This window comes from Talpa occidentalis, unplaced genomic scaffold (genome assembly GCF_014898055.3).
Source record: "Talpa occidentalis isolate TD23 unplaced genomic scaffold, MPIMG_talOcc4v2.1 talOcc4.4, whole genome shotgun sequence".
Taxonomy (NCBI): Eukaryota; Metazoa; Chordata; class Mammalia; order Eulipotyphla; family Talpidae; genus Talpa; species Talpa occidentalis.
Window position 1 is genome coordinate 100,800,527 of NW_023604295.1, and position 288,358 is coordinate 101,088,884.

At 38.3% G+C, this 288,358-nt stretch overlaps 3 protein-coding genes and 2 pseudogenes across 8 annotated transcripts in view; 1 reads left to right on the forward strand and 4 right to left on the reverse strand.

Annotated features, from left to right (window-relative positions):
* The window catches only part of PCCB (propionyl-CoA carboxylase subunit beta), a 61,457-nt gene extending 50,477 nt beyond the window's left edge, over positions 1–10,980 (reverse strand). The window contains exons 1-5 of the mRNA XM_037525934.1: positions 10,737–10,980; positions 6,667–6,786; positions 5,206–5,274; positions 2,608–2,664; positions 818–931 (exon numbers count right to left, since the gene is read on the reverse strand). Of these exons, the coding sequence (XP_037381831.1) occupies positions 818–931; positions 2,608–2,664; positions 5,206–5,274; positions 6,667–6,786; positions 10,737–10,919 (543 nt within the window). The 5' untranslated portion in view covers positions 10,920–10,980. The remainder of the gene's footprint in view (positions 1–817; positions 932–2,607; positions 2,665–5,205; positions 5,275–6,666; positions 6,787–10,736) is intronic.
* A 26,482-nt stretch (positions 10,981–37,462) lies between these two features.
* Positions 37,463–77,873, forward strand: MSL2 (MSL complex subunit 2). Its single transcript, XM_037525935.2, has 2 exons — positions 37,463–38,331; positions 69,889–77,873. Exons 1-2 carry the CDS (start codon positions 38,190–38,192, stop codon positions 71,478–71,480), a joined length of 1,734 nt encoding a protein of 577 aa, XP_037381832.1. The 5' UTR covers positions 37,463–38,189; the 3' UTR covers positions 71,481–77,873.
* Positions 74,337–226,963, reverse strand: PPP2R3A (protein phosphatase 2 regulatory subunit B''alpha). Of its 6 annotated transcripts, XM_054700808.1 has the most exons (17): positions 226,854–226,892; positions 175,973–176,012; positions 175,456–175,534; positions 174,877–174,916; positions 168,786–171,221; positions 153,604–153,867; positions 147,412–147,515; positions 140,475–140,577; positions 132,630–132,704; positions 124,505–124,591; positions 121,282–121,438; positions 118,419–118,467; positions 117,851–117,940; positions 99,140–99,315; positions 98,502–98,620; positions 95,909–96,015; positions 74,337–77,036 (listed from the first exon to the last, which is right to left on the reverse strand). In XM_054700808.1, the coding sequence occupies exons 5-17, from the start codon at positions 170,781–170,783 to the stop codon at positions 76,910–76,912; spliced, it is 3,456 nt and encodes a 1,151-aa protein (XP_054556783.1). In that variant the 5' UTR covers positions 170,784–171,221; positions 174,877–174,916; positions 175,456–175,534; positions 175,973–176,012; positions 226,854–226,892; the 3' UTR covers positions 74,337–76,909. The 6 variants fall into 6 exon arrangements, with proteins under 6 accessions (XP_054556783.1, XP_054556784.1, XP_054556785.1 ...); XM_054700809.1 differs by lacking the exon at positions 174,877–174,916; XM_054700810.1 differs by lacking the exons at positions 174,877–174,916; positions 175,456–175,534.
* On the reverse strand, positions 91,399–92,320 carry LOC119257056 (rRNA-processing protein FCF1 homolog; annotated as a pseudogene).
* A 14,725-nt stretch (positions 226,964–241,688) lies between the features above and the next one.
* Positions 241,689–242,754, reverse strand: LOC119258215 (farnesyl pyrophosphate synthase-like; annotated as a pseudogene).
* Positions 242,755–288,358: the final 45,604 nt, after the last annotated feature.

Here is a 288,358-nt window from a genome sequence, read left to right on the forward strand (position 1 = left end):
TCCATGGGACAGATCTCTCTCTTCCTTGCCCTAATCTCCCTTATTAAAAAGTCTCTCACAGGATATTTCTACTTCAAATAACACATTTTTGGTTTTTTCATCTCTTTAATTTTAGTATGTAAGCAAGCAGAAAGATCTGAAATGATGTTCACCCAAGGTAGAATTTGCGGTGATCCCTTTGTTGTATTACTGCTTTAACTTTGTATAGTAATATGCATTTTTTTAAAAATCCCTAATTTAGGGGCCTCCCCAGTGGTGCAGCAGTTGAGCAATGGTTTGTGAAGCTGCCCACAGCCTCTGCAGCGCCGGTTCGATCCCCGGCCACTGGGCGAGGGTCCCACATGGCGTGTAGACCTCTCCTGCCGCCCACTGCTCCCCTCAGCAGTGTATTTTTGTCCGTCTGCCTGTTCTGCTCCCTGCTCTGGCTCTGGTGAATTCTCTCACCCTCCCGCACTTCTGACTGTACACAGTGCTTGTATAAAATAAATAAATAAATCTTTAAAAAAAAAAATTCCTAATTTAGCAAATCAGTTAATCTTTTATGTTCCCACTATTTGCTTTTGGAAAAAAATTTTAAGTGACTTTCCCTTGTGAATAATCTTAATTTTGTTTTCCCCTATGAGAGGCCCTCTATGAGAAAAAAAGAAAACTCTCCTGCCTACTCTCTCTTGTTTTTTATCCACCCTTCTCATCACCCCTAGTGACACAGGAAGGAGCCATAGAGCAGACAAAACAGGGCATAGGGGAGGCTCTGACCAAGACACAGCTTAGAGAACCCTGTATTTTTCACTCTGTGCTTTGTGAATACATTTCTCACCAGAAAGATGTCTGCATAGCCAGCCAGGGACTCCACGCCTTCTTGAATCCGTGCTCCCCCAGAGTCATTCAGTCCAATCACTGGAGCACCCACGGTCATAGCTTGGTCCATGATCTGAGATAGCAGAGAAACCTTATGTGAGACAACTAATCCTGTTAATAAAAACAGCATTTACAAAGCACCATGGTGTTTTCTGGAAAATGCACTGAGTGCCCTATTAAAAACAGGCCTGAGTAACACTGGCTTCATTCCCCAAGATGATTGGGTTCCTTCATGAAGGACAGAGAACCATGTACTTAAAAGACTGATTAAATTTCGCCAAACATCCAAGAGCCAAAGCATTTGCTATTAGGGGATAAAAATGCTCATAGCAATCATTTCTAAAACCACAGGCCCAGGCTATAGTATTTTTCAAGTTTTAGTCCTGGTTACCCTTTCAAAAGACCTAGTAGTAGGCAGAATAGCAAAGTAATATTTTCATGAAAAGCAACAGAGACCTATCTGTTAACCTGAGGCCCAGCCCAGACTTGCATTTACTTCTCATGAAACAGATTTTCCTCATGAAAAGTGTTCCTAATGCACATTTCTAACAGCCCTTGACAGCTTACAAAGACCTTTTCCTTCCATTATTTCATTTAACCATAACAGATGCAGTAAAGGGAAAAAAAATTGTAAGAGTTTAAAAGTGATGCCATGTCTAGAATCCAGGTGTTGCATACAGAGTAGTGTCCAGCTAACAGCAGTCAATTCTACATTTAATTTCAAAATCCTCCAAAATGCAAATAATCTAAATATTATTTGCATTTACTAATTTCCAGAACAGCTAACCTCTATAAATTTTTTAAATACTATCATGTAATTTTTGTACTGATCTTTATATTTTAGCACCTGGATTCTCTACAAAGACCCTGGGTTCTTTACCTGGGGTCCTCAGAACCTCAGTGGGTTGTGAACAGATTTCAGGGAGGTCCATGAACTTGAATGGGAAAAAGTTTATACTTTTATTAACTCCAGGTGATCTTTGGTAGTCCTTAAATTATTAATACAAAAAAGCCCACTGTTAGAAAAATATGTGGCTTTATCACTAACAGAACCCATGGATATTTTTGTCACATTAAAGTTGATGGAGGTATATTGAAATCTTTTCACTCATGCCTACTTTGAAATTACAATAGTTTGACTCCACTGCAAAATCTTGCCATTCAGTGCATTAATAAAGCAAATAATTACAAATGTGATTTATTTTTTATTTATGCATACAAGAACTGGGATGTAGGCCAGAGCTGTGGGAGGGGAGAGGAAAGGATTCTCCAGAGACAGAGCTGAGAACAGAACAGGAAGACTGACTGAAATACACTGCTAAGGGGAGCAGCAGGCGATTAAGGACAGGTCTACTGCACCATGTGGGTTAGCTCCCTGGCCAGGGATCCAACTCATGTTGCAGTGGCTGGCAATAGATAGCTTGATAGTACTGAGACAGCCCCTAGTGCCACTAGGGAGGTCCTAAATGTGATTTTTTTTTAATCTGTAATTCTTAATCATACTACATATTTTTAATGTATTTTTAAAAACAAGGGTCCAGCCTTCACCAGCTTGCCAAAGGGATTCATGGGACAGAAAATGTTAAGAACTACCCCCTGGACTGAAGGAAGATTCCAATCAGCACACACCTTGCACATCTCTGTCCCACCCTATATACCCAGCTCAGTGTCTTGTACCCTAGTGACATTCAATAGGTACTATGTTACTAATGAAAAGTACTGAGTTAATGTTTAATATGAAACACTCACTTTGCAGATTTTTTGGGCATGTGCTCCTGACAGACTGCCTCCAAAAACTGTAAAATCCTAAAAAGAAAACAATTATATCAACAAATAAAGTAGTGACTAGCCAGAAATGAAGCGCCCACAGAAGTGAAAAATTTATAGTCTTTAAAGGATTTTTCGAAAGCTTAAAAACCTAGAAAAAGGTTTGATTTGCAAATTATTCCATAGAAAATCAGATTCTATAGATGTACAATAGAACAATCAGGCATTTCTATTACTAGGAAATGTTTGCTGTTTAAGAAATGAATCAGAGTCCTCACTGCTTCCAGACTTCCTTGACATTTGATGTAAAAGACTGCTTGTAGGACTGACCTTCCTAAAACCCCCGCAAAAAGAAAGTGGGGAATTAAAGTCAAACTCAGCTCATGAAGACACACACACACAAAAAAAAAAAAAAAAGCAAAGTAAAACAGCCAAAGGGAAATTAAACAAATTTGAGAAAAACTGAATTTATAAGAAAAGTATCTGACTTGGAGCAAATGGAAGCCTATATACCTGCAGAGGGAAAAATCACGGAAAAGGAACAATCCAGGAACCACAGAAAATGGGGGCTTCACCCTTCTTCAGAGGGGTGAAAAACAGATTGATAAAAAGTCTGAGTTAGGAGCACTAGGCCTTTTGGACCTCTCCTTGCCCTTGGGAGGAGAAAGTAAGTTCGGTCTCTAAAGAAAGTGGACATTAATCACCAATCCAAAAGAAGGCAAAGGTGAAGCTAAAAACAGGTGAGATGAGGAGCCTACACACTGAGTGAGAGCCAGCGCCAGCCCCTCCTTTAATCTACTCACTTGCCCTGGAACACACCTACACTCAATTATTAGCCAAAATAATCAGGCAAGAAAGGAGATTGCTTCGTTGGAAAACAAACCTTCCCTACCAATGGGGATCACTGCAAAAAAGCTGGCTCATCCCTCCGCAGGGATCCATCAGGGACTATTTCAAATGCCCCCATTTTCCTAGAGTTTTCCTCAGTCCTGGATGTGATCTTCCCTTGTCCTAAATCCACAGCAGTTGCCAGGAACCTCTCCCACCCTCTCTCGATTGGAGTCATTCTTATTCTGCCCCTAATCTACACAATGACTAGCTCCTTTGGGGCAAAAGCTTAAATTATCAGTCCTCTCCACCTCCCCCTCAGTTTTACCCTACCCATAGGGCATAAGAGATCAAAAGTATCAATTCAATGAATTTTTCTATTTGCTTCATAGTTAGAATATTGTATCCAGAACACACAATAACTTTCTTTGTTCTAGCTATCTTAAAAACCACTCCTTCCACACAAGTTTATGCTTTGCTGTCATAAATTACAAAAGGGATGATTCTTTCTAGTTAAGCATTTGGTAAACCTATTTATAACAGCTTTAAAACACTTCAAAGGTAATTCATTAGCAAATAGGTATTATCTAAATATAATGAATGTAAAATCAACCAAGCATATTTTAATATCAAACCCAGAAAAATACTTTGTTCTGGTTAAGCAAGCTATATAGCTAAGTCTGTAAAAGAAACAAAATATTTAGGACTATACACATATTTCCACTCTAGGGGTGGGGGTAGAAATCTAACCCATAACAGTATAGAGCATGTACTTTGTGTTAGTTTCCTACTGCTGCTGTGACAAGTTGCCATAAATTCTATGGCTCGAGAAACACCACAAACTATTGTTATACAGTTCTGTCAATCAGAAATCCTACATAGATCTCATTGAGCTAAAAATCAAGGATAGCCAGGCTCAGATCCTTTCTGGAGGCTCCAGGGAGATACATTTTCTTGCCTTTTCCAGAATCTAGAGACCACTTTCATTCCTCTGCTCCTGACTTCCTTTCTCCATCTTCTAAGCCAGCAACAGCAGGTCAAGTCATTTTCACATCACTCTGACTTCTCCTGCCACTCTCTTCCACTTTCAAGGACCTTTCTGATTACATTGGGCTGACCTGCATAATCCAGGCCACTCTATTTCAAAGCCAGTTGTTTGGCAACCTTAATTCCATTGGCAAGCTTAACTCCCCTTTGCCATCTAAGGTTATCATTCACATGTTCTGGGGCTGAGCACTTGGACATCTACAGTAGCCATTATCCTGCCCAAGACATGCTCCTATGGTCTCAGTGTGAAGAAACTATCTGTCTTGACGCCGCCTGACAAAACTTGCTTAAGCACATTCATGAAAGCCCAGAACTCAGGGTCTGTGGTTCTGAGAGTTCGGTCCCCGCTGGGTGGCATCTACTGTGCTCCCTCAGCTCCTACAAACTTCCCAGGATACAGCTGCCCTCCTGGCACATACCCAACCTACTAAGAGGAATCTTACTCAGAATAAACTCCTGGTTCCTGAAGCTTCTCATGTGACAATTGCCCTGTGAACCTCCCCCAAACAGACTAAGAATTCTTTCTCCCTAAGAAAAAACACATAATACTCTGCACATATGCATATGCACTGAAAATCAAAGTAGATTCTTTATCTGCTCCAGACTACAGGCAAGCATTCAATTCCCAAGATTGTTTATTTCTCACATATTTTGTGTCTGACTCTACCCTCAAGGAAAGCTCAGCTAAGTGAAGTTATGAAATACCTGACTGAAGACATAAACCAATCTTCCATTGATTCGGCCTCGGCCAGTGACCACACTGTCTCCAGGAAACTACCAGAAAAACAGAGAAAAAACGTTACAAATCTCAAATACTTCATTTAAATAATTTGGCAATTATCCCACAATGAATGATCCCCTTGTAGCGCCAGCAAGGCACAGAGCAGGTTTTCTACCATCCGGGTAAAGGAGAGTCCTGAGCCCTCGGTGGCTTTTTCAGGCTTTTATTGAGCTTTTTACATCATATGTAGTGCAGCAACCAGGTACACGGCAGACAGGCAGGGGGCCTCCCAGCCTCCCAGTGCCCCCGCTCCCCCGCCCCGGGTGAGACTTCACTCTTTCTGGGCTCTCTAGTGTTCTCTCGGGGGCTCTTCTCTGCTCTCTCTTTGTTGTTGCTACTTCTCTGCTGGCGTCCCTGTGACGCCCCCCTTATACGCCCAGTCTCTCAGCCCAGGTGTGCCCACCTACTCCAGGTGTCTTCCATCGGGCACACGTGTAAGAACACAGGTATCTATCATTAATATTAATGACGGGAGGGCAGGAAATGCCGATAATTCTCACACTACACCCCTAAAATAAACCACCAAAAATTTCTTCAAGTTCAATAAGGAACATGAAGGAATTTCCCTCCCCCTTGCCTCAGCTCTACAACAGCAAGCACTGGGCTACTGTTTCATCAACAGGTGCAAAGGGCACTGCTGCCTTAGGCCACAAAGTCCTGCCTAAAAGCAGAATAATTAAGAGACCTCTTAGGATGACCACTAACAAATGCTCATGGGAAGGAGAAGGATAAAGAAATGTGGCAACTTCAAAGCCACATACCTACCCACAAACCTTAAAAAGGCAAACCCACCAATTTTCTTGGAATTCTAACAATTACTGTATGATCCACGATGGCTCAGATGGAGCCAGTTGATTTGATGCCAAGTTTAACAATCTTGGTCACAAATAGCACATATACACATCTGAAGAAATAGACTAAGTGATTTCAAAGAACTCTGTGCACCTGCACCCATGGAGAACACCCAATTGAAAGAAGTATCAGTGACTATGACCTCAAAAACTCCAAGGCATAAATTTAGGGTCAAAAGAGGCAACTTCTCAGCTTTTAGGGATCCCTGGTACCTAGAGAGATCAGAACACAACTGGAAGACATTCTCACTTTTCCTTCCAAGCTGATCTATACTAGCAAGAACTCTGTGCCTATAACCAGAACCCTGGGTGCTGGGCCAGAGTCACAGTGCACAAGGAATGAATAGTTCACCCACAATCCTTCACCTGCAAACAAAGGCAAGGGGGAGGCCCCGAGAAGTCCTGGTAGAGCTTCTCCAGAGGCACTCCTGTAATTCCAGGATCCCAATCCTGAACTACTTTAATTAATCTAGTGGATAGATCACAGCTTGGGAATACACCTTAGAGGCTCACATCACCATTGTGAACAAATACCTTATTCTTATCAGCAGCCATTCCAAAATCAGCACATCTGTGTTCCACAAACATGTCGCTCTCAACAAAGCTTCCAGGGTCCAGCAAGAGACTGATCCGCTCTCTGGCTGTTAGCTTTCCCTAAAATGCAATAGAAATCACTCAGTGATTGCATTAGAGACAAAGTTGGTAAGGAAGGAATGCTCATGGGAGAACCTGGAGAGGTTTTGTCCATTCACACCATGTGAAAACTTCTAGAAACAGGTGTTATCAGTAGATTTCAGTCAAGAAATCAAGGCAGAAGTGGGGTGAGGGGGCAAAAGAATAACCAGTTGTGAAAAGCAAATAAGGAAATAAGAGGAAAAAGTAGCCAGGAAAGTGGAGGTAAGGAGAGCCTGATCCTGGAACAAAATAACTAGTTACAGATACATTTATTGGAGACCTGTAAAGGGCAGGAGGGCACGGAGCAGGTTTTCTATGACCCGCGCAGACAGAGTAAAGGAGGAGAGAGAGTCCTGGAGACCTCAGTGGCTTTTGCAGGCTTTTATTGGGATTACCAGGTACACGGCAGGCAGGGGTGCTGGGGGCCCGGGAGGCTGGCAGGCCTCCCGGGGCCCCAGCAAGTCTTCACTCTGTCTGGGCTCTCCGGCGTTCTTTGATAGTCTCTGCTCTCTCGTGGTTCTCTTTTTCTCTCTGCTTCTACTTCTTCTCTGCTTCTGCTGGCGTCCCCATGACGCTACCCTTAAAAGCCCAGTCTTAGCCCAGGTGAATCCCATCTACATATGCCCACACCCTATTCCAGGTGCCCGCCATCAGGCATGCATTCGGGGCCACAGGGTTCCGTCATCCATCCTAGTGGCGAGAGGGCAGAAAAGCCTGATACTTTCTACCTTACCCTACAGGACCTAAAGAGCAATGAACAGAAGAATGAAGAAACAGGAGGTGAAAAACTAAAGCAGGTTAAGTGAAGAGTGAGGCTACACCAGATTACAGGCTTATTCTGGGAACTCCACAGATGCTCAATTCACTAAGGTCTCGCCCCAAGGACATTTCTAGGACTACTGCTTGGCTCTTCTGCCTTGTCCAAGGCCGTTTCCAATTATTCTATATTGGGGTTCCTGCTTAAGGTTTCCATACCGAAAAAAAAGATGCTATAATACAGAAACAACCCCACAACAAAGAGTGAGCAGTTGAGTAAGCATGTGACTATAGAACTCATGAGAGTAAACAAAAAAAATGCTTCTTGGAGACAGTGAGATTGGAATCCTCAACCTATCAAGAGCCTCCATTGCTTTGGATCCATTGTCACCTTCACTCGAGCCAAATACCCTGGTCCACTGTACCCTGATTTTCCCTGCTGCCCCCCCCCCAAAAAAAAAACAGGACAAACACCTCTAATTGGCTATACTTAGAAAAGTAGCCTAAGTCAGTAAGGTTGTGTCCAAATAAGCAATCATGTTGAGTCCCAGGCCGGGTAGGTTCATCTTCAGTTCTCGCAGATCAAAAGATAATTTGGAGTCTTCAGTAGATTTTTACAGGTCTTCAGTACTGAATCAGGGGACAGATGAGGTTTCTTGCTCAGTATTTTTCTGACTGTCTCATTTTGTTATAGGACAGGGAGAGGGTCAGCCCAAACCCCGCAAACCTGCCTATTCTAAATGGGTTCTGCCATCCGCCGCATCAACACAAAACATAGGAGACTTGAATGGGAAGGAACTTTAATAAAACTAGGAAACAATACAGGTAAGGCAAAGAGTCTAGTTTCTAAATGAAGCACCCAAAGTTACCCGTCCCCTCGTGGGTAAAAGTCCATCCAAATGGGATTGGCCCAGAACAAGGCCCCAAAGCCTGCCACAAGTCTAAAGCATCTTCCAGTGGGGACCCACAGCAAAGGGTCACAAACAACCGGACAAGCCCAGAAGGAAAAGAGCAAAATCAACATCAAGATAAAAGCTGCCATTGTCACCTCCCCACGGGTCTCACCCACATCTGTGTCACCCAGTCCACGACCAAAAGACAAGCACAGTTTCTTCACGTGTCTCTAGGCTCCATGTGCCTCCTCCAGGTCTCCTGGCTCCATCCTGCTTCCTTCCTTCCTCAGTCTCTTCTTCTGTTTCTCCTCTTCCTGCTCAGCTCCACCCTCCCTTGGGTGGGGCAGGGAACCTCCCCCTTTCCTGGGGACCACCCTGTTACAATCATCCGCCGCATCAACACAAAACATATGAGACTTTAATGAAAAGGAACTTTAATAAAACTAGGAAACAATACAGGAAAGGCAAAGAGTCTAGTTTCTAAATGAAGCACCCAAAGTTACCTGTCCCCTCGTGGGTAAAAGTCCATCCAAATGGGATTGGTCCAGTACAAGGCCCCAAAGCCTGCCACAAGTCTAAAGCATCTTCCAGTGGGGACCCACAGCAAAGGGTCACAAACAACCGGACAAGCCCGGAAGGAAAAGAGCAAAATCAACATCAAGATAAAAGCTGCCATTGTCACCTCCCCACGGGTCTCACCCACATCTGTGTCACCCAGTCCACGACCAAAAGACAAGCACAGTTTCTTCACGTGTCTCTAGGCTCCATGTGCCTCCTCCAGGTCTCCTGGCTCCATCCTGCTTCCTTCCTTCCTCAGTCTCTTCTTCTGTTTCTCCTCTTCCTGCTCAGCTCCACCCTCCCTTGGGTGGGGCAGGGAACCTCCCCCTTTCCTGGGGACCACCCTGTTACAATTTGCCCTACATTTTCAGAGGGACGCTGCTGTTATGGCCCCTTGCCACAGGTGTCCCCATTTACATATGCGCATACTGTGCTCTCTGGGCCCAGATGTCCATAATTACAGATGCGCTAATGGCAGAAGGGTGTAAAAAGCCTGATTTTTTTATTGCAGAGTAATATTCCATTGTGTATATGTACCACATCTTCTTGATCCAGTCATCTATTTTTGGGCATTTGGGTTGTTTCCATAGCTTAGCTATTGTACATAGTGCTGCTATAAACATAGGGGTGCAGGTGCCCTTTTGAATTAGTTTCTGTGTCCTTTACCCTACATGGCACTTGCCAAATGGGAATTTACAAAGTCAGAATCAACATCCAGTTTAGACTGAAAGAAAGGGCTGGTTCAAATCTCTTCACCAAAGACCCCAGCCCTCAGCCCCAGTCGCCCCCCACCCCGGAGGTGTGTCTCAGAGCCCTTCACTTCTAATAACCTCACTCTGCACCTTCCAGCTTGACTGTTTAACCCATCCAGGCTCAAACAAGTACCAGGGACTCATTAAGCAAGCCTAGTTTCCAGTCCACGTTCAACTATCTAGGCTTCAGCTTCTTATGCTAAAGAAGTGGCCCAACCAGTCTTTCTCCAAAGGCCAACTGTGATTCTTGCTTCAAAATCAGGCCTGTGGGTGTCTGTGCAGGGCCTCGGTTGCTCACTCAAGTCAAACATGTAAAGTATCCTGCACACACCCCCCCCCCCAAAAGTCACCTACTATCAATGCGAAGCTTCCTACCCAGGAGGTCCAATGCACGCTGAAATCTTAAAGGCATTCAGCTGGTAGTAGGCTGGGGCCCATAAGTAACCTGCACCCACCACACACCCCATTCCACCCAGTTAATGTGAGCGTTCCATCATGCCACATGCCTACATCTCCCTGCTTCCATAATGGCACAATAATCTACCACCACTCCTCCATGGGGTATAAGAAAAACAGAATTTTTTTTTTTTCACTGAGTGCCTGCCACTACTGCACTATCCTAACGATAAGATTGTAAGGGAAATACGATTACTATCCTCAATTAAAATAAATTGACTCCTGGAGATTAAGTACATTGTCCAAAAGCTTATATCTGTCAAGTCGGCTGAAGCCCAGTCACATCCGTCTAAAATTCCAAATGGAAAGCTGAGAGTGAAAATACACAAACTTGGTTAGCCTCGTTTTCTCAGCCCCCACCGACCCAACGCAACAGGTTCTCAAGGTGAACCACCTCGCCCCGCCCCCCCAAGGCAAGGCGCGGATTGGCTGGGCGGCCGCGGCGCCCCGACCCGGCGCGCTGTGATAGGTCGCGGGCCCTGGGAGGGGCTGGCTGCGCCCCCTGTCAACTCACCCGCTTGTGCTGCGCATCGATGCGGCGCTGGCCTCCTCCCAGCAGGGCGGCGCGGCGCTTGTTCTCGATGCGCTCGCTGACGGACACGGGCTGGCTGCACAGGCTGCGGGCTGCGGGGCGGAAGCCGCTCACAACCCCGCCGAACCTGGCGCCAGCTGCCGCCAAGCGCATTGCAGCCGCCATTTTTACTCTTCTGGCGCGCCTCCCCCGGCGCGCCAAGTACGCATGTGCGTCGAGCTTGGGCACAGCGGGATCTGCGCCTGCGCCGCGGCCGCGGGCTGCGAGGCGGTGGCGGCCGGGATCGCAGAGCCGCTGCGGGAGAGGCGAGCGAGCTCGAAACCCCAGGCGGGCTTAGGGCGTCACCCATTGAAGTATAGGGTTGGGCCTCGGAGCTGGAGCCCGCCTGGCTGCGCAAAAGGTGGACTTAGTGCTTGCCCTTCTCTGGCCGCTTGGACCTCTATTTTTTTGGTCCCACTTCCTTCAGAAAGTGAATGGAGAATAAGATCCATCATTTATCAGCACTGTCCAAGCGTTGCCTTAAGCGATTATAGTTTATTTTCCTGATTTCACAGATAGGCAAATGAAGCACCTCGAGGCAGAGTGATTTGATCAAGAGCCAAGACTAAGGCCGTGGAGCCAGGATTCAGAGAGCCCTGTTATGGGCCATGTATTGAGTGCACACGGCTTTCAGTCTCTCTGAGTGGGCCCAGCAACTTCATCACTGGGAAGCGAGTCTTAAATACAGACTTTCAAATTCTCACACTTCATCCCAGACCCATTGAGTCGAATTCTGGGGATAGGGCCAAGCAACCTGTTCTAAGAGATTACCTCTAGGGTGATTTTGAAGTTTGATTTTAAAATTTGCTAGTTTGAGAATCACTGCTCTGGATATTTAAAATTAGCTCTTGGAAATGTCTTCATCTGTTTCTCCAGTTAACAGGAAGTCCTTACGGCAAAGATAAGATATGAGATGTATATGCTGCGTTCTTAGCAGTAGCAAATAGCTAAATTTGGTCATTAAACCTTTCAAGCTCCATTCACAGCCAGGACCCTTATAAAGTCCAAACTGGTCTGGGACTTTAATGTTAATGGAATTCAATTCAACAAATATTTCTGCCAAAATGGTACTTAAATTTCCTGGAGTAGACTCGCTCACCTAGATATGCAAGGAAGAGAAGAGCCCAAGACTTGAAGTCATGAGGTTGGAAGGAGCCCACCTTCATTTGTCTGACTCCACAGTGGATGCTCTTGGATCTGCATTTGAGTCCCTGCTTTAAGGACCACATCAACCTAGAGAGGTAGGAGACAAAGCACAGGAAAGAATTTAGGCAAGGCTGGGGTATGTCCCCTTTTCCAGAAGCACTTCCAGACTATTCCACCCTTAGTAAGCTGCTCTTTCTTAGAAGCTTTTGCCATCTGTTTGTACCACCCTTTGAGCATTCCCTGAATTCCCTTCTCCTATGATTTCCCCTCTCCCTTGCTGTGTTAGACAAGGTTTCCAGAGATAAAAATCATTACGATATTTATATATGTCTCATATGTGTGTATACACATATGCATATATGCAGAGAGAGAGAGAATGAGGAGGTTTATTATAAGAATTTGTTTACACAGTTATGAAGGCTGAAAAGTTCCAAAATCTGCCATCTCCAAGTAGGGGAACCATGAAAGCCTGTGATGTGATTCACACTGGATTCCAAAGGTCTGAGAATGATGAGGGCCGGAGGGGGTGACAAATGGTATAAGTCTGGACCTGAGTCTAAAAGCCCTAGAATGAGAAAGGCAGATGTGTAAGGAAAGAAGATGAATATCTCTCAGCTCAAACAAAGAACATGAATTTGGCCTTTTCCAACTTTTTTTTTTTTTTCATGCCTTCAACAAATCGATGATGCCTATCCTCGGCCAGGGTGATCCATATATTGATCCAGTATACCAAATAAAATTCTTCCAAAGACACCCTCATTGAGACAACTAGAAAGTATTTTTTACTAGTTATCTGGGCATCTATTGCCCAGTCAGGTTGACATATACAATGAGTAATCACATCTGATTACCACTACCATTGGCAGAGAGTCCGTTCAGCTTTCATGCCTGTATCCTCTAACTCATTGGCCTCAGAATTCCTCAGCTTCCTCAACATGAATGACCTTCAACTTCAGCCACCCACAAGCTGGACCTTATAATCACCAGGAATTGCCCCACTGCCAGGAGCTGGAACCTGGTGTTTCTCTCTGCAACTTCCTTTTCCTACCTTTTCTTCATTTGAATCTGGTCCATGCCCATAATTTGTAATTCCCTCAGCTTATTTAAACTCTGCATACTCTCGCACTCTGGATTCTCACAAACATTTTCATGGAAATTACCATGCCAAAGTCCAACCCTGCATCACCCTCTTTTTAAAAATCACATTGAATCATCTCACAGTCAGCCCACAGTCGCTAGCAGAAGTCAGAAAATCTACTAGATATATTAGTTTCCTAGAGCTGCTATAATAAGTTACCACAAAATTGTGCCTTAAAACAGCAGAAATTTATTCTCCATTAGTAAAGAGGTCAGGAGTCCAAAATCAAAGTAGTAGCAGGGCCATTCTCCCTTCCAAGATTCTAGGACAAAAATCTGTTCTTACCTCTCCCACAGCAATCCTTCAACCTCTGCCTCCTCCTTCATACCACCTTCTTCCCTGTGTGTCCATGTCTGTAATCTCCCTTTTCTTTTTTTTTCTTTTTTTTATGTTTTTTTTTATTTATTGTTTGTTTGTTTTTGTTTATACATGCACTGGGTACAGTCAGAAGCGCGGGAGGGTGAGAGAATTCACCAGAGCCAGAGCAGGAAGCAGAGCAGGCAGAAGGATTGAAGTACACTGCTGAGGGGAGCAGCGGGCGGCAGGAGAGGTCTGCGTGCCATGTGGGACCCTCCTCCGGTGGCCTGGGAGCAGCCGGGGATTGAGGCCGGGGAGCGAACTGGCGCCTCAGAGGCTGCATGCAGCTTCGCAACCCAGCGCTCAACCGCTGCGCCACCGGGGAATCTCCCTTTTCTTTTTCTTCAGAGACACCAGTCTAGATTTAGGATCCACCCTACATCCCTTATAACCACATATCAAGGTCACTGACTTGATTGTATGTACAAATCTCTATTCCAAACAAAGGCCCCATTCACAGGTACCAAGGATTAAGACTAGGACGTATCTTTTTGGGAGAACACAATTCACTACACTATAATAGGTCACCACATATTCTTGCATGTTCTCCTCTCTCTTATCTTTGCATGTCCAAATCTAACACATCCAGTTCCAAACACCAATTCTTATACAAAGCGTTTCCACTATTTCCCATTTTAAGCAAACTCCTATCAACTTTCTGTTCCTTGTTTATAACTTTTGTCAGTTTCTACCTTGGATTGGTGCTCTCTAAGTAAGAGAGCCTATACTTTCACTGCTTACCTGGGAGGCAGAAAGTATTACCCAGTGTCTCATCAGCAGATTTTAATTTGACATCTTTGGCCTGGAAAGCATCATTTATGTTCCTCCTACCACCGCTGAGCCTGCTGTCCTGGTCCCCGTGTTGTAAAGGTCCCTGTCTTTTTCAACCAAAAGACCCTTGGTGATTCTTCTTCCTTAACCAGTTATCTGTCTTCCTACTTCTTAGCTTCTCCTTTTCCGCAGTTCTCTGCTCAGCAACCTGACCCTTCTCTACTTCTACCTCTCATTTTCCACCACCTTGTTCGGCACTGTAAAGAACTGTTCTACCCCTCAAGCCACCAGTACCTCCTTCTCTCCTCCATAATTTCAGTCCTCCCTTATCCACCTGACCTACTAGACATCCTTAACTTTCTCTAAAAACATTCCTTTCATCTCTGGCTTTTCTAATGGCATGAGTTTCCTTCCTACTTTCCTTCCTACTAACACCCAACATGTTTTCCAGCCCTCAAGATTACTGCATTCTTCTTTTGTATTCCCATAGTTTGTCCTTCCTTTTCTGTTGCATTGAAATAACTTGTTCTGGTTTTGTTGATGCTTTCACTCCTTCTAACTCACATTACACTCCATTTCTGTTTGTATTTATATTTGGTATTAGATTTGGGACATATGTGTTCAGAACTATACAATTTACACCTAGCTGAAATGACAGAGGATGAGAAAAAGGATGTGGATTCAAAGAAAGAGTCCTTGAGCTGACAAGCACAGTTCCAGTATTGCCTTCTTAATATAGTGATTGTATCACCCTGGAAGATGCCATTTCACATTCCAAATTACAGAATCTTCATGATTATCTGCATTTCTGCATTGCATTTGAGCTAAAATGCAACCATGAATCAAGAAATACTCTTTGTTTTCCCTTCGTCCTCCTTCCTACCTCTTTTCCAACAGCTTAGGAATTTCTAAAATAAGAGTCCTGGTATAGATTAAGAAATGTTTCTTTCAGAGTGGTGCAAGGGGCTAAGATACAGCACTATGAAACTATCCACAGCCACCACAGCACAAGTTCGATCCCTGGCCAGGGAGGTGGCCCACATGGCGCAGCAGACCCGTCCTGTCTCCAGTGTATTTCCGTATATCACCCTCTTCTACTCCCCACTCTGTCTCTTGTGAATCATCTCACTCACCACATCTCTGGTCTACACCCCAGCTCTTATATGAACAAATAAATAAATCTTTAAAAAAGAAAAAGAAATGTTTCTTTCAATTAGAGGATTCTCCTCTTAAACGCTTTTTCTTTTATAATTCCTTCTACACTTCTTAAAGTCTATATAAACTTTGCTAACTTTGCAATTCTTTCTATTATGACAGATAAACTTAAGCATTTGGTATGAATTTTAGTGTTCTAGAACTTGGTAAATAAGTTATGCTTTTTGGAGGCCTCCCTGGTGGCACAAAGGGTTAAGACACAGCACTATGAAGCCAGCTGCAGCCACTATAGCACGAGCTGACCCACATGGTGCAGCAGACCTCTCCTGTCTCACCTGCTGCTCCCCTCAGCAGTGTATTTTGTCAAACTGCCTGCATTGCTCCCTACTCTGTCTCTGGTGGATCCTCCCACCCCCCCACGCCTCTGGCCTATACCCCAGCTCTTGTATGCATAAATAAATCTTTTAAAAAAATAAGTTATGCTCTTTGATCTTTCATTTTCTCATTTAAAATACTGACCCTATAGAATAATGAGAAGGATTAAATATGATAGCATATGTAGAGATCCTATCACAGCGCCAGTGTGCACTAGATGTTTAATAAATGGTAATCTTATTGACTTTTTTAGGAGGAGGTCCAGTGTAGATGGGAAGGACAGTGTAGATAAAAACTGGTTCTGGATATCTAAAGAAGAAAACTAATTGTTGGAAGCAGGGAACTGTCAAGAAGCTAGGGAACAGTTTAAAAAAAAAAATTAGTCTAAAAGAAGGAGAACACAGGCAAGGTCATGCCACAAGAACAGTCTGTTAGGACATTGATATAAAACCAAAGTTGCCAGTCCTTGCTGCTACTTTCCCTGAAAGTCAAGGCCTCCACTGTGAACAGTTTCTGTATTGTCAGGTATCTTTGCATTACTCCCACATTCAGTCTTGAGTAAAAAATGTGTCAAATTGTCAGAGACTAAGTAACATGCCCATATTTTAGCATGAGAAGTATCTAACTAATTTGGCATCAAGAGTCTCACAACTACAGTCTCCCTCTAAATGGGAGTTAAGATGGTGAGTTATCAGGAAGAAAAGGAAAGGAACGAGGAAGGAAGAGAGGGGAAAAGATGATTTTTGCATTATTTAAATGATGTTATCAAGTCTAACAAACAAGCTCCCAAATTCCAGTGACCTAACTATTAAAAGTTGAATGTTCACTCTCATACATTGCAGCGTAAGTGTCCCTCCACGCGTGCAGAGCTTTCTCCGCCTAGTGACTGAGTTGTCTTCCATCCCACGGCCTTGCCATCTCTAGAATCCTTTCTGTTCAACTGGAGACTGGGAAAGAAGACAGATGGAAAAGGAGTCCTACTTATTTTTTTCTACTGTCCTTGGAGAGCTTGAGAAATTCCATGGCATGCTGTTCACAAGAGGCAAAGTCACACACCTCCCAGATTACTTGGTGTTCTTGGGAGGCGCCTCTGGGGGCGGCTTTGTCTAAGCTTGCTCATGTTCTTTGTCACCCGTGGCCCTCCTTGAGGCTACAGTCATGGGACAGTGCAGAGCTGTGACTGCTGCTGTGGAGTGGCCTGCACTGTGCTGAACTACCAAACGTCTTTATCACTGATAACCTATCATCATGGTTTTCTTCTGTGTATTTTATTGTTGCAGGTCTTTCATCTAAATATTTAATCCATTTGGAGTTTATTTTTGGTGTGGGGTTAACAAGTGACCCAAATTCATTCTTTCTATGTGTGACTTTCCAATTTTTCTGGTACCATTTATTAAAGAAACAGTCCTTTCCCCACTGTATGCTGTGGCTGCTTATCATAGATTAGGTGCTGGTGTGTAAGTGGATTTATTTCTGGGCTTTCCATTATATTCCATTGATCCATGTATCTGTTTTTGTGCCAAATACTTTATTGTTTAGAATTGTTGCTTTATAATAAAGTTTGAAATCAGATAGCATGATGCCTCAATTTCTCTCCCTTTTCTCGGGGTTTCTTTTGCAATTTGAGGTCTTTTGGGGGGAGGGGTTCCATACAAATTTCAATATTTTTAAATCAATTTCATTGAAAATTGTTGTTGTGATTTTGATGCGTATTGTGTTAAATTTTAAGAAAGATAGTAACTTTGAATATATTAATTTGCCCTGTCCAGAGCATAGGGTATACTTATGTCACAGCTAAATCCTTTAATGACATCTTGTTGTTCTTATTGTGTATGTCTTTTACTTCCTTAGGCTTATGTCTTTAATTCTTTTTGAAGCATTTATAAAATGAATTAACTAATTTCTTTTGCTTCTTGTTCATTGTGTATAAAAAGGGTATGGATTTTTAATGTTGATTTTGTAACCTGCCACTTTGCTTTATTCATTGATTGCTTCTAATATCTTTTTTGATGGAATATTTAGGATTTCTATATATAATAGTATATGGTCTATGAATAATCATAGTTTCATTTCTTTTCCAACTTAGATTCCCATTATTTCCTGTGTTTGTCTGATGGCTCTGGCCAAAAGCTTTAATACAAAGTTAGACAGAAGTGGTGACAAGGTGTATTCTTGTCTTGTTTCCAGTCTTAAAGAGCAAGCTTTCAGTTTTCACCACTCAGTATTAAGTGCTATTTTGGCTGTTGGTTTATGGTATGTGCCTTTATTATTTTGAAGTCGGTTCATTCTACTGAGATCTTGTTTAGAGTTTTTATCATAAATGGGTGTTGAATCTTATCATATGCTTTCTTTACCTCTATTACTATTATATGATTTTTATCTTTACTTTTGTTGATACCATGCATTACATTGACTTGTGTATATTAGACCATTCTTCCATCCTTAGGATGAATTCTACTTGATCATGGTAAATAATCCTTACATAATGTTCAATACAATCTGCTGGTATCTTGTTGAAGTATCTTATGTCAATGTTCATCAGGCATACCAGCCTATAATTTTCTTTCCTTGTGCTATCTTTGTGTGGTTTCAGTATTAGGATAATATTGCCATCAAAATATATTAGGCAGTGTTCCCCTTCTTGTATTTTCAAAACCAATTTTAGCAAGATGGGCATGAGTTCTTCTTCTTCTTTTTTTATAATACCAGCCCAGGCATTTTTTTTAAAGATTTATTTATTTATGCATACAAGAACTGGGGTACAGGGCCTCCCCGGTGGTGCAGCGGTTGAGCGCTGGGTTGCGAAGCTGCCCGCAGCCTCTGCAGTGCCGGCTCGATCCCCGGCTGCTCCCCAGCCACCGGAGGAGGGTCCCACGTGGCACGCAGACCTCTCCTGCCGCCCGCTGCTCCCCTCAGCAGTGTACTTCGGTCCTTCTGCCTGCTCTGCTCCCTGCTCTGGCTCTGGTGAATTCTCTCACTCTCCCGCGCTTCTGACTGTACCCAGTGCTTGTATAAATAAATAAAAATAAATCTTTTAAAAAAAAAAAAAAAAGAACTGGGGTACAGGCCAGAGGTGTGGGGGGTGAGAGGATTCACCAGAGACAGAGTGAGGAACAGAACAGGCAGATTGACTGAAATACACTGCTGAGGGGAGCAGTGGGCGAGACAGGAGAGGTCTGCTGCACCATGTGGGTAGTTCCCTGGCCAGCTGGGGATGGAACTCATGCTGCAGTGTCAGTAGATAGCTTTATAGGTTGCGTCTTAACCCCTGTGCCACCAGGGACTCCCCAGTTCTTTAAAGGTTTAATATAATTCACATGTAAAACCAGCTGTCTTAAGCTTTTGTTTTTACTGGAAGATTTTTTTTTTAAAGATTTATTTATTTTCATACAAGAGCTGGAGTACAGGCCAGTAGGCGAGGGAGGGTGAAAGGATTCACCGGAAACAGAGTGGGGAACAGAACAGGCAGACTGATGAAACATACTGCTGAGGGGAACAGCGAGAGAGACAGGAGAGGTCTGCCATGCCATGTGGGTATCTCCCTGGCCTGCCGGGATCGAACCTGCACTGCATTGCTCAACCGTCTGTGCCGCCAGGAGGCCCTAGAAGATTTTTTTTATAACTTTCAGTTTGCACACTTATGATCAGTTTGTATAGTTCATCTTGTCCTTCTGGGTTAGTCTTGGTACACAATGTTCATCTAGAAATTTGTCCATTTCTTCCAGGTCACTGAATTTATTGACATGTGGCTATTCATAATAATCTCTTATGATCCTTTGTATTTCTGTGCTATCTGTGGTGATTCCACCTCTTTCATTATGATTCTGTTTATTGTTCCTCATTTCTTGTATTCGTTAGCATATCTAAAGGCTTGAATTTTGTTTGTCTCCTCAAAGAATCAGCTTTTGGTTTCACTGAATTTTTGGATAGTCTTTTTAATCTCTAATTTATTTATTTCCACTCTTGTTTTTATTATTTCCTTCTTTCTACTAACTTTGGGTCTTATTAGTTCCTCTTCAAATTGTTTTAGGTGTGATATTAGATTCTTTGTTTTTTTGTTTTGTTTTGTTTTGTTTTGTTTTGCTTTTTAATGTGGACCAGTGTTGCAATTATCTTCCACCTTAAGACCACTTTTACTGCATCCCTTAGTTTCTGGTAGCTTTATTATTATTTTCATGAATTACAAGGTATTTTTTATTTATTTTTTTACAAGGTATTTTTTAACTTCTGCTTTGATGTCCTCTTTTATCCAGTAGCTTTTAAGTTCTATTTTGTTTTAATCTCATATATTCATCTTTTTTCCTGATTTTTTTTCTTATGGTTGGTTTCTGACTGTATGTCAGAAAAAGTACTAGATATAATTTCTAAACTTGTAGTTTTATTGACAATTCACTCATGTCCCAGCATATGATCTATTCTTGAAAATGTTCCATGTGCACTTGGAAAACAAATGTGTATGCAGTAGGTTTTGGGTGGAGTGTTCTGTAGATGCCTATTAGACCTATATGGTCTAGCTCCTCATTTAACTCTGTTGTTTCCTTACTTATTCATTATCTTGTTGCTCCATCCATTGCTACAATTGGGGTATTAAAGTCCCCTAGTATTATTGTGTTAATATTTGTATCTCTCTTAAATTCTGTTATTGTCTTATGTGTCTTGGAACTCCATCATTTGCTGCATATATATTTACGTGTGTTATTTCTTCTTGTATTAGATCCTTACTCATGATATAATATCCATCTCAATCTTTTACAGCCTTTTTTAATTGGAAGTGTATATTATCGGATTTACGTATTGCTTTTTTTGATTTTTTTTTTGGTTGTCATTTGCTTGCATGACATCTTTCAGCCTTTAATTCAAAGACTATGTCTTTTTTGGTAAAATGAGTTTCTTGTATAGAACAGAAGTTGCACTTTGTTTTGAAATCCATTTAGATAGTCTGTATTTTTTTGACTGGGGAATTCAGGCCACTTACTTTTTTTTTTTTTTTTAAAGATTTATCCATTCATGCATACAAGAACCAGGGCACAGGCCAGACATGCAGGAGGGTGAAAGGATTCACCAGAGACAGAGCAGGGAACAGAACAGGAAGACCAACTGAAATACACTGCTGAGGGGAGCAGCAAGAGAGACAGGAGAGGTCTGCCGTGCCATGTGGGTATCTCCCCGGCTGGCCAGGATCAAACCCATGCTGCAGAGGCTACGGATAGCCTCACAGCATTGCATTCAACTGCCTGCACCACCAGGGAGGCCCCAGGCCACTTACATTTAAAGTGATTATTGAGATATAAGTGCTCATTGCCATTCTGTTATATTTTAGTTTTTTTGCATTTGTATTGTCTTATTTTTTGCATTCTTCTTGTCATGTTTGTTTAGTTTCCATTTCCACTGTCTTATGTGTTATTTCTATTAATTTTGTTTGCGGGTTCTACTAAGCTTAGTATATGACGGGCTATTTGTGTGACCGGTTGGACAGTCTGGTCTCTGACTCACTCTGTTGGAGCACATTGTTGCTCTCCTCCTGCGTGTTAGGTGATTTAGGTGTCTTTGCCTCTATATTTGTTGTTCTGTTGCTTTATAACTCATTTAAAATGTATTTCATGTGTTGTGTGGTATTAATACTTTCTTTTGGTTTTAGCTTTTCAGTGACTCTCCTGACTTTTTCCTCTGTCTAGTGATTAATCTTTCTGGGTAAAGAATTCTAGGCAGTAGAAGTCCTTTGCTTTATGTACTTTACATATCTCCTTGCTGTCCCTTGTGCTTGTAATGTTTCCATGAAAAGTCCGCTGACAGTCTGACTGTGCTCCCTTGTAGGTTACCTTTTTTCTCTTGATGTTTTTAATATTCTCTCCTTGTTGGTTTTCAACAACTTCATTATAATGTGTCTTGATGTGAGTCTGTCTGGTGTTATTTTATTTGGAACTCTTCGGGCCACTTCGAATGCAATGTCTGGTTTGAGTCCCAGAATGCGATGATTTCTGGCAATTATTTCTGTAACTTTTTATACCTTTCTCTTCTTCTATGCCCCCTCTGCATCCCCCACCCCATGATATAGATGTTATTTCACTTTTAGTTGTCTCAAAGTCTGACACTTAAACTATTTTAGTTTTAGTTTTTTAAATTCTTTTTCTCTATATTTTTAAAAATTTGTTTGTTCTTCAACATTGTGTTTTAGAGCTCACTAATTCTCTCCATTGCTTCTGTTTGTCTGCTGTTGATATCTTCTTTAGGTCAGCTATCGTGTTCCTTAACTCCATTCTTTATAAATGTAGCTGCCTCATATTTTCTTTATTCTGCTGTCACTTTATATTCTCTATTGTTGTTGTTGTTATTTTTAGTTCTATAAGCATTGCTAGAACTGTTACCTTGAACTCCTCTTCTGTCACGTTCTGCAGTTCTCCTGGGTTGGACTCATCTCAGGGTTTTTTGCTGTTTTGCTGCTGCATTTATAATATGTTCTGTCTTCTCATTTTGAATTTGTTTTGGGTTGTAATAGGGATAGATTTTCAGACTGTTGTTTTTGCACCTGTTGAAGTAACCTGAGGACTGGTACTGGCAAGGGTAGTAGGAATAAAAAAAGGAGGACCAGAATAATAGGGCACCAAAAGATCACCTCCAGTAAACTCAGGAATGCAGACTTTCTACTGTCCTGTGAGTGCCAGATGGTTATATGATGGTGATCCACAGTGACCTTCTCTAAGCCAGTTCCTCGATCTTAGTGTCTCTTGTAGTCTTACGGCCACTTCCAATCTAGGCTATTTTAAGCATTACATGCAATGCTGGGCACCGATTATAGCTGATATGGGATAACAGGACAGAAATTGTTCTCTTCTCCAGAATAGAGTCTTAACTAGGGGTGTTTGCTCCTACTATTAATAAGTGCTTGAGCTCTAGTTTGTTGAAACATTTGTTTTGGCTTTAGCCCTAGGGTGGTGGGCTTGAGGTAGATGGCAGGTGTTTTGAATATCACAGCCTGGGCTTTGAGTAGCAGCCTCTTCTGTGAAAGGACCCAGGTATTCTGACCTGCTTCTCCCTGAGGGTCCACCTGATTTACCTTGATAGACTCAGCTTCAAGCCAGAAATTCTTGTCTGGACCTCCACCTTTGCAGCTCTCTAGCAGTGTACCCTCTGACCTACATGCAACTCATGCAACCCCTTATCCAGTGCAGTGCCATGTCTCAGGAGTCTTGGATGTTGGTGTATACCTTAACCAACAGCTATGGGGGGTGCTGGATAGCAATTGCCCATCTCTCTTGTAAGTTGCACTACCCCATTATCACCATAAACAAAATTCACTTAATGTTTTTCCTACTCCTTTCTGCTGGACCTGGACTTTGCTAATACTGTGTGCTGTGATCATCCATTTCTACATTTTCCCTTATGTTTTTTTTTGGGGGGGGGGAGGAGGTTTATGGCTTTGTTTTACTGCAATTTAGTTGTGAGTATGTGGAGAAAGTGAGCCAGTCATTTTCACTCTGCCGCTACCTTGTTGGAGGAGTCCTGCTTCTTAAAGACCCCAGTCACATCAGGTTACTGGGATAACTTGGCAACACAGTCCCTGGCAGACCAACCACTTTCCAGCATCAACTCCACTCTGCAGAAGAGGAGGTCCCAAACTTTCAATTAACAATTAGTTTATTGGGCCTCCCCGGTGGTGCAGCGGTTGAGCGCTTGGCTGCGAGGTTGCCTGCAGCCTCTGCAGCACTGGTTCGATCCCCGGCCACCGGGTGAGGGGCCCACATGGCGCAACCCTGCCACCCGCTGCTCCCCTCAGCAGTGTATTTCGTCAGTCGGTCTGTTCTGCTCTCCCCGCTCTATCTCTGGTGAGTTCTCTCACCCTCCCGCGCTTCTTACTATACCCAGTGCTTGTATAAATAAATAAATCTTAAAAAAACAAAACCCAATCCCTTTAAAAAAAAAATTAGCCTATCTATGCCACACTGTCTACTCCATCAAACTATGTGATAAAATATATGGGATGTGGGGCAGAGAACTGAGGATTAAGGCAGCCTGAGGGGATGGGAAAACATTTTTGAGTAGGGGTTTTGGGTAGTGAGGAAAGAGATAGCACACGGAGAAGTTGAAGTATATGGGAAGCATTAATTCTGTGGTGAAGTATTATTTGAATGCTCATCAGCCCTGAAAACTTTTCCTGGTGCAGGGGAAGTTGTATACAAGAATTTTGTTGTGCTCATTTTATAAATATCACTGAAAAATTCTATAACTTTCCTATATTGGGATAAATAAAACATTAATAGAAAACAGACTTTAAAAATAATAACTTAAGGGCCTCCCCAGTGGCGCCGCGGTTGAGCGCTGGGCTGCGAAGCTTCCCGCAGACTCTGTGGCGCCGGTTCGATCCCCGGCTGCTCCCCGGCCACTGGAGGAGGGTCCCACATGGCGCGCAGACCTCTCCTGCCGCCTGCTGCTCCCCTTAGCAGTGTATTTCTTCAGTCTGCCTGTTCTGCTACCTGCTCTGGCTCTGGTGAATTCTCTCACCCTCCCGCGCTTCTGAGTGTACCCACTGCTTGTATAAATAAATAAATCTTTAACAAAAAAAAAAACTTAATTTTTTAATTGTGGTAATGACCTCACTGGTGGCAAAAGGGTTAAGATACAACCTATGGGGCCTCCCCGGTGGCGCAGCGGTTGAGCGCTGGGTTGCGAAGCTGCCCGCAGCCTCTGCGGTGATGGTTCGATCCCCGGCTGCTCCCCGGCCACCGGAGGAGGGTCCCACATGGCGCGCAGACCTCTCCTGCCGCCTGCTGCTCCCCTTAGCAGTGTATTTCTTCAGTCTGCCTGTTCTGCTACCTGCTCTGGCTCTGGTGAATTCTCTCACCCTCCCGTGCTTCTGACTGTACCCAGTGCATGTATAAACAAAACAAACAAATAAATAAATAAAAAACATGCCTCTAAAAAAAAAAAAAAAAGATACAATCTATGAAGATGTCAGCAGCCTCTACAGCAAGAGTTTGATCCCCCGCCATGGAGCTACCCACATGGTACAGCAGACCTCTCCTGACTCACCTGCTGCTCCCTTCAGCAGTGCATTTCGGTCAGCCTGCCTGTTCTGTTCCTCACTCTGTCTCTGGTGGATCCTCTCACCCCCCACATCTCTGGCCTGTACCCTAGCTCTTGTATGCATAAATGAATAAATCTTTAAAAAAATAATAATTGTGGTAATGTTAGGATTCTTCCTACCAGGTATTGCCACTGTAGGGTTCCTGCCACCAAATCACACATAATCCACCACCATAGTCCACTGTGCTTCTTTCCCTGTTTGTTCCTAATCCCCTCTCTTCCCCTCTCTGCTTTGGATATTTCAGTTCTATCATCAGTTTTCAAGCACTAGCTTTTCAGATCGTCATTCTCTGGTTCTTAGTTTTGTTTCTCTATATTCCACATATTAGTGACACTACCGGGTATTTATCTTTCTCCTTATGACTTATTTCACATAGGATTGTCTCTTTCAACTCCATCCTGGTTGCTGCAAATGACATGAGTTTATCTCTTTTGATTGCCGAGTAAGTATTCCATTGTGTGTATATACCACATCTTCTTGATCCACTCATCTGTTATTGGGCATTTAGGCTATTTCCACACCTTGACTATTGTAAAAAGTGCTGCTATGAACATAAGCGTGCAGGTTTCCTTTTGAATTGGTGTTTTTGTGTTCTTTGGGTAGATACCTAGCAGTGGAATTGCTGGGTACAATATGCCAGATACATTTTTAGTCTTCTGAGAAATCTCTACACTGCTTTTCATAGAACTTGGACTAGTCTACAATCCTACCAACAGTGCTAGAGGGCTCCCTTTCCTCCACACCCTTACCTTCACTTGTTTCTGGTCATTTTGCTATGGGATAATTCTCACTTGGGTGAGGTGATGTCTCATTTTGGTTTATTTGCATTTCCCTGATGGTAAGTGATGATGAACATATCTTTCATGTGCCTATTGGCCATCTGAATGTCTTCTTTCGAGAAGTATCTATTTCACTCTTCTGCCCATTTCTTGATTGGGTTCTTTTCTTTTTGTGGACTTGTATGAGCTCTTTGTGGATCTTTGATGTCAGTTCCTTGATGGTGTATGGTATGAAAATATTTTTTCCCTTTCCATGAGGTGTCTCTTTGTTTCAGTTATGGTCTCCTTCACACTGGAGAAGCTTTTTAGTTTAATGTAGTCCGAATTGTTTATACTCTACTTTGTTTTCCTTGCTGCTGGGGACAAATGCACAAAGATATCTCTGAAACGTATGTCTTGGAGTCTTTTGCCCATTTTCGTCTATATATTTTATGGCTTCAGGTCTTGCATCTAAATCTTTTATCCATTTTGAGTTGATTTTGGTGTATGGTGTGAGATAGTAGTCTAGTTTCATTCTTTTTTTTTAAAGATTTATTTTTTATTTATACAATAGCTGGGGTACAGGCCAGAGGCACGGTAGGGTAAGAGGATTCACCAGAGACAGAGTGGGGAGCAGAACAGGCAGACAGACCAAAGACACTGCTGAGGGGAGCATTGGGCGAGGCAGGAGAGGTCTGCTGTGCCATGTGGGTTTCTCCCTGGCTGGCCAAGAATTGAATCCATGCTGCAGAGGCTGCGGACAGCTTTACAGCACTGTTCTCAACCTGCTGCGCCACCAGGAAGGCCCTCATTCTTTTTTAAAAAAGATTTATTTTATTTATTTATGCATTCAAGAGCTGGGGTGTAGGCCAGAGGTGTGGAGGATGGTGGTGAGAGGATTCACCAGAGACAGAGTGGGGAGCAGAACAGGCAGATCTACTGAAATACACAGCTGAGGGGAGCAGCAGGTGAGACAGGAGTGGTCTGCTGCACCATGTGGGATAGCTACCTGGCCAGGGACTGAACTTGTACTGCAATGGTAGCCAACAGCTTTATAATGCTGAGACTTAACCCCTTGCACCACCAGGGAGGCCCTAGTTTCATTCTTTTGCATGTAGTGGTTCAACTTTCCCAACACCATTTATTGACAAGGCTTTCTTTGTTCCTGTGCGAATTCTTTGCGCCTTTGTCATAGATTAGGTATCCGTGTGTGTGATTTTATCTCTGGGCTCTCCATTCTATTCCACTGACCTGTGCATCTGTTTTTATTCCAGCATCATGCTGAGAAACATTATTATTAGCTAATGATGCTTTTGTAGTTCAATACAGAAAACAAAAATTGATAGTTTCACATGTTCTTAACTGCTGCCTAGCAACGTCTTATGTATCATTGCTGAACTGATAGGGCATCTGGTGAAGAGAGAAAGTGGGAAAGGTATATAATGGTGACTATCTCCAGGAGACTTCTAAGCTAATTGGTAGGAATTATACATAGGAAGATAAATTTTGTTTTCTAAGTAGCATTTGTAAAGTGTCCAGTGAGTGCAAGGGATATATATTCTAAGAGTTTTAAGCAGGAACTTATCATTAATAGCTAAAGCAGGTGTTTAATCTGGGTCTGATGCCCAGACAGGATTAGATATGTGAAAAGTGTATTAATGTTGATGCCTATGAGAGAAAATGGGGAGGGACCCAGGGGAGTCTGGAAGATCCATCAGACTGCAAATACAGGGTAAATGTGACCTGAGTGAAAGAGAGGGAAGGAAGCATCTCAGGCTGTAGAGCAGGTTAAGAAAAGTGGACCAAGATCATCAGAGAGTCCCTAAGGAAATTACCCCCAGATGAGTCTCCAGGAATGAGGTTGTTCCAGTTTCTCTGCTACACTCACTTGGGAGCGGCCTGCAGAATGCATGGCCTCAGAGGAAATCCAGTCATGGATGTTAGAGGGCAGCTGCTGGCGCCCTTGGTCAATTACATTCCTTGCAATTAGGGATCTGAGAGGTACATTCTCGTGACCACCCACAGTCTACTTATTGATCCACATAGATCTCTTCTACAGGTTTGGGAAGCTGTTCTTCCATAGTTTTGTGGGCCTTTCTTCCTGATAGGAAATTCAGAAGAGCTTACTGGAAGAAACTATAGGCTCTATCCCCACATCAGATTGACAAATGACACAAAAGTTGATCTCAGGGTCACAACTGGGACTCATTCTTGTCCTCCTTCAGTCTCCATTCTCAAATCCCCTCACCCTCAGGAATCATCTTGATAGGTCTTGGTCACTTCCTTGGCCAATTATATCAACTTTTATTCCACAAAGAGTCTGAACCTTTCTCAGGCCAGTATTGCTTCATATGAACATTCATGGTTACAACAGAACAAGAGAGTAACGGGGGCATAGAAGTGGGTTGCCTGGCTCCCACAAGTGTTCTTTCTTGCCAAAGCAGCTCTTCTGCTGATCAGGGTCAATTACATTTGTGGGACAGAGATTCTTCTCACCTTCTAGTTCCTGGGCACACAGAATTCAAAGTGCCTTGGCATCAGCTACAGCTTGTAATTTAATAGGATCCTTGCTTATCTCCTGGCAATAAGTGTGCCCTCTTTGGTAACCAGGACCTCTAACTACAGAGTCAAGAGTTACAGAAATAAGAAACACAAAATCCTTCAGTGGAGCATTAGTTGTAATAATAAATGGGGTGAGTCCTGCTTCTACCTCTTGGTTCCCTCATGCTCTTCATATGGTGACATGTGTCCTAAAGGAGGGGCACCATCCAGATTGATGCCTCTATACTGCATTTCATTGCCTTTAGAAGGCCATTTTCCAGACCTGCTTCAGGCAGGCATTCTAATGTCTTTGGAGCTTTCTACTCTAACAATTAAGTCTTCATCCTGCCTCTCAGCTGTGTATTCCCTTCCCCTGACACAGATAAAGATCTCTTTGTAAGCTATTTCAAAAGTCCTGTGGCTCTCTTACTTAACCAAAAACTGCTTATTAATGGCTCTCATTCTCTCATGATTTCTTTGCAGGATGTCAATACAACTTAGTAGTAATCAGTGAATTTTACTATCTTCATAGGCATTGTTCCCCTCCCCCGTGTTTCTCAAATGCCTGCATCAACACATCTGCCACAGCTTTCTCCTTCACTGGGACATTTTCCCAGGTTAACACTAGTGACATCCTTTAGCAGCTTAACTACCAACTTGTGCTACGCTAGTATGCTCTACCTACTGACCAGGAAGAGGAGTTGATGAATTGTCCAAATTCTTATCTTACATAAAGAATATGTGAGACATGTATTCATTATTTTTAAGTTATTATTATTATTATTGTTGTCCAGTCATGAGACAGGACAATATGACTGGAACTGGAGAAAGTTACGCTAAATGAGATAAGTCAGACAAACAAAGACAAAGTATGATATCATATTTGGAATCTAAAAATGCCAACTTGTAAAAACAAAGAGTAGAATGGTGATTACCAGGGATGAGAGGTGGGTGGATAGGACAGATGGTGTTTAGGTACAAACATACAACTAGCAGTAAATAAGGCCTAGAGAGCTAATGCAGAGTATAGCAAATACAGACAATAATACTGTGTTATAATCATCAAACTTGCTAAGAGACTACATCTTAATTCTTCCAACCAATAAAAATACATAATTATGCAACATAATAGAGGTGCTTATTATGGCTATAATGATAATCATATTACATTATATAAATGCATCAAGTCAACATGGTGTTATACTCCTTAAATTTACATAAGGTTACATGTCAAATATATTTCAATTAAAAACCAAAACCAACAAATTACTATCTTCTACCTATTTTCTTGGGCCATTCCTAGTACTACTTATATTTCAGGTCCTTGAGAAGTGGGTGAAAGACAGGACTGACTATGTAAGAAATGTATTGGGGAAAATGCCTATAAGAGAAAATGTTCAGGCAAATAAGGGAGAATGGGGCAGACAGAAATGAAAGGAAGGGGGTGGGCAGGGGGAGGAGGAGAGAGTAAGGGTAGGGGAGAGAAAAAGAGGGAGGGAGGGAGGAAGGAAGGGTCTTTGCGTGCCACATATGAATACAATTATAATGGTGTTTGCCTTTCTCTGACTTATTTCACTAAGCATAGTACCCTCAAGGTCTATCCACATTGTTGCAGGTGGCAGAATTTCACCTTTTTTTTGTAAATCACTAGTAGTATTTCAGTATTCCATTGTGTATACACACCACATCCTTTTCATACACATTAGATGAGCACTTGTTTCCAGATCATGGCTATTTTATTTATTTTTTAAAGATTTATTTATTTATGCATACAAAAGCTGGGGTACAGGCCAGAGGTGTGGGGGGTGAGAGGGTTCACCATTCACCAGAGACAGAGTGGGGAACAGAATAGGCAGATTGACCAAAGTACATTGCTGAAGGGAGCAGGGGGTGAGTTAGGAGAGGTCTGCCGAGCCATGTGGGTTGCTCCCTGGCAGGCCAGGGCTGGAGGATGGAACTCGTGCTGTAGTGGCTACGGGTTACTCATAGGTTGAGTCTTAACCCTTGCACCACCAGGGAGACCCGGATCATGGCTATTTTAATGATTTTTTTTTTTTTTAGATTTATTTGTTTATGCATACAAGCACCGGGTACAGTCAGAGGCACGAGAGGGTGAGAGAATTTACCAGAGCCAGAGTGAAGAACAGAACAGGCAGACACACTGCTGAGGGGAGCAGCAGGCATGGCAGGAGAGGTCCATGGCACCATGTGGGACCCTCGCCAGCGGCAGGGGATCAAACCGGTGCTGCAGAGGCTGCCAGCAGCTTCGCAGCCCAGCGCTCAACCGCTGCACCACCAGGGGAAGCCCGATTGATCATGGCAATTTTAAATGATGCTGCAATGAATGTGGGTTACATCAATCTATTTGAATTAGTGTTTTTGTATTTCTAGGGTAAGTATCCAGAGTGGCGTAACTGGATTGTATGGAATTTCTAGTTTTAACTTTTTGAGGAATCTTCACACTGCTTTTCATAATTGCTGCACCAATCTGCATTCCCACCAGCAGTGTACTAGGGTTTCCATCTTTCTATACCCTCTATAACACTTGTTTCTTTTTTTCTGGATAATAGCCATTCTCACTGGTGTGATGTGATAGCTGATTGTTATGATTTGCATTGCCCTAATAATAAGAGGATGAACACTACATTCCCTGATAGTGAAATGCTGAAGTCAAATTTAGGATTGGGTTCCTTTAGTCCTAGATGCTTGATGAGAAGACTGTCTCAGTGGTATGCTGCTGAGATCTGGAGAGTAAATTGGTTAACCCTGAGACTGTGCAACCCTCAGGTAATACTATATGGGACAGGTGGAAGTTGTAAAGAAATATAAATTGTCCTAAGATAGCATTTTTAGATTATGAGGAAATAGACAGCCACTAGGGACAAATGGGCTATGTTCCAAAAATTCAATTTTAAATTGACTGTTTGGAATGTGGAACACATTTTCCCTTAGAAACAATGCTATGGATAATTGCAGTTATTTCCCCAGGAAAGTCTACAAAGCTTGTTTAACCTATAACAGAAATACCTGCTGAGACATTTTACATTTGCATCAAATGCATCCCTAAATCTTTACCACTCTGAATTATAAATTAGCTGTGTACATAGCTGCCACCCAACTAGACTGTGAACTCTTTGAGGACTGAAAACTGTTGAATTATTCATTGTTGTATTCTGAATGCCTGGCATAAAACTGGCAAATGTTGGTTGCATATATGAATGGACAAATTTAATAAGCATTTGAATAGTGTTGAATGTGTCTTAGAGAATAAAAACAGTAACATTTAGTAGGTACTTTAATATAATTTCTGGCACTGTGTCAGGTGGATGACCAATAAAGTAAGCTGCTTTGTTTAGGCTAGATTTAGGAATGAAAAGGCTAAAAGATCTTTAAATCATTGAGAATAAAATAAATGGGTGCATCCCATTCATAGACTTGCTAAATGTTTTTGGATGAAATGAATTGACAAATGAATTGATTTGAAAAAAAAAGTGATAGAATTATCAACAGGAATTTGTATACAAAGTGAAGAGGTTCTAGTGTTGACTCTCAGACTTGAGGAGAGGTGTGATCACAGACAGCTAAGGAAGAGAAAGTAGGAGAGGAAGTTTGATTATAGAGTGGTCAGGAAAAAGAAGGATTGGTCTGGTTTAATTTCATCTGGTTTACTGCTCCCTGCAGAGATGCTTGCTCTGGCCAGTCTCTGAAGCTTTTTTTTTTTTAAAGACTATTTTTTTTTTTAGGATTTATTTTTATTTATTTATACAAGCACTGGGTACAGTGAGAAGCGCGAGAGGGTGAGAGAATTCAACAGAGACAGAGCGGGGAGCAGAGCAGGCAGACTGACGAAGCACACTGCTGAGGGGAGCAGCGGGCGGCAGGAGAGGTCTGCGCTCCATGTAGGACCCTCCTCTGGTGGCCGGGGAGCAGCCGGGGATCGAACCGGCGCTGCAGAGGCTGCGGGCAGCTTCGCAACCCAGTGCTCAGCCGCTGCGCCACCGGGGAGGCCCCAGTCTCTGAAGCTTTGTTATACATTCGCATTATCACTCTCCCACAGATTGAGGTTAATTGGATTGATTTTTTTCCACAGTAACAGTAGATTAAACACTTGTTAAAATTTGTTAGAAATGTTGTCTTAACTTGGACCGCTGTAATACAATATCATAAACTGGGTGACTTAAACAACAAATATTTATTTCTAACAGTTCTGGATGTCAAAAGTTTGCCATCAGGGTGACAGCATGGTCACCTGCTGAAAATCCTCTTCTAGATTGAAGATGGTTGACTTCCTTTTTGTATCCTTGCATGGTGGAGACAGTGGAGAGGACTCTCTGGGATCTTATAAATGCTCTAATCCTATTCATGAGGGCTCCACTTACATTATCATAAGTTAATCAGTAATCTAAATAACTCCTAAACGCCTCACCTTCTCATACTATCACTTCAGGGGTTAGGATTTCAATCTATGAATTTGGGGAGTGGATGGACACAAATGTTCAGTCAATATCAAATGGTGAGGCAGTGGAGTGAAGAAATAGTCAGGGAGAATGCAACTTGGGAATGTGGAACAGGAAACATTATCTCTAGATAGTTTTTGGTGGAGGAAGAAGGAGGAGCAGGCAGAGGAAGATGTGTGGATGAGGAGGGGAAAGGAAGACAAATAACTGCTTCATAGTTTTATAAAGGCACTACCTAATTCTTCAGAATCCCTCTGACTTATTACCAGTCTGATCTTTGTTCTTTGAAAGTATAGCTACTACTTTTGCTTTTACTTCATTGTCCCCAAAGAGCTAGATTGCAATCAATAATTACTTGTTGATTGATTACTTTGTGTTTCAAATCAATCCATACTTATGTGTTTTTTTTTTTTTAAGATTTATTTTTTATTTATGCAAACACTGGGGTACAGGCCAGAGGCGCCGGAGGGTGAGAGAATTCACCAGAGACAGAGCCGGGAACAGACCAGGCAGAAGGACCGAAATACACTGCAAGCGGTTGAGACAGGAGAGGTCTGCTGCGCAGTGTGGGAATCTCCCTGGCCCTCCAGGAATCAAACCCATGCTGCAGAGGCTGTGGACAGCTTCACAGAGCTGCACTTAATCCGCTGCGCCACCGGGGAGGCCCCATACTTATGGTTTTATTAAGACTCTTATAATTGACAGGCCTCCCCGGTGGCACAGGCGGTTGAGCACAGCGCTGTGAAGCTGTCCTGCAGCCTCCGCAGTGCCGGTTAGATCCTCGCCAGCCTTGGAGCAACCCACATGGTGAGCAGACCCCTCCTGTCTCGCCTGCTGCTCCCCTCAGCAGTGTATTTCCTCGGTCTGCCTGTTCTGTTCCCCGCTCTGTCTCTGGTGAATCCTCTCACCCTCCTGCACATCTGGCCTGTACCCCGGTTCTTGTACAAATAAAATAAATCTTTAAAAAAAAAAATCTTAGAATTGACATAGACAAAGCAGACATAAGAACTGTCTCAGGCTTGTAAACTATTTTTTTGAAGATTTATTTATTTATACATACAAGAACCGGGGTACAGGCCAGAGGTGTGGGGTGTGTGTGAGAGGATTCACCAGAGACAGAGCAGAGAACAGAAAAAGCAGACTAACGAAATACACTGCTGAGGGGAACAGCAGGCCAGTCAGGAGAGGTCTGCTGTGCCATGTGGGTATCTCCCTGGCTAGGGATCGAACTTGTGCTGCAGTGGCTGTGGATAGCTTTATAGGTTGTGTCTTAACCCCATGCACCACCAGGGAGGCGCCAAATTTGTAAACTATTTTATATCTTTCCTCAAGGAAATGCAAACATTTGTCCATGCCTATTATGTACCACACACTGTCCTGGGGATTATATTATCAACATTCTAGTAATTCATAATTATTTAAAAAAATTACCGAGCACGTATTATATGTCACACCTTAATGTAGGCAATGATGATAAAAGGCAAAGAATTAGAAACTCTGACCTTCTAGCAGTTGTAATAGGGACTAAACCATTAATTGCCACATAGTGTGATACACATAGTGTGGTAAGTGCAGTGGAAGAGGTAAGCAGTTGCAATCTTGAAGGACAGAAAAGGAGAGCTAAATTTAATTCAAAATGGGAAAGAAGTACAGACCGCAAGAAGAGAATGTGTTTCTGAATGAAAATTTAACTGGGTGCCAAGTGGAGACAAAGGAGGCATGATTAGATGTACTGTGGTATGTTGGATAGGAAAAGGATATCAGAGAAAAACTGAAGAAGTATGAATAAAATGGGGATTTTAGTTAATAATAATCTACTGGCTTATTGTGACAAAAGTAACATATTAATGTAATATAATTAGAGAAATTCTGTGCAGAGTACTCCAGAACTGTCTAATCCGTGGTGCAACCAATACATTCAAAACTACCGTATTTTTGAGAGTTGTCAATCCTAACACTTTTATTTTCCAAGTAATAAAGTATGAAAAATTTAAGTTAATTGTGTAAGGGATTTGAGTTATATATTTCTCCTAAATATTTGATACAAAGCATCTTATTTTCTATAAACAGTTCAATTTGTTTTATTTTAAAGCAAGTTCCCTCAAGAAAATAAGTATTAGACAGGGAATATACTTCAATGTTGAAATACTTTGCTTCTAAGTGCCAGTTGCAACCAGTTACAGAAGCTGAAAAAGAGCTGTTCTAAATTTCTCCCTTCCTCCCCCTCTTTCCCTCCCCTGATTCTTCTCTCCACACCCCACCCTCCCAAATGAACCATCAACAGAATTAATCTTAATTTGGGGCCTCCCCGGTGGCGCAGCGGGTTGAGCGCTGGGCTGGGAAGCTGCCCGCAGCTTCTGCAGCTGCCCGCAGCTTCTGCAGCGCTGGTTCGATCCCAGGCCGCCGGGCCAGGGCCCCACACGGCAACCCACATGGCGCGCACACCTCTCCTGTCTCGCCCTCTGCTTCCCTCAGCAGTGTACCTAGGTCCTTCTGCCTGCTCTGCTCCCTGCTCTGGCTCTGATGAATTCTCTCACCTTCCTGCCCTTCTGACTGTACCCAGTGCTTGTATAAGTAAATAAATAAATCTTAGAAAAAAAAATTAATCTTAATTTGGATTGTGCACACCTCAAAAGGTTAAAAAAGTATCCATATATTACAAAATCCGCAAGGTTAAGTCTCTGCAAGTTGTCACTTGCCTAGGATGACTGCTAATTTATGCTGCCTGAAAGGAAAACAGTGATTATTTTACTCTTCATGTTGCTCCCCTGGGGGGGGGAAAACACGAGTTGTGGGAGAAGACCTAAGAGCCTGGAATAAAAATAGAATTGTATAAGTTTTTTTTGAAGGTGAACTTAGAAAAGATCTATCCAAAAGAATAAAGATGGGACTTTTAAAAATGATAGAGAATTTTAGAGTGTTTTCTTCCAGATACAAGACAATTTTGTTCCAGATACAAAAATATTTGGCACAGCTTTAGTTTCTGCTTTGCTGCTTAATACAATTAGGAAGTTAGTCTTACTGTTTAATACTTAATATGCTAGACCTCGTAATTAAACCTATCCTCAAATGGTTAATAAAAATTATACATCAGATGTTACATGGGTTCCCTTGATTTTTCATCTATTCACTTCCACTTTAAGTTAAACTCCCCAAACCCACATGTATATTCACTTTGTAAACGTGTAGAGTGAAATCTATGTGCAAAAATTTCTGAAGCGTTTTAGAATAGTCAGAGGTAAAAAGTGGCTTCTATGCTGTTTCTATTCGTGCTACTCAAAAATGGTTTTGTACTTTTAGATGGGAGGGGACCCTATGTTAGATTTTTGTTTAGTTATATGTCATTGTTCTTGGGCCCTACCAAAACATTAAGGCGAAGGCTTGTTAATAAAAATATACTTTCAAGGATTTGGTTTCTTTCTACAGCAGGATCATGGATTCTTCAAAGGACTTGCTCGCACAGGAAGTCCAGGTCTGCTAGGGCTGCCAGGAGAGGGGTGGTTTTGTGTGTAAATAGGACTCCGCTCCCGGACGCGCTCCGCGTGGTCCAGCTCGGCGCCCCCGGGAGGCCCGGTCGCCCACGCCCAGGATCCAGGGCCACGGGGAGAGCCGGGCCCACCGCTTACTACCCGCCCGCGGCGGCCGCGGAGCCCTCGGCCTGCGCTCGGCGCGGCCCTGCCGTCACCCCGCCCACGCCTCCGGACGCCGGCTGGGCGCGCGGCCACGTCGCTCGCTTCGCCTTCCCGGCTCGCCCCGTGGAGCGGCCGCGGCAGCGCCCTGGCGTGGCTGGGGCGCGCCGCTCCGGAGCCAGGCCGCGAGGGCGGGGCTTGGGGCCGCGCTGGATGATTTCCTAACTCAGTGGTCCATGAGGGCGAGGAGGGGCCGCGTAGGGGCCAGGCCCGAACGCCACATGGCGCGACTTAGCGGGCCTCAGCGTTGGCCGCCGCCGCGGAAGCAGCGTGGTGCTGGACGCCCACCGCCCACGCCGGGGAAGCATGGGTCAACTAACGAGGGTTTCGCCGCAGCCCGGGCGTCTAAGGGGGAATTTGAGAGCGCGTGGGGGAGGGGCGGAGAGCAGGCGCCTCGAAGAGAGCATGCTCTGTTCTGAGAGCCGTAAGTGGAGAGGCAGGCATGCGCAGTGAGCTCAGGGTGGGTTGGCACCGGGGAGGGGCTGCCGCGAGCTGGCTGGTGTGTTTATCCGGTTTTCTGGGTGGGCGGTCAAAGCGCACGCGTAAGGGCGCCAGGCGGCGGTGCCGGGTAGCCGCACGCGCATGCGCGGAGCGACCCGGTAGCTGTGAGAGGGTGTGGAGGGGGCTCTTAGAGGAGAAGCAGGGGAAAAGGGAAGCGAAGGGAAAGGAAAGGGCGGAGGGGGAGGGGGTGAGAGTGCGCTCTGCGCATGCGTGCCAGCGCTAGCGACGACGGCGGCGGGGGAGTCTCGGGGAATGACAGTGGCTTTGCCCGTTGGGGTAACGGTCGTCGTCGCCGGCAGGGCCTGAGGCGCCGCACAGCCCGCGGGATCCATTAAGGCCGCAGCAGCCCGGGGCCTACCGAGCTCTAGTGGCGCGTGGAGTCGGGTGAGGGCGGCGAGGCACGGGGGGAGGGGCCTGCGGCGGGGCCTCGCAGTGTGTGCTGGGCGGCGGCAGGGCCTGGCAGGGAGAGCGCTCGCCTCAGCCGCGGCCGGGCGGGCGCTGTGGGCGGCGGCGGCCGTCGTGCTCGGCGGAGGAGGCGTCCGTGTGTGCGGTGCGGAGAAGATGGCCGGGCAGTGAGGGGGCGGCGCTTGCGCCTGGTGACCTCGGAGTGAGCGACAGGAGAGCGAGGGGCGCCGCTGCGGCCCGACCGGGCCTGCTCCCCGCCCCCTCCCGTCGCCGCCGCCGCCGCCGCCGGCCCGCGCACTTCCTCCCCGGCCCCCCCATCGGGTGGGGGGGACTCTCCGGGCCGCTTCGCCGCCTCGGGGGGCCGCAGACCTCTGACCGCCGAGGCGCCGTTGGGGCCCGCGTCCGATATGGAGAGAGCGGCGGCGGCCTCTGCCTGCCGCAACAGCAACGTTCGCCGCCGCCGCCGCGACTTCGTGCGCTAGATCCGAGAAGCCGCCGTCCCCGCGCCGCCCTTGCCGTCCCCGCTACATCCGCGCCGGGCGCTGTGATGGAGTAAGGGCCCTGCCGCCCGTGAGAAGCGTGCCCGCCCCTCGGACCGGGCCGGGCCTGCTCCCGCGCCCGCGCAGCTCGAACTGAGGAGGTGCCTCCGCGTCCGGAGATGCAGCTCGCGCGAAGGCCGCCCGCCGAGCCGCGGGGCTAGACTGAGCGCCGAGTCCCGGCCGAGCGCCTTAGCCGCCGCGTTCTGCGCCCCGCGGCCGCCGGGGACAAACTCAGACGCTGGTTCCTCGCTCTCTTTTTTGTCTGCAAGTCTCAGGGACGGAGGAGGGGCGCCAGGGCCCCATGTGTGGGAGGATTGCTTCAGCTCCACAAACTTGCACGGATTTTGGTTACTACTTTGGCCAGCGGTTCTGCTCTGATTTCCTCCGAATTGTTGCAAATTCGCCATTGTTCCCGGGCTGCTTACAAAGTTGGATCCGGAATTTCTTTTCAACCGGGAGCCAGCGGTGTCGAAGCGTCTGCAATGAACCCGGTGAATGCTACTGCTCTCTACATTTCCGCGAGCCGCCTAGTGCTCAACTACGACCCGGGAGACCCCAAGGCGTGTACAGAGATTAACAGGCTTTTGCCTTACTTCCGACAGTCCCTCTCGTGCTGTGTTTGCGGTGAGACGTTTTTTATTGTTCCCTTTTCAATGCGTGTTTGAAAAAACCTTCGGGGCAGTGGTAACTGGAGCGGTTTGGTGGCGTGGTAGTTTGTATGACGCTTTTATTATTTGTTGCTGTGTACGGTCGTTCGTTTTTGAAACTCTCCGTAGGACTTTTTGCCTGGCATTTCAGAAAGTCCGAACCTTTCCAAAACGCTTTACACAGAGGTCTTAACGTTCACAACTGTTTAATTCGACTCGGCTCAGCTTCTTACCATTTCTTGGGCTCTTTTGAAATGAGGTAAAACACGCCCTTTTTTAACCCGTTGATACAAGAGCAATCTTAATACCAACCGTGGATAAGCCTGATTAAAACTTACACCCGTGGCTTGTTTGCATTTCCCCAAACTGGTGTGGGTGGTAGTATAATCTGATTTATCCACAGCCAGTGAAGCCGGTGCAGAACTCACCCCAGGTTCTTCAAATTCCTTGACAGTTTGACGGTAAACAGTGAGCCAGGGGAGACTTAAGGTACTCTCCTAAGTACTTTTTTAGTTGGTGGAATTTTTACAGGTTTGCTTTCCTTACTGTGTGGTTTTACTATTTTGTGGCCTGGCAGAGGGTTGTTTTAGGCGTTTATGTTAACAAGATACTGATTTGTGTTGGGTAGGACACGTCTAAATTATTTTTGAGATATGAAGTTATGCTGAATTGCTTAACATGAAATGTTTCAAAAGTGATGACTGTTTAATTGTGCATGTAATTATTTGCTTTTCAAAAAACCTCCATTGGAAATATTAATACAAAGGGAAGGGCAACTGACACAGAAAAGCATTATTACACACTGTTTCATGTTCTCACCCCAACAAAAATTTTGAGGTTTTGTTGATCCACTCACGGGTTTGGTCAGGAACTTGCGAAATCCAAGCACTTCAGGCTTTTACTTTATCTTAATTAGATGAAGGAGCGTAATTAGGGACTTGTGGTGGCCGAAGGAGGAAAGAAATACGGTATTCTGTTGTCATTCTTCAGCATTTACTGTATAACTGTGGGGCAAGGCACTGAGGGAATGCAGAAGAGGTGAGGATTGTGTTTTTTTCTTTTTTCGTACTGGGTACTTAATCTCATAAACATTTAAGTAATTGAGTAAGAATGTGATTAAGTGCTGTAACTGGTAATAGACACTTAACAGCAGTATAGAGAAGTTGCCTTGGGCAAATCAGTTAACTGTCCTGGGCCTCAGTTTGTTAATGTGTAAAATGGGACATTTGGGCTATATTCCGTTTCCTTTCATCTTAGATTTTACAAATATAACTAAACATTTGCTGGGTTTTATCCTCTCCCCCCCCCCCCTTCATTTATGTCCTAACAGCGTTTGATAGGTTTCAGACTGAGGAGCTGCTATAACTTTCTTCTCCACAAACCTGTATGGTGTGTTGGGGAGGGAAATTGCTGTGGTGATGTAGGGGGAAGGGAGAGCTATGGGGCAGCCCACCCTGGCCCCATAGAATAGCACTAGTACTGTCATCACCCTGGAAGGTCTCCTTTTCACTAGGTGGGTGGGACTTTGCCCTCTAATTTACGGGGAGGAATAGTAGTTTTGAATCATGAAGATGCTTAGATATTTTCTTATCCAAGCTTTAGCATAGTTGTGGTCTTATCGAACATTTTCTCAAATTCTAACCAGGATTTTAAAAAATATTGAAGATGAAGTTGCATTTTAAAAAGCTCAACTGTAGTGGTTTTTTTTTTTTTTTTTTAAACCAATGTTGGCAACATAAGGGGAATTTTTCTGACGGTGGGGCTTTGTAATTTTTCCTGTTCAAACTTCCCTCCCCACCATTCTATGGAAAGGTTTGTGGTTTCTACCTTACCTTTGTAATTGCATAGCTGGCATAAAATTTCAATGATTTGGATGTAGTTTCAACACCTCCCCATTTTCATCTCTTTGGACATAAGCCTGTCCTTATCAAGAGATGGAAGAAAAAAATCAGATATATGAATTCAGATTCAGCATATAGTCATCTTTGTATCAGATGCTGTCTTTGACTCTTAGCTGAAAGCAGAAATGCAATCAATTTAACAGGGCAGTCTTATTTTATGAACATAATAAATATGTGAAAGTAAAGTTTATTTTTGTCTTGGTGCTGTAAATAGGGATTTTATTTCAACAGATCTTTCAATATCTGACCCAGAATCCTATATTTTTAGCCTTCTATTCAACTATTCTCTTATATAATTTCTCTGCTTCAGCCAGATGGATTTTTTTTTTACATTTTCAAGCATTTGTGCCTTTCATCTTCCTCTTTTTCTCCACCTTTTTTTCTTTAAAGTTCCTTCTGCCAAAATACGCTTCTTTCCTCTGTGACCTCAGTTCCCTTCCTCAGTAACTTCTTCCTTGCTCACTCCAGCAAAAAGTTCTTTGTCCTTTGAAACCCTCTGTTAACTCTTTGTTCCAGTGATGTACATTTACAGTTCTTTCAGTGTAATTTTTGATATCTAATTCTTCTGATATTTTAGGGAAAATACTATTTTTTGGTACATTTTTGTGTTGCTCCTGCCTCCACTCCTATCTAGTGACTTGCCTGTAGGTGTTTATGACAGATTCAGGAAGAAAGTGAGAGGGAGGTGAGGAAGGGAAAGTTATGAGACTTACAGTTTGGTTAAATCTTGTCTTTTCCATCTACTGTGTAGGCAAATGGCTTTTACTTTTTGCCCCAGTTTCCTTTTTATAAAAGGGAATAATTATATCTCCTTCAACTTTTTTTCTCCATGTTTGTGCTATATGTGGAATTGCTTTTTAAGTGGGGGAAAGACTTTTTGAACCCATGAGAACAAGTCCATGGATTTGGTGTCTAGTACATACTATGTGTGTAGTATCCCACCCTTGGGCAGAAAGTAGGGAAGGATAGGAAGAGGTGACATCAGAGACTGAACTGTCAAGTCAGTTATTGTCAAACCTGAATTATTCACTGGAACTACTGGTTTTGTTATCATTGTTCTTTGAAATGCTAATTAGCTGATTACCACTGTTTTACAATTGCTTTTGTGTATTTAAACCTGAAACTTCTAGTGAATTGAATAGCAGTGCTTCAGAGAATTACTGACCTTTCTAGGCCACATAAACAGTGACCTGTACTGTATTACTGTGGGTACTACTTTTGTGTCAGTTCTTTCCCCTTTTTATAAATACTTGCTTTATCATTTGTGATCAACTGCAATACAATTTCTTTTCTTTTGGTAGCATGAGACTTGATAACATCTGTCCTAGGAATTTTAAGTTTATTAAACTTTGAAATCTTCAACTGATACAAGTTTGATATAAAGACATAAATCCATAAAGTACATGCTAAGTGGAAAAGTATTACTCCGAGATATTTGGAGTCCTGTAAAATAATTTTGGTCACATGATTACTACTTGGGCACATGGATATTTTCCTAGTGTTTTAATTGGAGTAGGAAAAAAACAGTTTGGCTTTGGATTTACTGAATAATTGTGGTCCAGTTTCTCATTTATAAAATGGAAAGGGACTTGGAGATCAGTGTTTCCCGCTGAAACAGTGACATAGTCTAACCAAGTGTTTGTTTTGAATGTTACGTATTTAAAACTATCACCTTTCTTACTACTTTTGACATCCCTTAAGGGTGAGAATTTTGCTGGTCTTATTCTCTAGACAGTTACTGGCTCAACAAGTGTTTGAACAAGTATTAAACAAGTACTAAAAAAGAGAGAATTTCTAAGTAGGAAGGATGTGTTTTCATAGTAAAGTAGATTGCTTAAAATGAAATAAATTTGACTTTGTGAAAGACTGATTTTTCTCACATTCCCATTTTTTGTGGAGTTACATTGGAATTTGGAGAAGATCATCTCAAAAATCTCTTGTTTAGCAGAAATAGTATTTGAGCAAGCAATTTATAAATAGAAAATTATTCTAAATTCTAATTATTGAAATTTGATCATATAACCTGGAGTAACTTACTTTATACTACATTTTTAGATGAACACTAAATTGAAAGGTCGTTTGAATACTTATAAATAAATCTATGTTAATGTTTTATATTTAGTTTTCGCAGTTTTCAAGTTCTTTTGTATTTAAAACCACTACAATTAATATTTTTATTGTGGTAAACATAATATGAAGCTTACCATCTTAACTGTTTTTAAATGTACAGTTCAGTAGCATTAAGTGTATTTACATTTTTCTAAAATTTTTCAGAATTTTCTCATCTTAAAGATCTGAAATACTATACCCATCACACAACAACCCATTTTCTCCTTACCCCCAACTTTTGGGTTCATCATTATACTTTCTGTCTTATGAATTTGACTACTCTAGGTACCTGTACTGTTAGAGTAATACAGTATTGGTCTTTTTGTGATTGACTTATTTCATTCAGGATGCTTTCAAGGTTCATCCCGGTTAATATAGCATGTGACAGGATTTCCTTTTAAGACAAAATAGTATTTCATTGTATATACCACATTTTGCTTATCCATTCATCCAGAGTTGTTTCCATCTCTTGGCTGTGTTGTAAGACCCTGCTTTCCATTCTTTTGGCTATATACTCAGAAATGGAATTGCTGAATTTTATGCCATTTTTTTTTTTTTGAAGAACCTCCATCCTGTTTTCCATATTTCAAAAATGTTTGAACCATTTTACCTATAGAGCTAAAGGGTCCAGTTGTCCATATCCTTGCCAACACTTGTATTGTCTTTTTTTCAAAAAATTGTAGCCATTCTAATGGATATGAAGTGATAACTCATTGTGGTTTTGATTTGTATTTCTCTAATGATTAGAGTTACTGATCATCTTCATTTGCCTGTTGGTCATTTATATATCATCTTTGGAGAGTCACTATCATTTTTATCTTAAAAACTTGTTATTTCACTCATCATACCTTTGTTAACATGTGATCTATGTGCTGGAAAAGAAAGATGAGTAAGGCATAGAGCTCCTGACTGACATGTTGCTCAGTCTTACAGGGTCAGACAGGTAAGTAAAGCAGTGGCATTGTGTTAGAGGCACTGACTGTTATACCAGATCGCAAGCATTGTAATAGAACATTTACAAGTTAACTTTATTGCACATGTATAACTTTCAGAAATTAACCATAAGTGAGTTTTTCCCCCCTCCTTGTGATTTGTTTTTGAGTAACTATTTACAGCAAAGTTTGAACAGATCTGGTTGGAGTTAAAAGTATAATTTGGGTGATCAGTTTTTTTTTTCCTTGACACTTAAGTTTACCTGTTTTCTCTGATCTGAGAATTCTTTAGGGAGCATTTATCTAGTAGACTGGTAAGGAAGAACAGTGTTTAGTTAGTAATTTGTCTTGCAGATAAACTTTTTATTTTCAGATAAATTTATTGAACTGATTTCTTTTCCTAAGAAAAATCTCTGTTTTACAGTTTGCCCTTCTAGTATTCTGAAAATTAGTTATAAAATGTTAATTCCTACTTGGGTTATGTTTATACAAAATGAAATTGCTTTAGGGAAAGGACTCCCTTTATGCATTGTTCTGGTTGCTGAGAAAGGTGAAAAGGTTTGATCCATAGTACTTTGTCATGATATAATTACCTGAAATGTTAGTGCTAGTTTAAATAATAATTCACGGCAAAGGCAAGCATGCTACTGTAGAATTAGGTGGGGGTGGGGGGAATTGGTTTTAGTTTATTGAGATCTAGGGGGTATGGGGCTTGAGCTGGGCCCAGAGGAATTGGGGGAATTAGTGAACATTTTCAGCAAGGCTTGAGGGAGAGAACTGTTAAGATTTGTTTAGGCAAAAGAAAGTCAAGTTTATCTGTAGTAAAGAGTCCTTGCAGGAGAACCTTTTTCTATTAGTAATGGTTACTCAGGGGCCTTTTATGTGAGGAAACCTGATGCCAGGCTAAGGAATTTGACATTTACCCTGTAGTTTTTTTTTTTTTTTTAAGTGTGCTGTATAGGCCACCTAAATCAAATTCAAGATTCCCAGTTTTCTCATCAGACTGATTGTAATCTCTGGATAGGCAGGGCTTTGTAGCCTGCATTTTAGCCACCCATTTTGATCGGGGGATGGAGATATGAGGGAAAATTTTGTTCTCACACTTAACGACATTTTAATTTTTGATATGTTTTGTCTTGGTTAGCCATATTTCACCATGAACAGATTGAAACATTTTCTGCTCTTAAATTTACAAATATGTCCAACACAATGCTTTCAGGTTATACACACACACACACACACACACACACACACACACACACACACACACACTTGGTAAAATGTATTGAATTGTATTGAAGAACTGATCAGAGTTGGCAGTTTAATGGAGCTACATGGGGTAAATTGGAATCAAAAACTTTCAGAAACAAAGTCAGGAAGGACTTTGATTTTGAAAAGACGTTTAGATAGGCTGATTTGAAATAATATAAGCAAAACCAAATTAAATTATTCTTCAGGGGTTTGCCAATTTGATTTTTGGGTTTTGGGAGAGGTCAGGTGCTTGGGAGAGGTTATAATTAAGATAGGAATTAGAATTGATAGGGATGAATGAAGAGAAGGATAAGATAATGTTGAATAATTTGATGATGCCTGACGGTTGGGTTTATTGAGGAAACATCAGAAATACTGTTAGGAAAGAATAAAAATAAAATCTAAAATATTTTGTCCTTCCCAGAAATTTTGATTTAAGACTAATTTTACATACTATTTGGTAAACAACATATCTGCTGAGATAATGGGGTTGTGATCTTCATGCTTTCAAATTAATTCAAACACCCAGATTTTTGCCTCTCTTTCTTTGTACTCCTTGCCGTTTGTGTATGCTTACCTTTGCCTGTGTGTGACATTGATAGCATGCTGTCAGTAGTTGTTCAAGGCTTTACTGTATTGGCTTCTCTGAGTTGTTGCTTCCCTCAGAGTCCACTTGACTCATGTGTAATTAAGTTTGTTTTTGTGAGATCTCATATTCTAGATTTATTTTATTTATGTATGCAAGAACTGGGGTGTAGGCCAGAGGTGCGGGAGATGAGAGGATTCACCAGAGACAGAGTGGGGAGCAGAACAGATGCATTTACTGAAATATACTGCTGCGGGGAGTAGCAGGCCAGACAGGAGAGGTCTTCTGTGTGCCATGTGGGTTAGCTCCCTGGCAGGGGATTGAACTCATGTTGCAGGATCTGGTGATACCTTGATAGTGCTGAGACTTAACCCCTGCGCCACCAGGGAGGCCCGAGCTCTCATGTTCTGAATTTTATCTTAAATTTTAAAAAGTAATATTTCAAACTTTATTGTAATTTCTCATGTTTTTCTGTGTTCAACAGTCACCTTTGATTTTTCTCTATATTTAATTTACTGTTTTTTCTCTTAATAGTCTTTTTTTTTTGTTCCATTGTTAGGAAATTAATTTTAATAATTATTTTTCACCTTAATACATGTGGCCATTTTTCTTTTTCCTTTTTAGTCCATAATATTTTAGCAGAACTGTTTTCATTCATTGTTTTTCTGATTCCTAAAATCTTAAATCTTTGCAGAGTTGGAATATTTGGTTTTCTAAAGTTGTTTATCTAGTTTTATAACCAGCATATGTTGTGTGTGCTAGTTATCTTTAACAGTTTGTCCATTTCCTTTGTTACAACCCACAGAAAACATTCATTTAAAATGTCTGGTGTCAGGGCCTCCTTGGTGGTGCAGGGGTTAAGTCTCAGCACTATCAAGCTATCACCAGCCAGGGAGCTAACCCACATGGCACAGCAGACCTCTCCCCTCAGCAGTGTATTTCAGTAAATCCATCTATTCTGTTCCCTGCTCTGTCTCTGGTGAATCCTCTCACCTCCTCCCCACCCCCGTAACCTGGTATCTCTGGCCTATACCCCAGTTCTTGTATGCATAAATAAAATACATCTTTTAAAAAATAAATAAAATGTCTGGTCTCAAGTTTGGAACTAAATTGTTTTCTTGTAAAGTTGAGTGGTTATAAATTCTTCATGCAAAAATTAAAATGATACCTAAAGTGTGGAGGTAGGTGGTCCACTTGTTTAACCTAAGGGTCTTTGATCTGCTAACACTATTCGATGGAAAATAAATCTTTACCCGATAGCTTGAAATTTGGTATTCTGTCCATGTATATATAGTAATCTAGGATTAGAAGGGTGTGTTCAAATTCAGGCATCTTTGTGATATGTTTTTGAAATCCCTCTCCAGTCAGTTGGTTGTCTAGCCTGTGATTGATCATATTCAGGATATGAAAATAAAATTTGACTGCAGATCCTCCATAAGCTGTGGGCTGTCTCAGGGATCCCTTTATGGTGTCATTGAACTTGCCACCTCAATTTCTACATAGATATAACCGGGGAAATACTAATATTACTAGGTTGTTTATGATGAGAATTTATAAAGCCTTAGGCAGAAAGGAATATAAATCATATAGTCAATTCTTATTTCATATAATCTTTTCTATAATCTTGAAAGCTCATGCAGGATTTTTCCTGAATGCTACTGGGTTAGGGAACTAAATAATCTGCAAAATAATTGTTATCATTGATAACTTTTCAGAAAGAACTTCCTTTGCTTAAGTCTCACCTCTGTAATTGTTTCCTGCTATTTTTTTTTCCTGAAGCAATTCTGGTCGCCTTTAATAAAATTTTACCCTTCCAGGGGTTGGAGACAATTTTAATGTCTTTCCTAAGAAGGTAAGCATCACAAAGTTACCTGTTCTTGAAGCTTTCTGGCTTCAGTTTTATCTAAAAGTGTGGACTTTGGGGCCTCCCTGTGGCCCAGGTGGTTGAGCACAGCGCTGTGAAGGTGTCCTCAGCCTCTGGGACACCGGTTTGATCCCGGCCGGCCACGTAGATAACCCACATGGTGTGGCAGACCTCTCCTGTCTTGCCTGCTGCTCCCCTCAGCGGTTTATTTCGGTCCGTCTGCCTGTTTTGTTCCCTGCTCTGTCTCTGGTGAATCCTCTCTGTCTCTGGTGAATCATATCCCGCACATCTGGCCTGTACCCCGGATCTTGTATGTATGAATAAATAAATCTTAAAAAAAAGTATGAAAGTGTGGACTTGTGTATATGTCTGCAGTATTTAAGATGTGGTCAAGTGGGACTTACCTGCCTCACTTGGACAAATTACTTAATTTCTTATCTCATTTGTAAGATAGGGTTGTTGGCTAGCATGGAGATTTGGTTGTAAACCTAGCACCTAGACATTTTTTTAAAGTTAAAAAATTTGTGCCAACATTTTAAAATCTAGAATTCACATAAAAATGCAGATTTTAGGCACTTCTGGAAAAAATTATAAGATCTGGTAGCAATGGATCCACATTTCCTCATGGCATAGCATCATTGACTTACTATTTTAACTTTATCAGCTTATTCCTCTAGGCATTTGGATTTGTTATCCTGAGATATGTAAGTTTTGTAAGGTTTCTTCTGTTCTAGACACTTTATTGAACCATAGAATTCTAATGTGATACTGAATTATTTTGTGAAACCTCAAATGGATAAAAATTAGAGAACAGTTATTATTTCGCGTTTCCTGTCAGTTAAAACAATTTCTACCAGTTAGTTGATACTGTTCAAGTCTTCTTTATCCTTGCTGATTTTGTATTAGTGTTGTCAATTTTTGAGAAGTGGTGAAATCTCTTAACTATAAATAGGTACATCTGCGAGTTTCTCTTTAAAGTTTTATCAGTTTTTGCTTAATCTATTTTTGAGGCTTTTGTTATTAGATTTGGTGCAATGGATATAATTATAACAGCTTTAATTTTAAATGTTTGGCTTGGCTCTACTAATTCTGTCTTTCTAGGTTTATTTCTGTTGATTCTTTTTTCTGCTCATTGTGGGTCATATTTTCCTGCTTTGCATGGCTAATTAATTTTGATTGGATGTCAGACACTGTGAATGTGCTACCTTGTTGATAAAAATTTATCATGTTGATGAATATTTGTGTACTATAAATATTCTTGAGCTTTGTTCTTTGATGGGCTAAGTTACCTGGAGACAATTTGATCCTTTTGCAGCTTGTTTTTAAGTTTTTGTTTGGTGGGAACCCATTGCAGGCTTTTAGGGGCTAATTTTTCTGCAGTTACTCAAAGAACCTTCTGACTGCTCTGACAGTTTTTGAATTACGGGTGATGGGAATGGGAATTATTTGTTTGTCTCTGAGTTACAGGCATTGTTCTCTCATTTTGGGCTGGGGATTTTTCTCCAGCTTGAGTTGTTTTCTCAAATGCATGTGCTGACCAGTACTGAGTTGAAAAGAGAGGTACCTTGTGTAAATCTCTAGTTCTCTTTGTTCAGGTCACCACTATTCTCTGAGAAGTCCAAATTCCAGGATCTCCAAACTCTTGTCTTCTCAAATCAAGGACACCAATTATAGGCTTTGTCTGTGTTCTCTTGTGTTTTAGCCTGAAAATTATCTCCAGTCAGTAAGCTGGGGCAGTTACTGGGCTTAGTTTATCTGATAAACCCATATGTGATAAACCTAGGTTGGTTTTTTTTTGTTGTTTCAAGATGGGAAAGTAAATCTGATTATTCTGTTTTGTGTAGAAGCAGAGTTAGATTATGCTAAACCTATGTTGTTCCATGCAAGAACTGCAATCAGTATCTGTAGTTCTTTGTATACTTAGCCACACCTTAAGTGCTCAGTAGACTTACTGGACATGGCAGATGTAAAACATTTCCATCCTGACATAAAAATTCTGCGAAATAGTACTGTAACAATCTGAACTTAGGTTTGTTTCTGAAAGTTGTGGGAACATTGAAGGATGCCTTCAGTTTTTCATCTCACGTTTTGATTTGAGCTGTGGATGAGTTACAAACAAATCTCTGGAACTTCATAGGCCTGTGTCTATAAAACAATGACTTCAACTCAGTGTTAGTAAATCTGGTTCAAGGTATTCATAAGTAAAAGATTGGTTACTTAAAAAAAAAAGTTTTTCTTGTTTTAAGTGAGGCAACTTGAGATATTCAGTGAATATTGGACTGAATAGTCATACTATAACCTATTCAATAATTTTGTTGAATTATATCTGCCATGAGGGTTTTATTCTTCATCATATATTTTGTTAGCTTATAGTCATATTGCTTCAATTCTTTAGGCCATTGCTTAGGGACAGGAAATATTAAGCATTAAAATTGAGTTGATTTTGAAATTCTAGGGAATGAGGAACATAAAGATATTAATTATTTTAAATACTTGGTTCATGGTTATTGTCTCTAAGTTGTGTTCTAATGTCTTGTATATCAATAGGTGTTGGTAGTTATTCAGAAAACAAAAAATTGATAACTACTATGACCTTTTTTGTTTAGGGAATAGTTTGTGTACACTTATAATCTGTTATTTGAAATATTTGCAAAAAAACTGAAGCCACCCTCAGTTTTTTATCATTTAGCAACAAAACAAAAATGGTTTTAAAATTTTTTTAGTAAAGAGAATTCCAAACAACAGCTTACATTTGTAGTTTTGTCCTTGCATTCTATTTGATTTTGCTTAATTTTTTAAAAGAATTCATGATTTAGAAATAAGATACACCATTTTAAGTGTTAACCACAGTACATTTTCTTACATAATTGAAATAAAACAAGAGGTAATCCTATGTTAGTAGGGTTTTCTTTGTATGTTTTATTTAAATGAACTTTATAGTATAATCTTTAGTAGTACTGTTATAGGACAGGGAGAGGGGCAGCCCAAACCCCCGCAAACCTGCCTATTCTAAATGGGTTCTGCCATCCGCCGCATCAACACAAAACATAGGAGACTTTAATGAAAAGGAACTTTAATAAAACTAGGAAACAATACAGGTAAGGCAAAGAATCTAGTTTCTAAATGAAGCACCCAAAGTTACCCGTCCCCTCGTGGGTAAAAGTCCATCCAAATGGGGTTGGCCCAGAACAAGGCCCCAAAGCCTGCTACAAGTCTAAAGCATCTTCCAGTGGGGACCCACAGAAAAGGGTCACAAACAACTGGACAAGCCCGGAAGGAAAAGAGCAAAATCAACATCAAGATAAAAGCTGCCATTGTCACCTCCCCACGGGTCTCACCCACATCTGTGTCACCTAGTCCACGACCAAAAGACAAGCGCAGTTTCTTCACGTGTCTCTAGGCTCCATGTGCCTCCTCCAGGTCTCCTGGCTCCATCCTGCTTCCTTCCTCAGTCTCTTCTGCAGCTTCTCCTCTTCCTGCTCAGCTCCACCCTCCCTTGGGTGGGGCAGGGAACCTCCCCCTTTCCTGGGACCACCCTGTTACAGTACAATGGTTAAAAATGCTTTTTTTTTCTTAAAATCACCTCACGTTTCCCATTAAGAGTTATAATAAAATAAATCTTGAATAAAAAAAGTTATAATAAATCCCCAGGAGTTCTTGTTGCTGTGAAAGATGGCATCAAGGCAAAACAAAATAAACTTAAAGAACTAAAGAGTACCTGCTAATCATTGTGCATCAGAATGTCTTGGGAAGCTTCTTAAAAATACAAATTCCTGGGCAGTATATCCATGTTATGACTCCATTCTGGAGTAGAGCACATGGGTAATTCTAATACTGAGCCCTGGTTGAGAGTAGTACTGTCTTGGAATAGTGCTAATATGAGGTTAATAGGTGTACTTTAAAAAAAGGAATGTGTGCCAATAAATTTAATCAGTACTGTGTTAAGTTTCTTGACAGCTGTAGTGTTCAGTTTTAAGACACTGATGTACTTGGGATGACTCTCCCTGTTAGTGCCATATGATTTCATGAAATACCAGTTCGAATCTAGATTTATATTGATTTACTAATGTTTGGTTGTTATGCTATGAATCACTGTGCCTCATTGATTAGCCTCTTTTATTGATAATTTTACGAGATATTGTCATTTCTTAGCTAAAATACAAAAATAATGGAATATTATAAAAGTGCTCTGTAACCGCAAAATACTTCTATAAAAGTGTCCTCTGTGTAATTTAAGGTATACGATGTCTGGCATTCTCTTAATTACTTCTTACTAGAATTTGAAATGAGGCATGACAGTTTATGAATGTGTCATGGGTCTGATAGTTATACATTTGTGTGATAATCTATGGTGAGTGTTTATTTTAGTTCATAAGGGTAGCTGATTGGTGAAGCTTACCTTATATAAACTATTGTTATCACCAGGAGTATCGGGGTTTATTTTTCATAGTTTTAGGTTAATCAAAGAAATAAAAATTAAGCCCTGTTCAGATATTTAGTAAATAGCTTTGTATAAGTAACATTCATACTTTAAAATTTTCAGTGTTGGTTGTAGGTATTCCATTTCCTAGATTGGGAACACAGATTTTGTGTGTGTGACTTAATCACACTCCTCTGCATACCTGATCTCAGTTATCATTAAAGTGATGTAGTGAAGTATGAAATATCTGGTCAATATACTCCATTCTGTATCACCATCTTTTGATGACTAATGCCTATCTTCCATGTTACTCCCTTATTTTTAATTAAAATGCATATAATCATGCCATGATTATTTGTGCTAGATATTTTAAAGAAAATAGTTTACAAGTCTGGAATTCAAGTGATCAGGGCTAATAATGTTCTTGGTCATACATGCTGGACTATTTAGGGAACTAATAATCTTTTTAAGAATCCTTTTTATTTGAATCTATTTTTTTTTTTTTTTGAGGCATGTATTTGTTTCTTGGTTTGCTACTAAAATTAATTGTGTGGAAGATTAAAGGAATTTGTAAGTGCCACTCATTCAGACATTTAATGAAGAAAACAGACCCGAGTTAGGAAGCTCTGTCAAGGTGCCTTCCTTTGTCTTCTCTTATCTCAAATTCATTTCTTTCTGATTTGAGCTATTACTTATAGTTGCACTCATTCTCATGAATTTTGTCTATTGAAAAGATTTTTGAAAGGGTTAGTCTTCAACATAAACCTGTAAAAATATTGGGTACAGGTTTTTTGCAAGATTAAAAACAAGTTTTAAGAAGAACAGTTTTAGTTGTCCATTTGTCACGTAATATATATGATCTTTTTATGGTGTTTTCAGAGGTTATTTCCATATGTATATAAATCTAGGAGTTATCTCACTACTTGTTTGAAAATATTTCGGGTGTAATTTTGGTGCTGTAATCCAGAGATGTATAAGAGATCTGAGAATGTGGTAGACATTTAGCTGATCCCCAGAAATCATTTGCTTAAGTGACAGAAAAAGAAATGAAGAATCTTCTTAAAGGAAGATTACTTGAGCAATTACCTCATCATTTGAAAAAAGTGGAAAGGGGGGCCTCCCTGGTGGTGCAAGGGGTTAAGACACAGCCTATGAAGCTGTCTGCAGCCTCTGTAGCACGAGTTCAGTCGAGTTCAGTCCCCGGCGAGGGAGCTACCCACGTGGTACAGCAGATCTATCCTGACTTGCCTGCTGCTCCCCTCAGCAGTGTATTTCAGTTGATCTGCATGTTCTGTTCCCCACTCTGTCTCTGGTGAATCCTCTTACCCCCAACCTCTGGCCAGTACTCTAGTTCTTGTACGCATAAATAAATAAATCTTTTAAAAAGAGAAAGGTGGAAAGGGCCTATTTAAATCAATGGATTTGACTATGAAAGGATTATTGTTCCAACCTTGTGTCAGACTTTTGACATCAGTATATTCCTCCACTTTCATATGTGGCTTGTTATTGCTGTTGGAGACTGAATCTAGGGTGAGTGGATTATAAATCAGATTCAGCATAGTTATTCTTGCATCACAAGAGAATAGGGTATATGTATATGAGGGTTGATCAGCACCAATTTATTGCTGCTACTAGAAAAAAACTCAGTTTTATAGATAGAATAAACTTAATTCTATCTAAAGTGATAGAATTAAGAACACCAGCCATCTTAGTTAGGCATGAATTTAACATGTATATATTTCCTTATTTTATACATCTGCATTATATATCATATAAACATTAAATATATATACACACAGTTTTTAGTTAAGATTCCAAGACTGGTATGTAGGCTGAACTTTTTTTCTTGGAATATCTTTAAAGAGAAGATAGTGCAGTGCTTTATAGCACATACATTCATTGAAACATTTAAGATTAACTTTAAAAATAGAGGTTGGAGTATAGCGAATCCAGGCAGGACTTGTGCAATTTCAGTTTCTGTGTAGTAAGTCTCCTTATCCTTAAGGTGAGCATTTATTTCCCCTTCTCATTTTTCATGCTCTTTGTAATATTTTTGCCAGTACTCATTCATGATTTTTCTTTTCCCAAAAAAGTTATACATCTGTGGTTAAACAGTGATTCTGACATAGCACGACTTCAGAAATCATTCTTTCTGGTAAGTGGAAAGGAGCTAAAGTCTCAGTGGATGACATGGATGACATGCACAAGCAGGGTAAGATAGAAGGAATACTAGGTTGGGAATCACTAGATTTGCCTTCTGTTTCTTGTTGCTAGTAACTAGCTATATAATCTTAAATTCAATTTGTTAAAATGGCCTTGTAACAAATTGATTTTCAAGGTCACATCCAACTCTGTTTTTATGATTCATTCATTATGCATTTATTAGGTGCTGGCTTATATGCCAACACTTTAAAAACACAGAGATAGGGGCCTCCCTGGTGGCACAGGGGGTTAAGCACCACACTATGAAGCAATAGCAGCCTCTGCAGCACAAGTTCAATCCCCGGTCAGCCAGGGAGCAACCTACATGGCGAAGCAGACCTCTCCTGTTTCGCCCACTGCTTCACTCAGCAGTGTGTTTCAGTCAGTCTGCCTGTTTTGTTCCCTGCTCTGTCTGGTGAGTCCTCTCACCTCTCATATCTCTGGCCTGTATTCCAGCTCTTGTATGCATAAATAAATAAATCTTTAAAAAAAAAACACAGATAAATGTCTGCCTTGAGTGAGATGCAGTGCATAGTGACATATAAAAGTTCTATAATAGGAGTATGTACTGAGTGCTTTTTCGAAAAATTGAGGGTCAGAAATTAAGGAAAACTCTCTTGGAATTCATATTGAGTTGATTCTTACAGAATAAGTAGTTTACCGTGAAAGGAAGGAGGAAGGACATTCTAGGAAGAGCATATCATAGGAGGAATGAGTAAGTGTATTTTGGAGTGGTTAATGGTAGGTGAGAATGGAGCATGGAGTTTGTAGAGAAAACGTAAATGGTGTGAAGTTTGGGGGGTTGGGAAGAGAGTAGATGGGGGTCAGCATTCTAAAAGGCTTTATATGTCATTCGAAGGACTTGGTATTTTCTTTTCTTTTTTTTTTCAAGATTGATTTATTTATACAAGCACTGGGTACAGTCAGAAGCGTGGGAGGGTGAGAGAATTCACCAGAGCCAGAGCGGGGAACAGAACAGACAGACTGACGAAATACACTGCTGAGGGGAGCAGCGGGCGGCAGGAGAGGTCTGCGCGCCGTGTGGGACCCTCGCCAAGGGCCGGGGATTGAACCGGTGCTGCAGAGGCTGCGGGCAGCTTCGCAGCCCAGCGTTCAACCGCTTCACCACTAGGGGAGGCCCAAGACTTTGTATTTTAAAGGCTGCTTGAAAGAGGTTTTTGTTTTTGGACAGTTTTTATTTGTGCCTTTATGAGGAAGTGTTTTGAAAAGAAGAAAGACAATCAGATTTGTGTTTTAGAAAGATCACTTGGTAGAAGGTGTAGAAGGTGGACTGATAGAAGCAGGTGATGTTGAAGTAGGTAGACAAGCTCGCTAAACTTGCAGCATTCAAGGTGAGAAATAGTAAGGGTTCAACTAAGGCAGTAGTAATTTTTTAAAGTAATAAATAAAACCTGAAGAGTGGAATTGGTAGGTTTAGAAGCAGTATGCATTGAAACTCTGGAGAATGCCTGAATGTGGGATGCGGGAGAGGAAAACTGGATGGTTTCAAGATTTCTGGATAAATTATGTCAGTATCCAAGAAAAAGGGATGCAGGAGGAAGGGTATGAGGGGTGATAAGTTCATACTTGCTTGTACTGAACTTGAGTTGTCTGGGTAATCAGTGGAGATATGAGATTCTTAGTAAGCAGTTGAATGTGTGGGTCTGAGTTGAGAGAAAGGTTGAACTGGAGGTAACAATTTGAAAGTCACTAGATTGTAAATTTTGTTAATTAAACTGACTTTATGGGCAAACCACTCTGGAAGGAGTAGGTAGAGCACTTTTTAACATGGGATTATAAATCACTGAAGCTTTAAAAGGGGGAAAGGTTCATGATCCCCATGAATTTCTGTACAACAGTTTGTACATATATGTATTGTCCTATTCTCATGACCCAGTTAAGATTATCATGGAATACTGGAATGGAGTAAGAAGCATAGATCCTAGTATAGGAACTTGGCGGAATACTGGAATGTTGGTGCGTACAGAAGAAGAGGATATGAGGAAGATGGAGACAAGTCTTAGGGTCAAAGGGAGTAGAACATTTTAAGGACGTATGCGTAACCAGCAATGTGCATTGGTTTGGGATTAGCGGTTTTTACCTTCCATTAAAACCTAATACTCGGGCCTCCCTGGTGGCGCAGCAGTTGAGCGCTGGGCTGCGAGGCTGCCCGCAGCCTCTGCAGCGGCGGTTCGTTCCCTGGCCACCAGTGAGGGTCCCATCAAGAAAAGAAAAAAAAAAAAAATCAGGTGATATTGGAAGAAAATAATTAACTTGTGTATTGCCAGACATAGAGAAAATTTCATTGTTATGACATGTTTTGGATTGAAGAAGCAAAATTTCATTATTATGACATATTTTGGGTTGAAGAAGCAAAAAAAAAAGATACTTTCTCAGATATTTGAACAAGATTCTGTTGTCATCCCTCCCTTAAAGTGTTTCTGTCATCTCATTTTGATACCTTTTATAAATTAAAGTTTGTATCCATATCCCCTCCTGTCCTTTGAAATCAGACTCACATTCTTTTATTGACTTATTTTGAGAAAATTTAAATATGGAGTGTTTCCCTCCCCAACCCACTTGTTTGGCTTTACCATAGAGAATGGAAACATATGAAGAATGTTTGAAACAAATGTTAGATTGAGTATAAAAAAGTCATGTTTTCCTGGTGCAGTAAAGATTTGCCTAACAGACAGCACTACATTCCTGAACAAATTATTTGAGATTTTCTACCTGCCATATTTAAGAGTGTGACACCAAAAATCAAGTGTGACACTTTCATCATGCGAATGTTTTGTCATTTCTTTTTTTTTTTTTAAGATTTATTTATTTATACAAGCACTGGGTACAGTCAGAAGCGTGGGAGGGTGAGAGAATTCAACAGAGCCTGAGGGGAGAGCAGAGCAGGCAGACTGACGAAGCACACTGCTGAGGGGAGCAGCGGGCTGCAGGGGAGGTCTGCACACCATGTGGGACCCAGTGCTCAACTGCTGTGCCACTGGGGGGTGGGGGGAGAGGCCCTGTTTTGTCATTCCTTGAACTACCATCCTGTTTTGGATCCAGAGCTTTAGAACCACAAGATCTAGCTTGCAACAGAATTCTTTTTGTAGTTAGTACAGCTACCCCCAGCTACTCTGCCCACCTCATTCCTCTTTATTTTATTTCTGTATATGTTGACTGTAGATCTACTTAGATGACCATTCGTTATTCGTGCCATTTGAAAGGAGTAGCTGGTGAAAGGTACATGATCTTAATTCAGTAGTGAGTGAGTGTGTAGGAAATTGAGTTTAGAATCTCAGTAACTTAATGTGAACCTAGAGAAGTTCATATTTAAGAACTCTGCTTTTTTGAGCATTTTAAGATAACCTGTAAGTACTATTAAGTTTTGTTTGTTTTTGAAGATTTTTTTTTTAAATGCATAGAAGAATTGGGTGTAGGCCAGAGGTGTGGGGGATGGTGAGAGGATTCACCAGAGACAGAGTGGTGAGCAGAGCAGGCAGATCTACTGAAATAACATTGCCGAGGGGAGTAGCTTGCTGATAGCTTTATAGGGCTGAGACTTAACCCTTTCGCCAACAGGGAGGCCCAAGTTTTGTTTTGTTTTGTTTTTTAACCTTAAAAGTAGTGATAAAAAAATCTCATGGACTGTAGTCCATTTAAACAAGTAAAGTTTTCTGACTTTTATTTATTTATTTTTAAAGATTATTTATTTATACAAGCACTGGGTACAGTCAGAAGCGCGGGAGGATGAGAGAGAATGACCGCCGAAACACACTGCTGGGGGAGAGCAGCTGGTGTGGCAGGAGAGGTCTGCGTGCCATGTGGGACCCTCGCCTGCAGCCGGAGATCGAACGGGGGCTGCAGAGGCTGCGGGCAGCTTTGCAGCCCAGCGCTCAACCGCTGCGCCACTGGGGAGGTCCTAACTTATTCTTTTAGTTCTTTGCCATAGATCTTTAATGTGAGTTGCTAGTAGCTTTTTATTTTCTATTTTTGGTGTGGGTCTGTTCACTGGTAAGCAAGTTTAGGCTGTGATGGAAAGCACAGTTTATTGAGTTACTATTTTTAGAATGGATATTTTATGATTTCTGTTTCATGTTTGCATTATCAGCAAAAGTAGTCTGCTTTTTCTGTCTTGTAGGATGCCACGTATTAGGTTATTGGAAAAGTCATGAAGTATTTTTTGTTTTTTAAGCAAAAATGTGTCATGACTTTTGACAACCCAGTATTTTACAGCTGTGTGATGTGTTTTCATTTTTCTCTTTAATTATTTTAGAAAAATTAATATGAAGGTTGAATTTTTTTCCCTTTCCAGATAATTTTTCATATATCCCACATATCCATGATTTATTTGAATCTTCGCATGGATTCCTTGTTATTTAATGTTCTAGTTTCCAAAGATGCTTGGGGAAATGTTATGATGGTTTTAATAATTAATCATAATCTACCTGTGTGCAGGTAGATTTTTAAACTTTCTGATAGTGACAATTGTGGATATTATGTGAGTCTTGGCAGATTTTTCCTGTATCTCAAGGGTCATCAAAACAAATGGCTAATAGGAATTATTTAGATTATTTGATATTATCATTGATTAGGCAGTCCTTGTTACTGTAGTAGAGGTATTACCAGGAGAAGGAATTTATTAGAGGTGATAAGTACAGAATGTTTGATTCTGATAAATACACTTTTTCTGCATTTGTGATGAACTTTTTTGGTCTGATGTTAAAATTAAGCCATTGAGATAGTTTTAAACCATTTCTCTTATTTGAACCACTTTTCATTTTACGAGATTATTTTCATTTGAATCTTTTACATGTAAATATTAAAATGAGGATTTGATTCTCTAGTCTTTTTGTTATTTAATTTGTCCATGCTACATTTTAACTTACTGTAGCTTTTGCCATTGTACATTATGTCAGCTCTGGTGTTGACAGGATATCATCATTACTCTTGAACATTATTGCCAAGTCCAGTGTTCACAGGATCAGTTTTCATTCATTAACACATTTTCTAGGCATTTTAGCCACTATCATTAAAAAAATTAAAAAAAGTTTTTGTTTATTTTGCATAGAACTGAGGTGTAGACCAGAGGTCTGGGGGCAGGGGATGGTGAGAGAGGATTTAGTAGAGACAGAGTGGGGAGCACAACAGGCGGATTTACTGAAATACACTTCTAAGGGGAGCAGCTGGTGAGACAGGAGAGGTCTGCTGCACCATACCTGGGTTAGCTCCCTGTCTGGGCATTGAACTCAGGTCATAACAGTGATAGGGCTGAGTCTTAACTCCTAGGCCACCAGGGAGGCCCACCACTCTGTTTTATTTTCTCCTGTGCCCCTCCTTTCACCTACCTAAAACTTCATTTACCCCCTGTAGTCTGGTCAAAATATTAGTAGGGTTAAATGCTGTTACTAAAATTGGAGAATAAAAAGATGTTGCTTCAGAGATAATAAGACCTAATTTACTTGGTAGTATGCCTGCCAACATAAAATTTTATAGTGTTATCACCTTTATGGCATTAGTAGCTTTTTGAAATGAATGATCATTTGCTTGGTTCAACATTGGGATCAGTTATGCATTTTAGAAGAATTTGCCAACAGGCCAGTGATGTCCTTATTGTTTCCTTATGCTGAGGAGGGGTGCTTATCTTATATGGAGAAAGGGGGCAAAGCTGACTTGAGACCTAGCTAGCTAGTTTTGGTGCTGTGGATTTCTCTGAAAGTGGGAAGTCTTAGGCTGCTGTATAAACCTTGATGCTGGCAGTGATTTCTTGTCAGGATTAGAGATGTGTAAATGGCAGATCATCCAAGTGCTAGCTTTGGCATATTAAATAAATATTATCTATGTTAAATCTGGTTTTTTTTTTTTAGAGGCATGTTTTTTTTTTTTTTTATTTATTTATTTGTTTTGTTTGTTTGTTTTGTTTATACATGCACTGGGTACAGTCAGAAGCGCGGGAGGGTGAGAGAATTCACCAGAGCTAGAGTAGGGAGCAGAGCAGGCAGAAGGACTGAAGTACACTGCTGAGGGGAGCAGCGGGCGGCAGGAGAGGTCTGCGCGCCATGTGGGACCCTCCTCTGGTGGCCGGGGAGCAGCCGGGGATCGAACCGGCGTCACAGAGGCCGCGGGCAGCTTCGCAACCCAGCGCTCTACCGCTGCGCCACCTGGGAGGCCCTATGTTAAATCTGTTTAATAAAAGGAAAGATTAAAGCAAAAAATTATGTTTGAGAAAGTAAAACAATGTTTTGCTGGATGCTGAATTAAAGCCTCTTTCTAATATTTCATCGCTTTTTCTCATGTTAAATCTAAATCATAAAATTGTTTGTATTATTCGGTGTGATAATGGCATTTAGGTTACATAAGAAAATGTACTTTGTAGGGATTTAGCTGATGTAAAAGGAGGTGGCTTGATGTGTGTATGTATCAGTAGAGTTGCTTTGGAATACTAAGAACAAAAGATTGATACATAAAGCAAATGTGGCTTAATAAGCTTGATAATTGTTAAAGCTGGGTGATAGATATATGGATTAAACTAATTTCTCATTTTTTCTGCTTGAAGTGGCGCAAGGAGTTAAGACAGCACTATGAAGCTCTTGGCAGTCACTGAAGCCTGAGTTCCATCCTGGGCCAGGAAACTGACCCACATGGTATAGCAGACCTCTTTTGTCTTGCCCCTGCTCCTCCCCTCAGCAGAGTATTTCAGTCAATCTGCCTGTTCTGTTCCCCACTCTGTCTCTGGTGAATCCTCTCACCCCCACACCTCTGGTCTGTACCCCAGTTCTTGTATGTATAAAAAATAAACCTTTAAACAAAATTTAAAAAATCTGATGTTAAATATCTTAATTATTAACAGTTACTGTGTTACACAGAAATTCCCAGAGTTACCATTGTGGTATTGTTACAGGGCAGGGAGAAGGGCACTCCAGACCCCGCAAACCTGCCTACTCTAAATAGGTTCTGCCTAATCTAAAACTAACATCTTAGTTTCACTGGTCTGGGGATGGGAAAATTAAGAAAATGAACTAGGAATTGGTGACATTTAAGGTGAGGAGCAAAAATGAACATTTACTTTTTAGTGTCAGTATAGATCATTTAATATTGTTTAAATGGGATACAGTATCACATTTACTTAGAAGACAATTTGTATTGTATTACAAAAAGTAATTCTAGTAATATTCGACAGACTAAGAATTCAAGACAATGCAATGAGGAAATTTTTTGTAATGAACTACAACTTTTTAAGTTCTGAAGATACGTATTTTGAACAAGTCTTTTTTTGCACTTGATCATGAAAATATATGGAACATGACCTAAGCTAAAATAAATTAAACTTTTACACAAGCACTCCCCTGTGAGTTTCATGTTTCCCCTTGACACAGACTGCTTATCCACTTTTTCTAGCAAAAGATGAATTTTTGTAATTTTAAAATTACATCTTTAATTTTAAAATTAAATCTCATCTGGTCATTCAGAAGAGATTTGATTGACATGACTGGTGAAAAGCTCAGTGATGGTAATAGAGATAATTCTTAGCTACCAATCACTTAGTTTGTATAAATTGCATGCAAATCATTAGGGGTTACAAAATGGTGACATTGAAAATAATATAATTTTCTTCGTTTTGTAACTGCCTTATTCTCATAAAAATAAATACATACATTTAAATTAAAATAAATACTTGGTTAAATCAAAGTCAATACTTGATTCTATTTACCATTTTTAAAATTTTCAAAATTGTTTCTCTAGCATTCTAAAGTTTCAGAATTTTTTTCTTTTAATGAACATTTGAACATTTTAGATGTGTTTCATTCCATTGCATTTATGCTTGCTTAGATTTTCGCAACTGTGGCCAATAGGAGCCTCATTAGGTTTGCCCCTGTTTTTCTAACACTATTGTGATCTTACTTTCCACCATAACAAGGTGCAGTCAGAACTCATCTTGTCTAATTTATGCCACAGATCTGAAATCAGCTGTTAAAGAAACCTTGAGTCCAAGGTTTGGACTTTGAATAGGAAAATTTTTTCAATGCCATTTTCTGAGGTGATTGCTGTTAGGGTTGGTCCCTTGTATCCAGGGTTTTCAGTGGACAGTGTAAGGAAATGTGTAAATTTCAGACGCAAACAGAATTCATACTGATAAATACAGCTAAAATTCAGGACTTTCATCTTTTCTCCTAATTACAACCCCCCCCCCCATAACAGTCCATATTCTTCAGGATATCAACATTTATTTTATCTCACAGTAGAGACCACTGCTTTTATAATAACTACCAATAACAGTATGACTATTGAAGAAAATGAACATGCAAGATTCTGAATCCATTTTCTGTATAGTCATTTAAAATTAATATCTGAATGATTGTGCCATTAATATAAAATTACAGTTAAAAGCATATGGTTAAGAGCATACATACATATCTATATGTACATAGTCCCCAACTTATGGTTCACCTCAGAATATTTTGACTTTATAATGGTGCACAATTGATACGCATTTGGTAGAAACCATACCTCAAACTTTGAGCTTTTCCTCAGCTAGCAATAAAGTGGTATGATACCCTCTCATTTATGCTGGACTATTTTACTAATATTACTCTCATGAGTATTATTAGAAGGGCTCTAAGTTTATGCTGGACTATTTTACTATTACTCTCATGAGTATTATTAGAAGGGCTCTAAGTTCTCTACATTTTTTGCCAATTTTTGGTATTTGTCATTTTTAATTTATCTGTTCTAATACCAGTATACCATGGTTTCACTTTCCTTAATGATGTTGAGCATGTTTTCATATGCTTATTAGACACTCTTTTTCTTTTAAAATTTTAGTATTTAATATTAAAATATTTTTATATTAATATTTTAATATTTTCTTACATTGTTGTTCATTTTTTGACAGCATTTGATTTCTCCCTGCAGGTGTAGTCCCCCTAGCTCTCCCTACCACCATAGCACTCGTGATCCATCATTATAGTCCCTTGTGCACTTCCCTCTCCTGTTTTAACCCCTCTCTCTCCCCATCCCTTGTAGGCCTTAGATCTACGGGTCAGCTTGCAAGTTTTGTCTTATTTTCCTGATCCTTTGGTTTCTCTATATTCTGCATGTAAGTGAAACCATTTGATATTTATCTCTTTTCCTTCTGACTTATTTTACTTAGCATAATCCTTACTCCATGTTGCCAAAAATGGCATGAGTTTATCTATTTTGATAGCTGGAATAGTATTCCATTGTATATGTGCATACACCACTTCTTGAGCCATCCATCTGTCTTGGGGTACTTAGGTTGTTTCCGTATCTTGGCTATTGTAAATAGTGCTGCAGTAAACATAGGAGTGCAGGTTTCCTTTCAGATTAGAATATTTGTGTCCATTGTATAGATATCTAGCAGTGGAATTTTGCTGGGTCATATAAGATCCATTTTTAGTGTTGTGAGGAACCTCCACACATCTTTCCATAGTGGCTGGACCAGTTTGTGTTCCCACCATCAGTGTGAGAGGGTTCCTTTTTCACCAGATCCTCACCAGCATTTGTTCTTGTTTTAACATGGGCCATTCTCAGAGGTGTGAGGTGGTATCCCATTGTGGTTTTGATTTGTATTTCACTAATAATAAGTGATGTTGAACATTTTTTTGTATGCCTGTTGGCCATTTCTTCTTTGGAGAAGACACACTAATTTCTTTTGTGAAATATTCAAATGCTATTCATTTGTAAAATTAAGTTTTCTTCCTATTGATTTGTGGGAAGTTTTTAAAATATAACTTTTAAAAAAAAAAGATTTATTTATTTATTTATACAAGAACCGGGGTACAGACCAGATGCACGGGAAGGTGAGAGGATTCACCAGAGACAGAGCGGAGAACAGAACAGGCAGACTGATAAAATACACTGCTGAGGGGAGCAGCGGGTGTGACAGGAGAGGTCTGCCGTGCCATGGGGGGCCCTCTCCAGCCGGCCAGGATTGAACCAGCACTGCAGAGGCTGCAGACAGCTTCACAGTGCTGTGCTCAACCGCCTGTGCCACCAGAGGAGGCCCATAATATAACGTTTTAAGCCCTTTATTTCAGATACATGATTTGTAGATACTTCTTCTCATTTATGGATTATCTTTTCTTTTTTTTTTGGTAAAGATTTATTTATACAAGAACTGGGGTACAGGCCAGATGTGTGGGAAGGTGAGAGGATTCACCAGAGACAGAGCTGGGAACAGAACAGGCAAACTGAGTGAAATACACTGCTGAGGGGAGCAGCAGGCGAGACAGGAGAGGTATGCCGTGCCATGTGGGTATCGTGCCTGCCGGCCAGGATTGAACCCACACTGCAGAGGCTGTGACAGCTTCAAAGAGCTGCGCTCAACTGCCTGCGCCACCAGAGGAGGCCCACTTTTCATGGTGCCTTTTGAAACACAAATTTTTAAATTTTAGAAATTATTTTTTCCCTTTTGTGGATTGTGCATTTGATGTCATATCTAACATTTGCCCAACCCCAACTCATGATTTTCTCCTGTGTTCTAGAATTTTATCTCTTACTAGAATTTTACCTCTTACATTTTGGTGTCTATGATCCAATTTGAATTAATATTTGTGTATGTTGTGAAGTGTAAGGGTCTAAATTGTTTCTTTTATTGCATTTGGATATTGAATTTCCTCACAATGTGTTGAAAAGACTTGCCCTGTTGAATTGTCTGTGCATTCTTGTCACAAATCTGTTTACCATGAATGTAAGAATTTCTTCGTGGATTCTGTTCCATTCATCATTATGCCTGTTCTTTTTGTATTTGCATTATCACATTGTCTAGAACACTGTGACTTTATAGAAGTCTTTGAAATTTGGTAGAGTACGTCCTTCAACTTTCTTGTTCTTTTTCAAAATGGTTTTGGCATCCTTGGTCTCTGTAATCCCACATAAATTTTAGCAACAACCTGTCAGTTTCTTTAAAAAAAATACATTTGATATTCCCACAAAGCATTGCATTGATTTTGGAGATTAATTTGGGAGAAATTGCTTTCTGGACAATACTGGTACTTCACATCCATGAATATGAAATGCTTCCTTATTTATTTAGATTTCTTTCAGATTCTATAGAAGTCTTCTAATTTATTAAAATGCTTGTATTTTTAGTATAAGTTTTATTGATGATATGAATGGAATTGTTTTAAAATTTCTGTTTCCAATTGTTCATTGCTAGTATATTGGGTTGTTGGAAAAGCCATGTCTTAGTTTTTCTTTGAAAAATATAGAAAAATGCGTCATGACAACTCAATATCAAACACAAAGCACAATTGATTATTTAGTGTAGTTTGTTTCTGCAACCTTGCTAAATTTGTTTGTTTATTCTAGTAGTTTTTGTGTGTAGATACCTTGGGATTTTCTGTACACAAAAATTGTATACTCTAATTAAAAGTTTTACTTCTTTTCAGGGTAGATTAAATTTTTTTTAACCTTATTGCACTAGATAGAAGCTTCAGGTATAATGTTGCAGAAGCAAGCATCTTTTCCTTGTTACTGATATTTGTGGGAAAAGTACTCAGTGTTTCACCATTATTTGTTTTTCCCTTTTGTGGATTGTGCATTTGATGTCATGTTGACTGTAGGTTTTTCACAGATGCCTGCCATTTAAGTTCTCTTCCATTTTTGGGCCTCCCTGGTGGCCTAGGGGTTAAGAGTTCTATCACTGCTATGGCCTGATTTTGATCCCCTGCATGGCACAGCAGACCTCTTATCTAGCCAGCTACTTCCCTTAGAGGGGTTTATTAGTAAATCTACCTGCTCTGCTCCCCACTCTGTTTCTGGTGAATCCTCTCACCCCCCACACTTCTGGCCTATACCCCAGTTCTTCTACGCAAAAATAAATAAAATCTTTAATTAAAAAAAAGTTCCCTTACAGGCCTCCCTTGGTGGCACAAGTGATTGAGCACAGTGCTGTGATCCCGGCCGGCCGGTGAGATTCCCACATGACTCGGCCGACCTCTCCTGTCTTCAGCTGCTCCCCTCAGCAGTGTGTTTCAGTCAGTCTGCCTGTTCTGTTCCCCACTGTCTCTGGTGAATCCTCTCACCCTCCCGCACATCTGGCCTGCACTTCGGTTCTTGTATGCATGAATAAATAAATCTTGAAAAAAAAAATTCCCTTCCATTTTAGTTTGTTGTGAAACGTAAATTTTTTTTTTTTAAATTGTGAGAGAATGTTGGGATTATATGTTGCTACATTTTATTTTTTTTTTAATTTTTAATTATTTATTTATTTGTTTGTTTTTTGTTTACACATACACTGGATACAGTCAGAAGCGCGGGAGGGTGAGAGAATTCACCAGAGCCAGAGCAGGGAGCAGAGCAGGCAGAAGGACCGAGGTACACTGCTGAGGGGAGCAGCGGGCGGCAGGAGAGGTCTGCGCTCCATGTGGGACCCTCCTCCGGTGGCCGGGGAGCAGCCGGGGATCAAATCGTCCCCGCAGAGGCCGCGGGCAGCTTCGCAACCCAGCGCTCAACCGCTGCGCCACCGGGGAGGCCCACTACATTTTATTTTTAATGGAGTTTTGAGTTTGTATTTATAGGATTTTGGTTTGTTTTTTCTTTATGTCTGGCTTTGTTATCAGCAACATTGCTGATCTTCCCAACATGCGTTGGCAAGTTTTTTCTTTTTTTTGAGTATTGCTTCTTTTTAATGTTAGATCTTACCAATGAAGTCATTTTGTCCTGGAGCCTTCTTACGAGGAAAATTTTTTTAGTTACTAATTTCTTGTTTCAGATGCATTCAGGTTTTAAAGTATGTCATTTTTGGTCATTTGTGTCTTTCTTGAAACTTGCATATTTCATCTGAGTTATTTGCATAGAGTTATTTATGGTATTTGGTTAATCCTTTGTTTTTTATAGGATACTAGTGATACCAGAACATCATTACCAATTTTTAGATTTTGTATCTTCTCTCCTTTTTCTTGATTATTCTAGCTAGTTTGTCATACTTTGTGATCTTTTTAAACAATGAATTTTTTTAATCTTTGGTTTTTTTGTATTCTCTTACTCTGCTCTAATCTTCCTTTTTCTACTTACCTTGCTCTTTTTTCTATTAAAGTGAAAGATTAGATTATTGACTTTGTACCTTTTTTTTTTTTTTAAAGATTTATTTATACATACAAGAACTGGGGTGCAGGCCAGAGATGGGGGGTGAGCGGATTCACCAGAGACAGAGTGGGGAACAGAACAGGTGGAGTGACTGAAAAACACTGCTGAGGGGGGCAGCAGGTGAGTCAGGAGAGGTCTGCTGTGCCATATGGGTCACTTCCCTGCTGAATCTTCTAAATTTTTGTATATTGTGTTTTAAATATCATTCAGTAAATGTTTCCTAATTTCTCATGTGATTTGACTTATAAGATGTGCAGGTTTATGTGTAATTTTAAAAATGAGTATTTTTTTCTGATTTCTAATTTCTGTTGTGGGTGGGGATATTCTTTGTATCATTTAAATTCTTATAAATTTGTCAAGACTTATTGTCCTAGAAGATATATATTGTCTTTCTTGGCAAATATTGTCTTTCTTGAACTATAAAAAGATGTGTGTTCTGCAGTAATTGGGCTAGGGTTGCTCTGTCGTTTCAGGTTTGAGTTGCTTGGTGGTTTTGTTCAAATGTGTTATAGTTTTGTTAACTTATGGTTTTTGTTAGTTATTGAGAGTTGGGTATTGAAATTTCCATCTGCATTGTTGAATTATCTTTTTCTCTTTTTACTCTTTTTGCTTCATGTGTTTTGTAGACTTGTTACACTCTCTTGATATAGTATTGTTTTCACCATTATGAAATGGTTACTTTGTCTCTAATAATTGTTCTTGTCTAAAATCTATTTAGCTGGGGCCTCCCTGGTGGCCTGAGGGGTTAAGACGAGGGGTTATTAAGACGCAGCACTATGAAGCTATCCACAGCCACTGCAGTATGAGTTCGATCCCTAGCGAGGGAGGTGACCCACATGGCGAAGAAGACTGTGTCTCCTGCTGCTCCCCTCAGCAGTGTGTTTCAGTCTGCCTGTTCTGTTCCCCACTCTATCTCTGGTGAATCCTCTCACCACCACCCCCACACCTCTGACCAGTACCCCAGTTCTTGTATGCATAAGTAAATAAAAAATCTTTTAAAAAAATCTGTTTTTCTTGATATTAATGTAGTCATACCATCTTTCTTTCTTTCTTTTTTTTTTTTTTTTGTGGGACCCTCGCCATTGGCTGGGGAACGAACCTGCGCTGCAGAGGCTGCGGGCAGCCTCGCAGTCCAGCGCTCAACCGCTGCGCCACCAGGGGAAGCCCCATACCATTTTTTTTATGGTTACTGTTTACATGGTATGCCTTTTCTACCCTTTCATTTTAAATTCTTGTCTTTGAATTGAAGGCATTTGATTCCATTGATTGGTCAGAGGTTGTCCTCAAACACTTTGAGCTAGTAACAGGCTTTAGATGTCTGTCAGTGCATGTCTTTATAGGTAGGAGAGGGCAGTACATTTCAGACTTTCAGGTCAGTCCTGGATTTATTTTCTGTTGATTTCTTATGTGCATGCTCAAAGCCTCAAGGCCAGAAGTGTATGGATATTTTGAGGCCTCTGTGTCTAACCTGGGTTTGTGTAACCTCAGGCTAGTGAGAACTGAGCTGTTGCCCTCTCCTGCTGGCCAATCTGAGAAGTTATTTCCAGTGATAATGTCTCTAGGTCTGTGCATCATTTACCACAATAAGTGGAACACTCTTTGACCATATCAGCTTCCACCAAAGGTAACATTGATGGATCTGGAAGGCATGGGAGCACTGTGCAGTCACAGACCAGAATAATACAGATTCTCAGTGTTCTTATTTGAAATTTAGCAGTTTTTCTTTTTCTTTTTCTTTTTTTTTAAGAGGCATGTTTTATTTATTTATTTGCTTGTTTGTTTGTTTGTTTTTGTTAATACATGCACTGGGTACAGTCAGAAGCGCGGGAGGGTGAGAGAATTCGCCAGAGCAGGGAGCAGAGCAGGCAGAAGGACCGAAGTACACTGCTGAGGGGAGCAGCGGGCGGCAGGAGAGGTCTGCGCGCTGGTGGCCGGGGAGCAGCCCGGGATCAAACCGGCACCGCAGAGGCTGTGGGCAGCTTCGCAACCCAGCGCTCAACTGCTGCGCCACCAGGGAGGCCCTGAAATTTAGCAGTTTTTCAAGTGCTTCTCAGAGGGTTTTATGTCTTTGGTCATGAAAATGACTTCTTCGATCCAAAATTTCCAGTTGTAAGTTGATTTTAAGGGAGAGGGCTTGCTGATTTTACTTGATAAAGCCAGAAGTATGTTGTTTTCCACTCCTGAGTCATAAATTGTGTAATGTGTACAAGAAAACAGGGTTTATTTGCGCTAATTACTAACCATTTGTGTTGAATTGGGAACGAAGGTGCAGTTGCGTTTTTGGGGAGTAAGGGTGGATATGGGGACTGATATAGTTGCTCTCCCTTTTCTGCTTCACATGTGTAGGTTATTTATAATTTGGAAGTTATATCAAACTGGAGGACCTCTTTCACTTTTACACTTGTGGTTTATGACCATTGTCATTTTGTACTGTGTCCAAGAATCTGAGCCCAGTATTATGCCTTACTTTTTTGTTTTGCTATATTTAAACATAATTCTCCATTGTTACTGTATTTTGATTTTCTGTAGTTGAAGAGTTTTAGTAGTACTGAGTTTTAGTAAATGAACATAGTTTTTTCATCATAAATACATTTTGATTTTCTGTTCCTTTAGTTTATGATTAGCATATACAAGAAAATGGTCAGAAAAATTTTTTTCCCTTGTGAAGATGCCATGTGCTGATTGGATATTGCCTTTAATTTAATGCCTTAGTGAGGCCAGGCACTGAGTCTTTTTTAAAGCTCATCGTTTTTCTCAGTGATTAGGCACAAAATAAACAATCAGCATGATTTTGCTCATTATGTTGTAGAATTACATGTTATGTTTAGGTTGAGGTTCCAAGGTTTTTAAACCTACTTTGTGCTTTTGGTGACTGATAATGGTTTCTTTCAGCTTTAAGGAGAAAATAATAATACGAACATACTATTTGGGAGGAAAACACTGAATTGAGGAAGATTCTGGTTTGACATAAAGGAAGGGGGGACTGTGTCATGAGAATTTTTCTATTTATTTCCTGTAAAAATGATATTTTGTTTACCTGGTTTGGCAAATTTAACCCATCTCAATTTGAATAAATTACTGATAACTCTAATTTTAACGTCAGTATATGAAATTATAATTTATTTTACTAAAATCTTTGCTTTCCTCCTTTTTCCCTCATAGGACATTTGCTGCAAGATCCTATTGCACCTACCAACTCCACCTGTCAACACTATGTCTGCAAAACTTGTAAAGGCAAGAAAATGATGATGAAACCTTCCTGTAGCTGGTGCAAGGACTATGAGCAATTTGAGGAAAACAAGCAGTTAAGCATCCTAGTGAACTGCTACAAAAAACTATGTGAATATATAACACAGACTACATTGGCACGGGATATAATAGAAGCCGTCGACTGTTCTTCTGATATTTTGGCTTTGCTTAATGATGGATCATTGTTTTGTGAGGAAACAGAAAAACCCCCAGATTCATCCTTTACTTTGTGTTTGACACATTCCCCTTTACCTTCGACCTCAGAACCCACAGCTGATCCTCAGACTAGTTTGTCTCCAATATCTGAAAGCACCCTTAGCATTGCTATAGGCAGTTCTGTTATCAATGGTTTGCCTACTTATAATGGGCTTTCAATAGATAGATTTGGTATAAATATTCCTTCACCTGAACATTCAAATACGATTGATGTATGTAACACTGTTGACATAAAAACTGAGGATCTCTCTGACAGCCTGCCACCTGTCTGTGACACGGTCGCCACTGACTTATGTTCTACAGGCATCGATATCTGCAGTTTCAGTGAAGATATAAAACCCGGTGATTCTCTGTTACTGAGTGTTGAGGAAGTCCTCCGCAGCTTAGAAACTGTTTCAAATACAGAGGTTTGTTGCCCTAATTTGCAGCCCAACTTGGAAGCCACTGTATCCAATGGACCTTTTCTGCAACTTTCTTCCCAATCTCTTAGCCATAATGTTTTTATGTCCACCACTCCTGCACTTCATGGGTTATCATGTACAGCAGCAACTCCGAAGGTAGCAAAATTGAATAGAAAACGATCCAGATCAGAAAGTGACAGTGAGAAAGTTCAGCCACTTCCGATATCTACCATTATCCGAGGCCCAACATTGGGGGCATCTGCTCCTGTGACAGTGAAACGGGAAAGCAAAATTTCTCTTCAACCTATAGCAACTGTTCCCAATGGAGGCACAACGCCCAAAATCAGCAAAACTGTACTTTTATCTACTAAAAGCATGAAAAAGAGTCATGAACATGGATCCAAGAAATCTCACTCTAAAACCAAGCCAGGTATTCTTAAAAAGGACAAAACAGTAAAGGAAAAAATCCCTAGTCATCATTTTATGCCAGGAAGTCCTACCAAGACTGTATACAAAAAACCCCAGGAAAAGAAAGGGTGTAAATGTGGGCGTGCTACTCAAAATCCAAGTGTTCTTACATGCCGCGGCCAACGTTGCCCTTGCTACTCTAACCGCAAAGCCTGCTTAGATTGTATATGTCGTGGCTGCCAAAACTCCTATATGGCCAATGGGGAGAAGAAGCTGGAGGCATTTGCTGTGCCAGAAAAGGCCTTGGAGCAGACCAGGCTCACTTTGGGCATTAATGTGACTAGCATTGCTGTGCGCAATGCTAGTACCAGCACCAGTGTAATTAATGTCACAGGGTCCCCAGTAACAACGTTTTTAGCTGCCAGTACACATGATGATAAAAGTTTGGATGAAGCTATAGACATGAGATTCGACTGTTAAATCAGTGGGTCTTTAAACCTACCTCTGGTAGGGAAATAGCTACAGTTTTACGGCAGCTATGGTTTTGTTGGTTTAACTTGCCGGAGCTCCTGCATATAGATCACTTGTATCAAGTGTTTTCATTGCTAAGTTATATGTGTTAGTGTCGGGGAAATAGTTTGCAGATAATGGAGGAGTAACCCTACAACTGTATGTCCTTAGTTCTTACAGAACCTCATAGTTTGAGAACAAATGCTGATGCAACTGATTTATACACAATGAACTTTGGCAAGGAGAATAACATTAACCTCATTGTTTATGGTCATGCTTTGTGCATAATCAAAGTTTATGATTAAGTGTAAGGAAGTGGTATCTAGTCAGTCCATAAAGATTGTGCTAATTTCTTGTGAAAAAGTAGCCATTAGTTTGTTCAGGAGACTCAGTGCTGCTTTCAGATGCCATTGATGTTTCTCCTGTTGAAAAGCTGATGTGTCCAGCTCAACCTTTGTGCTGACATACCATTTCTGATCATGAAAATTGGCTACTGGTGTATGTAGCAGTTCTTAAATCAGCAGTATTATGAAAGAAAATTTGCCCCTCATTAGAATGTTGAAGAAATATCTTTTAAAAGTAAACTGAAAATCTGTCAGACTGCAAATGTTAGCTGTTTATGCTAAGAAACTTGAGTCTTTTTCAGTTGTCTGACTCATTTCTAGGGAAAATACCTTCTTTCACTTTGAGCAATGTTCTAATTAGGTAAGTGAAGAGCAGTTTTATCCTGAAGGTAATTGAATTTAGACTATAGAATATGACAATTTTTTAACAAATTATATATTTTTTTTAAAAATTGGGATTTATTTAAAATAATTTTGGAATAATGCCCCCAAACATATTCACATTTATGCATTATACTTATTGCCATTGGCCACTTTGATTTTTTGTTCGTTGTTTCCTCTAATAGTTTGCCACTGACTTTATCCTATTTTTTCCTAGGGTGCTATTTGTTATGAAGGCTTCTTTATAGGGGCCTAATAATAATCTTTTTATGAAGCCTGTGCATTAGATAGATTTGAAACTAGGAGGATTTTCTTTAGAATGCTCTTTTGCATGTAAAGCACAAACTGTTTCAGTTTAAATGAACTTCCCTTTAATTTTTTTAGGGAAGACAAGTGAGTCACAAACATTCTGTTGAAGGGAAATCTGGTCAGTTGCTTGGAAGAGCACAGCCCAAATAAAACAAGGACTGACTAGGTTGTAAAGAAATGACCTTACGACTTAAAAGAAGAGTTGCTGCTTTGACAGTGCTTAAAGAAAAATACTGCTGGAAAATTTACAATTTCTACTACGTTCACCATCTCTCATGAGATCTCACATGTTATGTTTTGATTTGGCACACAGCATGTTCAATGATGGTTACTCGCCTAGTACAAGACATGGAGAAGAAACCTTTGGACACAGAGCAGATGACACCTCCTTCTGTTTTGTAGTGTACCCTGGTGTCATTTTCTGTGAATGTGGTCAGGTAGAGTTGTTTTTGTTGTTGTTGTTGGGCCTTTTTTTTTTTTTTTTTTTGTTTGTTTTTTTTTTTTTTTTGTCTCTTGGTGGGGTGGGGGTGGGCTAAAGCCATAGGAAGCAAAATGTGATGTATGTGTCCAGTATGTACTATTTTGTTTTTGTTTTGCAAGAAGAGTTGAACTATTTTTGATAACAAGAGTAAATGGTGGAAAATGCTTCTTAGTTGTCTTGTCTTTATTTGCTTTCCAAGTTTTGGAATTTTATTGAATTCTAGTATTAGCATTGTCTTATGAAACATGTATTTGCCTAAAGTTTGTAATAGTTTTGTGTTGAACCCAGATGCCCTGCTATATATAAACTTGTAAACCTGTTCTTTATTCACTTATGATCACTGCAAAAATGACTAGAAATGAGATGTACACATTGATGAGGATATATTTTGCAAATCTTCCAAATTTTCCTGATACTTTGCTCTTAAATTCATGGAGTACCTTATTGCTTCCCAATTTGATAATCTTAGTTTTGTGTTTTTGATGCATGGGAGGTTGGCAATATAGACAAAATGAAAATCATTAGTATGTGAGGGCCTTGATTATCATGTAATATTGCCAATGATGAATTCAGGTTGTTTTTAGCACAAGTTTCTCTTTTTTATGCTGGTAATTCTCACTGCCACACTTTTGAAAACCTGTATTACACCTTAAATCTATCAATAAATGTTAGTTTTCTAATTCTATGTTGTAGAATACTGAGGAATTTGGGATAGCATGCTCTGAATGGCCTTCATTACATATATTTGGGGAAGAGTAATTACAGTGCCTTTTTTTTTTTTTTTTTTACATTGTTTTCCTGTATACTGTGAGTTATTTAGGAATGCTGACCAGTGGCTAACTAGGGATGATTGAGAAATTATTACTGAAGTAACTGCATTTCCTTCAGTATTTGAAACCACTAAAATAACAGCTTTTAATGACACATCTTCATTGTTCTTTTGAATCCTTGTTATTGACATAAATGATCTTTTTTTCAGACCTGACAACTTAGCCTTTTTTGGTTAGCTTTTCATGCAGAGGGGTCTAGTATGGTCACAGGATAAAGAAGTCTTTTTATTTCATGATGTTCTTAGTTTTCTAAAAATAACATTATGGTGACCTTGCTGAAAAAAGTTTTACATAATAGGAAAAAAAAGTTCCTTTCTCATATTATAGGTGTAACAATATAAAATGATTTAGGAAATACTAAGTATAGTATTGGAATCTAATACTTGGATGGTACTTTAACTTCTCTTCAAAAACAAAATTTTAGGTATTCAGATAACAGTTACATTCTTTTAATAGAATACATTATAAAGCTAAAGTCTCTTGATTTCTGCAGACCCCTCACTCACAAATCTGGTCCTTCTCATTTCCAGAAGAAATCATTTATCAGTTTTAGGTATTATATCTCTCTTTATAGTTTTCCCAGGGAGTCAAGAGAGTTACCTTTTTGAAACTCAAGCTTGCTTACAGTGTTACTCTTAAACATAAAAATGGAGTGTAGTTAAAAGCAAAATCATGTAGTGATCATCTTTGAACATAATTGATATTTGACAACTTGTCTTTATTTAGTTTTGCAAAAAAAGGAAAAACAAAATTAAATCATGCAGGTTTTTGCCACCCAAACACACTAACATTTGCAAAAGTTGAGCAAATGACTTACCTCATTTCAATTTAGAGTTTCATCAACACTTTGAACAGTACACAGTGACATAGATAAGATGCAGAGAAAATACACAGAATTTTATTAGTTTAACTTGGCAGTTATGCTATGAAACTCATTTTCCATTGAATTGCATTAAGGTCATGCACGATAACCCTTTAATCAAGGAGCCTGGGATACCCTAATAACATGAATTTCCAGTTGGGCAGAATAATTATATTCAGCATGATCTTACCAGAAAGTTGAATATATACTATCCTAGTTCCTTAGAATTCACATTTCTTGCATTCATCTCTACAGTGAAACACATTCTTATGTCTGAAAATATGATAACTTTGGGGTCACCTAGATTAGAATAGCCTTACCTTAAATGGATTGACTAATTAGTAGCTATACTTTTATAAGATTTTTGAACCCAAATATTGAGAAAGTGAAAGATGACTTTGAAAACAAGGTAAAACCAATTTTTTTTTAAAAGGTATGTTGGAAAATTGAATTTTATCTGTACTTTTTGCTGAGTCTTAGAGCATTATGATCAAACCTTTAAATCATATCTGTCTTAAAAAAATTACTATCTTGTTAGCATTTTTATCTGCAATTAAGAAAATAATTGCTAATCTCCCTGGTAAAGGCTGTATGGTACAGATAGAAGATTTCATATATCACGTAAATACTTTTAATCCTGATAATTTACCAGTGTGTTTAGGTTATTGCACGTAATGTTTCCTAAGCATTGTCATTGTTAAACTTTTAGTTCTTTGTGAACATTAGATACTAAGTTTTATGGTAATCACTTTCTGTAAACAGTTAAATGGAGGATCAGTTCCTATCATGAAGGTAAAATAACAGGAAACTGAAGCTATTGACAAAAGTTTGCTAATTCTGTTACTCTACCAATTGATGGTGCATTTCCTAAATTCTCCTTGATTATTTCAGTGTATGGCCTTCACGTCAGCAAGGGAACCAAGGTGGGGTTGGATGGGAAGCTATTCTGACATTCAGGATTTGTGGTTTAAAAAAAAAAAATCCAGGGAAAAGTTGACTTTGACAGAGATACATGTTAAAATATTTCTGGGGGGAAGGAGGGGAGAGGAAATTCTTACACTACCAGAAATTTTCATTTTTTTTGGTTAGTGCATATCCAATTTGATCTTCAAGGAAATTGCAGGAATTGGCTGCCTTGTGTCTTGCTAAAAAATACAGAATTCTGCAACGAACAAGCCAACCACTATAGTAAACACAAAACAGCTTGCTTTTATGGGTGGCAATTATCTTTCATTTTTGTGAGAAATGTTGAGGTGGATGGAGTATTAATAGTTTCTTTTCAACATGAAGGAATATGTTTAGTATGTAGTAGGAATTTTCATGTATCATGTAAGTCAGTCTTCAAGTAGGCCTCTTCTGATAGGAATTGTGGATGGGACATCAACTAATTTGGAGATTAATAAATCATGCAATGGTTCTCTACAGATGTTAAATGAGTTAAAAGGACATTCCTCCCCAAGTACAAGTAAAACTCTGTACTTGTCTTCATTTTAAAAAAGTTCTTTCTCCAGGTTTTATATGAGATCCACAGTCAGGATGGGGAGGAGGGATTATTCAGAGCTTGCCAGCAAGATTGGAAGGCCCAGTGGTTATAATACCTGAGGATGTAAAGTGACTAGCAGTTCGGCAGGTCATTGTGAAATTACATTAAACCAAGTAAGTTCAAGATCTTTGAACTCCAGTACACATATAATTAAGTCTCTGAGATGTTTTGGCAGTGCTTTTATTACCAGGGCTGTCAGTTCTGGAGGCCCTTAATTTTTCAAGTTCCAGAATTTTTTAATCAAATTTTCTGCAAGTGAATATTTCTTCCAGGCTCCATAGGAGCCTTGAGGGGCCTCAGGGATGCTGGACAACAGAGGCAACTCCTGCTTTTGTGCAGAGAAGTGTGCTTGGTGCTGTCCGTGAGATCCTTGGTACATTCAGGAGCGAAGAGTGCGGATACTTTTGCAGCCTTTGGTAGGTAATGTATGTCATATTTGCTTCAGAGGAAAAGCTCTGTAAAAGGTCTCAGGCGAATTGGAGGAGTTTCCCAAACTGTGAGGGTATCCGAGCCCATTTAAAAACATTTTAAAGTTACTAGTGCAGATACACACTTGGCAAAATCAAAGCCTTTGAAAAGCAAACTAGAGCATCTCTTCACAAGAAAAACATTGAAACGACATGTCTCCCTTTTATGTAGACGGTGGCAGCTACTCTTCATCCACTGACTGTAGCTTTCCACATTTCTCTGAAAGACTTGAGGTTACTATTTTATTGCCTTTGTTTCCAAATTCAGAGAGAGGTGAAGATTCCTCTGTTTCATAATCTTCAAAGGAGCTGCAAGAACAAAGCAAAAGTGAGTTGTTTTCTTTCCAAACAAAACTTTTTAAAGTCACCATGGCAAATCAGAGACTAAAGACCAGCTTCCAAAAGTGCTGTCAGCTGCTAAATGGCATCTATAAACAAGCCACTCTGGAGATGATCAGAAAACATTTTCTGTTTCTTGAAAGTCCAAGATCACATTAGAATTGGCTGAAAATGTGCTATTGATATAGCAAGCTTTTCCTAGGAGCCTTAGGTGAAAATGGTAACGCGATGGGGGGCTGGGAGCCTGTGAGGTCCATAAAGTAAAAGCTTTATTTACATGGAATGCTTTCTTTGAAGTGGCTTCCATGCAGAGTTGGGAACATTCTCAACTCTCAAATTTCTTGATCGCTTCCATGGCGTCTGAGTACATTTAGATGTGCAAATGTGTGCAAAGAGTAGAAATCTACATGGATTTCCTTCTGTTTGCAGACTTTTACAATATATTTCCTCTAGTCAGACCCCTTTAGAGATTACTAGGCGGTGGCTTTAGGTAGGGATGGCAAAATATTTTCTTTCTTGGGATGCTGGCTCCTTGACATATAAAATTGAAAATATTGTGAGGCTACATCTGAGTCCAGAAACATAAAATCAATAGACAATGTCTAGTATAGTTTTTGGCACCAGCAGCTTAGCCATGTTATCCTTTATAGGGAAGTTCGTAACATCTGCACAGAAATTTCTGGGCATATCCCTTTATCAATAAGGTACCAAGGCTGGCTAATAAGGAAAACTATGCTGAGGGAGTGCCAGTAGGTGGCACCGATTCAACTTTCTAAAGCATTTTTGAATAGAGGGTAGAGAATGTATATATATATAAAAGTATCACTTTATGATCTTATAAAATATTTACAAATTGGATAATCTTGCAAGCACTTCATCTCCATCCTCAATTTAAACTAGGATATGATGATTAAGGAGGCAGGGAGGAGAAGGTAGCTTTGCTTTAATGGAGTGAAGCAGGGTTGACGGTAGAGCCTTCATTTCTGGGAACAATGCAGTGTCAAACACTGCTCATTTCCTGTCAGAATGTTTCCTATTGGTGCCCTAACTTGTCATCTGCAAGTTCCAAGTGTGTTAAACACCTCGATGCAGATCTGGGATAAGTTAGAGAAGTCTGAATTGAGACTTTAAGTAAATCTGAGCTAACCTAAATGGAAATGCATACATTGTGCAAAAATGAAAAATGATGTAAGAATTATATAAAATAATTTAAAATAAAAAAAATGAGCCAAATGGTAGAAATATAATGGTGAGAAGGTTGAGCCAGTGCCTTCCACACAGAATGTGTAGCCTGATTGAGGCCATCCAGAAAAGTGGTTAAGTGGTTTAGCTTAGAGTGTGGGCTTTGGAGTGAGGCTCTTAAAGTCAGGTTCCAATTTCAGTTCGATCAATGTGATCCTGGGTATGTTACTTAATCCCTCTGTCAGTTTTTTCTGACTAATGAGATAATAGTTCTTACTCCTGAGGATTGAATGACATGGTAAGAGAATCACAAACTCTTGGAAAATGTTAGGTATTCTCATGGAGAAGTAGAATGGATGGAAGAAGTAGAATGGTAATCCTATATTGGGGGGGCAGAATCACAATTTTTTTGTGTGTGTCATTTCTGAATACAAACTTTACCTCTGTAACTTCAAACCCAAAGTAGAATTTCTAGCAATGGACTTAATCCAAACTAGTGCATAAAAATGCTCCATTGCCTTGTGGGATATAGTGGAATGTCACTTGCATTTTTTTTTTTTTTTTTGGTACTTTCAAGGGCAAAAAGCAGTACAATGCATAGAAAAAATTCTTAGGAATCTTATTAAGGAGCTCATTTAGAATATTTTGTAAGTGTTCTGGAAACTCATCTTTACCTCAGTGCTTCTCAACTGGAGGTGATTTCCCCCTCCCTGAAGGAGACATCTGACAGTGTGTGGAGGTGTATTTGATAGTCACAACTGGGTGTCCTACTGGGAGTCTAGTGGGTAGAGTCCAGGGATGCTGCTAAACATCCTACAACGTGCTAGACAGTGTTTTTTTTTTTTTTTTAAAGATTTATTTTATTTATGCATACAAGAGCTGGGGTACAGGCCCCAGATGCAGGTGGTGGTGGTGAGAGGATTCACCAGAGACAGAGCAGGGAACAGAACAGGCAGACTGGCTGAAGTACACTGCTGAGGGGAGCAGAGGGGGAGACAGGAGAGGTCTGCCTCGCCAAGTGGGTTGCTCCCTGGCCGGCCGGGGATTGAACTCATGCTGCAGAGGCTATGGATTGCTTCATAGTGCGGTGCTTAACCCCTTGCGTCACCAGGGAGGCCGCTAGACAGTGTTTAATAATAGAATCACCCATTTTAGAACATAAGCATGATGGTGAAGCTCTGCTCTAACTGTTGCCTGCTCAGCATGTTAGTGTATTTCAAGGTTCTGGTCTAAGTTATTTTGTAATTAGCTCGGCAATCAGCCTTTCCTATCACTTGTTCCCCTGTGACTTCTAAATCTACAAGTCCAGCTTCTGCTCCCTTGTACGCTACAAACTTACGAGGAAGTCAGCTGCCTACTATATGGCAGCATATACACACCTGAACTCATCCTTCCCCCATCCCAGATTCCCATATTTGTATGACCGGCACGGCACCATAATCTACCCACTCTTGACCAGAAAACCTAGTTATTCTAAGTTCCTCTTTCTTCTCACCTCCCCCCTCTTTTTTTTTTTCCCCATCTCCCCTCTTCTAATCAAGCTAGTCTCTTGTGTCACCATGCCGCTTAGATACAGTCCTGCCTTTCTCCCCACTGCCAGTGATTTAGTTCCGGGCACTATACTTGCTTGGATTACTGCATAGGTTTCTAATAACTGGTCAGAATGGAATATAGTCTTAGGACATTGTGCCACAGAACATGTTTCCAGTGGTCTGCAGTGCCCTTCTTGGTTGACTCATGTTCATCTTTTAATTTGAGGTATCATTTAAAACCAGAACACTGATTCCCAGTGCTTGAGCTACCACCGTCTCTCATTGAGATGTCAGTGATGGCTTCCTTATTTATCTCCCTGCTTTCACTCTTGCATCTCTGCCAATCTAGCACTGTCACCTTAAAAAAACGTAAGTGGGATTCCAGTCCTTGTTTAACTCTTTTCAATAAATTCCCAAAGTCTGCATGATTTGGCCAGTTAAGTTTTCCAATCCATTTTCCTCCGTAGCTCACTACAGCACAACAACAGTGGCCATCTGAACAAATTGTTTTCTGCCTCAGAGCCCTGGCACACATTTCCCCCTCCACCTAAAACATTTTTTAAAATTATTTATTTATTTTTAAAAGATTTATTTTTATTTATTTATACAAGCACTGGGTACAGTCAGAAGAGCGGGAGGGTGAGAGAATTCACCAGAGCCAGAGCGGGGAGCAGAGCAGGCAGAAGGACCGAAGTACACTGCTGAGGGGAGCAGCGGGCGGCAGGAGAGGTCTGTGCGCCATGTGGGACCCTCCTCCGGTGGCTGGGGAGCAGCCGGGGATCGAACCGGCGCCACAGAGTCTGCGGGCAGCTTCGCAACCCAGCGCTCAACCGCTGCGCCACCGGGGAGGCCGACACCTAAAACATTTTTTGCTCCCTGTCTTTTGCATAAATTTCCTGAAAGCACTAAAGTGAATCGGAGCTTTATGATACAGATTTAAGAATTTTTTTTTTTTTTTTTGGTAAGATAATGTTAGATTGATACTAGATGTTTTGGGATATGAGAATTTAAGCATTATCTTAAAAATTGGAAATGCATGTAATATTTTACTAGGTAGATTTTTGTACTTACATGCATAAGAGATAGCTCTTAACTTCTCTTAATGATTAGATCTAGAAATTTAAAATTTGCTTTGCTTCAAAAAGATCCTTGTTTATCAACTTGGTATAATTAAGAGAAAGCAAGAATAGAATTCTACTAGTTAAAAAAAAACAAAAACCTTAAAATAGAAGGTTTAATCTTAGTGCTCTTAAATTGATGATTTATTGACTGCCTTTCTTCATTTTTACCCTTTCTTCTCCTACCACACCCCTTCCGCCCCAACCCCTTACCCTCAGAAATTTCAGTTAGTTTCCACTAGTTTTTATAATAAGTATTTGGCTTTGTCGAATAGTCTTCTTATGTAAACATACAATATTTGTCTTTGTCATTTTGATTTGCTTTACAGCACATAATTTCCTCAAGCTTCTTACATTTTTGCTATAAATGTTAACATTTTGTCTTTCCTTGTGGCATAAAGGCTCTATTTATTGAGCACTATAAAAAAGAAAACGACTCAGAACTATTCTACTTGTAAGACCATCGTCATCAAGGCTTTGGAAATTTAATGCTTATTATTTCCTCCCTTTCTCTCCCCATGCCCCAAATGTACACATGTAGCCTACCCACACCCCCCACTATCCCCGCTTCTCTGCTAAATTTTCCCACTTCACTGGAAGACATTTGGGCTCCACAAAATCCCTTTCCACTAGACTTGACATTCCTGGGAGATTGCTCTGGTGGGTTTTGGCTGGCTTTCTTTGCCTACAGTGCCTTATTTCCAGTGCTGATGGAATTACAAAGAGTGAATTCATTCACGTACATTTATATTTAATATAATGGAAAAAAGCGTCCTTTAAAAACATAGTTGAAGTGCTTACTAGTGGCACAAGGGGTTAAGTTGCAGCACTATGAAGCAATTCTCAGCCACTGCAGCATGAGTTCAATTCCCGGCCAGGGAACTGCCCACATGGCGCAGCAGACCTCTCCTGACTTGCCCGCTGCTCCCCTCAGCAGTGTACTTCAGTCTGCCTGTTCTGTTCCCCACTCTGTCTCTGGTGAATCCTCTCACCCCCTGCACCTCTGGCCTGTACCCCAGTTCTTGTATGCATAAATAAATCTTAAAAAAACAAAACAAAACACATAGTTGAAAACAGTTCTTCTAAATTGTCTAAATGTCCAATGGGGAAATGGATGTTATTGCTTGAGAGAATACTCTGAAGCATCAAGTATGGTGTTTTTAGACACACCAATAAACATGATGTATCAAAAAGAAATATACCAGAGTAAACAATGGTTACCTTTGGATGACTGAGCCAAGATAAAGACTCAGAATAAAAAAGAAAATTATGTTTACTGTAGTTTCATCAAATGTAATCTGTTGGTGAATACTAGAATATCCTTTAAGAAGGTATTTTTTTTTAAAGATGTGTTTATGCATAGAAGAACTGGGGTGTAGGCAGAGGTGTGGAGGGTGAGAGGATTCACCAGAGACAGAGTGGGGAGCAGAACAGGAAGATCTACTGAAATACACTGCCGAGGGGAGCAGCGGGTGAGACAGGAGAGGTCTGCTACACCATGTGGGTTAGCTCCCTGGCTGGGGATTGAACTCAAGCTGAGTGGTCAGAGTGCTGAAACTTTTAACCCCTACACAACCCGGGAGGCCCTAAAAAAATATTTTTAAGGTAAGTAAATGCAACTGAAATATGAAGTAATCAATTAGTTAAATTAGCAGGAAAGTTTGTTTCTAATTACCATACATCTGCGTTTCTTAAGATAGCAACATGGAGGATTCCTTAGGTACTTTACATACTTTTTGTGGTGTTTTTAACTTACCCTATCGCAAAAACTCTAAGTATATTAATTATAAATAAATTTGGTGTCATGACCTGTTATTTTCATGTAGGCGACACATTTACTTGAGCAGGTGTATGTACTGGCAACCTGGTCTTCCTGGTTTCCTTTAAGACTACCCACCAACATGGTTGAATCTCTATAAATGCTGTATGCTGAAATCACACTTTGGGCTACATGTGATGATTCACAATATTTGTAGCCTCACACCTCTGGGAGCCCTTGAACCGGTTCCAGCTAAAGAGATTTGGAGTCACTACTAGGTTACTTATTGAAGGCAGCACCTAAGTACCAACCTTGAATCAGGAGGGACAGGCACTTGGCACAATGGCCATCTTTGATTGTTAAGAGGATCAAGTAGGTGGATAATTTTAAGTGGGTTTTGTAGGGTCACGTTGCCTGGGATCTTAAGTGGGTTTTGTAGGGTCACATTGCCTGGGATCCTACAGTTATTAGCCTTGTAGTGGGGATGGCTGCTGGAGTATTGCTGCCTCCTGTGCCACTGAGCAAACATCTGCTAAGTCTCTCCTATATCCCTGACAGTCTGCCAGCTAGTGGGACTAAAAGATAAGTGAAACAAGGTTCTGTACTCTCGAGGAACCAACATTCTGGTGGAAAACAAATAGTTCTGTTTTCCCAGCATATATATGTATATCTATATATCTATATATCTATCTATCTATATATATATATCTGTAATTCTCAATACAATCCAATTTTCATGCAACAGATGTGTACTGTGAGCCATTTACTGTGCTCTGAGAATTAAGAGAATGAGGTAGGTGATAGAATGTTAATATTAAAAGTTCTTGCTCAGAGAGACTATGTAATATGGACAAGATCACAGAAATGGTAGTATCAGTAGCTATTTTTTACTGATTCCATAGGCATTAAGTCCAAGGGCATAAAGATACTATATACATTGTCTTATTCCTTAAAACAATTCTGTGTGGTACGTGGTGCCTCCATTGTATAGGGGAAGTTGAGGCTTGTATGCCTGTGATTATATGCCTAGTGAGAAAGTAAGGATTTGAATTTATTAGGTTTGTCTAAACCAAATTCTGTGCTCTTGACTATGCTCTTATAGTGTATCTCTTCCCATACAGTGAGTAGTGAAAGTAGTAACAGCTACTATTTATCAGTTACCTGCTAGATGCCAGGTGTTTATACATTATCATAGATTCTCACAACCACACTGCAAGATAGTTGCTGGTATCTTCTGAAACTGAGCTGCAGGAATCAGATAACCTGTCCAGCTGGTAAGTGGTAGGTAGAACCAGATCTGTCTGGCTTCTAAACCTCTGCTCTTTCTATGGTTCCACCATTTTCCCTCCCTTTCTTATATTTGAGTATGATAATTTTTTGACTGTTAGGTTCACCTTGACTTATTTATAATTCTTCTTGAGATAAAGCTCTGGCCTGGGATTTTGAGTCTGGTGTGTCTTTACCATGTCAGTCATTGAATGTTGACATTCTAGTCTTCAATCTACAGGCTGGACTGTTGTAAGGCTTCTCCTCTCCCCTCAGTACCTCATCACCTACATGTGCTCTGTGGGGCTTATCTTATCTCCCACAACATGAGAAGAAGAATGTCCAGCAGAAGCCTCTCATTTAAACTGGTCAGATTTCACTACAGCTGGTCTCTGCATCTTGTCATGTACTTCTGTCTGCCATCCTTTGTCTCCCTTCTCTCCCCTCCACACACACTGGCACCTTCCTGAGCACTGTTACCACAAATAGAAAAACTTCCTTGATTCAATTAGCAATTGAATCTTTAGCTAACATCAGTTTCTCTTATTTTTACACTAACAAAGTTCGTGTTTAGAATTGTTTAGAATATTTCTATATCCGTTTCCTTTAAAGCAGGTTACAAAACAATATGTAGTAAAAATTCTGTTTTGTAAAGCAATTATCTATTTGCGTAACAGTATCTAAAAGGATATATTCTGAAATAAGACAGGTTGTCTCTGGGTGATAGATTTTAGGTGAAGATTTTTGTTTATTTTCAAACCTAGGTAGTAAAGATGTATTACCTACGTAACCAGAAAAAGTAGAAAAATAGCTTATTTTTTCTGATTAGTAAAGCAATATATACTCTACATGAACCTTATAAATTATAGAACAGTATTAAAAAGCAAATTTAATTACAACCCTGCAGCCCCAGTTAACCAGTTAATATTGTCACAAAATTAAGTGTCTGCATAAAATGACACACAGATAATAAGGAATTATTTAACCATTCTGTTGTATATTTCTGTTGCTCAAATTTAATATACAATTACCTGTGGCCAGTGCCAGTTGTTTGGGTAGAACAATTCTATCCAAATTTCTGATTATTTATAATAGATACCCAAAATTAGAATAGGATGGAAAGGACTGTTGCTACATACTGTGAAATGAGTACAAGTCTTTCAGTAAACACTTTTTTGGGGTAGATTCCTAGAAGTGGAATTGCTAGTTACAATGAGTGTATGTTTAACTTTTTAAAAAGCTGCCAAACTTTCGTAAAGAGGCTATATATTTTTATATCCCCACCAATTCATTATGAGGGTTCTAGCATCTCTACATCATTGCCAAGTGGTGATTTTAGTTGTTTTAGTGGCTGTATAGTTTATTTCACTGAGGTTTTAATTTTCTTAATGGGTATATTTTGAAAAGCAAGTTTTTAATTTTGAAAGTTCAATTTATTAATATTTTTTACTGCTCTTGTCTAGCCCAAGATTTCTCCTGTTTTATTCGAGAAGGTTTAGCTCTTATCTTTAGGTCTATAATCCATTCTAAATTAATTATTTTTGTATATGGTATGAGATGCAGACTGAAGGCTGAAGGTTTTTTTTTTTTTTGCATTTAGATATTCAGTTATTTCATCCTCATGTTTGAAAAGGCTATCCTTTTTCTTTTGGTTGTAAATTACTGACCTTTTACATGGGGGTCTATTCCTAGTGTTTCATTGATGTATGTGTATAGTTAATAGTGCTACAATGTCTTTCTTGATGATTACTTTATAATAAGTTTTGAAATCAGACACTTCTTGAGTCCTTCAACTTTATACTTTTTAAAGTGTTTGGCTACTTTAGATACTTAGCATTTCATGTAGTTTTAGGATTAGTCTGCCAGTCTTTACAACAAAAGCCTGCAAGGGTTCTGAGAGGGAATAGGTTAAATTTGTAGGATAATTTGGAGGAGAACTGTCATTTTAATAAAACTGAGTTTTCTAATGGAAGTATTTGTGAACCCTGGTATTATTTTTTCCTTTTAATGTTTGACAGAAACCAGCAGCACCTGGATTTTTCTTTTGAGAAACTCTTAAGAATTGAGCATCTTTACTTGACATAGTCTATTCTGATTTTCTATTTCTTCATGATTCGGTTTTGGTAATGGGAGTTTTCCTAGGATTCTGCCCCATTTCATCAAAGGTGTGAAATTTATTGGAATAAAGTTGTTTATAATATTCCTTTGTATGTAAGCTCTACAGTGATGCCCCTTTTCCTCATTCCGGATTTTGTTAATTTATGCCTTCTCATTTTTACTTGTTCTAGCTAAAGATTTTTCATTTATATTTTCATCTTTCCAAAAAGCCAACTTTTGTTTCATAAGTTCTTTCATACTGTTTTCCTGTATCATGGATTTCTGTGATGTTTTTATTTTCCTCCTTTCTATTTATTTTGTATGTGATTTGCTCTTCTTTTTCTAGTTTAAGGCAGAAGCTTATACTATTTTGAGCCATAAATATCCTTTTTTTTTACACCTTATTCTTTTTCCCACTTTTTTTTTTTTTAAGATTTATTTATTTATTTATACAAGCACTGGGTACAGTCAGAAGTGCGGGAGGGTGAGAGGATTCACCAGAGCCAGAGCGGGAACAGAACAGGCAGGCTGACTGAAATACACTGCTGAGGGGAGCAGCGGGCACGGCAGTAGAGGTCTGCACACCATGTGGGAACCTCACCGGTGGCCGGGGATGAACCGGTATTGCCGAGGTTGTGGGCAGCTTTGCAGCCCATCGCTCAACCACTACGCCACCAGGGGAGGACCGCCATAAATATCTTTATAATCACTGTTTTAACAGTACTCCATGTATTTTCATATGCTCTTTTATTTTCATTCATTTCAATATAATTTTAAACTCCCCTATGGTTTCTTTGATCCAAGTGTCTTCAGAAATGTGTTATTTAATTTCCAATTATTTTGGAATTCCCAGATTTCTGTTATTGATTTCTAATTTAATTCCATATGGTCTGACAGCATACTTCACAGCACTGTAACCCATTTGAATTTATTAAATTTTGTTTTATTCATCTAACATATGGTCTATCCTGGAGAAGTTCCAGGTGCAGTGGGAAAAATACAATTTTGCTGTTGTTTGTGAAGTGTTCTCTATACACTGTTTAGATCACACATGCTGACTGCATTTTTCAAGTCTTCTGTATCCTTACTGATTGTCTCTAGTTCTAACACTTTCTAAAGAGGAGTGTTGAAATCTCCATGTATGACTTTTGAATTGTGTGGCAATGTTTCCTTTATATGTTTTGGGGGGCTCTGTTGTTAGGTTCATATACATTTAAAATTGTTATATCTGGCTATTGCATTTTTACTGTTGGTAAAATGGAAATTTCCATGTTTATTGTCTTGTTGAACATTTTACCGTTTTAAAGTTAGGCAATATTCATGTCCTTACCACTAGTTTTGAAGAATCTGATTTATGAAAGAATACTATTTGCCATATGATGCAAACCAGTTTGCTTTTTGATTGTGATACAGAATTTGTCACTTTTAAAATGTACTCAAATCTACAATTTTCTTATAAATTTCTCATTACTTTTATGTCTTTAAAATTTAGTTGCATGCAAATATTAGTTTAAATGCACTTTTTCCCATCAAGAAAGTCAACATTTTGCCAGCCGTCTTTCTTGGCACATTTAAGATACTATCTGTCATATACTACATTACTATGAATAACTTTTCTGTTCTTGCCATGGATACTATACTGTATTTACTTACTATGGCACAATACACACACACACAGAGTATACCACCCCTATAGTCATGCCTTTCTTTAAAAACTCATTGCTATTTTTGTGTATTTATTATTTCATGTGAGTTTTAGAATTAGCTTACCAAGTTCCATAATATATTTTGGGGAATTAGATCAAGTTAATAAATTAAACATGAGGAATGGTCATTATATCTTTCAGTAAAATTTTGTGTTTTCTTAATATATATTTTCTTTTTACATATATATTTTTCAATTAACTTTTTTTCTTGATATTAAAATGGGATTTTTTCCCCTGTTATATTTGCAATTTCTGGGATATGTGGTTAATACCCTTTATATGTTAAGGAAGTAACTTAAAGGAAGTTTGCTTAAAGATTTTTTCCAAACTAGAAAATCTATCAAAATGTTAAAAATAGACCTACCATATAATCCAGGAACTCCCTCCTAGTTATCTAACTGAAGAATGCAAAACCACTAATTTGAAGGGATATATACACTTGTATGTTCACAGCAGCACTGCTTACAATAGCTAAATTGCAGAACACCCTAAGTGCCCAACAACAAGAGGAGTAGATTAAGAGGATGTGGTATAAATACACAGTGAAATATTACTCAGCTATTAAAAAGATTAACTCTTACCATTTGTGACATGTATGGAATTAGAGGGGATTATGCTAAGTGAAATAAATCAGAAGAAACACAAATACTAGATGACTTCATTTATATGTGGAAGATAAAGAAACAAAACAAAGTAAGTGACAAAACTAACCCGAAACAAACCCTAAAAAGAGGACTACAGAACTGAGGCAAATAGAGGAGGGAAGGCATAGAGGCCGCCAGCTTATTAGCTTGGATGTTCAGCACTCTTTTAATGCATTGAATTATCTCATTAACACTGTCCTATCTAAATTCCTCTTGTTACTATTCATTTGACTGTTACCTCTGTTAGGTATGCATCTGAGAAATAGTTGGATTTTTAATCTGATCTGAGAGTTTTGTGACTGACACTATATGTGGACTTATTCTGGCCATTTCCTGGTACTGTTTTTATTGTTAGATCTCGTCTTTTTTTTTTTTTTACTATGGTGGAAATCTGTTTTTCCTTTATAGAAATAGCATTCCCCTTTTGGGGATGCTGAGAATATGTTGTGGCCATATTCTCTAATTTCCCCAAATTTCCTTGGGAAAACAGTTTGGATGTACTCAACTCCTCTCCAAGCTTAGTTTTAGGCCTAATTTCATTAAGAGTTGGTTTAGGGATTGGATGCAAACCAAGTCAGTTAAAACCAAAGGAACACAAATCTTGACCTTTTGTTGAAATTTGTGGGAGAGTTCTCTTTGACTTGAGCTTGAAACTAGTAAGGTATCATCTTGCCACCATGTATGAAAAACTTGTTTCATACATTCACCATGTATGAAGGAATGAAAGAAAAGCATATCTAAGAGATGACACAAAGTCTGAGTCCCTAAAGTCAGAACTATTCCTGGAATTTTCAGTTCTATAAACCAATAATCTTTTTTTTCTTGTATTTTCTCTTTTTTTTTGCTTATGTTTAGGTCACATGCCACCAAAAACTAAGAATGCTGAATAACACACTTGTCTTAATCTTTTTTTCCAGTTATTCTTTTTCTAGAAATGATTTGAAAGTTTTCCATTTTATTTTTATTTTTCTAGTGTTTGACCTTAAATCTTTGGTAGACATACTTTAGCTGTTACTAGAAAAATATAAATATCATAATCTGCATTTTCCACTGTAATGAAGATTCATAGCACATTACCCTGACTACCTTTAATCTCCTATGTTACTAGTATCTAATCAATACTTATCTAGTTCTAAAAATACATTTACTAATTTTTGTTGCTCAAGATTGTTTATTACATCCACTAAGTTCCAAGGGCCCAGAATCCATTTACCTTCTGCTGAAGAATATCAATTTATTTTTTCAGAGATTGTCTGGACAGTATTGCATTTCTGAATGTTCAAAAACCTCTCACCTTTAAATAGGGAAGAGAATTCTAAGTTTAAAGTTATTTTCTTTGCAATGTTTAAATGATATTGCTCCATTTATTTTATGTTCACTTTGTGGATAAATTTTTTTTCTCTCTCTGCAAATTTTCAGTTCTTCTCTGTCTTTTATGTTCTGAAATTTCATTCTACTACAGGAACTGGCAAACTATATTCTGTGGTCCAAATCTGTCTTGCCACCTGTTTTGGTATAGCCCATGAAATAAGAATGGTTTTGCCTTTTTAAATTTAAAAAAACAAAAGAATGTTTTATGACATGTGAAAATTATATGAAAATATCTGTTTCTATTACTTATGTTTGATTGGAATATAGTTACATTCATTTGCTTATACCTATCTATAGGTGCTTTCATATCACAATTGCATAGCTAAGTAATTGTGATAAAATATGTATTACCTGGCCAGGAAAAATCTGCTGATTCCTTCTCATATATATTGTTTAAACAGTCAAAATTCTGGGAATTATCTGGTTATTAATTCGACTGCATTTTATGTGGATTTCTTACTCTGTAATACCCCAAATTAAAAACTTTTCAGCTGTGTCTATTATTCAGACAAATGATTGTGTTTTTCATTAAAAGTTTTTTTTTTCTTTTTGTTTATAAGTCTTGCTTCAGGAGTGCAATGCTCTCCTATCTCTCTAACTATGTAAATATACTCATTCTGATGTCTTGCTCTGACTGCTGTAAGTCTCCTCCAAAGGTGAAAGTTCTTCCATTTGTTGACTATCAGTATCTGTCAACTGTTTGATATTTTTATAACTGATTGATATCTACTGTTTCATATAATTAAGACTGCTGCCTGTTGTAGTAGCTGCTCAGGAGTGGGCACTGTGGAGTGCTAGCGTTTTTAATGAAAATGTATGGGTATATGTGGGTATTTCAGTGGTTGGGCTTTCTTGGCTGCAAGATTCCCACTGTTTTTGTCCCTTTAGGAAAAAGATGGACTATATAGAGTTTAACCTACCTGAATGCTTCCAAGAGCATCTTGGTTTCAGTTAAATTTAGGTACATCCATAGGCGCTGCTTCCATTATCTGTAGCAGTTATTTTCTGCAACTTCCTTCAGAGAACCTAAGCTCTGGCTCCCTTTTCAATTTGATCCCATCTGTTTTCCTGTTTTTAGTGTTTCACGGAAAGTTTCTCTTCTGACTTAATGTGGTGCTTATTTTTATATGGTTTGAGACTGGCTTAATATTAATATTTTATAAATGGTCTATGATGATATACCACATATATTTTATCTGTTTTCAGGGAATAGCTTATTAGTCTGCATATATATGTTTCTCCTATTTTTTTTCTTTTTGGGGTTTTTGCTTTAAAAATCAGATATTATCAGGGCAGCTTTTTTGGTGGGTATATTCATTTTTTTTTTTTAAATCAACCTTTGTTTTTATTCTATAATTGAAACCTTTCTTTTATAAATAAATGTATTTCATTTACATTTAATGATCTAAAAGTATGTGCCTTAGTCCTGTCATCTCTAGTTTATGTATGTGGGCTATATTTTTGTCATTGTTGTTGTTGTGTATGTTTTCTGACTGAGTTAGAATATTGAGAACCTGGCTTTCTTTTTTCAACTGTTTAATATTCTTTTTTTATATGAGCAATCTTCTGGCTACAAAGATACAATAAATATTTAAATGATAAAAAAAACACCATTTTCAAAACAACATCAAAAAGTATCTTTAGCCGTATCAGCTGATCAGCAAATGGGGGAGTGGAGTAAGAGTTCCTGCAGTAACATGTTTAAATGAACTGTTGACAGAGAAAGTTGGCTTAAGGAGGCAGAGAAATTTTGTCTTGTAGGAATTAAAACTGAGGGGGCTTCATAACCATCTGGCATCTACTCAGTGTTGTACCTATGATTAGAAATGTATATGACAGGAACTCCAGGAATCTTCCTGATTATTCATTTGAGGATGGCCACACTGTAACACTTCTGCTGAAGTTACTCTCCGGAAACAGTTCTCTGCATAAATGCTTCTTTATGTGCATAGTAATCATTCAAATCTTGGATCCCTGGCAATCCTTAGAGCCACTTGATACTTCTGCCCCAGTTTCTCAATTTCTGTCATTACATAGTTATACAGGGATATAGTTGGCATACAGACAGTTCAACTAAGTTCAGCTTGGCTTTAATGGAAAAGCTGGTAAAATTGGTACCAACCAGGATGTGGTCAGGTGTGCCCAACTGTGTATTATATTTGAAGAATAAACAGGAAGGGTGTTGGGTGACTTTCCTTCAGTGCACTGGGATCTTTCTTTTGCCTTTTAAGTTTTAAACTATCCTTTTCTGTAACCTCTGAGACCAGGCATTTGCTGCATAGTCAGAGACTACCTTGCTTTCTTTTGCTTCCCTATGTTCACATTGCACTCTACTTGATATTCTTTAACCCTCATCTTGACTTACCAGCTTTACAGGGTATCTATTGAGTCCTCACAATAAAACTTATAAACGTATTTTTTTTTCCATTTTAGTTAAACCGTTATTTCTAGGATGCCACACATAGCATTTCTTCCACCTCTCCACATCCCAATTTTAGTTACATTGTTTTTTCTGATCTCTATCCTTGCTACATTAAAATGGACAGAATGTTCATTAAAATTTCTTTTCCACTGTGACAGTCCCATCTCTAGGCTCTTTATTTTAGCTAGTTGCATGATTGTGTCCTTTTTAAAGAAGAGTTCCTATATGCTATATTCCCTCCCCATTTCACATATTTGAAAATATCCATCTGTATTTTTATGCCTGAATGTCATATTGACTTAGTATAAAAATTTTAGTAACAGAAGTTCTTTCTATGGAGAAGTAGTAAATACTGTTTCATGGTCTTCCAATGCTCAATTTCGTTTTTTTTTTTTTTTACTGATTCTGAGGAAAGATTGTTCTCCCCATCCTATTCCCAACATTATTTATCCTTGAATTCTGACAAACTCACCACACAGCTCAGTGGTCAATCATTACCAGTATTTCCTTAATATGATGTGACCCTGACCTTTCAGATTCATGTTCTTATTAAAAAAACAAAAACAAAAAACACCAAACTTTTTTGATTTAAATATTTTTTGCTAACTCTTCCTTTTGTTTTCATTACATATCCTGAATTTTCTTTGATTCTTTTCTATTCCATTTTTCTTTCTATTAAAGCCTTCTTCACTGTTCCTATTTATTTTACTTTATTTTTTTTTCTTTTATAGAGGCATGTTTTATTTATTTGTTTGTTTGTTCGTTTGTTTTGTTTATACATGCACTGGGTACAGTCAGAAGCGCGGGAGGGTGAGAGAATTCACCAGAGCGGGGAGCAGAACAGGCAGAAGGACCGAAGTACACTGCTGAGGGGAGCAGCGGGCGGCAGGAGAGGTCTGCGCACCATGTGGGACCCTCCTCCGGTGGCCGGGGAGCAGCCGGGAATCGAACCGGCGCTGCAGAGGCTGCAGGCAGCTTCGCAACCCAGCGCTCAATCGCTGCGCCACCGGGGAGGCCCCCTATTTATTTTTTATGCTAGTCAAGAAATATACATCTCAACTGTTACATGGGATTGCACTGTGCATATGTAGGATAAATTTACTGATGTTGCTATTAGACACATAAATTATCTCCAGTTTTTCACTATTATACAGATCCACACACGAAGTGGTAAACTTACCCTAATTTCTACTAAGGGAGCTTAATGTCAAAAAAATTTAAATCAGGCTTGTGAATCCATTTTCTTATCTTCTCTGATATAGTCAACTTTAAGGTAATCAGCAAATGATGACTGATTTTTAAGCAATTCCAGGTCACATAAAAATGAGATACCTTTTGTGTCTAAGCATATTAAGGAAATCTCCAGATTAAAGAAAGTGGTTTGGTGATGGTTTCTTCTGCACTCTCAACAAAGACATTAAACAATGGTAGGGGTGAAAAATAGTGTAATCTCCATGGAGCTGTATTTGATGTTACCTATTGTGCTGGATATTTTCTCTTGATCCCTCTAGATCTACCCTTAGTCTGTGCCCCAGAAGGCTAACCAAATGGACTGTGTCAGTGGATTCCTTTGCCTCTGGTTTCTGACTGGAAGCTAATGGGAGGCACCAGCATGATAGTGAAGCATATATAAGGAGAATGAAATTGGGTATTTATTCTAGCAGCTCTCTCTCAGTTGGATTGCCACAGGTAGGCTATATCTAATTACTGAAATTCATAAATCCTGTCAGATGACCCTTCCTGTATAGCTATTCCCTTTGTGGTCTGGTGATAATTTCCCTTGTTCCACTATGCCTAAAGATAAAAATAGCTTTCTACCACTGCTAGTTTTGGGTACCTGTATCATTTCTCTTGGCTTCTCTAAAAATCTTCCTATGTTTGCAAGTCTGCTAGCCTAGAAAGTTATCCTGCATATACTTAAATTGATATGTGTATGTTTATCATAGCCTTATATTTATAATATACTGGAAATATAATATAGTTAATAGCATTAACTACACAGTGCTATAAAAAATTAGAACATGCAGTCATCTATGGAAATATATCAATTTATTTTTTCTAACCTTTACTATTTTAGTACATTTTCTTCACATATTCAAGGTTCCCCAAAATATATGTAAAGCCTTATTTAAACCTTGGTGATCATATAAGTGTTTAGTTCACTATGCTCTTCTCCCCATCTTTGTTACTGTTTCTAACTAACTGAGGTTTGATATAAAAATACTGTATACCTTTAATGAATACATATTGATGAATTTGGACATATGCATACATCTGTGATACTGCTATAACTAAGGTACTAAAACATATCTGTCATCTCCAAAACTTCCTTGTGTTTTTTTTTTCTTTTTTTAAGATTTTATTTATTTATTCATACAAGCACTGGGTACAGTCAGAAGTGCGGGAGGGTGAGAGAATTCACCAGAGCCAGAGCGGGGAACAGAACAGGCAGACTGACTAAGTACACTGCTGAGGGGAGCAGTGGGCACGGCAGGAGAGGTCTGTGCGCCTTGCGGGACCCTTGCCGGCTGCTGGGGATAGAACCGGCGCTGCAGAGGCTGCAGGCAGCTTCGCAACCCAGTGCTCAACTGCTGCGCCACTGGGGAGGCCCTCCTTGTGTTCTTTTGTAGTTTATTTATTCATTTTTAGTTTAGTAAAAACATTTAACATGAGATTGATCAATCCTCTTAACCTCTTTTAAAGTACATAACACCCCATTTTTAAACTATAGATACTATGTTGTACAGCTCTCTAGAACTTATCCATCTTGTATAACAGAAACATGGAAAAAAGGAAGGCACCAAACAATGACTATAGCATGCTAGTGTTTATGTTAGAGAAAAAAGAAGTTAAAGAATATATATGCATATTTGCTTTTATATACATGTGAGAGCATGTGTAGGGGAGGGGGAGAGAAAGAGGAAGTGTCTTTGGAAGTGTACAAAAGAGAATAATACTGATTGCTTCTGGGGAAAACTGGGTAGTAGGAAACTTTTTACCATTCTTTTGTTTCTTTGAATATTCAATCATATGAATGTACTGAATATTAAAAAAGTGTATTACATTAATGATAAGGATTAACTGAGAAACTAAGAAAGAATCAGGAAATTGCTAAAGGAATCACTAGAAGATAATGGGAAAACCCAGCAATTTATAAAGTTGCTGAAATGTTCTAAGAAGTGAAAGTTTTGGATAATTTAATTTCATGCCATGGCTCCTTTATGGAATTATACCTTGCTATGAATTTTTTGTAGGAGTTACTTCCTCTTCACTGTTGAATGCACAAAACCAGGGATGATAAAGGTTTGTTTTAAACACAATCAAATTTGGGCTTCCCTGGTGGCTCAGGGGTTAAAGTCTAAGCACTACCAAGCTTGCCAGCCACTGTGGCACAAGTTCAATTCTCAGCCAGGGAGCTGACCCACATGGCAGGCCTCTCCTATCTTGCCCGCTGCTCCCCTCAGCAGTGTATTTCAGTCAATTCACCTGTTCTGCTCCCCACTCTGTCTCTGATGAAATCTTTCACCCCCCCCCCACACCTCTGGCCTACACCCCAGTTCTTGTATTCATAAATATATACAAATAAATCTTTAAAAAATGAATAAACATGATCAAATTTACTATTAATTTGCTTTAGTTCTGTTAGCTTTTTCCTAGCTTGGTTTAAAAAGTCATCTTAATATTTCTGCTCTTAAAAATAGCAGGCCTCTTTTAAAATAGTTCTGTAAGACACAGGGAAACTCACCCTTCCTGGAACTGTGCTTGGGCTGACTCCTCGGCCACAAGAGTCTCATACTCTTCAGCAGCAAACCTGTCCCAGTCGGAGGGCTCAGGCCCGTCATTCTCAACATCCTTAGAGAAAAGAAGAAAGTCACAGGAAACAAAAATATTCAGACACAAAGAAGTGGAGACAGATCATCACAAATGTACATCACTAAAAAAAAACAAACAAACCCTATGCAAAAATTTTTTATTTCAACACATTAAGAGATGCTAAACTAGCTCTCCTAAAGTGATTTTCTATACCTCAAAATAATAATTATCTAAATAAATAATCTAAATAATATATATAATTGCAAAATTCTAATTAACTGTTTAGCAGCTAGGTTCTTTAGATCTAGATTCTTTATTGTTAAATAACTTATTTTATATATTTTACATTACTTTTCATTTTTTTAATTAATATTTGCTTTCTTTTCTCAGATGTAGTCCCCATAGAAGTTCCACCACCAATTCCCCTGTGCACCATCACCATAGTCCCTTGTGCTCTTCCCTCTCTCTTTTTGATCCCTCTCCCTCTCCTGCAGAAAGTCACTGATTTATAGTTGTCTGTTTATTTTTGTTTTGTTGTGTTTTTTATTGTTGTTATTTTTTCCCCTGATCCTTTATTTGGTTCCCCTATAGTCCTCCTGTAAGTGAAACCATCCGATATTTTCCTTTTTCCTTCTGACTTATTTTACTGAGCATAAGCCCTTCCAGCTCCATCTATGTTGCTGCAAGTGGTATTAGTTTATCTTTTTTGATTGCTGAATAGTATCTCATTGTGTATATACACCACATTTTCTTGATCCAGTCATCTATTTTTGGGCATTTGGGTTGTTTCCAAGTTCTTACCTATTATAAATAGTGCTGCAATAAACATAGGGGTGAAGGTCTAGATTCTTTAGCCTTGTAATCAGAGATCTTTCTCTAGTCCCTTCTACCCCAGTATATATATTTTTTTTTTTAAGATTTATTTATTTATTTATACAAGCACTGGGTACAGTCAGAAGCGCGGGAGGGTGAGAGAATTCACCAGAGCCAGAGCGGGGAGCAGAGCAGGCAGAAGGACTGAAGCACACTGCTGAGGGGAGCAGCGGGCGGCAGGAGAGGTCTGCGTGCCATGTGGGACCCTCCTCTGGTGGCTGGGGAGCAGCCGGGGATTGAACCGGCGCCGCAGAGGCCGCAGGCAGCTTCGCAACCCAGCGCTCAACAGCTGCGCCACCGGGGAGACCCTACCCCAGTATATTTTTATTGCTTCTTTAAAGGCCAGCTCAAACTTAATGTCATCTGTCATATCTTCCGGGAAACACTCCTCCTCCCCCAAATAATTTCCCTTGCTGTACTAAATATGCTTGGTGGCTGTCTTTTATTCTTTTTCATCTCTATATGACCAGTGTCTCTTCAACACAGTGCCTGGGTTTACTGAGTATTTTCTGACTAATACTGTTCTTTGCAGATCTTAAATATTGATAATTACCATCTCTTTTAAAGAAAATGAAACTTTTAAAGTAGAAATTTTAAAGTAAAATTTATGAATCAAAAGAAACAGGGGGAAAAGCCATACTTCCCCCCCCACCCTGTTTCTACAACATGGGCAAATATTTTAGGTTATATATTCTAGGTAAAATGATATTTTTCAACATGAAAATGAGTTAGCACTGCCCTAGAATGTAAGATTTGTTATGCCTGTAAGAATCCACATACCTAATATTGACCACATGATGTGTTAATGTACTCAATCAATTGTAACCACTACCTTACCCCTTTAACATCTCTGAAACAGGCATGTACCTCAGAATTATAATAGCATTTTTTCTTGCTTAAAGGTATATAAAAAAATGGGGCATCTTAAATCAATGAAATTCATTATTGAGTTTAGGCTAGCAATATGTATCTTCGTATGCCCCAAGATCCGTTGAGTGTATTTGTTTTTAGAAGGTGATCTTCACATTGATAGTACTATTTGGATCACACAGTTATGTCACATGTGGAAGAAAAAAGAAAAGAATGTGAAAGCTTCCTGTAGATGTACTCCTCTAGGACCCAAATGAAACAGTCCTTTTCCATTCAAGTGTAGAATGACTCTAAACAGATTGCCATGAATAGCAATCACTAATACTTGAAAAATTTTATTAACTAAAAGCTGCCTATCACGAGGCACTTCTAGTTTTCATTATGATAGGGAAAGCTATTTACTATGGCATTCTGGAAATGAATGGTACAATTAAATCAAGCCCAATTATACTTTCTAAGGAAGATGTGCCTATTGATAACTTTTTTAAAAAAATTAGAAAAACAAAATTATTTTCAAAATGATTTTTGAAACTAGTTTCCAGTGGATATGTAAGTTTACGGCCATATAATTCACTCAGTGACAGGCAGATGCAGGTTAGCTAAACTTGAACGTTGGCTGTGGTGAGAGGTGCTCTATGTTTTTTCTTTTCTCTTTTCAGTATCTGATTAAATGTTCTACACGTTACTCTTTAAAAAGCAAAATTCATGAAGGCAGAGACCATTTTTATCTGTGGCACTGCCCCTGAAACCATAGTCCTCAAAGAGTTAAAACTATACTGTACCTTCTGGACTGCAAAGGGATCTCTCTGTTCATGATCTAAGTATTTCTCCAGATTAAAGAAAGTGTCATAAAAGATGTGAGCCATTCTGCATCTCTTCAGATCTCGTAGCGTTATTTTGCCTACATAAAAATGAAGACATTTGATTTGACCAAGCACGATTTTGGCAAATGAAAAAACTTTCAATTAAGTGTAAAAGTTTATTTATGTGCTTATTTTATTATAAAAATTGTATTTTTTCTTTTTTTTGAGGTAAAATTCACCATCTTAACCCCACTTTAGGATACACAATTCAGTGGCTTTTAGTATATTCACAGTGTTGTGCAACTATTACCACTGTCAAGTTTCATAACATTTTCATCACCCCAGAAGAAAATTCTATACCCATCATTAAATAGCCCGTCCCCACCTCCCCTCATCCTGCTCCCCATCATTAATCTGCTTTTCCCTTTCTATGCAAATCCTATTTCTTAGGATTTGCCATCAATTATTGGTTTTGCACTAATAGTAAAGGAGAAACTTAAACATTTGGAATGGGTAGGTAAGACTCTAGTAAATTCAGTAATTTAGGGTAATCCAGGATTATGTGCCCATATTCTTACACAGGGGAACAGAGTTAACAGCCCTTTCCTCAATCTCACCATCACTTGCTGGCTTCACTAGGTCAAGCATCTGGCATAGCAAATCATGGAATGGCAGTGGCTCAATGCCCATAGCTTCCATCCGTTCACATTGCTCCTCGTAGAAGTATTCCAGCTCGTACATGGAGAGTACACCATCCCCATCCACATCCATGCAACGGAACCAATACTCAATGCTAGGAGATGAGGACACTCGTTAGCAAGGGCCTGGTAAAGGTCCATTATTCGCTCAGATTTATTATCGCCCATATTTTTTTAAATAAAAGTTACAAGTTGTATATTTTAGACATACAGGGTTATAGTTTTATAAAATTTGTTAGTAAAAACTGCATACCCTTCTTCCCTCAATTTTCTCTTCCTGAGATCCAACTACTTTCAACATCTGGTTATTCTGATTTTTATCTTTATATTTTCAGATAAGATGCCTATTTGCTCCTTTATATTTGTGTATTACTTTCACATTATGAAAAGATAAGGTTTTAGCTCTCTATTTACCTACCTGCCTTGTCCAATCTCCTAATATAAATAACTCAACATTTAATTTATAACAATATTTTTTCTCTCTTATCTGCTTCCTTTTTGTGTACCTAGTACTAATTCAACCCCAAAATCTCTGCTAGTTTTCTATATTTATAATTAGTCACTATTAATAGGATTTTCCTGATGAAGTGTTTCTTGTTTCCTTCTGACCTATTCTAATCTGGACTGGCTGATGTCCAGGCCTAATTCAGCTTCATCTGAGATCTTACATCTTTCTCCTTTCTTGTAGCTTACATTTTCCTTATTCTTGGTTTACTTTCTTGTTTGGTATAACATATCCTTCAGTTGCTTCCTGAAAAAGGCATATGGATTTTTTTCAGTAATAATGATCTTGAACATCTTTTCATATACTCATTGCCTATTTGTATGTCTTCCTTTTCCTATTTTAAAAATTGGGTTGTTATCTTGTTATGCTATATTTATTTGAGTTCCTTGTGTATTTTGGATACTACCTTCCACGAGATATATGGTTTGGAAATATTTTTTCTCATTATGTAGGTTTTCTCTTCATTCTGATGTATTTCTACTTTCTATTTTTGGTTTTATTGCCTGTGCTTTTCAGGTTCTATCCCAAGAGATCAAATTGCACATGGATATGTCACCAAGCTTGTTTCTTATGTTTTCTTCTAGTAGTTTTATAATTTTAGGTCTTACATAAAGTCTTTAATCCATTTTGAGTTGACTTTTGCATTTAGAGTGAAAAAAGGGTTGAATTTCATACTTTTACAGGGGATAACTGTTTTCCCAATACCCTTTAAGAGTGTCCATTCTATGTGTGTGTTCTTGGCAGCCATGCTGAAGGTCACCTGAACTTAAATAGGTGGATTTATTTCTGACCTCCCTATTCTGTTCATTAGTCCATTTGTCTGTTCATGCATAAGATGCTGTTTTTATTACTGGTCTGTAGAGTCTCTTGAAATCAGGTAGTATGTGATGTATCCATTTTTGTTCTTGGTGCTCAAGATTTTTGTAGTAATTCCTGATCTTTTGTGGTTCCTTATGAATTTTAGTTTTTTCTGTTTTTTTTTTTTTTTTGTGAAAAATGTCACTGGAATTTTGATAGGTATTTTTTGAATTTGTGTATATATTAACTAGGAATTTTCTCAACACATGGAGATAGGCTATCTTTCCATTTATTTGTATTATCTCCAAGTTCTCTCATCAATATTTTAAAGTTTTCACCTTAGAGATCTTTCACTTCCTTGGGTAAATCAGGTCTTCAGAATTTTATTTGATGCTACTGTAGGTGGGATTGTTTTGTTAACTTCTTTTTCAGATAATACATTGTTGGTGTATAGGAATGTAAGTAATTTTTGTATGTTGATTTTGTATTTTGCAATACCCTGAAACCCTTAGCTCTTGTGAAGGTATATTTGCTTCATGTAGTTAGTTGTTCAAGTTGATGTTTACTGAGGGGGAAAAGCAATGGAAACCTCTATTTTGCCATCTTGCTGACATCAGTCTCATGGCTAAATTTAAAAATTACATGTATGACTTGCATCATATTTCACTTTCCGGTTATGTTGGATTTTTTGGACCAGCTCTCTAATTTTCATGTCTTTTCTCAATCTTTTATTGCTTAATCTTTGTTCTTTTGGGGAGATTTACTTAGTTATATTTTCTGAATATTTTGTATTTTATTTTTGTTATAGTTCTGATTTCCCAGGGTTCTTTTTTGGTTCTCTGAATGTGCCTTTTATGAAAGTTACTATTCTGTCAATTTAATTTCTTCTGTTATCTCTCTAAGGATATTAACAACTGTCCTTTTTATTGTTACTGCCAAAGTTTTCTTCCTAAAATTCTGTTTCATCCAAGTTACTACCCCCCCCTTCTATTTAGTTTCTGTGTTTTATTGAAGAGAATAAACTCAGGTATTTATTGAAGAGAATATACTCAGGTAGTGTTTCTTTGTTCTCTGCTCACATGTAAGCAATAAGTGCTAAAAAGGAGATTGAAAGTATTGTCTTATTGTTGACTCTAGTATTTATTTTAAAATGACTTTTGACTAGGTTTTTTCCTCATTGAATTAAAAGTCAAGACTTCAAGTCTGTTTTGTTGGGCTGCTCAGACACCCCAGGAAAGTTATCTTTTAGTCTTTGGCCTGGAGGTTCAGGACAGGTTGCAGGTTACTGCAGTTGTATGAGGAATGAAGAGCAGGCATCTCATTTTTCAGTATACATATACTCAGTCTGTGTAGTTGCACTAAGATCTGTGTTTACTTTTTATTCAGAAAGAGATTTTAGATTACAACAGAGTTGAACAGGTATTACTTGCAAAGTTCTGTTGTGAAATCTATTTTAAAAATGTACCAGGTTTATGTTTAATGTTACCATCAATGAAGAAAGGGCACACTAATTTAATCCAACAAATACAAGGTAGTAGAATTTGGCCACTGTGAGGTCCAGTCATACTATATCTAATTTGAGATTTATAGAAGGGGTAGAATACTGCATCATTTTGAAACATTTTGTGATTGTTAAAAAAACTTTAAGGAGATAGGTCTCATGAGCAGAAACCTTCATTAAATGTGGTAATGTGTGGTTGCTATACCATTGTGTCATTATTTTTTAGTAGGCTGTCCTATGGTCTCTCTGTATCTTGAAATTCTTATTACTTAAGATTAAAAAAAATGTGGGATAAGAACATGTGTATTGATTTTGACAAATACCTAATAGAATTCAAGTGAAAGCAACTTATTTTGTTGAGAAATATAAACTACTTTAGTCAGTTGCATTTTCAATTAAGAACTAAAGAATCTATATGATAATGATATATCATATACCTCACTTCTTTTTAATATACTAGAAGAAAGGTAGAATGCAAGAGAAAGTTAAAATGCAATCTATCTCTATATCTAGAGATAGATTTACTGCCTCCCTATTTGCCAAACTCACATGATAGAGGTCTTTAAATATTTGAAAGAGCATCATGTAGTAGATTAATCAAATATAATCCTCTGAAAATTAGCATAAAAAGGATTAATTTACAAAAATAGAAGATAATTTTAGACTGAGAGTTAGAAAAATGAACAGAATACCTCAGTATAGAGTTATTTGTCCCTGAAAGTTTAGAAGCAGGGACTGGATGACTAACCACATATAAAAACATGCTTAGGGAAATTTTCTTAGTGGAAATACTAGAGAGTCTTTTAAGTTTCTTTCAATGCAGATTTTCTTTTTGATCAAAGGTAACATTTTCTCAGAGTTTAGAAGTAATGACTTTCATTGCAGAGAAATTAGAAGACAGGAAAGTACACAGAAGGAATAATTAATTACTCAATGAGAAGCGATGTCAATTTTTTTTTATATTTTTGCCACCAATTTTCAGTTTTAAAGCATAATAATATTCATTACAAATTGTATTTGTATAATTTTTAAAAAAGATTTGTTTGTTTGTTTGTTTATTTATACAAGCACTGGGTATAGTCAGAAGCACGGAAGGGTGAGAGAATTCACCAGAGCCAGAGCAGGCAGCAGAGCAGGCAGAAGGACTGAAGCACACTGCTGAGGGGAGCAGCAGGTGCTGCAGGAGAGGTCTGCGTGCCATGTGGGACCCTCCTCCGGTGGCCGGGGAGCAGCCAGGGATCGAACCGGCGCCGCAGAGGCTGCGGGCAGCTTTGCAACCCAGTGCTCAACAGCTGCACCACCGGGGAAGCCCTGTATTTGTATAATTGTAGGCATAAACAACATTACCTCTTGCCCTTGGGCTGAATAAAATTAACCTGTGTACCAGAGATTTCTCATCCCTGATATAAACTCCTATAAACTATTCAAGAAGGAAGTTGTAAGAAATTCCACTATTGGTTAGGGAGTAGCTAAATGTTTATTTATTTCCATGCTCAGTATACATATTTTAGCTCCTACAACTTTCAAAGGCACTGGCCTAGTAGACTCAGACATAAAAATTAGTGTGGCTAGAGAGGATACCTAGTCAGAAGACTATGGTAGACAAGAATGTGATAAACAACCATCACCTGGACAGAAGGGTTAAAGGACACCCCAAAAGAGGATTGCGAGAATTGTCCACAAAAACCAATTTACCTGAAGACACTTTCAGTATCTAAACACGATAGAAAAGATTCAAGATTCTAATTTTGCAGGAAGTATTCCACACAGCACTCACCATTAACTTCTTTAGGAAATTTTTTGTACCCATGTCTTTCATAAGCTGCAAACTAGATTTCTACAATGTTGTCTTTTACATTTTGTTAAGTAAGAATTTAATTTTGATGTGTAATTTTCTTCAGTACTTTAAAACACTGAGATTTAACTGTCTTCTGCTCACATTCTGCTTCAGTAAGGCACAGTGAACACTAAGAAACATGATGAATACATAATAAATACCAGAGTCAAGGAAACAAATATAGGTTGAATTCAGGAGTTACTTTCTTCTATACTGACTTAATTTTGAATCTCTTTTAAGTAGTAAGGAATTTCTTAGTAACAAGAGAACTTTCTTTGGGAGATTCCACAGCCCAGTTAAGAAAACAGACATATAAACATACTTTTTGCTGTGGTAGGTCATGCATTAATGTGAAAAAGAGTCCAGGATTTGCAGTCATACATGTATTAGTTTGACTCCAAGTGAGGTCACCTACTATGTGTGTACCCTCTCAGAACTTGTTTCCTCAACTGTAAAATGGACCACTGATGCCTAAATTCACAGAGATAGAAGGGATTAAATAAGCCATTATTTATAAAACACTTGTCAGGAAAGAATAAAGCCTTAATCATATGTTAACTGTTAGGTAGGAGAAAGACAACACTTAAGGCAGAGAAGTGGTGCATACTCAAAAACACTTTGGGTATTATTTCTTTATGTAAGGACCTAGTTATGGATCTTAGGGTATGAAAAGTTGGCATGAAGGGGCCTGCTGCTGTTAATGATGAATTGAATGTTTTAAATTAGCTCTCCTTCTTTGGAAAAAAAAATCTATTTATATTTGTTTTCTATTTTTTAAATTGTCTTTTTATTGAGTAGTGTTATTTATATATAATAGATATGTCATTTATTAGATGTATCATCTACAATTATTTCCTCTGTGCTGTGGAGGTTGCCTTTTACTTCCTTGATGTTGTCTTCGAGAGCACTAAAAGGGTTAATTTTTATGAGTCCAATTCAATCAGTTTTTCTTTGGTTATGATTTTGGTATCACAGCAAAGAAACTAAGTCTAACCAAGGTTCATGAAAATTTACTGCTTATTTACTAACAGTTTTATAGTTTCACCTCCTACCGTTAGGTCTGTGATCTATTTGAGCTAATTTTTATGTATAATGAGAGTTAAGGGTCTAAAGTCATTCTTTTGCATGTGGCTAACCAGTTCCCAGTACCATTTTTTAAAACATTATTCCCTCCCCCCACATTGAATTATCTTGATATCCTTGTAGAAAACCAATTAGCCATAAATGTGAGAGTTTATTTCTGGGTTTCTAATTCAGTTCCATTTAGCTATGTCTGTCTTTCTACCAATCTATTTTACTTTAGCTTTGTAAATTTTGAAATCTCTCTCAAACTGAGGGCTGTGATTTTGTTTTAACCCAAAGATTGTTTTGGTTATTCTGGTCCCTTTGCATTTTCATATGAATTCAAGATTTAGCTTTTCATTTCTGCAAAAAACAATTAACAAGCTGGGATTTTGCTAGGAATTGTTTTGACTATAGATCAGTTTTGGAAGTACTGCCATCCTAACAACATTAAGTCTTCTGATGCATGAACATGGATGTCATAATCCTTTAGATTTTCATTAATTTCTTTCAACAATGGTTTGAGTTCTTACAGTGTAAGTGTGTGCATGTGTGTGTATATATATGTAAATCTATTACCTTTTAGAGTCATTATCATATCCATGAACAAATCAGCTGTCAAGTAGTTTACTGTTAGGGGTTAAATATTTTCCAGTGAAAAATACAGTTCTCCATTTTTATGCCCCCCAAATTAATAACTCCACTGCATCTTAAAGATATATCACAAGTAGGCCTCAGGAATCACTTAGTATCTTGCTGTTTCTGTAATTGGACAACTTAGCTCCTATTCATCAGCATGCTGAACTTTTTCAGAAACACAGATACCATCCAAAAATTTCCTGATATCATTGTATTTAACTATAGTAGCTTGCTGAAGCAAAGCAGGTGAATGTGATATAAGTTCAATGTCATTTCCTTAAAGAATTAACTCATCTTTGTTGGCTTGAGATACTGAACAAGTAATGCCTGGTCTCATCTGAATCCTGTAAATGTATTTTTTTCCCAAGAAATTTTGGATTTCAGTAAGAGACCCATTCTCCGGAATGGTGATATTGATGGGTCTAAGTAAACATACATAGATATCATCTTGTAATGGATGTACAGTGTAACACCATGATGATGTTCTGCAAATGTCTACAGATGGTGCAAATCTTAGCCAGTTCCTTTCCATTTCTCCACCATTTGTCAACCTGGAGCCTCTTCTTTTTCTGTTCAAGGAGTCTGAGTTCAACAACACTGATATTAAAGTTCCTCCACAGAATGCCTCTGGGCCCCTTCACAATAACATTGTGTCCCTTCAAGGAAATGTCAACATTTTTTTTGAATGTCGCCAGTCTGGTTGCTCAGAACTATCCTCATTCTCATAGTAGATGCAGCAAGAGACCACAATATAGTTTTTAAATACAATTTTCTATCTTCTGCATTTTGTGATGACTACACCTAAGTCAATTTAACTGTGTCGATACAGAGGCATATTCCGGTAGGCCCTTTAAAATGTTTGATCACAAAAGATTTTCTTTCCTTTGGAGATGTGATCATCTGTATGTACCCTGCCATCCTTTGTGACCCCTTGTCCTTTTTCCCTTCTCCTTCCTCTAATCTCAGAGCCCTCAGGATGTTTGTTGATATGCAGTTTTTTTTTATAGAAAGAAAAAGTTTATTAAGGAGAAAAGGAACAGAAATAAAGTGGAAATCCCCTGGTGAAACCAGGCCAGGGAGGGGCAAGGATGCCCCGGTTCTTTTCTTTTTTAAAGTGGTTGTCTGTTATCTGAATGTCTAATATTTATTTTTATTGTTTGGACTTGCTTTGCTGCATGATATTCTCAAATTTCCTACATTTGGTTTAAGTGGCTGCATTTCATTCTTTCTAGTGGCTATATCACATTCCATAGCATATGAATACCATATCCTTTTGATCCATTTATCCAGATTTAGGCTGCTTCTATGTCCTAACTTTTGTAAATAGTGAACAGTGCTGTAAATATTGTCGAACATATGGGGTTTTTGTTGATGGTTTCATATCCTGTGGATACATGTCCCAGAGTGTAATTGCTGGGTCATATGATATAACCACTTTAATTTTTTTATAAGTATTTTTTTCTTTTTTTAAAGATTTATTTTTATACAAGAGCTGGGGTACAGGCCAGAGGTGTGGGAGGGTGAGAGGATTCACCAGAGACAGAGCTGGGAGCAGAATAGGCAGACTGATGAAACACACTGCTGAGGGGAGCAGCGGGTGCGACAGGAGAGGTCTGCCGTGCCATGTGGGATTCTTGCTGGCCAGATGGGATCGAACCTGCACTGCAGAGGCTGCAGACAGCTTCAATGCACTGCGCTCAACCTGCTGCACCACCGGGGAGATCCACCACTTTAAATTTTTTAAGGTAAATACAGATTGCTTTCCATTATGGTTTTACCAGTTCACATTCCTATTGACATTATAATAGGGTTCCTTTTCTTTTATATCTTCTCTAGCACTTGCTGGGGGTCTTTTTGATATGTGCCATTCTTACAAGTGTGAGGTAGTATTTCGTTGTAGCTTTTTTATAATTGTCTGTTTTTGCTTTGTTGTGTTTTGTACTGTTATTATTTTTTTTTTTTACATTGATGTCTTATTTGGTTTCCCTATATTTCTGCTAAAAGTGAAACCATCTGATATTTTTCTTTTTCCTTTTGGCTTATTTCACTGAGCATAATTCCTTCTAGTTCCATCCACGTTGCTGAGAATGGCATGAGTTTATCTTTTTTGATTGCTGAATAATATTCCATTGTGTATATATGCCACAGCTTCTTGATCCAGTAATCTACTTTTGGGCATTTGGGTTGTTTCCAGGTTTTACCTATTGTGAATAGTGCTACCATAAACATAGATGTACAGGTGTACACCTTATGAATCAATGTTTTTGTGTCCTTTGGGTAGATCCCTAGGAGTGGAATTGCTGGGTTGTATGGTAGCTCCATTTTTCAGTAGACTGAGGAGCCTCCAGACAGCTTTCCATAGTGGTTGGACCAGTTTGCACCCCCACTAGCAATATAGGAAAGTTCCTTTTTCACCACATCCTCACCAACATTTGTTGTTTTTTTTTTTTTGATATGTGCCATTCTTACTGGTATAAGGTGGTATCTCAATGTGGTTTTAATTTGCATTTCCCTGATTATAAGGAATGTTGAACAATTTTTCATAAGCCTCTTGGCCCTCTGCATTTCCTCTTTGGAGAAATGTCTTTTAAGTTCTTCTGCCCGTTTCTTGACTAGATTGTTTATTTTGTTTTTGTTGAGTCATGTGAGTTCTTTGTATATCTTTGTGATGAGGCCCTTATCAGCTGACTGGAGTGCAAAGATTTTTTTTCCACAATCAGTGGGGTGTCTCTGTGTTTTGGTTAATGTCTCTTTTGCTGTGCAGAAGCTTTTCAGTTTGATGTAATCCCACATGTTTATTTTTTCCTTGACTTTCTTTGCTTTGGGTGATGATACAGATTCAACACTATTCCAATAAAAATCTCAATGACATTCTTCAAAGAAATAGAACAAACACTGATGAAATTCATATGGAACCACAAAAAAACCACGAATAGCCAAAGCCCTACTAATGAAAACAAAGGAGAAAGGAGGTATCATACTTCCAAATGTCAAGCTATACTACAAAGCCATAATAATTAAAACAGTTTGGTACTGGAACAAAAACCAAAGACACACAGACCAACGGAACTGAATGGAGAGCCTAGAAATAAAACCACACTTATATGGACAGCTGATCTTTGACAAAGGAGCAAAGAATATGCAATGGAACACAGTTTGTTCAACAAATGGTGCTGGGAAAACTGGACCACCACATGCAAAAAAATGAAACTAGACCACTTCCTTTCACCGTGCACAAAAATGAACTCAAAATGGATAAAAGAACTGGACATAAGACCTGAAACCATAAAATATATAGAAGAAAATATAGGTAAAACACTACAAGACACACATCACAATACAATCTTTAAAGACAGTCAAGGAAAGGATATTTTGTTGTAGTTTTAATCTGCATCACTCTTACAGAGTGATGATAAACATTTTTTCATGCCTTCTGAATATCCTCTAGTGAATTGTGTGTTTATATCTGCTGCCCATTCGTTAACTGGGTTTTTTGTTGAAGTGTGTGGTTTTTTTAATCTATCTCGAATATGACCCTCTTATCATTTACATATTATGCAATTTTTTTTTCCATTCAGTAGGGTCTCTATTTCATTATCTTGTTTTTTTTTTTTTTTGCTGCATACAAGTTTTTAACTTAACATAATCCTAAATGTTTATTTTTATTTTTAATTCCCTTTGTCATAGAGTTGAGTCAATAAAATATCTTTATTGTTCATGTCATGGAATATTAACACCAGTTTTCTTCTATTTTTTTAATCATTGCAGGTGTTATATCTAAATCTTCACTCTATTTGGAATTTAGTTTTGCATATGGTATTAGTGAGTAATCCATCTTTATTCCTTTATATGTGGCATCTCAAATTTCCCAGAAAGAGACTGTCTCATCTCCATTTTATGGTCATGGATGTTTTATCATAGATTAGATACTTGTGTATGTGTGGACTTATTTCTGGCCTTCTGATTCTGTTCTTCTGGTCCATGTATCTATGTCTGTGCCAATATCATATTGATTTTAATACTGTTGCTTTATAACAAAGTTTGGAGTCAGATACCTCCGTTTCTTTTTTCTTAAGGTTGCTTTTGCTTGAAGGTTTTCTGTGGTTCCACATAAATTTCAATATTTTTGTTCATTTTCTCTGCAAAATATTGATGGAATTTTGATAGGGATTGTATTAAATTAATATAGTATTTTAGGCAAGATGGTCCTTTTGATTATTTTGAATCTCTCAATCCAGTATCATGAAATATCCTTTCATCTCCTATGTCCCTATCTAAGTCCTTTCTTGACATCTTGTAGCTCTTATTGTATAGGTTTCTTAGTTACTTTGTTCCAAGATATTTCATTTTGAAGCAATAATAGATGGATTTATTTTTCTTAATTTCTTTTATTGCTTGTTCATTCTTTCTACATTAAAAAAGCTATGGAGTTTTTCAGTTTGCCACTTCACTTCATTTATTGTTTCTATTATTTTTTGGGTGCACTGTTTATAATTTATATATATCATCTATAAATAGTGATAGTTTCACTTATCTTTCTATTTGGATTTCTTCTATTTCCTGTGTTTGTCTGGTAACTCTGGCAAAAACCTCTAATACTAAATGAAGTAGAAGTGGTGACAATGGCCTCTTTGTCTTATGGTGGATTTTTGGGGAAAGCTTTCATTTTTTTCACTACTAAGTATTATATGGCTGTTGGTTTGAGATATATGACCTTTATTATATTGAGGTAGGTTCCTTAGTTTTTATCATAAATGGGTGTTGAATCTTATCAAATCTTCTCAGTATCTATGGCTATTATCATGTGGTTTCTATTTTACTTTTGTTTATATGGTGTATTACACCAATTTTTTACATATATTAAACCATCCTTGCATCTCTGGGATGATCCCACTTGATCATGGTGTATAATCATTGTGATATACTGTCAAATTCAATTTGTTAGTGTTTTGTTGAACATTTTTGCATTGATGTTATCAAGGATATTGACCTATGATTTTATTTTCTTGTGCTATCTTTACCTGGTTTTGGTATTAAGGTAATGTTGGCAACATGAAATGTATGGGGGAGGACTCTTTAAGATTTTATAAACCATTTGAGTAAGGTGAGGATTAATTCTTTAATAAAAGTACCATAAAATTCTTTTGCTAGGGCATCTAATTCTGGGATTCTGTTTTTCAGAAGACTTTGTATTACTGTTTCAATTTCCATATTTGTGACTGTTTTGTTCAGTTTCTCTGCTTCTTCCTAGGTGAGTCTTGGTAGATTATATTTGATTTAGGAAGTTACCCATTTCTTCAAGGTTACTGAATTTATTGGCAAACAGCTGTTCATAGCAATCTCTTCTAATCATTTGTATTTTTCTGATATCTGTAGATATTTCTCCTCTTTCAGTTGTGATTCTGTTTATTGATGTTTTTCTCCTTAAAAAATTTTTTTTTTATTGTTAATGTGGTTAGAGGTTTATCTGTTGTTTTTCTGAAAAAACCAACTCCTGGTTTTACTTAAATTTTTTTCCGTAGTATTTTTTATCACTATTTTAAATATTTTTATTGTTTGCTTCCTCCTCCTCCTAAACTTTGGGTCTTATTTGTCCTTTTTCAAATTGTTTTAGGTGTGATATTAGGTTGTTTATTTGGGATTTTTCTTGCTTTTTAATATGGGCCTGTACAGTAATTCCCCTTTAGGATGATTTTTGCTGCATCCCAGATTCTGGTAGCTTGTATCATCATTTTCATTCATTCATCTCAAGGTATTTTTAAATTTCTCTTTTAATTTTCTCTTTTATTCAATTTTTTTAAAGATTTATTTATTTATACATACAAGAATTGGGGTATAGGCCAAAGTTGTGAGGGGTGAGAGGATTCACCAGAGACCAAGTGGGGAACAGAACAGGCAGACTGACTGAAATACACTGCTGAGGGGAGCAGTGAGCAAGTCAGGAGAGATCTGCTGTGGGTAGCTCCCTGGCTGGGGATCGAACTCTTGCTGTAGTGGCTGCGGCTGGCTACATAGGTTGCATCTTAACCCCTTGTGCAACCAGGGAGGCCCTCTTTTATTCAATTTCTATTAAGCAGTATGTTGTTTAATATCCATGTCTTCATATTATCCTGTTTTTTTCCTATAGTTGATTTCTAATTTTATGGCATTGTAGTCAGAGAATGTACTAAGTATAATTTCCATTGTTTTATTGAAAATTGAATCCTGTCCCAATATATGGTCTATTCTTAAAGATGTTCCATGTGCACTTGCAAAACTTGTATGTAGCAGTGTTTGGTAGAGTGTTCTAGAGATTTTTGTTAGACCTATTTGATCTAGGGTCTGATGTAAAGTTGGCTCCTTATTTATACTTGTCTTATTGATCTGTCTATTGTTATCAGTGGGTATTAGGTCTGTTATAATTATGTTACTATCAATGTTTCTTTTTTTAAACATTTGTTTATTTATACATACAAGAACTGGGGTACAGGCCAGAGTTGTGGGAGGTGAGAGAATTCACCAGAGACAGAGTGGGGAACAGAACAGGCAGATCGACTGAAAAACACTGCAGTGGGAGAGTCAGGAGTTCTGCTGCACCATGGGTGTAGTTCCCTGGCCGGGCATCGAACTCCTGCTGCAGTGGCTGCGGTGAGCTTCATAGGTTGCGTCTTAACCCCTTGTGCTGCCAGGGAGGCCCTATCAGTATTTCTCTTAAGTTCTGTTGTCTTATATATCTTAGTGCTCCATCACTTGATGTATAAGTATTGTTTCCTCTTGTTGTATTAGACCTTAATTCATAATACAGTCACCTTCATCTTTTTTTTTTTTTTGACTTTTTAAATTGAAAGTCTATGTTATCAGATATATCTGTTCCTATTCACTTAGGTTTCCATTTGCTTGTATAACTATCTTTCAGTCTTTAATTCTAAGTCAATGTTTGTCTGTGTTGGTAAGGTGAGTTTCTTGTAAACAGTGGAAGGTTGGTCTTTGTTTTGAAATCCATTCAGACACTCTGCATCTTTTGACTTGTGAGTCAAGCAATTTACATTTGGTGATTATTGAGAGTCAAGTGTTTACTCCCATTTGTTATGTTTTTGCTTAGATCTGTTTTATCTTTTTTATTTTTCATTTTTTGAGGGCTTCCTATTATGTTTTGTTTAGCTTCTCTTTCCATTGTCTTATATATTACTTCTATTATTTTTTGTTTGAGGGTTCTACTGAGGTTAGCATATGATGGAAAACTTGTGTGACACTTTCGACAGTCTGGTCTCTGGTTAGATCCAATGGGCCATAATTGTTACTTTCCTCCTCCGTGTTAAGTAATTTAGATGTCTATTGCCTCTATATTAATTCTTATGTTGCTTTATAACACCTTTAGAATTTTTTATATGCATCATGGTGTTGATAAATCCTGTCAGATTTTGCTTTTAAAATTAGTTCCTTTTTTTTTTCCCTCTTCTTTCTATCTTGATTGTTGATCTTTAGTTGGGTCTGGAAGTCTTTTCTTTTAAGTACTTTGAGTATCTTTTCCCAGTACCTTTGTACTTATAATGCTATATGAAACAGCGTCAGTTAGTCTGACTGGTGTTTCCCTATTGCTTACCCCTTTTTTTTCCTTGAGATTTTTAGTATTTTATCCTTATTGTTGGTTCTTGACAGCTTAATTTTACTTTATTTTATTTAAAGATTTATTTATTTATGCATACAAGAGCTGGGGTACAGGCCAGAGGTGTGGGAGGTGAGAGGATTCACCAGAGACAGAGCAGGGAACAGAACAGGCAGACTGACGAAATACCCTGTTGAGGGGAGCAGCGGGCGAGTGAAGAGAGGTTTGCTGTGCCATGTGGGTTGCTCCCTGGCTGGCTGGGGATCGAACTCATGCTGCAGAGGCTGCGGATTGCTTCATAGTGCGGTGCTTAACCCCTTGACCACTTAATTTTAATTTGTCTTCGTGTATGTCTATATTTTGTTTGGAACTCTTTGGGCTTCTTGAATCACAACTTCTGGCTCATATCCCAGAAGGAGATGGTTTTCAGTGATTATTTCTTTAAATAGGTTTTCTATGCCTTTCTCTTTTTCTTCTTCTGGATCCTCATGATACAGATATTATTTCTCCTTTGGTCATCACAGAGATTTCTCACACTGTTTTGTTTGTTTGTTTTTTCAGATTTATTTTTATTTTATTTATACAAGCACTGGGTACAGTCAGAAGTGCGGGAGGGTGAGAGAATTCACCAGAGCCAGAGCGGAGAGCAGAACGAGCAGACTGTTGAAGTACACTGCTGAGGGGAGCAGCGGGCGGCAGGAGAGGTCTGCGTGCCATGTGGGACCCTCGCCCGGCAGCCAGGGATCGAACCGGCAATACAGAGGCTGCAGGCAGCTTCGCAACCCAGCGCTCAACCGCTGCACCACCAGGGAGACCCACACTGTTTTCATTTATTCTCTACCTTGTTCTGTTATTGTGTTTGTCAGTACTTTGTTTTCAAATTTACTAATTTTCTCCATTGCTTCTGTTGGTCTGCTATTAAGGCCTCCAATTGTATTTTTAAAATCAAATATAGTGTTTCCTAATTCCATTATTTCTGAATGTAGCTGCCTCATATTTTCATTATTTTTATTCTGTTGTGTTATATCCTCCATTGTTGTAAAGCATTTCTTTGTGGGGGAAGGCAAATATTTTAGATACATCAGCCTGGAACAGAGTGTGGTAAGTGTTTTAGTTATCATCCTGGTGTGGGAGATAACAGGTATTTCAGATACATAACTGTAATTGTCTTCCTGTTGGATCAAGCCTTTCATCATATAAATTATTCTTGTTTGTAGTAACATTTTCTATATTAAAGTATGTTCTCTGATATTAATATAGCCACTCTTGATTTCCTACCATTGTTTCAATGACATTATCTTTATCTTTCATTGTCCTTTTTCATTCCTTTTCTATCTTTAAATATAATATATGTCTCATGTAAATAGAATATAATTATATTTTTTCTAAAATTCAGTCTGAAAAATCTCTGTCTTTTGATGGAACTGTTTGATCCATTCATATTTAATGTTATCATTGATAAAGTTGAACTTATATCTGTCATTTTACTTTTTGTTTTCTATATGTCTTGGGAGTTTTTTCCTTTATGTCTCTTGACTACTTTCTTTTACAGTAGGTGAGTGTTTTCCAAGTATAACATTTTAATTCTTTCAATGATTCCGCCCCCCACCTATGTATATATTTAAGTAGTTACTCTAGGGCTTACCATATTTAAACTAATTAGAATCTATTTCTTATCTGCAGTGAGGTATTGAAATGTTTCTATGTAACTTTTCCCTCCTTTCCTCTTACTGTGCTATTATTATCCTACATATTAAAACATTATGTGTCACAAACCTATTCATATATTGTTCAAATTATTATATAATTTTATGATTTTTATTATTATTATTTTAAAGATTTATTTATTCATGCATACAAGAACTGGGGTACAGGCCAGATGCATGGGAGGGTGAGAGGATTCACCAGAGACAGAGCAGGGAGCAGAACAGGCAGATCTACTGAAATACACTGCTGAGGGTAGCAGCTGGCGAGACAGGAGAGGTCTGCAGCACCATGTGGGATACTGGCCGACTGGCTGGGATCGAATCCGCGCTACAGAGGCTGTGGACAGCTTCACAGAGCTGCGCTCAACCGCTGTGCCACCAGGGGAGGCCCATAATTTTATGATTTTTAAAGAAGTTGAGAGAAGAAAGGAGAGCAAGTGTGTACTTATAAAGTTTGTTATATTAGCTTTCTTTATTACCATTTCTAGTTGTCTTCATTATCTCCTGTGGGATAGGAGTTCCAGAAAAGAAAAACATAGTTGGAATGTATTTGAAAAAAGTTTTCCCATGATTAAGGAATGATTAAAGACAAAAGGTTAAAACTAAGAGGGTTAGCAGGACACCAAAGAGACAAGAAATGGAAAAATGCAGCTTTTAAAACTTTGGGAATTAAGGTAATCTAATTGAAACAACCTAAGCATTAAAAATAATATACTGGGCCTCCCTGCTGGCACAGTGAGTTGAGCGCAGCGCTGCGAAGCTGTCTACAGCCTCTGCAGTGCAAGTTCGATTCCTGGCTGGCCAGGGAGACACCCACATGGAGCAGCAGACCTCTCCTGCCTCGCCTGCTGCTCCCCTCAGCAGTGTCTTCAGTCCATCTGCCTGTTCTACTCCCCACACTGTCTCTGGTGAATCCTCTCACCCTCCTGCACCTCTGGCCTGTACCCAAGTTCTTATATAAATAAAAATAAATCTTTAAAAAAAATAATGAGACTAATGATAAGTTATAAACATGCATACTTACTGGTATGGAAATATACTGTTATGTGAGAAAGTGTGCTACAGAACTGTACGGTATGATGTGTATGATGTGATTAATCATATTGTATCACTTGGCGCAGGGAGAAAACAGGGAAGGGAGAAAGGAGTAAATGTGAGGAGGAGAAGAAAGATGTAAGTGGGGCACAATGGGAGTGGGATGAAAGAAAGAGGGAAAAGGATGGAAGTGAGGAGGAGGAGAAGAGGCAGGAAAGACATACATCAAAATGTTAACTACATAAACATGGAATTATGAATTTTTAATTAAGATTTTTGAGTGTATTTTATAAATTTTAAATACTTAGTGGGTATTTTTGATAAAATAAACTTAAAAAATAACATAGCTGAAATGAGCAAAAGACATGAAAAGGCTGGTTACCTAAGAAAAATAAAAACTGCTAAAAATTTATTACAAAATTCTCCCTCACTAGTAATCAAAAGAAATACAAAATAAAACACCAAACTTTTAATTTATCAAACTAAAAAATATTTTAAGAGGAAATTACTTAGTGTTAGCAAGGATCCTAGGAAATATGCTTAGCTGTTGATAAAGGTGTAAAATAATAGTTTTTCTGGAGAATAATTTAATAATTTTTATAAACATCCATATCCTTTAACCTAGCACCTCCTTTATTTGAAATTTATTTTACAGAAAAAAACCCAGTAGCTGTTTCTACTATTTAGCTCCAACTACCAGAGGATATTTAGGAGAATGTTCCATAAAAATTTTGAACTGGATGATAATTATGATTTAATCCAAAGGAATGAATCTAAATGTTCAGAGTATGTGAGAATATTTATGAAAAAGATTGTACAATATATATTAACTTTCAATAATGTTATATACTAGCTAATATACTAACTTTCAAATTTAAGTATTAGGGAAACCTTATTTTCTTCTGCTTATTCGTGTTTTCTAAATTGTCTAGACTGGAAAATAAATTACTATCTTTGAAATTAAAAGCAGTTAAAAATAATCTAATAAACTGTCTTAAATTTTATTTCTACTTGAATAATTTCCAAACCCTATATCCAACATTTAGATAACTTCCTGAAACACTCAACATACAGACACATAACTGTCAGTTATAGCAGCAAGCAGCACCAAGGACTATAGTCTTTTCCTCCCTTGGTCCAGAGTACAAACTGTGTGTAGTGCATTGTGTCACACAAGCTAGGAATAAAAAGAAGAGAGGGTCTGAGATTATTGGCTTAAATAAGAGATAAATTATAAGCAGGAAAACAGATACATATTTTAATAACCACAAATCAAGGTATGTTTGAAAGTGTCAAGAAAAAGAACTGATAATTCTAACTGGGAGAATGAAGATGTGTTCTAATAATCCACAATTCGCTCTTCTTCTCTCCAATGTACTACTGTACCATGAAGGTCATAAAACAGCTACAATCTACATATATCCCTACATTCCATATAAATGGTTACTAACACTACTTATTTCTCATTGTCACCTCACAGGTCACTTCACCTTTGTTTTTGAGGGTAGCATCCCTTCTCTTGGTAGGCTGTAACTGTGGATTCAGTGCCCACCTCCCTTCCTGTACTGAGACTATGTCTGAGGTCATGTTGGCCTTCACTAAATATATACATCATGACTTTTTCTTTTCTTTTTTCCAAGATTTATTTATTGATGCATACAAGAAGAGCTGGGTACAGGTCAGAGGTGTGGGGGGTGAGAGGATTCACCAGAGTGGGGAACAGAACAGGCAGATTTACCGAAGGACACTGCTGAAGGGAGCAGTGGGCGAGACAGGAGAGGTCTACTGTGCCATGTGAGTTGCTCCCTGGCCGGCTGGGGATTGGACTTGTGCTGCAGAGGCTGTGGACTGTGTCACAGGTTGTGTCTTAACCCCTTGCACCACCAGGGAGACAACGTCATGACTTTTTCAACCATTGTTCATGTGTTTAACATGTTGGCAAAGTAAACATAGAAATCATACCTGGTGGGATTCCTTTTGTCTTCCTCAGAGATCAAAAACCAAACAAAATCTGCATAGCTCATTCTTCCCTCTTTCTGTACTGTTTTTCCCCTGAAAAAAACACATGGTCATAAAATTTCTTGAGCAATTACTCAGATACATTTGATAGACTAAGATGATAGATGTAGATGATAGACTAAGAAATAAATACCTTTCTTTGAAGAAAAGTTAAAATTTAAAAAATAATTAGAATGCTAGAAATGTCACAAAAGGAAATCCATTCATGACCTATTGTGTTTTCAAAGGCTGAGAGAGTAAGAGCAGAAGCCATGTGCAGATCCGAAGAAAGAAATCTCATTTCCAATAGGAATGCAAATATTTACTAGGATCCAATATTGTTTCCTGTATTTAAATATAAGATTTATGCCTTTACTGGAGAATTAATTGTTTCGTATGAAGTCATGACTATATGTTTTGTAGGATATTATCTGACCCATAGTGCTGTCAAATTATGCAGGAAAACTTGCTAAAATTAGATGGTTACAGTATTACTTATAGTTTACTTTTAAACTCAGATGACTTTTCTTACCTTGTTACTGCCCCAGAGAATATCCTTTCAATAATCCTGTTTGAAGAAGCTAAATATAAATAAGAAAGTAATACTCTTGTTAGAAACAAGTTTCATAAGGCAACACTTCCGCAAACTTATTATTACTAGCTACAAGCTAAAACATAATACTCTATGATGAGACAGTAAGTAGTTAAATTTTTACTTATGTATAATTTATACTTTTTAAAAGTAAGAATTTGAGAATACTTAATCAATGAATGATTTGTTTTTAAAGATTTTATTTATTCATACAAGAGCTAGGGTACAGGCCAGAGGTGCGGGAGGGTGAGAGGATTCAGCAGACAGAGCAGGGAGCAGAACAGGCAGACAGACTAAAATACACTGCTGAGGGGAGCATCAGGCGAGACAGGAGAGGTCTGCTGCACCATGTGGGTAGCGCTGCAGAGTCTGCGGACAGCTTCACAACGCTGTGCTCAACCCGCTCTGCCACCAGGGAGGCCCTCAATGAATGATTTTAAAAAGAAGAGGCAAATGGATTCGCTTGACAGCAGAGATATATTACATATTTGAATGTCAAGTTAGTTCTGAACATCTAGGGATAAGTAAGACAAAAATGTACAGAATTTATATTGATCATTACCCAATATGACAGTTTTTTTCCTCTGAAACAAGACAGATTTTGTTCTAGCATTAAGTTCAAGGAGTACTGATCATTAGCTCCTAACATAAGGAACTTTGAGTAAAACAATGCAGAATGCTTTCAGTAGAATTTTATAAAAGATATCAAAACATACCAGAGACATATTTTTCTCATATTCTCATTCTGTGAAAGTCCAGCATGTAACATGATTTAATGTATGACTTTATTTTATTCAAAGAGAGAGACAAGTTAGTACTTAAGATAGTACATCCTGTTTGATAATAGATCTTAGAGAAAGCACCTCATTGTGGGTTAAAAACAACCAAAGGCGGGCCTCCCTGGTGGCACAGCAGTTGAGCGCTGGGCTGCGAAGCTGCCTGCAGCCTCTGCAGCACCGGTTCAATCCCCGGCCGCAGGCAAAGGTCCCACATGGCACACAGACCTCTCCTGCCGCACCCACTGCTCCCCTCAGCAGTGTACTTCGTCAGTCTGCCTGTTCTGCTCCCCGCTCTGGCTCTGGTGAATTCTCTCACCCTCCTGTGCTTCTTACTGTACCCAGTGCTCGTATAAATAAATAAATAAATCTTAAAAAAAAATAACCAAAGGCTTTGCTTTTTAATGGAAATCTCCAAGGATTTTAGACCTAGGAATGTAAGAGAACAGGAATCAGTTCTTTTAACAAGTGCTCCAGGCAATGGCATCCACACTAAAATTTCAGGACCAGTGAGTCAGCAGTTATCAGCATTTATCGCTTCTTCAGAGTCAGATACGGTCAACATAAAGGTAAGTTAGTTTGGCTGAAGAATGTTGGGAATATGGGTGTGAGTATAACCATGCCTGACCACATACCAAAGCTAATACGAGGATTCTGTAGACTTTGTTGAGCATTGGTTTAAGGGGTTAATAACTTGTACTAGATAGAAAAGAAGACTTTTCAGAAAAAGGCAAGGGTAATTAATTCTAAAACTAAGCCATTTTTTAGATTTGAAGGCTTAACCTCCTAAAACTCAAGATCACATTGTACCATTAAAGACAGGTTAGTAGGAGGGGATCTAAGTAGAATTTCAGTGGCTGCTTTATTATGCTGATTACATGTCTGTTTTTCCATATTATTTCCCTTTAACATGATTCTAATGAGTTGTTATATGTGTATATACAATTTTAAGACTTGTGTTATGGTCATGTCAGGCACAAAGTTGCCTTAGAGTCCATAGAGTTGCACATCACCTCTAGAGTCTAGCTCATGTTATACACATAATCAGATGGTACATAGTTAATAAAGCTGACCTGATATGAGTATCTCCAGCTTTATGCTAGTCTGGTGAAAGGGAGGTTATTATTTGAAGAGGAAATAGTACTAAGATGCTTGTTTTTCAAATCAATACATATGAGTATTTTCCTTTTGATATCTGCTTGGCATTTGAGAATTTGAGAGGTAAAAATCTATTTCCTAAATATAGAAAGTTCTATGAAAGTTGATATAGAGTAAATCTTTTTAAAAAATATATACAATTTGCCATAGATCTGTTAAATACAGAAGTGAAATTTATTTAGAATTTGTATTGCTATATTTAAGGGCTATATTAAACAATACAGTGCCCGAAAAGACATTTAAGACTAGAACAGGGACAATCTTATGTGAGAATAATGAATGAATGTATTTTGCTGTTTGATTAAAAATATTAAATCTGTAGGCAATAGGGTCTATGTTTTCTACTAGTAAAAATGACATAAAACAGGTAAGTAATATCATATGGTATGTAATATTTTGTTTTCTGACAAAAGAAACTACACCAAATTCATCTGTAGAGGAACTATCTTTTCTGGATATAAACTCCAAAAAGTAAGTTTTATGAGTCCTTGAAAACAAGGTAGAAGATTATTTTCATTCCTGGCTTTTTATAACCTTTTGTAAATTCTGTAAAATAGGAAATTTATAAAGCAGTACAAAGCTTTCAAATAAACTTTACATAGATGTGGATCTTTTCATTTCACCATTAGATAATAAGCATTATGATAAAGATTCAATAATTTATCAAAACCAAGACTTTAATTGCTTACTTAACTCAAACCCCTTTCTCTGGCTTCTAAATAAAAAATAAAATGATCTTCTCCTATTTTCATTTAAAATTTCTTAGCCTTTTAAAGAGGACTTGATTAGATAAATTTAGAAATGGGAATTCTCATGATGACTTGCCTTCTTCAAAATGATTAAGTCTTAGCATTTATAGAATCACTTGCCTTGGTCATTGTAATGAGATAGATCAGCCTGGCTGATGTAGAGGTCATGATCACAATCTAGTTCCCAGAATTTACAATAAATAACATAGAAATGTTCATAGGAGAAGTAATCTGTGATTTGGTTTATATCTTCCTCTTCTTCCAAAAGGGCCAGAGTCTGAAAATAGTATGAAAAGAAGGATTAATTTAAAATTCTGAAAAGCCAGTTTTGGCCACTATAAAAATACAATGAATTTTTATTTTAAATTGAATTAAAAATTTTGGTTTTGGTACCAAACCAGTAACTTTAATAGCCAACTTCATCTTACTTTTAATCAACTCATCAATCTATAAGCATTTATAAGCTCTGTAATATCCTTAACAAAGGGTTAAGTACTATGCAGCATTTAAAAACAGGGAAAAAGAAAGGATTATCACTGAGAGGACTGCAGCCTATCAGAGGTACCCAGACAGGCAAACACAGAACAAGTAGACAACAGGTTTAGATACATGGTCATAAAATGACATTGCTCTTAATTTTAAAAGTTATGAGAGCAATGTATTATGGAAAGTAGGAATCCACATACAGGTTTTGGTTCAGTAATGAAATCAAGTTCACCATAAAGGTTACTTATGTAAACCACTGTGATGGCATGTGGTGCCTAGCACAGAAGGCATGCATATAGAACTGTAAGTGGATAGGCCCTGAATTGCAAGTAAACCTGGGTCTCTCCTGACTAATTATGAATCCCCAAGGAAAATACCAGAAATAATGACTTTGCACCCAGAAATCTATAATCAGCCAGATTATCATATAAGGGGGCACACCAATGAAGACATTATTAAAAATCAAAGATTTAGAAAGAAAGATAAAAGAGACCATAAGGAAACTTAGGAAATAGAAAAAAACAAAAATGAGATGGTAGAAGTAAAATCTGCCAAGAACTTGTCAAAGATCTTGACCCTATAAGATAAGTCTAAAATTTAAAAAGTCTGAAAAACAAAGTTGGACAAACATATATGCTACAAATACTAACAAAAAGAAATGTGCTAATATCATTAAAAAATAAAATGGAATTCAAGGCTAAAAACATCTTAAGAGACAGAGATGACTTTCATAATACAAATGTATTACTTTGATAACAATTATTTTCTATAAAGTAATTACTGGGAAACCTAAATGCTCTGGCAAATTGAAAATAACAAATTATTAAATTATATTAAACCCACTCAATGGAAGATTATAAAATTATAATATGTAAAATAGTATAAATTATAAAGTGCATATAAAATCAAAGGAAATCAATTATGAGGTAAAATACAGATACAAGGTTGTATACACTAAAACTATGTAAAATTCTAAAATCTATATACGCAAATGAAAGAGAACACACGAGCACATAGAGTAAGAACTGCTAAGAGGAAGACTGAAGATAGATAGGAAAGAAAAAAAGAAGGGTAACAAATCAAACTCTAGGGAGCAGAACACTTGTGTTCTATTTCCAGTTCAGCTGTGTGATCTTATCTAAGTCATTCAATCATATTTGGGACTCAAATTTACTGTCATTAAAAGAAATGCGTAATAGTAGTAATGCTCTAGCAACTACAAACTATAATGTAGTTTGAGTATGTGAAGGATTATTATCATTCTTAAGGTGTAAAGTCTCTTACAGAATTATTGCCATCACAACTCATCCCATGCTATTACTGAGACCCCAGGAAGGCACCAGGTATTCAGTAAATGTTAACTATGATGGTGATGATTACTGTTCATTTTAGAATTAAAAAAATCTGCATTAACTGTGCACTGCTAATTTTAACAAGTCCTTATTACTGGGTTGGCTCCAGATGAAGATAAGAGAAATAGAGTAAATAAAGTTTTATTATTTGTCTAAGCTTCATTCTGTATGATTCATTTAAAACAGAAGATTTCATTTCCTTTCAAGTGTGAACAATTCTACTTATTTATTTTTCATATATATATTTTAAATTAGTAGTTCTTTATTTATTAATGCATACTAGAGTTGGGGCACAGGTCAGAGGTAGGGGGGGCGGGTGAGAGGATTCACCAGAGACAGAGTGGGGAACAGAACAGGCAGAATGACTGAAATACACTGCTGAGGGGAGCAGCACGTGAGTCACGAGAGGTCTGCTGTGCCATGTGGGTTGCTCCCTGGCTGGTTGGGGGATCAAACACGTGCTGCAGAGGCTGTGGAAAGCTTCATAGGTTGCGTTTTAACCCCTTGCGTCACCAGGGAGGCCCTATTTTTAATATCTTTTATTGTTGCACAGAAGAACAGGGGTATAGGCTAGGGGTTCTGGGGCTAGGAGGAAAGGATTCATCAGAGACAGAGTGGGGAGCAGAACAGGCGGATTTACTGAAATACACTGCTTGGTGTAGCAGCGGTTGAGATAGGAGAGGTCTGCTGTACCATGCGTGGATTAGTTCAGGCCATGGAGGTGACAGTGCTGAGACTTAACCCCTAGGCCCTGGTGGAGTATTAGCTACTAGAACTCTTTGGGAGTATTTTAGCTACTAGAAATTATATGATCAGGCATAAAGATTACCTCAGTAAAAGTTTCCCATGAGTGGTGAATAGCTTCTTTCTTATTGGTAAAATCAAGTAATTGAATAAAATGTGTACTATTCTTAAAGGGAATTTTCAGTAATTTTCTCTGACAGGAGCTGTATGGTCATTGCTGACCATCAAGACAAATTTCCTCCTCTTCTTTTGGAAAGACTTTTCCAACCCAGCTCCATCTCACCCTTTAGGCCTCGTCACTGGTTCCTCTCTCCAGGGGCCACTTAAGACTGGTCTGCAGTTCCTGCACATGATGCTTTCAGTTTTCTGGGCCTTTGCTTATGCTATTTCCTCTATATAGAATCCCCCTTTCTTCCAATGTTTCATCCTGGGTAAACTCCTGATTTCAAATTCAAGATCACATGGCATTCTTTCTGTGAAGCCTCTGCACACCCCTACATTTCTGTGGAATTCTCCAAGTCAGGTGTGCCTGTCTATGCACTTTTCTCTTTTGTGCCATAGTACCTGCCTTAAGACAGACATCCACTGCTGTTCATTTCTCCCCCTACCAACTCCCCAACACATCCCAGTGTCCCACTATAGATATCTGATATGATTAATGACTGAAAGTAGTAATGGTTCTTTACATACAGTAAGCTCAAGTATTTTTAAAGTAAGAATTTTTAAATTATTCTTTATATATAAATTCCAGAGAGGCATACTTGCAAAAAGTTGCTTTTTCTTATCTCTGTCGAAGTAATTTTTCCGCTCCAGGATCTGTTGACTGTATAGAATATTCTCTGAATAACCTGGTTTCAAAAGGAAAAAAAAATTAAATAAAAACATTAAAGATACCTATTATTACACTAAAGGCCACCTTATAAGCTTTGAGCCAAGCTAAGTTTTGACTTTATGATTATGTTAGGTATAATTTCCAGTAAAAAATTACCACTGTATTTTAAAAGCCTAGATCTATGTATTTTGCTTTTATCCTTGTAATTCCCAGAAGAAAAAAAAATTTCTCTGCTCACAAGCCTGCACTTCACAGCTGCCTACATGACAATTCTTTGTTTCTCATCTTACACAGTGACGCCTGATGCAAGCAGTGCTTATTGGAATGCATATGCTGGAAAAGCAAATGAGGTGGGAAGTATATGTTGGACTGGCTTAACAATGAGTGTATCAGAAAAATGACTGCCAAAGTGTATGATTCATTATTCTGTTTACTTTATAGCCTTATTCATAAGAATCTTGAGGCTTGAAAACTTCAAGTCTTGCACTCTTTCTCAACAGAGAAACTCATCCTAAACTCAATACATTTGGGATAATTTATATCCCAATGAGTCCTTATTTGGGCACGAACAATTCTGTTATTATCAGCTAGTGTTTTAACTGGGCAAGATGGGAGATGAGGGGATGGGCAGAAAATGTGTCTCAGAGATGGAGACGTGTGTGCTGTGGTGAGGGGAAGGATTGGAGAGGGAAGATAGAGGCTGTTAACCTGGAGACTGCGATGCATTCTTAATTTTACCTGGGGGTGATTACCATCCATTTAATTTCCCTTTGATCTACATGTTGTTTTCTGAAATGTAAGCAGTCATGAGGAGTAATTTAAAGTACTCTATTGGGTACTTTGGATTTGATTTTGAATGTCTAATAGTATCATATAGAAATTTATATATCTAATAGTATAGAATGCCTAATAGTATAGACATGGTAGTTTTATGATGGAAGCAATTATATTCCCTTTTTTTTTTAAAAAGATTTATTTATTTATTTATTTATTTATACAAGCACTGGGTACAGTCAGAAGCGCAGGAGGGTGAGAGAATTCACCAGAGCCAGAGCGGGGAGCAGAACAGGCAGAAGGACCGAGGTACACTGCTGAGGGGAGCAGCAGGCAGCAGGAGAGGTCTGCGCACCAAGTGGGACCCTCACCTGGTGGTCGGGGATCGAACCGGCGCTGCAGAGGCTGCGGGCAGCTTCGCAGCCAAGCGCTCAACCGCTGCGCCACCAGCGAGGCCCCTTATATTCCCTTTAAAAGTTATTTTTAGTACAAGAAGAACAATAAGAAGGAAGATATTTAGACATCTTTGGGTAAAGAGTAGGTCTAAGAAGGGAGTAAACCACTATTCTGTTTCTGGACTCTTTAGTAAAGAATGATTCTCAAATAGAACAGAAAAATTATCACCAATATAAAGACCCAAACCTCTGCTGCTCAGCATTCCTCATTTGACCCCTGCCATCAGTGCTGATTCCTTTTGACCCTCCAAAATGTAGTTCTATTGTCATCCTTTAGAGGTAGCTGTAGAACTGGGATGGGGTAGAGCTCTATCATCTGTACTCCTGAGGTCACTGAGTCTCTTGGGTCATTCTGTGGTTATATACTAAACATTGATGCAGTTACTTCTGTATTCTAAGGAACCAGGTGTTTCTTGACTTGCATCCCATAAGTAATAGAATGCTTGGCATATATCAGATGGACAATTAGTGCTTGTAAATTAATGAGGTTTGGAAGCCCTGTAACAAGGACTTTCCTGTTAATTTTGTGATAAGACATTTATAGCTAAATATTTCCAAAATTTGAATAGCAGGTAGATGCCAATCCCAAAATGGTTTCTGATAAGTATTTCACATAAATCAGTATTATTGTTTAAGATTTACACAAAGATTGCATATAAAATGTGCAGAAAACATAAGGCAGGGGAGGATAACCATATTCAAAATTATTGTGAAAAATACTAATGTAGTAATTTTAGTCTTAAGGAAAAAATAAGTCTAGAGTGTAGATGTGGCTATGTTCTGAACCATGATCGGATCTGAATGGCTTACTACCGGGTGGAAGAAGAAGCTGACTTGTTCTGTGTTGCACAGAAGGATAGAACTGGATGGCCATTATACTGAGATGCTGCAATATAAGGAAGGATTTTCTAAAATTAGCTTTACGAAGCAGTGGGTTGTATGACGCAGTGAGGTTTATTCTCATCATAGTATTTAGGAAGAATATGACAGGAATCCTATGATAAGTGGGACTGGAGACAACCTGTTGTCTAATTTCTTTACTAGCTCCAATCACTCAGACTCTGACTGAGGTCCTTAAGAGCAAAGAATGTCTTATTTGACAATGTATTCCTAGCACTAATATGGCAAAAGTTCATATAAAAAGGATGAGGATTTTTAGCAAAGAATTTATATAAATGAATATAAACATTAAGAATCAATGTTTATGGGCCTCCCCGGTGGCGCAGCGGTTGAGCGCTGGGTTGCGAAGCTGCGCGCGGCCTCTGCGGCGCCGGTTCGATCCCCGGCTGCTCCCCGGCCACCGGAGGAGGGTCCCACATGGCGCGCAGACCTCTCCTGCCGCCCGCTGCTCCCCTCAGCAGTGTACTTCGGTCCTTCTGCCTGCTCTGCTCCCCGCTCTGGTGAATTCCCTCGCCCTCCCGCGCTTCTGACTGTACCCAGTGCATGTATAAACAAAAAACAAACAAAGAAACCAGCAAACAAATAAATAAAGCATGCCTCTATAAAAAAAAAAAAAAAAAAAAAAAAAAAAAAAAAAAAAAAAAAGAATCAATGTTTATATTCAGTGATGCACACCTGAAACTTGTATGTTATAATGCAGTGTTACTTAAAAAAAAATCCATGTATTATAACCCCAAGTCCTCTCTCTTAAGTTAAATTCATTTTCAATTTTATTATACCAATTTTTCCTTTGTTGAATTTTATCCTTAATTCTTGATATTAAATATAAATTTATCTTAAACTCTAAATTTCCTATCTAAATTTTATATTTATAAACTTGTCAAATATTTTTTTATAGAAGTACTGTTATACTTAAAATTATAAAATGTTAATCTGAATTTATTTTTGCTTTTTGTTCTTTTCTGTTCTTTTTGATAGAGTATTTTAAATTTGCAGATTTTTTAAAAAGATTTATTTATTTATGCATACAAGAGCTGGGTACAGGCCAGAGAAGCAGGGGGTGAGAGGACTCACCAGAGACAGAGTGGGAAACAGAACAGGCAGAGTGATTGAAATACACTGCTGAGGGGAGCAGCGGGTGAGACCCAATTTGCAGATGTTTTTGTCTGCTAGGTATCTCCTATTTTTAGTCTCTAATAACATATTTCCCTAATACTATTAAAAAAACCCCAACTATCTGTATTCCACTTTCCATAGCCTAAATCTGCTTATTCAGTGGCCCTACTTCATCAGCACATTTGTTGGTTTCTATATTACTGATTCAGCATTTTAGCTCATCAAGCGAGGGAGGGATACCATCTAGTGGTGAGATTATGTAGCTGTTAGTTCTATTTTTTAGGTTAAAAAAAAAAAAAGAAATTAATCACAACTTAAAAATATCAGACAAATTAAAAAAATTAATAATAGTGAGAATAATTGTTTATTACCAGTAAAGTAATGAAATTTGCCTTCTCAACTTTTTTTTTTTCTTTAGATGTATTACATTGTAAACCTCTAATTCACAATATAGGTGACTGGAATGGAAGTGTTTGGTGGTAGTGTCTGAGTTTTTGACGAGAGGATTGACGCAGACATAGATATTGCAAAGAGATTTCTCATTGTAGGTGACTTAAATGTAGATGAAAAATCTCAAGTGCTGGAAGCCTGGATCTGCTTGGAAGGGGGTAGTTAATGGTTTCCTGGTTCACTCTTTGGTTAACATAGCTCTGAAAAGTATTTCTTCACAGTCTTTTGAAGAACTTGAACTTAAAAAAAATCTATCAAATAAAAATTATTTCTTTGTCAAGAGGACAAGGTCTCAAGGGGAAAGAGTAAGCTGTTAGTAATGAACAGTTTTCACCACAATTCAGTATCTTAGGAAGCATTGTCCTGAACAATAAAAATCCTGGCATTTCAGCCTGAAGTGATGGATTCAGGCCAAGCTAGATACCAAATTATGAATCATCTGAGCAAGCCTCAGAAATATCTTTACTGTCAGCACCAATGTCATAAAGCATCATTCATTTAAAAATTCATGAGCACCTCTTTCCTCAAAAGTCAGCATGTGCCAGTTAGGATAAGCAGTATTTCATTCACTGGCAATTTCTTAGCGTGACATGCAAAATTGCAAACTCAAGGGCTACAATTTGCTGGGATTTCCAATTTTCATTTTCACTCAGTATCAAAAGACTTCATATCTCATTTGCCAACTCTTTTTTGGAAATAAAGGAGACTGTGGAATGACTTTACATGCAATCTCTATTTGGGTGGTGATGTCCTTTTCTGCTATATGCAAAGTTGATGCTCCCTCCGTCTTTATTATTTTTTTAAAAGACTTTTTTATTTATGCGTACAAGAGCTGGGGTGCAGGCCAGAGATGCAGGGGTGAGAGGATTCACCAGAGACAGAGTGGGGAGCAGCAGGCAAGACAGGAGAGGCCTGCTGTGCCATGTGGGTCACCTCCCTGGCCAGGAATCGAACTTGTGCTGCAGTGCTGCAGATAGCTTCATAGTGCTGCGTCTTAACCCCTTGTGCCACCTGGGAGGCCCCACATGGCGCAGCAGACCTCTCCTGACTCGCCTGCTGTTGCCCTCAGCAGCGTATTTCCGTCAATCCGCCTGTTCTGTTCCCCAGTCTGTCTCTGGTGAATGCTTCACCCCCCACATCTCTGGCCTGTATCCTAGTTCTTGTATGCATAAATAAATGAATCTTAAAAAAAAAACACAGCTGACAAAATAGTTTTTTCCTGTTGCACAATGATAAACTGAAAATAAAAATTGTACAATTTTTCTTTAGCATATATGTGCCACACATGAGCTAAATACTCTGTTGTCAGTAATTTTTTCCAACTATAAAGTGAAATAATTGAATAACTCTAGCAGGCAAACAAAAGATATTCATTTTTCTACACTGCATGCCACAGATATTACATAATATTCAATAGGGTAATTTTATAAATTAATTTTGAGGCTGATTTTGTATGTTTCTTGGAAATAGTGTGATCTTATCTGTTTTCCCTATGAGCAGGGTAGAGAATGATGCCTTTCTAATTCAGTTACTTTTATGCTTTAACAAAAAAAAAAATAACCTCATACTGGAAAACTTATTTTTTCCCTATAAAAACTCACTGTACTTTGAAATAATGCAAAAGTTTCAATGACTGCAGGTCATTATTTAACCAAATTTCATAAAAGAAAAGGCACTGGGAGAACAGTCCAATAAAATTCTGTTTCCAGATACTCATTGTGATATTTTCATTTGCACTTTGCTTTTTTGGATGGTATCTAATGATCACAACAGCAGATTCACTTTCCTCAGTAAATACAAATTTACATTCTATAATCTCATTTCATCTTGCTTACTACTTATGTCATGATGTTGTTTGGCACTGCCCTATTAGCATTATATTATTACAAATATTTTATACTTTAACAACACCTTCTGAGTAATGGATTCATTTTGTGAACTGGGAATAAAGCAGCATAGTACAAACAATATAAATCTAAAAAATCTAAATAATAATATGCAAGTGCCATGAAGATGTCAGCAGAGATAATTAGCTGTGTCGTCTTAACTGACTAATTGACACTTGTTTTGTTCAATGATTAACATAATAGAATTTCTTGGAAAATGTGAATTACAAGTGAACAAAATTATTTCAGGGCTTTTTACTCTGAAATCATAAAATTTCCTGGGAACCACTTGCTGGATTACATAGGGATCATATTTCAATAAGTATCATACTAGAAAACATACAGAAAGAAAATACATCTCTATTTTACTATTCTGTGCTTTAACATCTCTCTTAAGAATAAATTCCAGCAAAAACTTCCTGGGTTCAGCATTTTCTGAATTGAGAGAAGGTTGAACTAGGTTATCTTTTAGATCTTTTCTAACTCTTAAGATTCTAAATCATGCTATTAAGATATTCTGAGTTCATAAACAGTCAACAATCACAACCTAGTAATTTCTTTGGATTTAAAGCCAGAGTTAATATGCAGAATTGTTAAGCATGAATAATTTCACTTTATTTTATTTATAAATAATTAATAAATATGTATTGTGTATCTGTTATGTGCCAGGTACTATTCGAGGTACTGAGGATACAGTAGTGAATAGATACTGAGGATCCAGTATCTATTTTGTGCCAGGTACTACTGGAGGTACTGAGGATACAGAGTTAATATGCAGAATTGTTAAGCATGAATAATCTCACTTATTTATTAATACATATGTATTGTGTATCTATTATGTGACAGGTACTATTTGAGGTACTGAGGATACAGCAGTAAAAATAATGTCCTGCTTTCACAGAGATTACAGTAAAGAAGATGGACAACAAATAAATAAAACATTTAAATATAAGAAAGAGCTAAAATGAAAAATAAAGCAGAACAAAGGATAGTCTATGTGGAGAGATGGGGGTAGGGGTGGTATCGGAGGTCCCACTGATGAGGGAATATCTGAGCACGTTATCTGGATGACGTGAGGGTGTGAATCATGTGGAAATCTACAGGAAAAGCATTCCAGGCAGAAGAAAGAGTTAAGAACATAGTGACTGAGGTGGAAGTGGGTTTGGTCTATTATTCCAAGAATAGAGAGGAGACCAGTGTTGCTGAAACAGAGAGCAAGGAGTAGGCTAGTAGGTGGTAAGAACAGAGAGCAGGGGATGTGAAGGGATTATGGACTTTGGCTTTTATTTTGAGTGAATGGGAACATTTTGAAGAGTTTGAGCAGAAGAGTGACAAGTTCTGATTTACTTCAAAGGATTACTCTGCTATGTGAAGACTGGATTGTAGGACAATGAAGGTGTAAATAGGGAAACCAATTAGAAGTAATCCAAGTGACAAAATAGGGTGACTGAGTCAGTGTGATTGTGAGGAGGTACTTTATCACAGTGCTGTCATTAACAGGCAAAAATAATTTCTGATAGTCTTAGTTGACACTGACACCTTCTGGCTCAAATACGGTTTTACAAATATAATTTTATAAAGTTTTGTGACAGAAAAGAGTCAACATAAAAGCAAAGAATGCAGGAGAAAAGAAATGTAATATTCTGACAGAAGTAACCGGACAGAATCCAATAAATGCATGCCCAGCAAAAAGTACCTTCTAGGCTTCCTCAGAGGAGATTAGCTTGTTTACAAGGGATCTGAGACAGAAGCATGGGCCGTTTCACTTGAGTGCGGCCGTGAATGTGAGGTGTGTTCTGGGGCTGGTCTGTGGGATTTCTGCAAAGATAATCTTGGTGCCAGGGAAGAGAAAGTACTCTCACTCCTAATTCATGATTTTTGACTAATCAAATGAGTTTGTGCATAGGAAACAGGGAATGAGAACATCTCACAAAACTGAAGGTTGCAATTATGGTATTTTAAATTCTTACATGATTTGTTTTTGTTTACATTCAAGCTATTTCTCATTATTATTTCCAGTTCTAACTTTGAGGCAATACCCTTTCTGGAAAGGCTACTGAAAATTCTTTTCAGTAATATTTAGAGCTGTGAAAGATCAACTGGGCATCAATATACATGACAAAGCAAAAGATATATATATACCTCATAAGCCCATACAAAATGATTATATTACAATAAGTGCTCACTTAACATCACGCATAGTTCTTGGAAACTGCAACTACAAGAAAAATGACTTAGAGGGAAAAGGCAGGTCATAAAATATAATTCATTCAAAGTTGGTCAGTTTTTATTTTTCACCAATGTTATAACAAAACAACTAAATAAATTTTATAGTATTTTTCCCCTTCCACTTAAAATAATCATTATAGCCCGTGTTACTTTTTTCATAAAGATCTGAAAGCCTGGATACTAGGCAATGAAAAAAAAAAGAACAATTATGGAGTATTTTAAGACAAAAGAGGACTCAGCCTACTGTGGTAATGTAGCGGGAATGAAATTCTGGAGCATCTTTCAGGAACGTGAGGCCAGGGTGTGTATCCACCACATCCTTAAAAAGATCAAAACCAAAACTCAGTTAATAAACATACAGGAAAACCCCTAAATACTTATGGAATTTTTTTCTTCCTGTAGAGTAAGTTGCTAGTTGAGCAAATTATGAGCATTCACTTAAAACCCATTAGGTTTAATACTTTATTAACTTCAAGTTTTATTACAAGGATACTTGCTTAGATGTGCTTTTTCTGTATGCATAGTACACTTCCATAAAGTTAAAACGTTAATTTAGCTATATTTGTGCTATAGTTCTAGCACATAAAGGCATGTCAGGTAAATTCATTCCACAGATGCTGGCAGGAGTTGCTAAGTGAAAAATATACAGAAAGGATGACAGATAGAAGCCAATGAGAATGATTCTTTAATATCCTAAAAAATAGGAAATAATTTTTAAAAAGTCACAAACTATATAGGCAAATATTGTAGTCTGAGATCTACGTTAAGTTGTGTGAGCTAATGTCATACAGCTAATGTCCACTGAAGTAATTGTGTGGCTAACTCTATTTTCTTTTTTAAAAATTATTATTTATTTACTTATTTTTCTTACAATGTTTCACTAAGCATAATCCTTTCAAGTTCCATCCATGTTGCTGCAAATGGCATTAGTTTATCTTTTTTTTTTAAAGATTTATTTATTTATACAAGCACTGGGTACAGTCAGAAGTACGGGAGGGTGAGAGAATTCACCAGAGCCAGAGCAGGGAACAGAACAGGCAGACTGACGAAATATACTAATGAGGGGAGCAACAGGCGCAGCAAGAGAGGTCTGTTGTGCCATGTGGGACCCTCGCCTGCGGCCGGGGATCGAACCAGTGCTGCAGAAGCTGCGGGCAGCTTCGCAGCCCAGCACTCAACCACTGCGCCACCAGGGAGGCCCTCTTTTTTTTGTTTTTAAAGATTTATTTATTTATACAAGAACTGGGGTACAGGCCAGATGCGTGGGAGGGTGAGAGGATTCACCAGAGACAGCAGGAAACGGAACAGGCAGACTGACGAAATACACTGCTGAGGGGAGCAGTGGGCAAGACAGGAGAGGTCTGCCGCGCCATGTGGGACCCTTGCCAGCAAGCCAGGATGAAATTGGCGCTGCAGAGGCTGCGGATAGCTTCACAGCGCTGCGCTTAACTGCCTGCGCCAACAGGGGAGGCCCTAGTTTATCTTTTTTGATTGCTGAATAGTATTCCATTGTATACATATACCACATCTCTTGATTTTTGGGCATTTGGGTTGATTCCAAGTCTTACCTAATAAATAGTGCTGCAATAAACAAGGGGTGCATGATTCTTTTGATTTAATGTTTTTGTGTCCTTTGGGCAGATCCCTAGGAGTGGAATTGCTGGGTCATATGGTAGCTCCATTTTTTAGTAGACTGAGGAACCTCCATACAATTTCCATAGTGGTTGGACCAGTTTGCATTCCCACCAGCTGTGTAGGAGAGTTCCTTTTTCACCACATACATGCCAACATTTGTAGTTGCTAGTTTTTTTGATATGTGCCATTCTTAATGATATAAGGTGGTATCTCATTGTGTTTTTAATCTGCATTTCCCTGGTTATGAGGGATGTTGAACATTTTTTCATATGCCTGTTGGCCCTTTACATTTCCTCTTTGGAGAAGTGCCTTTTAAGTTCTTCTGCTCATTTTTTGACTGGATTAATTTACTTTGTTTTTGTGGAGTCATGTGAGCTCATTGTAGATCTTTGTGATCAATCCCTTATTAGTTGTATTGTGTGCAAAAATTTTCTTCCAATCAGTGTGGTGTCTCTTTGTTTTGGTTAGTGTCTCTTTTGTTGTAGAGAAGCTTTAAGTTTGATGTAATCCTAGTTGTTTATCTTTTCCTTCACTTTTTTTGCTTTAAGTGATGAGTCTTTAAAGATGTAACTGAGACATATGTCATGTAGTGTTTTGCCTATATTTCTTCTATAAATTTTATAGTTTCAGATCTTATGTCTAATTCTTTGATCCATTCTGAGCTGGTTTTTGTGCATGGTATCAGGTAACAGTCTAGCTTCATTCTTTGGCATGTAGCAGTCCAGTTTTCCCAGCACCATTTATTGAACAAACTGTCCTTGTTCCATTGCATATTCTTTGCTCCTTCGTCAAAGATTATTTGTCCATAAATCTGTGGGTTTATTTCTGGGTTTTCTATTCAATTCCATTGGTCTGTGTGTCTGTTCTTGTTCCAGTACCATGCAGTTTTGATTATTATGGCTTTGTAGTATAGTTTGAAGTCTGGAGTGTGATACCTCCATTCCTTTCCTTTAGTCAGGAGACCTTTGGTTATTCAGGTTTTTTTGTAGCTCCATATGAGTTTCATCAATATTTGTTCTATTTCTTTGAAGAATGTCATTGAAATTTTTATTAGAATAGCATTGAATCTGTAGGTTGCCCTTGGTAGGATGGTCATTTTGATAATGTTGATTCTTCCAATCCATGAGCAGAGGATGTCTTTCCATTTCTCTGTGTCTTCTTTTATTTCTTTTAACATGTTTTATAGTTTTTGTATTGGCCCTTCACCTCTTTTCTTAGGTTTATTCCCAAGTATTTGATTTTTTTTTTGTTTCTATTATAAAAGGAATGGTTTTTTTGGATTTCTTCTTCTTCAGATTGATTGTTTGCGTATAGGAAGGCTACTGATTTTTGTGTGTTGATCTTTACTAAACTGGTTGATTATTTTGATTAGTTTTTCTGTGGAGTTTTTGGGTTTCTCTATGTATATTACCATACTGTCTGCAAATAGCGATAGTTTTACTTGTATATTATCATATTGTCTGCAAACAGCGGTAGTTTTACTTTTTCTTTTCCTATTTGGATTCCCTGTTTTTCATTTTCTTGTCTTATTGCTCCAGCTAGGACTTCTGGTATTATATTGACGAGCAGTGGTGAGAGTGGACATTTTTGTCTTATTCCAGATCTTAAGGGAAAGGCTTTCAGCTTTTCACCATTGAGAATGATATTGGCTATGGGCTTGTCATATATGGCCTTTAATATGTTAAGGTATGTGTTCCTTCTATTTCAAAAATTTCAATGGCCTTTATCATGAATGGATGTTGAACTTTGTTGAATGCTTTCTCAGCATCTATTGATATGAAAATATGGTTTTTATTTTTCTTATTGTTGATGTGCTGGATTACATTAATTGATTTTCTGATGTTGAACCATGCTTGCATCCCTGGAATAAATCCTACTTGATTATGGTGAATTATCTTTTAGATGCATTGTTGGATTCTGTGGGTTAGGATTTTATTGAGGATTTTTGCATCAGTGTTCATTAGAGAGACTGGCCTGTCGTTTTCTTTTTTTTTTGTTTTCTTTGTTTGGTTTTGGTATTAGTGCAATGTTGGCTTCATAAAACGTGCTTGGTAGTATCCTTTTCTTTTCAATTTTTTGAAAGAGTTTGTGTAGGATAGGCAAGTTCGTTTCCGAATGTTTGGTAGAATTCATTTGTAAAGCCATCTGGTCCTGGACTTTTGTTTTTGGGGAGGGTTTTGATTACTGTTTCAATTTCACTGCTTGTAATTGGTCTGTTTAGGTTTAGATGTTCTATTTGTTCTTTATCTAGCTTTGGATGATGATAAAGTTGTAGGAATTTGTCCATATCTTCTAGATTGTTGAACTTGTTTGCATATAACTGTTCATAGTAATCTCTGATTATTCTTTTGATTTCTGCTGTGCCTGTTGTACTTTCTCCTTATTTTTGTTTTCTCCTGTTTTTTTCTTTGTGAGCCTGGCTAGATGTTTGTCTATTTTATTTTTTCGAAGAAACAATTTTTGGCTCATTGACATTTTAGATTATTTTCTTAACTACTATTCATTTATTTCTGCTTTAATTTTTATTATTTCCTTTCTTCTATTGGCTTTTTTTTTGGGGGGGGGTTCTTTTTCCAGTTCTTTAAGAACTGGTGCAGTTCACACTCTGTTCTCACACCATTGCTGAAAGAAGAAGCTGGCAGTTTGACCCTCCAGATATGTGAATCCAGAGTTTTACTTAAAAAGCAAACAAACAAGGAAACAAAAAGCCCCAACTGAATAGTATAACACTGCATCTCTATGAGTTTATGTACACACATACACATATTTATATATCCTTATTAGATACACACACATTTTTTAAATTCATCCATTCATTCATGGACATTTAGGTTGCTTCCACCTATTTGTCATTATGAAAATGTGGCAATAAACATGGGATTGCAAATAATTTGAGATTCTGTTTTCAGTTCTGTTTTCATACATATATATATATATATATATATATATATATATATATATATGTCTCCCGAAGTGTGATTACTAGAACACAAGGTGCCCCTATAATTTTCAAAGGGGCTATCATATTGTTTTCCATAGTGGCAGTACCATTTTATATTTTCACCAAAAAAGCACATGTGTTCTAATTTTTTCTATCCTCATCAACACTTGTTTTCTGTTTTTTTTTATTTTAAAATAGTACCTACTTTAATAGTGACATTTAATTGTAGCTTTAATTTGCATTTTCCTGCTTCATTAGTGATGTCAAACATCTTCTCATGTTTATTCAGTATTTTAGCTTCTTTGAAGAAATGTCTATTCAAGTTCTTTACACATTTAAAATCAAATTTATTTTTATTTTCTGTTATTATTGAGTCATAAAAGATTTTTATATATTTTTATAACCCTATATCAGATATGTCTACAAATACTTTTCCATTCTGTAGGCTTCTTATTTACTATGTTCACTGTCTCCTTTGAGGCACAAAAAATTTAAAAGTTTGATGTAGTTCTATTTGTCTGTATTTGTTTTTAGTGCCTGTGATTTTGATGCCACATGTATGAAATCATTGCCAAACACAATGTCACGAAGTTTTCCCTATTTTCTTCTAGGAATTTTATTATTTCAGGTCTTATGCTTAAATTTTTAATCTATTTTGAGTTAATTTTTATATATGGTTAAAAAAAGAGGCTCATTTCATTCTTTTGCATATGTATATCCAGTTTACCCCAAACTGCTTGTTGGATAATCCTTTACCACTGTGTAATCTTGGCAGCCATTGAGGATCATTTGCCCATACAGACAAAAATTTATTTCTGGGCTTTAAAATCCATTCAGTTGGTCTTTATGTTTGTTAGTATGCTAGTACCATAGTGTTTTGATTGCTATAAGCTTTGTAATATGCATTTTGAAGTCAGGAAGTGTGAGCCTTCTGGCTTTATTCTTTCTTAGGAATGGTTTTGGCTATTCCAAGTCCTTTAAATCTTAGGATTTTTTTTCTATCTCTGTAAAAAATACTATTTTTTAAACAGCTTTACTAAAGTATTTACTGGATAACAAAGGAAAAAAAGGCACATCTTTAATATATTCATTTTGATGAGTTTGGACATATGGAAAACCTCACCACAATAAAGATGATAGACATATCCAACACTGCTAACAGTTTCCTTGTACTTTTGTCTGTTTTTGGTAAGAATTCTTAACGTGAGATCTACCCTGAACACATTTCCAAATGTACTGTTAACTATAGGCATTATGTTGTACAGTAGAACTTTAGAACTTATCTATCTTGAATAACTGAAACTAAGCGCATCAAACAATATCACCATGATTCCACTTATTTGAGGTATTAAAATAGTCAAACTCATAGAAGCTAAGAACAGAATGGTGGTTGCCAGGGGCTGTGGGAAGGGGCCACTGGGATTTTGATAGAGCTCACAATGAATCTATAGATTGTTCTTGGTAGTATGGGTATTTTATAATTGTAAGTCTCTCAACTCATAAACATGGAATATCTTTCTATTTATTTGTAAGCTTTCTTTCAATTAATGTTAACGTGACATAATTTTTTTTCTTCTTTTATACTTTTAACCTAGTTGTGTCTATAATTACAATACATTTCTTTCTGGCAGTATATATTTGGGTTTTGCTTTCTTTGGTCTAATTTTTATGTTCTGAGGATATTTATATCACTTATATTTAATGTGAATATTGATATGGTTAGGTTTAAGCCTATCATCTTGCTATTTGTCCTATCTATTCTTTGTTCCTTTTTTCCCTTTCTTTTCTGTCTTCTTTTAGGTTAACTGAATATTCTTTATGATCTTCCTACTTTCTTTTTTTTTTTTTTTTGCTTATTGGCTAAAACTCTGTTCTTTTAGCAGTCAGATCATAGGTTACCTCATGCATTTTAAACTTACTACTATCTACTTTTCACTTCATGGATTATATGTAAACCATACAACAGGACACTTCCCATTTCCATTTTTCTCTTTCTATCCTTTATGTTACTGTTTTCAAATTATACTTAAACACATGTACTAAACACCACAATACACTGTTGATAGCTTTGTTTAGAAAGTAATTTTTTTTTAAGGAGATCAGAATAATAAATTATACATATTTATCCATGTAGTTACCATTTCTGGAGCTCTTTATTCCTTTGTATAGATTTGTATTTCAATTTGGTATTATTTTCTTCCTTGCTTAAGCAACTTAAAAAAAATTTCTGGTAGTGGATTTCTGTTGGTGACTACTTCTTTCCATAAAAGCAAAAATACTATTTCCATTAAAAAAAAAAATCTTCATTTTTTTAAAAGATGTTTTTACTGGATATAGTATGCTGGGTTGATAGCTCTTTTCTTCCAACACTTTAATGATGTTGCTCCATTGTCTTCTGGGTTGGACTGTTTCCAACATGAAGTCTGCTATCTTGTTTATCTTTGTTTCACTCTGAAATGTAACTATTTTCTCTGGCAGCATTTTAAACTTGCTTTTTATTATTGGTTTTCAGTCATTTTATTGTGATGTGTATAGTTTTCTTTGTGCTTCTTGTACTTTAGGCTTATTGAGACCTTGGGTTAGTGGGGTATATAGTTTTTATTAGACACAGAAAAATTTAGGCACATGTTCAACTCATTTTTCTATGCCCCTGAAATGAAACTCTAGCATTAACCAGAGTTAATGCAGATTTCACAGGTTAAGGGCACAGTCCTCCACAAGCCTCCTCTCACTTCAGCAATCAGCTGAACTCTATGGTTTCCAGGCCATCTACACTTCTGACTGATTGATTATATATGTGAGGAATCCCATTATGCCCCAGGTTTAGCAGTTTGCTTAAACTTCCCACAGAACTGAAGAAAGTGCTATCTTGTGGTTGATATTCTATAATAAAGAACACAAATCAGGACCAGCTAAAATATAAATGCTTAGGGAAAGGTCTAGGAGAGTCCCAAACACAGAAATTCTGTGTCCTTAGGATATGGTATACAATGGTGTATGGTGTACACCAGAAATCAAAGGCATATTTGACTTTCAAATGAATTTGTTATCTGCTTAAGAAAACTGAATATACATGAAATTAAAAATTTTAATAAGCAAATATATTGTGCTATCAAGATTGTATGGTAAAAATAGATACAATACTGGTATGTAACTCGTTCTTGTTGGAAGGCCTAAATATAAATAGTCCCAGTGGGTTCTTTTTCTTTCATCTTAACAACAGATTACTAAGCCTGGTTTTAGAAGGTGCTTCAGTGATTATGTGGTGGGTGAGGGAGAGCTGGAGTGGTCCTTCTCAGCTTTAATGGGAATTGCCCTGTTTTATCCTACCAGTTCTGTGTTAGATTTTTATTTAACAAAAATATTTGCTGCTTAAATAAGCTTAAAACTCTCTCTTGTAGAAATATGATCTCTAGACTTCTGTAGCTCAATTGACATATCTTATATTTGAAAAAATAATTAAAACCTGTAACTCTAAAAGTGAAACCTATTTTTAAAAGAAATGAAAATTACCTGAAGTAAAGGGATAAAATCCTCTTGTTCTAGAAAGCTGCAGCTGGGCTTTGCTAGAAGACAGATAAATTTAGAGGCATCATCATGATGGCTATTCAGCAACCTATAAAAGAAATAACTGTTTAGGAAGATTGGCTACTGTGAACAATGACTACAATGACTACAATATCAGTAGTTGATATTTTTTTTTTAAAGATTTATTTATTTATTTATACAAGCACTGGGAACAGTCAGAAGTGTGGGAGGGCGAGAGAATTCATCAGAACATTGCAGAGAACAGAACAGGCAGACTGACGAAATACATTGCTGAGGGGAGCAGCGGGCGGCAGGAGAGGTCTGCGTGCCATGTGGGACCCTCGCCCGGTGGCCGGGGATAGAACCAGCGCTGCAGAGGCTGCGGGCAGCTTCGCAGCCCAGCGCTCAACCGCTGTGCCACCGGGCAGGCCCAATAGTTGATAATTTTAACTTGAAGGGCATTTAGATATAAAAAATTAGGAGCTCTCTTTTCAGTGGTTAAAAATAATTTTCTCATGTTCTTGATTTTGTCAAAAAAATCTTAACAAAAACTTAACCAATAAGATGGTATTATTTGTGCTTTTGAGACAGACCACAAATTCAACTGAATGAATGTGGTAAAAATATAGTTAAGGGAGGATGTCCATTCATGTTTAGCACAGGACATCTGGAACCAGATCTCCAGAGCTACCTACCTACTGACACATCAGATAGGTTACTGTGATAGGAGGCTTTTGAAATAGACTTTGAAAGAACAGATTAAAAAAAAAAAAAGCATATTAAGTCTTTGAGCTCCAAGAATTCCTTATGTCCAGCGTTTACTGGACATTTCTACTTGGACATTATACTCTGATAGCAAAGTCAAAATATTAAAAACTAAAGTTAAAATTTTTCTCTGAAAGTCAGAATTTTTTTTTTTTTAAAGATTTATTTATTTATTTTATACAAGAACTGGGGTACAGGTCAGAGGTGCAGGAGGGTGAGAATTCGCCAGAGCCAGAGCGGGGAGCAGAACAGGCAAACTGAGTAAAATACACTGCTGAGGGGCACAGTGGGTGAGGCAGGAGAGGTCTGCTGCGCCATGTGGGGTTCTCTCTGGCCAGTGGGGAATTGAACCGGTGCTGCAGAGGCTGTGGACTGCTTTGCAGTGCAGCACTCAACCACTGCACCACTGGGGAGGTCCTGAAAGTCAGTACTTTTTATGGACAGCTATTTTTGTTAATGGTGGTATCATCCTGAGTAAACTGCACTTGAAATTTTGAAGTCATTTTAAGTTCATTTCTCTTCATTATTTTTTCCATATTCAATTAGTCTCTAGATTTTCTTGTTTTCCTTTCCTAATCATTTATTAAATGTTAACTGTGTACCAGGTACTATGCCTTGATGATACCTGGGATAAAAACAAAAATAAGGGACTTTATTCCTTGTGAGCTTATAGTCTAGTGAAAGCACCACACAGATAAGATTATACTACTGTGTGACAAGTATGACAGAAGCAATAAACACAGGGTGTCATGGAAGGACACATGGGGGCCTGTGAGATTTTTTGAAAAGGTGAAGTAGAATGAAGGGTGCTGTGGGTCAAAGGGGTTATATGTACAAATAACTGGTGTAAGAGTGCATGGAATACCTCGTCAACTACTAGTGCTGGGGTGGTAAGAGAAGGGGACATGGGCATGCAGGAGCAGATCCTAGAGGCCCTTTAAAGGAAGTCAAGAACCTGGACTTTAGCCTTCTCCACAGAAGAATTTTTACTTGGATAGTGACATGATCATATGTGTGTGTGTGTTTTCCTCAGAAATACCAAGTAAATATGAAACCAGGGTCCTAAATGTGGAGACTGACAATGGGAGAGGGAGAGAAAGGGGTCATTTTGGTTGAAAGGATGTGGTAGTTGATAAGTGTAAGGAGTGAAAAGAAAGGGGAAGTTCACGAAGACTCCCAGGTTTCTAGTTTGACCACTAGGTGCTTGGAATACAGGAGTCCTGAGGAGTCCTCAAAATGTTTCACACCATTCAACTTTTGTATTTCCACTGTATGATCTAGTCCAGGGTCATTTTATTTCATGCTGAGGCTGAAATAATAGCATAACAACAGGCTTTGCTCATCCAACCTTATATTTATCACAGACAGTACATCATTTGAAAACATTCACTGATATTTTCCCTCATTCAAACATGTTCAGTAACTTTCTATCATTTCTATCAGAGTAAGTCTGAATGCCTAAGTCGGACATTTAAGCCATCTGTAATTAGGCTTGAGTTTGCCTACCTACCTACCTCACTATTTTGCTAAGCAAAACATTTACTCTGGACAACAATGACCCACTATTTTCTAAATGTCATGTGCATTCTTGCCTCTGTGCCATTTCTCAAATTGTTCTACTCCCCTAGAGTATCATCCCTCCTAATTTTGCTTTCTAAGTGCTGGCTATTGTTTATGATCCAGCTAATAACTACCTTTTCCAGAAAGCATTCTCTGACAACTAAATTCCTTACTGATCTTGGTACTACTTCATATATATATATATACTATTGTACTGTTTACTTTCTTTTATCTCTCGGGCACTTAAAGGGTAGGCAAAGTTATAGCTCTTTTTCCTTTGCATCCAGCATAGTGATTTTCACATTGATTTTCAAAAAATGTTTGTGCTCTGAAAAATGGATGTGTACTTAACTGACTTCATTTGTGATTATTAAAGCTATTGTATGATTTTTATATTTATTCTCCTTATCATTCTTCAAAATGCTTAATGTTAAATAAATGTGTATTTCAGAAAATGATCAGTGCAATAGGTGGTGATGGGAACAACCTCTGAGAATTAGAGAATGGGTAGGATGATCCCAACAAAAGGGTCGTGGTCCCTGGAAAGGAGCACTTTCTTTTCGTTTTTATTGAGGGAGTATTAGTTTACAATACTGTATAGGTTTCAAGTTCAGCAACTGTATATTTCACAAAATAACCCACCAATTAAATATCCAATCACCATCTACCACAAAGCTATTCCCTCCCCTATATGAAAGGAGCTATTCCCTCCCCTATATGAAAAGAGAAAGGATAGCACTACTAAAGCAAAACCACAAAGATGTGATGTGATGCTGAGATATTCTGAGAGGAAAACATTAAACTGGCTATAGCTTTTTGCTATCAGAAGCATGAAATAGAAAGAAATAGTGAATTTTCAGTCATTGCTAGTGGCCAGTGAGCTCTACATGGCAGGAGAAAAGGTGATAATAAAAGCCATGAAAGCTGGAGAAGAGGAGTAAACATAGCTATTCTAAGGTGGTATCTTCCAGAGCTCTTAATAAAATATTGCTTTGTTAATGGACAAGTGACACGTTGACATGAAAATATAAGAGGAAGTAAATTTTGATAAAGCTGGAGCAGTATGACTGAATGAGGAGCTCTGCTACAAAGCTGGCACTCCAGGAACTTAGACAAAAAAAGCTGCAGAACAATGTTTTTCCCCTAAAAATATCCTGATTGTAAGAAAAATAGATGTCAAAGTACAGATATGAAATAAGCAGTAAGGAATGGAGGACGAGCACAAGTAAGGAATGGAGTAAGGAATGGAGTAAGTAAGGAATGGAGGACGAGCACAGGCAGGAAACAAGAGCCCTTAATGGTGGTTTATCCTCAAGCCACTTGGAGATCTATGATGCCTCCATCCATGAATAATTAGACAGGAGAGAAATTATTTCCTGTAGGCTTTGAATTTTGTATTTGACTTTATTTGTCAATATTATATAAAACATTATTAAGAGGAGCAAGTCAGCATGCACATATATATGTTTTAATTCTGTGTCATCTGTCCGTTATTTTTTGTACTTTAAAAGTTTTAAATTATACTTGGGCTCAAGTCACTTTATACAATTTGTAAAAAAATTATGAAAGTAAACACCTGTTTTCATTAAGGTCAGTGTGGAAACTCAAACCATCACACTTAGCCGCTCAGTCTCCCAAAATAGCCATACATAAAAGCACTGTGATTTTTAAAAGATGTTTTAAGAGCTCAGAGAGGAGTTCCCACTAGAGGGTGCTCCAACCATTTTAGTACCTGGCCCTAACACCAGATGATTATTGCAGGCTTATTTTCATCATAGATTTTTTTTTTTTTTAAATGAAAAAAGACAAAGAAGTTGCTCATGCTATATAACTTCATAAGCCATTTCTTAAAATCAAGACTTGTGTTTCGGATCTTTTTCCCCCTTTTTGCTTTTTGCAGAGGTCTATTTCCCTTAGAGATAAAATTAACTTGGTTAATCTTAATAAAGAAATAAAGCTGTTGTGGCTGCTGATATCCACAAACATAAATGTCTACCCTTTCCCAATGACACACGGTCTTAAAATAACTGGCTGTTACTCTTCTCAATATTATGCAATTAATTGTAGGTAAATCAAGTTGGATACTAACTTTCTTTTGGTATAATCAGCCTCAGGCTCACAAATGCTAGTTCCTAGAATATTCAAAATAATAGGAAATAAGCAGCTAATACCTCTTCCCTCAGGCTTTACTCTCTTACAGAATAGACTATTTCCTTTTTTCAATCTCCCAACTTATTTAAAATTCTCTGTTAACCAATCCTAATTCACTTCTTGCAGCTTTTCCATATTATTAAGAGGTTTTTGCCAATAATGCTCAACTGAATGGCTAAAGATACCTGACAAGAGCTGTGCAATACCCCTATTCTTTTTACCCCCGGTTTATACTCCAACTGAGATCTTCTCAGGGCCTGGCACCTGAAAGAATCTAGGTGAATAAAAGCTAGACCATCTGCACATTCCAAATTGAATTCCACTACTATTATAGGCTGATTTAAAGTAGTAGTAATAATAATAATAATAATAACAATAATTAATAATAGACAATAGGACCCTGGAACCCTGACTTTCCTGGTTGGAAGAGAGAGGGAATACAAGCTGACCTCCCTACGGTTCAAGCCCAGTGGTTTATTTCCTTCCCTTGGGTTCTAGGTTGCCAGAAATACCAATGATAAACACTCCAAAGGCAAATGCTAATTCCTTTGCTGGTTTACGCCTGTTATTTAGTGCTTTTTTTCCTCTTCTATTTCTAGTCTTCAAGGAAATCCCGTACTTTGACTGTTTACCCACACATTAAAAAAAAAAAAAGATATTTCTTTGATTTTTATGCTTATGATTTGTGTTTGCTATGGAATGCTGACCACAGACTGACTTTGGAGTGCCATCCTAATGGTGTTGAGGAATAATCCTCCCAGGGCCCTTTTAGTTCTCGGTTTTAGACAACTACAACTGTCGCTATAACAGAATGACTAAAATCCACCTGGAAGACATGAAGCCTTGGTAACTTTGAGCTTTGTTGAGGTTCTTTAAAAGAAGTCCATTAATTGGGAGGTTCACATAAATTCTGATCATTTTAGTTTTAATGAAATGCATATAGACCTTATGCAATTCACTGCCAGATTTGTCAAAAAAGAATACACTTACTGGTCATCTATTATGTTCTTAAACATCGTACTATTAAAGGGATTTAAGGTAGCATGAAGGGATTAGAAGGAATTTGTAAGCTGTATTTTGCTGCTACTAGATGTTGATTTTAAATAATGAAGATAGGTAAATGATATTTTCCCAATAGTTTACCAGGAAGGGTATCTACCCAAGAAAAGATGAGAAGAACATACGTAAAGAAGACTAATCAGTTAAAAGTGGTAGAAGAAGCAAATATATTAAGAAATAACTCCTAAAGAAGAAAAAAGGGAGAAAAAAAGAAAAGGAAGAAGAAAGCTGGGTTTGAGTTCAAGAACACTCGTCAGAATTTTAAAATACAGAAGTCTCTTCATAAAGATATCATTCCTCCTTTCCTCAACTGGAGCTTTCAAAAAATAATGATTAACATCTATTAAAGTTCCATTATTTTTAATAAATCAACTAGCTATAATTCTAAATGTGATCATTTAGAACAGAAGCTATGTTTTTCACGTGACCCATGAGGTTTGCGGTCCTTAGAGAATTTTTACCTTTATGTCACTACTACTGGAGTCAAACCCTCAGACCTAAATTTACCAAGTAAAACTAAGAAAGTGGTATTATTTTTTTAAGATTTATTTATGCATACAAGAGCTGGGGTACAGGCCAGAGGTGTGGGGGTGAGAGGATTCATCAGAGACAGAGTGGAGACTAGAAGAGGCAGATCTACTGAAATACACTGCTGAGGGGAGCAGCGGGCGACACAGGAGAGAGAGGTCTGCTGTGCCATGTGGGTTGCTCCCTGGCCAGCTGGAGTTCGAACTCTGGGGATCAAACTTGTGCTGCAGAGGTTGCAATTTGTGTGTGGGTAAAAATGGTTTGTAATCACTGAATTTTACTTACTGAAACACTAGGATAAAGGGGAAATTAATAAACGACTCAAGGTGTTACAATGCAACCCCAATGTGAAATGGGTTGCCTGATTGTGGGGCCTCACCCACGTGCTTAAAAGGGACTTATAATGAGACCCAACTGCAGGCACACCAAAAAGGTTAATAAAGGGTTTATGCAAAAAAGGGGAAATGAAGAAATGAATGACTCAGGAAGAAAAAGAGAGAGATAAATTGATTAAGTGTGTCCTACCAGTTCTGCTAAGCTGGGACCCCATTAGCATGCTGAAAATCAGCAAAAAACCAAGGGCCCCAAGACACACATGTCTGGTTATGTACCGAACCTGGCTGCTTAACTCCACACTTAGTTCCCAGCAATCCTCCCTTCAGTGGTGCTAACATTATTGGATTTGTAGTCCTTGGTGTCTTGGGTCTCTTTGGTCTCAGGTGGGGATGGGGTCTATAAAACCTGTTTCTGGAGTTCGTTCAGTACATCCTTTGCCCCCAACAAAAGTGTGACTTTTATAAAGCATGTCATACAGACCATATAATTGTTTGACCTCCTGAGAGTCTGTTTAGATACTCACTTTCTCCACATGGCAATGAAAGACTGTGCTGACACAAATCCTGTGCTCTCTCCCCCTGCAGCCCTAAACATGGGGGCTTTCCAATAGAGAGGACAGCCACAGACCTGCAAATGAAATACAAATACAATGTAAGCCAAGGTCTAGGAAAGACATGACATGCCAAGAAAGGACCTTTGTGGATTTTACCCGTCACATCATAACAAAACTAGAACACAAGAGAATATATCAGTTAGGGCAGATTAAGAGACACGGGGGACAAAATAAGCAGATTACATGTTTAATGAAGAAAATGAAAATCCATTTACTTTTCTCCAAGTTCATTTATAATGATGTTTCTTTTCTCTATCCTGATAGCTAAAGCAGCCAATCTCTTTTCCTAACACTATTATTCACTAATGGTCTATCTTTTATTTTTTATTTTATTTTGTTTTTTTTGGTCTGTCTTTTAGAAAGGAAAAGAAATGACTGAACGTCCTGGTTGTATATGCCCTTGTTTCATTCTGTCACCATTATTACTCCATCACTTGTCGCTTATAATTCTACCATCTATCGCTCTCTCTCTCTCCTTTGCCTATTATTTCATTACGTCGCAGGTTCAAGAAGAAAGAGAAAAGCCTAATCTGTTCAAGAAAACAGCTATTAAATCTATTTAAATGGTTACAACTTAGGTAAAAATCAAAATGCTACCATTTATTTATAGGGTTGTCAGAAAAATCATGACTATATATTATAAAATCCTTAAGGAAGAAACTGGGGATGAATATAAAATAATTAAAATATCCTAAAAGCTATTGATTTTTCATCCCATCACTAAAAAGCTCCTCATTTCAATGAAAAAAATATTCTTACACTCTCATAACAAAGAGTATTTGTTTACTAAATTTACCTGCCTTTTTCCTAGAGGGAAGATCCTTCTCTCTAACTAATAATAACTAAATATTAGCAAAGAAAGTCTCCAAATGTTCCCAATTTTGTATATAGATGTAAAACATAATACTAAATCTGGAACTCTTCTAAGAGTCACATTTTGTCATGAGATAAAGATAACTGTATCTTTATCAAATTCATATTAGATAAGGGAAGCTTTTCCTTTGCAAGCTGACTAGAAGTCAGTCCGCATTAGGTTCAGGTGAAGGTGTTCCTGATATGAAGCCTAAGTGCATGGGGGATACCTGCAGAAGCCTGATGATGGAAGCCCTCGTCTGAGATTAGTTACTCTGACAAACCACAAGGCTACTGGGTTGGCCCATGCTTAGAGAGGAGTATCTGGAAGGTAACATTCAAACCAAAGGAGGTAAGTATATGGCTGAAATAAGAGGCAGCTCCCTAAAGCATGTTCTACAAGCAGGGTGGAATTTAAGATTTTTTAAGTTTAGAGGTCAAATACTTGCACTGAGGTCAAGAATGAGGAAAAGGTGTTGCTTAGCAACCAAATGGATGTTGTTTATTGTGTAAGTTATGACTGCCAATGTACAAAGCTCACAATTAACATACTTTGGTTGGTACACTATCAAATTCACTTTCCCCAATTCCAATCCTTCTTTTCATGCAGAATGGTGGTTTGCCAAGGAAATGCTCTTAGATGTGACAGGCTATTGGCAACTGTTGAGAAAGCTGAAAGAATAGTCTGTATTATGGAGCTAGGCATGCAGAGCCAATGAGAGGGAATGTACTGGAAGAGCTCAGAACTGGCTTGGCAAAGTGCTTAAAACTCCCACCGTCAGAGTCACTCATGAGTGTTTCAGAACTAGAAGGGATCCTGAATTGTCTAGCTCAACCAGCCTCAGCAGAAACACTTCCAGGGGCAATGTACTTATTACCACCTCCCATGGGGCTACTTTCACTGTTAAATTTGCATTCCCTTGAATTATTGGTCTTTTCTCTAGAAGACTCATTTTACCATGCTTGTTAAGTAGAGAATCATTGAGAGATTAACACTTACAAATTATGACCCAAAGGCAAAAATCTTAAGAGATAAGGTACAGAATGGCTGTTTTGAAGTAGATTGGGAAGGGCTGACCTATTTTTCCCAGCTGGGTATCCTGAGTACTGAGTGTTAAGGAGTATGATGGCATTCAGGCCCTTGGAGGACATGCGAAATAAAAAAAATGGGAACGGTAGTGGATATCAAGGGCTACAGATATTACATTTCAATTATTAAAAAATATATATGGCTGGCTGACATCTTAAAAATAAATAATTAAGATAAAGGAGTGAAATGAATAAGAATCTAAAAATGTGAATAATATTAATCTGAAGGCAAAAGAGTTTAAAAACTGTGGTGAGAACAAGTCAGCATTAAGACTTTTTACAAAGGAAACAAATGGATGACAAATTTCAGGGAGATGCAGAAAACGAGGCAGGAAACAGGTTTAGAGGAAGAGGCAAGAGTTAGTGTATGATAGTTATAATTTGATCTAAGACTGCCCCAGTAATATAAACAACCAAAAGCAAGGTTGTCTAATGACAGAGGTGGAAATGATTACTCATGTAAAATTCTTTAAAATGTCTCACAACTGTGATTTCATTTGGCCCTTACATGATTTCCATGCAGAAGTGGGTAGGTATTTTATCCCTTTCTGCAGACAAAGAAATTCAGATACAGAGAGGCTACGTTTAAAGGCCACATAAATGATGGGTTAAGATGTGCTAAGTGTTGATTTCATAAACACGGAGTCTTCCTTGCACTGAAGAAATGGATCCAAGTATTTACAGCAACACTTAAGAATCACTGGGGGCAGACAGCAGCTCAAGCAGGCCTTCCAGATAGTGTTATAAACTACAGCAATCCATAAAAATGTTCACTAATTGCTCCAACAACTTCTCTCATCATCACCCCTTTTAACATGGTCTTTCTTGCCCCTTTCCTATGCCAAACTATTATGAGAACACAAGTACACAAAGTGCAAGCTCTGCAGGCACAGAGTTCACTGCCTAGTGGCAAGGAAGACTAACCTGTTTAGTAAAGAATGGCTGAAAATAAGGGTGACTTATTGAGTGCTAATAGACTGCCATAGTCAAGTTAAAGTTGGATTAGCTAACTGGAGACATGATTAAATGAATTTTTAAAACAAACGGCTTTAAGAATAAAGAGGTAAAATCCAATAGAATGAGCTGATATAGAAATCCAAAACAGAACCAATATACTTGATATTTTCTGAGGTCATTATACATAATCTCAGGTTTATATGCAATACCAGTATTAATTTTCAAAAGGTGAGCAATTTACCTTGCTATATGAGTTGAGAACTAAGGTCTAAGGTCCAACAAATGCTTGGCATCCATCAGATGCCAACAGAACAGAATTCAGGGTCAAGTACAGTTCGGACAAGTTAATCAGAGATATATGTATAAATATATATGTATAAATATATGTATGTATATATAAACTGGCTATGTACGTATGTATGTATACTGGCTACTGTGCCACATGATGATCAGGTATAAAACAGTAAACTGGTATGTAAATGACTATTAGTATGGTGAATTTTCTTTTTATTTTCTTTTATTTATTTATGCATACAAGAGCTGGGGCACAGGCCAGAAATGCGGGGGGGTGAGAGGATTCACCAGAGACAGAGTAGGGAACAGAACAGACAGGCAGACTGAAATACACTGCTGAGGGGAGCAGCGGGCGAGTCAGGAGAGGTCTGCTGCACCATGTAGGTTGCTCCCTTCCTGGCCGGGGATCAAACTCGTGCTGCAGAGGATGCGTATTGCTTCACAGTGCGGTTCTTAACCCCTTACGCCACCAGCGAGGCCCCTAGTGAATTTTCTTTTTATACTTCTCTATGTTGTCAGCTACAACACTGGCAGTTTTTCCTAATGCCATATATAAACTGATCCTCACTGTATTCCTCTAACTTTCCAGCAAGCATAACTCCCTTACCTGCTTTGACTACAAGCTTTACCGCATTCCCTTGACTGTCTTTGAAGTCCTTAGGCTTTCTGCTCTTCTCTCACTGAATCTGTTGAGTGTCAGGCCTGTGAACTGTGGAGCAGGGTAGGACTATCAATGACACAGAAGTGGGAGGATCAGAGTAGGAGGGTGGAAGCAGGATGGCAAAAAGTTTCAAGGACAATGGCCTCCTCAGTCAGGGGTTGCTAGTATTCAGAGGAAGGTCCACTGCTGAATTTAACACAGAGCAGACTGCAGGTCTGTGGCAGTGAGGCACTAATCATTTTGTGAGCCCAACACAGCTCTGGGGAGCTAGCATGTTCCTTAATTTGGAAACACCCTATTTGGCATTTGTGCCATTAACCTGTTATCCCCAAATGCTGGTTTCATTCATCTTTGCAAAAGTGGATTTAGCTTCAAAGTTCAAGTCCATTTAATTTACCATCTTGGTTGAGATAATCATCTTTCAAAGATTTGGGCAAGAAAATGCCAATGTGCTGAAAAAATACATAAATTATTTGGGCAGATAATGATTGACAGTTAGCTAATGATACGTAGCCATTGTTCAAAGAAGATAACACATGGTGGAAAAGAGCATGATGCCAGGACTTAGAAGATGTTTCCTGACATGAACCAGTTCTGTGACTTCAGGTAAGTACTTGCGGGACTGAGTTTCTTCATATTTAATACAAAGTGTGAACAGGTGAGTTCTTATTTCTGGAATGGAACTGTTATCATCAAAAACATCTAAGGGATCAACAAGAAAGTTACATGATGGGGGGAGGGTGCAAAAAGGGAGACTAAAAGAAGGAATTCTTTATTTTCTTTAAAATCACTCTACTTGGGACCTTCTCTGCTGGCGCAAGGGGTTAAGACACAGCACTATGAAGCTATCTGCAGCCACTCTGGCACAAGTTCAAGCCCCAGCCAGGGAGGTGACCCACATGGTACAGACCTCTCCTGTCTCAACCGCTGCTACCCCCAGCAGTGTATTTCAGTCAATCTGCCTGTTCTGCTACCCACTCAGTCTCTGATGAATCCTCTCAACCACCCCCATCTCTGGCATGCACCCCAGCTCTTGTATGCATAAATAAATAAATCTTTAAAAAAATACTTGTAATTCATTCAACAACAATGACGAATGTGAGGTTAGAGGAAGGACACAGCATGACTGAACTGGGAGTACAGGGACTTCCCTAAAGACATGATGGAAGTTAGATCTTAACAGGTTGGCAGATGGGGTGGCAGGACCTGGAAGTCCATATTGTAGGGGAGAACTATGAGTGCCCAAATGCACACATGTGCCCATGAGAGGGCAAGTGGGTTAGGCAGCCGGGAATATTAGTTTGGGTTTTATCCTGAAAAATCAGTAGTTTTCAAACTCTTACATATTATTCATGAAAACAGGGGAGTCTATCCAAGTGGAAATATGTGTGGCATCTTGGGAGCTCCTGCTGGGTTTCCCACTGGCCCACACACAGTCCTTAGCTTACTACAACCCTCTGCTTCTTGAAGCACAGCTTGAAACCACTGCCAACTCTTTGAGGTATGCTCTGACTCTTCATGATACACACAACATAGAAACAAAACCTAAACAAAGCACAGCTATATGGCAGGAATCCCTGAATACTGCTCAGCTGGGGATTATCAAGATCAAATCTAATCTGATGGTTTTGCTCAGTATTAATTCTTCTAGGAGGAGGCTGGAGGTGGTAGAATGCAGTTACTCAAGGTGTCACAGTAGTTCTGGAATTAAGAGCTAAGATCTTAAATTAGAAACTGTTGGATATATTGTAAAGTATTAAAGACTCACTTCCTAGTGACAAATCCATTTATTTCTGAATAGAATTATAGTATTCAGCTGGCCTAATGGTTCCTTGTCTAGCTTCAGGGCAAAGAGTTATGATCAATAGGTAAGAACAAAAAAAGAGATTTGTATTCAACACAAGGGAAATTTTCCTAACAAGCAAGTTTATTTAATGATGGAACAGGCTGCCTGGAGTGAGAGTCCAGTCACTGAAAGCATTCAAGCAGAGAATGAATTTACATGTCAATGATGTCAAGGATGGACTTAATATATTAAATGGGAGATTGGGCTGTTAGACCACAAATGTTTCTCTCAAACTTAAAAGAGCTCCATGAAATAGGACCATAGCTAAAAATATATCAGGATCAAATAAATTTTTCAACATGGAAAAAAAATGCATGCTTAAAAACAGAGCAAAGAGGTAGTGAAGAGAGGGAGATGGGGATTGCTTGAGAAAGGAAGATTATATATTCAGTAGTTATGTTACCTTTGCAATTTTTCCCATTTCATAAATGTCTGCCTTTTGATCTTCAATATCCATGAAAGCAGTTTCAATTCTGCTAAGTGTCTGTTCATGGTTACTGCAGGTATCTGGGAGTCCTTCAGGAAAGTAGAACTGTGGAATGTTTTTCGACAATGGTGTACTGGCATTATTCACATGAGGAATAGGGGAGACAGGCTGGGTGCTACTTGGAACAGTGGCTGGAGGTGGAAGTGGTGTTCCAGGTTTTTTTCCTGGTTTATTTTGAATCTGGAAAGAAAACACAATTATGAGACATAATTCTAAAGAATATATATTTCTTGAAAGTTCTCACAGCTAATAGGTAGCTGAGTAGAAGTACAAGAAACCACAGTTAGCGACATAGAGATCAAGAGCTCTTTCTATTCCAGGCCATGGTAAGCATGCTTCTAGAAAATGCTTACCCATACTAAATGAATACTTTAATTATATGTCAGTACCTTAGTTTGCATGGATTTATGCTTAAAAATTCTGCAGTAAATTTTCCATCAGTGATGTGGTAGACATTTAACACTGTTAAATTCTGGTTAACATGTTAATATATTAAGGACCTCAGTCTGTTGAAATTGGAGATTGTTGTTGGTCTTCCTGTGAATCTGTACCTCTCCTTTCAGAGGCAGACAGAATGAGTTCTTTAAATATACAGATCTGGGCCTCCCCGGTGGCGCAGCAGTTGAGCGCTGGGCTGCGAAGCTGCCCGCAGCCTCTGCAGCGCCGATTTGATCCCTGGCTGCTCCCCGGCCACCGGAGGAGGGTCCCACCTGGCGTGCAGACCTCTCCTGCCGCCCGCTGCTCCCCTCAGCAGTGTACTTCGCTCCTTCTGCCTGCTTTGCTCCCCGCTCTGGCTCTTGAGAATTCTCTCACCCTCCCATGCTTCTGACTGTACCCAGTGCTTGTATAAATAAATAAATAAATATTAAAAAAAAATACAGATCTAAAACACATGGGGTGGGGGGGAAGAAGATGAGTGGCTCCTTTCACTTTCTTCTCTAGTTTGACTTTGTCTAGGTAGAATCACTGCTAGTCCCTGATGCAGATAAAATATTTGTTAAAAACAAATAAAGGATTTTAGTTTGGGAATATCTGCCAGATTGATTTACCCTAGAGGAACACCATTTTTCCCCAAGATACACATCTCTCTCATTTTTGGTATGCTCTAATAAGCAAGGACATTGGTCATTAATTTCATCACCGTCAAACTCCCTTTACAGTTTATTAAGTCATTTATAGTTTACAGCATTCTTTTTTCCAAAGAGGATTTGACACTGTGTATCATAAAAAGACATAATCAAGGACGGTATAAAAAGGGGGGACAATAGGAAAATTAAGATTTCTCATGATTTATGGGATAGGGAGGGCTGATACACTAACATTCAGGTAGGAGTTAATTTTACCAATGAATACCAAATTTAATTCTGAAGTTCCTACCATAAAAAGCAAAAAAGATTCCATAAGATTTTAATGTTTTAATTTCTACTCTTTTGACCAAATTAACTATCAAGGTTTATGAACATGGCAATGTATTAGATACTATTGCATGAAGTGTATAAAAAGGACATGACTGTTTACTAAATTCAAAGTAAATTTATTTTAAATTCTTGAACACAAAGTATTATAATGTTATTCTTCCTTAAATTATTCTACTGCACAATGAACAGTGATTTATCTGTAAGAAATAGATCTGAATATCATTTACTTCTGACAAGCAGGCTTACAACATAATCTTTAAGTTCAGAATAAAGATTTTTAGATACCCTTGAAAAAAAAGCATGAGTATGATAGGAGAATTAAGCTTTGTTCACAAAGACATATGATGAATATGATTTAATCTACTTTTACATACCCATGGTTCATTTTTCATTTGTTAGTATCTGACATTAATACACAGAATGGTGTCTGCTCATATATTATTGCTACTGGGGATATGAAGGTCAGTGGTCACACCAAGCCTTTGCTGTAGTATCAGAATACCACCCATATAAAGTCTAATTATAATCAGATTTATAAATAAAAAAACCTAACAGAAAACAGTGATGACTTACTAGCTTAGTGACCTCAAGAAAGTTACTTAGCCTTCTAGACTTTCAATAATAAAACAGATTATAACCCCTACTTACTGGAAGGTTGTTGAGTGGATTAAAGTAAATTATAGGATCTATTGAGGCAAAAGTTTCACAACAGTGCCAGTACGGATATGTCCTTATTTAAGAAAATGAGTCACCAGGTCAAAGGGTGGGATTCTTAATAAATTAAACATAACTTGTACTAGTCCCTTAGACTGAATAATTTGCATTTATACAGCAATTTAAAGTTTACAAACCCTTTTTGATTTAACAAATTGATAATTTATTCTAAGTAAATGTTTCTCTGCCTTGCTGCTAAATTTGCGAGCACTATTATATAAGCATGGATTAATAATAGTAGAAACTGTTCTTGAATTTCTGAAATAAGAAATATACTTCTTCATAGGCTTTACCTAGGTCACTGAAAAGAGTGTCATTTCTTTTCTGCCATTCTATGCTGAAAGAGATTTATGAGACTCATCAGCAAAACTTTTATTGTTCCTCAAAATGTTTCCCATATGTGACCAGAGCAGTTATAGATAACTTCAAGGCAGTTTATGACCACAGGATTAAGACCACTGGTGTCAGTGGGGATGAAACCCAATAGTCTAGTAAACTAGTAAAGAAGGTTTAGAGCAAGGCCTTAAATAAACACTTTACACATAAGCGACATTCAGACCAAACCGTGGCTACCTGTAAAGGTTTTTATCTGAATGGGAAAAGATTTGATTATATATTTCTACTTTCCTTAGTGTACTGCTTAGCATTAAGCAAGTCTCCGAGAGGATGTATCTATTAATGCACTGGTTAATTCCATATTTAATTAAACTACTGTTAGTATTTAAAGAAAAATAATTTATTTAAAACTTTGGGTCTATCAATTAACTTATTCAATTCACTAGAAGACACATAATTTAGACGTGTAAGTAGTTCAATAAAATGATCCTTTACAAACATTACAGAAAAAAACACAGTAATATAAATTTTGTCTGATTTACCAGCAAGTTTAACAGCTATTCTCTTTGAATAAAGTTTCTCATTCAAATCTAGGAATGCATTTGAATAGAGTTAGCTCAGTGATATATCTTATTTCTGTTTTAGTCTTGCCCTGTAAAATGAGATAATTCATTCTAATTAGTATCACTATGGTATTATGTCACAATAGCAGGTTCCAATATTTAACCATTTTTGAAATATTTTTTTTAAAAAGGCAATTTCATGTGGTCCAAATAATTTTAAATTACTCTGGGTAAGAATAACTATGAAACTATTTTTTTTTTGCTGGATTCCAGATGGTCATCATTTGCATGGCCCTTGATTTATATTGTACTCAATGCCAGAAAACTTAAAATTAGCTGGCCTTAAAGTTGTAAGCAAGCAGTATGGACTCTGCAAAATAGTCATTGCAGGCAGAAATAAGTCAGTCTCACAGCTTGAAAGATGACATTTTTTCAGTCCAGAAGTAAATACCATTCTTCATTACCTACATATATCACACATATACAGTTGTCTACACATAAAAATAGTTTTTCCTTTAAAAAAATTATCAGGCTTAATATTCTTTTTCAAAAATAATTCATTACAGATGCATGTATGTTAATATAATCTATTTAAGCAAAGTGTAAATAATGTTTCTAAACACAGAAATTCCAGTTTCTCAGAGACATTTCTAATAAAAATTCTACTACTTTCCTTGCTTAACTGAAAAATATTTGGTAAGTTGTATTGAATGTCTCTAAAATTGGATTCCTTTTCTACAATGAGTACTGTATACTCTAGATCCAGGACTATATTTAAACCTGTTGGAATCTCTCTACAAATAGCTTTCTGCAAATAGTTAGACAACAAGATTAATTCCTTGATCTGGTATAAAGTGAGCTGTAAAATTATTTTTAAATTAGTTCACTGGGTGGTTTTATTAGTAATAAAATATTTTAAAGAAACACCCAAGTTTCAAACCTGTGTCTGCTGAAATAACTTCAGTCTCTTCTTAAACCTTGATGGGAGAACAAAATCACAGCCCCTTGCTAGGAAAGCTAACTCTCCCCTTAAATCCGGGTCCCTTCGTAGAGATGTTTCCTTGATCATCATCTTTGAAAAGTGGATTTACTTAGAACTGTCCAGCACACTTCTGAAGATATTTAATAAGTTGTCAGCCTTGTTGGGTAGAAAGGTATTTTTTCCTCCTTATTTCCCAAAGAAATTAAGTTCAAGCATTGTGCTCTCCCAGCCTCCGGAGACCATAATCCATGCTTGTGCTGACATGCAGCTGGTTCTCAATTACAGCTCATGGCTCCCAATACCTGCTCATAATTTTCAAGTTAGAAACATGACCTGCAATGGGCCTGTTGCTCCTTGTAGGTAGCTACAAATTGGCCTGCACAGAATACAGAGGCTTCTGGGAAAAGAAGCACCTACTACTCTGAACACCAAAGTTAGAAACATTACAGATGAGTTTAAAAATAGCAACTTCTCAGATAATGCTAACTTCTTAAGCTCAGAGTATGTGAGGTGCCAGTCCACATAAGATAATTTCTCCACAAGCTAGAAGAAAAAGAAGAGTACTTTTGACTTTGTTACTTAATATTTCATAAAAAACAAAACCAAAAAAAAAAAAACAACAGGCTGCACTTCAAATTTAAAACTGTAAGTCTAAGAATAGTGTTTTATTTCTTACTTGAATGAAAGACAATACCCAAAACCATCTTGGTATATTAGGTTAAAATAAGGAGAAAAACAAACATTCACCCTCAAAAGGTATATAATACACAAAAAATTTGTTGGTCTTAGATTTTATTTTATTTTTTTTTTAATTTTTTTTTTATAGAGGCATGTTTTTTATTTATTTGTTTTGTTTTGTTTGTTTATACATGCACTGGGTACAGTCAGAAGCGCGGGAGGGTGAGAGAATTCACCAGAGCCAGAGTGGGGAGCAGAGCAGGCAGAAGGACCGAAGTACACTGCTGAGGGGAGCAGCGGGCGGCAGGAGAGGTCTGCGCGCCCTGTGGGACCCTCCTCCAGTGGCCGGGGAGCAGCCGGGGATCGAACCGGCGCCGCAGAAGCCGGGCAGCTTCGCAACCCAGCGCTCAACCGCTGCGCCACCGGGGAGGCCCGGTCTTAGATTTTAAAATCAAGTAATTTTAATTTTTTTAAAATTAAAGCAAATTTAAGTTTGATAAAACAAGCTTTTTGGGAGTGATTCTGGATAAATTTATAGTCAAAGTATTGGTTAGGAAAGGGGAATAATTGGTCAGTAAAAAAGCTTTAGGTACATATAGCTCAGTGAAGATACAAAAGATGAATAGCAATGACACAATACATTTTGAATTTGTGAGGCCTTTTTTTTCTTCAAGGAGCTTTTAAGAAATACCAGATTAAAAAAATTTTGTGAAACATTGATTCAAAAGAACACCTGTACCTGTTTATTGCAGCACTATTTATAGTATGTAAAACCTATTTAATAAGAGGTAAAACCTGGAAACAACCCAAGTGCCCCAAAATAGATGACTGGATCAAGAAGATGTGGTATATAATGGAATACTATTCAGCAATCAAAAAATATAAACACATGTCATTCCCAGCAACATGGGTGGAGCTAGAAGGAATTATGCTCAGTGAAATAAGCCAGAAGGAAAAAGAAAAATATCTGATGGTTTCACTTATAGAAGGAATATAGGGGAACCAAATAAGACATTAGGGGAAAAAGTAATAACAATACGAAACACAACACAACAAAAACAAACAGATGCTTATAAACCAGAGATATCCTGCAGGCGAGGAGGAGGGAGAGGGATCAGAGGGAGGGAGAAGTATGGGGGACTGAGGTGATGGTGCATGGGTGCACTGGTGAAGGAAATTCTGTGGGGACTCACCTGAGGGGGGGAAGCAAACATTGTTTAAAAATGAACAATGATGTAAAAAATATATAAATAAAAAGAAAATTAAAAACAATATTTTGTTATTTTATCATATAAGTTATTTATAAGTGAATTAAGTTATTTACAAGTGAATTTCCAAGTCTAACATTTATGCTTCAATATTTATTTTCAATCACATTATTCAATCAGTACTTACTTTTCTACTTCTAAAAAACATTATCAAAACCCTCTCAAAATCAGACAGCTAAATTGTCTTATTTAGTGGGAATTAAAATTCTTTGTTTTCCCAAGCGAAATGCCCCAAAATAGATGACTGGATCAAGAAGATGTGGTACATATACACAATGGAATATTACTCAGTAATCAAAAAAGATAAACACACGCAATTTGCAGCAACATGGATGGAGCTGGAAGGGATCATGCTCAGCGAAATAAGCCAGAAAGAAAAAGAAAAATACCGGATGGTCTCACTCATAGCAGAAATCTAGAAAACCTAAATAAGGGACCAAGAAAAAGAGTAACTATAAGAAAGAAAAAATCAAAATCAAACAACTATGAACCAGAGACACACTATCGGGGAGTGGGGAAAGGCGGGATTGGGGTCAAAATGGGGGGGGGGTGTAATTGTATGGGGAATATAAAAATTAAAAAAAATTAAAAAATTCTTTGTTTTCCATTATTTCCTACAACTGAATTCAGTTTTTTTCTTAATTTCCGTTCAAGATATCCTGACAACACTTTATATGTACATTTGGGCTTATATGTCTGTGGTTTTTTCAATTTTTTTTTCCTTTAAACTGTGGAATTCTCCATTCATATAAAAATCTTACCTAAGAGCTTTCAATATATACTATGGTTGAAGGAAAATTACAATAGAAGTCACTGGTCTAATGCTTCAGCATAGGTCCTTCTTATCTTCTCTCAGTGGGCTTACATGTTAACTCTGTGCTAGTTTTCCTCATCCTCTTGCCTAGAATACTTTTTCCCTCCCTCATTCCCCTTCAAATTAAAACATCAAAAAAGTGTGTTATATATGCAGCTAGGTCTTTACACTTAGGATTCATGCTTTTTCAATTAAACCACAACTTAAGTTGTCCGCCTCCCGCCCCCAGCCTTTTCTTCCCAGCACCAATCCATGGTTCAGGGTGTAACTTTTCATCCCTTCCTGAAAATGTTACTTCTCAAATTTTTGTTTTTTAAGATTGATTTATTTATATAAGCACTGGGGTACAAGCCAGAGGTGCAGGAGGGTGAGAGAGAATTCAACAGAGACAGAGCAGGACGCAGAACAGGCAGAAGGACCGAAATACACTGCTGAGGGGAGCAGCGGGCTAGACAGGAGAGGTCTGGCGTGCCATGTGTGAATCTCCCTGGCTGGCGGGAAATCAAACCCACAACTGTAGAGGCTGCAGACAGCTTCACAGCACTGCAATCAACCTGTTGCACCACTGGGGAGGCCCTACTTCTCAAATTTATATACTCTTAACAATCCTTCAAAATCCAATGCAAATTTTATGTCTCATGAAGCTTTCTTATTTTTTCCTTACTGCAATTCTCTTAATGAAATACTGTAGAATTGCTCTTAAGTGACCTTCACTTGATTAACTTTCTGGATTAGCCAATGTTCTCAATTTCTTCAATAAGAGAGAGCATGCAATGTCTAGGACATACTGATTCACGGCTATTTGTTTAGTTTCTATCATGCCCTCATATTTTTATATCTGTAGTTGAATTGTATGCTTCCTAAGAGTTAGTTGTGTTTGTCCCAATTTGTTTATGCTGGCTGTATATTTTATAATTATTTAACTCAATGACATATTACATAAACTGATGAGCTATGAGTGTGGGAAAAAAAAAAGTTGCTGTTTCTAAAATTCCTAAAATTGAAAAAAAAAAGGGGGCCCTTAGTGAAATGGTTTATGAAGATTCAGTAAAGGCAAACTACTACTAAAACAATTTTGCTGTAAAATTAGGTATGAGTGGGCCTCCCTGGTGGCGCAAGGGGTTAAGTTGCAGCACTATGAAGCTATCTGCAGCCAGTGGCATCAGTTTGATGCCAGCCAGGGAGATAATCCACATGGCACAGCAGACCTCTCCTGTGTTGCCCACTGCTCCCCTCAACAGTGTATTTCAGGGCCTCCCTGGTGGCCCAAGGGGTTAAGATGCAACCTATGAGGCTATCTGCAGCCACTGCAGCATGAGTTTGATTCCTGACCAGGCAGCAACCCACATGGCACAGCAGACCTATCCTTTCTTGCCCGCTGCTCCCCTCAGCAATGTACTTCCGTCGATCTGCCTGTTCTGTTCCCCACTCTGTCTCTGGTGAATGCTCTCAATACCTCCCCCCCACACCTCTGGCCTGTACCCCAGCTCTTGTATGCATAAATAAATCTTAAAAAAATTAGGTATGGGTGAGATAAAGAAAAAAAATCATTAAAATCTAGAAGGTTTAAGAAATCCAAGTTGCTTCACTACTGACTTTTTTCTCCACTTTGAAGGAACTGAAACTGGGTAGCAGTCAACAAAGTACTGAGTGTGATTTATTAAAAGATAGATGTCCTGAAACTCCAATTCCAAAGACCACATAGATCATTCTCAAAGAAAAGCTTTGACTCTGTATCAAAAGATCTGAGTACATTAATGTTTTGAATTAGATTATTTAAGATACACGTTATAGTATACAGTATACTGTAGAGAGGATTTTGTTTTGTTCAATGGGAAAACTGTAGCATGTTTATCTGTAATGGAATCATACAATAAAGGGCAAAAATTAATGGCCTTGGGAAAGAAAAGGGTCAATGACTAGAGGAATGTCATTAAGTTAATGGGAGAGGAAGAGATGTAGGGCACAAGTACAGTGGTTAGATGTAGACAGTGCCCAGGCAATTCATGTATAGTCTCAGAAGGGAATGGGGAGTATATGGAACTGACATGAATAGGTGAGTGGGTAAAGGTCTCATCTGATTGCTTCAGTTTTCTCAGTAAAACAGAAAATAAAATCATCAGTTGAGGGAGAGGATGGAATAGATGTTAGATGTGAAAAGTCAGAGAAGAAATTATGAACATGTCACCTGCAGAGTGAGAAAGTGAGGAACAGGGAAATGCAGGGTGCACTAATGACCTGCTGGGGGGTTAGCAGTCATGACTTAAAGCAAGACCACTCAGTATGATTGTGTGACCTTCTTCAGTTAAGAACAGCTGTATAAATAAAAGCTTAGAATAAACAAAGAACACAATTTAACCCAAGCTGGAGATTTTATTCAGGGAAGTGAACTATGGCAGCGGTTTTCAAACAAGATTGTGCATTGGAATCACTTGAATAACTTGTCAAAATATAGATTGCTGGGCTCCATCTCCAGAGTTTCAGTTTAGTGGGTGTGAGCTGGGGTCTGAGAATATGCATTTCGATCAAGCTCCCAGGTGATGCTAATGCTGTTAGTTGGAAACCATAGTTTAAAATCACTGAGTCAGAGAATGAATAGCTTCAGAAAGGCTGAGGACAATTCAATGGAGGAGATCAAGGGACTGAGGAACTCTTGTATCAGATGTCTCACCCACTGAAAACTCGTAAGAATTGTAGCAAAAATAGTACTGGAGTGTCACAGACCTAGTAGTTAAAATCTTGAAGAAATAAGGAATGTTGGCATGGTAAATGACTGCAATCAGGATGGGTAATGGGTGGTATATCTTGATGAAATTAGTTCAAAGTTGGAGTGTGGGTGTTTCAGGGAACAGAGAGATAAAGATTAGTCTAGAAGCAGAAATGAAAGCAAAAACACTTTATTTTCCTCTGCAGACCCAAGGGACACAGTGGGAAAGAAAAAAGCCACATTTTACATGTGTTTAGTATCTGTAGGGAGAGATGGGTTTCAGTTAGAAGGAGGAGGACAAATGTTTAGAAAAGTTTATGACAGGAAATTTCGCCAGTGAACGATCATTGGTTGAAGAGGGCATAGTAAAAGGGTTTTAGGAGTTACAAGGTTGAATATGGACTCAGATGACTGGATATACAAGGGCAGATGCGGAATGAGGGGTCAGCTTGCATCCCAGACTTCTTATGATGACACTCTCTCTCTCTCTCTCTCTTTTTCTCTCTCTCTCTCTATATATACATGCATATGAATGAAGGGCTTTATTAGGTTAGTCCTGCCAGTCTTAAGGCAGAATGGTGAAGCTGTGAGTGCTGGGCAGATCTATGGGGGAAATCTGAGGTTTAACATGAGCTAGTAGAGTTCTGGGAGTTCCTTTTCACTTTGGTCAAGGGTAGTTTGGAGGCTGGTGGGCTAGAGTTATCAGGAGACTTGGATACTGAGAATCACGTTTGACTTCCATAATTTGGAGTCATTTATCCCAGATTTATCCCAGATTTTTCATTTATCCCACACAAATATTAATAGAAGGGATCACTTTAGTATGTATGTTTTGCTACATATATTTGCTTTTTTTTTTTTACATTTTTAATCATCTATTTTATCATAACTATTTTTCTACACCAGTATTTACATCTCTACCATGTTGAAAACAGGTGGGGACATAACTGAGAAAAAATGGTGATGTAAGGGGACCTGACCTCAGAGGATATTACAGGTAGAGGGGAAAATATGAATTGAACTCATTCTGCAAATTCATATTTGTCACTGGCCAGATCCCTTAACTTTTATTAATCTACCTGGTGATAAGTGAGTTAGAAGGAAGAATGTTTTCCTATTGCAAAATGTCTTGATTTCTATTTAAACATTCCCAGCACCAAACCCAAGAAATCATCAGCACCTATAAAGCTATTGAGAAAAAACATTTCCCTCCACTGAGGGAACTATGACTGGTTAATCTTAATGAAGACATAGATAAAAACTAAGAAAGAGAAAAATGCTGTTTAAATGTGTCCTAAGAAGTTAATAATACATTTCCTTAAAGAATGCTTTGTTATAAAAACTTTCATAATTACTCTGCACTTAAATATACAACACAATTACACAATATCTAAGGTTTGTGAAAACCAAATGGTAGATTATTATCCTAGAAAGGATCTTTATTTCCTCTGATCAGGCTCAGAAGAAAGGGAGTTCGAGTAACAGTGCAAATATTGCAGATCTTCAGAGATTTCTCTGACCTTCTTGGGAATCCAAACAAAAACCAAAACAACAGCTGTACTGAAATTTGCACCACCAGGGAGGCCCATACTTTAAATTTTTTTAAAAAGATTTTATTTATTTATTTTTGTGTGGAACTGGGGTATAGTCCAGAGGTGCAGGGAGTGAGAGGATCCACCAGAGACAGAGTGGGGAGCAAAACAAGCAGATCTACTGAAATACACTGCTAAGGGGAGCAGCAGGTGAGATAGGTGCAGTCTGCAGTGCCCACCATACATGGGTTAGCTCCCTGGCCAGAGATGGAACTCAGGCCACAGTGTATCTGATAGTACTGAGATTTAACCCCTAGGCCATGAGCAAGGCCTCAACCTTAAAATTTTCTACTTTCATGGAAGACTCCTTCCTGCCCTTTGCTCTTTCATTGAAGTAATGTAACTTTCCCCTACCTTTGCTTTCCTAAAATTAAATAAAAATAAACAGCTTTAAAGGGAGAGCAGGGTTTATTATTTTATTTTTTATTTATTTTTTAAAAAAATTATTTATTTATTTATACAAGCACTGGGTACAGTCAGAAGTGTGGGAGGGTGAGAGAATTCACCAGAGCCAGAGCGGGGAGCAGAACAGGCAGACCGACGAAGTACACTGCTGAGGGGAGCAGGCGGCAAGAGAGGCCTACGCACCATGTGGGACCCTCGCCGGTGGCTGGGGATCGAACTGGCGCTGCAAGAGGCTGCAGGCAGCCTTGCAACCCAGCGCTCAAAGGTTGCGCCACCCAGGGAGGCCCAGTGTTTATTATTTTAACCTGTGAACAACTAATAGGCTATTATCTCATAAGGCTAAAAACAGATCAAAAATTACCTATAACACCAGTTATTGGTGGTAATAAAACATAGAACTAAGATATTTATTATGTGAGTTACAAAAGCAGTAGAGTTTCTGTTTTTAAAAATGTTATCTTCCAATGTCAAATATGTCCTCCTCAGTGACTCACTTGGTTGTAATTACTGAACTCTTTGAGACATATCCCTCTTTGTCTCTCCCATAAACTGTTCTCTTATTTTTTTCTAACTCACTTTCAGGTTCATCTACACATCTCAGCTATTCTAGAACCTAGAGGGCTATTTTCTGTCACTTAGAGGCTGTATGAAGAAACATGTACTGACCATTCATTTACAAACCAATGGTAAAGATAACTCAACAAAGTGAATATGTTCAAGTGCAAAGGAAAAAAAAATAGGGACTAAAACATGAGATGAAAAGGAAACTGTTTTAAGTCGAAAGACAGAGGTAGGTTGTAAGTGGACAGGAAAGGGGAGAAAAAGCTATGAAGGTCAGATCTGTACTCATGATGAAGTATTTTGAAATTCTGGGATTATTTGTCTATTTCCAGTAGTACACAGTTTGACTGTCCCCAACTTTTGGCAGTTTTTGCTATTGGTATTTAAATGTTTCCAAGTTCCAAAATATCACACTGAACAATATATAAAGTCTGTTTTGCTGACTGACCATAAAACAATAATCTAGACTAGGAGTCAGCAAATTCTTCTGTAAATGGTCAGAGATAGTAAGTATTTCAAGCTTTAATGTCTCTGTTATAACTACTCAACTTCGTAGGTGGGGCACAAAAGCACACTTAGACCATATATAAATGAATGGGTATGGCCATATTCCAGTAAAACTCCTTACACACACAGGCAGGAGACCAGATACAGCCCATGGACCACAGGCTGCGAACCCCTGACCTAGGGAGACTATTAACCTTTTAATTTCTAAACATCATTCTGGTATTTTTTATTTTAGTCCTCCTGATACAGGTATGAACTTCATTTATTGCTGGAAAATAAATACTGATTACTCTTGAGAAATTATTTTAAAATATACATTAAAATATTAATGACATAATCCTGACAAGTAAATCTTTCTTCTCAGGGATAGTCATCAAAACCACTTCCTATATGTTTCAATTATGTTAAACTTTTTTTAAAAGGTTTATTTATTTATGCATATAAGAACTGGGGTACAGGCCAGAGGTGTGGGGGGTGAGGGGATTCACTAGAGGCAGAGGGGAACAGAACAGGCAGACTGACTGAAATACACTGCTGAGGGGAGCAGTGGGCAAGACAGAAGGGGTCTGCTGCGCCATGTGGGTAGCTCCCTGGCTGGCCAGGGATCCAACTAGTGCTGCAGAGGCTGCGGATAGCTTCACAGTTCTGTATTTAACCCCTTGCGCCACCAGGGAGGACCCAATTATGTTAATCTTTTAACCAAAATGTTTCGAACATCTGAATAATTTTTCAACTGTCTGAAAGGTTTAAAAAGGGTTGACTTAAAATTATCCTAAAAAAAAATCATTCTGTGATGAATCAATGAATGAGAAGACATACAGAATTCACAGAAGTGCTCAGTGATGTTTGAGGCAACTTAGACTCAAATTATCATTTAATAACCTAAAATATGTACTGTTTTAAACTTTAGTGTTGTTGGTAACTAAAACTGTCACAGGAAAACAACAGCTACATGAAGCAAAAGTATTCACCTCATCACAATGTACATTTATTTTTCTTCCCGCTCAAATGAGAATGCTAAAATAATACCTAGCTTTTTAACATGATCATATATATGCCATGTATAATATTCAACCAGTTTAAAAATTTTTTTAACTATGCTTAAGACATACAAAAAGGTACATGAAATGACAAAACACATGCTCTACCACCCAGATTACAAAACGGACCATTAACTAAGCCTACAGAGGCCCTCTTTCTTATTCCCTTCTCTTATTCCCCAGATATTACTCACTTCCAACACTATATTTGGTGTATTCATGTATTTCATCATACTTTTGTACAACTGTACATATCTCTAAGTAATTCATCTCATTATTTTACAACTTGACTTACTGATTTGGCTCTACATCTGAATTGACTCATGTTGACATGCACACTGCATTCTAGCGGGAGAGATGTGCTCACCAAGTGTTTTATGTACTTCCTATGTTTCTTAGCATTTAAGTTGGAATCACTGGAGCAGAAGGGAAGTGTGTCATGTATGGGACAAGGCAGTTAAAAGCACCATGCCTTTCTTTTTCTACTTTAGTGAACTCAAGCCACGTATTCTAGATGGGGAAAAGGGGCAGGAACATGAAGTGTCCATCAGACGTGGTCCCTGAGTGAGGTGGAGTAGAACCTCTTGTCATTCCATGTTTGACATGTAAAATGAAAAAGAAATGATACTGCTGGACATGGACAGACACACACACACATGCACACGCACACAGAGCAAATACCTACTTTCTGGGATTATTCAACAAAAGCACTACTATCATACACAAGGTAGAGTCAAAGCTTTTTTGAAAAACTCTAGTCTTTACGTTCTTTAAAGGCCTACTGAACTAACAATACTTTGACAGTAATTCCTACATGCTTATCTACTGTTTTGGGTGTGTTAGTTTTGTCTCCTCAACCAGATTTAAAGCTCTTTGAGAATCCTGTCTTCTTTTGTACCCCCACAGTGTACTTCAGTCGACAAGGGCACACAGTAAAGATCACTTTACTATTGACTGGGGAAGATGAAAACTAATACAGTCACATGTCACTTAGTGACATGTGGTCAATGATAGCTGTATATAGGATGGTGGTCCCAATAGGCTGAACCATATAGCCAATAATGTATTAGGCTATACCACACCAAGATTTGTATAATTACACTTGTATAACAATAAAATGAAACATTTCTCAGAATGTATCCCTGTTGTTGCTAAGTGATGCCTAACTGTATTAAATATCTCCTTTGTATAAATCACCTTGCTTGTGCTTCACATAAGTTATCTTGATCTATATTTTTACTATATAGATATTAACATTAAGTAATTTCTTTTGGTCACAGGGCTAGGAAGATGGTGGATGTGGGGAGAGCAGTTGAAATCAGTCTATTTGACTCTAGGAGTCTTTGCCTTTATGACTAAACTGAGTGAGACCATTCTAGTGTAGGACAGGAGCTTTAATAGAACACAAAATGGCTAAGAAAAATAGTTTTTGGTTGTAAGTTTTGCAAATTTTATAATATTTCTTTGGAGACTTGTCATGATTCAAATTCTGGGGACAGGGTAGTTGTCTTACCTTGATTACCTCTGGGGTCTGCTGAATCAAAACCACTGAAGTTGTATCTTTAGGTTTATCACCAACAGGACTTCTACAGACTGATAAATTGGTCTGGGAGGAAGCTGTCAAAGTTTCCTGTAGAATTTGCATCATTTCCTTTTCTTGTGATAGGCTCCCTCTGCCCGATTTGCATTCAACTAGTTCTTGAGCAAAGTCTTCAATACTTTCAAGAATTCTTAGTAAGAGTGCTCGATCTTCTTCCTCTATTTTGTGTCCATTAGTTTCAATAATCCTTGTTAGACAGGAAGGTGAGACTTTTTCCACAGGTGACGAGACTTTAGAATTATGCTCAACATCTACAGGCATCTGACTAGTCAATGGACTGTTACTATTTAGAGAGTTAGAGATTTTACTCTTGGTAAGTGGTTCTCTTAGAGAGGTCTCCATTTTCTGTGAAAAAGATTCCAAATCCATCAACAATTTATCTATCTCTTTCTGACTATTAGGATTCATAAAATCTCTGTGGTCTCCCTCTTCAACTTTAGGAACTTTTGATTTAAGGACTTCCTCAGGTAGATTAACAACTGGCTTCTCAAATATCTTACCAATTTCATTTTGCATTGAAATAGGACATTTTTTAAGGTGAGTACTACAGTCTGAAAATTCTGCTCTCTCTTCATTTACTTTTAACAACTCCTGATTAGGTCCATTCTCTGTCCTTTGTCCTTTACCTGATACTTTCTCTCCATCTAATTCTTCTTCAATATAAAGGGTTTCCACTAAGTCACCAGATGAAACATTTTCTAAAGTCTTCATGGTTAATGACTGTGATTGAAGTGGAATATTTTTTAGAGCTTTCGTATCATCTATTGCTAAGTTAGGTAAGGAGTTTGTAGAGTTGTCTGGAATGGATTTTACAGTATCTGTTTTCCTAGAGTTGTGCTTGTCATCTTGTTTTTCTGTAGTTTGAAACTGTGCAGAGTCAGAGTCAGAGGCTGAGAGCTGAACCACATCTTCATACTTAGGGGGTTGTTCAGTGCCAAATATTGGGGAGAAAGGAGTCAGCTGTAAACTAGGCATATTACTGACAAGTTCTGTTAAGTCAATAGCATCATTATTCCCAGACTGCATGAATTCAAATGGTAACTTTTTCAGATATGATGCTAACCTGGTCATCACTGTCATATAAACAGTTTCAGAGCTAGATATTGCATCGTTACCACTTCCTTCATTGATATTGGTCCCTGACTTTTTCTTGATGCATTGTTTTATGATGTCTGTGCATTTTTTCAAGTCCTCAGAGCATTTCAGTAAGATGTCCAAGCACATCTTTATGTCTGTTCCAGAAGAAAATTGATCTATTTTATGTTTTTCCAAAATCTGAGTAACCAGGTCTTCAGAGAAATTTTGAAGAAACATTGAAGTCAGGTTGGTATCAAGTGAGTTTCTATGGGCCAAAGACTTTTCCTCAACTGAAGAACTCCGGAGTAAACCAAAGGTTGGGGAGTTCCCATCATTGTTGTAATGGCCACAGAGCAAGTCAAAATCAACTGACCTCCTATTAAATGAGTCAGACTTAACTTTTCTTCCCTTTTTATAAGCTGCATGGTTAGAATTTTTGAGTTTTTCAAGGGAAAATTCTTTTATTTTCCCACTGGCAAAACTGATTGCTTCTCCTGCAATGTCCTTTAAGTTACAAGTGTTCTGAAATGTAGATCCTTTCTTGACCCTGGGTATGCCTATGAGGGCCTGATGAGGATAGTCACCTTCTGCCAAGGAAAATCCATTTTCATGGGGTAGAAAAATAGAGTCCAGATCTGCATCTTTGAACTGAGACACAGGGATGTGCAAGAGGTCTGCACAAACACTATGATGTACTACAATGCAGTCAAGTCCATGTGTGATGGTGTGGCAGGTTCCAGTGCAATAATGTATAGCTTGCTCAAAACGCCGATCTATTACCACGCTGCTGTAGTGATTCACAGTACTAACCACAAGTCTATAAGTTGCTGCCATAATATCAAATCTACTTAGTGGTAGGACTTGGAAATTTCTAAAACTTGTTTCAAGTAAATTCTGCTAAATGACACTCAGCGGAAAATGTATTTAATGACAACATACAGTGGTTATTTACAAATATAATGACCTTTCCCGCAAGGGGAAACAATTTAAATTTGAGGTCTGGTAACTGTCAAGATACAGTAGTTGCACATGTGTGCTTGTATCAGCAAATCTAATAACTTAATAATTGAGCTTTTTAGCTTTATTTGGTAATATGATACCATAGGGTTATTTTTTTCTTAACCAAAGAATAGCCTTTTAAGTTCTTCAGCAGTTGTATGATGCAGAAATTTATAGTTATAAATCTTAGTTGGTAGTATAGAAGTATTGTGATATCTGAGTCCTCCAACGGTTTAAATGATCCATTTTTTGTTTTCTGTGACTGACAGGAATCTATAATAAAAAGAAATTAAAAGGAAATATGAAATCCCTTTCGATATTACTTGAAATATGATTTCTTAATCTGAGAAAACATTTTATTTCTTCTTCCTTTGCATCCCATATGCAGTTAATCACCAAGCCTTATTGGCTATATCACTGATTGTGATGTTTGATTCATGCCTTTGTTTCATCATATTCTACAGTCCTTACTACCTAGAGTAACAATACCTTAAATCTGCCTTAATACAACTGTTCCCCAGTTTTTTTTTAAACAAAATATTTTATTGATAGGGTATAGCTATTATGCCAAAATTCAGCCATCAGTTTATAACCTCATTTCTCAGCTAAGGTTACTAAGAGCATATTTTACTTAAAACAGAAGCAAAGTACTAAGAATTAAAGTCTTAATTTCACACACTTGAAATAACAATAAAAGCAATAATTCCTCCATATCATGAAAACACAAAACAGTGACAGAAGAAAATGGCATTTAAGATATGTCAGTCTTAAAAAAACAAAAAACAAAAAAAAAAAAAATAAGTTATGTCAGTCTTAATACTACACTGTGAAAACATCTTTATAATTTGTTGTCAGATTGCAAACTTCATAAAGTCATCATTCATTTAAAATAGACAAATGTTGGGCCTCCCCGGTGGCGCAGCGGTTGAGCGCTGGGTTGCGAAGCTGCCCGCGGCCTCTGCGACGCCGGTTCGATCCCCGGCTGCTCCCCGGCCACCGGAGGAGGATCCCACATGGTGCGCAGACCTCTCCTGCCGCCCGCTGCTCCCCTCAGCAGTGTACTTCAGCCCTTCTGCCTGCTCTGCTCCCCGCTCTGGCTCTGGTGAATTCTCTCACCCTCCCGCGCTTCTGACTGTACCCAGTGCATGTATAAACAAGACAAACAAATATAATAAATAAATAAATAAATAAAAAAAAAAAAAAAAAATAAAATAGACAAATGTTTACCAAAAAATAACTTAAAGTTTTATATTTGCTTATAAAATGGTATTTAAAAGACGGACCTATGTAAGGAAACAAAGTCTTTTCAAGACAGATTTTAAACTATAAATATAAAATATACCACAATATTAAAAACCTCAGCTTTCTATAGGAAAATCAATAAAGACAAACCACTCTTTCATAGAAAAATGGCATTTAGAATTACAAATTTAAAATGTAAATTTTATATATGGATTCAATAAGGAAAACATTTAATGTTTTGTTGCTATGATAATCATCATCTATTTTTGTGGAAAACAAAAATAAATGTCTTTTTGAATACTATAAATGAAAACCAAAGGGGGCCTCCCCGGTGGCGCAGCGGTTGAGAGCTGGGTTGCGAAGCTGCCCGCAGCCTCTGCAGCGCCGGTTCGATCCCCGGCTGCTCCCCGGCCACCGGAGGAGGGTCCCACATGGCGCGCAGACCTCTCCTGCCGCCCACTGCTCCCCTCAGCAGTGTACTTCAGTCCTTCTGCCTGCTCTGCTCCCTGCTCTGGCTCTGGTGAATTCTCCCACCCTCCCGTGCCTCTGACTGTACCCAGTGCTTGTATAAATAAATAAAATAAATCTTTAAAAAAAAACAAAAAAAAAAACCCCAAAGGTTAATGTTTACTTTTTCTTTTACAAGCAAGTTTTTTTTTTTTTTTTTAAGATTTACTTATTTATTATTTATACAAGCACTGGGTACAGTCAGAAGCGCGGGAGGGTGAGAGAATTCACCAGAGCCAGAGCAGGGAGCAGAACAGGCAGAAGGACTGAAGTACACTGCTGAGGGGAGCAGCGGGCGGCAGGAGAGGTCTGTGCGCCATGTGGGACCCTCCTCCGGTGGCCGGGGAGCAGCCGGGGATTGAACTGGCGCTGCAGAGGCTGCGGGCAGCTTTGCCACCCAGAGCTCAACCGCTGCGCCACCGGGGAGGCCCTATAAGCAAGTTTTGATGCATTTTTAGGGTTTGATTCCCAGAGGATGTCCTCTACAAATCTTAGAGCTGTACCTCTATTTAGATTGCCAGGCTTTTTCTTGTTTATTATCTCCTTGAACTCTATTCATATATACTGATACTGATTCTTTCCAATTTCTGTTTTACTGGATGTTCCTTAGGTTTCATTCTCTCAGTAAACAAATAAAAGTTAAAAACACTGAATTCAATGTGTAAGCAGAAACAAAATCCACTTCTGCAACAACTCATATCCAGAAACAGACATCATGCTCTTCAGCATCTCATCCAGAGCACCAATATTGATACTCAAGAATTTCTACTGGAGGCCTCCCGGGTGGCACTGGAGTTAAACTCTCAGTACTATCAAGCTATCGCCAGCCACTGCAGCCTGAGTTTGATCCCCGGCTAGGGAGCTGACCCGCATGGCACAGCAGATCTCTCCTGTCATGCCCAGTGCTCCCCTCAGCAGTGTGTTTCAGTAGATCTGCCTGTTCTGCTCCCCACTCTGTCTCTGGTGAAACCATTCACCGTCCCACCCCCTCGCCCCCACCACATACATCTCTGGCCTATACCCCAGTTCTTGTATGCATAAATAAATAAAAATAAATCTTAAAAAAAAAAGAATTTCTATTAAACCAGTGTTTTTGTGTCCTTTGGGTAGATCCCTAGGAGTGGAATTGCCTGGTCGTAAGGTAGCTCCTTATTTAGTAGACTGAGGAACCTCCAGACAGCTTTCCATAGTGGCTGGACCAGTTTGCATTCCCACCAGCAATGTAGGAGAGTTCCTTTTTCACTGCATCCTCGTCAACATTTATAGTTGCTTGTTTTTTTGATATGTGCCATTCTTACTGGTGTAAGGTGCTACTATCTCAGTGTGGTTTGAATTTGTATTTCCCTGATTATAAGGGATGCTGAACATTTTTTCAAATGCCTGTTGGCCATTTGCATTTCCTCCTTGGAGAAATGTCTTTTAAGTTTCTGCCCATTTCTTGACTGGATTGTTTATTTTGTTTTTGTTGAGTCGTGTGAGTTCTTTGTATATCTTTGTGACCAGTCCCTTATCAGTTGACTGGAGTGCAAGGATTTTTTCCCAATCAGTGGAGTGTCTCTCTGTTTTGGTTAATGTCTCTTTTGCTGTGTACCTGTACACCTATGTTTATTGCAGCACTATTTACAATAGGTAAAACCTGGAAACAGCCCAAATGCCCCCAAAATAGATGACTGGGTCAAGAAGATGTGACATATACACACAGTGGAATATTATTCAGCAAATCAAAAAATATAAACTCATGCCATTTGCAGCAACGTGGATAGAACTAGAAGGAATTATGCTCAGTGAAATAAGTCAGAAGGAAAGAGAAAAGTATCGGATGGTTTCACTTATAGCAGGATACAGGGGAACCAAATAAGACATCAGTATAAAAAAAAAATAACAGTACAAAACACAACAAAGCAAAAACAGACAATTATAAATCAGAGACATCCTGCAGGAGAGGAGGAGGGAGAGGGATCAGAGGGAGGGAGGGAGGAGCACAGGGGACTGAGGTGATGGTACATGGGTGCACTGGTGAAGGAAACTCTATGGGGACTACACCTGAGGGGGTGGGGGGAAGCAAATATTGTTTAAAAATGAACAATGATCATTAAAAAAAAATTTAAAAAGTAAAAAAACAAAGCTACAGTAAAAAAAAAAATTTTCTACTGGATATGGTCTTCATCAATTTCATTACCTGTTGTTATTATCAACTCAAGGCCTTCCAGTCCTGTCTCCTGAAAAACAGGAAGCAGTGACCTCAGTTGGTATTTCTTATACCTTACATTTTCCTTGTCTCTAAATATGACACTAACAAGCTTTGATTTAGACAGCTTTTTCATTTTCCTCAGTTCAAGAATCCAACATACACTGTGGGAGTTCTACCTCCTTTGATTCATTTTTAAGACTTTCACTATGTCTCCATCTACCTTTAACCTTATTTTCTAACACTGCCTTGAACCAACCTTTTGCTTCCATCAAACTAATCTTTTCAAAGACTGCCAATACACAGTTTTTGTTCTTGATTCCACAACTTCCTCTATATTTGGAAATTCTTCTACTTTTTTCTTACTATCTAAGAGAACAATAACCTTTATTGCTCTTGATTTCATCCTCTCAGATCCTGTCACAAACAGGTATCTCTCTTACCATCACTAGGATAGCATTTACTTAATCATTCTCATGCTCTAAAAAAAAAAGGCTTTAAAACCAAAATGTAGTTGCTTTCCAAAAAGGTTCAATCAATATATTCATTCAAAAAATATTGAGTACTTACTATGTAAGAGGCACTTGCTAAGCACCAGGTATATAAGTGTGAATAAAATAAAGTCCCTGTCCTTACTGGAGCTGACAATCTAGTTGGAAAAACAAGAACAACATGTAAGTAAAAATATAACTTAGATGGTGATATGTTAAAAAAAAATAGCAGTGCAGAAGGATTGAGAAAGGATGAGAGGGTGCTGTGTTATAAAGGGCAGTCAGGGAAGACCTCACTGACATGTGAGCAGAGACCTGAAAGAAAAATGGGAATAAGCTTGTGGAGGTATTAGGCTAAATCATCTCATATAGAGTAACTCTAAGTGCATGCTGGATCTACTGTATGATAAAGATGCTAGAGTCACAGGAACAAAGACAGCAAGGCAGGCAGTGTGGGAGATGAAGCAAAAAAGGAAAGGTGGGAATCTAAATCATGCAGGGTCTACAGACTACCATGATGAATTTGGCTTTAATTCTGAGTGAACTGAGAACCAACAGGTGGTTACTGAGTAGAGTAATGACATGGTCAGACTTACATTTTAAATTGGTAAATTTGGCTTCTGTGTTCAAAGGAGACTGTAGAGGAATAAGAAAACAGGGAAATAAGTTAGGGGGTTATTACAATAAATTAGGTAAGAAGGCTGGAGGGTCTGGACCAGGATAGGCAGTGTGGATATGTTTAGATGCCATCTATATTTTAAAGGTGAAGACAATATAAATTGCAGAAGGACAGAATGTGCACTACCACTCTATTAGGGATCATGCAATAAGGCAATGATAGAAGGAGCTGATAGCAATGAAGAAGAGTATCAGATGACATTTCACAATGTCATCAATAACACTTTTTTCTTAAGTGTCCCAATATCACTTTTAATTTTAATTTTTTAAAATTAAGGTAACATTGGTTCACAACAATGTTGTGATTCAGAAATGTAGGGTCACACCTGTTTTAATGATAAAAACCTTGCCCATTTCATAATGGGTAAAGATTGTATTGCTGTTTTTAATCCTAGAAAACTAGTTTGCTTACTGTTGTATATCTCCTTGATTGTTTATTCATGTCCTTTGCTAATAACTATCAAAACCAGGAAATTGACATAGGCATTATGAATTGAACTATAGGTCTTGCTTGGATTTTACCAATTTTTTAAGCACTTATTCACTCCTTCCTTCTAAAGGAACTACCACCATTATCAAGATACAGAACTATCTCAAAAAAAGCCCATATACTACCTTCTGTAGTCACACATTTGCCCCAGTCCTAGCCCCTGTGACCACTGACCTGTTCTCCCTCATTATAATTTTGTAACTTCAAGAATGTTTTTTGTATGGAAGCATATAGTATGTAAACTTTTTAGATTGGCTTCTCTATGCAACAATTTTGAGAGTCATCCACTTTACTACATGAATTAACAGTTCATCCCTATTTTATCGATGAGTTGTATTCCACTGAATGGAATATCACAGTTTGTTTACCTATTCACCCACTTAAGGATACTTATGTTGTTTCCAATTTTTGGCTGTTACAAATAAAGCTGCTGTGAATATTAGCCACAGGTTTTTGTGTGAACTTAGTTTTCATTTCTCTAGGTCAATGCCCATGAGTGTGATCATCAGATTGTATGTTAAGCATATTTTTATACGAAACTGCCAAACTGTTTTATGAGATTGCCCATATCACTTTGTTTTTGGCTGATTCCACATCCTCATGAGCATCTGGGATTGTATTTTCTATTTTAGCCATTTAATAGGTATGTCACGTTATCTCATTGTGGCTTAAAGTTACATTTAAATGACTAATGATGTTGAACATCATTTCCCATGTTTAGTAACCAATCCCATATCTTCTTTGGAGAACTGCTTTTTAAATCTTTCGCCCATTCTAACTTTAAGTTAAAAAGTCACATGTGGCTTATGGTCACCATATTAAAAAGTATAATTGTAGATAATAAAAATGCAGCTTTTAGAAATTCGGAGACTTTAAAAGAAAATGCAAGGAAAAAAGGGACATAAGGGGCCTCCCCGGTGGTGCAGCGGTTGAGCGCTGGGTTGCGAAGCTGCCTGCAGCCTCTGCGGCGCCGGTTCGATCCCCGGCTGCTCCCCGGCCACCGGGGGAGGGTCCCACATGGTGCGCAGACCTCTCCTGCTGCCCGCTGCTCCCCTCAGCAGTGTACTTCGGTCCTTCTGCCTGCTCTGCTCCCCGCTCTGGCTCTGGTGAATTCTCTCACCCTCCCGCTCTTCTGACTGTACCCAGTGCTTGTAAAAATAAATAAATAAATAATAATAATTTTTTTTAAAAAAGGGACATATGGTAAAAATGAAGACTGGCAAGTTTTAAAAATGAAATTTGATAGATGTTATAAATAATCTTTCTGAGAAAGAAAATAGGTGGGAAGAAGCATTAACAAAGTAATTACAAATCTAGGTGTTTAAGTTTTGAAGGGAGGTGAATAATGGAGAAGGGGAGCATATAACAAGGTCAAACCCATGAGGAGGCACCATTTCAATGAGAAATATCTAGTCTAAAATGATTTGAATTTTTAAAAAATACCAGAGAAATTAAGATTACTTCCCTGGTATTTGGTTCAGATCTGTAGGTATCAAATTCTGCCTTTTTATTCAGCCCATGAGGTTGAACTGTCCAGCTGAAATTCTACCCAAGGAATCTAATCCAACTATATTCACTCAGACATGCAATCTAATTCAGAACAACAAGGATATTCTATTATCTCTAAGTGAGAATCAAGCTTCCTGGGCTTGAATTCCAGCCCTGCCACTTACAGCACGTTTCCTTATATAACCTAGCCAACTTTGTCAGCCCATTTCACCTATAAGATGGAGATAACAATAGTACCCACCTCATGAGGGTTAATACATGTCAAATACTTGGAACAATGCCAATATACAGGAAGTGCTCAATAACTGTTAGCTATTATTGACATTATTCTCTCATCAAACATTTTCTACTCTGAGCTAGGATCTGAGAGAATCATACTAGCTAATTCATCATGAGGGTCCTCAGTGCACTTAGTTTTTAATGAAGGCAATGTCAGAGGTAGGCACTATTGGTATCAAGAGGACTAGGGCAGAGTTTCTGTTTCTCCCCATTTTGTACTCACAATTAATTCACGTTCTTTCAGAAAAGAAAAATATTTGTAAGTAAAAAACATTTTAGTTACCTATATCACCATCAGAAATAACCACTGTTAACATTCCTGTGTATATACATCCTGACATTTGAAAATTTGTAAATGTACACTTTTTGGATACAGACTCTTTCTAAAGTCTTCTGTTGTTTTAAAAAATTTTTATATATTTTTTACATCATTGTTCATTTTTTTCCTGTTAGCTCTTTTAATTATATTTTTTAATATTTTATTTTATATAATTCTTACATCATTTTTCATTTTTGCACAATGTATGCATTTTCATTTTGGTTATATTCCCCATACAATTGCACCCCCGCTTATTTTGACCCTAATCCTTCCTCTCCCCAGCCCCCCCACTTAGTGTGTCTCTGGTTTATAGTTGCTTGTTGATTTTGATTTTTACTTTGTATTAATTAGTGTTTTTCCTGGTCCCTTATTTAGGTTTTCTAAATTCCTGCTATAAGTGAGACCATCCGGTATTTTTCTTTTTCTTTCTGACTTATTTCGCTGAGCATGATCCCTTCTAGCTCCATCCATGTTTGCTCCCCGCCCCCCCAAGGTGTAGTCCCCATAGAATTTCCTTCACCAATGCACCTGTGCACCATCACCACAGTCTCCTGTGCTCCTCCCTCCCTCTGGTCTTTCTCCCTCCTCCTCTCCTGCAGGATGTCTCTGGTTTATAATTGTCTGTTTTTGTGGGGTTTTTTTTGTGTGCTTTATATTATTGTTATTTTTTTCTCTGATGTTTTATTTGGCTTCCCTATATTCCTTCTATAAGTGAAACCATCCTATGTTTTTCTTTTTCCTATAAATATACATTTTAAAATAAAAATTGGACCATACATAAAAATAAAACAACTTATTTCAAACTAGCAGTATCTCAAGAATATATTCCATGTCAAAAAAGATCTAGGTGATTTTAATGATAAATAACATCCTATCAAATAGGATATAAAAGAATTCATTTAGCCATCTGCTATTACTGAACATTAAGGTTATTTACTGTTTATTTTTATTTATTTTTTTTTGTGGGACCCTCGCTGGAGGCCCGGGAACGAACTGGCGCTGCAGATGCTGCGGGCAGCCTTGCAGCCCAGTGCTCAACTGCTGCGCCACCAGGGGAGGCCCTGTTTATTTTTTTAAATCAACAATGACACACACACACTTCTTCCACCTGCCTTCATCTGTAAAGAAGGTTACAAGAAAAAAAGGGTCATTCAGTCATCAAGGAGGTAGTGACAGAGAATACACCACCAACATTCACAAGTGTATCTATGGAGTGGGCTTCAAGAAGTATGACCCTCCAGCACTAAGAGATGAGAAAATTTGCAATGAAGGAAATGGGCAGTCCAGATGTGTGCAGTGATACCAGGTTCAACAAAGGCGTCTGGGGCAAAAGAATAAGAAAAGGCCCATGTTGTATCCATGTGTGGTAATCCATAAAACTAAAGACGACGAATATTCACCAAACAAGCTATATATGCTGGTTACCTAAATATCTGTCACCACTTTGAAAAATCTACAGTGTAGATGAGAATTAACCATTGGTTGATCAAATGAAAGTTATAAAATCACACACATTCTTATAGCACACTTTTTATTATAGTTCAGTTATTTTCTTAGGATATAGTCCATGGAGAGCACAGTGCCAAAAGGGATGGGTGTGTACATATACATACATTTTTAAAAGGTTCTTAGATACACAGGGTCACTTTCCCTTCTCCAAAACCCACAAATTCATACATCCAATATCATTGTAGGAGTCACTTTATTTCCCCATGCTTTCTAAATAATGCTGTTTTTAAATCTTTGCTAATTTGATAGATGAAAAAATGGAAGTGCAATGTTTTAATTTGCATTTTCTTTATTATTGGTGAGACTAAACATCTTTTTATTTACTTAGCAGAAATGTCGTGCTGCTCTTTTATGAAGTCCCATTTTGTGTTCTTTGTCCATTTGGGGAAAGAACATCTAAATCAGATCAGGGAAGCCTTCCTAAAATAAGTGATGTATGTACCTAGTTCTGGAAACTCAATGAGAAGTAGACCAAGAGAAAGGGAAGACTACCCTAGGCATAGGGAAACCCACATATGTAGATTCAGAGGACTTAATGTAGTGCAAAGGGTTCAAAACTACTAGGTGCAGCTGTTTTCACTGGGGGGAATACACAGATAAGCAAGAGGGGAGGAAACCAGACAATAGCAGAAACTAGACCACAGATTATCTGCATGCTAAAGAGACAGAATTTAATTTAATACTGAAAACTGTAGGAAAAACAAAGACTTTTAGACTGTGGAAGAAGATGAGATTTATGCTTTAGAAAGATCTCTCAGCAGCAGATGTAGAGGTAACAGTGCCAGGTTTGCAGAGGCAGATTACTCAGGTGAATGCATAAAGTGAAAAGGACTCTAGGTTGAGAACAGTGCTGGGCACAGGTGCCATCTCAGGTTAAACAGAAGAACAGAATTCGGGCCTCCCCGGTGGCGCAGCGGTTGAGCGTTGGGTTGCGAAGCTGCCCGCGGCCTCTGTGGCGCCGGTTCGATCCCCGGCTGCTCCCCGGCCACTGGAGGAGGGTCCCACATGGCGCACAGACCTCTCCTGCCGCCCGCTGCTCCCCTCAGCAGTGTACTTCGGTCCTTCTGCCTGCTCTGCTCCCTGCTCTGGCTCTGGTGAATTCTCTCACCCTCCCGCGCTTCTGACTGTACCCAGTGCATGTATAAACAAAACAAACAAACAAACAAAAAAATAAATAAATTAAAAAAAAAAAAAAAAAAAGAACAGAATTCTAGGAAGTAAGAGCCAATAAAGTAGCAAGGAAACAAGGAAGAAATGTAGTTTCACATAGTCTCAAGAAAAGAATTAAGAGAGGATCTAAGGATCTAACTAGTGTTAGATCCTGCTGAGAGTTTAAGGAAAAACAAAAATAAAATTACCAAATGGACTTGCCAATATGAAGGTCATTGGTAACCTTAGTAAAGTGCAATTAAAAAAAAAAAATCCCAGACTAAGGGATAGTTCTAGAGACTATACTTGTATACAAGTGATATATAATTAAAAATATTTGTATACAGTATTCTTTCAATAATTAAGAAAATGTCTAGTTTGACTTTTATTAATAGTGTATTAAATAATGTTTTATATTTTTTGATTTGGTGAAATATGGTAAAAGTTTATCCAATCAGTCCAAACATCTGTTGTATCAAGAAATCATAGTTAATTATTCTGTTTACATTCATTCCACCTCAGGTCTTGCATGCTGCCTATCCAAAACTTTTGTTTTTCTTGTTACTTTCATCCTTGTAAAGAGCCATGGTCTGTTTAAACATCTTCTGCAACTTCAAAGTGCATTCAATACTTATTACCAATTTGAGCAATTTATGATTACTCTAATAAGTGGCTCCTGGTATTCTTCCAGAGTAAACAACTATCTAGCCATAATTGATAAAGTAAATTTGCTGTGAAACAAAGGTATGGAGATAATGAACAAGAAGGGTTAGGAGGGAGAAGACCTGCATGAAGGAGGGGTTAGGTTGGACCATATAAGCAAAAAAGAATTCTACAAAGGCAGAGATATGTAAAGGCCTGTGTGTTTGGAGATTAAAAAAGTTTGATACTGCTGCAGCTGAAAATGTACCGTATGGCTTTTAAGGTTTTAGGGTCTCCTCCTCGAAGCAGTAAGAACAAAATTAAAATGTAAACTCTATCTTCAAAGAACCTAGAAGATACCTGAAACCCCAAATCACTATATATGAATATTTAAAGCAACAGCAGGAATGGCAAATTACTAAGCAGAGTTGAGGAAGAAGAGATCCTGTGGCAAGCAAACCAATTCACCCTCCACAATTAAATAAATAAAGATCTAGATTTGGAGGTACCAGGTACCATATAAAATGGGCAAAGGTAGAGGGCTCAATATAGAGGGATTGTTTCAAAGTCTACAGAAGGACCTCCATAGCCTTACTCCACAAACTCGGAAAATCATTCTTCCTTCACTCTGCTCAAGACAGTCAGTTTATTTACTGGTGAAGAAAAAACAAAAAACAAAAAACAAACCTTAACCAGAGAAGCAGCACCAAGAGTCATCAAATACAGAGGGAGGTAAATAAGTAAAAATAAAAGAAAATTGAATAAAAGTCTACATTCTGAATAATAAGCTCACCAGTTCCCTTTCCCCTGCGTAGGCCCAGGTCACTAGAAACCTTATTGCTTCCAGTTTTCAGTCCCTACCATAGATTAAAGAATACTGTTCTACCAGACATAAGACCTGAAACCATAAAATATATAGAAGAAAAAACAGGCCAAACACTACGTGACATACACCTCAATAACATCTTTAAAGGGCTTCCCTGGTGGCACAGCGGGGGAAGCTGTGCTGAAGCTGTCTGCAGCCTTTGCAGCGCTGGTTGGATTCCCAGCCGGCCAGGGAGAGTCCCACATAGCGAGGCAGACCTCTCCTGTCTCGCCTGCTGTTCTCTTCAGCAGTGTTTTCGGTCTGTCTGCCTGTTCTGCTCCCTGCTCTGTCTCTGGTGAATTCTCTAACCCTCCCAAACCTCTGGTCTGTACCCCAGTGCTTGCATAAATAAATCTTAAAAAAAAATTATTAAAAAAAATCTTTAAAGACACATTACCCAAAGCAAAGATAGTGAAGGAAAGGATAAACAGCTGGAACTACATCAAATTAGAGAGCTTCTGTACAGCAAAAGAGACATAAGCCAAAATAAAGAGACACTCCACTTATTGGGAGAAAATTTTTGCACACATTACTAATGATAAGGGACTGATCTACAAAGATCTACAAAGAGCTGACGAAACTCAACAAAGTACAACCCAGTCAAAAAATGGGCAGAAGAGCTAAAAAGAAACTTTTCCAAAGAGGAAATGCAAATGGCCAACAGGCATATGAAAAAATGTTCAACATCACTTGTAATCAGGGAAATGCAAATCAAAACTACAATGAGATACCATATTACACCAGTAAGAATGGCACATATTAAAAAAAACTAGCAATAACAAATGTTGGCGAGGAGGTGGAGAAAAAGGAGCTCTCTTACACTGCTGGCGGGAATGCAACCTGGTCCAACCACTATGGAAAGCTGTAAGGAGGTTCCTCAAATTGCTTAAAATGGAGCTTCCATATGATCCAGCAATTTCACTCCTAGGAATCTACCCAAAGGACACGAAAACATTAATTCAAAAGGACACCTGCACTTCTATGTTTACTGCAGCACTGTTTACAATAGCTAAGCTATGGAAACAACCCAAATGCCCAAAAATAGACGAATGGATCAAGAAGATGTGGTAAATATACACAATGGAATATTACTTGGCAATCAAAAAGGATAAACTCATTTCATTTGAAACATCATGCATGGAGTTGGAAGGGATTATGCTCAGTGATATAAGCCAGAAAGAAAAAGAAAAAATATCGGATGGTTTCACTTACAGGAAGAATGTACAGGAACCAAATAAGAGATCAGGAAAAAAAATAACCATAATAAAGTAAAAATCAAAATGAACCAGCAACCATAGAGCAGAGATAATTCTGTAGGCGAGAAGGAAGGAGAAGGATCAAGACAGTGGTGGGAAGAGCACAATGAACTATGGTGACGGTGCACAGGTGAATTGGTGCTGTGAATTTCACAGGTAAATTATACATTGTACAAAAATAAAGGATGATGTAATAAATAAATAAATAAATAAATAAATAAATAAAGTACGGTTCTAGAGATAAGAAATCCCATCTATCCACATGATTGCCTTATATTGAAGCCCAATAACTGATAAATGCCACCCACACAGAGCTCCCTTTCAGTCTTTTAGAGGCTCACCTTTATTTTAAACAAACTGTATTAATGTACAATTTACATACAAAAATGTACATAGCAAGTATATAGTTCAATGAAATTTAACCAGAACCACTATTACTCTTAGAATATTTACATCAAAAACAATCCCTGTGCCCTTTACCTATCAATTCCCCTTACTCACAATATCTGACAACCACTGATCTGATTCCTACCACCACATATAAGTCCTGCCAATTCTAGATCTTCATGTGAATGTAATGTTACTATATATGTGTACATGTATGTATCTATACACACACAGATATGGATAGGTAGACAGACAAACATATTCAGTCTGGCTTCTCTCATTTAGCATAATAGTTCTAAGATTCATCCTTGTTACTATATATATATCAGTTGTATATTTCTTTTTATTGCTTAGTGCATATTCTACTGTTACTAATACAGCAAAATTTATCTTACCTATTTACCAACTGATGGACATTTGGGTTACTTCTAATTTGGGCTATGGACATTCAAGCAAGTCTTTTTGTGGGTATGTTTAATTTTTTTTTAAAGATTTATTTATTTATGCATACAAGAGCTGGGGTACAGGCCAGAGATGCGGGAGGTGAGAGGATTCACCAGAGACAGAGTGGGGAACAGAACAGGCAGATTGACTGAAGTACACTGTTGAGGGGAACAGCAGGCAAGTCGGGAGAGGTCTGCTGCACCATGTGGGTTGCTCGATGGCTGGCTGGGGATCGAACTCATGCTGCAGAGGCTGCAGATTGCTTCATAGTGCGGTGCTTAACCCCTTGAGCCACCAGGAAGACCCCTGTTTTAATTTCTTTAGGGTAATTAAGTATAGAATTACTGAGTCATGATAAACATAAATTTAACTTTATAAAAATCTGTCCAATTGTTTCCCAAAGTGGCACTACAATTTTACATGCTCATCAGCAATACTTGAGAATACTAATGGCTCTACATCCTTTCAGATAGTTGTTAGTTTCTTTAATTTCAGTCATTTCTAAGGGTGTGAAGTGGTAACCTATTGTGGTTTTAATGTGCATTTTCCTGATAACCAACAATGTTGAGCATTTTTTCCATATACTTAGCAGTCTTCTTTTGTGAAGTGCCTTTTCAAATTTTTTGTGATCTCTTTTATTACTGAGTTCTAAGAGTTCATTTATATATTTTAGACTATCTCCTAATTTATAACTTCCCTTTCTGTTTTCTTAGCAGTATTTTTTAAGTGGAGGTTTCAATCCTACAAATTTTATTAGTCAAATTTTCTTTTATAGTATGTATATTGTCCTAAGACTTTTGCCTTTTACAAGGTCATGAAGATTTTCTCTTAAGGTTCATTTTGGTAGTTTTAGAGTTTCAATTTTCAAGTTTTAAGGTCAATGATCTATTTTGAATTAATTTTTATGTATGACATGAGGTTGAATTTGAATACTGTCCAAAACTAATCTATCCCCAGTGAATTATGCTGTGGCCTTTATTGAAGAAGGACTGGTTACATACATGGGTTTATTTCTGGACTGTCTACCCTTTTGTCTTTATACACACAAATTTAATTCTCTCATTCATTTAAAAATAAATTTTATTTTTATTTTCCCCATACAATTGCAAACCCTTATTTTGACCCCAATCCCTCCCCTCCCCGCTCCCCACTCCCCACAGAGTGTCTCTGGTTCATAGTTTTTTGTTGATTTTGATTTTCACTTTCTTATAGATATTCATTTTCCTGGTCCCTTATTTAAGTTTTCTAGATTCCTGCTATGAGTGAGACCATCCGGTATTTTTCTTTTTCTTTCTGGCTTATTTCGCTGAGCATGATCCCTTCCATTGCCATCCATGTTGCTGCAAATTGCATGTGTTTATCTTTTTTGAATGCTGAGTAATATTCCATGGTGTATATGGACCACATCTTCTTGATCCAGTCATCTATTTTTGGGCATTTGGGTTGTTTCCAAAGCTTAGCTATTGTAAACAGTGCTGCTATAAACATAGGGGTGCAGGTGCTCTTTCGAATTGATGTTTCTGTGTCCTCTGGGTAAATACCTAGGAGTGGAATTGCTGGATCATATGGAAGCTCTATGTTTAGTAGGTCCAGAAATCTCCACACAGCTCTCCATAGTGGTTGGACCAGTTTGCACTCCCACCAACAGAGCAGAAGAGTTCCTGTTTCTCCACATCCTCGCCAACATTTGTTGTTGCTAGTTTTTTTTAATATGTGCCATTCTCACTGGTGTAAGATGGTATCTCATGGTAGTTTTGATTTGCATTTCCCTGATGACAAGTGATGTTGAACATTTTTTCATATGCCTGTTGGCCATTTGCATTTCCTCTTCAGAGAAGTTTCTTTTTAGCTCTTTTGCCCATTTTTTGACTGGATTATTTTCTTTGTTGTTGTTGAGTCTCATTAGCTCTTTGCAGATTTTTGTGATCAGTCCTTTATCATTAGTGTTGTGTGCAAAAATGTTCTCCCAGTCGGTGGAGTTTCTCTTTGTTTTGGTTATTGTCTCTTTTGCTGCGCAGAAGCTCTTTAATTTGATGTAGTCCCAGCTGTTTATCTTTGCCTTCACTATCACTGCTTTGGGTGATGTGTCTGTAAAGATGTCTTTGATGTGCATATCGCGTAGTGTTTCACCTATATTTCCTTCTATGTATTTTATGGTTTCAGGTTTTATGTCTAGTTCTTTAATCCATTTTGAGTTGATTTTTGTGTATGGTGTGAGGTAGTGGTCAAGCTTCATTCTTTTGCATGTAGCGACCCAGTTTTCCCAGCACCATTTATTGAACAAACTTTCTTTGCTCCAATGCATATTCTTTGCTCCTTTGTCAAAGATTAGTTGACCATAAATCTGTGGGTTTATTTCTGGATTTTCTATTCAATTCCATTGGTCTGTGTGTCTGTTCTTGTTCCAATACCATGCAGTTTTGATGATTATGGCTTTGTAGTATAGTTTGAAGTCTGGGAGTGTGAGGCCTCCATTACCTCTTTTTTCTTCAGGAGAGCTTTGGCTATTCAGGGTTTTCGGTGATTCCATATGAATTTCATCAATAATTGTTCTATTTCTTTGAAGAATGTCATTGAAATTTTTATTGGAATAGCATTGAATCTGTAGATTGCTTTTGGTAGGATGGCCATTTTAATAATATTTATTCTTCCAATCCATGAGCAGGGGATGTCTTTCCACTTCTTTGTGTCTTCTTCTATTTCTTTTAACAGTGTTTTATAGTTTTCTTTGTATAGGTCCTTTACCTCTTTTGTTAGATTTATTCCCAAATATTTGATTTTTTTTTGTTTTGATAATAAAAGGGATGGTTTTTTTGATTTCTTCTTCTTCAGATTTATTGTTTGTGTATAGGAAGGCTACTGACTGTTGCATGCTGATTTTTGTATCCTGCCACTTTACTGAACTAATTGATGAGTTGAATTAGTTTTTCTGTGGAGTTTTTGGGGTTCTCTATATTATCATATCATCTGCAATTAGTGATAGTTTGACTTCTTTTCCTATTTGGATTCCTTGTATGTCTTTCTCTTGTCTTATTGCTCTGGCTAGGATTTCCAGTATTATATTGAAAAGCAGTGGTGAGAGTAGACATCCTTGTCTTGTTCCAGATCTTAATGGAAATGCTTTCAGCTTTTCGCCATTGAGAATGATACTGGCTGTTGCTTGTCATATATGGCCTTTATTATGTTGAGGTATGTTCCTTGTATCCCAAGAATTTCAAGGGCTTTTATCATGAATGGGTGTTGTACTTTGTCTAAAGCTTTCTCAGCATCTACTGATATTATCATGTGGTTTTTATATTTCTTTTTGTTGATGTGTTGGATGACATTGATTGATTTTCGGATGTTGAACCATCCTTGTGTCCCTGGAATGAATCCTACTTGGTGTTGGTGAATTATCTTATGGATACATTGTTGGATTCTGATTGCTAAAATTTTATTGAGGATTTTTGCATCAGTGTTCATTAGAGAGATTGGTCTGTAGTTTTCTTTTTTTGTGTTGTCCTTGTTCAGTTTTGGTATTAGTGTAATGTTGGATTCATAGAATGTGTTTGGTATTATCCCTTCCTTCTCAATTTTTTGGAAGAGTTTGTAAAGGATAGGCACTAATTCGCCTCTGAATGTTTGGTAGAATTCATTTGTAAATCCATCAGGTCCTGGGCTTTTGTTTTTGGGGAGGTTTTTGATTACCATTTCAATTTCGCTAATTGTAATTGGTCTGTTTAGGTGTTCTATTTCTTCTTTATCTAGCTTTGGGTGATTATAGAGTTGTAGGAATTTGTCTATCTCTTCTAGATTGTTGAACTTGTTTCCATATAACTGTTCATAGTAGTCTCTGATTATTCTTTTGATTTCTGCTGTGTCCGTTGTGATTTCTCCTCTTTCATTTGTAATCCTGTTTATTTGTGCTTTCTCCCGTTTTTCCTTTGTGAGCCTGGCTAGGGGTTTGTCTATTCTATTTATTTTTTTTGAAGAACCAGCTTTTGGTTTCATTGATCTTTTGGATTGTTTTTTTAATTTCGATTTATTTCTGCTTTGGTTTTTATTATTTCTTTTCTTCTACTGGTTTAAGGGTTTTTTTTGTTGTTGTTCTTTTTCTAGTTCTTTGAGCTTTGAGATTAGGTTGTTTCTTTGAGTTTTTTCTTGTTTCTTGATGTGAGCCTCTATTGCTATGTATTTTCCTCTTACTACTGCTTTTGCTGCATCCCATACATTTAGGAAATTGGTGTCCTTCTTGTCATTCAACTCAAAGAATTTTTTAATTTCTTCTTTGATCTCCTCATTAGTCCAGTGGTCTTCCAATAGTGTGGGTTTCAATCTCCATGAGGTAGGAGAGTTCCTTGCCTTCTTTTTATGGTTTATTTCTAGTTTGATGCCTTCATGGTCAGAAGATAGTTGGTATAATTTCAATCTTGGTGTATCTGTTGATGTTTGTCTTGTGCCCCAGTATGTGATCGATCCTGGAGAATGATCCGTGTGCACTTGAGAAAAATGTGTACTCAGATTTTTTTGGGTTTAATGTTTTGTAGATGTCTGTTAAGCCCAAGCACTCTAGATCCTTTTTTAGAGCTTTAGTGTCTTTACTTATTTTTTGTCTTGTTGATCTATCCATTGTTGATAGTGGTGTATTGAAGTCTCCTACTACATGTGTTTTCTCTGATGTCTGTTTTCAAAGATGATAATAGTTGTCTGATATATTTTGGTGCTCCTTCATTTGGTGAGTATATGTTAATGAGTGTTATTTCTTCTTGAAGTATTGTCCCCTTGATCATAATGTAGTGACTGTTGGGGTCTCTTTTTACCTTTTTGAGTTTGAAATCTGTTTATCTGATATAAGTATTGCTGTTCCTGCTTTATTTTTTGGTCCATTTGCTTGTAGGATTGTTTTCCATCCTTCAACTTTGAGTCTATTTTTATCTTTTGTAGTTAAATGTTTCCTGGAGACAGCAAAAGGTTGGGTTTTGTTTCTTAATCCAGCCTGCAACTCTGTGTCTTTTTATTGAAGAGTTTAGTCCATTTACATTTAGAGTTAATATTGGTATGTTAGCATCTGTATTTGCCATTGTGTCTGTCTTTCCTCTGGTTTTATTTATTTATTCTTTTAATAATTTTTTTTTTTGGCCTTCTTTCGTTGTTATTCATCCCTTTGTTGGTTCTGGCTTTAGGACTCCTTGTAGTATTTTTTGGAGTAGGGGTTTAGTCGTAATGAAATTCCAGAGTTTCTGTTTGTCTGGTAAGGTCCTTATTCTTTCTTCATAGAGGAAGGAAAGCTTTGCAGGATAGAGTATTCTTGGTTGGATTTGTTTTCTTGGAGTCTGTTGACTATGTCCCTCCACTCTCTCCTCTCCCGTAGTGTTTCTTCGGAGAAGTCTGATGTCAGTCTGATTGGTTATCCATTGAATGTTATCTGTTTCTTCCCTCTTGTCAGCGTCATTATTTTTTCCTTGTCTTGGATTTTTGGAAGCTTTACTATTATGTGTCTTGCTGTATTTTTCCTTTTGTCATGAAGTTTGGTGTTCTTTTTGCTTCTTGTATGTCTATTTTCAGCTCCCTCATGTTTGGGAAGTTCTCTTCAATTATTTCCTTGAATATTTTCTCTGTTCCTACGTCTCTCTCCTCTCCTTTTGGGATTCCTATAACTCTTATATTTCCTTTCCTCATGGAGTCAGATAGTTCCCGAAGTCTTTCTTCTGTCTTTTTCCTTCATACTTCTCTTTCCTTTTCTGTTTTGGTTCTTTTTATTTCTTGTCTTCAAGAGTACTTATTCGTTCTTCCATTTCATCTATTCTGCTTTCATTGCTTTTCCCAGAGTTCTTTAGCGCCTCCATTAATTCTCTGATCTCCTGCATTTCTTTTACTTCCCTCTTTAAGGACTCAATTTCATTTCTGATCGTTGATTATTTTTCCCTTATCATTGTTTTCCTTTATGACTTCTGTCAGTTTTTTAATCATGCCATTTTAAATTCTCTTTCTGGAAGGCTCAGAAGTTCTTCCAAGTCACTGTCATTGCCATCTGGTGGGTGGTTTTCTTTTTGTGGTGTGTCTTTCTCCTGAGGAGTTGCTAGGGTGCATGTAGTTTTACTTCTCCCTGCTGCCTGTCTTCTAATTTGCCGTATGCCTTGGGACACTGTGTCGCTAGTACTGGCTGGCATCTTTTTGGTGTGCTCTTTGTGGGGTTTTGGAAACTGGTGGTCCAGTTATGCCAGAAGTCTAGTGAGGCAGTAGTACTTTGAGTATGTTAATGGTCACTGTCACAGAATATTTCCTCCTTCTGTGTTTAATTACAAAGGTGTATGTTGAAGTTCCACAAACTTCCCTGGTGGTGGGGCAGCTGGATTACACTCTGGGTTCCAAAAAAATTGGATCTCCCTCTGGGCTCCAACTTCCTGCCAGGTGGGACCAGGCTTGTGGGGGCCTTCAACTCACCTCTGACTGTGCAGGGAACCTTCTCCCTCTTGTTCTGCGGGGAGCCTTCTGCCGGTTTCAAGCAGTCTTTATTGAAGAAAGGTCCCTGTTCTAAAATGGTGATGAGGGTACGCATTCCCCTGCATGTCCGGTCTGCCCGGGCCTTGGGTGCCTGCTCCCCCTCTAGGCTCGGACTGCTGGCCAGAAGGGGCCTGGCGTGGGTGAACTTCCCAGCTCATCTCTGGCTCCGCTGGGAGCCTTCTGCTGGTTTCAAGCAGTGTTTATTGAAGAAAGGTCCCTGTTCTAAAATGGCGATGTGGGTACCTATTTGACACTTTAAGTATGAGAAAATATAATATCTGATACCCTATTTTGAAATGAAAATGCACTGTAGAGATGTAAAGATGAGACTGGAGCCTAGTTACTAATTGTGTGCTTATAGTTGGAGAGGCAAGGGTGTATGGAAGGTGAATTCAGTTTCATGTATGCAGTGTTTAGGTGGAACATCCAGGAGAAGATATTCCCCATGCAGCTGAATATCCTTGGCAGTGAAGAGATAGGAGCTAAAAGTAAAGGCTAGGGAGTAAGCACCAAACAAATAGTTCAAAACCACAAGAGTAGAAAAAACTAAACATGCACAAGGTGAAAAAAGAGAAAAGGGCCCAAGACAAAACTTTGAGGAACAGTAAGGAGAAGGATGCAAAGGTGAAAGAGAATGAATTTTCAAAGGGCAGGAAGAGAATCAGCCAAGGATGACATGAAAAGTCAAGGGACAAAAGTGTTTCATTCTTCCAACATGCCAAATTCCAAACACTCTGTGTACCACAAATCACTAGAGCTATATTTTTATAGGTGTTTCTTCCTAATTTCATGAAGAAATATGGGAGGTTAATAAAACTTTAAACAATATGAATGTAATGATGGGAAGCAGAGAATGGTGCTACACTCATTTTCTAAAGCTATTTATTTCTATTTCAGGAAACATCTGGAGCAGAGAGTAAGCGGTAAAGAACTTCCATTGCTTATTGCTTATCTCAACTGAAGAAAAGGATTCAAGAAGAAAATATCCAATAGAAAACCACAGATGCAAGAGAAAACTGGTTGATGATCCACATCGCTTAGATGGAACATTTGACAACTAAGAAGAGGAAAAACTGTGGAAAAGTGCCTAACAACTTTTTATTTAACAGAGTACACAAGGTGCGATGATTCAGAAGTAATGAGTCATTTAGAAATAATAAAACTGTTAGTTTGCCTGGAAAACACAGGCACTCTTTGGTGATGACTCACAGGGAAACTATTTTCAAGAGAACAATTTAGAGGAATACAAAAACATATAGCATAGAATTACTTGTAGGATAAAAAAGGGGACCTGGAATGTTTAACTGTGTTCAAAAATAATTGAGAAAATAAATTAAGATATTGCTTAGAAGATTTTTCTTATGTTCAAAGAAAAATATATACAGATGTATGAAAGAACAATTAATACTTTAGGTTTAGGACTGGTATGTTAGTGAGACTAAATGTAAAATAAGAACATACTTTTAGCAGTCTTAATTTGAGTACATGGAAATTAGAAAGTGCTTAAAAGATTACATTTATTTTGACTCCAGTGGAAAAAAGTGAAAAGCAGTGGAGAGGAAAAGTATTAGATAGGCAGGAGTTTCTTGTCACAGCCTCTGTGGCTGCAGTGACCAGCTCACTAAACAGGTCAAATGTCTTGACTCACTAGGATTTCGCCTTTTCTTCTGGAAAAACAAGTCAAGATGACTGTAGGGTTTAGGGAACATGAAAAGCAAAATTTGTTTTTCTTGACTTCAATTAGGAAAAGCTGTATTTCACAAGAGAACTATTTGATTTGATGTGGGAAGCATAATGAACTGATTATTAATTTTTAATGCATATAATTTGCAAGGTTACTGATTTCTCCTGAGTATTGGGTTAAACTTTTAAACCATTTTAACATTAAAAAATTCCCTATTGTGAATCCTAAAACATCAATAATCTCTATTAGTAGTATTTTAAGTTACTTTAATTTGCATAGTTTCCTTTTCTAAGTCTTTTTCTTATTTTGAAAAAAGTCATAGAAAAATCAAATTATATTCTACAGATTAAAAATCATTTGTACAATACAGTTTAGAAGAACATGTGTACAATATAGTTTAATAAACATCTGAGTGCCAATAAAAGCCAGATACTTTTCTAGACAAAGAATTACACACACAGGGCCTCCCCTGGTGGCGCAGTGGTTGAGTGCTGGGCTGCGAAGCTGCCCGCAGCCTCCACAGCACCGGTTTGATCCCCGGCCACCGGCGAGGGTCCCACATGGTGCGCAGACCTCTCCTGCTGCGCCCTCTGCTCCCCTCAGCAGTGTATTTCGTCAGTCTGCCTGTTCTGTTCCCTGCTCTGGCTCTGGTGAATTCTCTCACCCTCCCACGCTTCTGACTATACCCAGTGCTTATATAAATAAATAAATCTTAAAAAAAAAAGAATTACACATTCTATGATTTTGCCTCAAGCATTCCACATTGTTAGAAGGGAAAGAAGAGGTAATCTAAACTTTAGATCAAGGAAAGCATCCAAGAGTGTAGGACTGCTGTGCACAATTGTACAGCAGAGCAGAAGTAGGAAGAATGGGAAAACGTCTTGTGAGCAGGGGTAAAGCAGGATTAGCACAAGATGTGTGAGTAGTCACCAGGAATTTGGTATAATTCAGGTGTCAAATTAAAGAGAAACTTCTAGGAGCTACAGCTGAAGAGCTGGGGAGCAGAGGCAACATAGATTCAGGGAGCCCCCGAGAGGTTTGAATGGGGGAAAAAGTGGTCAAGATCAGACATACAGTGTAGGCACATCCCTTTGTGTAATGGAGGACAGACTCAGGGAACATAAGACTAAAGCTAGGTAAAACAGGCAGAAGGTGTTTGCACAGAACATAATCAGCAAGGCTATAAATTATGGCGGCTCAAGTGATTAACCCACAATCACTGTGAGCAAGATATGAACTAAGTCTTTTATCTTCAAATATTGGGCTTTTCTACATCCCTATGCAAGCACAAATTCTAGTCAAAGCTGACAACAGATCTTAAATTCATTTTTATTAAATTATGGATTAAAAAAATAATTTGTTAATGTGTATTAAGTACTCAAAAATTTCAAGGCATTATAGAAAACAAGTAAGGCTCCTGTTTTATAGGAACTTTTGGGATAAAAGAAATGAGATAAAAAAGAATAGATCAAAGCATTCAACAGGCACTTATTGGGTACTCTGGGTGCACTTATTGGGTGCTCACTTTCTATTGACAAAAATTAGAAAGTAATTCTTACATCCTTCTTTGCTCCCTGCTAAATTCATTTTGGTACAAGTGAATAAAGATGCTCTTTGAGTCTAAGTGGGCAATTCTAGAAAATGACCAGGACCTGTAATAAAATAAATAGAGTTAAGGGTAGGGAGAAATTTTGCCTGAATGAGAAAATAAGAGAACAAGGAAAAAAAATCCCAAAGGATGGCATGGCTGGCAGCAGACTGGGGAGGAGCAAGAAAGTGACTTCAACGCAGTTTGAATTTGACAGATGAAAGTTGTCACTTATTTTTTTTAATCTTGATAAAAGTAGTATCTGAAGAAATAAGGCATGCCCTCTAGGAGGGAAAGAAAGACAAGCTGGAGAAAGGGAAAGAAAAGGAGAAAGAGAAGAGGGAGACAAACATATTACACCTAGAATTAGTATCAATGTGAACATTTTTGTAAATGTCCTTTCTGGTTTTAAACATACATATACACATAACAGACATGGGGAATTTTGTATACACTTAAGTTTTTTTTAAAACTAAGTTAAGATTTAGTTACTCTTTATTATCTGCTTTTTCCACTTTGTATAGGAAAACAGGCATCCAAAGACACAAAATTCTACATATACCTGACATATGTGAATAAATTTACTTGTTCAATTTTCTGCTAAAGAACATAAGGTTGTATAAGTAAGGTGCAGCAAAGACGCATCAGCAAACAAATGATAAAAGTGACTTAAGCTGTGACAGGATTTTCAATAGTCCAGTGAAAAGAGGTAAAACATGGACGCTCATGAGACTTTAGTGTTCCAGACATAAGATGAATAATGTCTGAATCTGGAATTCTTTGTGGATGAAAAGGAATTTCCAGAAGGGAAACAAAAAAAGACTTCAATCCAACATACTAAAAATGAAGTAATTTCAATTTTTCACATCTGCAGAACAGATAGAATGTCAAAGAAAACACTCAAACAACTTAAAACAGTGGGTGGACTGCCAGGGAAAAACCAAGTGCCGCTCCAGTGATCACAGACAGCCATGGCTTTCCAGGAAGTGACAGAGCTCCCCAAATCGTGCTTGAACAGAAAATGCATTGAGTCTTTGTCGTGAGATGCCAGAAGACATTAAGACTTCAGTATTCTCTCTGGGCCTTCATTTCCTCAAGCATTTGGGTGGGCACTGTGACTTACAAACTGTACTGTACTTGTCAGAGTTCCCTTGGAAGCTGCCAATACTAGGCATTTCCCACTGCAACCAGAAGAGCTCTGTTTTTTATCTGTTTTATATAATGGATGTCCAAAATTCAGTTACACAGCTAAAATACATTCTTGAAATCACAAGATTAAAATAAATCACTTATCAGATTATTTGTTAATCACAAAAGTAAAAGTATAAATTTATAATAGGGGGAACTGAAAAGTCACCACCTTATTAACATCTTAATTAAAGTAGTATCACCATTGGTGGGACAATCAGATATATGTACCTCTTGATATGATGCAACAAGAAAACTGAAGTATCATTTATGGAGTCTTTTTCTCCCCAAATATTTAGCTTTAATCAATTCCTTAGATTTAACATTTACTTACAGGAAATACAGATGATAGAGAAATGTTAAATAATACCAACATCATGAGAAAACAGAAATTTATGATATGGGCTGGCTGTTCTCTTCAGTAAGTCAGTATTATGAGAGAAAAAGTATGTATGCGGAGATGGGTTGGGGGGAAAGAGCTGGGAAGAACAACTACAAAGCCTCGAGCTGGGATCATGTCTTGAATGTTTTAGTAAGAGGAAGAACACCAGTGTGACTAAACTTTGATTTAGTGAGATAGAAAGCTACTGGAAGAAATTTGAGCAGAGAAACAACATGACTAACCTTACTTTTTTAACAAAATCATTTGGTTGCTATGATGAGAACAGACCACAGGGGAGAAGAGTGGACACAAGGAACTGAAAAAGGGAGCCAAATTTCCATGGAATACTAGGCAAAAAGACTTTGCTGGCTTTGACCAGTTTTAGCAGTGGAAGGGTGAGATGTAGTCAGATTTTGGATATACTTTGAAACAAGAGTCAAAAGGACAGATGTGTGGGTTTTGTGGGAAAGAGCTATGAGCTGATTATTTTAAATTACTGCTTTTTGTTTTATTTTTGTTTCAACAACTAGAAGAAAACTAATATTAATTGAGAGTGAAAAGTACAGGAAGAACAGATTTGCTGGTGGGAGAGGGAGAGAGAGCAGTAGTGGCAAGGCAGGTCAGTGGTTCAGGCTTAGGTGTTAGTTTTGAGATCCCTACTAAATATTCAGGCAAAAAATGTTCAGAATTGCTTTCAGAAAACAGAGTCTCGACTTTAAGGGAGCGATAGGGGCTAATACAAATTTGTAGGTCATCACTAAGGGAGGGAATATAGAAAGAAAAAAGAACTACATAGAAATATTTATTCTACAATAAACATTTTTTTCGATAAGATTCCACAGAAATTTGTATTTCTTTATAAGAATATAGAAGGAAGCATTAAAGGCTAAGCCCTAGGGGCACTCAAAGATTCAGAGCAGCACAATGATGGAACTTTCTGTGATGATGAAATATATATCTGCACTAATCAGTAGTGCACATTCAGTCAGTAGACTGAACACTTGAAATATGGCTAATACAACTGATGACTAAAAATTTAAATAGTTGCATGTGGGCAGCAGCTATTGTACTGGATCTAAAGTTTGGGGTGGTGAAAAGGAATCAACAGAGGAGACTAAAAGGAAGCAGGCAGAGAGGGAGGAACTGTGAGATAATTCTTCATTGGGCTCTCGTCTTTCCTCATGCAATGCAAATGAGGCACTATCTTGATAGCTATAGATATTTTATATGCCAGTCCTGAATTATCTTTGCAAGAATGTACAGCAAGCAATGTTGGAAAACTTAATGGTGTCCCTGTGGCGTAAAGGGTCACTGTTCGGTAAAGAAGGTATGCACAGTGCCCATTACAAAAGATTTGGGATCTCTAACATCAGGCTTCCTTTCCTATAACACAATCCATCCCGTAAATAGGTGTCATCTGGTCCCCTTCACACTGCCTTGGAGGATCTGGTCTCTGAGAACCAGTTAAAAAAATACCATTATTCTGGCTACTACTGGTGCTGAAAATAAGCTGTTTTTTTCCACCCACCTGTGATCCAGAAGTCTCATTTCTTCTTTCACCACTCATGAAACTGTGCAGGCTAATGTGTTAGCTTGATAAGGTAAAAATCTTAGATCCTTCATACTATTTAACAAGTATCTTAGAAGCCAAGTGAAGGTGTTTCAAGCAAGGGTGATCAACTCTGTCCCTAAATGTTAATTTAGATAAGAAATGACAAATACGGACATCACTGATAACTGATAAGCATGGTTTTGATGGACTTAGGGGGACAGGAATCTGGCTGGAATACAAAAGAGAGTGGGAAAAGAAAAACTAGCCAGAGAATAAAGATAGCTCAAGAACTGTTACTGTGATAATTAAAAGAAATAAGGCAATAGAGGGGAAAGTAGGACTAAGGAGGATTGATTATTATTAGAATGGGAGAAATAAAGCCATATTTTCATGCATAAGAGAATTCTTCAGAACAGGTGAAAATTGATACAAGAGAAAAAAATCATGAAGTCTTAGGCTAGTTCTTTCAGAGTCACAAGGAAGAGAGTATATGGATACCAATGCAGGTAGTGGATAACTTATGAAAGTTCTTTTTATGCTATTTTTTTTTCTGAAATAGGAAGCAAGGTCATCAGTTATAGCGAAGTGTGGGAACACAGGATGAAAATGTGAGGAGACTGAAGACATGTAATAATCATTTAGATGAATCAGAAAGAGTGACTAGAGAAATCTAGTAAGATTACCAGGCTACCTTAAGGGTTCACTTGAGTTATGATCATTAATTTGATGCAAGCTCAGCAGTATGGTTCACAGGCATGGAAAAGGAAAAGAATGGATTTATTCAGTTCTACGGCTTAGTCAAAAAGGCTGCTGAGGGCCTCCCAGGTGGCGCAGCGGTTGAGTGCTGGGTTGCGAAGCTGCCCGCTGCTGCGACGCCGGTTCGATCCCCGGCTGCTCCCCGGCCACCAGAGGAGGGTCCCACATGGCGTGCAGACCTCTCCTGCCGCCCGCTGCTCCCCTCAGCAGTGTACTTCGGTCCTTCTGCCTGCTCTGCTCCCCGCTCTGACTGGTGGATTCTCTCACCCTCCCGCGCTCTGACTGTACCCAGTGCATGTATAAACAAAACAAACAAACAAACAAACAAACTAAATAAAAAAAAAAAAAAAAAAAAAAAAAAAAAAAGGCTGCTGAAATGAGAGAGGGGCCAAGCAATTGAGAAAGTGTGCAAGGGAGAGATGACAATGATTGATGATGGAACCCAAGTCTTTATCTTAGTTCCTGAAATCTTAATCCTTCCATGGATATCCATGGATAGATACCAGCAAAGTCTCTATATCCTGGACCACTTCTGTGAAGCTTTCTTCAACTTCTTTTACCTCATAATCTGAATTCAAGCTGGTCTCTTCTCTGAAGACACTGCTTTCCTTTTAGTCCTTTCGGATGATGACACCTTTTCTCTTCCATGCCCTACAAATATGAGGGCTGGCAGTTGCCCTTCTTGATACTTTCAGTCCATTCTCTCTCTGCCTGCTCCCCAAGTCTCCTGCTCTGAGTCACTTATTAGGCTCTCACTTCAGGCCATCTACTAACCTTCCTTACTGCAATGATTTAAGACTCCCCACGGTTACTCCCTACCATTCCTTGGTGAATTTTGATTTTTACAGTCATTCCAACCTTCTACCTGTCATAATTCTTACTAATTTCCACATTCAAATAGACAATCCACCTGTTAACTTGGCCTCTCATTTTCTTGACCTTTTCTCCACAATGAAAATTATGTTGATCTTGTTAATTACTGTCTCAGCCAGTATGTTTAAATTTACTGGTCAGTTCAGAGTAAGACTATCTTGCTATAGACCTTCTCTGGCAGAGTCAATGGAATGGTAAAACAGCCATAAGACCACCTCTCTGCAGAAATTCATGCTACCATCATCAACAGAAAACAAGAGAGTAAAAAGGGGTGAATTAGGCATGTTTCTTCTTTGTGGCCTCTTATTTTGGGCATGTATTTCATAGATGGGGAGAGAGGTATATGTGTGTGTGAAGGGTTGGGCTAGAGGCATAGGCACATGGCTATGTTAACTAAACCCTTGTTGTATTGACCCTCAAAAAAGAATATCAGTATTATGCCACCATTTTAAAAGCACTTATGTATGCTAGGTATTGGGCATATCTAATTTAAGCATTTAAGTGTTACCTAATTTAATTCTTACGAGAATACTGAGGCTAGTATTGTTTCCATTCACTGATGAAGAAACAGACTATGGACGTTAAAAAATTGCTCACACTACACACTTAGAAAATGGTAAACCTGTGATTTAGCTTCAGTTTTCTCTAATATTATAGTCCCTCTGTCCTATACCATGTCCATATGAAGGGTAAAGAAGATGGGGTAGTCAGTACTTGAGTAACTATCCTAATTCTAGATTTCTCAACTTCTTGGGAAGAAATTGTCTCAAAATCTTAGTAGTAATAAGAAAAAGAAAGAAAAGAGGACAGACAGATGGAATGATGAAGGAAAGGAAGGAAGGAAAGAGCTAAGAAATCTGTAGAACGTTGCAGTCATTGTAGTAACCTGGGTAGAAAGAAAAAGAGTTTTTATTTAACCCCATTTTTTTTTTTTTTTTTTTCAGAAAACTAGAAAGCCAAATAAATTTAAAGGGACTGATGAAATTGTGACACATAAAAGAAAATCATAAAAGAAAATCACAACAGACAAAGTTAAAGAAGTAAAATTTAGATTCTTAAAAGTCAATGAATAATGTTAAACACTATCTTCATTTCAGACTATAAATTATTATCAAACTTTACAAGAATAATTAACACAGTAAACCTGTTCAACAATAAAACTGGGCCATAATTAAAATCATATTTACAAATGGATGTCATATTCAGAAATAGAATTACACACAAGACATGCCATAAGGTTGAGCATGAAGTTTAATATGAGCATAAATCAACAGGTAGGAAATGGAAAATTCAGAAGTCTCTAAAGTGTAAGAGCTGCAAATATCAGGAAAAGGAAAACAATTAATTCAGCAGAAGAATGAAACATGAGATTTGGAGGAAACATAAAAGATTTAGTATAAAGATTCTCTGAAGAAAAAAAAAACTAGAAATAATTTCCACTATCCACGAAGTACTTATTAAGCTTTTATAGCACTGCTATAGTTTCTTAGGTAGGGAGATGACATTCTGGCAGTGGTGTGATAGATCAGGGCAACAGAAGCAAAGATATGTCAGACATCACTGTGATGCAATGATTCGCATATCCCCAAAATGGAGCCAATGCAAAGCATAAAACAGAAATTCAATAATATTTCCTTAAAATGTATGGATTGTTGCGTTCCCGCATCGCCATTTTGCAGGAGGGACGTTTCTTTGCTGGAGACTGTGTGAACCCAGCAGAAGGCTCACCGAGGAGACAGAGGTAAGCTGGGAGGCTTGCCCATGCCGGGCGCCTTCTAGCCTGCAATTCCAGCCCAGAGGGGAGCAGCAGCCACCGCTGGGGCAGACCGGGCGTGCAGGGGAGCACGTTCCCGCATCGCCATTTTGCAGCAGGGACCTTTCTTTGCTGGAGACTTGTGAACCCAGCAGAAGTTCCCCAGAGGAACCAGTGGTGAGCTGGGAAGGTCGCCCAAGATGCCGGCCAGTACCAGCAACACAGTGTCACAAGGAATACGGCAAATTAGAAAACAGGCAGTAGGGAGCAGAAAAACCACATGCAACCCAGCAACTCCTCAGCAAAAAGGCACACCGCAAAAAGAAAACCATCTACCAGATTGCAACGACAGTAACTTGGAAGAACTTCTGAGCCTTCCAGAAAGAGAATTTAAAATTGCTGTGATTGAAAAACTGACAGAAGTCATAAAGGAAAACAATGATAAGGGGAAAATAATTAATGACCAGAAGAATGAAATTGAGTCCCTAAAGAGGGAAGTAAAAGAAATGCAGGAGATCAAAGAATTAATGGAGACGCTAAAGAACTCTGGGAAAAGCAATGAAAGCAGAATAGATGAAATGGAAGAACGAATAAGTACTCTTGAAGACACTGAAATAAAAAAAACTAAAACAGAAAAGGAAGGAGAAGTACGCAGGAAAAAGACCAAAGAAAGACTTCGGGAACTATCTGACTCCATGAGGAAAGGAAATATAAGAGTTATAGGAATCCCAGAAGGAGAGGAGAGAGATGTAGGAACAGAGAAAATATTCAAGGATATAATTGAAGAGAACTTCCCAAACGCGAAGAAGGAGCTGAAAATTGATATACAAGAAGCAAGAAGAACACCAAACTTCCATGAAGAAAGGAAAAACACAGCAAGACACATAATAGTAAAGCTCCCAAGAATCCAAGACAAGGAAAAAATAATGAAACTAACAAGAGGGAAGAAACAGATAACATTCAAAGGGAAACCAATCAGACTGACATCAGACTTCTCTGAAGAAACACTACGGGCAAGGAGAGAGTGGAGGGACATAGTCAACAGACTACAAGAAAACAGATGCCAACCAAGAATACTCTATCCTGCAAAGCTCTCCTTCCTCTTTGAAGAAAGAATAAGGACCGTCCCAGACAAACAGAAACTCTGGAATTTTATTACGACTAAACCCCCACCCCAAAAAATACTACAAGGAGTCCTAAAGCCAGAACCTCAGAGGCACGAATAACTACAAAAGAAAGCCAAAGAAAGTTATTAAAAGAATAAATAAATAAAATCAAAGGAAAGACAAACACAATGGCAAATACAGATGCTAACATATCAATACTAACTCTAAATGTAAATGGACTAAACTCTTCAATAAAAAGACACAGAGTTGCAGGCTGGATTAAGAAACAAAACCCAACCTTTTGCTGTCTCCAGGAAACATTTAACTACAAAAGATAAAAATAGACTCAAAGTTAAAGGATGGAAAACAATTCTACAAGCAAATGGACCAAAAAAGAAGGCAGGAACAGCTATATTCATATCAGATAAAACAGATTTCAAACTTAAAAAGATAAAAAGAGACCCGAGTGGTCATTACATTATGATCAAGGGGACAATACTTCAAGAAGAAATAACGCTCATTAACATATATTCACCAAACGAAGGAGCACTAAAATATATCAGACAACTATTGGCATCTCTGAAAACAGACATCAGAGAAAACACATACGTAGGGGGAGACTTCAACACACCACTATCAACAATGGATAGATCAACATGACGAAAAATAAGTAAAGACACTAAAGCTCTAAATAAGGATCTAGAGTGCTTGGGCTTAACAGACATATATAGAACACTAAACCCAAAAGAATATGAGTATACATTTTTCTCAAGCGCACACGGATCATTCTCCAGGATAGATCATATACTGGGGCACAAGACAAATATCAACAGATACACCAAGATTGAAATCATACCAACCATCTTTTCTGACCATGAAGGCATCAAACTAGAAATAAACCATAAAAAGAAGGCAAGGTACTCTCCTACCTCGTGGAGATTGAAACCCACACTACTGGAAGTCCACTGGACTAACGAGGAGATAAAAGAAGAAATTAAAAAATTCTTTGAATTGAATGACAAGGAGGACACCAATTTCCTAAATGTATGGGATGCAGCAAAAGCAGTAATAAGAGGAAAATATATAGCAATAGATGCTCACATCAAGAAACAAGAAAGAACTCAAAGAAACAACCTAATCTCGAAGCTCAAAGATCTAGAAAAAGAACAACAAAAAAAACCCCAAAACCAGTAGAAGAAAAGAAATAATAAAAACCAAAGCAGAAATAAATGAAATCGAAACTAAAAAAACAATCCAAAAGATCAATGAAACCAAGAGCTGGTTCTTCGAAAAAATAAATAAAATAGATAAACCCCTAGCCAGGCTCACAAGGGCAAAAAGGGAGAAAGCACAAATAAATAGGATAATAAATGAAAGAGGAGAAATCACAACGGACACAGCAGAAATCAAAAGAATAATTAATAACTACTATGAACAGTTATATGGAAACAAGTTCAACAATCTAGAGGAGATGGACAAATTCCTACAACTCTACAATCACCCAAAGCTAGATAAAGAATAGAACACCTAAACAGACCAATTACAATTAGCAAAATTGAAATGGTAATCAAAAACCTCCCCAAAAACAAAAGCCCAGGACCTGATGGATTTACAAATGAATTCTACCAAACATTCAGAGACGAATTGGTGCCTATCCTTCACAAACTCTTCCAAAAAATTGAGAAGGAAGGTATAATACCTAACACGTTCTATGAAGCCAACATTACACTAATACCAAAACGAACAAGGACAACACAAAAAAAGAAAACTATAGGCCAATCTCCCTAATGAACACTGATGCAAAAATCCTCAATAAAATTTTAGCTATCAGAATCCAACAGTGTATCCATAAGGTAATTCACCACGACCAAGTAGGATTCATTCCAGGGACACAAGGATGGTTCAACATCCGAAAATCAATCAACGTTATCCAACACATCAACAAAAAGAAATATAAAAACCATATGATAATATCAATAGATGCCGAGAAAGCTTTCAACAAAATGCAACACCCATTCATGATAAAAGCCCTTGAAATTCTTGGGATACAAGGAACATACTTCAACATCATAAAGGCCATATATGACAAGCCAACAGCCAGTATCATTCTCAATGGTGAAAAGCTGAAAGCATTTCCATTAAGATCTGGAACAAGACAAGGATGTCCACTCTCACCACGGCTTTTCAATATAATACTGGAAGTCCTAGCCAGAGCAATAAGACAAGAGAAAGACATACAAGGAATCCAAATGGGAAAAGAAGAAGTCAAACTATCACTATTTGCAGATGATATGATAATATACATAGAGAACCCCAAAAACTCCATAGAAAAACTAATTGAACTCATCAATCAGTTCAGCAAAGTGGCAGGATACAAAATCAACATGCAAAAGTCAGAAGCCTTCCTATACACTAACAATAAATCTGAAGAAGAAGAAATGAAAAAAACCATCCCCTTTATTATCAAAACAAAAAAAATCAAATACTTGGGAATAAATCTAACAAAAGAGGTAAAGGACCTTTACAAAGAAAACTATAAAACACTGTTAAAAGAAATAGAAGAAGACACAAAGAAATGGAAAGACATCCCCTGCTCATGGATTGGAAGAATAAACATTATTAAAATGGCCATCCTACCAAAAGCAATATACCGATTCAATGCTATTCCAATAAAAATTTCAATGTTATTCTTCAAAGAAATAGAACAATTATTGATGAAATTCATATGGAATCACCAAAAACCCCAAATAGCCAAAGCTCTCCTGAAAAAAAAAAGAAGGGAATGGAGGCATCACACTCCCAGATTTCAGGCTATACTACAAAGCCATAATCATCAAAACTGCATGGTATTGGAACAAGAACAGACACACAGACCAATGGAATCAAATAGAAAATCCAGAAATAAACCCACAGATTTATGATCAACTAATATTTGACAAAGGAGCAAAGAATATGCATTGGAGCAAAGAAAGTCTGTTCAATAAATGGTGCTGGGAAAACTGGGCTGCTACATGCAAAAGAATGAAGCTTGACTACTACCTCACACCATACACAAAAACCAACTCAAAATGGATTAAAGAACTAGACATAAAACCTGAAACCATAAAATACATAGAAGGAAATATAGGCGAAACACTACGTGATTTGCACATCAAAGACATCTTACAGACACATCACCCAAAGCAGTGATAGTGAAGGCAAAGATCAACAGTTGGGACTACATCAAATTAAAGAGCTTCTGCACAGCGAAAGAGACAATAACAAAAACAAAGAGAAACCCCACCAACTGGGAGAACATTTTTGCACACAACACTAATGATAAAGGATTGATCACAAAAATCTGCAAAGAGCTGATGAGACTCAACAACAACAAAGAAAATAATCCTGTCAAAAAATGGGCAGAAGAGCTAAAAAGAAACTTCTCTGAAGAGGAAATGCAAATGGCCAACAGGCATATGAAAAAATGTTCAACATCATTTGTAATCAGGGAAATGCAAATCAAAACTACCATGAGATACCATCTTACACCAGTGAGAATGACACATATTAAAAAAACTAGCAACAACAAATGTTGGCGAGGGTGTGGAGAAAAAGGAACTCTTCTGCACTGTTGGTGGGAATGCAAACTGGTCCAACCACTATGGAGAGCTGTGTGGAGATTTCTGGACCTACTAAACATAGAGCTTCCATATGATCCAGCAATTCCACTCCTAGGTATTTACCCAAAGGACACAGAAACATCAATTCCAAAGAACACCTGCACCCCTATGTTTATAGCAGCACTATTTACAATAGCTAAGCTTTGGAAACAGCCCAAATGCCCAAAAACAGATGACTGGATCAAGAAGATGTGGTCCATATACACCATGGAATATTACTCAGCATTCAAAAAAGATAAACACATGCCATTTGCAGCAACATGGATGGCGCTGGAAGGGATCATGCTCAGAGAAATAAGCCAGAAAGAAAAAGAAAAATACCGGATGGTCTCACTCATAGCAGGAATCTAGAAAACTTAAATAAGGGACCAGGAAAATGAATAACTATAAGAAAGTGAAAATCAAAATCAACAAAAATCTATGAACCAGAGTCACTTTTGGGGTGGTGGGTGGAGGGCGGGGAGGGATTGGAGTCAAAATGGGGGGTTGAAATTGTATGGGGAATATAAAAATAAAATTTATTATAAAAAAAATGTATGGATTGTCAGTTGCTGTAGAGCAACCCGAAAATTCAACTGAGGTACAAACAGGGCAAAATCATAATGGAAATATCTTCAGGTGAGAAGGAAAGTCAGATAATTTTGAGCAGAAAACCTTCAGTTTTCACATTTATTCCTCAACAGAACGCACTCCTTCCCCATTTCTTAGTTTCCATCCAAGACAACTTTGGTATCTTATTTTTTGGTTTCACTGATCCATTCCATTTAATCAACCTTGACCAGAACTTAGATGACGTCATAAATAAGATCATTAGAGTTCACTATGGTACTGATCCAGCAGACCTCTGAGCTTGCCCACAAGAACAGAATTACAAGCACTCCTCCTTCTACAAGACAATTTAAGGCAAACCAGTGTGGTATGGACTTAGGAGTATTACCTAATTAAACAAACAAAAAACCCTGACGCATAATGGACTCTGAATCAACAATTTCAGCAGAAAAGTTTTCATTCAATGTCATGATAGTGGTGTTGGGAAGGGAATGAAAAGAAGGGGGAGGGGATAAAGCATACTAAGATTAGACGGGAAAGCAGAGCTGAATGCAGGGTTCAATTACAGGAAATCAAGGGATATAATGGAAGTTCAAACTAAAGAGCCACAACAGGTATGGAGGCTGTAAGGAAAATGAAGTTATACGGGTGCCACCTCATTTTTTTCTTGTATTTTGTTGCCTACACGTGGTAACATGTTATTGCAAAAAGCGCTGGGAGCACGAGCATGGGCTACGGGAGCCTGTGATTATGGACACTCTGGTGGAGAAGCATTAAAGGCCTGTCAAATCTACCGAGGGTTCCAATATTCCTTATTTGTTTGCGGAATCAACCATGAGCTTTCTTAGTCTGTGATGCTTGCCCTGCTGAGACAGAGCCAGAAATTTGAGATCATGAGGGTTGAGAAAAACATACCTGCTATAAAAGAGCAAGTGAGACATTTGTGACCTAATTTTTAAAGAAAGCTGAGATAAAATTGCTATTATTTTCAGGTGTACAACATTATGATTCAATATTTGTATATCATGACTTGTTTTTTTATTGACTGATCATATATGTGGTATGTCAGACTCAGCTGACAGGTACAAGTTTAGGGCCAAGACATCCATCCACCAAGCCTGCCTTACTAACTTCTGTCATTTGATCTCAAGTACCATTAGGAGTATGATGAGATCCTTTGGAAAATCTCAAATATTCCTCATTCAACTGACATTCTGTATGTGGAACTGAGGGGGTCCCTGTATTCTGCAGATGAGGTCCAGCAAAGGTTTGTTATTAATTATTTATTGTATAGATAGATAACCCAATAGCCTAGTACAAAACAAGCATAGTAGCTTCTGGGACAATTTTTTTATTGCTACCTTTGTAGGTGTTGGAAATCCATGACTTCTCTCTGCCACATCTGCAGGCCATCCCCTGATAGAAACTCACTCAGTAAGCCTATCATGCCTATTTTCATGATCTCTCTCAATTTTTTTTTAAAAAGATTTTATTTATTTATTTACACAAGCACTGGGTACAGTCAGAAGCGCGGGAGGTTGAGAGAATTTACCAGAGCCAGAGCAGGGAGCAGTACAGAAGGACAGACGAAGTACACTGCTGAGGGGAGCAGTGGGCCGGGCAGGAAAGGTCTGCGCGCCATGTGGGACCCTTGCCTGGCGGCCGGGGATCGAACTGGCACTGCAGAGGCTGTGGGCAGCTTTGCAACCCAGCGCTCAATCGTTGCACCACTGGGAAGGCCCAATCTCTCTCAATTTTGACCACTTCTCTCACTACTTCCATTACTAGAATCATGACCCAAATATCATCCTCTCTCACCTGCACTACTGTCATGACCTAACAGGTCTTACTGCTTCTGCTCTTGCCTCTCCATACCCCACTCATTCTCTATAACTGGTATAACAAAGTAATATAAAGCAGAGCGAATCACACTCCTGTTGAAAATGCTACAATGTTTCCTCCATTTTGAATAAAACCAACTCTGGGCCTCCCCATGGAGTGCCGCAGTGGGTTGAGTGCAGCGCTGTGAGGTTGTCGGCAGCCTCTGCAATGCTGGTTTGATTCTCGGCTGGCCAGGGAGAGTCCCACATGATGGGGCAGACCTCCTGCCTCAACTGCTGCTCCCCTCAGCAGTGTATTTCGGTCCTGCTGCCTGTTCTGCTCCCTGCTCTGTCTCTGGTGAAATCTCTGACCCTCCCGTGCCTCTGGCTGTACTCAGTGCTTGCATAAATAAATCTTAAAAAAAAATGAATAAAACCAATTCTTCTACCACAGTCTAATATAACTCCAGAATCTGCCTACCACCCCCTGACCTCATCTTTTACTAGGTATTTTTTTTTTAATGTTTTTGTTCCTCCAATAGCCTCTTCCTCTCCCTTGACTAAGGCCCCATCTCATTACTTTGTACCTTATTATCTAATGTACTGTCTCATTTGCACTTATCAGTATCCTGGAACTGTTGTGCTATTTACATTTTACTTTATCCCTGCAACAGAACGTATGTTGCACCAAGGCAAGGATCTTGTTTGTCTTGTTCAACACTGTATCGCAGGACCCGGCATAGAGGAAGCATTTAATGAGAAAGGGAAAGAAAAGAGGAAGGCAGTTTACTAATATACTACCATTTATTTTCCCTTGGCCAAGACCTAGACTAGAAAAACAGAAGAACACTTTTATCACCATTTATGGGAGGACTAACTTATACTATCTAGGATGAAATGGCTCAGCTGGACATATCTGATAACTTCTCAGATTAACCTTGTATTTTATCTGATGAAAAGATTTAGTATATGCTTTGAACCTAAGAGCAGCACACCTGGTTTCTATAACAAATGCCAGAGACCTGAGAGGCAAAGTAAAGACAATCTAGAACAGCTGCATGGCCCGGTAGCTTCCAACACATATGCTGAGAAAGACTGTCAACAAAAGGACCAATTATGTTTATATTATAGCTAGGCAAGTTCTTTTATAAAAGTTGACTCACCGGGCCTTCCCCGGTGGCACAGCGGTTGAGCGCTGGGCTGCGAAGCTGCCCACAGCCTCTGCAGCGCCGGTTCGATACCTGGCCGCCAGGCGAGTGTCCCACATGGCACGACAGACCTCTCCTGCCGGGCCCGCTGCTCCCCTCAGCAGTGTATTTCGTCACTCTGCCTGTTCTGTTCCTTGCTCTGGCTCTGGTGAATTCTCTCACCCTCCCACGCTTCTGACTATACCCAGTGCTTGTATGAATAAATAAATAAATTAAAAAAAAAAAAAAAGTTGACTCACCAAAGACCTCTAGCTTAACCGGTCAGGAGAGCACTGCACCACCTGATCTCCAAACTTAGAACCACATGGCCTCCAAACTGTGTCCAGATCCATTAGAGAATGCATTCCCACAAAGACATCTGGTTACCCAAGCATCTCAAAACATTGTCAAACAGGCTATGGTCCTTTAGGAAAAGCTTCTGCTGGTGGCAGTATCATTCAATACAACTACTTCTGGTGCTGGGTCCTCCTTATATGTGACCTTCCAGCTACTCACCTGTACTGTGCATAAAGGGTTCAAGACAAACCAAACCCCACTACATGTGAGTGGGAGGACTAGGGCATTTGTATGTCTCCAGGTTAGGTGAGCTGAATGTAACTTAGTGGAGTGTTCCAGACTGGTGTGTCATCACCTAAACAGACTTTTACCATGATCATAGCTGGCTATTAAAGAGAAAGAGACTTTGGTCTAAGGTAGACAGACCTTAGGGGACAGGTCTTACGGAAATATTTGGTGGTATGTCTAATGTTTTTGTTATTTTATTTTTTTAAAAGATTTATTTATGCATACAAGAATTGGGGTATAGGCCAGAGGTACAGGGGGTGAGAGGATTCACCATGGGCAGGGTGGGGAGCAGAACAGGTGGATCTACTGAAATACACTGCTGAGGGGAGCAGTGGGCAAGACAGGACAGGTCTGCTGCGCTATGTGGGTTTTTAGTTCCTAGGCTGCAGTAGCTAGCGATAGCAGGAAGGCTGCAAGTTTTTGTTATTTTAAACTTCATTTTATATCCTAGACTTCCCATTCCTGTTGGGTGTGAAATTATCTGTAAAGGTTATTGGAGCAACAAAGATCCCTTGAGCTACAGAATGGATAGCTATACTTGTTTGTAAACCGACCTATTACCATCCTATTACCATCTCTCTCTCTCTCTCTCTCTCTCTCTCTTCTCTCTCTCTCTTTTTTCTCTCTCTCTCTGTGTGTGTGTGTGTGTGTGTGTGTGTACATATACATCCCTTTTTTTCTTTTTAAGCTCAGGGCATAATTTCTTTCGAAACAAGTCTTCTCTCTTAGGTACTGAACAAAAGATGTCCTTACTTCTTAGAAATCTGCCTTGTCCAAGCAGCGAAATTGAAATGGTAATCAAAAACCTCCCCAAAAACAAAAGCCCAGGACCTGATGGATTTACAAATGAATTCTACCAAACATTCAGGGACGAATTAGTGCCTCTCCTTCACAAACTCTTCCAAAAAATTGAGAAGGAAGGGACAATACCAAACACGTTCTATGAAGCCAACATTACACTAATACCAAAACCGAACAAGGACAACACAAAAAAGGAAAACTACAGGCCAATCTCTCTAATGAACACTGATGCCAAAATCCTCAATAAAATTTTAGCTATCAGAATCCAACAATGTATCCATAAGATAATTCACCACGACCAAGTAGGATTCATTCCAGGGACACAAGGATCGTTCAACATCCGAAAATCAATCAACGTTATCCAACACATCAACAAAAAGAAATATAAAAACCATATGATAATATCAATAGATGCTGAGAAAGCTTTCGACAAAGTGCAACACCCATTCATGATAAAAGCCCTTGAAATTCTTGGGATACAAGGAACATACCTCAACATCATAAAGGCCATCTATGACAAGCCAACAGCCAGTATCATTCTCAATGGTGAAAAGCTGAAAGCAATTCCATTAAGATCTGGAACAAGACAAGGATGTCCACTCTCACCACGGCTTTTCAATATAATACTGGAAGTCCTAGCCAGAGTAATAAGACAAAAGAAAGACATACAAGGAATCCAAATAGGAAAAGAAGAAGTCAAACTATCACTAATTGCAGATGATATGATAATATACATAGAGAACCCCAAAAACTCCACAGAAAAACTAATTCAACTCATCAATCAGTTCAGTAAAGTGGCAGGATACAAAATCAACACGCAAGTCAGTAGCCTTCCTATACACAAACAATAAATCTGAAGAAGAAGAAATCAAAAAAACCATCCCTTTTATTATCAAAACAAAAAAAATCAAATATTTGGGAATATATCTAACAAAAGAGGTAAAGGACCTATACAAAGAAAACTATAAAACACTGTTAAAGGAAATAGAAGAAGATACAAAGAAATGGAAAGACATCCCCTGCTCATGGATTGGAAGAATAAACATTATTAAAATGGCCATCCTACCAAAAGCAATCTACAGATTCAATGCTATTCCAATCAAAATTTCAATGTCATTCTTTAAAGAAATAGAACAATTATTGATGAAATTCATATGGAATCACAAAAACCCCCGAACAGCCAAAGCTCTACTGAAAAAAAAAGAAGGAAATGGAGGCATCACACTCCCAGACTTCAAACTATACTACAAAGCCATAATCATCAAAACTGCATGGTATTGGAACAAGAACAGACACACAGACCAATGGAATCGAATAGAAAATCCAGAAATAAACCCACAGATTTATGGTCAACTAATCTTTGACAAAGAAGCAAAGACTATGCAATGGAGCAAAGAAAGTTTGTTCAATAAATGGTGCTGGGAAAACTGGGTTGCTACATGCGAAAGAATGAAGCTTCACCACTACCTCACACCATACACAAAAATCAACTCAAAATGGATTAAAGAACTAGACATAAGACCTGAAACCATAAAATACATAGAAGGAAATATAGGTGAAACACTACGCGATTTGTGCATCAAAGACATCTTTACAGACACATCACCCAAAGCAGTGATAGTGAAGGCAAAGATAAACAGCTGGGACTACATCAAATTAAAGAGCTTCTGCACAGCAAAAGAGACAATAACAAAAACAAAGAGAAACCCCACCAGCTGGGAGAACATTTTCGCACACAACACTAATGATAAAGGACTGATCACAAAAATCTGCAAAGAGCTGATGAGACTCAGCAACAACAAAGAAAATAATCCAGTCAAAAAATGGGCAGAAGAGCTAAAAAGAAACTTCTCTGAAGAGGAAATGCAAATGGCCAACAGGCATATGAAAAAATGTTCAACATCACTTGTCATCAGGGAAATGCAAATCAAAACTACCATGAGATACCATCTTACACCAGTGAGAATGGCACATATTAAAAAAACTAGCAACAGCAAATGTTGGCGAGGGTGTGGAGAAAAAGGAACTCTTCTACACTGTTGGTGGGAGTGCAAACTGGTCCAACCACTATGGAGAGCTGTGTGGAGATTTCTGGACCTACTAAACATAGAGCTTCCATATGATCCAGCAATTCCACTCCTAGGTATTTACCCAAAGGACATAGAAACATCAATTCCAAAGAGCACCTGCACCCCTATGTTTATAGCAGCACTATTTACAATAGCTAAGCTTTGGAAACAACCCAAATGCCCAAAAATAGATGACTGGATCAAGAAGATGTGGTACATATATATCATGGAATATTACTCAGCATTCAAAAAAGATAAACACATGCCATTTGCAGCAACATGGATGGCGCTGGAAGGGATCATGCTCAGCGAAATAAGCCAGAAAGAAAAAGAAAAATACCGGATGGTCTCACTCATAGCAGGAATCTAGAAAACTTAAATAAGGGACCAGGAAAATGAATATCTATAAGAAAGTGAAAATCAAAATCAACAAAAAACTATGAACCAGAGACACTTTTTGTGGGGTGGGGGGCGGGAGGGGAGGAATTGGGGTCAGAATGGGGGGGTTGCAATTGTATGGGGGAATATAAAAATAAAATTTATTATGTTAAAAAAAAAAAAGAAATCTGCCTTGTCCCCAGGCTAGATAGGACAACTGTACATATCACGGCCTTGCAAATGGTGGTCAATTTAGTTGGGACAGTGACTCAAGGTAGGCCAAAAATGTTTTTTCTCCTGGGGTCTTGGAATGGGAGCGCTGAAACATTTTCAATTAGCTGAGAGCTCTGGCTCTTAAATTTGATCCAATCTGATGGCCAAGGCCACTGTTTTGGGGGCATCTGTAACAAGATATAAATAAAGAGAAAAGCATATTCAGTTTCCACGATGGCTGACCACTTAATAAATATGGAGTGAAATGATGTGCTCTGTTTTTTACTATAAACAACCTTTCTTTACTTGTATATCTTTAAAATCATTTATTATTTATTCTTTAAAATCAGTTTCTGTGACAATGCAAACGAACACCTTCATCGATCTCTATTTTTCTTTCAGCTCTACTATCACAATACTCTACCTCCTTCTCTTTGTCTCTCCATTCAATTTGTAGTCAAAAACCTCCATCATATGTAAGAGATACTTACAATGGTTTTTTAGCTGCACAGAATCTTTCAGAAATTCTAATCTTTGATTATGAGGACAGTTGAACAATATAGGTGTCCATTTGCCCATTTTAAGACCAATGCAACAAACGTGTATTGAAAGCAAGCAGCAATGCTGTGCTCTTCAGTTAAAGGGCCGCTTCATCTGATTTGTCTGCCCCTTACTCTTTCCTTGTTACACGTCTCTTCCAGAATGGCCATTCTGGATCCAGGCCCAATCTGACATCAATTAGCACAATTTCAGTGATCAAGCCTATAGTGTGGATCAGTGTTTTCCATCTCCTGTTGACTAATGAACTTTACAAAGTAATAAAGCAACTACCTTAGGAATTTTAAAAATCATTAAAAAAATTTTGTATGACACATGATAGAAAAAAATTAAGTAATATTTTATTTTGGATCATGTTATTAAAAATTTATTATAAAGTTCATGTGGCAAAATAATTATACTGATAACAATGAAGGAAGAATTTTAAATTCTCAATTAATGGTTTTATAACATAAAGAAAATCATGTCAAATAAAACTGCCAAAAATTAAAAGATGGATTTACAACCAAATGTATTAAATTGAAATATGGACTTAGCACATATATATTGAAATATAGGCTAAAATTTAATTTATACTACAGTATCCAAAATAAATTGCTTTTCTAACCTGGTACTTGGAATTGGAATCTTTCAACTGACAATCTATTTTAGAAATAAAAGCATCTTAATTTAATTAGGTCTTTTCTATATCTCATGGGATTCAACAGAGTATATTTACTTTCCTAGCTTTCCTAGTTGTATTTGGTGAACTATTCTGAAATTTTCTCCTATTGCGGTCTTAAGAAAAGGAAACAACAAATGTGAATTATATGAATGTATGAATATGCGTGTACTTTTAAACATAAGGCATACCTGGCTATATTTAGAATGTTTAAAAAACACGTTTTAATTTGAAATAATTTAGATTTCCAGAAGAATTGCTGATAGTAAAAAGAATTTCCTTATATCCTTCAACTTCCTTTAATCATATAGTTTTTTAAATTAGAGTCATCCTGATGTTTATACATATTTGATCAGATGATTGCAACTTATATATTTCATGAAGAGCGTCTTGAAATAATTTTGCAGAATTATCATTTTCTTATGCTTCTCATTAATTTATGATGTTTTGACATGTGTTTTAAACATGTTTCATCTTTAACCAGGGGTCCATTATGAGTACAGATTAAACCACACTCATGACTAAGAACAACAACTAAAAATAGTGTAATATTCCTTCTCAAATATTTCCAAAAAAACGAGGAACCACTTCCAAATTCATTTTGCAAGGCCAGTCTTGCCCTAATACCAAAACCAGAATAGGACACTATAAGAAAATAAAGTTATAGGCCAATATTGTTGACGAACATTGATGCAAAAATCCTTAACAAAAAAGTAGCAAACTGAATTCAACAGTAAATGAAGGGATCATACACTATGATCAAGTGGAATTTTATTCGAGGGAAGCAAGGATGGTTCAACATCTTCAAATCAATGTGATACACATCATTAACAAAATAAAGGATAAAAATTAAATGAGCATTTCAATAGATGCAGTTGAAGCATTTAATAAAAGTCAATATCCATTCATGATAAAAACTCAACAAAGTGGGTATAGAAGGAATGCACTTCAATATAGTAAAGACTATGCATGACAAGCTCAGAGCTAATATCACATCGGTAGTGAAAAGCTGAATTTTTCTACTAAGATCAGGAACAAGACAGGGATGCTCATTCCTGCCTTTTTTTATTCAACATAGGGTTGACATGCTAGGCAGAGCAACTAAGCAAGGAAAGAAAGAGATGAGAGAAGACAAAATACTGGCACCTTGGCCACACTGCTTGAGGAGGACTAAATACTGTTAGGAGCACTAGGTTCATTAATATTCACAATAGCAGTGTTCTAGGGCTCCATTCCCAAGACTATAAAATAGGAAATATACCAGTGACCCACAAAATGGAAAAGAAGTGTGCCCTTTCTATTATCTCTAAGTCCTTAATGACATCTCCATTCACAGTCACTAATCTCTGCTTTTTATTTCTAATCTCATACAAGCAATTTTCAAACTGCTTTTTAAACAAGTGAGACTGTTCAAATAACTTAAATAAACAAATAGGTGAGAGGGATAGCCTCAGTGCTCAGTCTCCCAGGGTTGAGGGGTGCTTTGGAGAATCCTGGGAGTTCTGGGCAGCAAATACTGAAAGGGAAGGGAAGTAGGGAGTGCTGGGGAAAGTGAGCTTTAGCAAAGACCTAAGGGAGGTGGAGGAGGAGTTTTGCAGACATTATAGGAAAGCAAAGGCCTGAGGAAGGAATACTGCTGGTTTGTTGGAGGAAGAACAAGGTACCACTAGTAACTAAGAAAAAGCAAGCATAGGGAAGAGTAGAGATAATAAGGTCAGAGAAGGTTTAGATTATGTCAGACCTTGTAGGTGAGTATAACGCATATGAGTTGAGAACTTACTTTTAACATGGTCCCGTTAGCTGCAGCATTGAAAATAGGCTCTGGGAGGATAGAGGCAGAGGAAAACTGTTAGGTTATGGCAAAAATCTAGGTGAGATATAATGATGGTTTGTACAAGGTGGAATCAATAGAAGCAGTGTGAATTCTAGAAAGTCTGATTGTACAGCCAACTGACTGAATGAATGAATGTGAGAGAAAGGGTTAAGGATTATCCCAGGAGCTAGTGGAAAGCTGCTATTTACTGAGATGGGAGAGACTGAGAGAGTGAGTTTTGGAGAGGGAAATCAGTTTTGAGATATCAGTTTGAGTTCAGTTTTGAGCTATCAGTTAGAATCCAAATGAAGTCAGGTAGGTACTCTGATATCAAAGTATGAGATTCAGAGACATCTAACCTAGAGATAATATATGGCAGTTACTGGTGTAAAGTTGTTGGTGTATAGGTGTTACTTAAAGTCATGAACCTGGGTGAAATGCCAAGGAAATAGGGTTGTTAAGGAAGAGTAGAGATATAAGGAATAAGCAGCATTTCAACTTTAAGGGTCTGAAAGTTGATGAGGCACTAACAAAAAGATTAAGAAAAAAACCTCCAGTAAGGTGGGAGGAAATGCAGAGAATGCTATGTTCTGGAAGCTAAGAAAGCATTTCAAAGAAAGGAATACTGTGCAAAATGTTGCTGAAAGGTCAGCTAAAAGAAAAGACTGGGAATTGATTCACTGGATTTAGCAAAGTGAAGGTCTTCAGTGGGGGTAAAGGCCCCATTAGCATGAATTCAAGAGAGATTGGTGGAAAAGAAATTGAAGTTTGGTCTTTTAACATAAGGCACTGTTCCAGTATATAGCATAGTGGTAACTCAGTAAATTTTTGTTGATTGAATTAATTCAGATCATTAGCCACTGAAACAATAGTCTTAGTTGTAGAAGTTTAAAAGTTGATACAGGAGGTCCTCCCTGGTGGTGCAGTGGGTTGAGCGCCTTGCTGTGATGCTGTCGGCAGCCTCTGCAGCATGGGTTCATTTCCCGGCCCACCAGGGAGAAACTCACATGGCATGGCAGACCTCTCCTGTCTGTGCCCTTCAGCAGTGTCTTTGGTCTGTCTGCCTGTTCTCCTCCCTGCTCTGTCTCTGGTGAATTCTCTCACCCTCCCGCACCTCTGAGTGTACCCCAGTTCTTGTATAAATAAATAAATTTTAAAAAAAAAGTTGATACAGCAAATGTGAGGATTCTTGGTCCAATAAAAAGAATTCTCTTTATTCTCCTACTGAAAATTCTTTTACTTTGAAAGCTTCACTATGCTCATGTTATACAACTAGAACATGTATCTCTAAATTTGAAAAGAACAAGAACAGAATCTGACAAAGACATGCTTTACAAGAAAATACATACTTTCCGTCTGGACAGTTACCATCTCCAGCTGGGAAAGATGGGTCCTGTGACTTTGTACTCAGAGGTTAAACATGGGATCCAGTCCTCTGGGTGGGTAACGACCCTCTACTCACTCAATTGGATGGCTTTTGGCTGAAGTATACTAATTTATAGGAGTCTTGAACAAATGAAACCTATATGTGGTAAACCAATAATAAGCAAAAGTATTTGTTTAGCGATTTATAATTTTCAAAGTTATTACATATACATCCTTTCCTTCTGATCTTACAACACTTTGTGAGGTAAGTATTTTTATCACTTTCATTTCATGAGATTTTAAGAGATTTGCATAAAATCATACAGCTCTTTCCACAAAAGGTGCTGGGACAACTGGGATACCATGTGGAAAAGAATGATATTGGATCCTTACAGCACATAAAATGGATCAAAGACACATAATATTTGTAAGAACTAAAACTATAAACTCTTAGAAGAAAATAGAAGTAAATTGACATGACTTTGGATTTGGCAATGGATTCTCAGATAATACAAACATGTAAGCAAGAAAATAAAAGACAGGTAAACTGAACTCCATCATAATACAACTATTGTGCAAAGGATACCCAACAAAGTAATAAACAGCCTTCAGTACAAGAGAAAATATTTGCAAATCATATATCCGACAAAGGTCTGGTATCCAGAATATATAACGAACTCCCACAACTCAATCACAAAAAGACTAATTAAAAAATGGAAAAAAAAACTTCAATAGACATTTCGCCAAAGAAGATACATAAATGGTCAACAAGAACAGGAAAAGAAGCACAACATCATTAGTCATTAGGAAGTGCAAATCAATATCACAATGAGCTATCACTTCACACCCACAAAGACTGCTATAACCCCCAAATTAAAAATAAACAAGTGCTGGCAAGGATAAAAAGAAACTGAACTTTCAAACATTGCTAAGTAGAAATGTACAATGCTGTTAAGGAAAACAACTGATGGTTCCTGGAAAAGTTAAACACAGAATTACCATATGGACCAGGAATTCCACTCCCAAATATGGACTTAAAAGAATTGAAAACAGGTATTCAAGAAAAAACTTGTACATAAATGCTCTTAAGAGCATCATTTATAATAGTCAAAAGGTGTAAACAATTCAAATGCCCATCAACCAATGAATGGATAAAGAAAACATGGTATATCCATACAATTGATTTAGTCAGAAGAAAGCAATGATTATTATTCTGTCAAATAAAGGATAAATGCTAAAATATAGGTGAACTTTATTTTTTTTAAAAAAAGATTTATTTATTTATGCATACAAGAACTGAGGTACAGGCCAGAGGTGTGGGGGGGTGAGAGGATTCACCAGAGACAGAGCGGGGAACAGAACAGGCAGACTGACTGAAAATACACTGCTGAGGGGAGCAGTGGGCTAGTCAGGAGAGGTCTGCTGGCCAGCCCAGGATTGAACTCGTGCTGCAATGGCTGTGGATAGCTTCATAGGTTGCTTAACCCCTTGCGCAGGGAGGGCCAGGGAGGCCCTAATAGGTGAACTTTAAACATTAAGCAAAACAAAATAAGTCACATACAAAATGTCACACAATGTGTGATATTCCATTTACATGAAATATCCAGAATAGGCAACTCCATAGAGACAGAAAGAGACTGGTAGTTTCCAAGGAATAGGAAGAGAGAGAAATGGGGAGTGACTGCTTCATGGATACAGGGTTTCCTTTTGGAGTGATAAAAATGTTCTGGAATTAAACAATAGTAAAGATTGCAAAACACTGTACTGACAGTCACTGAATTGTGCATTCAAAAATGGTTAATTTTATGTAAATTTTAACTCAAAAGTAAATACATCACTCAGGTCACAGCAGACTGACCCCAAGTTCTCTGCCTACACAAGCACTCTGTCTCCTCTGCAGATCAAAGGAGCTCTATACCACTGTGGCAAAGAACTTTTCCCTCCATTTACCACTACCCAGGCATAGTACCTATCTAGTGTGGTGGATTTCCTATAGTTGGCCAAGCACATTCAAATTTCTAAATAAAATACTTTCTTATTAGAGACTCCCAGTACAAACCATCTCATACAAAGTCCACTATTCATTTCACAAAGTCATCCTTTACGTAGAAGTTAACCATCATCCACTTAAATGATCAACCAATGGCATCTATAACAGCTAATCCCGCATAAAATGATACTCTTGTTTGCAAAAGAGTACAACAATGGGGCTTATGCCTTCAACTAATAAACACCATTCTTCAATAAAGATTCTTGCCATTTTCCAACCCCTCAGGTTTCTGATCTGCTGGCTGGTGGATAGCAACTCTTAGAAATATGAATTTTAAGCCCTACCATGCCATGTTAAAAAGTTGTCAATGGGGTAGAGATGGAAAGAGACAGAGTGGTAGTCTGTCTGCATGACAAGCTATTAGAGACAGTCATCTAACCCATGGTCTTTATAGTGACAGCATTCACAACCTTTTGGAAACCAAAGTTTTGCTCAGTGCTCTCTTATTCTCTCTGAGTTGAATGAGAGCCCAATCCTCTAACTTATATCCACGCCTTTTAATCACCACCAATAATAAAGATTTCAAAGGATGTTTAATTTAGACAAATGCAATTGGGAAAAAAACTGTATCAAGTTAACTGGAAAAAATATGGCAGCATAAACTAATCCTGGGAATTGAACAGATAGATGTTCCCTAACACAGCCAAGTATTCCATGTAAAAAATGCCAAGAATCTGGTCTCTGTTCATCTGCTCAATGGGAGGATGACGTCAGGGTCACTGGAGCTCAGATCAATGATGGAGCACTTCAGTGCTTTAGGAGCACTATGGCTTTCCAAAAAAGAGACTGAGGGCATAATCATCAACGTGTGGGTCTCAAGGATCCTGGCAAAAATACCTCAGTGAAAAGCATAAGGTCTCCAATCAGACACCAGCATGACCCCTCTAAAATGAGAGATGGGCATTACCAGGTACCATTGAGCCACCTCCCTGAAAATTTAAAAGAACTATTTTCGGTACCCAAGAGATTGAGCACCTACCACAGAGACATATTAAACCCCCGCCCTCTCTTACTACTCCCCTATTCATTCAAACTACTCAAAAGATTTTCCAGCATTCACCATTTCCACTCCTTCCTTCCTACTCTAGGGTTTGAGCTTCCAACCTCAAATAGTTCTTGTGGAGTTCAAAGACTCCATCTTACTAAATTCAACACATAATTTTCAGTCTACATCTTTATTGACGACTCCTCTCTTTCTAAACATTCTCTTCTTTTGCCTTTTATGACACATTTTAAACTGGAATTAGAGTCTAAAGTAAATATCTAAGTAAGAATTAAGTATAGTCATAAATTAATCTAAAAATTCTTTAAATGGGTCATTGAATATAGATTTGTGTACATAATTCTTTGTAGTAATGAATACCATAAAGTAAATATACATGCAGAATATTTTTAATTTTATTAATTGATCATCTAATTAAAAAAATCCTCAAGTATACTGAGTTAAGACATACAAAGTGCTTTCCACTGTATCTCTCCAGCCACTTCTCATCCCTTTCTTAGGGTAATCCTCCTCTACCCAATTTGAAATGGTGGACCTGAGCCCTCTTCTCCTCTTAATTTCTGTCTATGGTTCTCAACTTCTACTGCTCAACGGAATCATCTCAAGAGCTCAAAAAAAAAAAAAAAAATCACAGGCTGCAATTCAGACCAACTGAACAAAAGAAATTTCTGTTGTGGACCAGGCATTTGTATCTTTCAATCATCCAGTGTCTCCAACGTGCAGCCAAGATGAGACTAATTATTCTATATTCTTTTCCTAAAGCAGGGTTCATAAATTCAAACACATACAGAGTGAGAGAAGTAAATAATTAAAGTAAACCAGACATGAGTTTTAGGGAGTGGTGGGTTCTTTGGTTAACTAGAAAACAGCTGGGAACAGCTGGGATTTAGCCCTAACCAACTGTTGTCATATGGGAAAGTCAGCTCAGTAGTGCTACATCTCATTTTTAAAAAGCCCCAAATATGGATTTCATGGGAAATCTTCAGATTTTAAATTATTGGCAGCTTCACTCAAAATTAAATGACAACAAAATTGTTGTCAGGAAATTGTTGGGGAAAATAAAAACACATCTGCAAGTCAGATTCAGCTGTGGGCTGCTGATTTGCAATCTCTGCTTTATGTAGTTTCATCCATATCCTTCCTTGTATACCTAAAAATCTGTGTTCCCAATTCAGCCAATCCTCAGAGTTTCTGGATTTTAACTACCAAATGTTTACATAATAGCTATCACCATTTGAAGGTCCCACCATTCACAAAGTGAACTGTGTTTTAAGCCTATCTCAAAACTATCAACCAGTGTTTTCTATCTCAGGTAACAACTCCATCATTCACCTGACTAGGCAAGGCAGAACTCCTGGAGTCAGCCTAGACTTGCCCTTTGGTATACAAATCACCAAATCCTGTCACAAAGTTTCTTCTATCCATCTACTTCATTCCATCTCATCTGCTACCACCTTGGATACAGCTACCATATTGTCTCTCCTACCTTACTACGGTGCATTAGTAGGCTCAGGCTGCCTTATTAAAATACCATAGACTGGGTGGTTTCAATAGAAATTAATTTCTCCCAGTTCTGGAGGCTAGAGGTCCCAGATCAAGGTCCTGCAGATTTCTGGTCTTCCTGGCTTTCAGATGGCTACCTTCTCACTGTGCGCTCACACAGCTTGTCGTGCCTTCTGATCTTATAAGGTCATCAATCCTATAACACTAGAGTTCCAACCTCATGACCTCCTAAAGACTATCTCCAAATATAGTCACACTGCTGGTTAGGGCTTCAAAACATAAATTTTGGAGGGATACAATTTATCACATAACTCTCAGTAACATTAATTAGGGTCAGCAGTATCCCACATTCACTCTTTTTTCCTTCCAAACCATTCTCTGCAATATCACCAAAGTAATTTTTTTTTTAAAGATTTATTTATTTATACAAGCACTGGGTACAGTAAGAAGCACGGGAGGGTGAGAGAATTCACCAGAGCCAGAGCGGGGACCAGAACAGGCAGAGTGACGAAACATACTGCTGAGGGGAGCAGTGGGCACGGCAGAAGAGTTCTGTCGTGCCATGTGGGACCCTCGCCAGTGGCTGGGGATTGAACCGGTGCTGTAGAGGCTGCGGGCAGCTTTGCAGCCCAGCGCTCAACCGCTGCGCCACCAGGGGAGGCCCCTCACCAAAGTAATTTTTTTACCAAAAAAAAAAAAAAAAAAAAAAAATTACAAATACGTGTGTGTGCATATCTGGCCCAACAATTCAACTTCTAGGAATTTATCCTACAAATATATTCACACAATGGTGAACTAGCACATACATGGTACTGTTTGTTATAGTAAACTACTGGAAACTATTTAACAGCAACAAAGAAATGGTTAAATAATCTGTGTTGTATCTATATGATGGAATATTACAGTTATTTGTTTTTAAAAAAGGGACCTATATATTGAAATGGAAAGATTTCCAAGACATTAAGAGAACAAAGCAGGATACAGTAGTGTGTATACCATTTTGTGTAAAAAATATGAGGAAATACGATAAACATTTGCTTGAATGCCTACAGAAAGTCTAGAAAGATACACAAAACTAGTAACAGTGGTTATCCCTTTGGAAGATGTAGGGAAAATGGCAGGTGAAGGAAGGAGTAGGCCCCACTACAGGTAGATATGTTGACTTAATGAGGATGTTCCAAGCACTGGTGGTGGTTTAAGGTCCTCCTGTGACTCTGATAAGAGGGCTGTATAGAATGCCTGCAGTAACTGCCCTTGCCTACTTCCCTAGCTTCATTTTGTGTCACCTTGCTCACTCTTCATGCTCCAGCCACACTGGCCTCTGGTTCCTATAAAAGGTCCTGTTTCTTCAGCTGGACTATATCCCTTTAAGCTTTATCTACTAACTTCTTTTATTCTCGTGTCTACCTCACCTTCAAGGTCATTTCCCAAAGAAACTGGAAACTAAGGAAAAACAGTGCAGGACCCCTGTTGTATGTACTCTGAGCACTCTATACTTCTCCTAGAATTTATCACAACTATAATGAGGTAATTGTATAACTATACTTGTATGTCTCTCTTTAGACTGCAATGTCCAGGAGTATAGAAACCACATCAATTGCTTTTAATAAGGTACCCCATACCTAAACTAGTATCTAGCTGACAAGGTAAGGCCTCCTACAGATAGTTGTCAAATAAATTAATGACTCTTCTGCCCTCAAATCTAGCACATAAAAAACTGACACACAAGCAAATGAGGACAATGCAATGTCAGTTCGCTTAGAACAGGGCTTCTCAACAAGGGTGACTATGGCCCTCCTAAGGTGGACATCTCACAATGCTGGAGGTATTTTTTTTCTTTTTTAAAGATTTATTTATTTATTTATACAAGCACTGGGTACAGTCTGAAGCGGCGGAGGGTGAGAGAATTCACCAGAGCCAGAGCAGGGAGCAGAGAAGGCAGAAGGACCGAAGTACACTGCTGAGGGGAGCAGCGGGCAGCAGGAGAGGTCTGTGTGCCATGTGGGACCCTCCTCCGGTGGCCGGGGAGCAGCCGGGGATCAAACCGGCGCTGCAGAGGCTGCGGGCAGCTTCACAACCCAGCGCTCAACCACTGCGCCACTGGGGAGGCCCGTTGGAGGTATTTTTGATTGCCAAACCTGTGTGGTTGTGTTACTGTCAAACAACTGTCACAACTGGAGGGGGAGGATAGGTCAGGAATTCGCTCAACACCCTATAATGAAGTTTAGTTCTCCCCGACAAAGAATTACCTTGTTCAAAATGTGAAATAGTACCATGGATGAAACCCCCTGATTTAGACAGAGAATTGTAATTCACAAACCCATGATCAATTCTACTCCAGACATAGGGTTTTGGCTGGGGAGTGAGGAGGTCAAGAAAAGATTCAGAAAGGAGGTAAAGCTTTAGCTGCATGTTGAAAGGTGGCAGGGGCATATCAATGGAGACTTTGCCATAGGTCATAAGGAGTCTCTGAAGAGTTTAAAAGTAAAGTTATGGTTTGAACAGGTGCCTCTTTCAAGTATACCCATAGTTCAAAATTATTTATCTCCTTTATTCCCTTCTTTTTAAAATTTTATTTTATACTTTTACATCATTTTTCATTTTTGCACAATGTATGCATTTTCATCTTGGTTATAGTCCCCATACAATTCCCACCCCCTTGTTTTGATCCTACTCATTCCTCCCTCCCCTGTAGTGTGTCTCTGGTTTATAGAGCTTGTTGATTTTGATTTTTATTCCCTTCTTACTGAAACAAAAGTTTCATTCGCTTAGGGCAGCCAGTTTCAGCTAAACATTAACATCAAATTAATTCAGACTAAGATAAAGTCAGATAGCCTCTCCACTCTCCAGGCTATTAAGGTGCACTTAAAAATATGCAAATAGTTATGAATATAAATAAATCTTTAACTGCTTAATATTCACTTTGTTAGCAGATAAAGCTAGTTTTAAACTCACAGCCACGTTGGTTCTGGTAGAGATTTCTCCAAAGCTTTCGATTTTTAAAAATGGGTTTCCCTTGACCTCAACATTAAGCTCCCAGATTGTGTAAGAGATCCAAGTTTTTCCCACAAGTATCTCATGCAATAAATTCTTCTGCCAGAGAGGATAGGCGAGGCATTTGGATGCAATGAATGTGAATAAGTTTTATGTATAAATTAGGAATGGTTCAGATTTTTAAAAGGCTCTCATTAAAAGTCATAGATACTGCTGAAAGAAATGAAATTGAGATAATTTCCAATGGTATTACCAAGAAAGAAAAGCTTGTCTCCCTACCACAAAAGCTAGATGCACATGATCTGACCTAGTATGGCAATTCTTAGGGTCTCGCACTGGGTGCTCTGTTTACAAGAAACCGAGGCCTGAGACTAATGAAGAACAAAGAAAAATGCCTGGCACCAACGGTTTGGGGGATGTTTTGTAGATAAATGATTTGAAGAGGAACGCTTCCTCCCATTTTGGTAGGTACTACAAGTCGCTCCTTCTTGCTTACGTGTTAAAATTTTTTTATTTCGTGTTTTCAGACCGTCTGCTAGTAAGAAAATGCCTTATAATTTACAAAAAGCAATTTACCCTTCCTGACATTTGCTGGCCACTAAAATCGGATAGAATTTCCTTAAGCTTTACCAGACTCGGAGAACTGGGAATAATGCGAGCACATCAGAGTTCAGATGCAACATCAACTCCAGCTCCCGCCAGCTGGTTTCCATCGAGAGGTCGGTCCCCGCGGCGGCGGCCGGGGTGGGCGCGGGAGCGACCCCGCCCGGCTGGGTCGAGGGCGGCCGCGGGGCCGGGCCGGGGTCGGCGCGGCCTGCGTTCACCTTTGTCTCAGGTGCTCGCGCCTGCCCCGAGCGGAGGCTCCCGCCCGCGGCCGCGAGCCGGTGACACATCCTTCTTTGGCCAAGTCGGACCGAGGTAGGGCAGGGGGCGGGGAAGGAAAATAAAGCCTCAGCGCCTAACGACGTGACTCTCAGTTCTTCCAAAGCGCTGGCATTTGCCTCCCTGCCAAGCTTTCCCATTACCAAGTTCCCGGGGCTTGCGCGGGCGAACCGGCCCCGAAAGTGGGAGGGGCCGCGACGCCCCCGCCCCCCCTCGCCGAGGCCCCCCGGGGTGGGCGGTTTCCACACCTCCCGGCAGCCCCGGCCCGGGCCCCGGCCGGGCGCGCAGAGGCGCTCGCGCCGCGCCCACCCGCGACCGCCCGGGCTCCGCCAGCCGGGCCAGCGCCGCGCGGCCCCTCGGCCAGGCCGGTCTCCGCCTCCAGCCCCGCCCCGCCCGCCCGGGCCTCCGCGCGCCGCCCCCGGTCTCGCCACCACCTGAGGGCCAGGCCGGGGGCGCCGCGGGGTCCGGGCCGCACGCGGACGTCCCGGCGCCTACCTCAGCACCCGCGGCTCCTCCTCCGGCTGCTGCGTCGGCTCCCGGGCCGCTCTGGCCGCCAGGGCTCCCAGCGGCGCGGGATCTGAGGCCCCGAGTGGCGCGCGTGAGGATCCGAGGCCTGAGCGCGCCCCGCCCAGCCGCCCGCGCCCTCCCCGCTGCGGCCCCGCCCTCTGCCGCAGGCTCCCCCCGCCCCACCTCCAGGCCCCGCCCCGCCCCGCGCCCCGCCCACAGGGCTCCGTTTTCCGCCCCCCCCCGCGCGCCCCCCACCCCGGCCAGTGCCTCGAAGGGGGCAGCCAAGGGTGCCGCGAGGGCCGGGCTGCCCGCCGCCCACGCAGCCCCAGGTATGGCGGCTCCGCGGGAATGCGATTTTTAGTGTTCGCTACTATTTGGCGGATCCAAGTCTCTTTCTCAGCTTTCTTAGGGGGATGGCTATTGTCTTCGTCGTTATTGTTATCGTTATTGTCGTAAGTTGTTTTGCCCTCTTGGAGCTGGTCAAGCGGTTACTTTGAGGCCTGAGACAGGGGAAGGGTAGCCTCTCCAGTGACCGACAACCCCGGTCCCTCGGATTTTCCCCGTGGCCTGCACCTGCACAGATTTCTTTGTGAAGTAGTGAGCAAGTTGTGTGAATTTTGGAAGAAGAGCTATTTGTTTTTGACTTATTGTTTAGAGCACAAATACAGAAAACCATATAAAACCAATGCACGGCACAATGAATCTTTGACATATACATTCTATTGCACTCCCCAGATTTAATACCTTGTAAAATGCTAAACACAAAACCTCATCAATAGCTGGGAGGGCACAGCGTGGGAAGGGCCTCCCAAGACTGCCCTCTTTAAAATTGGCTCAGGAACACAAAGGCCATTTGCCCTTAATCATCTGCGAGGAACAAATTGTGTGTGTGTGTGTGTGTGTGTTTATATACCGGAATATATATTATCAAAGTAACATTGGATTACAATATTTATGTTTTAAAGGTATAGGATCTCCCCCTTCAGATGCTGTTACTACAAGATACCCACCACCAAAGCACCCACCATTCATCCCCATAGTCCATTGTGCACCTTCCCCACATTGTTCTCTTCCAGGTCCCTTTTTCTCTCCACTGTGGTAGCCTCAATTCTACCCTACAATTTCTAGGGTTTGTGATTGGTTTGGTTTTATGAGGCCCATGTTTTGTTTCTCTATATTCCAGAAATAAGTGACACCATCTGGTATTTGTTTTTCACCCACTGACGTTTCACTTAGCTTAATCCCCTCCAACTCCACCTATGTTGTGGAAAATGGCAATAGTATATTTTTCAGTGACTGATAGTATCCTGTTGTGTCTATGTACCATATCTTCCTTATCCATTCCTCTGTTTTGGGGCATTTGGGAGTTTCCATAGTTTGGCTGTTGTAAACAGCGTGCAGTGAATACAGTGTTTTTGTATTCTTTGCATAGATACTTAGGAATGGAGTTACTGGCTCATATGGTAGAACTAATTTTAATCTTTTAAGAAACCTCCATAGTGCTTTTCACAGGGGTTGGACGAGTCTACATTCCCACTAGTGGTGTAAGAGTTTATACCTTAATTCTCCACATCCTCACCAACACTTGTTTCTGGTGATTTTGATGTGGGCCCTTTTCACAGTATGAGATAGTATCTCATTGTAATTTTGATTTGCATTTCTCTGACAATAAGTGATGATAGCATATTTTTCATGTGCCTGTTGGTCATCTGTATGGATAAAGAAGCACCCATTTAGCACTTCTGCCCACTTTTTGATTGCATTTTCAGTTTTCTTTTTGTTGAGTTGCATCAGTTCATTTTAGACCTTGGATATCAGCCCCTTATTGATTGTACGGTGTGCAAATATTTTCTCCCATCAATTAGGTGTCTTTTTGTTTTAGTGACAAGTTTCTTTACCTTTGGTCTAATTCTTTGTTTAAAGTTATTGTGTCCTTATATATTTTCTGTCTGGTTGATCTGTCTATTGGTGAAAGTGGAGTGTTAAAGTCTCCATCGGCGAATGTGTTTTTCTCAATATCTATGTTCAGATTCAATAGTAATCACCTTAAATTTTAATACTCCTTCATTTGGTGAGTATATATTAATGAGTATATGTCTTCCTGGTGTATTATTACCTTTATCATTACATAGTGTCCATCTCTATATATTGCTACCTTTTAAAGCTAGATATCTATTTTACCTGATAAAAGTATGGCTGTCCCTACCTTCCTTTGGGTCCCATTCCTTCCTAGGATCATTTTCCAACCCTTTACTCTGAGCCTATGTTTATCTTTGGAGCTTAGGTGAATTTCTTGGAGACAACAGAAAGTTAGAGTTTGTTTTCTAATCCAATCAGACATTGACTTTTAATTGAGTTCACTCCATTTACATTCAGAGTGGTTATTGGTATATGAAAATCCGCTGTGGTCATTTTGCCCTTAATTTTGTGGTTCTATTTATGTTCTTGTTCAGTTCTTTGTGGGTGTTGTCTTTGATTTAGATGTGAGAGCTCCTTGCAACACTTCTTGGAGGTGGGGAAGTCTGCTGTTTATAAATTCCCGTTTTTCTGAGAATGCCTTCTCTTCTCCCTCATATCTAAGGAAGAGTATTCCAGGATAATTTTCTTGACTGGCTGCTTTTGTCTCTAAATATTTAGATCATGTCGTTCCATTCTCTCTTGGCCCCTGCTGTTTCTTCAGAGAAGTCAGAAGTAAACATGAGTGAGGTTAGCAGATAGGTTATTTGCTTCTTCCCCAGGCCAGCTTCAATAGTCTGTATTAATTTTCAGAAATTTAACTACTATGTGTCTTGGTATAGGTCTCATTCTATTTAGGTACCCTGGTATCCTTTTAGCGTCATGGACTTGTGTATTTCTTTTTTCCTCCAGGTTTGGGAAGTTTTCCTCTATTATTTTTTTAAGTAAGTTTATGTTCCCTTCTTTCTCTCTTACCCCTCTGGGATACCCATATTGTTACATTGCCTTTCCTCACTGAGAGTTGGATACTTCTCAAAATGTTTCTTCATTTTTTTTTTTTTTGTATCTGTTTTTGCATTATCATAGGTTCTCAAGATTTTTTTCATTCTCCATGGTGTAGTTTTCCACTGAGGACTCTAGTTGCTGTTTTTCTTTTTAAAATCTCCCTATTATTTGCTTTCTAAATATTAAGGGTGCAGACCTTCCTCATGTCCAGTGGATGGTGATTTATGTCATGTGAAGTTAATCTGTAGCTGGATCTTCAGTGCAAGGAGGGTTGTTTTTGGAGGGGTACATTGTTGGTGATAGTGTATGTTGGCTTGGTTTGTGCCTGTGGTATTGCTGATAGCCCTCCTTTCTGGCTTCTGATCACATCTCTGAAGGCTGAATTTTCAGTACAGACTTGCTGTATTCCAAAATGATTTCTTTATGTCCTTTTGATAACTGTATCTGCCTGCTTCTGGGGGAAATGGGTATAGGGAGCTGCACCTTTATGAGCTTTGTCTTCCTTACTGGGAGCTCTGTCTTGCTGGCTTACCCCAGCACTCTCACCTATATCTCCCCCAGAGAGATCCATAGAATCAGTTTTATCCTCCCTGGCTGTGGGTATAAACTGCAGTTTCCATCCTGGCAGCAGCCTCTTATCCTACTCATCCTTTTGTTTTGCCCAGAATTTAATTTCTTCCCCATCTCTTTTGTTGTTCTCAGTGTTGGTTCACAATAATTGTTAGGTAATCTGAGTTTCCCCTACATCATAGGATCTTCTAAGGCCAGTGCCCATCTGGACTTCTTTTAGTTTATTCTTCCTGTAACAAGCAGGGGACTTCCTCTGATGCCATCTTCCAAAGATACTATTTGAGTTTAGTCTCATCAGTATGAATTTATTTAGACTGTGCTGATGTCTGTGGTGAGGACTGATATAGCATGTCCACCTTCAGGTTTCTTTCTGGAGCTCACCAAAGCCTTGCTGGTATCTGCAGGGAGCCGGTTATGGTGGGTCTGCCTTCAGGCCCCTTCCTTGAGCTCACCAAAACTGTGCTGATGTCTGCAGAGGTCTATTTCTGTATAACATCCCAGAGCTTGCCAACATCTATAAAGGGTTATTCTATAAGATCACTGTGATTTGTACTTTGCTGTATACAGGGTTCACCAGCCCACCTGAGGCTCTCCCTGTCTGCTTGGGAGGGCTACTCGCTTGGCCCATTCCACTACTTACTGGGATCTTCCTCCTCTGGATGTTCTTCTTAGCATGAGCTGTAGTTGTCTTCTTTTCTTTCAGGAGTTTTTGGTTTTGTTCTACTGCATTATAGCTGTGTGTGTGCTAAGAAAAAATTTTAAATAGGTCACTAGAATTAGTGACCTCCAGCTCAGAATGTGTTTGTTAAATTCTAATTTCAAAGATAAATCAATAAATATATGAGCATACATATAACAATAAATCAATCAATTAAGAGATTGAACAGCATGAGTAAGGAGCACCTAGGAGTTGGGGATGGGAAGTGTATAAAGACATTAAAATAGCCCAGGATTTGGCGGCCTGTGTGGAAGGTTCTTACTCTTTGTCACTGATAAATAGGACTGCATATAGTAGGTGTTGTGTGTGCATGCATGTGTGTATTGGTTTTTTATACTGCAAGGTAAGAAAAAAATAAAATCACTTCAGATAGGCTTTGCTTATTGAACAATTTTATCCAAGGTTATTTCATTTAATAGTTAAAATGATGTGTTCTGTGTGATGCCTTGGAAAGGAGTCATTACACTTTAAACTTTAAAGTGCTTCCCAGTTTTCAAAAAGTCCTTCACATGCATTATGGTATTCTATTTGATACTTAGAGCAATGCTGTAAGAAGGATAGGACAGGGTAGAAGGACTTGCAAAGGTCACAGTGTAATGCATACCTGTAAGAAGGGGAGGTACAGCGTGTACATAAAACAATTCCAGTACCGCTGACCTTGCCAATCCCTGCTGGATTCCCTGTTTGTCTTGATGGTTTTATTACCTAAGTATTTTTTTTTTAACATCAAAACTACTTTGGCTCTTTCACCATGCACTTATATTCAGTATGACATTTATAAAGGATATAACACCTAACTGGAAATTTGATTCAATATGAAGGAGTCAGCCTTCTGTCATGAACATCTTGGTAAATTGGGGCTAAGGAGTTGCCAGTTCACCATCATTTATGAACACCCTGGCTCTATGGTTGTTGGTGGGAATACAAAGAATAGAAATGAATAAGATACAGTCTTTGCTGTCAGTGGATTTATGATGGGGTTGGGGGAAAGATTTGGAAATGAATGTTTAATTTATTTGATGCTGGGGGAATAGTCCTGAGAACAATTCTTTTAAGTGTAGGGAGAGATTAGAGTGAGTCTTTTTGGGGCCTCCCTCATGGCCTGGGGGGTCAAGTCTTAGCACTATTGCTACTACAGCCTGAATTTGATTCCAGGCCAGGGAGTTAACCCATATATGGTGTAGCAGACTTCTCCTGTCTCGTCCACTGCTCCCCTTAGCAATGTATTTCAGTAAATCTGCCTGTTCTGCTCCCCGCTCTGTCTCTGATGAATCCTCTCACCATTCTCCTAGTGCCCCACACCTCTGGCCTATACCCCAGTTCTTCTAAAATAAATAAATAAATAAATAAATAAATAAATAAATATTAAAAATAGAGCGAGTCTTTTCATAGAACTGGACATTTGATTTTTAAAAAAATTTTGGAAAATATCAAATAGTGCAAAAATGAAATATTATAATGTACTCATTTAACTTCATTATTCAACAATGATCATAATGGTCAATTGGGTTCATTTGTGGCCTCCCCCCTTTTTTTCTCCCTAGATTATTTTAAAACAAGTCATAAGCAATATATCATTTCACCCATAAATTATTTCACAATTGCTCTCTAAAGAGTGAAATCTATTTTTAAAACAATAGCCATTAAAACATTTTTAAAAGTTACTAATTGTTCCCCATTTTTTCATAGATGTTTCATATAGTTTATTTCTTCAAATAAGGATTCAAACAATATCCTCACATTGTAGTTGGTTAAAAATCTTTTAAATATTTTTCTTGCCTTGCATTTTATATGAGTAAGAAGTTATTTATCCTGTGGAGTTCCCCTCGTTCTGCATTGTGCTGATTGCATCCTTATGGTGTGTTTAACATGTTTATATACCCCTGCATTTCTCAAAAACAGATAGTGGAACTAGGCACTCAATTAAATGTAATAAAATACAATCTGTAATAGTGAGAAAAGTCCAGCAAACAAAAACAGACCCAGAATTGTAACAAATGTTAGCATTAACAGACAGGAACATTAAAATAATTACTCAACTGTATTCCAATGTTCAAAAGTTTAAGCAGAGACATGAGAGACCCAAACTGTATTCTAGATGAAGACTACAATATATGAATAAAAAAACATAATATACAGAATTATTGCCTAAGAGAAGATTAGACATTGATAAAGAGAAGATTAATGAACTTGAAGTCATACCATTAGAAGTCTCCAAAATACAAAAATATTAAAAAAGTGAAAAGAGCATCAGTGTGAACTATGGGACAATTTCAAGTGCCAACATGTACAAATGCAATCTTCAAAAATAGTGATGGGAACAAAAAATACTTGGGTTAATAGTGGCTAAAAATCTTCAAAATTGATGAAAACTATATATTTAAGCTTTCAATGTACCTTAAATGCAAGAAGCATAAAGAAAACCACATGTAGAACACACTATAATTAAATTGTTCAAATCAGTAAAAAAAAACTTAAAAGTAGTCAGAGGGAAAAACATAAGTTATTTATAAAGGAACAAAGAAAGGATGACAACAGATATCTTGTTAGAAATAATATAATCAGAAGATAGTGGTACAACATCTTTAAATTAATAAAAAATCTATCAATCTTGAATTCTATTTTCTTTTTGAATTCTATTTTCATCTAAGCTATCTGCAGAAGAAAAGGAAGAGTACAAAATAGTAAGTGCTTGTTTTAGATATATAGAAATTTGAAATTATTATTAAATCTCTTAAAAGATAATTGATTATTTAAACACATACAATATATTATGGATATGATTGTCGTTTAAAATACAGACTACCCTATAAATTAATTTCATGTAATTGTTACTTCTTTAGATTAAGTATCTTTATTGCATGGAACAATTATTTATAACATGAATAAGTAAATGCATGACAAAAACAAAAAGCCTAAAAAGACTAGGAGAAGAAATAAAGGTATACTCTTATTATTATAAGTTTATTACTGTACTGGTACATGAAGTGGTATAATTTTACCTGAATATAGATTTTGAGAAGTTAAAATTTTATACTATAAATCCTATAGCAACTACTAAAATAACAAGATAATAAGCTAAGAAGTCAACAAGTAGTTAAAATGTAAACATAAAAATTAATTTGAAAGAAGATAAAGACAAAAAAGCAAAAAAGAAGAGATTGGAAAAATGGAAAACAATGAACAAGATTATAGATGTAAACCAAACCATTCCAATAATCACATTAAATGCAAGTGGACTAAACACATTAGTTAAAAGTCAGAGACTGGATGAAAAAGAAAAAACAATATACTTCTTAAAAGGAATGTACTTTATTTTTTCCTCTTTTTGTCAACTTGCCAGTTATTTACACAACTCTGTGATTTGGGATTACAATTTTATACCTTCATATGTGTATAGGTTTTACTCACCTATCACCCAAGCCTCAGTGCCAGAACCCAATCACCTTTCCTCTTCCATTTTCTCCTCCCACCTCCCCTTTATCCTATTGTAACTAGTATATTTTTCACAGTCTACGAATTATTTTTTGTTGTGTTTTTCCAGTTGTTTTTTTTGGCTATTAATATTCTTCAAATGAGTGAAGCCATTCAGTAACTGTTACTTTTGACTTACTTAACTTAGCATAATCACCTCAAGAGCCCTCCATTTTGTCTCCAAAGGCACTATTTCATCTTTTTTAAAGGGCTGAGTAGTATTTTATTGAGTATATATTTCAAAATTTCTTTATCCAGTCATCTCTAGATGAGCATTTAGTTTGGCTTCATCACTTGGTGATTGTGACTAATGCTGCTATGAGCATAGAAGTGTATAAATCTCTTTGTATTGGTGTTTTAATATTCTTTGGGTAAATACCGACCAGTGGTACTACTGGCCCATATGGTATTTCCATTTTTATTTTTTTTTGAGGGCTCTCCATAACAGTTTCTACAGAGGCTTCACAAAATTACATTCTGAACCAGAACACAAGTATTCCTTTTTCCTTAAAATTCTTGCTAACATTGATTGTTTCCAGTAGTTTTGATATAAGCCATTCTCACAGGGTAAGGTAATAACTCATTGTGGTTTTGATTTGCATTTTCCTCATAAGGGATGTTGTGTATTTTTTAATGTTCCTACAGACCATCTGAACGTCTTCTTTTGGAGAAGTGTCTGTTTAGGTCTTTTGCCCATTTTTTCATTGTGTTATTTTTGTTGAGTTGTATTAGTTCTTTATATATCTTGAAATTTAATCCCTTGTCAGACATATTTTGTGCAAGTATCTTCTCCCAGTCTGTAGATTGTATTTTTTTTTTTTTTAAGATTTATTTATTTATTTATACAAGCACTGGGTACAGTCAGAAGCGCGGGAGGGTGAGAGAATTCACCAGAGCCAGAGCAGGGAGCAGAGCAGGCAGAAGGACCGAAGTACACTGCTGAGGGGAGCAGAGGGCGGCAGGAGAGGTCTGTGCGCCATGTGGGACCCTCCTCTGGTGGCCGGGGAGCAGCCGGGGATCGAACCGGCGCTGCAGAGGCTGCGGGCAACTTCGAAACCCAGAGCTCAACCGCTGCGCCACCGGGGAGGCCCTAGATTGTGTATATGTTTTTGCAGTGCTTTCTTTCATTACACAAAAACTTTTTAGTTTGATATATATAGTCCCGTTCATTGTTTTTGCTTTTATTTCCCGTGCTGTTTGAGTTGTATCCCCAAATACACCTCTGCGGTTGATGTCCAACAGTGTATCATATATATTCTTCTTATGTATTTTATGATTTTAGGTCTTATGTCTAAGTCTTTAATTCATTTTGAATTAATATTTGTGTGTAGAGTTAAGGATCTAGTTTCATTTTTTTTTTTTTTTTTTTGCATGTGGCTTTTATACCATTTGTTAAAGAGGTTTTTTTCCCTCCATGGAATGGTCATAACTTGTCTGTCAAAGATTAACTGTCCATATTTGTATAGGTTTATTTCTGGGCTCTTCTTTTCCTTTTCTATTGATCTGTGTTTCTATTTTTGTTCCAATATCATACAGTTTTGATTACTGTCACTGTGTAGAACCATTTAAAGTCAAATACTATGATACCTACAGTTTTCTTCTTTTTTTCTCAGTATTAGTTTGGCACTTAGGGTCCTCTGTAGTTCCATACAAATTTTAAAATTGTTTGTTCTAGTTCCTTGAAAAATGTCATTGGGATGTTGATGGAAATTGTGTGTATTTTTTTAATTTTTAATTTTATTTTTTTAATTAATATTTTATTTTATATAATTCTTACATCATTTTTCATTTTTGCACAATGTATGCATTATCATTTTGGTTATATTCCCCATACAATTGCACCCCCCCTTATTTTGACCCTAGTCCTTCCCCCTTCCCCCCGCCCCCTGTGGTGTGTCTCTGGCTTATAGTTGCTTGTTGATTTTGATTTTTTCTTTGTATATTATGGAATGTACTTCAGGTGATAGACACAAATGTGTAAGAAAAGAAAAAGATTTGCTAATCTTTTAACAAACAAAAGAAACAAAAGAAAGCTAATCAGAGGAAAAGATTTCAGAACAAAGACAATCACCAGGGGTAAAGAAGGTCATATCATAATGATAAAGCAGCCAATTCATCATGAAGACATAACAATTCTAAATGTATATATATATATATATACGTAATAATAGATTTTAAACACACATAAAGCAAAATTAGACAAGAGAAAGGAGAAATAGGCAAATTCATAAGTATAGACTTTATTTTTATTTATTTTTTTTATAATAAATTTTATTTTTATATTCCCCATACAATTGCAACCCCCCCATTTTGACCCCAATCCCTCCCCTCCTGCCCCCCACCCCCCAAAAAGTGTCTCTGGTTCATAGTTTTTTGTTGATTTTGATTTTCACTTTCTTATAGTTATTCATTTTCCTGGTCCCTTATTTAAGTTTTCTAGATTCCTGCTATGAGTGAGACCATCCGGTATTTTTCGTTTTCTTTCTGGCTTATTTCACTGAGCATGATCCCTTCCAGTGCCATCCATGTTGCTGCAAATTGCATGTGTTTATCTTTTTTGAATGCTGAGTAATATTCCATGGTATATATGTACCACACCTTCTTCATCCAGTCATCTATTTTTGGGCATTTGGGCTGTTTCCAAAGCTTAGCTATTGTAAACAGTGCTGCTATAAACATAGGTGTGCAGGTGCTCTTTGGAATTGATGTTTCTGTGTCCTTTGGGTAAATACCTAGGAGTGGAATTGCTGGATCATATGGAAGCTCTATGTTTAGTAGGTCAAGAAATCTCCACACAGCTCTCCATAGTGGTTGGACCAGTTTGTACTCCCACCAACAGTGCAGGAGAGTTCCTTTTTCTCCACATCCTCGCCAACATTTGTTGTTGCTAGTTTTTTTAATATGTGTTCAACATCACTTGTAATCAGGGAAATGCAAATCAAAACTACCATGAGATACCATCTTACACCAGTGAGAATGGCACATAGTATAGACTTTAACACCATTCTCCCAGTAGTTGATGAAAACAAGTAGACAGAAAATCTACAAAGATATTGAAGACATGAATATCGCTATGAAGCTACTTCACCTAAATTACATTTGTAGGTCACTCCAGTCAATAAGAGTTCACATACTTACAAGATGCACATGGAATATTTACCATGATACACTAGATTTTATCCCATAAAACAAAGTTCAATAAATTTAAAATAATTGAAATCATACAAAATATGCTCTCTGACCACAATGGACATATATTAGAAATCAATTTCATACCTATAATTTGCTGTTTTCCCTCCTTCTTCCCTAAGCCCCAAACCTGATTTCATACCATTTCCTTTAGGTCAAACCCCATATTCACTCAGTAAGTTAAGCAAGAAATTCTTAATTCCTTCTGCTCCCTCATCTCTTATGGTAACAAATCTCAAGTTGTGCTGATTTTTCTTTTGCATTGTCCTTAAATCTGTTCACTCCTCCCTGCCCCTGTTACTACTGCCTCAGTCAGGACTTCATCAGGTCACTTTGTGGGTCTGTACCAGCCACATAAATTGTCTCTCTGCTTCCATTTTGAACCCCTTAAGCCCATTTTCCACATGTGACTGAGTATAGTGAATAGTCTGTCACATCCTTACAGATCTTTTGAATAGCTTTCCTTTGTTAAGGAAATCTCTGCTGTTAGGAATCCTAACTCCCAAGATGGAATTCAGAAATCACTTTCCCTACCTGCTTCGTATGTGCTCTAGGCTCAAGCAGATTCACCAGATAAGATTTTAATTAAAAAGAGCACTAAGTCCCTTTTCACAAAGGTGGTACTGTAAGTAAGGAAGGAAGCCCTGCCTCTCCCAAAGCTGAAGCCAAAGAAGCAGCTTTGAAGAAAGAAAGCAGTGCTACCATCCATTATTTATGTTTCTCCTTCTGTCTTACTTTGCTTAGCATAATCTCTTCCAGCTCCATCTATGTTGCTGTAAATGGCATGAATTTACCTTTTTGATCACCGAGTAGTATTCCATTGTGTATACATACCTCACTTAAAAACAAACAAACAAACAAACAAATAAATAAATAAAAGAAAGCAATGCTGAAAGGCATCCATAGACACACATTAAAAGAAGATCTGATATTGCCCACCTCCTGGGTGTCCAAGACACTGAATCTCCAAAGATGATACAAATATCCTTGGAAGAATGCCCCCAGGTGAAACAAGCTTAACCACTGTGCCATCATCAAGTTCTCCCTAAACACCAAGTCAGCCATGAAGACGACAGAAGACAACACACTTGTGTTCATGGTGGATGTCAAGGACAACAAGCACCAGATCAAGCAGGCTGTGAAGAAGCTCTAGGACACTGACATGGCCAAGGTCAACACCCTGATCTCACCTGATGGAGAGAAAAAGGGTAGCTCCTAACTATGATACTTTGGATGTTGCCAACAAAATTGGGATCCAACTGGCTAATTCTAAATATAATTTTTTTTCACCATTAAGAAAAAAGAGCACAGGGCCTCCCCGGTGGCGCAGCGGTTGAGTGCTGGGTTGCGGGGCTGCGCGCGGCCTCTGCGGCGCCGGTTCGATCCCCGGCTGCTCCCCGGCCACCGGAGGAGGGTCCCGCATGGCGTGCAGACCTCTCCTGCCGCCCGCTGCTCCCCTCAGCAGTGTACTTCGGTCCTTCTGCCTGCTCTGCTCCCTGCTCTGGCTCTGGTGAGTTCTCTCACCCTCCCGCGCTTCTGACTGTACCCAGTGCATGTACAAACAAAACAAACAAAAAAAAAACAAACCAGCAAAACAAATAAATAAAGCATGCCTCTATTAAAAAAAAAAAAAAAAAAGAGCACAATGTGAAGAATCAAGATATCCACAACAGAATAAAGTTATTAAATATTATGTGAAAGACATTCCCGGAGATATTGTTTCCTTACAGGGAGAATATAATTTAGGGAATTTAAAGTTTAAAGTTTGCATTTGATTTTTCTTTTATTTGTTTTTCTCTTTTTCCTTTTACCTTTCTTTGCTTCTACTCTAACAACTTGAGACATAACTCATATTACATACATATTTCAAATGTAAAATTTAATGTTTGTTGGTATATTCAAAGAGCTGTACAATCATCATCAAAATCAATTTAGACTATTTTACCAACCACAAAAGAACATCCACACCTGTTAAGCCACTTTTCATTTCCACTCATCCTTTCTGTCATAGGGAATCTACTTTATGTTTTGGTAAAGTCTGAACATTTTATATAAATAGCCATATAATATGTGGCTTTTGTGTTCTGCTTCCTTCATAAATACAATTTTTTTCAATGTGGGCTTAATATTTTCAAGGTTCATCTATGTTGTACTGATCTGTGTATAAGTACTTTATTCCTTTTTATTGCTGAATAATATTTCACTGCATGAAACACTGCAGCTCATTCATCCACTCATATGCTAATGGCCATTTGGGTTGCTTCTAGTTTCGTGCTATTAAAAATTAGGTTACTATGACCACTTATATACAAGTTTCTGTATGGACATATGCCTTCTCTTGGTGATTTATCTAGTTGTGAAATTGCTTGGTCATACAGTAATATATGTTTCAAGTGATTGATTTCTTTGTTTGAAAGTTAAGTAGATGGATATCTTTTTTGAGAACTAGGATGTGGGAGAGTTAATCCCTTCATTGTTTCAGGTTTTTTTGTTTTTTTTTTTGGCTGTATGAGGTAAGTTTTTGTATACAGAAAGCAAAAACCAACAAAAATACTGCCAGTTTTGTTTAATTAATGTAAAATTTATTAAAGGTATCCAGTTTCAAAATATAGTTTTTCTTAGGCTTTTAAACTTAACTTTAAATATGATGATTTTATTTATAGACGTATTAGTCTGTGTTAACTAAGAAAATTAACTTATAAATATGGCAGATTAAGTTCCCTACACATTTATTCACGTGATAAATTCCTAGATATTTCAAACAACTACAAATGTAACATATTTGATTCTCTAACGCACTTCAAACATTCAACTAACAAGCTTACAAATCTAATAAGGCAAAATTCCTAAGCACTGAAACTCTGTTTACAAATCTAATAATTCAAAAGTTATAGATTTAGTACCTCAGAGTCTCTGAAAAATTCAAACAAGTTTACAAATATAATAAATCCAACTTTTACACATCTCAAATTTAAATCCCTAATCTACCATCATTTAAATTCTTTTGAACATTTCAAATTAAAATCACAAGTCTGAATTCAACATTTCAAGTACCCCTTCTGTCAAACAAAATATACACAATTTGCCGAGATCATTAAAAGTCAATAATTCTTGAACTAAATACAGAAAATGTTAAACCTTAGGTTTGAGTCATTTCTTCACTCTTATTTGGAGACAGTATAAATTTGGTGAGTAGAAAAATTCACCTAAAGTGAGCACCCATAAATAATTCTTCATGCATAGTTTTACATTTTAAGTTAAGTGTTTAGAACATGTCAGTGTTTAATTTAAATATATAAAATACATTTATTTGTCATACACTTTCTTTGAATATGAGTCTGTTCATTGGAGTTCCAAGACATGTTCATTGCATAATATACTCTTATGTTGTAACTTCTATGATTTCCAGTTTGGATTACATTAAAACGGAGTGAAAATTTTAAACTACTTGCAAAACAATGTAAATTTGAGTTGATTGTAGATTTTTATATTTCCATGCAATCATTCATTAACAATCTTGTTCATTTTTAGTTTACGAATTTTTTTTTAGCAAGTTGTTATTAGCTGGTCTTTTCTAATTTTCATAGAGACAGCTCTTCCTTTTCATACTCATATTTCATGTGTTTATGATATATTTAATTAAGTTAGATATTATTCAATATAATGAGAAGCACAGATAATATCTCTAGGTTTGGAAACAAATGTAACTGATTCTTGGTATGTGCTGTGCTCAACTGGTGAGAGCAGAAAATTCATTTTTCATAGAAACAGATACAATTTACATATAATAAAATCTACACTTTTGAATGTATAGTTGTGTTTGTACAAACGCTTGAGTTATATATTGAATATTTCTATTTGTTTTAAGGTTAGAAAACTTATTGGGAGCTTTTCCTTCGTGCCCTCACAGTCTAGAAGTCACAGATCATTTTCAGCTTGTAGAGCTTGTGTGTTAGGCCCAGGAAGATGGACAGGGCAGGCAGGGGTGAAGCATTCTGCTCAATGAGACTCATAATGCGATGGTAACTGTCTTCCTCATACTGTGTGAACACGGCCGGCAGATTCATCATCTCATATACTGGCTTCACCTGCACCACCTTCTTGGCCTCCTTCTGCCAGTAATTCTGTTGGATCTGGCATTGTTCTAGAGAGGCCTGCTGGAGACACTGAAGCACCAGCCAAGTGCATTTGTCATCCTGGATGTCAATGCCAATCTTACCCATCACACTGGGGTCCCCAAAGAGGTCAAGATAATTATCCTGTATCTGAAAGGATTCTCCCATCTTCAGCAGAATCTTCTTGGTGTTGATAAGCCCCTTCTCCCTGCCAATGCCCATCATATACACGGCAATAACTACAGGAAGGTAGAAGGAGTAGAAAGCAGTCTTGTCCTTGATAATAGAGTTGTAAGTCTTCAATGAATCTGCCAAGATCCACATTGCCCTGGGGAGCTGTGAAGAGTCCATGATCTGTCTGGTCTCAGTTTGATAGCAATTCTGCAGGAAGTGCTCTATTAAATTTAGGTAGTAGGATGCAGTTTGTAGCAACATAGATGGAGCTGGAAGGGATCATGCTCAGCGAAATAAGCCAGAAAGAAAAAGAAAAATACCGGATGGTCTCACTCATAGCAGGAATTTAGAAAGCCTAAATAAGAGACCAGGAAAAAGACTAATCAATACAAAGTAAAAATCAAAATCAACAAGCAACTATAAACCAGAGACACACTATGGGGGGGAGGGGAGGAGGGAGGGGAAAGGAAAGACTAGAGTCAAAATAAGGGGGGTGTGTGTGCAATTATATGGGGAATATAACCAAAATGAAAATGCATACATTGTGCAAAGATGAAAAAATATGTAAGAATTATATAAAATAAAATATTTAAATAAAACAAAACAAAACAAAAATAAATAAATTTAGGTAGTAGGGATCCTCCTGGCAGTTGGGCTTCAGCAGGCAGTAGATGGCATCCAAACCCATGCTGGCTTTAGGTATCAGCAGTGACAGCCCTGTCAGATAAGGGATTAATGCTTGTACTATCTGCTTGATTTTCTGTAAATAGAAAACTGTTCTAAGAAATAAAGTAATTTCAAAAATCAATTGGGCATATTTGTATAGCTATATTTCTGGGTTCTCTATTCTGTCACATTGATCTATTTGGCTATTCCTCTGTAATCAAGACAATGTGGTATTGTGAGAGGGATAGCTGTCTAGCTGACCTTAATAATTGGGTGGTTTTGCCTATTTTGAATTGAGTTGTTTGTTTTCTTACTGAGTTTTAAGAAAGGGCCAGTGTACTAGAAAGAAGCACACTGGCTGTAATTGCTCAGTGTGCCTTGGGACTAGTAGTAGGTTTTTCTGAAAGAATAGAGAATATTAATTAATGTAATAATTTGACTAAGTGAAAGTTGGCTATAGAAACATGTAGTATTTTTATTTCTGGGTTTTATTTCCAATTGAATTAACATCAGTTATTTGGCAAAGATATGGGACTGTCATAGTTTTACAGATTTGGGTTATCTGGATCTAAGTTCACCTTCCAGAATTATTTCTCCTGAGCCACCCTTTGACAATCTAGATCCCTTCCTATATAGTTGTGCTTTTACCAATCTCCAAGCCATAGCCTTCTGCTGGAATTTAAACTGTTTCATAATCTAGTGAATTGCATGGACCCTATGTATACCTAAAGTTATCGCTTTATCTTTTTCCCTATTTTTTTGAAAAAATATTTTGTTTTTGGATTTGGGCTGATGCTATGCTGTACCCCTCTCAGCCCCCCAACTAGTCTCTAACTATCTAATGAAAGGAACCTTAGCTTTTTTTCTCTTCATAAACTTTATGCAGTTTGGTAAAGCCTGTGGATCTCTTCTCAGAATAATGTTCTAAAATCTATTTCATAAATGCATAGGATCACAAAGAAACCAATTATTGACTTAAGATTATCAAAATATTAAAACAGATAATGTAGTATATTTACATATTCTTTATTATAAACAAGACTATCAAAATGCAGTGACACATTCAGTAAATATATTTTCAAAATAATGATGAACAAAAATTATATTTCAAGATATTTGCAACAACCATAAAGTTAATTTAAAATATCTGTAAATTATACTGGTGACAGAGTCAGTGGGTACTAATGATACTGCTGTGGTATATAGCTTGTTAGAACCTAGTGAAAATAAAGATACTTTTTTTTCTCCATCTGAGTTCTTGGCATAATGGAATCCTATTTCTTTTCTGCAAGATTCTTCACCTTTTTACATTTTACATTTTACATTTACTTTTAAAAATTTGTGTCATATATCCCCATTTTCTGTTTATTTTTATGAATCCTTCTGTGATAGGTTTTAGGAGGTTGGAGGAAGTGAGGGGTATGGCTAAGTGCAGACTTGACTCCAGGAATTGACACCTGTCACCCTGTTTTCCACTGCTCTGTTATTTGCACTCTCACTGCTCTGCCTCCCTGAGCCAGCAGGCTGTTGCTAGCAACACCCCAACCATGAAAACCTGTCCTAGTCACAGGGGCTTGGACTCAGCATTGGTTTTGCTCTGTGCTTTGTTGATTTATGTGCAAGACCTCCCCAAAGCTAGCTGTTCTTTCCTCCTTATGATCCTGAAACTTGTCATGTTTGGAAAGTGTTTTGCTTCAGATATCCTAAACTGGGCAAGCCTTCTGGAATGTGTGAAATTTCAGATGTTTTCCAATTCCAACCTATAGAATCACATATTTAAGTACTACTGATAAAACAGAATATTGAAGAGTTTGCTATGGGAAATGAAATTCAAGGGTATATGCAATATATCGCCAGTATTGGGAAGCTAAACAATGAAGGCAGTTATTTAATTAAAGTGGGGACAACTTTTTAGTGTCTGTAACATTCTTCTCTCATCAGTCCCAGTGCCTGGAGACAGGCAATACAGTGGGACTCTCAGTGGTGAGAACAAGATGTATTTTCTGCCTGTGGCGACACTGCTGTTTTTACAGTGCTTTTCTTGCTGTGGGACTCTTGTGGATTTCTGCCCTAGAGGTCAAGGGCAGAGATGTTCCAGTTTTCCTGACAGCTCCCAGGGGACTGGGAGTGGAGAATGGATTCTGGCTGGGACCATTTATTCTTGAAGAAATTAGAAACCAGTGGGCTATTGCTCTGCTTATTTAGAAGGAGTAAGAAATAAACTAGCATGTGACAGGGCAAGGAAGTTTATCTCTAGCCAGATAAACTTTTATTTTTATAGGTCTATAGAAGTAATAAAAATGGAGGCCAGAAAAGCAGAAATGGCTAGTAGTAAAATGAGCAAGAGAGAGGGGGTGGGGTGAGAGAGATTGGTAAAGCAACTTTTGGTCCAGCAAAGGTTGTTTTCTTTTTTAATATATTTCAGTCTCTTATTTATTTTTATTTTTTATATCTATGTATGTATTTTACATCATTATTCATTTTTGTACAGTTTGGTTTCTCCTTTCAGGTGTAGTCCCTGTTTTCATGTACTTAGGATTCATTCTCCTTATTCTCTCTCACACTTTTTAAAATAAGTCAGTTTAGAATATATAAAACATTCAGAAAAGTAGAGTTAATCATATAATTAACATCCATGTACCCACCACCCAAATGATACAAACATTATAGATATGCGATGGGAGAGGGAAGTTCTGATGACCCAGTGACTATGTTCAAAAGAGAAAGCGTCCTATTAACATTTGGCCCACAAAATGTAAAGCCCCCCAGTCAGGTAAGAACTGACTTATCCCCATCCAGTTCCTTGCTCCCAAGTCCCTACCATTTTTAGGGGAGAACAAAAGCAGATATTAGACAAACATTAGAAAGCCCTTCCCTTTGAGTTTGCAGAGGGAAGATTTACCTCTAAGTTGTGAGTTTTGATTATTGTAGGGGATTATGTAGTTAATTGCTAAACTGAGACTGTTTGTAAAATGACTGTGGGATTTGTCTGTTATTTAAGAGCAGACAGAAAAGTCATTGGATTCAGAGTTTTTGTTCAGGAGCAGGAAAGGTGACTTCCACTGAATAAATGTTTAAAGGAAATAAACAAAGCCAAGCCATGTTGGGTTGCCAGGAGTTGTGCTTGTTTTATACACCACATGGAAAGCTTTTAACCAAATGTAAGACACCATCAATACTAAAGCAAACTATAATTTTATTTTATTTTTTAAAGATTTATTTATTTATACAAGAACTGGGGTACAGACCAGAGGTGCGGGAGGGTGAGAGAATTCACCAGAGACAGAATGGGGAGCAGAACAGGCAGATGGACCAAAGACACTGCTGAGGGTAGCAGTGGGCAAGACAGGAGAGGTCTGCTGCACCATGTGGGTTTCTCCCTGGCTGGTGGGGAATCGAACCCACTCTGCATAGGCTGCGGACAGCTTCATAGCGCTGAGCTCAACCCACTGCGCCATCCAGGAGACCCACAAACTGTAATTTTAGATGCTGCCAAGAAAGAAAAAATTGTTGCCTATGATTCTTCAAAGTTAAGGCAAAAGTCAATGATGAACAAAATACCAAATTTTAAATAAAGACAGGATTGGTATAATTGATTTTTCTTTTTGCCTCAGGCTTCAATATGTCTCTGCACAGCACAGTCTGGATCTGTATTTAAAATTTTGATATTTTGCATTAATTATACTTTTAAAAATATGTATTAAAATGCATTTATATTGAATTTGGAGGGTTTTTTTTTTGGGTGGGGTGCACAATTAAATTTTTCATTAGTGCCTCACTCACCTCACCCATCTCACCAAGTTTTTGTCTCTGAGAGAGAGATGGGAATAGGATAAAAAGAAAGGAAGAAGGGAAAATGGAAGCAAAAATCCTTTTGCTTATTTTCTTACCCATGTAATCTCAGATGGAGAAATAGGTTCATAAATTTCCCAAATAGGGATCTTTAAAGTTCATATATATGTGTGTGTGTGTGTATGCATATGTATATCATCTATTTATTTATATATTTTACATCATTGTTAATTTTTGTGCAGTGTTTGCTTTCTTTTCTCAGGTGTAGTCCCCATAGAATTCCCACCACCAGTTCACCTCTGCTCCATCACCATAGTCCCTTGTGCTCTTCCCGTCCTTGTTTTGATTCCTCTCTCTTCCCCTCCCCTGCAGAATGTCTCTGATTTATAGTTTCCTGTTAATTTTGTTTTGTTTTTTATTGTTATTATTTCCCCCCTGATCCCTTATTTGGCTCCCCTATATTCCTCCTATAAGTGAAACCATCCAATAATTTTCTTTTTCCCTCTGACTTATTTCACTGAGCATAATCCCTTCTATGTCCATCCATGTTGCTGTGAATGGCATGAGTTTATCTTTTTGATTGCTGAATAGTATTCCATTGTGTATATGTACCACATCTTTTTTTATTTTAAGATTTATTTATTTATTTCTACAAGCACTGGGTACAGTCAGAAGCGTGGGAGGGTGAGAGAATTCACCAGAGCCAGAGAGGGTTGCAGAGCAGGCAGAAGGACCAAAGTACACTGCTGAGGGGAGCAGCAGGTGGCAGGAGACGTCTGCGCGCCATGTGGGACCCTCTTCCGGTGGCCGGGGAGCAGCCGGGGATCGAACCAGCACTGCAGAGGCTGCGGGCAGCTTCGCAACCCAGCGCTCAACCGCTGTGCCACTGGGGAGGCCCTGTACCACATCTTCTTGATCCAATCATCTATTTTTGTGCATTTGGATTGTTTCCAAATCTTACCTATTAAAAATAGTTCTGCAATAAACATAGGGTTGCAGGTATCCTTTTGAATTAATGTTTTTGTGTCCTTTGGTAGGTCCCTAGAAGTGGAATTACTGGGTTATATGGTAACTCTGTTTTTAGTAGTTTGAGGAACCTCCACACAACTTTCCATAGTGGTTTGCATTCCCACCAGCAATGTAGGAGAGTTTCTTTTTCACCATATCCTCCCTAACATTGTTGTTGCTAGTTTTTTTGATATGTGCGATTCTCAGTGATATTAGGTGGTATCTCATTGTAGTTTTGATTTGCATTTTCCTAATTATGAGGGATTGGAACTTTTTTTTCTGCAATAAACATAGGGTTGCAGGTATCCTTTTGAATTAATGTTTTTGTGTCCTTTGGTAGGTCCCTAGAAGTGGAATTACTGGGTTATATGGTAACTCTGTTTTTAGTAGTTTGAGGAACCTCCACACAACTTTCCATAGTGGTTTGCATTCCCACCAGCAATGTAGGAGAGTTTCTTTTTCACCATATCCTCCCTAACATTGTTGTTGCTAGTTTTTTTGATATGTGCGATTCTCAGTGATATTAGGTGGTATCTCATTGTAGTTTTGATTTGCATTTTCCTAATTATGAGGGATTGGAACTTTTTTTTCATATACCTGTTGGCCATTTGCTTTTCCTCTTTGGAAAGTGTCTTTTTAGTTCTTGTGCCCATTTTGACTGGATTGTTTACTTTGTTTTTGTTGAGTTGTGTGAGTTCTTTTTTTCCCCATTATTTCATGATGCTTACTTTATTACATAATAAAATTTACATACACTAATGTTTATTTGGACTATATCAATTCATTTATACATTTATTTCTTAATTGAAATGTATTTTATATACAGTATTATATCAAGTTAAGGTATAAACTTATTAATTTGAAACATTTATATAATATTTTATATTAATTTTTTTATTTTTTACATCATTGTTCATTTTTAAATAATTTTGCTTCCCTCCAACCCCTCAGGTGTAATCCCCATAGAGTTTCCTTCACCAATGCACCCATGCACCATCACCTCAGTCCTCTATGCCCCTCCCTATCTCCCTCCTCCACCCTGCAGTCTGTGTCTGATTTATAATTGTCTGTTTTTGCTTTGTTGTGTTTTGTACTGTTATTATTTTTTACACTGATGTCCTACTTGGTTCCCCTATATTCCTGCTATAAGTGGAATCATCCAATACTTTTCTTTTTCCTTCTGGCTTCTTTCACTGAGCATAATTGATTATAGTTCCATCCACATTGCTGTGAATGGCAAGAGTTTATCTTTTTTGATTACTGAATAATATTCCATTGTGTATATATGCCACATCTTCTTGATCCAGTCATCTATTTTTGGGCATTTGGGTTAATAAACAATCCCGTCAAGAAATGGACAGAAGAACTTAAAAGACATTTCTCCAAAAAGGAAATGCAAATGGCCAACAGGCATATGAAAAAATGTTCAATATTCCTTATAATCAGGGAAATGCAAATTAAAACCACATTGAGATACCACCTTACACCAGTAAGAATGGCACATATCAAAAAAACCAAGCAATAACAAACGTTTACAAGGAAGAGGAAGTGGTGAAAAACGAACTCTGCTGCATTGCTGGTAGGAGTGCAAACTGGTCCAACCACTATGGAAAGCTGTTTGGAGGTTCCGCAGTCTACTAAAAATGGAGCTACCAATGACCCAGCACTACTAGGGATCTACCCAAAGGACACAAAAACATTGACTCAAAAGAACACCTACACACCTATGTTTTTTGCAGCACTATTTACAATAGGTAAAATCGTGTGAGTTCTTTGTATATCTTTGTGATCAGTCCCTTATCAGTTGTATGGAGTGCAAAAATTTTCTCCCAATCAGTACGTTGTCTCATTGTTTTCATTAATGCCTTTTTCTGTACAGAAGCATTTTAGTGTGATGTAATCCCAGCTATTTATCTTTTCCTTCACTTTCTTTGCTTTGCGGGATGAGTCTTTAAAGATATTATTGAGATGTATGTCATGTAGTGTTTTACCTATATTTTCTTCTGTATATTTTATGGTTTCAGGTCTTATGTTCAATTCTTTTATACATTTTTTAAAAAGATTTATTTATTTATACAAGAACCGGAGTACAGCTCAGAGGCCTGGGAGGGTGAGAGAATTCATCAGAGACAGAGCAGGGAGCAGAATAGGCAGACGGACTAAAGACACTGCTGAGGGGAGCAGCAGGTGAGGTAGGAGAGGTGTACTGCACCAATTCTTTCATATATTTAAAAAAATAAAAATTTTATTTTTATTTTATTTTATATATTTTTACATCATTTTTCATTTTTGCACTATGTATGCATTTTCATCTTGGTTATAGTCCCCATACAATTCCCACCCCCCTTGTTTTGACCCTAATGCCTTCCCCCCTATAGTGTGTCTCTGGTTTATAGCTACTTGTCGATTTTGATTTTTACTTTATTATAATTAGTCTTCTTCCTGGTCCCTTATTTAGGTTTTCTAAATTCCTGCTATGAGTGAGACCATCTGGTATTCAGCCCAAATGCCCCAAAATAGATGACTGGATCAAGAAAATATGATATATATACACAATGCAATATTACTTAGCAATCAAAAAGATAAACTCATGCAATTTGCAGCAACATGGATGGAGGTAGAAGGGATCATGCTCAGTGAAATAAGCCAGAAAGAAAAAGAAAAATAGCAGATGGTCTTTTATACATTTTGAGTTGATTTTTTGTGCATGGTGTAAGGTAGTAGTCTAGGTTCATTCTTTTGCATGTGGTTGTCCAGTTTTCCCAGCACCATTTGTTGAACAAACTGCCCTTGTTCCATGGCATATTCTTTGCACTCTTGTCAAAAGTTAGTTGTCCATATATGTACACCTTTATTTCTGGGGCTTTCTATTCAGTTCCATTGGTCTGTGTGTCTGTTTTTGTTCCAGTACCATACAGTTTTAATTATTATGTCTTTGTAGACTAGTTTGAAGTCTGGGAGTATGATACCTCCATTTTCCTTATTTATTTATTTATTTTTTTCAGTTAGGAGAGCTTTAGCTATTTGAGGTTTTTTGTGGCTCCATATTAATTTCATCCATATTTGTTCTATTTCTTTGAAGAATGTCATTGAGATTTTTATGGGGATTGCATTGAATCTGTAAATTGCATTTGGTAGGGTGGCCATTTTAATAATGTTAATTCTTTCAATCCATGAGCAGGGGGTATCTGGAAATTATCAGTGATAGTCTAATTGACAGTCCCAGATAACAACACTGAAGAGGGGAATTCTAATCTTTGAGAAGACTCTAGTTTGCTGCCTGAATGACAAAAGGCATAATAACCAGCTAAATTAGTGCTTTCAATGCTGTTGATATTAAATTATGAAGCAAAATTCCTATTGTGTTTATTTCCTCATCCCTGCCATTTAAAGAAATCCCCTCTATTATCAATGAAAGTAAAAGGAGATTTATGATCCTTTTGTGTCAATATAATACCTGGGATACAGTTCTCCTCCATTTTCGTCATCTCACTTAATTCTCATAATATTTCTCAACTTCCCTGGGGGTAGGCAGGGAAGGTATTGCCCAATTTATGGGGAAGGCATAAGTCTCATTTTTTCAAATGAAGCTGACCCAAGTCACAAGATGACCTGCAGGCAAGTGGGAACCAGACCCCAATCTTTCTACTTCAAGGATGGTCCATTTCCTGTTCAGCATTGGGTGCCACAGAAGACCTGTGGAGAGACATTTTAAGTGGCTATGTTTGAAGGATTGCAGCTATAATCTGAGCTGGTTAGCAGCTGATCTCCCTGAGGCTATATCCAGTCTCCTAATGCTGTTTCATATTAAACAGGTTTGAGAGTGAGTCACATGGCTGGCACAAACTAGCAAAGTGATTGCTTCAGCTCTGCTTGGAAACTCTAAGTCCTCCCTTTGCCTGGGGGTAGCAAACTCAATGCAAACCTCAGCTATAATATTGCAGCTGCTCTGGGGCTGACTTCATGTTTCACTTATATAATTTCAGGCTTCATTTAGCATTCACCCATTTTCCCCTTCCATGCTTACATGATTTGGTACAGAGTTCTCAGGCTAACACCTCAGTATATATACTTTTTTCTTTCTTTAGGTAGTATTAGAGTAGAAAAGATGACACATTCTTCCCAAGAAGCTCTTAATCAAAAAAGGAAAACCAAACTGCCCACCACCCAGGAGAGCTTTAGAGGTCATAGAATTTTGATCAGTTTGAGCAGGGAATTTGGATTTTCTGCATCTTCTTATTCAGGAATGAGGCCTAGGTTGCTTCTAGTAATTGATTGGGTAGTTGAAAAATGCCCCCCTAAGCCCCACTGGCCTTACTGCTGAGAGAAGACCTGGTTAACCTAGAACTAGGGGTTAATTAGGTGACCTCTCCCTGGTTTACAGGCCCCATGCAAATCAAGTGTCTGAAACAGCCACTGCAATGTTTCATTGTGTTATTTTATGTTAAATGTCTGTTCTTCCTGTTTGACTATGAGGGGAGGACCATGTCTTATTTAGTCATTGTCCCAAAGTTGGGCCACTTTGAAGTTGTGGCACATATACACAATGGAACACTTTGTAGCCAGTTTTAACTTTGTGTCATATCGAAGAGTAAAACATAGTTCAAATTGTAAAGAAATTCATTAAGTCTTCAAGAGCCCATGGACAGATTGTGGAGAGACACACACACACACACACACACACACACACACACACACACACTGCTGTTCTGATCTTTACAGGTTAATCTTCCCAAGTCAACTCATTTACCCACCTGCTTCCAATTTTCTCACCATTTCAACTCCAGTCTCACTTTTTCTCGTTCTGTCTCCCTGTCCCTGTCTCTCTCCACTCCTCTTTTCTTTAAATTTCTGATGTCCATTGCTGCAGTAATCTCTGGCTCAATTCTTTATTATTTGGTCTCCCTTCACGTCTTTCTATCTTCTTTTTCACCCAGTCTGCTGATCAGCACAATAAAGCTCAGAAGTAGGGCATGTGAGTACCTTAAAAAAGCAGGGGAGTGTTGATCTAAGGGAAGGAGGGGGCTGTGAATGCATATGTGAATAATTTATTAATATTTGTACTATTGTGGTATTTATCTTTGTTTCCTCAGCATTGCATTTAGCATATATAAGATTTTTAGTAAATGATCCATGAATGAATGATTAGTAGCCTTTACCCCAGTGTACCATAAAAACTATGCCTATGAATGCCATTCAAAGGAGACTGACAAATCAGTACTGTTGTGCCACAAATCAGTGGACTTTGACCATAACATTTGGACAGTTTTTAATCCTGCGGGTGAGGTGTCAGGTTCCCTATAGTCATCCTCCATCAAAGAAGGGGACAATTCTTTCCAAGCTCTCTTGGGCCTGGGTGCCCAGGTCACGGGCATCCCTGGTGGTATAGTGGGGTAGAAAGCATTGTCCTTGCATGTCACTTAGGTGGATAAGGCTTGCTTTGTAGCTTGGTCCTGCCATCCCCATTTCCTGAGTCTAGACCCTTGCTTCTATCCTCCCTATGCCTTAGTGAATCTCTTCTATCTAGTGCCCCTCATTGTGTGGACCCTGGTTCTTTGCATGGGATCTTTCTGTGACCCCCTCAAGCCCTGACCTGTAACTGACCTGATTCTGTTGCATTTGGCTCAGATTTGTCTTTTATTGTTGATCCTTGCTGGGTCCACCTTTCTCCTGTCCCATCTCTCTCTTTTTTGCCCTACATTCCCATCCCTTTCTACAATCTTTTAGCAACTATTTTCCAAAACATGTGATGGATGAAAACTTTGACAGTCATATTCTTAAAAGATTCTGGGTTTCAGCTCTGAAAGCCATGGCTTAAAGGGGAGAAGGAAGAGGAAAATGCTGCCTGCTGTCTGAACAGTAAGGCCTGCTGGTTATGACCAAGGCTTTCTGCAGAGATTTGATATTAATGTTAATATTAATAAATCTTGGCAAGAATGGTGGATAAAAGTGGCTTTTTATAGTTTGACATTAAGATATATTCTTCATTGTGATAAAAGAAGAAAAGTGATATAAGACATGGAAAGTTAGGTTGAAATTGATAGGATCCTCTAAATTCTACTGCCCCAAATCCAACCAAGAGGTTTTGTTGGTTTTATCAACATTCAGAGTTTACCTGTAGGCATCTGATAGGCATCTGTTCATACTTTTTAGTCATTAAATATTAGGCAGAGGCTAGTGGAATATCTTAAGATTATTTGGATAATTCAACACTAATAGAAGTGTTGTTTTATTAATATTTATTTTATATAGACTACTTTTCATTATTTTTAACATTTCATTTGTAGGCGAGCTTGCCTATTCTCAGGTATTTCTGTCTCTGTATTAGTCTGTGTTAACTCTGAATAAAAGATAGTGGTAAAATACTGGTGTAATGTCTAGCCATGAGTAAGAGAGACATTGAAAGCTGTTGGAAATAGATTATAATGAAATATAAGGTCCATGGGTTAACACTCTAAATGAGGTCAAAGAGTAGTTGGTTTATTTTTCCTTAAAGGTTAGAACTGGAAAGTGAATTGGTAATGGTTTTTGGTGATATATTAGAGTTTAAGTTGGCAGAGTTGAAAGTTCTGGGTAATGATCATGTTCAGGGTAAAGCCACAGAAGTAACTGATGGAGTGGGAAGGAGGTGGAGGTCATCTATAGCCTTGGCAGGACTGGGGGAAGAGTTAGAGGTCCAGTGAATGTGGAGCCAGTAACCAAGCGAAGGATAGATGATGATACGCACAACAAAGGGTGGAGAGTTTTTATAATAACCAAAACCAAGAGTTTGGATGTAGCAATGTGGAGCCAGAGAAGTAAATAAGTCCCTTTCCTAAATAGCTCTAGGGTATGTGAAGTATGGAAAAATAAACATCCTTCTGGAAAGGCAGTGTCCCTTTACAAGGATCATGTTTCAGCTAAGGTAAGAGGAGAAAGGAGCCCTGTAAGTCTTACGTTGTAGGGAAGGGAGTTGACTGGTGAATAAAGGCTCCAGAGGAATAACACAAAAGACTTGGCTGTAAGGGAGGGAATTTTAAGAGAATGAGCCAAGGGGAAGTGGAAAGTGATAGTAAAAAAACACAGCCATCAGCGGGGCTAGCATTCAGGGTGGAGGAAAGGGTTGGTAGTAGCAGGGAGGTAGGTAAAGCAAAATTCAGTGGTCTGGGCCTCTGGTGTAAAGGGTTTCTAAGCTTATGCAGAGAGGGTGCAAAGTAGTATCTGAAGTTAGGAGCTGCCCACCCTGTAGTCTGGTCAACAGCAGGAGGCTTCTGCCTCGTTCTCTGAAGGGATGTAACAGGGGTGTGCATTTCTTTTGTGCTTCACCAAAACCAGCCTCAATTAAGAAGAGTGGAACCAAAGACCTGAAGTGAAAGGAAGAGAATTACACATGCTCCCTGGTCTTCTGGAGGAGTGCATCTAGGTGCTGGTCCTCATAAATTAGCCAAACTTCTCCTCATGTTGGTGACATACCCTTAGCCCTGGTATCCCCTCAGAAGCATTGAGACTCAGCCTTCAAGTCCTCAGGTTTAGGAGAGATCAGAATTCAGCACCTAAAGTCCTTGACCAATCCGCTTTGACCTTGTGAACATAAAGTAAAAATACTTCCAAGAGTCTTAATAATTACCAGCATAATTCTTCCCAACACTTCTTCTCATTGCCAGGGTGACCACACCTTACCCAACCCTGTACTGGGCAGGAGGCCAGTTGTTGGGGATTTAGATATGAAGCTGGTATCTTAACCCAAGAAGGAAAAATGGTAAACTCAGGTTGTGGGGAAACTTTGATATTAAATCAAGACAGGAAAACGAGCAAGATAAATGCAATGCTAAATCAGAGAGTGAGTGATGTAATCTTTATGTAACCTACATGTCAACCGGCATCACCATGCCTCTTACTATTTGTTAGGGTTGGCTTGAACCCCCTGAGGAAGTATAATGCCTTCTCAGGTTTATGCATGACTCATGGGTTGACAGTTTTCCTAATTGCACTGCTCTGATTCCCAGGTTTGGCTGAGTTCTTTTCTTTCTTTTCTACTCCAAAGTGGATCAAATTATATAATCTAGTTCCTTCTCTTTGGTTTCCTGCTAAAGCACCATTTATGGTGGTTAGCAGCATGTTATAAAACTATTGCTGCTGGTAGAAGGCCCAGGTCAGCACTACGTAGCAAATGACCTAGAGTTACTATCCAATAGCCCTGTTCTTAAAAAAAAAAAAAAAAATCCCCATTGCTATTTCTGTCAACTCCAAGACCCCAGACTCCCAACTCCTAAGTCCTTCTTTCTCTCCTGTCCCTGCCATTTCTTTCTTCTCTCCTTCAGTCCTTCTTCCTCCCCTCCCCCCCAATCCCTTTTCATTTTACAGAGAAGTTTATCTGCTTCCTTGTACAATCTTGTCAACCCTTGTTCCAGGGCTCATCCTCTACTCCCATGTAGCTTTTCAAGGTATTTTCTTAAACAGGATAGTTTCATTTCTAAGAGAAGTTCTGGAGCAAGCTGAATAGGAGATTTTCCTTGCCTCTCTATTTTTATTGCTTCTGTCAAAAGATAGCTGACTCCCAGAGTATGCAATGGGGTTAACCTACAAGTACATTTTAAATGGTTCCTGATACAATGGGCAGAGGAGGGTGTACTACGTAGTAGATCGCTTTGGGCTGTCCCAGTGATCTTCCCAACCAAGTGCTTGGCTCTCATACATTCTCAACACTGTGGCCCCTGAGCAACTTGTTCTGGGAACTTCCCAGCCACCTTTAAGTTTATTCTTGGAAAATGTATCAGCTTATCCTTCATTCAGTCTCCTTCAGGTTACAACTGGTCCTCCCTTAGTGTTCTCTCTCTCTCTCTCTCTCTCTCTCTCTCTCTCTCTCTCTCTCCTTCTGGAAAATAGATATCTTCCTGCTCTGCAGGACGACAGACACAAAGCAGCTCTTTGTTTAGGGCTTGAAAACTCAGTCGCTCTTTTCACCTAATTGGAAGGAAGTATTTTTCCATTCACATTATTTTCTTACTGGAATTTGTTCACCAGAGCTGAGTAACTTAGGTTGCATACTAGGTTTATTCATTAATTAACAGCCTTTAGGCCAGGTTGTCCTTATCAAGACTTAATATCTAACTCAGGACTGAGTAGACCAGAGAGTGCTAGAAATTGCTAGTAGGTTCTGCTCTGATGGGAAAGGACCTCCAAGGTTGTATAGCAGCTCTTTTCTCTGTTGTGAGCTTTTCTGAAGATTAAGACCCCCAAGGAGTCTTATCTGAAATGTTTGAGGATCCTTGGCAGAGGTCAGGGATGGCCACGTTTTGTCAGTTCCTAGAAATGATAAAATGAGAGAAATGACTCAGGATTCTAAGAGACAAAAAATAGGCAATAGAATTTTAAAAAATATTTTTTCCCAACAAGTCCTTTTTATTTGCTACTTACTCAAGAAAGCACTAAATAATTGCCAACTGTTGTTGCACTAGTTTCTCCATCCTCTGCTATCTGGTTGTGACAGACAGAATTTGGCCCTGAGATTTTTGCTCCCTGATATTACTCCCTTGGTTATGCTATGTTAATTAGCAAAAATGGCTTTGCAGATGTGATTAGTAATCACAACCTAATCGATTAGGTCACTAGTCAATTAACCTTAAAATAGGGAGACTGAGTGGAAGTAATGTAATTATGTGAGCCCTTAAAGAGGAGGAAAGATGGGAGATTCCAAGCATGAAATTATTTGATGTGCTGTTCCTGGGTCTGAGATGGAGAGGCCATGTTCAAGGACCAGAGAAGCCCTTTGGATTAAGGGCATCCCCCAGCTGACAATCAACTGGAAAGCAGACACCACAGTCCAGTGACAGCTAGGAAATGGATTCTGCCAACAACCTGAGTGAGTTTGGATGTGGGGTCTTCCCCAGAGTTTCCAGAAAGGAATGAAGCCTTGCTGACACCTCGTGAGAACCTTGCTGAGCTATACTGTCTGTACCCAGACTTCTGACTGGTGGAAGACAATAAATATGTGTTGATTTAACCTTCAAAGTTTGTGGTAATTTTTTGCAGTAGTAGAATAAGATGACAAGGGGTTTTTGTCTTTTGTTCAAAAGATGTGAGCAGTGGAGACCCTCCTTTCTCAGGAGAAGCTGACTAAGGGTCTTCATGCCAAAGTTCTGTTCTTGGTCACTGTGTTCAAAGGGGTGAGGTGGCTTAGCCTCTCATTTTATAATCTAGATCTGTGCAATCCAACATGGTCGTCAGTAGCCAGAGATAGCTTAAATTGATATTTAAATGAATTGAATGAAATAAAACTAAAAATTCAGTCTCTCAGTTGCATTAGTTCCATTTTATGTGTTCCACATCCATTTGCGGCTAATGGCTACTGAATTGGAAGGCACAGACAGAATATTTCTGTTATTACAGAAAATTCTACTGCATGGTTCTGGTCTAGATGATTAACAGTGATGACATCCAATTCAACTGTTCTTTTTCTTATTTGGGGGCACTAAGTGATAGGATTCCTCTACTCTCTAGTAGAATTATTACAAAGCAGAAAGCATGCAAGTTTCTCCCAGCTGCTGCAAGAAATATATAAATATCGTGAAAACTTTCATGTTTCTACTTTCTTCCCTTACACTCACATAATTTATTTCCTAGGGAGAGAAAGCCCTGGTTTGCAGTAGAACACTCTAGAAATACTAGTGACAGGGTATCAAACCTTGCTTTTTTTTCCAGAATGAAGGTAAATGATCAAGAATTCTGTGGGCCTGGGCTGCAGTATTTTCTAAGGATCTCCTGCTACGGTAAACAAAGATTGCTGCTTTGGCAGGCTGATCATGTCACCCCCAAATGTGCCTCCTTATGCTAGTTTCCAATGTTCAAAGGTGATATTACCTTCCCCTGAAGTATTGTTCTTTAACATCTACAAGTTATCTGTCTCCCTTCATTGGATAGTACGTCCCATGAAATTTTACTTGTTTTTGTTTATTGCAATATCTCTAGCACCTAGATGTTCCCAGGATTGTGGTAATTGCCACAGATACATTTGCTAAGTTAAGGATGAATACACGTAGGTTAGGTATTAATTTTGATCACTAGAGGAGAGAGTATTCTTTGGTGGCTCAGGATTTTTCTCTGGTCTGTATGAAATAGACTTTTGAGCTCCCTTTGTTATCTGGTGAACTAGATGAGGCATGTGAGAGAAAAAAGAGATCAAGGTGAAACCAAGATTTTTTTTTTTAATGAATATTGGAATATGGGCTAGGAAGAGAGAGGGAAATAGAAATGCAACCTCTTTTTTTTTTTTAAGATTTATTTATTTATTTATACAAGCACTGGGTACAGTCAGAAGCGTGGGAGGGTGAGAGAATCCACCAGAGCCAGAGCAGGGAACAAAACAGGCAGACTGACAAAATACACTGCTGAAGGGAGCAGCAGGCGTCGCAGGAGAGGTCTGCGCACCATGTGGGACCCTTGCTGGCGGCTGGGGATCGAACCAGAGGCTGCAGGCAGCTTTGCAGCCCAGTATTTAACTGCTGCGCCACCAGGGGAGGCCCCGAAACCAAGATTTTTAGCATAAGCAAATGAAGACTAAAGTTCTATCTGTTCTCTTTCCATGCTTCTTTGCAGCCATTGAATGACTAGCACTTTCTGCTACATCCTCAGACTCTAGGGAGGGGGTGAAAAGTAGGATATTGTCACTGGCAAATATCTACAAATCTGACTTAGTATTGGAACTCCAGATAACTTGTATGGAATTCTCTTACCAATTTCCCTCAACCTGACCATTTCTCTTTGTGATGATAAAGCTGAGCTCCAAAACTTGGAGCCCAAACTCTGGAACATGGTGGTTCCACATGGTCCTTTCACACTCTCAGGGCCCATTCTGAGACACTGATTGGACTTCTTCTGAGAAATTTCTCTCATGTCAGCAATACATTCTTCTTACTACTCTTCAAATTCATAATGTGAAATTTCTGCTATGTAGAATTAATAAAATTGGATAGGAACATACTGATCATTGTCAGAATATAGAGATTTCTTCACTCCCAAGGGCAGCAGCAAGCTAGCATATTGCCTAGCAATAATGCCTACCAGGGTCAGAACAGGGGTGAGGTGAATAAGACATTAGGGCACATTTAGGGTAGCACTCATTCTTGGGGCCATGTTTGTGCGATGAGAACGAGGGCCTCCTGCAATGTTGTACTCTGGTCACCTCGACTGCTTCATCCTAGTCCTGCCTATAGAGGAGCATTTTGGTTTATTTACCAGGCAGCTGTAGCATCAAGAACAGGAACCGTTTCCCACTGTTTGGCCATGGCTGTGCAACAGAAAGCTGCTCTCAGAGAAAGCAAATGGCATGGAGCGGAACCATGTTTTGGGAAACTCTGCCAATTTAGAAATTAAAACCAGTGGGAAAATGATGAACAACATTGAGTTTTGCTTCATGATCAACTCAACAGGCCACCAGCATTCCACTGATTGAGGGCTAGTAATCATGTCTACAGCATTTCTAGCTTGTTTGTGACTTCTCAGATACAGCATTTAGAAAGTGTTTACTCTCTTCTGTGTCTTCTTTTCACATGTTACAAAAATAAACAGAACAAATAATGGCTGCAGTGTAAATGCTTTGAACATTCAGGTAAGGGCTTATTTTTAAGGCTGGGTTAACAAATTCCATTTTGCAAATGAGCCCAAATTGACCGAGTGATTCTAAATTAGCTCTTTAGTTTTTACCCTCAACCACTGATAATGCCGCTATTAATTTCAATTATTTAGAAGCAACATTTACACGCATGAAACAAGAACAGCGATAAAGACAGAAAGGAATAAATTACTCGCTGCAAGACAGAATGACATTTTGACTGGCACAGAGAATTTTTTTTCCACACACTTTGTGCTTTGACATTTCACTTGCCACAAACATTTCACAAATTCTTGACCTAATCTGATGTACTGTTGTTTAGCAATTGCTGACATGACATGTTTTAACCTCAAGCTTACTGGATTCCAAATGTTACCTTTTCCTGTCAATCAGGGTTGGATGACCTCCAAATAATTGGCCCAGGCAAAAGTCGATGAATCTAGGAGGTTGAGTGGATTCGGCCAGAATGGAGAAAGGTTGAAGTAGGAGTTGGGAAAGGAGTGGGAGAGGAGGTATCATTCTGGGCAGTTGTGTGGGAAAAAGAGGATAAAAGGCAGATCCCTAGGAAATTTTCTCTTGAGAGAAAAAACAGCCTCAAACATAAAAATACCTAGGAATAAACAGAACAAAAAATAGTTTGGGCACAATTGACTAAAACAAAACAAAATAAAACAAACAAGATAGAAGAGATTTAAATAATTGAGAAATACAGTATCTCCCTAAAAGGGAACTGCATTGTATAAAAATGTCACTTTTCAAATTACGTTTTACATATAACATGACTATCTCTAGGCTTTACTGCCTGTGGGTACTGGAAAGAGGTCACATTCATATTAATACTCAGATTTTACTAGCTCATTAGCTTCTATTGACATCTTCTGCCTCTTGGGTCTTTATTCAAGATTAAGCCAATTCACTGTGCTCTGTTCTCTATTTTTTTAGGGCTCTATCAGAATTTCAGCTTCAAGTAATAAAACAACTCCACAAACAATGGTTTTAATAATAAAGATATTTAATTGTCTCCCATCACCAGCCCAAAGGTAGTCACTACCAGGAGTAATGCATTGGCTTACCCAATAAAACCACCAAGGATCTGGGAGCTTCTGTGTTTCCATTCTTGCCAGTGTGGGAAAGTTGCTCTTGTCCTCAGGCTATTTTTTTTAAAGATTTATTTATTTATGCATACAAGAGCTGGGGTGCAGGCCAGAGGTGTCGAGGGGAGGGGAGTGAGAGGATTCACCAGAGACAGAGTGGGGAACAGAACAGGAAGATTGACTGAAGTACACTGCTGAGGGGAGCAAAGGGTGAGTCAGGAGAAGTCTGTTGTGCCATGTGGGGAGCTCCCTGGCTGGGGAGCTGCAGTGCTGCGGATAGCTTCATAGTGCTGTGCTTATTTAACCCATTGCGCCACCAGAGGATGCAAGTCTGAAGATCTCTAACTCTTAAGCACAATGTTCACATAACCATATTCAAGGCAGAAAGAAAGGGTGGGACAAAAGGACTTTCTTCTTACAAGATTATGTCTTTTTCAATCAGGAAAGATAATATTTTTTTCTAGAGTCACCCTAGGACAGTTCCCCTTATATCTCATTGTCAAAAGCTGGGTCATATTGCCAATCTCTGGACTTAACATTGACCAAGGGTGATTACAGCTACCATAATAGGCTTTGATCAAATGTCATTCATCCATGGGTGCTGAGAACATGGCTGCCAGAATTAAGCTGTGGTTCAGTCTTCTGTGAAGAAGGGAAAATGGCTGTTTGGCAAGTAACCAGTTTGCCTAAATTTGTACCCACAGGTGTTTGAGGGAGGCTTCTAACAGGACCACCGTTCTGCTGCTTGTACCAGATTCTTCTTTGATCTACCAGGCATAAACACACTCCCTAGTTGCTCCCGGTCCTCAAAATATCAAAGTTACTTGGCTGCCTGTTGCAAAAAGAAGGCTGAGTGGCCTTCTCAACAGTGTGGACCACATAGCATGGATCCATAGTGGCACTCCCTGTGGCCAGCCTTGCACAGAAACAGCTCCTGCTGCTGACCCTTCTTTCATGGACACTTTTTGGTAGACTCACCATCCATTCTCATCTTCCTTCTCCCACTTCCTCTCTAAAGACTGGTAATCAAGTGTCATTTCTTACTCTCCTATGCCAGGAAGGGTGGTTAAGTATGTAATGGTTTTGGGTAATGCTGTATAATAAGAAATTTGCTGTCTCTGGAAAAACCTTTCCTTTCTTGACAAAGGACTTCAACTTGGCTTACTGTGCTACTTAAGTTTAATATGATCCTAGTCAAAGTATGAATAAACTGTTTAGGGAGAATGACAGCAAAATTATTCTAAAGTTTATCGGAAAGAGATATACAAATGAGAATAGCTAGAATATTAACTTTATTAGAGCAGGGATTAAATGAAAGTGATTTCCTATTTGTTTCCCCAATGTTTTATGCTTTGAAAACACTTCCTAATTATAAAATCCATTAAATACCCTTTTTCTGCTTTCATTTTTAATATTAAAAAACTATCAAGATCATAATAAGCAAACTTATGAGGCAAGCACCAAATTGAGATAAGTCCCCCTGTTTCAAGATGGTGACATGGGGGCATGGTCTCAGGGGGTTGGGATGAGAGTGTTACTGGAGTATGTAGTCTCCTTTATATCATTGGCTGGTGATATTTTATTATCATCACCATATGTTATTATTATTTCTGTTTTGCCAGTGAGGAAATAAATAAGTTAGCTAACTTACCTAAGTTCAAGGGGGATGGACCAAAATCCAAAGACATGTTTTTGATGATAAAAAGTGAAAATGTGCTATTTCTACTATTCCCCTTTTGCTGATCAAATTGTAACTGAGAAAGTTTAACTCTCCAACAGAATTAGAAAAATCAAAAGAGTGGGGCAGAAGAAGGCAATTTGAAATGGGTATATATTAAAGGGGAAAGAGGCAAATGAAAATTATCTACACACTGGGGTCTAAGATCATCATGAATGTAGGAAGGATGTAGTAAGAATGGACCCAAAAACCATATTGCCTGTGATCTGGATGACTTTTTGGTCACACGTAGCCAAGTCAGTGTGTGCACATACCTTTGCTATCCAACAGATCTTTGTTGATCCCCTTTCATCACCTACTAACTGCATGTCAGTATAAGGATAAAACTGAATCTTTGAGTAATCCAACCACAACCTCCATCAGATTGCAATTTTCTCTATTCCAAAGATACTGAGGTTGGAACTCTTTCTCCTCATGTTTTGATTCCTGTCAGACTGCATTCCTAGATACTAATGATAAAGTTCCATTTTAAGATGTAGGGATAGCAGGGAGACTTGGCTGTTGTCAACAAGAAGTCAGTAAATACAATTTTATTCTGGTTGCAAGTATCCATCCATATTCCATGCATTAAATACTCCACACTGTTTTTCCTGACTTGGTGTTGCATAAAGCTTGCACAATTGTACCCATAGTCATCAGAGAATATTTTAAAACAGCTTTATTATATTTAAACAGGAGTGGATATTGTGTATTGACAAAGGAAAAATGTAATTATATAAAAATGACTATGCTTACCATGCATAATTTCTATTGGTAGTATTCATAAGACTGAATAATAAAATTCACTATGGAATAGTTCTATTTAAAACTAGTGCTACTCAATTTATGGCCAGCTTTTCAAAACCTTAACTGCAATCACTTTCTTAGTCGCACAATTATAGTCACAAATAATTTGAATTGATTAAATTTAAAAATAAAAAAATTCAATTTATGAAAGGTTACAAAACAGTAAAACTTGGCAAATTTCTTTGTAAGTATAGATCAGATAGCACATGAAAATTGACTTACATTGTTTACAAAGAAATTCTTAATTCAAGTAATATGATAATAAAATACCAACTTATCGAACTGATCAATAGACATAGCTGAAGATTATCGTACTAATTTTTTATAAGTAAAAATGATTAACATTAGAATTTATGTATTTTATCCTTTCATATTTAATAACAAATAAGAATGTTCAATTAAAAATGGCCATATTCTTTTCCTAGTTTAGTTTATTGGCTTATTTATTTGCTCTGAGCTATTGCTTTGATGTCTGTAAAAACTGTAATTTTGCCACAAGCCTTGAAATCAACTTAGGAACAATTTGCTATCCAATTTTTCAGTAAACAATTAAAGACACAAGTAGGTAAAACTAATCACAATGCTTTGGTATGAACACATTTAGATAGTATGTGTGGGTGGAAGAAACATTTTTGTTTCAGATGGTTCTTAAATATTTAAAATACCATTTTTACATATGAGACACACCTACCAAGGTTGCTCCTGGCACCTACTAAGTGCTTAGGAAATGTTTGTTGAATAAGTGATTAATATATTTTACTAAACAAATAAGTGCACATCACCATATCATAAACACACTCTCAAATAATTATGAAATATTAAACATTAGACAAATATTCAAATGATGTGTGGCATATTTACTGTAGGGAGTAGGGCACAAAGTCCTCAGACAAATGTTACTTCACATCTGTTTTGCTTGCTGCACAGCACGGCAATTTTAACTACCTTTTCCAAACCCCCTTCCATTTCAGCAGCTGTGAACTTAAACTCAAATATTATTAGAAAGGTTCCATCCTTCCCCTAGGGAAGCCACATTTTCACTTCTTATTTTAGAAAGAATCTCTGTTGGATTAGATGCGCTTGTACAATTTTCTCTGACTTTTCAAAACTTCTTATAAACTTCTTTCTTGTAGGTCCTAGACATGAAAGAACACTCTATACTACATTCATTTTCCAGTTTATTCTTCTGCTTCTTAGTGGGCTATAATATTTTGGTTTCTTACCTTCATTTTAAGTCTCTTGCAAATAGATATAATTATGTCTCATGTCCTCATTCTAGACGCTTAGTGAATATTCAATGCATTCAGTTGCAAGTTTATGTTGTTAGAGTTAAAAAGGACTCTTTGCTTTAACAACCACATAGGCCTAACATATTCTATTTGAGGACATAAAAGGCATCACGCCTGCAGGAAGTGTTATCAGGGAACACCAGGGATCCCTGAGAAAAACAGACTCCATGGTGGCTGGGGAAGGGGTGGGGTGCAAAAGGTAGGACCTAGAGCAGCTGAGAATTCAGCCATGAATAACTTACATCAATTGCTTGAATTTACTCAAGACTTTCATTTTTGCAGTGGGAGTGGGGATGGCCATGACCTCTGCCTCTCAGTGCTTCTCTTCCTGAGGGCCTTGGGAATACCTAAGTAAGCACCAGATAGCAATTCTGCCCTGGATGCAGTGATTGTCTTCACGGTGAATCCATTATCTTTCCCAAGAAGCCATGTTTATTTAGGTGCCATTTCTCTATCCCTACTACACACACACACATACACACACACACACACACACACACACACTGCTCAAAGGAAGCTTGCCTCACTTTCAGGGCTGGTCCTGATTTGTCCAGTGTGACTCATTCCTTGTCTGATTCTGGGTCATGAGGGGCCTAATATCAGCCAACAGGTATGAGGAGAGGTTTATTGGTTCTTCTGGGAAAGGACCTTTTCAATTTCTAGGATAGCTCGGTAGCAGCTGGCCTTCTCCTCCTACAGCGGTTGTTACACACAGTTGTCAGGCCATGCTGGCTGCACCATTTTGCCTCCAGCCTGAAGAGGAAGCCAAAGCACAGAAGAGGGCATTGCTGGAGGACAGAATTGGTGAATGTAATCCCACTTTTTAATCCACAATCTGGGAAGGCAGTCTGTATCCTTTTCTTACCTCCCTTCCTTCCATGAAGAGGGGATTTAAAAACAAGTCATGGTAAAATATTACAACGTGAAATTTTATCATTTTAACTATTTTAAGTGCCAGTTCAGGGGCATTAAGTACAGTTGCATTGTCCGCAGCCAGCACCACTACTCATCTCCAGAACTTTTTCATCAGCCTAAATGGAAACTCTGCACCTATTAAATCTGAAGACTTTTAATTAAGCTGGATTCCAAGGTGTAGACTGGGCCCTTGTTTCATGAAATCCTTCTTCCTGCCCCCGCCGCCACCACCAGGACCATCCTCTGTCCCCCTGCAAAAATAAAAGTGTTTGAATACCATACACAGAGGCTTGGCTTTCTCTCTGGCTGTTCCTTCTACTCACGTAGCACAAGGGATGACTTGCATCAAGGCCTGCCCTTGGGGTAGGCTCAGTCATCTTGGTACCCCCACTCTTATGTGAGAAAGTACTGAGAGACAGTAACATCTTTAAAAACACATCACCCAAAGCAGTGATAGTGACGAAAAAGATAAACAGCTGGGACTACATCAATTAAAAAGCTCTGTACAGCAAAAGAGACAGTAACCAAAACAAAGAGACACCCCACTGACTGGGAGAAAATTTTTGCACACAACACTAATGATAAAGGACTGATGACAAAAATCTACAAAAAGCTGATGAGACTCAAGAAAAACAAAGTAAATAATCCAGTCAAAAAATGGGCAGAAGAGCTAAAAAGAAACTTCTCCAAAGAGGAAATGCAAATGGCCAACAGGCATATGAAAAAATGTTTAGCATCGCTTGTAATCAGGGAAATCAAATCAAAACTACAATGAGATACCATCTTATACCAGTGAGAATGGCACATATTAAAAAAACTAGCAGGGCCTCCCCGGTGGCACAGTGGTTGAGCGCTGCGTTGCAGAGCTGCCCACAGCCTCTGCAGCACCGGTTCGATCCCCGGCCATAGGGTGAGGGTCCCATATGGCTCGCAGGTCTCTCTTGCCACCTGCTGCTCCCCTCAGCAGTGTATCGTCAGTCTGCCTGTTCTGTTTCCCCCTCTGGCTCTGGTGAATTCTCTCACCCTCCCGAGCTTCTGACTGTGCCCAGTGCTTGTATAAACAAACAAACAAACAAATATCTTTAAAAAAAAAACAAACAAACTAGCAACAACAAATGTTGGCGAGGATGTGGAGAAAAAGGAACTCTCCTGCACTGCTGGTGGGAGTGCAAACTGGTCCAACCACTATGGAAAGCCATGTGAAGGTTTCTCAATCTGCTAAAAATGGAGCTTCCATATGATCCAGCAATCCCACTCCTAGGTATTTACCCAAAGGACGCAAAAACATTAATTCAAAAGGACACCAGCACCCCTATGTTTATTGCAGCATTATTTTTAAAAAAGTATGATTTGGAAACAATCCAAATGCACAAAATAGATGACTGGATCAAGAAGATGTGGTACAGGGCCTCCCTGGTGATGCAAGGGGTTAAGACACAATCTATGGGGCTGTCCGCAGCCACTGCAGCACGAGTTCGATCCCCAGCTAGGGAGCTACCCATATGGTGCAGCAGACTTCTCCTGGCTCTCCTGCTGCTTCCCTCAGTAGTGTGTTTCAGTCGGTCTGCCTGTTCTGTTCCCCACTCTGTCTCTGGTGAATCCTCTCATCCTCCATACCTCTGGCCTATACCCAGTTCTTGTATGCATAAATAAATAAATCTTTTAAAAAAAAAGATGTGGTACATATACACAATGGACTATTACTCAGCAATCAAAAAAGATAAACTCATGCCATTTGCAGCAACACAGATGGAGCTGGAAGGAATCATGCTCAGTGAAATAAGCCAGAAAGAAAAATAAAAATATCGGATGGTCTCACTCATAGCAGGAATTTAGAAAATTGAAATAAGGGATCAGGAAAAAGACTAATTATAATAAAGTAAAAATCAAAATCAACAGGCAACTATAAACCAGAGACACATTATAGGAGGGCGGGGAAGGGAGTAGGATCAAAACAAGGGGGTGGGAATTTTATGGGTACGATAACCAAGATGAAAATGCATACATTGTACAAAAATGAAAAACGATGTAAAAATATATAAAATAAAAATTAAAAAAAAATAAAGTACTGAGAGAGCTGGTGGTTAGAGAAGGGGAAAAAGGCAAAGGAAAAAATTATTCATTGTTTATTTAAATTCAAATTACTGCTAATCCTTTATTTTTATTTGCTGAATCTGGCATCCCTAGTGAGTAGAATGCAGCACATTGAACTTGTGACCAAAGGCCTTGAAGAACTGCCTCAAAGGTAGCATGGCACATGAAGCTGGCTATCTGGGTAAAGATTTGCACAGGAAGAGAATGATTGTTGGCCCATGGCACCCAATTTCTTTGTTCCCATTGCCAGGATGGAATATAAACTACACCTCACAGCTCTCCTGAAATTAGAGTTGGCAGAGGAAGGAGAACAGAGAGAGAAATCCTGAACTGGTTAAGTATTAACCCAAAAGACCTGAGGAAAAAATCCAGAAAGTGACTGAGTTACTTTTCATGGGCAAGATTAAGCAGAAATGAAAACTTAAGAGGTAAGTTCAGTTATAGGATCATTTTTTACATGAATCTGTGAGCGAAAATTTGTACCTGCTTCAAGAAACAGGACTGATGACATTGTCTTTCCAAGGTCCCTTCTGTATCAACCATTCTGTAGCTGTAGCAATGAGGCTTGAAGCCCTTGAAGGATAAGACATGCATTAGACGAGGGTTGGGGCATTTCAAAACACCTACTGAGTGCCTGGTTATAAGAGATCCAGCAAAAGGGTGTGGGTGGGAAGCAGGGTGAGGAAATCATGAGCATTGCATGTGGGTTTTCAGTTTATTTCTTCTTAAATATTGAGAGTTGAAAGCTTGCTAGAGTTAATTATTATTAGCAGTGGGACAGCTGACTTACCCTGATAAAACTGATTTGAGAACTGTTTTCTTACGAGAATTAGGAAGGAGCTGTCTAGGGAACCAAATAGCGAACAAACATATTTTTACAGGGAGTGTCACAAAGGACTGTCAATTCAGGAAATCTAAAAGCCTAGAGAATGAGTGTAGACTACACCTCATTTAGCTTCCTGCCAGGGTGAGCAGTACACACTACAAACTTAATGGGTTCTCCCTGCTTGCAGAGAGGGTAAAAGGCCTAACTGGGGCCTCTCCCAAACCTGCAGAGGAGAAAGGGTACCTAGAACAGTGGGGAAGACACATGCCAGGCAGGAAGCCAGAAAAGGAGTCTCTATCAGAGAGGAGGGAGGTTAAGCTAATTTTAAGAGGCTCGAGAGGAAAACAGTGAGGGTCTGGTAGAGGAGAAACATCTCTCTCTAGGGTTAAGGGGGCCGCTTTGGGTTCCAGTGCTTCAGTGACCCATACTTATCAACCAGAGAGCACGGCCCTGGTGGTGCTGGCAGAAGCAGCAGCCAGTAAGACTGTTCCCACCCTGTGTGAGTCATGGGAGTTGGTGACCAACTCCCTTCTGGAGAACCCCATGGCCTGACACAGGGAGCAGGGGTGAGTTGTGCTGGGGCAGGCAGGATGTGGCCAACACCCACCTGTACATATCAGCCCTAGTAATCACCTCATACCTCTAGATTCATATTTGAAGGAGTGAGCCCTGAAGGCAGAAACACTCTGTCCTACATACTGGGCATGGAAAGCTAGAAATACAGGTGGGCAGGGTCTATAGACATGTTATCTTCCATTGCAGAGGTTGCTCCTTGTGAAGGATATTGAGGAGTGAAAATGAAGTCCTGGCTACTGCTATGTATTAACTAGCAGGTTTTGGTTCTCTACATTGTGATTTTGATACCAAAATTTTAGGCAGAGATTACTAAGTGCAGTGCTTTATATCAAATCTGGGAAGACCTGTTTGACAGGAAACACCTACCGCTTGAAAGATTCCATGCCAAATTTGAAGGAATGGGGGGAAATTAGCCTAATAAAACCCAAAAGCAGGTATCATAATGTAAAATTAGAGAACTTTTCAGATGGACGCCTCTAGTAAATGAGTAACAAGCAGTGCCCAAAGTCTTCGAGATCTGTTCAGTATGATGTAGAATGTGGGACACAAACAAGATGTATTTGAAAATTTTACACAGTGAGGTAAATATACTCCCACAGAGATGGGATGCATGGGGGATGAAGGCTGGCCCAGGACTTATACCCACGGGAAGAGTGTCAGGAAGGCTAAACTCAGAACAAGCCAAAGCATGTAGGGGGAAAAAAGCTAAAGACAAATAAAAAGTTTTTTAAAAAGCTTTTTTGGAGCAAGGACAACATGGGAGGTATGGGCCTGCTGTTTGGGAAATTAGTGCAGTGTTTGCAAATGATGGAGACCAAGGGCACCTTCCTAGCATAGCTTTTCATCTCCTCCAACAAGAGAATGCTTTTCAAGCTCTACAGAGCCCCACAATACACAGAGGGGAAAACAAGATAGGGGAAGTAATCCAGGCTCCAAACACTTACCTGTCGGGGATACGCTTGTTGAAAAATTGTTGTTAATTAACTTGGTGCAAAAAAAGAAGAATGGTGAGGCAGTAAAAGAGACCTTTACACGAAGGAATTTGATTACTTATTTTAGAAGATTGCCTTTGTGTGGACTATCTTCTCCCAGCACGCTAGGGTGTATCTGCTAAGCTTAATGGGCTGGTCTAGTCCTCCCACCTGCAAACTCTCTTAACGCCATGTAACGGAGAAAGGGGCATTACAGAGTTAAACCTGCAGATTACAGATCAAGGTCAAAAACTCTGCCAACTTCCCATTCTTCAAGGTAGGTAGATGGAGCAGAAAAAGGAGGAGGGCCCTAGGAGGTCCTCTGGTCCTGGGGGCAGAGGAGGGACCAACCAAGGAACCATGTCTACTAAACTGACACCTGGTCCCAGCAGGCGACTTAATCACTAATCTCTTAAAATAGCAGCGTATTCCCTAAGCATTCTGGGTTCCGAGTGAAAAAAGGCTCTTCAATTGTTTCTTTTAAAGAGCCATACCTAGTCATAGCATCAAGTTTATGAAAATATTTTGGAAAGTCCACAGAGTTTTTTAAAAATAATTTTTTTTCTGGAGCTAGCATCTGTTAACATCTTTTATAATGATTATTATTTTCCTCTGATAATAGTAGTGCATGCATAAGATCAAAATTTGGAATATAGAGAAAAGCTTACAGAATAAAATAAAAATTGCCTGTAATTCCACCCGTACTGATGTTTCGATGTTTTTCCTTCCAGTCTTTTTTCTTTGCACACATTCACATATAAGCATATATAGATTTTTGATAAAATGTGAATTATACTGTATATAGTTTTGTAAACATAATATCATGAGCATTTTCCTTATCATTAAATACTGTTCAAGAACATATTATAATAGGCCATCCACAATTTTACTGTGCCACATTTCATCTAACCATTAGTTGACTTATTTCCAGTTCCTCACCAGTTGAAAAGAATGCCATTATAAGCATCCTTCCCTGAAAACCTTTACTTTGGATGGGTTTCTGAAAGTTGAATTTGTATGTCAAAAACCAATGACATTTTGATACCTATTGCTGCCTTGTCCTCCAGGAAGGTTGTGCCTCTTCACACAGTGCGTGCCCATTTCTTTATGATTCACAGTTCCTCTCTGTTGCTTCAAGGCCTCCTTGCTTTGTGCAATCCCATCGCACCACTGCCATCTTGTGTTCTCCTCTGTGGCTTTTCTAGGAGAGGGAGGATATTGTAGTCCTTGGACTATTTGAAATGCTCTCCCTACTTAACTGCTCCCTGGCTATTTGTATGTTTACTTTGAGGTGATATGGATTTCTCTCAGTTTCACCAGCGGGGTAACTCCTTCTGTCAAGATTTGACTCAGTTTGGGTCTTGTCTCCTTTGAAGGCTTCCTCGGACACTCCACGCTGGTTTAGAGGCTTCTCCTCTTCTTCCCTCAGTTCTTTTCCAGTCAAATCATTTGACACGTTGTATTGTGTGCTCAGCTCTCTCCTGGATGTGAGGTCCCTGAAGTTAGGGGTGTGCTTTTTGTGCCTGTCATTGAATCTGGCAGATTCATATTCAACAGACGCTGAATAAATTCTTACTCTATTTAAAAAATCCTTGTAAGTGCATCTCTGTTTCCATACTCAGTATTCCATCACACTTCTTCTAAATATTTACTGAGGGCTTTTCTGATTATGTAAGCAACTAGTAGTTCTATTTATTTTATTATATTATTTTACCAGCTTTATTATAGTATAATTGACATACAACATTGTGTAAGTTTAAGGTGTAAAACACAATAGTTTGATACACATATGTAAAGCAAAAAATCACTACCACAATAACATGAGTTAATGCATCCATCACATCATAGTTTTCTTTTTTTTTGGTGAGCACTTTTTAGAGCTACTCTTTTAGCTTTTGAATATATAAAAAGTATTGTTACCTATAGTCACAGGCTGTGAATTAGGTCCCCCAAAACATATTCATCTTATAATTGGAAGTTTGTATTCTTTGACCAACACCCCCTACTTTCTCCCCTCCCTGGCAACTACCATTCTACTCTGTTTCTGAGTTGAACTTTTTAGACTGCACAGATAAATGAAATCCACATGTAAATATGGTGTATATTTCTGTCTGACTTATTTTACTTAACATAGTGTCCTCAATTTTCATCCATATTATCACAAATGGCAGAATTTACTTCTTTCCCACGACTGAAATGTATTCCATTATGTATATATATACCTCATCTTCTTTATCCACTTCTTCCTAAAGGAAATCAGGTTGCTGTCATTTCTTGGATATTATGAATAATACTGCAATGAACATGGTAGTACAGATATGTCTTTGAGATAGTGATTTTATTTCCTTCAGATATATCCCCAAAAGGGGAATTGCCGGTTCATACGGTCGTTCTATTTTTAATTTTTTGAGGAGACTCCATACTGTTCTCCATAGTGACTGCATCAGCGTACATCCCACCAACAGTGCACAAAATTGCCTTCTCTCTACATCCTTACAAACACTTGTGATTTCTTGTTTTTGTGATAATAGCCATTCTAATAGGTATGAGATGATATTGTAGTTTTGATTTACACTTGCCTTATGATTAGTCATATTGAGAACCATTTTAAGTACTTGTTGTTCATCTGTATATCTTCTTTGGAAAAAAGTTCATAAAAGAACTATAAATAGAAGAAATTAAGGAATAAGAATCTAAAAGGAAGGTATAAGAGACCGAAGGTATAAGTCAGAGAGAACAGTAGGCACGATATTGGCAAATGTTTCACTAAATATGGATAAGAATTGGCAAATGTTTCACTAAATATGAAGAGATCAATAATAATGCTAAATATATTTGATAGCAAAATCAAAAAGGACTTGAAATACTCATTGGTCAACTTCAACTTACAAGATAATAGAGGTGATCAGAATTAAAGAATTTTTAGGTTATTGTATTGTTTGGGATGAGGTAGTAGATACTGATCAATTTAAGCTCAAGTATACTGTTTAAATGTAAAGGAAATAACAAAAATCAAAATAGAGGGGGGAAATAGAGACTAAAAGGAACAATCTAATAAAAGGCAGAAGAGGAGAGAATTTTGTATAGAAAATTAGAATAAGTAAAAGTAAAAAATAACATGACAAAATAAAGTCAATTATATCAGTATTCTTAATAAACATAAATGTACCAGATATGTTTAACACATTACCAGTTGTTAAAATTCAGCTCTATGTGTGTAAAAGTGACATACCTCAAACATAAGTAATAAAAAAAGACATACCAGACATACAACTAACCAAAATGTTTTGCAAAAATCATATTATTAGAAGGTCACTATATAATGATAAAGGAAAAATTCACTAGGAATAAATATTCTAAACTTGTATGCACTTAACAACATAATCTTAATTTACATAAATCACATGTTGTCCAAATTATGAGATCATGGCAACACTAGAATCACAATAGATTTTAAGCACTACTTCATAGATTAATACACAATGACTTAGTAAAGGATATAAGAAGATGGATCAACAAAGTAAAGCTAATTTAATATATAACAGTTTAATTATACATGAACAGTAGAGTTCACTCAACAGCACCTCCACAGGTATTTGAGAGTAATGGTTTTCAATTATACCTCATAATGGGTCACAACTCTTAAATACCAAAACTTTACTGGCAGTTAGACTATATTTTCTGATCACAATACCATTTAGTTGGAAATATGTAAAAATGTTACTTCTATACATTTGCCAATTTAAAAATACACCTAAGTAACTTGTAGATAACAAAAGAGAACTCAAGAAAAATAGAAAATGCTAGAAATGAATAATAATGTAGATACAGAAACATTTTAAAGTTGTCAAAAACATTTTAAAGTGTCAGAAACAAGACAAGAGAAAGACATACAAGGAATCCAAATAGGAAAAGAAGAAGTCAAACTATCACTATTTGCAGATGATATAATAATATACATAGAGAACCCCAAAAACTCCACAGAAAAACTAATTCAACTCATCAATCAGTTCAGTAAAGTGGCAGGATACAATCAACACACAAAAGTCAGTAGCTTTCCTATACACAAACGATAAATCTGAAGAAGAAGAAACCAAAAAAAAAACCATCTCTTTTAATATCAAAACAAAAAAAATCAAATACTTGGGAATAAATCTAACAAAAGAGGTAAAGGACCTATACAAAGAAAACTATAAAACACTGTTAAAAGAAATAGAAGAAGACACAAAGAAATGGAAAGACATCCCCTGCTCATGGATTGGAAGAATAAACATTATTAAAATGGCCATCCTACCAAAAGCAATATACAGATTCAATGCTATTCCAATCAAAATTTCAATGTCATTCTTCAAAGAAATAGAATAATTATTGATGAAATTCATATGGAATCACCAAAAACCCCAAATGGCCAAAGCTCTCCTGAAAAAAAAAAAGAAGAAGGGACTGGAGGCCTCACACTCCCAGACTTCAAACTATACTACAAAGCCATAATCATCAAAACTGCATGGTATTGGAATAAGAACAGACACACAGACCAATGAAATCGAATAGAAAATCCAGAAATAAACCCACAGATTTATGGTCAACTAATCTTTAACAAAGGAGCAAAGAGTATGCATTGGAGCAAAGAAAGTTTGTTCAATAAATGGTGCTGGGAAAACTGGGTAAACATGCAAACATGCTGGGAAAACATGCAAAAGAATGAAGCTTGACCACTACCTCACACCATACACAAAAATCAACTCAAAATGGATTAAAGAACTGGACCTGAAACCATAAAATACATAGAAGGAAATATAGGCAAAACACTACGTGATATGCACATCAAAGACATCTTTACAGACACATCACCCAAAGCAGTGATAGTGAAGGCAAAGATAACAGCTGGGACTACATCAAATTAAAGAGCTTCTGCACAGCAAAAGAGACGATAACCAAAACAAAGAGAAACCCCACTGACTGGGAGAACATTTTTTGCACCCAACACTAATGATAAAGGACTGATCACAAAAATCTGCAAAGAGCTGATGAGACTCAACAACAAGAAAGAAAATAATCCAGTCAAAAAATGGGCAGAAGAGCTAAAAAGAAACTTCTCTGAAGAGGAAATGCAAATGGCCAACAGGCATATGAAAAAATGTTCAACATCACTTGTAATCAGGGAAATGCAAATCAAAACTACCATGAGATACCATCTTACACCAGTGAGAATGGCACATATTAAAAAAACTAGCAACAACAAATGTTGGTGAGGATGTGGAGAAAAAGGAACTCTGCTGCACTGCTTGTGGGAGTGCAAACTGGTCCAACTACTATGGAGAGCTGTGTGGAGATTTCTGGTCCTACTAAACATAGAACTTCCATATGATCCAGCAATTCCACTCCTAGGTATTTACCCAAAGGACACAGAAACATCAATTCCAAAGAACACCTGCACCCCTATGTTTATAGCAGCACTGTTTACAATAGCTAAGCTTTGGAAACAGCCCAAATGCCCAAGGTGACTGGATCAAGAAGATGTGGTACATATACACCATGGAATATTACTCAGCATTCAAAAAAGATAAACACATGCAATTTGCAGCAACATGGATGGCGCTGGAAGGGATCATGCTCAGCGAAATAAGCCAGAAAGAAAAAGAAAAATACCAGATGGTCTCACTCATAGCAGGAATCTAGAAAACTTAAATAAGGGACCAGGAAAATGAATAACTATGAGAAAGTGAAAATCAAAATCAACAAAAAACTATGCACCAGAGACACTCTATGGGGGGTGGTGGGGAGCAGGGAGGGGAGGGATTGGGGTCAAAATAAGGGGGTTGCAATTGTATGGGGGATATAAAAATAAAATTTATTAAAAAATTTTCAAAGAAAAAAAATAAACATATATTTGTGTCACAAAAAAAAATAAAGTGTCAGAAACATTTTAGAGTTGGGCTGTTTAGAAAGGAAGAGAGCATTTTCACGTGAGCATTTTCAAGAGCCATAATCATTAAAATGGACTTCTCTAGGCAAGACTGTCCTGCTGTCCAGTTTTGAATGTGTGACAAGATCGAACACAATTTCCACGTTTGATTCAAAAACAAGCATCAATAATTAAGAATTATGCTCTGCTATCTTCTTACTACAATAAAAACTGTGCAGGCAGCCTGCTAAGGGCCGGGAGAACCAAGGAATGCAGAGTTTAGTCATGATAACAATATTGGCCTTCATTACTACCTTGAAAGCTCATTCCAATTCGTCCTGCTGGTGAATAGTGTCTCTGTTAAAAGAAAGGGAGGCCAGCAAGCAGTGAACATAGAATGGAATTAATTAACCACATCCTTGGGCTGGATTTGGAAGCCAAAAGTGATATGGATATGGCTTCAATCCCTCCACACACAGCCATTAAGCTAATAAACTTAAAGCAGAACCCCAAAAACAATGGTTACCCCTAAGCCTCTTTTGCCACAATTTTCTTGGCTCCCTGAAACCTCAAACTCCTTTGTGTGAGAATAGGATCTCATTTTCCCTCCTAACCTCTTTTAAGGGAGGGATTGTTACAGGTTTCACTGACAGCTGATTTTTAACCAAAATACCTTTCAAGACATTCAAAAATTCATATTTCCTGTTCTGACCTATGTTTCTAATACTTTCCAACCACATGTACCTGGTGCATTTACTTATATTTTCCCACCTCCATGTTTTTGCACCTGCCACCTGGAATACTCTACTTTTACTGCCTAATGTGATTTCTCTGATCATCTCTGCTCAGCCCTTCCCATGATAAAAAGAACTTGAAATACTCATTTACCTATAGGCATTTACCCCTGCCTATATTGTAGTTGTCTGTGTTCTGGCCTTATCTGCTTCCCCCAGGCCTGTGGTGTCTAATGTGGTAGCCACTATCCACACCTGAATATCTAAATTATTTAAAATAAAACAAAAAATTCAGTTCCTCAATTTCATATATTATAAGTGCTCCATGACCCATGTAGCTGGTAGTCACTGAATTGGACAGCACAAGCCTAGAGAACCTTTCTACCAACACAGAACATTCCGCTGGACATGCTGGGACCATATATGATTCACTCCCTCTTACATTTCTTGAATAAAAATTAGTTGCATTGAATTTAATTAGAATTTTATTGGTTGTTTTGTCTTGATTTCTCACCCAGCATTTGATTTGTTCAGGTGATACCAGTTCCTTGCTCTCTTTTTAGAGGATGGACGGTGTTCTGTTAAGGCGAAGCCCATCTCCTCTTTGGACTGTCTTCATCACAGGGGTTTCCTGAGAGTTGTTAGGTGTATTCCAGGCCATTTCTATGACCTAACCTTTGGATAGCATTCTTTTTTTTTTTTTTAATAATCAATTTCTTTATTTGTATATGTTTTACATCAGGTGTGGTCCCCATAAAATTTCCACCACCAATTCACCCATGCACCCTCACCTTAGTCCCTTGTGCTCCTCCCAGCCTCATTTTGATCCTTCTCCCTCCACCCTCTCCTGCAGTGTTTGATTTATAGTTGACTGATTATTTTTGTTTATTTTTTTTAAGTAATGAGGCCTCTGCCTTGGAAGAGGAGAGGTTTGCTGTCTTTCTAGACAACCCTCATGCTCGCAAGGGGCAAAAGATACAGATTTGAGGATACACGTGACACTTAGCAGTGGTATTTTGAGGGATATTTTACCATTTATTTCCTGAAAAACAATTGTCTATGGAAGAGGTTCTGGGGAAAAGCACAAGGCCAGAGTGACCACGAGAGGGCACCAGCGTACCTTAAACAGCATTTACCTACAAAAACCTCAGGAAGGTTTCCCTGCATTGCAAGGACAGGACGGAATGAATACACATTGGATCTGAAAGGAATAGAAAAAAAGAAGAAAAAAATCATCAGATTGTATGTCTAACTGGAAAGCCTTCTAACCATATATTTATGCTTCCAGGACCTCCTGAAATATAGGAATCAGAGGAACATTAGACCATAATAGGCAGACAAAGGATTAGATGGAAAATACTTCAAATAAGGATGTGAATAGGTCAGCAGACTTTAAAACAGAATAAACCTCACTTCGAAACAAGGTAGCTATGGAAACATTACCAAAATCATTCTGTTACTTCATGGCTACAGTGGTTTCTGCAGTCAGGAAATGCTGTCAAGGGAAGCTGAATATTATTTTCTTATAAATAATACAACACAGGATCCTATATGGAAAGTTTCAAGAAATTAGATTTCAGAGGTAGAGATGTTTCAACAAAAATACCCAACAGCTTTAATTTGGTTTCTGATAACTTGGCTCTGGATTTGCTGTTGTTAAGTTTTTCTCTCTATTTTCTATTGCAGAAAGGGAGTCAGTGATAGATTTATTTCCATGCTGTAGATATATTATATATACATATGCATGTACATTTAGCATGGCTGATAGAAATCACCTGTACACCTCTGATATGACCCATGTGAGGGCAGATGACTTACATTTAGCTTTCAGGGTTTTACTTTCTTGCAGGGGAGAGGTCTGATAACCCTAAGCCCACAATATGTTGCCACACTCTCAGACACCCTGCACCAACTGCTTTTGGGCTTCCCAGTCAGCCCCACAAGCACACAGAGACCATTATACATAATTTTTCCTTGACATATTGATCATATAGGTAGTAGTGAGAGTAAAGAAAGTGGGTAGATGGAAGGGGTCAGGTGTTTCATGACCAGGGTAAATGTGGTGTGAGCCCCAGAGTTATGGTAAGTGTCATGCAGGGTGCCTGGATTAAGACTAAAATTTTGATGCTATGATGAAGTCATTTAGCCAGAATCACAACATGCCCCCAGCCTGGCATGAAAAGAACACTTTTCACCCATGGAACTCAAGGAACAACAACAAATTGGGAATCAAATACCCAAGATGACCATATAGCATGCTCTGATAAGAGGCCAAGTTGCCCATGCACCTGAGGTTTCAAGACTAAGAAGTGGGATCTCCCAACTCCTCCTGAACCTAAATATCGGGATTTTCCTTCTACCGAGCTGGCCACATGAAGAAAACAGTGAAAGAGGTGGAGATATGTAGCAATATAAGTGTAGGCCATGGCTTAATTGCACACCTGAGAGAAAAGTAGAGTAACCCTGTTATTATTTAAAAAAGAAAGAAAGTCTGCAATATCCTGAAAGTGGGGGTGGGAGTAAAAAATTTATTAATCATACTTGTCCTAGGGAGAGAGATCTTAGGTTCCTCCTGGCCTAGAGTGGAGGATCTTACATTTTAGTGAGTAACAGAATAAACTAGATAGCATATTAAACACATTTTGCCTGGACTCCACCCTTGCATTTCTGATTTAGTAGGTGTGGAGTGGAGTCAAAGAATTTCTATGGAATTTTTGGAATACTGATGCTGCTGGTTTAGAACCATGCTTTGAGAACTACAGATCTAGAACATTGTAAATGTTTTAGGTAAATTATCAAAACCATAGGTGTAATATAGACTTAATTCTGTCTCTGAAACAGAAACCTAGCAAAGAGCTCATTACTGTAAAAAAAATTATAATACACACATCATACAATTCCCCCTTTTAAAGTGTATAATTAAAAGGTTATTACTGTGTTCACAGAATCATGCAACTCTGTTGGATAACTTTCATCAATCTAAAAACGATCCTGTACTTAGTAGCAATCACCCCTCATCCCTCCCAACTCCTCCAGGGAACCACTAAACACTCTGTATCTAGAATTTGCTGATTCTGGACATTTCATGCCAATGGATAGTACAGTATATGGTGTCCTGTGGTGGACTTCTTTCACTTGGTGTGATGTTTTCTAAGTTCATTCATGTGTAGCATGTGCTAATATTTCATGTACTTTATTTGCCTAATGATATTTCATTGTATGTGTATAGACCACATTTTATTTATTCCTTCGTTTGTTGATGGACATTTGGATTGTTTCCACTTTTTGGCTATTATAAATAATATTGTTGTGTACATTCATGTACAAGTTTTTGTATGGATATTTGATTTCATCTTTCTTGATGAAATCAAGAAACCTAGGAATGCATTTGTTTGGTTATATAATAACTCTCTATGTAGTCTTTTGACGATTTCCAAATTGTTTTCCAAAGTGACCAAAATTTTGCATTTTACATGTCTGTTAGCAATGAAGGTCCAATTTCTCTACATCCTCACCAACCTTTGTCTTTTGATTATAGGCTTTCTAAATCTTTTGATTTAAGCATTATCTCATGTTGTATTGAGTTGTATTTCCCTGGTGGTTAACGATGTTGAGCATCTTTTCATGTGCTTATTGACTGTTTATATCTTTTTTAGAGAAATACCTATTTTGATCCCTTGACCATTAGGTTATTGGTCTTTTTGTCAAGTTGTAAGAATTCTATATTTTCTAAATATAAGTCTTTTATCAGAGATATGACTTGAAAACATTTCTCCCATTAGGGATGGGTTGCCTTTTCACATTCTTGATGTTATCTTTTGAAGAACAAAGGCTTCAAAATTTTGACAGTCTTATTTATCCATTTTTTGAAATCACTTACTCTTTTGATGTTGTATTTAGGAAATCATTGCCTAATCCAACATCATAAAGGCTTACTACTATTTTTCATCTTAGAGTTTTATAATTTTACCTTTTACATTTACATCTGTAATCAATTTGCGGTTGTTTTGGTGTATGGTGTAAGGAAGGGGTCGGTTTTCACTCTTTTGCAGATGGATGTCCAGTTGTCACCCATTGCTTTATAAAATTGTTTTCTTAATTTTTATCGACACAACATTTTATTATAACATTATGTAAGTTTCAGGTGTGCATCATTAAAAGTCAACATGTGTATATACTGGGGTTAAGTATATACTAACAAAGTCCAATTCTATCCTTCACCATATACTTGTCCTCTTTTACCCTATTTACTCACCCTTTCCCCTTAGTTTAGTTTATCCATTTGCTATTTTTTTCCTATCTGTATACCACCTATGAGTGAAATCATACAGTGTTTTTCTTTCCCTACCTCACTTATCTCACTAAGCCTAGTTATTGCAAATGGCAAAATTCCATTTTTTTAATAGAATTTCTTTCTGTATACATATATCACCTCTTCTTGATGATGGAACTTAGGTAGTTTCCACCACTTGGCTATTGTAAATAATCCTGCAATAAACATGGAGGTGCATGTATTACTTGAAATAAATTTTTTGTGTGTTTTGGGGGTATTTACCTACTTACAAGTAGGATAACTGGAGAGTGTGGAATTTCTGTTTTCTTTTTTTTTTTTTTTTGAGGACTCTCCATATTGCTTTCCATAATGGCTGTGCCAATTTACATTCCCATCAAACAGTGTACAAGGGCTTCTTTCTCTTTACACCCTCCCCAATACTTGTTGTTTCTTTCCTTTTATAATAGCCATTCTCACAGGTATGAGATGCTATCTTGATATTTTTATTTTCATTTCCCAAATAATAATAGATGATGAGCATCTTTTCATGTGCCTATGTCTTCTTTGGAAAATGTCTATTTAGATCTTCTGCCCATTTTTTTTTTTAAATTGAGCTATTTCTCTTTTTTTGGTTATTAAGTTTTATGAGTTCTTCATATATTTTAGATATTAATCCTTTATTGGATGTATAGTATACAAATATCCTCTTCTATTCAGTAGGATGTCTTTTCATTTTGTTGCAGGTTCCTTTCACTGTTAAGAAGCTTTTTATTTTGCTATTGTCTCATTTGTTTATTTTTTCTTTTATTTTCCTTCATGCTGGAGTTGAGTCCCAAAACATTTTTTAGTGTAATTTCAAGGAGCATATCACCTACATTCTTTTCTATATATTTTATGGTTTCAGGTTTCACATCTAACTCTTGAATCTATTTTGAATTAATTTTGATATGTGGTATTAATAGTTTAAGTTTATTATTTTGCATGTGGCTGTCCAATTTTCCTGACACCATTTATTATACATTAGTTGTCCATGTATGGATGGTTTTGTTTCAATAATTATTTTAAAAATATTGTAAGTAAACCCTAGAGCAACAAAATACTGTTCTTTTTATTTGGGAACTTTTTGAATATTGACGTGGTCTGAAAAGCATTTATTTCTGTGACTATACTTATACCTAATCAAATAAACACATTCATTCAATGAATAATTAGAGAGCATATACTTGTATCAAGAATGTCTAAGTTATTGGTGATACAGCAATGAATAAAGCAAAGTCCTGACCTGCATATAGCTTATACACTAGCGAGAAAGATGGGTATTGGTAGATAAATAAATAATATATAATATACTGCAGCGATAAGTGTGATGAAGAAAAAGCAGAGTAGGGGTAGAAATGACATAGGGACTGATGAGAGAGCACTATTTTATATTGAGTAAGAAAGACAGGGAATGCATCTCTTCAGTGACCTCATTTGTTTGATGGCTTGAATTAAGTAAGAGGGAAATATCTGGAATGAGAGTACTCATGAAGAGGGAAGAACTGATGTGAATGTTATGGGGCAGGAGTGTGCTTGGATTCTTCTGGATTGAATAAACTAGGCAGTGAGGCTAGAGGATGGTGCATGAGGAGAAGATGGGTGGAAAATAATGTTGAAGAGGTAGTCAGGACAGACCCATGGGAAAACCAGACTTCCCAAAACTTTCTTATCTTTTGTCTGGCAAAGCATTTTGACCTCAATGGCTTTGAACAAAAGTCAATATTATTCTTTCTCCTTTGAATCTAGCACCTGCCTCAAAACTTTTGAAAAAAATACAAAGAAGTGGGCCTCCCCGGTGGCGCAGCGATTGAGTGCTGGGTTGCGAATCTGCCTGCAGCCTCTGCGGCGCCGGTTCGATCCCCGGCTGCTCCCCGGCCACCAGAGGAGGGTCTCACATGGTGCGCAGACCTCTCCTGCCGCCCGCTGCTCCCCTCAGCAGTGTACTTCGGTCCTTCTGCCTGCTCTGCTCCCTGCTCTGGCTCTGGTGAATTCTCTCACCCTCCCGCGCTTTCTGACTGTACCCAGTGCATGTATAAACAACAAACAAATAAATAAATAAAACATGTCTCTATTAAAAAAAAATTAAAAAAAAATTAAAAAAAATACAAAGAAGTATATGAACATAATTCCAAAGCAAGTATTTCCTTGAAAACAAACACCAAAATATTTAAAAAAGAAAAAGTAAGTCAAAGAAGAAGTTTCCAGCCTTTTATTTGTTTGCCTATGTAATTTTCATTTACCAAACCTTCCCCCTTTCTTTGTTTAAGGTCCATTACCAGGTCTGCTCACTGTGTACCAAAAATTTCCTCTCCTCTTTAACTTAGTAATAAGAAGTAGCTGTCTAGCCAGGGACTACATTTCCCATACTCTTTTGCAGTAGTTGGTACTATGAGACTAGCTCTGACCAATAGAATTTGAGTGGAAGTGATATATACCACTTATAAACTGTGACCTATTAGAGGTAGGTGGGCCCTTTCCACGTTCTTTGTCACGTTCTTTGTCTTGTCACCAGTTGTTCCACGTTCTTTGCCTTGTTACCAGCTGGGTGCACAGGTTGAAGAGGATGATGGGCTCTAGGTGGTGGTTTTTCCAGCAAATTAGAAGGATACTGGATCACTGAATGGGTATGTGAAGAATACCTTCCTGCTGATGCAGAAATGTTTGCCTTAGATTATTTTATGAGCAAATTTCTTTCATGTTTGAGCTATTTTGCCTTTGTGGATCTGTTGATTACAAGAATTTGGTCTACTGCCACTACTATAAACTAAAGTTGGGCAGAGACAAAAAATGGACTACTTGGAAAGTTACACTGAAGGGAACAAGAATTGAGAACAATGTTACATTAGGATCTGAGAAAGAGGTATTTCCACTGAGGAGTTGGCAATTGAATATCTTCCCTTATCAGGCTATATGCATTGTTATTACATGGGTGAAGAACTTAACGAATTTTGCTGTGTTCATGGAATGGAGATGAGGGGTAGGTATGGGTGGTGGTGGGAGTGTAGCAGTTATAATGGGGCAGGGATGAGACTTGAATGTGTCTTCAGAAGGATCTGGACAAGTGGATAGATATAGCAGCAAACCTAGAGAGGGTCACTGAGTATGTCTATCATTTCTGTTGTGCAATAAACTAAGGATTGCAGGCCTTCCATAGACCATAACAGAAACTTATTAGATCAATAGCACTCTGACTTTTTTAAACTAAGAGAATAAAGATTTTTATCAAGCACTCTAAGTAGCATTTAATAATCTTCAAATTCAGCTCATTAAAATTTAGCTAAATCAATGCAACTTAACAGTAGTTCACTCTTATACAATTCATGAATTAGGAAAAAATTCCCATCAACTTACATTAAGATACCAGCTTAGCTCTTGCAGGAATGGAGTGAGGAGCTCTACGTCAGCTCTGATCACTGGTGAGCACACCAACTGTTAATGAAAACAGGTTGGTAGTGTGAGGCAGAGAGAATTCTTGGCTGAAACTACAGGTCATGAAATCATGTCGTGACTAATGAATCTGGGTGCAAATTTTGCGGAGAAAATAGGTGAAGTTATATTTATTAACTTTGGGCAAGTCAAATTAGAAAAAGGTGGGGTGAATCTAGGTGTGTACAGTAAATGGTGCTGGACAAGTAATTTGCCAAACACTTGATAATTTCTTTCAAAAGTTAAATTTATTTATTTATTTTCTTACATCGTTGCTCATTTTTGTATAGTATTTGATTTCTCCCATCAGGTGTAGTCCCTGTAGTTCTCCTACTACCATAGCACCTGTGATCCATCACCATAGTCTCTTGTGCTCTTCCCTCTGATTTTGACCCTTCTCCTTCCCCCTTCCCTGCTATGTGCCTCCGATCTATGGTCAGCTTGCAAGTTTTGTCTTTTTCCTGACTCTTTGTTTGGTTTCTCTATATTCCACACATAAATGAAACATGTGATATTTCTCTTTTTTCCTTCTGACTTCTGACTTATTTAGCATAACCTAATCCCTTTAGCTCGCACATGTTGCCTCACTTTTAGTAATTTAAAGCTCACTGTATTTATACTTGTGTTTTCGAGTCTTATGTCTCCTTTTCCCTGTAGTATTTTTAAAACAAAAATTAAAAATCGTCACTTTGTCTCAGTTGGATCTAGAGATACTTGTTAAAATGTAAGCCAAGATAGGTAGTGACAGCAAAGTACTGAGAGGAAGTTATGATGATGGCAGTGGTCATCTCCCTTAGAGGGTGAGGGGCCTGGGATAAAGGGAGTTAGGGATAAAAACTGGGATAGGGTTCAGGATGGAGATGACTGATCCTCCTTCTGTTTCCTGTTGTTTTCCCTTACTAACTTACCTGTGTGTGTGTGCACGGGTGCGTGGTGGTAAAAGAATAAAAAATAGAACACAGAGTACCTATGTACTCTTTCCCCATTTCACCTATTGTTAACATTTCCTCCATATTTGATTGGCTTTATCATTTATGAATGCTTTTATACTCTCCAAAACATACATACACACATATAAATTTTTCCTGAACAATTTTAATGAAGGTTGTGTACATGTGACCCTTTATTTCTAAACACCTCAGAGTATATTTCCTAAGAATTAGCATAGTCTTTTAAGTACAATACAGTTTTCAATATCACTAAATTTAATATTGATAAAATATATTGCTCTAATCTATCTTCTGTATTTTTTTTCCCAGTTGACCCAATAACATCCTTTATAGCATTTCAATTTCTACAGTACTGGATCCATTTTAATATCAGGCATTGCATTTAGTTTTTTTTTCTCCTTAAATCTGGAGCATTTCTATAGTTTTTCTTTGTCTTTGAAGGCATTGGTATTTTTGAAAAATTCAGTCCCTTAAAAAATAAAATGTTCTTCATTTTGTGTTTGTCAGATGTTTCCTGATGGATAGATTCAGGTTATACATTTCAGGCATAATCTTGAGATGGAACACATCTGCGGATACACAGCCCATCTGCCTCTCATTGGTGATGATAATTTTTCTCATACACATTTAAGGAGACCCTTTAAGACCATGCAGGTATACTGCTTCTTGTCAACATTCCCCTCTGGATTTAACAACTGTTGATGATCCTTGCTTGAACCAGTCTTTGCCCTGGTGGCTGCAAAATGATTATTTCCCAACTTCCTCATTCCCCACATCTACCAGTCAGCATTTGGCGTTCCCTGTGATTTTGATTTTGTTGTAAGAGCAACTTTCTACAAAGAACTCAGAAAGAACTGATTACCATGATATAAATTTAAATTCTATTTATATACATAGGAATTGCAAGTTTTACCCTTATAGCTGACAACTTACTAAAATAAGATACTGTAGAAAAGTTTTTCTTAATCTTGGCTGGAAAATATTATGTTCTGTTTAAACACTGTTTAAGTAGGATGAAGATTGTGAGTTGGAGGTCTTTAGTGCTTATTAAACCAGCAAGTAAGTTGGAAAACAAATAGTTGACTGTCCTAGAAAGAAGAGCTAGTTCCTTGAAGAAGACCTTCCCTTTTGCATCAAATCACCTTCTTACTAAAAAAAGAGAAAAGCCTCTCTCTCTTTCTTGCTCTCACTCTCACTCTCTGTGTGTGTGTGCTTCACATCACGAATATTATGTAGTTTGATTCTAATCACTTCCTCTTCTTGGCTGTTGGCAAACGGTGTGGACTAGAAGGTCAGTCTCTCATGCAGAAGAGCAGAGTGATTAGACAGCAAGACTGTTAATTAGAATGCTAAGACTGCAGCAGGGCACCTTCTTGCTTATAATCTGTGTGAAGGCAGTTAAAATTGTAAAATGCTGGGGAGAAACCATGTGGAATATTTGTTGGTGCTAAAATCTATACTGTCCAGAAGGAAAAAAACAAAACAAAACCCAAGTGTCAACCCCAAACAGGATTTAAACTCTAAGAAAAGACACTGAGTAAATTCTAGTTTAAGCTTTGAACAAGAGCCAACATTGGATTAAGCAGTGAATGATTACTGTTAAAGGTAGTAACAAGGTATATGTGTTTCTTTAAATCTTGCTCTAAATGCTGTAATCAATTTTTATCTATAATAATTTGAAGTGAATTGTTATGCTTTGTTAACTTAATAAAGTATTCTATTTCTATAGAAAAAGCACAGGAGCACTGAAAAGAAATGTGCACTTCTCTTTCTCCCGTGGGAGCCTTTTGTTCTAATATATAGTCACAGTCCAAGGCCAAGTCTGCCCCAAGAACAACCAGTTCAAGTCGAAGTTATAGTTATAGCAGGAGGAGTCCATAAGTACAAACTCCAAAACTCAAACCTGTAAAAGAAGCAGGCAACCAAGTTCTTTGGAGGAGTGAGAGACAATGAGAAGGCTGCAAATGTTCTGGGCTCCATGGGGTTAGAAATCCTACCTTGGTCTCCTGATAGACAGATGGGGCTCTGATGTCAGGGAGATGACTTTTGACTTAAACATCAATTGAAAAGCTGGACCTCCCTGCTGTCGCAAGGGGTTAAGTCTCAGCATTACGAAGCTCTCGCCAGCCACTGCAGCATGAGTTCGATCTCCGGCCAGGGAGGTGACCCACATGGTGCTGCAGACCCCTCCTGGCTCGCCCGCTGCCCCCTCAGCAGTGTATTTCAGTCAATACCCCTGTTCTGCTCCCCACTCTGTCTCTGGTGAACACTCTCATCCCCCTCACACCTCTGGCTGACACTCCAGCTCTTGTATGCATAAATAAAATATTTTTTAAAAATTGAAAAGCTGGGAAGGCCTTGGATATACCAGCCTCATTTAACAATTTTTAAAATTATTTAACTTACTTTTTACTAATTTAATTGTTAATTTTTTGTTTTCATGTTTTGTTTATTGAGGTAATGTTGATTTACAACACTGTATTTGTCTTAGGACTGTAGATTCACCCCTCTACAAATGATTGTTATCACACCATACCCACCAATAAGGCACCAATAATCTTCCACCATAGATTTTTAAGCACTTCTCCCCTTTGCTCCCATACCTCCACCCTCCCCTTCTG

Coding starts and splice junctions, on each gene's coding strand:
- MSL2 (XM_037525935.2), top strand. CDS start 38,190: ATGAACCCGGTGAATGCTACTGCTCTCTACATTTCCGCGAGCCGCCTA. Junction 38,332..69,888: donor CCTCTCGTGCTGTGTTTGCG/GTGAGACGTTTT, acceptor TTTCCCTCATAG/GACATTTGCTGCAAGATCCT.
- PPP2R3A (XM_037525936.2), bottom strand. CDS start 170,783: ATGGCAGCAACTTATAGACTTGTGGTTAGTACTGTGAATCACTACAGC. Junction 140,578..147,411: donor TTCATTGCCATGTGGAGAAA/GTGAGTATCTAA, acceptor TTTCTTTTATAG/GTTGCTGAATAGCCATCATG. Junction 132,705..140,474: donor ATTTTATCCCTTTACTTCAG/GTAATTTTCATT, acceptor GATCTTTTTAAG/GATGTGGTGGATACACACCC.